General features: G+C 47.5%; 1 protein-coding gene across 4 annotated transcripts; it reads left to right on the top strand.

Annotated features, from left to right (window-relative positions):
- Window positions 1-116,980: 116,980 nt before the first annotated feature.
- PAX2 (paired box 2) lies at window positions 116,981-283,056 on the top strand. 4 transcript variants are annotated; one of them, XM_054982858.1, is made up of 10 exons: window positions 116,981-117,053; window positions 120,285-120,450; window positions 121,324-121,521; window positions 187,882-187,967; window positions 197,007-197,126; window positions 244,339-244,514; window positions 249,401-249,527; window positions 270,334-270,435; window positions 274,460-274,546; window positions 280,726-283,056. In XM_054982858.1, exons 1-10 carry the CDS (start codon window positions 117,011-117,013, stop codon window positions 280,800-280,802), a joined length of 1,182 nt encoding a protein of 393 aa, XP_054838833.1. In that variant the 5' UTR covers window positions 116,981-117,010; the 3' UTR covers window positions 280,803-283,056. The 4 variants fall into 4 exon arrangements, with proteins under 4 accessions (XP_054838833.1, XP_054838834.1, XP_054838832.1 ...); XM_054982859.1 differs by having other exon boundaries at window positions 116,996-117,053; window positions 120,282-120,450; XM_054982857.1 differs by having other exon boundaries at window positions 117,011-117,053; window positions 120,282-120,450; window positions 280,745-283,056.
- The last annotated feature ends 5,302 nt before the right edge of the window (window positions 283,057-288,358 follow it).

The following is a 288,358-nucleotide window of genomic DNA, read 5'->3' as shown; positions in this document are numbered from 1 at the left end:
GAACAAGAAAGGAGTCAGGAAGGGACAGGAGGGAGAAAGAGGGCTGACAAGAAAGCAGAGGGCAGAGAAAGAAGAACAATAAGGTCATTTATTATAGCAACTTCTCCCGAGCTGTGTGTATGGAACACAATTGAAGCTAATTGCGTGGCACCCGCTTTGGGGACTGCATTGTCTGTCTCCAAAGCTTTTTCTAATTTCTCCCCGTAATGTATGATTTTCAGAATCTTTCATTCTAATGATTTTAATGCAATCAGCAAAACTATGCATGTAATTGTCTTTGGCACAACATCCAGGCGGAGTGGCACTTGGGGAGAACTCCCTGAACCCCCGGCTCCGGCAGGAGAATGCAAAGCAGGCCTGTTTTCAATCACCACAGCAGAAGGCAGCCGGCAATGTCTGCAAAAGGCTGCCACAAAAAACATTTGTCGGAAGACAATGACAAAAAGGGGGGTCTCAGCTCGGTGCTATTCAGAGACAATTTGTAAGCGCGGCTGCTGAAGTCGATCCAAACCCTCCTGAACAGCTGGAGCTCTGCAGTGATTGATAAGTGCGCCCAGGAGAACTTCATTTCTGCTTGAATGAAGACAAAGGCCCCATGATGCTGGGCGGATGGGTAATGTCACTATCATTAAGTAGCGAGAGTAGATGTGCCAGACCTTCAGATGGGGACACATAGGTCTAGGAGGAGAGGTCAGGGCACACGCCCCTCCCTCAACCTAGCACAAAACACACCCTTTTCTAATTGCAGCCACAAGGCATGGGTGCAGGAACAGTTATGTTGGTTAAGCAAATCCCTCATTCAGCTCCTCTCCTGTTCCCACCCGGAGCAGCGTTAACATCTTTAAAGAGGAGCACGTACTCTAGCAATAACCTGAATGGCTTGCTCACTACTGTAGGAGGGTTGTTGGAGAAAAAAAACTAGGCTAAGGGAGTGAAACTGAGTTCAGAAAAGACATCAAGTGGTAACCGGAAGATAGGAAGTTTCCTGCCACTGACGAGGTCTTTCTTCTCCTGATTAATCACATACGCGGCTTGGGTTTTCTTCTGGACTCAGTATTGTCACAACTATCCCAGTTGGTTGCCGTATCTCAAAGTGTAGTCTACTTAACCTCAGTTCATTAAAGATAATCCCTTTTGGAAACCAGGGACCTAGTATACAGTGGTGGCTGGTAACCACTGGGTAAAGTCGGTGCTTTTTATGTTTACCAGTATTCATATATAAGATTGCTCTGGTTTCCCCTTCAGGACTTGGACAGCCCCCTTCCCAAAGGTGTCAGTACTCGATGGAGGGCAGGGCAGGCAACTGTAGACAAAGTCAGAGCCAATGGTAGGTGGAGCCAACTAATTTTGGTTTTGTCTCCATCCTCCTCCCTAGAAAGAAAGAAAGAAAGAAAGAAAGAAAGAAAGAAAGAAAGAAAGAAAGAAAGAAAGAAAGAAAGAAAGAAAGAAAGAAAGAACGAACGAACGAACGAACGAACGAACGAACGAACGAACGAACTGCAGTATAATTCCATAACATTTAACTGATCCCTAAGTAGGTGCTAGCCTAATACAGCTCCCCTCCCCCACTCATGCATTTGCAACAACAATAGGGATATTCAATGCAGGGGGGAAATCCTGCCACATGCCCCCATTTCAACATGCTGTTCAGAAGGGTTTGTTTATGAGTTAAAGCCATGAACACTGCAGGGTCTCAGTTTGAAACGGAATCTGATTCCAGAGCTCAAGAATTCATGTTCTGTGAGGTAAAGTTCACAGAAAGCAAAGAGGCCTTTTGCCCACATCAAAGTCAAAGTCGTTTCTCCTGCCTCCAAGTGGGCCATTAACTACATATAACCATCCCAAACCAGACTCTGGGCTGCTGGTTTCCCCAAAAGATTCTTTCAGGTGCCCCAGAACCTTTTCTTCAGGAAGTTATATTTTCCAGAAGTTCTGTAAGATGAGAGCACGTGCAGAGAAGTAAGTCCTTCTGTATGAAATTGGATTCACTTTCAAGCTAGGATGGTAGCCTGAAATACAGAGGGTGGGTTTCCTTGCTGTTTCATTTGAGCGGGAGAGCTCTCTCTAGCCTCCTTCCTCAAGTACATACTAAGGTCAACCTAAAGGAGCTACTTTTCATAACCAGTGCTGGCGCCTCCACTGAGACAACCCCGGCGATCGCCTCCAGCTCTGAGGCGCCAGAGGGGGCACCAGGGCCAGGGGCGGGGGCGCATGCCACGGAGCTGGCAGCAATAGCTTGCAGGCGGCTGACCGGGAGGGATGGGAAGCTGCCCACGTGCCACCCTGGCCACCTGCCATGCCTGGCCCAAAGCTACTGCAGCCTCTCAGCTCTTCCGCGCTGCTGCTGCCACCAACACTCGCCCCCGGCCAGGAGCAGCAGCTGCGGGCCAGGTGTCCAGGGCAGCGTGCAGAGCAACAGAGCAGGAGGGCTGGGAGGATGCACATGCGCCCCCCCCCAGCCACCCGCCATGCCTTGCTGGGCCGGCAGCCTCTCAGCCTCTCAGCCTACAGTCCAGGTGTGTGCCCGAGGGGGCAGGAGCAGTCCTGAAGCTGCCCCCCCCCAACCTCAGGTGCCAGAAACTCTGGCACCGGCCCTGTTCATAACTTTCCCTCTTGAAGTCAGACCAGGGGAAGGACTAAAGAACAAGACATTTCTCTTCACACTGAGAGAGAAACTTTTCTCTTCATTCTCCAGCAGGAAGATTTCATGGGGAGACACACACGGGTGTATCCTCCCCTTCAGTCTTTCCCCTCCTACTAATAGAAAATGATTGCCTTCTTCTAGGTTTGGAAAGGCAGTGCTAAATGTCCTGAGTGAAAAGACCGTGGTTTTTTGTTTTTGTTTTTTTTAAAAAAAACTTTACATGATTCATTCTAATCTATACTCTGGATAGAATAGTTTGTCTATCCAGAGAGCCAGTTTGGTGTAGTGGTTAAGATTGTGGGACTCTAATCTGGAGAGCCAGGTTTGATTCCTCACTCCTCCACTTGAATCTAGCTGGGTGACCTTGGGTCAGTCGTGGCTTCTAGGAGCTCTTTCAGCCCCACCCACCTCACAAAGTGATTGTTGTGATAATAATAACACACTTTGTAAACTGCTCTGAGTGGGCATTAAGTTGTCCTGAAGGGCAGTATATAAATTGAATGTTGTTGTTGTTGTTGTTGTTAGACAGGGAAATGGAGGCTTGATAGAGACAGTATGATAGTCCATTGGTGGCCCTAGAAGACTCCATCTGAAAAAGCCCTAGGTCTCTCTTCGCCTCCCTTCTCCCTGAGAAAAAAGGAAGACAACAGGGTGGCTCAAGGTTGCCAGGTCCCTCTGCCTTCAAACGGGGGGGGGGGGCGGAGGCACTAGGCTGGTGTCATGTACCAGTTCTTTTCTCGCATACATGCATGAAGTATTCACTTGCTCCAAGGGGCTTCTGCTGACATCACTTCTGGTTCAGTTCCTCAAGAAGTAGCCCCAATGAGACCTCATTACTTCCATTCTGAAGGGACATATTCAGAAGCCTCATGGAGCGTGGTGGGAGGGCAGGGAACCATTACTCACCAGCATGATAATCTTCACATGTGTCACTCCCAGCACTAACGTGATGACATCACTTTGCCCAGGAATGCTCTTGTGTTTCATGTGTGGACAGTTCTCTTAGAATTGGCCCATTTGGGGACAAAATCAGCCCCCGTGAAGCGTGGGCGCACTCCTGAGCAAAGAGCGATTATGTCACACCCCACCGGGAGCACACCCACCACTGATGGGCACCTGGGAACCCTATGTGCACATCATTTCATCATGTGCTCCACCCAGCCTCCCTACTCATGTGAGCAGTGCAGCAGCTGGTGTGGGTGATTCCACACCCCCAGCAGGGGGCTGACAACCCTAGGCTGGCTCCATGATTTCTTATGGATCCATTGACCAATCAGGGACTCAGGAGGAGCCATAAAGACAGCTTCCTGCCCAATGAAGTGATGCCACTGATGTGGATGGGCCTGGTTCAAAGGAGGGAGGCATGTAGGGCTGAGTTAAACACAAGCCCAACTTAGCAGGTAGCCCAACATCTAGGGTTACCAACCTCAAAGTGGAGCCTGGAGTTCTCCTGGAATTACAACTGATCTCCAGAGTACAGTGATCCATTCCGCTGTAGAAAATGGCAGCTTACTCTGTAGAAAATGGTATTGCATAGATTCTAGGTGAAATCCCTCCCCATATTCCCCACACACACAGGAAATGCCCCCCTCCTCAGAGGGTTTGTTAATAATTGACAGAGCGTTCGGGAGGCAAAGAGGATATTAACAACCCTCTGAAGAGTGATGTTTGCCAGCTCTGTAGAGGGAGGTAAAATTCAAACTACGCATCCTGGCTAACATTGCATCTCCCTTCACTTGAGCATCCACGTGTAATTCGTCTCGTGTAGTTTATCTCCCACAAAACCAGGTGAGCTTTGTTTACAGTGCAGTCAAAACTTCTTCCAGAGCAGATAGACAAGAAATTCTCAAGTGGTTTTTACCTCTCCTCTGTTATCTGGAGAGGATTGTGTCTGATCCTTGTTTAGAAAAGGCCCCAAAGGATCTATCTGTTTCATCCCCTCTTCCCCTTCCCTTTTGCAGGTTGATATCACCTTCTTCGCCTCCAACCCTGTGCGGCTCCTGGAGTTAAAACCCAGTGAACCTAACTACATCAGTGATAATGTCAGAGCACCATTGAATTGGTCATTCCCGCAGCCCCTCCTCTCTCTGCCTGACCCCTCTCTTCCATGGTTCAAGGAATCAGCAAAACTCTCTGACACAGAAACAGGAAGACACTTGATCTGCCTGTTACAATTTCTAGTGGCTTTGATGGAAAAAATCACATGTGCACACACTTGTCTTTTGCAAGGTTTTTCTTGGCCTCCCTGAATAGTTCTAACTTGGCATTTTCTTTTGCATTATAGGGAATTTGTCTCTCTTAAAACACACACACACACACACACACACACACACACACCCTGAGCAATTGAAGATGTCACCAGGCAGTGGTATCTGGTCTGGAAGTTACCTTGTTAGCTTTGCACCCGTGGCCAGCACTAACAGGATAATGGTTTGAACAAACTCAATACCCCTGTGTTAATCTCTGCTTAATATGCTTCTCTCCATGGATGTGGATGCATGATTTCTAAAGTGATAGGTGCTCAAGCTTGAGTCTATCTGGAAGTTATATCATTTGCCATGGAAGCTGATGTAGGAAAAAAATACAGAGGGGAACACTGTGTGGTAACAGAGATAACGAATCAAAAGACCCACAACAGTAAGGACTAGCAACTTAACATGAAGTCTACAAAGTACAACACACAATTATGGTGTAAGTTACTGACCACTTTTATGAACAATATTAATCACAAAGGCCACTAGCCTGTTTCTTTTCAATACAAAATGAACACAAGGACTGCACAACAAAAAGTCCACACTCCCCTCTGGGGAAGACGTCCCAAAATTGTCTCTTAATGAAGCAAGGAGGACACCAACCGTGCAGGGAGGATGGAAAGCCACCATGCGCTCAACAGGGCACAAGCTGAACTCCTGTTTCGTATCTTCTTTGTTGAGAGCGCTATATACTGGTGGTTGTGCGGTTCCACAAAGCTGCACTCTCTCCTCTAGCTCCGAAATGGATATCAATTGTCAGGTCAGCTTGCGCCCTGTTGAGTGCACGGTGGCTTTCCGTCCTCCCTGCAGGGTTGGTGTCCTCCTTGCGGAATCTCCCGACTGGGGGCTGGTCACTGGAATGTGTTCATCATTTGACCACCGTGATTAAGAAGAAAGGAGTGACTCACTCCATTAAGAGACAATTTTGGGACGTCTTCCCTAGAGGGGAGTGTGGACTTTTTGTTGTGCAGTCCTTGTGTTCATTTTGTATTGAAAAGAAACAGGCTAGTGGCCTTTGTGATTAATATTGTTCATAAAAGTGGTCAGTAACTTACACCATAATTGTGTGTTGTACTTTGTAGACTTCATGTTAAGTTGCTAGTCCTTACTGTTGTGGGTCTTTTGATTCGTTACGGAAGCTGATGTAGCAGTTAGAGTGCCAGACTCAGATCTGAGAGGAACAAATTGGAATCTCCCCACCCTGCCAAGGAAGCTTGCTGAATGGCCTTGGGCCAGTCACACACTCTTGATGTGCCCTACCTCATAGGGTTGATGTGAGAATAAAATGGAGGAGAGGAGAATGTTGTAGGCATAGTTTAAAGGGGGTAGGAAAGCCCTCTGCTTCTGTAGGGAGGGGATTGCCTGTTGTGGCAATCGTCCCCAAAGTCCTGCCTATCCTCTGAACCAATCCTTGCGATATAAGCCTTATACAAATCCAAGGGATAGCCAGCCAATCAGAGCTCCTGGAACGCCACTCATTGGGAGGGGGTGAGCCAATCACAGCTTACGAAGGGGAAATAGATTTTTTTTCCCCTTCATACAGGGATTTGGGTGGCTGTGCATAACAGTGTAAGATTAGACAGGCTTTACATAAGACATCTGACACACGAGGAACACGTGTCAGGACTCGATGCAATGTTAGCCAGGAAGGGTAGTTTAAAAAGACAAAGCCAGCAGCAGGGCAAAGGCTTTGCTATACCCTGGAGCTGTGTGAAGGGGCTGTGAAAGGCCAGAAGGGAAACTCCAGCCCATTATAACTTCTCCAGGTCCGATCCTGGCTCTGGAAGGCCGCTCCAGCCCATTTCCATTCCTCGCTGCCCTCCGGTTGCCATCCCACACAGTTTTAGACTGGAGATTTGAAATTGACAGAGCCTTCAGGGAGGTGAAAGTGACAGGGAGACGAAGATGAAATTAACAAACCCTCTGAGGACCAATTTCCGCTGGCTCTCTCTCTTTGCTCTTTCTTAAGAAGAGAGGCTGTATTGCGAGATAGGAAGAAATCCATGTCATCACTCCAACTGAAGGTTTCCAACTTCCAGGTGGGGGCTGCAGTTCTACTGGAATTACAACTGATCCCCAGACTACAAAAATGTGTTTCTGGGCTTGCCAGGTCATGCCCTATGCTGGCAACCCCTCCTCTCGCCACTGCTTCGTTGGCCAGCATGGGAAAATCAAATAAAAAATAAATTCTGGGAGAACCCTGAAGTGACATCATAGCACTCTAGGAATTGCTGGAAAATTTATGGCTTTTCCCTGGAAGTGACAAAATGAGACCAGCCCTATGTCCCCACCCCCATGCTCCTGCCAGTAGCCAGCTGCTGGCTGGCAATCCTATCATTTCCCCTGGAAGAAACAGCCACTTTAGAGGGTGGATTCTATGGCATTACATCCCTGCTGAGCTACACTCACCAGACTCCACCCTCCTCAGGCCCCGCCCCCCAAATTCCCAGGAATTTTCCAACACAGAGTTGAAAAACCTACTCCTTGTATTAGTTAAGGAGGTCCATGTGCACTGGAGGACAAGTGAGGAAAGAACAGAAGATCTCAAATGCTTAGAGGGATCCACACAACCCTCAACTCCCTAGCAACCCACACAGCCTGCCCAGATAGGAATGCCAACCTCCAGGTCACCAACCTTGACTTGCACGCTCTGTTATGTGAGGTGTGAATGTCTCACAGATGTTCTGTCCTGCTTAACAGAGCCCTCCACCTTACTAAGGTTGGTGGCAACTCAAGGTTGGGAAATTCCTAGAGTGTTGATAGCCAGCCAATCAGAGCTGAGGGTGGAGCCTGGAGAGGGTGGGGTTTGGGGAGGGGAGGGACTTCAGCAGGGTACCATTCCATTAAGTCCACCCTCCAAAGCAGCCATTTTCTCCAGAGAAACTGATTGCTGTCATCTGGATAATCCCAGGAGATCTCCAGGCCTTTCCTGGAGGCTGGAAGCTCTACACACTGTATTATGTTACAGGACAAAGGAAGAAAACTCTCTCAGCCTTGGCAGACATCTTGTCCACTTGAAGATCCAGCATTAGGTATGGGCAAGGATAAAGAAATGTGAAGCTAGCCTAGTCAGCTGACTCATGTGTGTGCGAATGTGTGTTTTTAAACTATTTACTTGGCTGCCTTTCTCCCGAGCATCACAAGAATCAAACTGGGTAACGGCACCATAAAAACAATTTGATACAACAAACATTAAAACAACAGGTATGCAAACATTAAAAACCAACGTAAAACCCCCATTGGCTGGGTATTCCCGTTTTTTCCACACTCAGGCTGCTCCAGAAGGCTGAAAATCATCTCCCTCATTGCGGTCACGTCCGCCAGAAGAATCTCAGAACTAAGCACAATGTCAGTCTAACCTGAACTCTGTATCTTTCCCAAGGATAAGGTGGTACTTTGTACTGACCTCACCTCTCTTCTGAAAGTCTACTCCAGATTCCATAGGCTGCAAGAGATAAGTCTATTATCCTTCTGTACGGACCCTAAACATCCTAGGGAGAGGCTGTGGCACCACCTAGACGTCAGAAGGACACTCAAGGCTTACTTGCTCTGAACAGGGCAAATCAGAAAGCCGGGCTTCCCGTTCATCAATATCTCTCCCCCTGGTTGGGGAAAGAAAATGTCTTCAGCAGCCATAAGTGCCAATATCAAAACATGCATTATCAAAGCCCACAAAGCTCTCAACGCAAGGTAAAAGAGGCAATTGGACCGCTGTTGGGAGTAGATGGAGAAACTCTAATGCAGGACAGAGAAAAAGCAGTCAGGCTTAATAACTTTTTTGCCTGTTTTCTCCCTGAAGAACTCGGGCACATCTACAGATAGTAGAAAATGTGGCAGGACATCTGAGTAGCTAATTTACATTGACAGAGAGGTTGTGGAGAGGCATCTGGCTGCACTGGATGAATACAAATCCCCTGGCCCGGATGGGGTGCACCCAAGAGTGCTGAAAGAACTTTCTAGAGAACTTGCAGAACCCCTGTCCATCATCTTCAAGGCCTCCTGGAGGACTGGGGATGTGCCACAAGATTGGAGAAGAGCTAATGTTATCCCGATCTTTAAGAAAGGGAAGAAGGATGACCCGGGAAACTACAGGCCGGTCAGTCTGACTTTTGTTGCTGGGAAGATATTAGAACAGATTTTAAAGGGATCAGTCTGTAAGCATCTGAAGGACCGCTCAGTGATCCAGGGAAGTCAGCATGGTTTTGTCCCTAACAGATCTTGCCAGACCAACCTGATTTCTTTCTTTCATCAAGTGACCAACTTCCTGGATTGGGGAAACTCTGTTGATGCGATTTATCTAGATTTCAGTAAAGCTTTTGATAAGGTTCCCCATGACATTCTGATGGTCAAACTGGAAGACTGTGGACTGGACCATAGGACAGTTCGGTGGATAGGGAACTGGTTAGAGGACCGCACTCAAAGAGTGGTGGTCAATGGCATTTCATCAGATTGGAGGGAGGTGTCCAGTGGGGTGCCGCAGGGCTTGGTTTTGGGCCCAGTACTTTTCAATATTTTTATCAATGATCTGGATGAAGGAGTGGAAGGGCTGCTCATTAAATTTGCTGATGATACCAAATTGGGAGGAGTAGCAAACACCCAAGAAGATAGAATAAAAATTCAACAAGACCTGAATACTCTGGAGAAGTGGGCAGCTGTGAATAGGATGCAATTCAACAAAGACAAGTGCACAGTATTACATCTGGGCCAAAAAAATGGGAAGCACAAATACTGGATGGGGGATACACTACTGTATATGTGAAAGGGATCAGAATAGTTCAAAAAGTGGAATCAGCTGCCTAAGGAGGTGGTGAGCTCCCCTTCACTGACAGTCTTCAAGAAGAGGCTGGATGAATATTTGTCAGGGATGCTTTAGGCTGATCCTGCACTGGGGAAGGGGTTGGACTAGATGGTCTGTATGGCCCCTTCCAACTCTATGATTCTATAATGGTTCTTACTGGAAGAACGGCTCACTCAGTGAGGAGCACGGCTACCAATGTAGCATTCCATAGGAACATCTCTGTAGGAGAAGTCTGCAAGAAGTCTCGACCTCTGTGAGCCACTACAAACGAAATCGATACGATTCAACAGAGCACCCAATGAAAAGGTTCAAGCCTGGACTGTAGCCAAACTTACCTTAGCAAACGGAGTCCCGACAGCAGATCCTGCAGGAGACAACAAAGCTACTGCGCAGGAACACGCCGGGAGAGGCAGTCCTTCAAGTATGTGGGCCCCAGTTATGAGATGCTTTAATGGCTGAGTTCCAACAACTTGAATTGGATCCAGAAACTAATCTGCAGCCAGCGAAGGAACCACAGAAAACATGTGGCATGAGAAGAACTCGCTTGGGTCTACTGTAGGACACAGCATTGCACAATTTCATGTGCCAGGGCATTTCTCAGTTAAACTTCAGCCTTTTTAAGTCCTACTGATTTAAAGGGAGAGAGTTAAGCAGGTACCATATTTACTTCAAAGGAGGACAACCCTGAATGTAAGACAAAACCCTTTGAGATCTTATGGGTGTGTTAAGTGCCTTCAAGTCACTTCCAATTTATGGTGACCCTATGAAATAATGGCCTCCAAAATGTCCTGTCACTGACAGGCTTGCTCAGGTCTTTCAGACAAAGGTCGTGGGTGTGGCTTCCTTTCTTGAGTCAATCCATCTCATGCAGGGGCTTCCTCTTTTCCTACTGCCTCCTACTTTTCCTCACATCATTATCTTTTCCAGTCAGTATTCTCATTAAGTGACCAAAATACAACAGCCTCAGTTAAATCATTCTCACTTCAAGGGAAAAATTCAAGCCTGCTTTGATCTAGAACAACAACAACAACAACAACATTCAATTTATATACCACCCATCAGGATGACTTAACACCCACTTAGAGCAGTTTACAAAGTATGTCATGATTATCCCCACAACAACCACCCTGTGAGGTGGGTGGGACTGAGAGAGCTCTGAGGGAGCTGTGACTGCTCCAAGGTCACCCAGCTGGCTTCAAGTGGAGGAGCGGGGAATCAAACCCGGCTCTCCAGAGTAGAGTCCTATACATAGTAACGGGGAATACTAGAGTGTCAGACTTTTCCTCAGCAAGGGCAGAGGTTGGGGCTGCAGCACCCTTCAGCGTCCCCTTTTCCAAGTCCCAGCACCAGATGAGCCACAGGATACAGAGAGGAGGGGAGTTCTGTCACACCCACCTGGTCCCTGCCCCTGAGAGCAATCTAGGCCTCCCTGGACCGGCTTAATAAAGGATTGTTTAGGGACGGGTTGGCCCCCAGGTTTCCTCCAATGCCCTCTCCTCAGGAGTGGGCCAAAAGCGAGTGAAGGGAATCCTGCCCCACTCTGGTCAGAGGTTTTAAGAGGCTGCTGTGCCTGCCTGCTCAGGTCCCAAGAATGCCAGGTGCTGCTGGCCTACTCTTCTGGCCTGTTGCCAGCTGCAGCCTACTGCCTGAGCCCTGCCTCTCACCTCATGGGCAGTCTCTAAGACTGCTCCAGGAGCCCCTCTGGGCATTGCCCTGCCTGAGCTCCTTTTCCACCTCCCCTGGTTGAACTGCCTGCCTTTGTGGCACCTGGGTGAGGCCGCCCCCACTAGAGGTTCCTCCGGATCACAGAGTGAGGCTACCACCTCCAGATGCAGAATTGTCTTACTCTTAGTCACTAGTCCTTGCACTTAAGGGTTTTTTGTAGTTCCTTCATGACTGTCTCAATCTTTCCTGGTTTTGTGGTTGCAGTCTCCCTTTTGGTTGATGATTGAGCCGAGGAAAGAAAATCTTTTCCAACCACAATTTCTTCCTTGACAGCCTTAAAAGTTGTGCAGTTTTTCAGTAGTCATTACTTTTGTCTTCAGCTGTAATCCTGCTTTGGCACTTTCCCCTTTAACCTTCGACAATAGTCTTTGCTATTTTTTGCAGTAACATGGTTTCATCTGTATAGCTCAAGTTCCTTTAATTTTTACTCCATCTTCTAAATGGCATCCAGCTGTGAACTGAAAGGGAGATAAAATACATTCTAGTCTGACACCTTCACCAAGTGGAAACCATTCTGTTTCCCTATATGCCGTTCTAACAGTAGCCTCTTGTCCAGAGTACGGGATGAGCCTCAAAACCATCAGATGTTGTGGCACTCCCATTACTTTTAAAATCTCATAGTTTTTCATGCTCCAGATTGTCAAAAGTTCTGCTATAATCTACAAAACAGAAACTGATCTCATTCTGAAATTCTCTAGCACACTCCAATAACCGATGTACATTTACAATACGATCTCTAGTGCCTCTTCCTTTTCTGAACCTAGCTTGAACCACAGTCATTTCTCATTTAATATATGGTAAGAATATTTGTTGTAAAATTTTGAGCACCCCTTTGCGGGCATGGGAAATTAATAAGATGGTAGAATAGATGCTGCAATCTTTGATGTCTCTTTTTTTCAGAATTGGGATGTAGATTGAATGTTTCCAGTCTATGGGCCATTGTTTTGTTTCCATATTTGTTGACATATTCTTGATAAGAGTTTGATGGATTCAGTTTCTGTAGCTTGAAGTAGCTCTTTTGGTATACTCCTGGTGTTTTGTTTCTCCCAAGCGCTTTGAGCCCAGTTTTCATTTCAGTTTCTAAATTGCAGGTACTTCCGCAAAAATATCTTCTTTGAAGGAACCTATCATCCTTTCATTTCTTCTGAATAGTTCTTCAGTGTACTGTTTCCATCTTTTCTTTATTTGTCCCGATTAGACAATACATTTTCATGCTGATCTTCCAGCATTCCTAGCCATTTGAATTTCGATTTGATTTCTTGGATCTTGTAGAACAGATTTCTTGTTCTTCCTTTTTTGTTGTTTTATTTATTTGCACTGGTGATTATAATAGTTATATTTCTCTACATGCAAGTCGCCGAAAAGCAGCATTTAGAATTCTGATTGCATTTCTGTCACCTTCAGCAATGTTAAAGAGTTTCTGTCATTCATTTAGGCTTCTCCTTTCTTTTGGCTACAGGAACATTCTTTGCGCATTCTTCCTTAATAATATGTCTGGTTTCAACCCATGATTTAAATTATATTTTGGCACTGTGATTGTTTTAGTATTTCTCTTCAGCATTATTCTAATTTTTGATATTAACAATTTGCGATCTGTACCACCATCAGCTCCTGGTCTTGTTTTAACAGAAAGAATAGAGCTTGTCAACTTTCTGATTATGTACTCAATTTGATTTCTGTCTTGGCCATCCAGTGACTTCCATGTATACAATTGTCTGTTCAGTTGCCTGAGGCATGTTTTTGCAATGAACAAATTCACAATATTCAGAGTTGCTCTCCTGCTTCATTTCATAACCCTAGTCCCAATTTTCTAACAATATTTGATTCCACTTTGTTTCCTACTTTTATGTTCTAGTCACCTATGATTTACCAGTACATCTTGTGTGGGTGAATGATCAATTTCATCCTGGACACTTGCACAAAAACTTTCAATTTCTTCCTCTTCAGCCTGTGTAGTTTGAGCATAAACTTGAGTGACAGTTACGTTGATAGGCTTTCCATGAAGTCCAATTGTCCTTATTCAGTCAAACTTTGCACTATAGCCCCTGATTACTTTGGCATGTCTCACCTCACTATTAGAACAACACCATTTCTTCTGAGTTTGTCATTTCTGTAGTAAAATACTTTGTAATTCTCTGACTGAAAATGTCCTAATCCAATCCACTTTAGTTCACTCACACCCAGGAATACAGTGTTTAAATATTCAATTTCTCATTTTATGATTTCAAGCTGGCCTTAGTTTATACTTCTCATATTCCATGCTCCTATTATATGTGTTGTACAGCACTGGACTTTCCTTTTGCATCTGTTCACATCAGCAACTGCAATGTCCTTTAATCTGGTTGCTTCTTTAAAAACAGTGCTATTCGTGCTTGTTCTTTGCTCTTCCCCAGTAGCTGAGTGTTTCCAAGCTGGGGGGTCCTGTCTTCCACCACTATATCTTCTTTTGTTTTGGGTTGTCTTATCATATGGTTTTCAAGGTATGAGATGATCAGAAGTGGTTTACTATTGCTGCCGTCTGTGCAGTTCTAATCTAGGTTATCTGAAGTGTCTCTGACATTGTCTATGAAGGATCTTCCATCAGTGTCACCCTCCACTACTGCTGCTGCCCAGTAGCTAGCCTTCAAGGATTCCTCCATCCCCATCCCCATTGGAACTGTCAGTTCTTTTCTGCTGATGGGACTGTTGATCCCTGAAAGGGAATGGGTGCATCTTAGTCTGGTGTCTCAGCTTTGAACATTCTGCTCTGAGTGACCCTGCTGGGACTTTAGACTAGAGATGGGCACGAACCAAAATACGAACCGAAATTCATCACAAACCAGGCCGGTTTGTGTTTCACGAACCAGGGGTTTGTCAGAGCCCATTTCTGATGAACCGCCATGAACTTTAGGCTGGTTCATTTGGTTCGTTTTTTCAGTTCATCACTGCAGACAGCCTGGCGCCAATCAATCAGTTTCCTAGGCAACAGGGGATGGACTTCCTGCAGACCTTCTGCTGATCCAGGAGTGGCCTTCTGCTGGCCCGAAAGTGACCTTCTGCTGACCCAAAAGTGACATTTTGCTGACCTGGATGTGACGTTTTCATGAACCAAACGAACCAGTTTGTGAACCGGGGCAGGTTCATGAAAGTTCGTGGTTCATGGTTCATGAAATGCGATGAACCACAAAATGCATGGTTCTTTTTTTTCCAGTTCATGCCTATCTCTACTTTAGACTCTTCAGAGTCTAAAATGTATTTATTTATTTATTCATGTATGTCATTTATAGTCCACCTTTCTCACTGACACTCAAGGCGGATTACCAGTGCTATTGTTCACAATGCCATTGTTCACAGCTTCACTGACATACTCAAACCTCCTTACCTCTTTAAGGTGTGCATCCAAGAGACAGCAAAAATGTTAAATATACACACAAAAAATAGTATGGAGAGAACTGTAACTTATAGGTGCATGTAAGGCAACACCTCCTTTTTGGGATGGCACATCTAAAAATCCAAAATCCTGGACTTCCGGTTTGGGATTCATGGAGGTCTAACGCAGCTCCATTTGCGGAGCTGACCGGACTGCCGTTTTAAACCGGCCGGAGGGGTGAAAATAACCCGCGGCCGACTGCTCTCAGGCGGGGAGCAGGCAAAGAACGCTCAAGACCCTAGGGTGAGCTAGATCTCGGATGAGGGGGGGCTCTACTCAAGGAGTCTCCCCCCCAATCCTTGAGGTCCCACCTTGCGACGGGTCGGCTATAATCTCTGCGGCAGTTCTGGGGCCAATTCGGCTGGCATAAGACCTACATACCCAAGCTTCGATCGGGGAGGGAAGTCGAGAGGAGAATTTAAGATCGAAACAGCGATTACAACCCGAGAAAGTTGAAGAGAAGGTAAAGATCGCTATCTCTTGAAACGGGACAGATTGATAAAAACAGAGAGGAAAGAAAGTAGATTTTTAAACTGCAACAGACTAGTGAAAAGGAGGTGAAGACTCGGCAGGAGTTGTATTTTAAAAGAGACTAAATTTAAAGAAGTTATTGCAAAAATCGGACTATTGTTTTGAATACCTGTGGTTTTGGAGCTGTGGGAAAAAGACACCATCGCGAGACCTGCTGTGGGAAGACGGGAGACAGGAAGTGCGTAATAACAATAGAGTGGCTGGAGGGAAGCGGCCCTTGCCGACGGACAGGAAGTAGGGAATCGCCATTTTTGAAAAGGGAAGGGTCGCGGCTTCAGCGGAAGAGGAAGTAGGCCATCTTGGATTACAATAACATAGAGAAACCATAGAGAAAAGACGCCCGACATTTTGGATACAAAAAATTAATTTTGGCAAAGATTGGGACATTTGAAAAAAAGGAAAACGTTTAAACATACGCCACGGAGCTAAGGAAGAGAGCAGATTCGTGGGAGCGAGCTAAAGCAAGCCCCACGATGTCGAAAAAAGAGTGGCAATCGGCAATAGAAAATTTGGACAAAAAGCTTATAGACATGATGAAAGAACTTAAGGACACGAAATTGGAGCTTATTAAAGAGGTCAAAGAAGTTACACAGACAGTAAAGTCGGAGCTGTCAGAAGTGAAAAAAGGCGTGGAAACGATTAGTAGTGAATTACAAGGAACGCAGCAGAGAGTTAAAACAGTAGAAGACGCGATGGAGAATTTAATAGAAACGCAACAAACAGAGATGAGACTGGTGAAGGGGAGGATGTCAGTTGCAGAAACTAAACACATGGAGAAGCAGCTTCGTTTTCGTGGTCTGCCAGAAGTGGAAGGGAAGTCAGCGCAAGAACAGATGACTGAGGTGTTGGCTGATTACCTGGGGAAGGAGGAGGAGGAAATTGTGGCTATCCTAGATGTGGCGTACCGTGTGAACTCGAAAATTGCAACCCAGAGGAAACTACCAAGGGATGTGATTGTGCAGTTTACAACTAGAAACATGAAAGAGAGGATTGTGACAAAACAATTTCAAGATCCATTGGAGATTGATGGTAAGACGATTATCATAATGAAGGAACTGCCCAGATCAGTGTTACTGGACAGGAAAAAATATAGAGTGCTAATTCAAACTTTGAAGGACATGAATATCAGATACAGATGGGAGTTACCGGAAGGAGTGTCCTTTGAGTTTGGAGGGGCAAAAAAACGCATCAGATCTGAGCGGGAGATGGAGAGATTTATCAAGGACAATGAAAAAGACTTACCAACAAAACCATGAATATGGAGTGTAATGTATTATCCTGGAATGTAAATGGACTAAACTCACCGAATAAGAGGAAAAATATTTTTCATTGGCTACTAAAACAAAAATGTGATATTGTTTGTTTGCAGGAGACCCATATTAGAAAACAGGATGTAAAATATTTAAAATCTGGAAAATTGGGCAAAGAATTTGTAGCGGCCTCTAACAAGAAAAAAAGAGGAGTGGTGTTGTACATAAAAGAGGAGCTGCAGCCAAAATTTGTTATGAGAGATGTGGAAGCTAGATTTGTAGCGGTGGAATGTAATTGGAATTTAAAGAGAGTGTTGGTAGTCGGACTTTATGCACCTAACGGTGCAAAGGAAAGCTTCTTTGAGGATTTAAGGAAGCATTTAGACGATCTTGTATATGACCAGATAATTCTTGCTGGAGATTTTAATGGAGTGACAGATTTGGAACTAGATAAAAAGACTACAACAGCACAAAAGAAAAGAGGACTATTGCCAAAGCTTTTTTTTGAGTTGATTCAACAAGAGACTCTCGAAGATGTATGGAGGAGAGAATATCCTAAAACCAAACAGTTTACTTTTTATTCTGCAAGGCATCTTACATTATCAAGAATTGATATGATCTGGGCCTCAAAGGACTTAGCGTTATGGACTAAGGAGGTAGAAATAATGCCGATGGTAGGCTCAGATCACAATCCAATTATGTGGAAATTTGGAAAAAGGAGAAAAAGGAAAGCCTGGAGAATAAATGAGGACTTGCTACAGGAAAGTGAAAATATGGAAATATTGAGAAGAGAGACAAAGTTTTTTATACAATATAACGTGAATAAAGAAGTACCAACCAGTAAAGTTTGGGACGCGTACAAGGCGGTTGTAAGGGGCATACTAATGGACTTAAATGGCAGAGCAAGGAAAAAGAAAGAGGAGAAAAGACAAGAGATTGAGGAGAAAATAAAGGCCAAAGAAATACAGTTAAAAAAGAGACCAGGGAAAAAGAAAATACATCAGGAAATTAAAATTCTTCAAGAACAGTTAACAGCAATGAGTAATAAAGAATTGGAGTGGAACCTTAAAAGACTGAATCAAAAAGCTTTTGAGGGTGCTAATAAACCTGGGAAATATTTGGCATGGCAATTGAAGAAGAAAAGGGAAAAGAAAATAATAAATAAAATCTGTGAAGAAAATAAAACGTACCTGGAGCAGACTACCATTAGTAGAGCCTTTTATAAATTTTATGCTAAGCTGTATAATAAAAAAGAAGTAACCAAAGAATCAATAGCATCATATTTGGAGAAAACCAAACTTCCAGAGATCTCGGAAGCTTGGAGAAATAAGTTGAATAGTGAAGTAACTGATGAGGAAATAAGTAAGGCAATACAATCTGCAAATCTAGGAAAGGCGCCAGGGCCAGATGGACTTACGGCTAAATTTTATAAGACAATGGCCAACGAACTGGCACCATTCCTAAAAGAGGTGATGAACGGAGTTTTTAGGGATCAAAGAATTCCAGACACTTGGAGCGAAGCGAATATATCATTGATCCCAAAAGAGGGCCAAGATTTGACTAACGTGAAAAATTACAGACCTATATCACTACTTAACAATGATTATAAAATTTTTACGAAGATATTGGCGGAGAGACTGAAGGGGTGGCTCTCGGAAGTCATAGAGGAGGAACAAGCAGGCTTTTTGCCAGACAGACAAATAAGAGACAATTTAAGGACAGTGATCAATGCTATTGAATATTATGATAAGCGTTGTGACAAAGAGGTTGGTTTCTTCTTTGTAGACGCTGAAAAAGCGTTTGACAATTTAAACTGGGATTTTTTGTTTGCCACTATGGAAAAGCTACAATTGGGAGAAAGATTCATCAGAGCAATTAAAGAAATTTATAGAGACCAGACTGCAGCAATTGTAGTGAATGATGAACTGACCAAGAAATTGACGATTAGTAAAGGAACAAGACAAGGTTGCCCGTTATCTCCATTGTTGTTCATTTTAGTATTGGAGATTCTGATGATACAAATACGACAAGATGAGGAAATACGAGGAATAAAAATAAAGGACTATTCATACAAGGTTAGAGCATTTGCAGATGACATAATGTTAATTGTAGAAGATCCATTGGAGAACATGCCAAAAGTGATAGACAAGATCAAGGAGTTTGGTGACTTGGCAGGTTTCTTCATTAACAAAAAGAAGTCAAAGATATTATGTAAAAAACATGACTAAGCAGAAACAACAATTGTTAATGGAAACAACGGACTGTGAAGTAACTAGTAAGGTGAAATATTTGGGAGTTGAGCTGACTGCAAAAAATATAGATTTGTTCAAGAATAATTATGAAAAATTATGGACTCAGATAGAGAGAGACTTGATCAAATGGAATAGACTGAATTTGTCATGGTTGGGCAGGATTGCAGCAGTTAAGATGAATGTGTTACCAAGAGTAATGTTTTTGCTACAGACAATACCAATCATCAGAGACTCTAAACAATTTGAAAAATGGCAGAGGAAAATATCAGATTTTGTTTGGGCAGGCAAGAAGCCTCGAGTGAAAGTAAAAGTTCTACAAGATGCAAAGGAAAGAGGCGGAATGCAACTGCCCAACCTGAGACTTTACCATGATGCAATCTGCCTAGTTTGGTTAAAAGAGTGGATGACATTAAAGAATAAGAAACTATTAGCCCTAGAGGGATATAAAAAAATTTTTGGATGGCACGCATACCTATGGCATGACAAAGTAAAGGTCAACTCGATGTTCCTGCATCATTTTGTAAGGAGAAGTTTATATACAATCTGGAAGAAGTACAGAATTTACCTACAAGAAGGAACCCCTTTGTGGGTGGTTCCATACGAGGTGATAGATCCGAGAGCTGTTGATAATGAACAACAATGTTTAACGTACAAAGAAATAACTAAAACTGAAGTGTCTAAACTTAGAATAAAGACGCAAGAGGAACTATCACCGAACTACGATTGGTTCCAGTATAGACAGATCAGAGATTTGTATAACTCGGACTCTGTAAAGGGAGGTATACGAACAGAGAATTCGGAACTAGAGCAGACCCTTTTTAAAGAGGACAAGAAAAGAATATCCAAGGTATACCAAGTACTGTTGAAATGGTATACCGATGAGACAGTTAAAATACAAATGGTGAAATGGGCTATAAATTTTAATAAAGAAATAACAATGGAGGCATGGGAATACTTGTGGAAAACTACAATGAAGACAACGACATGTATTAATATTAAAGAGAACATTTTCAAAATGATCTATCGTTGGTACATGACACCAAAGAAGATTGCGCTAGGAAACTTGAACACTTCTAATAAATGCTGGAAATGTAGAAAGCATGAGGGCTCCCTCTATCATATGTGGTGGTCGTGTGAGGTAGCTAGGCAGTTCTGGGGGGAAATAATAAGAGAAATGAGTGAAATTTTACAGTTTCAAATAAATAAGAACCCAGAACTCCTGCTGCTAAACTTGGGAATGGAGGGAATCCCAGCCCACCATAGGACGTTGATATTTTATATGACTGCAGCAGCTAGACTTTTGTATGCGCAGAAATGGAAAGTACAAGAAGTGCCAACTATTGAAGATTGGATCTACAAATTGCTGTATATGGCTGAAATGGACAAGATGACAAGAAAACTGAGAGATCTGGACTCAGGGCAGTTTAACACAGACTGGGAGAAGCTGAAACAATATCTGGAGAAGAAGTGGGAGGTGGGAGGAAAACTGTGGCAGTTTGAGAACTACTGAAGTACAATAAAAGTATAAAAGAGAGGGGTGACTTTACCGGGGGAGGAAGAGAAATGTGAATTTATAAGCAGTTAGATTAATTAATTGATTGAGATATATATAGATATGTAAAGGTTAATTGATAGAATATTGATAGAGAATAATTAACGGTTTAAACATGAGGATTGAGTAATTAACAATATTTTTTTTTTACTTGATAAGACTTATATGCACCAAACTGAATGTATAGAAGAGTTAAAATGACTGACTATGTGATGAGTTATATAGAAATACTATAAAAAGAAGAAATGATTAATATAGAGAGAACAAATCAAATTGTTTGATTTAAATGTGGGAAATTTTTATGGTTTATGACATACAGAAATATTCAAAACTGGAAAATGGGATAAATTGTTTATCTAAAGAAGTATAGTTTGGATGTTTAGTAAGTAAAAGAGTTAAAGATGTACTGCTTAATATAATGGAGAATATATATTTGTTTTAGATAGAGGAAATTAATAGAAGTAAGGGAAAAGGGACAGAGGGTGGGAAAGCTGTTGGAAGTCAACAAAAGGGGGGGAAAGGGAGGGGGTTAGAAACGAAAAATTAGGGGATAATTGAATGCAATGTAATGTAAAAATATTAATGTTCTAACCCAATAAAAATTTTACAAAAAAAAAAAAAATAAAAATCCAAAATCCTTTGAGTAAATGCTGTAGTTAAATCTCCCATTAAAATGAAAGGTGTACTAAAAATCCTGGAGTGGACTGTGCTTGGGGTGTCCAATTTGTGTTTGAGACCTTCTACCATTCAACGCAGAGGCTGTTTCATGAATGGTGGCATGAGAAGCTTTGGACGTGTTTATATTATTATTAAGTTTTTTTTAATTATGGTATGGATTCAGGAATGGCTCTGTTTTCCTAACAGTATAGTTGAAAATGGGCTTGAATAAAATGGAGGGTGGGGCGCTTGGTGATGTGTGCAAAAGGCATTTCCATGAGGGAGGGGTGATTTAAAAATTTGCATGTATAGTACCAAACAGACTAGCCAGATTACCATGAAGCATTTCCACTGGTGAATCTATGCAGGTCTTCTATTGTTCCTGTAACTCTCAAGACATTGGAAGAAGGGTCTGAATAAATGCAGACAGGGCTTTTTTTCTGGGAAAAGAGGTGGTGGAACTCAGTGGTGGAACTCAGGACTGCACAATGACATCACTTTGGGTCAGCTGGAACAAGGGGGGAGTTTTTTAAAGTTTAAATGACCCTCGATGAAAATGGTCACATGGCTGGTGCCCCCGCCCCCTGATCTCCAGACAGAAGGGAGTTTAGATTGCCCTCCGTGCCACTCCAGTGGCGCGGAGGACAATCCCAACTCCCCTCTGTCTGGAGATCAGGGGGCGGGGCCACCAGCCATGTGACCATTTTCAAGAGGTGCCGGAACTCCGTTCCACTGCGTTCCTACTGAAAAAAAGCCCTGAATACAGACAACACCAGAACAAATCCAATGCCACAGCTGGGTGGATGGGGTCTTCTCCAAAGCACAATATAAAAAGTAAAAGGAAGCCAGTGCAGTGTAGTGGTAAAGTGTAGTGGCTAAAGTAACAGTGGTAAAGTGCAGTGGCTAAAGTGACAGGCTAGGTTCATTTCCCCACCCTGCTACAGAAGCTTGCTGTGTGGCCCAGGGCCAGTCACAACCTAGCTCACAGGGTTTGTTGTGAGGGGAAAAATGGAGGAGAAGAGAATGACGTAAGCCACTTTGGATCCTCATTGGACAGAAAGCCAAGGTACAAATGAAATAAAATAAAATAAATTTTTAAATTACTAAACTTGAAACTCCTGATAACTGCAAAAAAGAAAGCGTGTCACACATTGGCGTTTGTGAGATCTTAATGGTGTTGCCCCAACAGTTTTAGGTAGGTTCTCAGTCTAAAAATAAAAGAGAGGAGGGGGAAGTGTCGCAGTGAAAAGGGAAAAGTCATCATACTGCCTGTATGTTTCCTGTTAAGGGCGCCCCCTTGTGGACTCTTGAGCTTCTGGTAGGTTGACCCCCTGCAAGTGGCAGATAGAAGAAAGAGAACGGGCAAGCAATGAGAATGCAGAAAGCTCGCTTAGAATTTCAGTGTATGGATGATCCTTTGGTTGCTGCTTCTGAAAGCCGTTATTGTTCTTGCAGGCCCATCCCCACTTGAGGCGCTCTGTGATCACTCAGAGCTACACAATACAGGACCCACTGAAGATGCATCAAGAGTTCTTATTGGGCCGTTGGTTTTTCCTCCACTTGTGCTCTCAGGTGTGCAGGTCTCTGCACATTTGGCAGTTTTGAGGACCCTCCAGTGCAGGGAGGGCACGTCCTTTGATGAAACTGCATGTTTTCCTGGGCTACCCGGAAGAAAATGATTGTGCTTGGAAAGAAGGCCTTTTGGCAATGTCTGAGCCGCTGTGGAGAGCAGCAGAAGCAACTGGCAGTCTTGACCCTTTGCTGGCAGAGGGCTCTGGTGGTGCTACAGAGATGCAGGCAGCATTCCTCATGTCTTTGCTTAAGGTCCTTCATGGCAAGGTTCTAGCACAGTATGAGGCGGCTTGACTGAAGCTTTCTGCCTTTGCTTCTCCTTCAGTGGCCAGGGTGATAGCTGTAATGTGCCGACGCAGTCCTGTCTGCTTCCTTCCTGCTTCTTAGGGCCCCTCCCCAAAACATAACCACCACAAAGAGGACATTGTCCATTGATTCCTCATTGCTGCAGCTGCTTGCGTGGGGGTGGCTCACCGCACGGATTGGCTCTCAGCCCATTGTTTGCCTCCCGATGGCCACAAATCAGCTGGATACACAGAACCGTTGATGGTGCGACACAACCGGTCATGGAAAGAATCTCCTCCTCTCTCCAGGATCATGGCACACAGTCCCAGGTGCGTATTACGAGACTTCATGGAATGCAAACTTGCAAAAGAGGCACAAAACTCAGGCAGCCTTAAAAGTTGTGCATTGGAAGTCTTGCAAAAGTAGGGGGGAAGCAGGTATGACAGTAATTTGCATTTCATTCTGGTATCAGCCGTCTCAGGGAGCTCAAATAGAAGATGGGAGATACCACCTCGCAACTTTCTTACTGGCCCAAAGGCTCCGCTTACGTTGCTCCAGGCACCTGCAGGAAATGCAACTTTACCACCACCTTTGGACCAACCCCAACCTCTCATATAAATGTCTGCTGCTCTCTTCCTAGCAAAGTATTCCTCGTTCAGCCGCTAATCCTCACAGCCCAGGGGTTAGGAGGAAAGAAGAAGCATAACACCGAGGCAAATGGGCCCTTCCTCTCATCCCTTAAGCAGACCCCAGTTCCTCGCAAGCCAGACAGCTCTTCCGACCAAATTGAAAAAAATCAGCTTTGGGATTTTTGTTTATTTCTGAGAGGGGTTTTTTCTTCTTCTTCTTTCCTCTGCAAAATTCTTAAGTAAAATATATCACAGGTTCCAGTGTCCATAAAAACGGGACCGTTTTTATTTTAATTTTGAAAACAATTTCAGTGCCTCTGATGGGGAGCCAAGGAGGAGGTAAGGCTGGGTCATCCATCCTGGCTGGCAGACAGAATTCCATCTGCCAAGATCTGAAATGAGAGACTAAATGTTGATGAAGTCAGAAGAGGAAGAGTTCTCCACTGAGCCTCCCCTGCCAGGCCTTCAGGGGCTCTCTAGAGACACGCGGCAAAGAAGCAAGGTTGGCATCCCTGGGGAACACGCCCTCCCCACCTCCCTTCATATTCAGAATCCTGCATATGAAATGCCTGAGGAGCCATCAATCTTACTTTGTAGGCACCAGGCGCTTCATTTGTTAGTGCGGGATGGGAAAGATGCAATCGCTGATTCTTCAAAACACATTTCAACGCAGCAGCTTTGCCACTGCTCATTTCACCGCAATCTCGTTGCGGTGCAGAGGGAGAGAGAGCGAGAGGGGCACAGGTCCATTGGGGTGGGGGTAAGGTGGGAGAGAGAAAATGCCACGCACACTTCCACAGCGGTCTGTGTACTTGCACATACGGGTGCAAAATACACGGCTGTATTAATACAGAACGCAGATCTGTATTAATATTTTGGAGCCTCTTTGATGGCTGGGAAATGGCAACAGGGATCTGTTGCAGGGTTTTCTGCTCATCAGACTCAGAAGACGGTGACTCCGCAGTTGTCCCAGCACCTGGAAGAGATCCTCTCCCATCCTCCTGCTGCAATCGACTGGTCTTGCTTTCAGGTCCAAAAAGAAATTCTTGCCTTCGCACAGGGCTTTTTTTCAGCTGGAACGCGAGGGAACGGAGTTCCGGCACCTCTTGAAAATGCTCACATGGGTGGTGGCCCCGCCCCCTGATCTTCAGACAGAGGGGAGTTGAGATTGCCTGGTGTGGAGGGCAATCTCAACTCCCCTCTGTCTGGAGATCAGGGGGGCGGGGCCACCACCCATGTGACCATTTTCTCCGAGGGCAAACCACTGAGTTCCACCACCTCTTTTCCCAGAAAGAAAGCCCTGCCTTCGCATAACTTCTTGCTCGTGCCTGAGGCCATTACCTGCCCAAATGGTGGCCTTGGTTCATTCCTCAATTGGTAGCTCAGTGAGAACTGGTTCCTCTCTCAATTAAGGAAAGAGTCCAGTAGCACCTTTAAGACTAACCAACTTTACTGTAGCATAAGCTTTCGAGAATCACAGTTCTCTTTGTCAGATGCAATTAATTCTCAATTAATTCTTCTGTGGGAAACAAGGAAGTGAACATAGAAATAGACCGTGGGTGACGTTTTTCATCCCTTTCAGCCAGAAATTTTAATTTCAATGGCAAGCCGCAGAAAGCCATGTGACCAAGCCAGGTATCTGCCATGCTACACTCACAGAGTTCAGCCTTACAGACACAAGTTAGGCCCCAATATGATGGTGCCCTGCCAAAACCAATGAAGTCGTAAACGAACGCTATTGTTGAATAGCAACTGAGCTCGGCTTTGTCTATGATTTATGTCATCTGATGAATTCTGGACAGAGGAAAGAGGGCATGATGAGTGCAAAGGGAGAAATGAAAAGGAAAGCAGGCGTAACTAGAAATCGGAACGCAAGGCCACATTTGAGTGTTAACATTCAGCTGTATACATTTTTGATACCCAAGTATAACTAACTTGTTGTACACAAACATCCCTCTGCCTCCCCCAAAAGAGAATCATGCAAAGAACTAGATAAAATGAGAAAGTCAAAATTCAAATTCCATTGATTGCATTCACTTAAAAATAATCTGGAAAATGGACATAGTTCTTGAGAGAGCTATAATTTTGAGGCACCCCAGGTATGCACCTTTCTGTACCTAGTTTAATTTAGTTTATTCAAAGTTTAACCCGCCCTCCCCACAAGTGGGCTCAGGAAGGGGTACAACAGTCATAAAATACAATTGCATAGCAAATTGTACAATAAAATTCAGCAATTAAAATTATATATATACAAAAACCTGATATAGTTGGCTACCTACAACCACTTCTAGGCCACCACTCCAGAGGAAGATGTAATGGAAATGTTAGATTATCTGGACTTCCATTCCTTTATAATTAGAATAGAATAGAATAGAATAGAATAGAATAGAATAGAATAGAATAGAATAGAATAGAATAGAATAGAATAGAATAGAATAGAATTCCACATTTTCTTTCATGCAGTCATAGAAGATAGTAAGTGATTCTGCACACGTTGGATAATGCACTTTCAATGCACTTTATCAATCATTTGTGGTGGATTTTTTGTTCTGCATAGGAAAAAATCCATTCCAAATATAAAGAGGATTGGAAGTGCATTATCCAACGTGTGCGGAATCACTCATAGTCTGGAGCAAATGAAAAGTTATGAGGCTTCTGTCTCTGTGCTGAATCCATTTTCCACTAGTAAAGAACAAAAGGGCCATTGCTGCTTACCCCACCACTTTAGATGTCCATATGAGCACCCATGAACAGCATTTTGGGACCAGTAAACCACAAGAGGAGGGTATTCCATTCTGTGAGTGGGGCATTGGGTCCGAGCTATGTTCTCCTAAGTTGGCACAGCCAACCCCTGACGTCCAATCATTTTTATTGCAATGGCACAAAATGTCAGCCCTCTGACTGCTCTACAACACCCACAGACATGAGAGCATGCTATTTAGGGATGCTGTAAACTTTGCGAACATGTTTGACTGTCAAATTCACCATGTTCATTTGGTTCACGCCAAAACAGCCGCGAATGTGTGACAAAAAGATTTATGTCCATCTTTGCAAAACTGTATATGCTCAAAAATGCTGCTAAATTCAAACTCACTAGGTACCGCTTAGATGAACTTTGGTTGGATTTTATTTCAACACAGCAGTCGTTTGACTGATTTATATGATTTGTGCCTGATTTAATTGTCCATTTAAACAGCGGCCTGCTGAGTGGAGCAGTTGCAAGCCCAAATCAAGGTATGAGCTATCACATACAAAGACCTTCATGGCCTTGGACCCTCATATCTGCAAGACTGCCTCACCACCACCTCTGTCCCGCTGTAACAACTTCATTCTTCTGAGCAGGGCCTTCTTCAGGTGCTACCTTATAGATGGGCAAGATCAACAACTGCCTATATAGGTGCCTTCTTTGTAGTGGCCCCTGCCCTGTGGAAAAGCCTGCCTGAGGAAGTCAGGGAACCCCCCATGCTCCTGGCCTTTTGCAAACTATGTAAAATAGAAATGTTCAGGAGGGCATTTTGATAATAGAAACAGAGCTATATCATAACAGATTGGGCCAAGGAAATGCACGTGTAATACCATGTTTCTGCAGTGTTTGTTTGTTTGTTTGTTTGTTTGTTTGTTTGTTATATTTTTAACCCGCCCTCCCCGCAAGCGGGCTCAGGGCGAGGTACAACATTGATTAAAATACAACATAAAAACAATAAACAGCATAAAAACAGCAATCAATAAAACCATTCCAAGATGGGCAGTCCTGCCCTCCTGCCCGTCAGCATACAAAAAGGGGAGGTAGTAGCAGACAGATAGAATACTGAACGCCTTTTCGGGGCAGCCAGCAGTGGACTCTCCATACTTTAACACTTCATGTTTCAAATATTTTAAATTTTCTGCAACTCCTTGCTTATTAGGTATATCATCCTTTTGATTGCATTGAGTCTCAGTGTCTAATCCACCTTGAGTCTCAATGAGAAAGGAGGACTATAAACAAACAAGTTTTTTTCAATGCAGCAAGTCCTGGGATAGTGGAACTCAGTTGGGCTATATGATGTGCATGCATGAAATGCCAGTTGCACTGTACCACGTACCTAGGAAGGAATCCAGTAAAGCGACCTACCAAAGAGCCACAAACTGGTTTACAGTCAAAACTGATCATCAAAAAACCAGCTTCCCTGTTTATTCTGATGAATAAAAGAATTCTAATTCCGTTGAATAAAAGAAGCCACGCCCTCCAGTTTGCAGGATCTGAACAAGTCTGTTAATGATAGGACGTTTTGGAGGTCTTTCATTCGTAGGGTCGCCATAGGTCAGAGGCGACCTGATGGCATATAACACACACACAGTTCTGTTGAACTCAATGAGACATAATATTTATCTCCTGTGCACTTCAGAATTACTACTGAGGTGGCTGACAATAACCACAAGAAAAATCAACAATCAGAAATGGCACGAGAACTGCCAGTTGCAGTGTACCGCATGGTTAGGAAAGAACATAGTGGAACCATCGATAATCAAGTGTGCATAAATCAGGAACACGTCTAAAAGAGTGTAAGATTTTGAAATTAAGGGAACTTATCAAAATAATTTTAAAATCTGCAGCATGTCCTAAAAATAAATTGATGGGGCGGGCAATCTGTGAAGAGCCTGAACTGTCTTTGCCTGGTACTTAAAGCTCCAAAAGGCACGCACCTGCTGAGGGATTTCTATTGCCTGGTGCCACCGCAAAGGAGACCCACACCTCTGGTGCTCAGCAACTGGCCAGAAGGGCCTCCTTGCCAAACCTAAGTGGACCAATAACCTCACAAGGGGATCCAGCAATACAAGTGGCAAATGGACTTGCACAAGCTCTGCGGCAGCGCTGAAAGGGAAAGCCGTCTGCTGCTGTGTGGACTTCTCTAGATGTTTCTAGGAATCAATTTACCTGTGTGGAGGTAGAGGGAGAATGTACCTTGTATTGCTTTGAGTGTGCTTTGAGTGTTCTTTTCACCACAAGTACACTGATCTGGCAGCCGATACAAGCAGAGGGTGCTCATGTTCGAGTGATAAGAAGAACACTCGCCCGCCACTTCAAAAGCCACACATGGTACAGGTTTCCCCCCCCCCCCTACGAAGATTGATCTCTGTGTAGGAAATGGTAATATTTGGAGTGGCCTGGCAAAGAAGGATGCCCCACATAAAAGTCTCATGGCCAGAGATGCAGGATTTACATGACAGAGGACAAATGAAGCTGCCTCACACTGAATCACCATTGGTCCATCCATGTCAGTATTATCTCCTCTGACCTGCAGCAGCTCTCCAAGCTCTCAGGTGAAGTCTTTCATATCCTGGTCCTTCTAACTGGAGATGCTGAGGGTTGAACCCAGGACTTTCTGCAGACTATGCCACAGCCCTGTCCCAGGGAAGCATGTTATTAATCCAAAAAACAATTCTGCAACTGATCTTTATTGACAAAAGGCTAGCATGCAAGGACTGGTTCTTTCTGCTGAAACCTATGGGGAAGTTGTCCCAAGCAGAGTTGCTTTGTAAATGCATGAGAGCTCCTCCTGAGCAAATAATTGATTTGGATCTTTCTTAGGCAAATAGCTTACAGTAAAATTCTCTACTGTCGCTATTGAATTGTATTGATTTAAAACATTTTTATGCTGCTTTTCTACCCAGTGTAGAGCCCCCAAGGCTCTAAAAACAACAGTTCAACAAAATATGTACACAGTTAAAAGGCATACTCAGGAAGGAGGGTCATTGAAGGAATGCCTGTCTTCACTTGCTGGCAGAAGACAATAAGGGGAGGGGGACAAATAGATTTCCCTAGGGAGGGAATTAGACATGGGCATGAACAGGAAAAATAACCCAAAAAGGCTGTTCGTCGTTCGTTCCCGACGACAAACACGAACAGACGAACGGAACCAAACATGTCCCGTTAACGAACATGTTTGGTGTTCGGAGTTTGTCAGCACCAGAGTGGCCCCCTTAGCACACAGAGAGTGCATATTCACGGGGAATGTGCAGCAGGCTCTTCTCCAGCAATCACCCAAGTTTGATCACGATTGCAATATGGATCGTGGAGTTATACATTCCCAAATTTGACGCCCCCAGGAAACTCCTATTAAACACAAATGGAGCCGTCCTCCCCAGTTCACTTTGGCCCCATGCAGTGGTCCTGAAGGTGGGCTGCCTCCCCTCTCATGGGTGGGGGGTCTGGCCACTCACCAGCGGCACCCCCCATGTGCCTGCCCACCAGGCCTCCTGGTCAGAGGCGGACACTTATCCACTTACACAGTAAGGTGGGTGAGGACGGTGGCTGCAGGACCTGGCAGGCTCAGGGAGGCGGTGGCAGGCTGCCTCCCCTCTCGGGGGCAGGGGGTCTGGCCACTCACTGGCAGCAACCCCCATGTGCCCACCCACCAGGCCTCTGGGTTGGAGGCAGACAGATTATCGGCTTATGCAGCAAGGTGGTTCATGACTGCAGCTGCCGGGCCTGGTGGGCTCGGGGAGATGGTGGTGGGCCACCTCCCCTCTCGGGGGTGAGGAGGTCTGGCCACTTGCTGATGGCACCCCCATGTGCCTGCCCGCCAGGCCTCCGGTTTGGAAGTGGACAGATTATCTGCTTACGTAGCAAGGTGGTTGATGACTGTGGCTGCCGGGTGGTTAGGTAGAGGGAGACCAAGGGGTTCTGGCCGTGGTGATGAGCCGTACCTGGAAGATCCTGCGAGGGGGCCTGGAAGACCCATCCCAGCATTGAACCCTCCCCCCCACGTGCAGTAGTCTTCTGTCTGGCTTATCAGACACGAGAAGTGCTATCAGAGAATGGAAGTCCTCCATGGCACCCCTCAACACACACAGGCAAAACTCCCCACTGCTTGCAGTGAATTCGAGGGGGTGATGTGGGGGAGAGAAGCTGGGCAGGGGTGGAGCCTCCAAGGTGCCACTGGACACCTGGTCCTTTTAATGGCAGAACCACACAAAGGCATGGAGGCACCTAGAGCCTCCTTGGGGCCACGCCATCCCTGCTGGCCCAGATCCAGAGACCCTTGCTGGGATGTGTGAAAGGGCAGCCCAACAGGGAAATGGAGGGGGGGCTGTTGTGCTGCGCATACAAGAAAACAGATGGGGAGGGAGTTGTTGTTCAGCACAGACTTCATTGAACTGCCATAACTGAAAAGGATGTCTGGATGTGTGTTGCCAATGTCCTTCATCTGATGTCCTCAGCATAGAAACTGTGTCTTGAACAGTATACTCTAGTAGCTAACCTTTTTGAATTTCTTTTTATACATACAGTCGAAAGGTGTAAGGCTGTGAAATGAACTCCTGTAAATGTACATGCCCCTCTTCAGAGATCTGCTTGAGGCAGCTCACATGACAATGAAAATATAGTTTTTGTTACAGGTGAGTTTGACCCCAAATTTTTGGGCTAGCTGTTAGATCAGAAGAAACGTCATCAAGGCCTGTTTTAGAACACTTCCCACAATTCCTGTGCGAGAGCAATATGAAGAACAGGGAGCTGGGGCCCTCTAGCACAGTGGCCAGGGCCGGGAAATCCGCTTCTCGTGCCGCTTTCTCAGGAGCAGAGTCAACTTGCAGGCTGTTGCAGGAACTGTTGCTGGGGTTGGCTCAACAGACAATCAAGAAGGATTACTGGGGCTGGAACAGCCATGCTCCTCCGTCTTTTCCTCTCCACTGTCTGCAAAATCAGAGCTGGAATCCCCTCTTCCCCCTGGTCTTTGCTCCCTTGTTGTATCAAATTTGGAGCTCTACACTTGAAACGAAGACCTGCCTATCAAGCTAAATTGGGCTTAGATTGGGGTTTCCAGGGCAACAGCAGGAGTTCAGACAGAGTTCAGACAATCCCTGCCTAAGTTGCCAAGGGAATTGATTGCACGTGCCAGACTGTCTGCCTTGACGAACAGCAAGACGAATGAGGCTTGCAATGACCACCTGTTCATTTAGAATGGGGCCTCACGAAAGGCTTGTTCACGAACAGCTGATTGGGCTGTTCGTGGCTTTTTTTGGTTTGTATTGCTGTTTGTTCTCATTTCTAGTTATACCTTCTTTTTCGCATTATAACTTTCTGCCACTGCTTGTGTGTTCCTGGGCCTAAAATGGCTTAGAGAACCGACTAACTTGTGCCCCACCCCCTGGCCCACCACCCCCAGTCATCGGTGTAGGGACATACGCCCTGGTTACGCAAGAGGCCACAGCAAGAGGCCACAGCAGAGCAGCATCAAGCCGCTACAGTGGTGTAAGAGGGATCATGCTGGTGTAAATCTGGGCTATATCAGCATAACTCCTAGTCAGCTCCCTGTGCGCTTTCACCCCGCGCCCCCAGATCGCACTGCCCATGTCTTTAAATAAATAATAAATGCATCTATTTGCTTTTGTTTCCTGCTTTACTGTGAGATGAACTGAGCTTCATGATGATGAACAGAGAAATGAACTTGGATCTGCAATGCAAGTCTGACCATTCACTGAGGTCTCCCAAGGTCGGCTGTGATTCTATCTCATATTAACTACCCAATGTGTACGAAAAGAACCAATATATCTAAAACATAAGGATTTCCTTATACGCACAAGTCATACTTGAGACCTCCAGCCAAGTGAAAGAAAGGTCGTTAAAGGTTATAACTGCATTTATCAGATCTTGCTCAAGAACATTTTCATAAATATGTTTATTGAGTGGCAGTTACAGAGATTACTGTAACTTTCTGTTACATACAGCCATTTTAAGGGTGGGGGGAGAAGGGATCCAGATTCCTCAGAGATACAAATCCTGGTGGGCTCCACAGGGACAATCTCTTTGAGCCGAGGCAATGGGCAAGGTTTTGCCATCTACCCATCATGTGTTGGTTTCCCCCACACCACTCTATTTCACTGACCCCTCCCACTTTTTTCTTGGAAGTCATGCCCATAGAAATCCAGAAATGCCCATAGAAAGGATAATAACATAACGTTTGATTTATATACTGCCCTACAGGATAACTTAACGCCCACTCAGAGCAATTTATAAAATGTATTATAATTATCCTCACAACAATCGCCCTGTGAGGTGGGTGGGGCTGAGAGAACACTGAGAGAGCTGTGACTGACCCAAGGTCACCCAGCTGGCTTCAAGCGGAGGAGTGGGGGATCAAACCTGGCTCTCCAGATTAGAGTCCTGCTGCTCTTAACCATTACACCAAACTGGCTCAAGATCTTGGTTTGGATCTGGCCACTGAAAGCGTCAGTCCAAAAGGAGATGCTGGTCACCTCCTGAGCTAGGGTTGCCAACATCCAGGCGAGATGTGGAGATCTTCGGGAATACAGCTGTTCTCCAGTCTCCAGAAATCGGTTCCCCTGGAGAAGATAGCAGCTTCAGAGGGTGGAATCTATGCTATTATATCCCAGTGAGTTTCTCCCTTCCCCAAACCCTGCCATCATCATGCTCTACCCCCAAATCTCCAGGAATTTCCCAACCCAGAGTTGGCAACCCTATATTAAGCTGCTGTTTTCTAGGTCTGAAGTAGACCCTTGCATTACCCCCGTGGTGGCAAAAGAGAGCAAGGAAAAAGGGACTGGGTGGGATAGGCTGGAGAGAGGGCATTTCCTCATGGGAGATCTAGCAGCTTCAGTCCAGTATGTAAACCCCTCATTCTCTGTATTTAAAAAAACCCAAGGGGCCATTTTACCACACACCCTTGACTGTGCTGCCCCAAGGCAATACCTTGGATAGGCTGGCCAGGGATCTGACCCTGCCTTTGACTAGAAGCAACCTCCTTACTGACCGCCCCCTTCCATTCCTTCATCTAGAAGTTGCCAGAGCAGTCTGACGAACACTAGTTTAGTAAAACAAACAAGGCAGGAGCTTCGGTGCTTCAGCTGAGGTTAGTACGAGCATTACCTCTCCTGCTGGTGTGAAGATGATTGAGAAGCTTACGCTTCATTTTATGTGGCAGAGACTCTGCACTGTAGTTCACGGGTTCGGACTGTCAAAAAAAAATTTGAAATCTGAAAGTCAAGTCTTATTACAGAAATGTGGGTAACACTGGAGAATCTTATTGAGAATTCCATCACTGCCCTATCCAAATTAATTTCCTCATTATGGGAAGAGATTGTCTGTTGGTAGGGTGAAATCTCTTTGAGGCGAAGTTTTACCAGATTGATTTGCATTACCACGGGGCTCGGAATCGACTTGGCCAAAATAATCCATGCTAGACTTACTGGAAAAGACAACAATGCTAGGAAAAGTTGAAGGCAGTAGGAAAAGAGGAAGACTCAAGAGAGGATGGATTGACTCAATATAGGAAGCCGTGGACTTCAGTTTACAAGATCTGAATGAGGATGTTAACTAGGGATGTGTACCAAGAAAATTTCTCTTTCAGTTTCGCTCTGGAATAATTCTGTTCCATTACTAGTTTGTTCCAGATTGGCCAGTGCCGGCTCAGAACTGATCTGCTTGGGGTTTTTTGTTTTGGTCAATTGCATGCATGTTGGCTGCCCATGTGCAAACACATTCTGTTCTTTTCAGGGGGAGGTGGAGAAACGAGGCTCTGGGGCAGCTGTTTTCAAGCTTAACCAAAACAGCACCAACCATTAGTCCTCCTACTAGTCTTAACCATTGATCCATTAAGTTTTTCCTCAAGCACAATAACACACACAACAATGGACCTGTAGAAGGCAAGTGTTGCAGGTGGAGCAGCGGGGCATTCCCAAGGAGAGCGCTCCAACAAGTGCTGTCCAACCAACATTAACAACAAGCCTACTTCATGTTCACCTTTTTCTTTTTCTATAGTGCCAATAACTTATTACCTTTGCATTCTGCCATTCCCTGTTGGTGTCATGTATGTTTCCTTATGCTTTGCTCCCACAATGAGGGACGAATCCAAATCCTTCCTTTTGATGCTCAGCATTCTACAGCAAAACGGGGCATTCTCACTGCCAATCTCCTCTATGCCCAAGAGCAGGTAGCTGGACAGAATGATTGACTGAATCCCCACCCACCCAAAAAGACCTATGCTTTCCCCGTAAGTTTTCCTTTTACTGTGGGGGCAGACAGGGTTGTTTGTGAAAGGGAGGAGTAGGTACATGTCTGACATTTGACTCAGAAAAAGAGAGAGCCCTAAAACACTATGGAAGCAATCCTAAACAGGTCTACTCAGATGTAAGTCCCATATTATTCAATTGTGCTTACTCACAGGGAAGTGTCTTTCAAATTACCGTCATGATTGAATGCTTCCTTCCAAATGTTTCCAAAGTTGATAGGAAGGGAGGGAAGAGGTCTCCCCTTGCGAGTATGCAATTGGCAGGGAGGCATAGAATACCATTTCCTGGGTAGATGCATTCAAGCACATTGGTCTCATTCCCCTTCCTGCCATCAGAGTGAATTAATAATGTACAGTCTCTCTCCCCTTAGGATTTGATTGGTGCTATTCAGGAAAATAAGCTGTTGCCCTGCCAGGCAAGCCCAGTGCCTCCCTGTTGCTGAAAGGTACGAACCAAAAGGAAACACACAAACTTTTTGGCAGGAGGGATTTGTTACAATTTAGTTTTCCAGATTTGGTTCAGCATTCTGGAAGCAGCTTTAAAGAGCCAAACCAATGAGTTCTGTGTGTATTTTCGGCTCATTTTTTCCATTATGCATACCTCTAATGTCAACTATAGGACATTTGGAGGTCATTAATGTATAGGGTTGCCAGAAGTCGGAAGCAGCTTGATGATATATATCACACAGTCTGGGATTCACTCGTCACATATAGAAGCGGCCATTTTGATTCCTGCCACAACTCTTCCACAGGGACATCTGGCAACGTAGAATTTTCCAGAGGATCCACTAGGTGGCACTGTGCTCAGGCCAACATCTGCAGCATAGAGAAGAGGGACAGGTCTCCGTCTAGCATCCAACGGCAGACGATGGAACTGCAGAGGAGATAAATGAATCATGGTTTCTCCTCCATACCACCCTTGCCCTGAGTAAAGTTTAGTTTGTACTGAAGCCAAGATGAGGCTGTGCATGTAGAGAAGAGAGAGGGACTTTGTGCCCAGTGGCTGCTGAATGATCTGTGACTGTTGTTCTCCCTGTTTCATCAAATGGCTTAAAATAAACATTACAAAGGTATAGTCCTATAATATTATAACAAATATGTTATTCCATAATATTAATGAGTGTGGGTTCCCCCCCCCCCCAGTAATTCAGTTGAGAGCTCTTTTTAATGCATGGATCCATTTAATTTACAGCCCATCTTAACCCTTGGGAGAAATCTAACTGCTCAGTTATATGCTCAGCTCCTGTATAATTTGGCAACATTTTCAAAATTTTGCAGAGCCGTTGGGATTGTTTCCAACCTGAGGACAGTGCAATTTTTTGAATGAATTCTCTCTAAATTACATTTGGATCAATCATGCCATAGTTAGCTTCATTGCTGAAGCACAAGGACATTCACAAAATAGATGAGAAAAGCAACAAAGTAAAGTGACGGAGTTGAGAAGGAACAGGAGCCACTGGCCGGGAAGAAGCCAACAGTGCAAGAAGCTGGGCCACAAAGCAAAAACCACTTCCCCACCAGACAGGGAAACAAATATTACACCATGACAAGCAGGGGTCATTTCGTAGAAAAAGAGCTGGAGGAACTCATTAGCATAACTCATTAACATATGCCACGCCTCTTGCCATCACCGGAAGTGTGTCATTAGCATAACTGATTTGCATATGCCACACCCCCTGACATCACCTATTCTGGCTGTTTTGGACCCAATCCTGACCATTCAGGGCCAAAATTGGGCCCAAAATAACAAAAAGGGGCTGAAAATGGCTGAAAAGGGGCCCAGGATTGGGCCCAGGATTGGGCCTCTGCTGAGCGGGAGAGTGATCCACCACCCGTCAGAGGCCCGATCCAGGCCATTTTGGTCCCAATCCAGGCTGAAACGGGCCCCAAATGGCAGAGAGCCAGGTGGGCGGGGCTACCTGTCATGTGACCTCTTTGGGGAACTGCTGGAACTGCATTCCTGCGCGTTCCCCCTTGAAATGAGCCCTGGTGACAAGAATTCATGTTAAAATAGACACCGAGAGCTCACTGGTTTGGCCGATAACTCAAAACCAGGTAGTAATGAATCAAAAAGCCAGTCAATGGCAGCCCTGAATGATTTGCTTTAAACCAAATCATCCACAGCTCAGTGGCAGAGCATGAGTCTTGTATGAAGAAGTTCCCTGGTTCACTTCCTGCTGTCGCCAAACAAAGGGATTGGATAGCAGGAAATGTGAAAAGCTACCTGACATGTTGGACAGCTGCTGCCAATCATCTCTGACTTTGACAGGTCACGGGTCTGACCCACTATAAGGCGGCTTATATTCAAGGCGACACTTATATATGTATATTCAAGGCAACACTTAACAATAATAACCACAACATTCGATTTATATACCACCCTTCAGGACAACTTAATGCCCACTTAGAGCAGTTTATGAAGTGTGTTATTATTATACTCGCAACAATCACCCTGTGAGGTGGGTGGGACTGAGAGAGCTCTGAGAGAGCTGTGACTGACCCAAGGTCACCCAGCTGGCTTCAAGCAGAAGAGTGGAGAATCAGACCTGGCTCTCCAGATTACAGTCCTGCCGCTCTTAACCACAACACCAAACTGTAACATAACTTGGATCCCAATGCCTTACAAAGGACCCCCCCATCCCACTTTTTGGTTCATACCAGCCAGAATATGCACTCAATGTACCATATTCTGAGGAAGTGAGCTGTGACTCACAAAACCTCCTACCCTACCACAAATTTTGTTAGTCTTATAGGTGCTACTGGACTCTTGCTCTTTTCTACTGCTACAGACACACTTACATGGCTACCCATCTTGATCAATATGCCATATTGCTCATGTAAAGATATATAGAAAATATATTCAAAAAGGCAAAGTGAAAAGATTTTAGCAATAATATATTTGACAGCACCAAGGTCACCAACACCAGCTTAGGAAATCCCTAGAGATTCAGAGGTAGAACCTGGGGACGGTGGGGTTTGGTTAGGGAAGGGATCTCAGTGGGGTAAAATGTCATAGAGCACAAAGCTGCCATTTTCTCCAGGGAAACTGATCTTTATGGTCTGGAGAGCCATTGTAATTCCAAGAGATCTTGAGGACCTAACTGGATGTTGGCAACCCTAGACAGTAGGCTGCCCTGTTCTGCTTGACGTATACCTTGGGCCAGAACTTCTGTGCTATCCATCTAAAGTAAGTTGTCTGTGTTGGCAACATGTCTTGGTAGCAGTTTGGACACCAAACTGATGATAAGATTAACAAAAGCTTTATTATTAAAACAGACAAAACTGGATGGGAAATTCGAGAGATAAGGTGATTAAGAAAGAAAAAAACTTCCCCTGCAGTCCTGCCTACCCTGACCTGGATAGCCCAGGTGAGCCTGATCTTGTCAGATCTCAGAAGCTAAGCAGGGTCAGCCTTGGTTAGTAATTGGATGGGAGGCCTCGAACAAAGACCAGGGTTGTGGAAACAGGCAATGGCAAACCACCTCTGTTAGTCTCTTGCCATGAAAACCCCGCCAGGGGTTGCCGTAAGTCAGCTATGACTTGAGGGCACTCCACACAGTCCTGCCTACCTAGCCTGCCTTTCCCTGCAGGTGCTTCTTTTCTTCTTCTCTTCATACTAGGCATCGCTATATTCCAACAGCACGTCCAAGCAGGAGAGGCCAGTTTATGAGTGCCTTCCTTGTGTACGCATCGGTATGGGTATCCATGCGGCCATGCCTTACCTTTTGTTTACACGTTTTACAGTTTGACTTCTCCAAGGATTGGCTCACTTCACTTTCTTCCAAGTTGGTCCCCAGCCAAATTCCAAAAACATAAGCTGTGTAAAAAAAAACCCTTCTGCACGTGCTTCCCCGCTCCAGCCCCAGATATGGTATTCAGATATCAGAGAATGATAGGAGCCATTCCAACTCTGAAAACTGAAACCAGAAAAGGACCACTGAGAACTGGTGGAATGAACCTTCGCCAGAAAATAGTGCTTTCATTGCAAAGCTAGACGCTGACCAAATTACCTGTGTATAGCAACACATACAAGCAGGAAATAATATATTGTTTTTCTGCTGCAGGACGAGGTCCACTTTCATTCTTAAATTTGAACTCGTTGCTGATTTCCCCTTCCTTTTCACATATACAGAAGCTGTCTGACTTACACCTATCATAGGATCCTCCCTCTTCCCTTCCCGCTTTCCCTTTTTAATGTAATGTTTATTAGAATTGTTTTTGTCTCTTTATAACCACAAATACACTTTCAATGTAAAAAAAAAAGTCCTTGAAAAGTGTTCCAGGGAGTTGGTTTTGAGATGTCACAATGGTCAGCCAATCAGCGCTATGAACATTCGCTTCAGCTTAGAAATGTGTAGAATCCGTTTCTCCTGGGCTCAGTTCATCCGTCCAGAATGGGATAGGGGCAGCTCCTCGGCGATTCAATTGCCCTTATTAGGTGTGTTTTTGCACATACCCAACAGATACCTGCTGAGCAACTCCTCTGCAGGCACCTGTTCATGGCTTCTCTCGTTAAAATCCAGATAATGAAGAGATGGTCATGTGTAAAGGAGCACATTTTAAAACCAGAGAGCCAGTTTGGTGTAGTGGTTAAGAGCACGGGACTCTAATCTGGAGAACTGGGCTTGATTCCCCACTCCTCCGCTTGAAGCCAGCTGGGTGACCTTGGGTCAGTCACAGCTTCTCAGAGCTCTCTCAGTCCCACCCACCTCACAGGGTGATTATTGTCGTGGGGATAATAATGACATACTTTGTAAACCTCTGTGAGTGGGCATTAAGTTGTCCTGAAGGGTGGTATATCAATTGAATGTTGTTGTTGTTGTTGTTGTTGTTGTTGTTGTTGTTGTTGTTGTTGTTGTTGTTGTTAAATCACATGACAATCTGAGCTGTGGTTCTATGAGAGCAAGCACCAATACTTGTCATTCTTACCTGCAATACAAAAACATGGGAAACTTAAAATGGAGTTCAAGATAACTTGTACATAGGCACTTTTATTTCATTTATTCAAAGCTGATATGGCAAGGAGTATTTCCCGGTATGTTTGGTGGCATCCTGTAGAGGTTCTATTCTTTATTTTGTTCTCAGTCAGTTTATTTCTTTTCTTTTTTTACTTGAAGCAGGATAGATCGAGTCATTCTGAACAACAACAACAACAACAACGACAACAACAACAACAAATAAATCTCACTGCACTGTTTGGAGTTCTTTGGAGCAAATGTATATTTTATTTATTTATTATTTATATCCCATTTTTCTCCCTAATTGGAACCCAAAGCAGCTTATCACATCATTTTTCCTGCTTCCACCGTATCCTTACAACAACCTTGTGAGGTCGCTTAGGCTGAGCAATTGTGCTAGGCCCAAGGTCACTCGGAGAGCTTTCATGGCAAAGCGGGAATTCAAACCCTTTTGTCCCAGGCCTTAGTCGAATACTTTAACCTCTACGCTGCACTGCCTCTCCTGTCTTCACATAAGACATGCCCAGTACATACCTTGCGATCTTTATAAATAAGGACTTCCATGTGTTATTCTTCAAGCTCCCATTGATAAACTGCCAAGCAAGGGTTAATCAGCATTTTAGTAAAGTGTATTTGTATGGATTTCGTTACATCAAAATTAACCACCTAAGCATCTAATTCTCCTAAGGAGTCATAGTTCATAGAATCCATACCCAGAATAATTTCCTTTATACCCTATACAATTCCCAGTTTTATTATTTCATCTAAATTGTAGATAGAATCTATTCTCAAGAGCGTCTGCTCACTCTTGAGAGCATGTCGTTCAGGGCAGCTTTCCCTGGGTCACACAACCTTAAGAATTTGCAGATTCAGACAACACCAAGTAGGCAATGAATGCAGCATTCAAAACAGCCCAAGGATTTGGATGCCCTGGGCAAATGACTTCCCGCCACTGCTACACCACATCCCAGGGACGTGCCCCCCATTCATGCCACCTTCACTGGAGCCAGGGCTGTGGCTGGTCATGGTGCCATATGTCCCAACAGGGGTGGAGGCAAAAATGGCCCTGTAAATGGGCCCCATCCATTGTCCTGCCCCTTCAGTGGGGTGGGGCAGGAGGGAAAGAAGAAGGGGCCCACCTCCCAACAGAAAAAGGAAAGGAGCAGACTGGAGCCAGGAGCAATACCCACAGCTGATGCATGACACAGGAGACCACGGCGCTGCAGGAGGGCAGGGTGGCAATGGTTTGGGTACTCCTCCCCCTCTGGTACCCTAGGCAGTTGTCTAGGCCCTGACAGCCTGTGTGCTAGTGCTGTTAGGGTTACCAATATCCAGGTGAATCCTGGAGATCTCCTGAAATCACAACTGATCTCACGACTACTGAGATCAGATCCTCTAGAGAAAACAGCTGCTTTGGAGAGTAGACCCTATGGCATTATACCCCACTGAGGTCCCTCCCCAAACTCTGTCCTTCCCACCTGCCAGCCTCAAATCTCCAGGAATTTCCTGACCTGGAGTTGGCAACCTTAGCATGCACTCCAGAGTCCAAGAAGGCAGCACCCTGGACTGCACCTCCTTGTATTCTCTCTCCACCTTCCAGAACCACCAGATCACAAGTAATCGAGCTGCTGTGTTTACTTTCCAGGACCCCACAAACCCTGGGGTACAGCCAGCAAAGCTGTTTTGACGGGAACTTCTCTTTACTGAACTGTCCACTTATTCACATTATTCATTTGTCCACTGATTTGAATAATCAGTGAACTCCTTCTGTGAACATTCCACTGCTCCAAAAAAAGGGAAGGCAACATTTCCACAGAATTCTTGGCACAAGTATGCAGGCCTTAGCAGCACTATCCCAGGCTCGGGTTCAGCTACATAAATGGTTTACTCGGGTGGTGTTTTCTAACCCACGGGGTGGGACCCAAAAGTGGGTTGTGAAGCCTCCGAAAGGAAGTCTCAAAGCTCCCTTTATCTTGTACCTGTCAAGGGAATCTTGGACTCTTGGAAGCTTATTGGTCATCAAGGTGCTACTGAACTCTAAACTTGCTTTCTACTGCAATTAAAATAATAATGATAATAATAACATTCAATTTATATACCGCCCTTCAGGACAACTTAATGCCCGCGCAGAGCAGTTTACAAAGTATGTTATTATTATCCCCACAACAAAACACCCTGTGAGGTGGGTGGGGCTGAGAGAGCTCTGGAGAGCCGTGACTAGCCCAAGGTCACCCAGCTGGCTTCAAATGGAGGAGTGAGGAATCAAACCCTGCTCTCCAGATTAGAGTCCTGCTGCTCTTAACCACTACACCAAACTGGCTCTCAACATGGCTATCTGCCTGAAGCAATCTTTTAGAACCATAAAACACAAAAATAGGGGGGAAAGGAAAATAAACCCCACAACCAAAACCTAGAACATCAACAAATAGAACTAATGTCAGTCTTAATAACAACAACATTCAATTTATATACTGCCCTAACACAAAGCAGTTTACAAAGTGTGTTATTATTATCCCTACAACAATCACTCTGTGAGGTGGGTGGGGCTGAGAGAGCCCTGAGAGAGCTGTGACTGACCCAAGGTCACCTAGCTGGCTTCAAGCAGAGGAGTGGGGAATCAAACCTGTCTCTCCCGATTAGAGTCCCGCCGCTCTTAACCACTACACCAAACTGGCTCACTCTTTATATTCATAAGCGAACTCAGTCTTTAATAGTCCCCCCCACAAAAAATTGGTATGTCTGACTCCCATCTGTAAAGGAAGAGCTGTACAGTGCTTACTAAACCCAGCTGCACCGGAACAACCCACACATGACAATACCAGAACCAGAAGGAATATCTTTCTTGAACCAACTACTAGTGATCCAAATCAGCATTCCTAGTGGTTGCACCTGCCTCCCACGGAGGTCACTCCATTGTTAATCAGACACAAAGTGAAATATCTTTTGTTTCCCTCAAATACTACCAGTTGGGGGGAGAAGTAACTGCTTCAACTTAGCTAGTTGAGTTCTTAAAAATTGTATATTGCCTTCAGCACCTCATGGTGGAAAGACAACTAACAATTGTTATAAATACATAATAAATCAATCCAGTAGAACCCAGTGAGTTTGAGGAGCTGACTTGTAACCCCCACCTTCTGACTTTGGCTCAAGAAGTCAATCATCCAACAAGCTGCCTAGACTATTCAAGGAAAAGAATCGATGTATTAATGCAAATAATGCAAATACACACAGATGTGTATGGTATGTATAGGTATAGGTATGTGGTAGTGGAGAGCACCGTCAAATCATAGTTGACTTACGGCGACCCCTCTCAGGGTTATCATGGCATTTGCAGGGCTTTTTTTCAGCCAGAATGTGGTGGAACAGCATTCCAGCACCTCTTGAAATTAATCACGTGTCCGGTCATCCTGCCAACCAATCTCCAGACAAAGATCAGTTCCCCTGGAGGATTAATTGCTTATTAACCCCCTTCAGTGTGCTCTATAAAGATTCGGAAATGTAAATTTGACTCAGTCAGGCTTGGATTGAATAGAGACTATGAATGGTTATCTCATTATCAGAAGTAACTAATTTCATTATCAGAAGCAAACTGATCCCATTATCAGCTACTGATTACATCTACTCCCCCCTCCCCTCTCCACCTATATATATCTGTCCAGTTTCTTCATACCCTCCACGCATCTGATGAAGAGAACTGTGGTTCTCGAAAGCTTATGCTACAGTAAAGTTGGTTAGTCTTAAAGGTGCTACTGGACTCTTTTCTATAAAGATTCAGAGCACACTGACAAACTTCCTGCCCAGCTGATAGTCCCCACCTGGCAGCTGGTTTAAAGCATTTCCCCACTCTTCAGTTGAAAGGGGGGAAACTGGGAGGGTCCATGCCCTGTGCAATGACATCACTTCCTGGAAGTGGCATCATTGCACAGCCCTGGGAGCATGTGGTGACAGGGTCACACCACCTCCTGCCAGGAATTGCCCCAGATGCTGGCAACTGAGTTCCACCACCTCTTTCCCCAGAAAAAAGCCCTTGTACATGTACATGTACATATGTATATGTATAGGTATAAGTATAGGTATAAGTATAGGTATAAGTATGGGTATAGGTAATTTGTTCTTTTTAGTGCATAATTTTAGTGCATTCTTCCTCCCTGTATCCATTTGCCTTCCTCTATCATTTCCTGACCTCCTTGCCTATTTGTTTTTATATTTTTCTACAGCAGTGGTTTTTAAACACATAAATTATCATCATGATGACTCCGATACAGATCTGTAAAGTTACTAGAAAAGCAGGTGTAGCTCAGCGGTAGTGTGGAAGCTTTTTGCATGCTAAAGGTCCCAAATTCAGTCCCTGCTATCTCCGCTTCAGGCAGTAAAAACTGGGAAAGGCCCTTTGCCACATGATAGCCACCTCCAACCACTGTAGACAGCATGGAAATAGATCAGGGGTCTCGGACATGGTGGCTGTGGGCGCCATGACACCTGCCAATATTTTTCCTGGGAGCCATCGAGTGTTTTTAGGACCACGTGGGGCACCTTCTCTGCAGGGCTTCTGATTGGCCATTGGAGAGCTGGCTGGCTGTGTAGATTAAAATAACATTGTTTCAGTGGCAGCTGCCACTTCAGTATCGATTTTATTCTCTCTCTCACACTCCTCTTTCCCAGAGTATTTTTAAAATTACTCCTCTTGTACCCTGCTCTTGGGCTTCCCCTCTTTCTTTGCGCGGCTCCACTTCCTGAGGCAGGCATTTTGTGGTTGCGCCCACCAACCTGTGTCAGAACTCCAAAGGTCCCCACAGGCTCAAACAGTTTGGGGACCCCTGAGCTAGATGGACCAATGGCCTGACTCGCAATAAGGTGGCCCCATATGTTTCAGGATCCTCACCTGACACATGACAATTTTCATCACAGGGACAATTTGCAAAAACATTTGCTCAGGTTCAAATCACAAGGAAATAAAAGGTCAGTGCTAGGAATTGTACGGCATATGGATGAGATGCTTTGCCAACAAGCCAAGCCGCCCCTTCCTATGGCTGCTGCAATAGGACCTAAGGACTGGGCCAAAGCAACCACCATGCAAGGCAGAACTGACTGAACAGTTCCAGCCCACTTGCCTCTGAAGCCAGGGGCAAATTGCCATCTTATTGCAGTTCCCAACCTGCCTAGATAAAAAGCCAAGCTACAAGTGAGGAATGATGCTTGAACGGCAAGTGAAGAGACTCACGTGTGTTCCTCCCTGTTCACTTGTGCTCCACTTGATCATGTAGTGAACAGGGAGGCATACATGTGAGTCTGTCCACTTGCCATTCAAGTGCCATTCGTCACTTATAGCTTGGCCCTTAGTTTCACAGATTTTCAGAGTGCTACACACACAATACCTACCCCACAGACACACAGGCAACATGACTCAAAGCAGATTCCTACGAACAACCTGATGGCGGCATTTCTGAATACAGATCTACTTTATCCTGCTGTTTCCATTTATGCGTGGAAAACTATGGTCTATTTGAAGCCCAAGAAAAATAATACTTCTCATTTCCAGGAACCACATTTGAATTCAGGTTGGTAAACTGAGCCACAAAGTACCTGTCCCAGGAAACAAACAAACAAAAAGAACCTCAGCAAATTCTCTACCTATTAAATGTCATTTCTAGATTACAGAAGGGAGGGCCCTTCTCCAAGACCTTTGCTGTCTGGTCTGCTCCATTGTGTCATAGATCTGAAAGTGTTCACTCTCTTCTCCAGATTATAATTCAATTACCGTTACGATCTGTGGTCACCAGGACTTATTAAAGAGGTCAGCATCAGTGAGAATTACAGCTGTTCTATGCCACTGACATCTACGATTATAGTTAGGAAAAGTCACATCGGGTCAAAAGGGGAAAGGGAAGATCTAGCTTAAACAGGCCATTTTTAAAACTCCGAGGTGCCGTGATTCCGTGAAGGCCGCTGGGAATCTGTTTGGCACGCAGAAAGTGCAAGATTCGATCTCTGGCCTCTCCAGTTCAAAAGAATCAAGCAGGAGGTGATGGGAAAGATCTCAGCCTGAGAGACTGGAGAACATCTGTTAATTTGGGTAAGCTACACGGACCTCGATAGAGTACTGCTCTGATTTAGGAGAAGGAAACTTCATATGTTCAATGCATTTCATCAGGAGCTAAAGAATGGGATGTCTCTATGCAATGCCATTTCTCCGTCCAAGCCACCCAGGCGACTTCTTGAGGCAGAGATGGTCAGGGGGCTTGGTTTGGATTCAGCTACTGGTTCTGCCAGCCCAGGGGAATATACCAGTATCATGGCTGGCAGTGAGCCAAGCCCCCGTGGAGAACTGAGCCGTTTCCATACTGCTTACCAGCCACTGAACATTGCGCCAAGCTCCCGGAACGACAGCATCTTCCTGGCGTGATTTCGCGCGAGAACGAGATTTCGTGCAAAATTGCACCAGGAAGATGCTGTCGTTCCGGGATTTCGGCGCAATGTTCTGTGGCCAGTAAGTAGTGTGAAAACAGCCCTGGTACCTCCCTCATTGTGCCACCTCAAGCGGTTGCTTGGCCAAAGGGCTGTCCCCAGTGGACGGCTCTGCAATGACTGCTGAATGGGATTGCTACACAGCGATCCAAAGGAGCAGGAGGAGCTATGACTCAGTGGTAGAGCATCTGCTTGGCATAGAGAAGGGCCCAGGTTCAATCCCCAGCATCTCCAATTAAAAGGACCAGGCAGCAAGTGACGTGAATCGACCATGGAGATCCACTGCCAATCTGAGTAGACAGTACAGACCTTGATGGACTGATGGTCCGATTCAGGATAAGGCAGTTTCCTGTGTTCATGTATTCATGCATACAAAGCCTGAAGATCTTTGAGCCGTGAGCACTGGATGGGCTTCCAAAAGGAGCAAGAGGCTACAGCAGCGAGAGCATGAAAGAAGGAGGCGAGCGGCAGCAATGCCTCCAACAATGGAAATCGCCTCCATCCTGACACTACGTATCCACTGACTCTTTCTTGGTCACCGGGACGTTACTCTGTGCAGACAAACAAAGTGAGCAAAGTGGCTAATGGGTGGCGGTTTCTCCCAGCGCCACTGGTTGGGGGTGATCTACCACCATGCCAATTACTGAGGCTTCAGATGGGCATCAGCGGGAGCAGTGATGGGATTTATACTTACTGGGTTTCTTTTAGCTTCTGCTCTGGTTCGAACTGTGGAATGTTGGAATTGGAAACCAGCCTACGTTTGTTGACAGACAATGTGGTGTAGTGGTTAGAGTGTTGGACTAGGATCTGAGAGACCAAGGTCACCCATTCGTCCGTGGAAGCTCGCTGGGTGATCTTGGATCCCCATTGGGGAGAAAGGTGAGGTATCAGTGAAATACATGAATAAATCAATGGTTGAACCCCATAACGAGCTGCGTCCTTTTCATGCTCACTGCCACATTTGTGAGAGACCTGGGGAAGAAAGTGTCATTGGTGTCCACCAACCCTATTCCAATAAGAGTACAATCCCTGGTCTTTCACAGTACCTCAGTAGCACTCTTCTTCACATCACCAGGTCTCCTGCTGATTACATTTAAAGGTCCCAGAACAGGGCCGGAGGGCACCTCCAACAACCTTGCTGAAGATATGCAGGGTTGGGAATGGTCAGTGTTTGAATGGCAGATCTCTTGGGGACCTGTGTCTGCCCCCTCGAGGTCCATGATGGAATAACAGTAGGATGTAAATGTAATCAATGAGGATAATGATATTTAAAGACAAAGGAGCCGTGCCAGAAAAAATTGCTGGCAATCCTAGGAACTAAAAGGAGCAGCCCCTTCTTCCCCCTCTAGGGGCTTGTTTACACTGGTGCCATGGTCCTCAGGAAAAAACAAACAAACACCCTTCCCTAGTTTCAGTCTCTGGTTTGCTTGCCCAACCGAAAACCTAAGCTGTGTTAAAAGAAGGGAAGAGATCCTATCGATTAGGGTGCTTCGTGTGCAATTGTTGTTCATCTTTGGATTGTTATCTAGGTACACACGAATTGTTAGAAGTGTTTCACAGGTTTTAGGAATCACACTAAATTACAGACTTCAGTACAAGCCGAGTGTGATTCTTGTCCCTAAAATGCTTGGTCACCAAAATGAAGGCTGTGGAACAAAAAATAACAATCCTGAATCAGTGACCTGCAAGCCAACTGGACCCTTCAAAGAACAACTCCTTTAAGAAAACTCTCCCACACCTTAAGCATGGCTCAGAGGCTCTCTACATGAGATGCCTTGGCGCATGTTCGTCAAGTGTAAGGAGACACAATGTTAGCTAGGAAGCGTAGTTTTAAAAGACAGAGGTGGCAGAGATCACTCCTCAGAGGGTTTGTCAATTTCATCTTTGCCTCCCCAAAGGCTCTGTCAATTTCACCTCTTCAGTCTAAAACTGTGGGATCGCAACCAGAGGGCAGTGAGGAATGGAAATAGGCTGGAGCTGCCTTCCAGAGCTCGGCTTGGACCTGGAGAGGTTCTAATGGGCTGAAGTTTCCCTTCTGGCCTTTCACAGCCCCTTCACACAGCTCCAATGTATAGCAACACCTTTGCCCTGTTGCTGGCTCTGTCTTTTTAAACTACCCTTCCCGGCTACCATTGCATCTCCCACACGTGTTCTTCACGTGTCAGATGTCTCGTGTAGAGAGACTCTCAGTTAATGTGATATCCAGAACTGGAGGAAATGCCACTTTCCATTTACCTGTGGGATGGACCGGCCTGCAGTGAGGACAGGAGAGAGGCAAGGCAGGCCATGTACAGATGTGATGTCCACAGCGAGCATCTATGGCATGGTGTGCTGGGGATGGACGAGGTGGGAGCAGAGCAGCTTGAGGAAAATGCCAGGGCTATCCCCATTCCATCTCTTGCACCTCATGAAGTGCAACACACAAGGCCGGCTCCAGAAAAGAGCTGCCTCCTGCCCCTTTCCCCTGCCCGTTCTACCGCGTCTGTGTGTCTTTCTTCCTCTGCGGGAAGGCAGTGAGTCGGAACTCAGCAAGCTCTCCTGCTTCCCTCAAAGAAGCGGCTGGAAATCCAAAGAGACATTCCATACCTGCCACTGCGTTACCTCTACGATTGCTGGCGCAGCACGGGGACCAGGAGAAAAATGCTGTAAATTAATTAACATCAGACCTCTTGTAGCTGTTCATTTCTGTAAACAAACATTTTAATATACAGTAATTAATTAAATCTGCCACGCCGTCCCCTTCTTCCCATTGATCTTTCTCCTGTTCTGTCTCATCCTTTTTTTGCTTGGTGAAACGTGGAGGGAGATAGACTTGTTCTCCCTGCTCTGAGGAAAATGCAGCTGACAGGGGACACCTCGCTTGTCTCAATCTGCCAATGGCGATGTCCAGCCCCTCCCCCATAGCCCTCTCTCTTTCTCTCCTCATGGTCTCCCTGCCCAAATCTCCCTCCAGTCCTGTGAAAACGCCTCAGAATTTGAATCGACAGATGAGAAATAGAATGGGATCCTGCCCTGGATGAGTAGTGTCTCAGCCCCTGGCTGTGCCTCTTCAAATCCCAGATTGCTTCCTTGACTCTTAATTAAATGTATCAACTCATCCCCCAAACGTTTGCCTCCATCTTGGGAAGTAAAGACAATCTGTCACAGAATGGTTCTACTGGTTTGCAGGGTGTCCTTCGAGAGGCTGAGACACTCAAGCAGTCATCCTGGGTCTCATCCCATTGGTGCACCTGTCCCCCTGAGCCCGCCCTCCTTTGCTTTTCTCTGGGGATCTATGCTACCACCAGCTGATCATTTAGAGTAGAGATGGGCATGAACCAGAAAAAAAACAAACCATGCGGTTCATGGTTCGTCACGTTTCAAGAACCATGAACCACGAATGTTCATGAACCTGCCCCGGTTCACGAACCGGCTCATTTGGTTCATGAAAATGTCACTTCCGGGCCAGCAAATCACCACTTCTGGGTCCGCAGAAGGTCACTTCCGTGTCAGCAGAAGGTCTGCAGAAAGCCCAACCCCCATTGCCTAGGAAACTGATTGATTGGCACCAGGCTGTCTGCAGTGACGAACCAAAACATGAACCAAACGAACCACCCTAAAGTTTGTTGCGGTTCATCAGAAATGGGCTCTGATGAACCGCTGGTTCGTGAACCACAAACCAGCCTGGCTCGTGATGAACTTTGGTTTGTATTTCGGTTCATGTCCATCTCTAATTTAGAGTATCACCCGCAAAGAGGGCCAGTGCTCCTAGCACTCCATTTGCATTGACACTTTATCTAATGTCCGTCTCTCCTGCTTGCTCCAATTATCTACCACAGAGATGGCTTATCAGACTTGCATGCTCCAGGGATCTAATGATCCATTGACCAACCACCTTCCCCTGGCACCTTTTTTAGTAATGTGTTCAAGTACAGGTCAATGTGATTATGAGAATAAACTTCTAGCATTTAAACCAATAAGAAAGGTATTAAAAAGAAAACACCCATACTCTGCACAGCTACGGATGGAGCAAGAATACAAAGTAAAGGTGCATAGACACAGCCCTTTGTCCCACCTCTAGACATACCCTGCCTGCTGTTATTGTATGGTCAGCTATTGACTTTTACACTGTTCTATCAGTCATCCATTACCTTCAGTCTTTGTTCAGGCTGCCAGTACCTTGTTATTGCATTACATATGGTAATGCACCAAGATGGAGCCCAGGTGTGAGAGTACCTTACTGCAAGTACTCCCATGGGTCAGTTCTTCTCTTTTTATTATTCCCTGGAAGAGATACTATCTAACATTTAGCATCACCACATCTCTGTCCCCTCCTAGGTGACATATTCCTGCCAGGGTATAAGGGGGCCCTTTGAATGTTCTCTGCTAGCTAGAAGTATTTGCATAACCAGACCTTAAGTACTGGTACTTGTGAGAGCCATCACCAGGATGGGTGTTCCTTGAGAGCAATTAGCCTCTCTCCTGTTTCCTGTCATTTTACTACCAGAGAAATTTCTTGGAATGAATGTGAGGGTTTTGCAGCCCCTGAATTTCTAATAGTGTGATATAGTTAGGGTTGTCAAGCATAGCTTGGCAACCACCAGGGAAATGAGGAGGGGAAACATGGGGGATAGCCATTGATGATGGCATGGCACCACTTCTGAGGAAAGCTCAGGCATGACATCATAGAGTTTTTGGTGATTCCTAGAAAAGTATGACATCACTTCTGTTTTTTTCCTGGAAGTGACATCATGCCATTAGCCCAATTACCTTTTTTTTAAAAAAAGCTCCTACTGCTGCTCCAAGCAACAGCAGGAAACAAGAGGCAGAGGACCAGCAACCCTAGGTGTAGCCCAAACTGGAGGGTATTTTTCCACATCATCAAAAATAGTGGCCATATCCAAGTTAAGAGCATCAGGCCAAGGTCCATGTGTTCAAGCTGTCATTCCTGTCTCACCGTGTGGTGTTCCTTACCACATTCCCGTTGGTGTGAATATGAGAGCTTCACTGGAAAGTAGGAGGGGGACAAGAGGAAGACCCTGGGCTGTTTATGTCTTTGGGAAGAGGGAGTGTCCCTACGTCTACATGTGCTCATGAGTAAACCCAGTGTGTCTCTGAATGGTGACCATTAAACAACCATCCTCCACTCCTCTTTGTTGTCTTCTAATCTGATTTTCCTTGTCCTCTGCTTTGAATAACATTTATTGGCCATCTTAAAGAAGGGAGAGATGGGAGTACAATGTATGGAGTACAATGTATTCATCTCCTTATCTCACCACTATCCAATGTTAACGGCATGCAGATCACTACGGTGGTAGAGTTCAGTTCTTTCTGCTTTGCAGCCACTTCTCTACCTACACAGTAAGTGAAATCCATTTTTCCCCCAAGTCATGGATGGTTGAGTCAGGTGGGGGGGGGCTATTTATGACACTCATAAAATTGTCTAAAAATACACATGTATGAAATAACATTGATAACAAATATACACGCACAAAGTAATGTTGAGAACGTGGAGTTAGATGAACACCAAACCGTGAGGCCTTCTTTATGAATGACTGGATTACTCATTCCTTGTTTAAATAATTAGCTGCTGAGCAGTGCTACTGCTCTGTGCGTGGGGGGACTGTAAGTCCCTTTGGGCTGTGTGAGAACGCACATGCTTGAAATGCCGCTAATTGCATGATACTGTGCTGTCTGAACATAAAGTTATGCATTAAACAGGTTCAAGCTGCTCATAAACAACTGACCCACCCACCCAGCAAACAACAACAACAGGCTCCTTGTTTGTGTCCAGCAAGCAGAACCTGAGCTAAACTGATGGGCTCTTGAGCGTCTCTGCCCAAGACCCTGGAGTTCTGCTGCCAGTCTGAGAGCGGGGCCACAAGTGACGCCTGACACAGGTTGGACCCTTGTCAGCTTCTCTCAAGTTTTGATGGGAAATGTAGGCAGCTTGGTGGAATGTTGGACAAGTGACAGTTGAAAAGTCCGTTGGACAGCAGTCGGAGAGCCAAGCTGCAAGACCAGGATGCCTACTGTAACCTTGATAGGCCAATGGTCTAATTCCGTAGAAGGCAGCTTTATGTGTTCATGAATGTTCATCTGTCCTTCTAGTCATCCCAAGTGGGGGGAGATGGCAAAGACGGAATGTGTAATCAAGTCAAGCCCAGGATACTGAACATGGAGCTGTTGTGTCCAACCTCATTGGCAGGGGTGAGAAGCAGATGTCAGTCAAGAGAAGCAAGATTCGTTGCAAAGATCAGATACCTGCAGCTGTGCATCTTCAAGATTAAATTGCAATATGCACAGCTCCATGTATTTTCAAAGTGTTCGTTGTGATTCTTTTCTTTTCTTTTTTTAATGTATACCTCATAATACCTATAGTGATGTTGTTAACAAGGGACAAACAGGCACTTCCCTTTCCTAAGGAAAGGTACACCAGTTGAGAAGATACGCCTGGTTTAAACATTCATAATAATAGCCTGTATGCAGAACCAGTCAATTGGACAGCCAGATGTGCTTCTGGGGCTTCGTGGCACGTGGCTTGCCTTCCCTGGTTGAATCTCTGAAGCCCCACTGGTCTGGCCCTGAACTGCTTTGGCACTCTGAATTGATCTCCCTGGATGTTCCATTACTATATCACCAGCCTTCCTCCATCCCACAACCTCAGAACTATAGGAAGCATTGTGGCTAATTAAAGTACTTCTGCCCTACCTTTCTCACCATCCATGGTTGCTCAAGGCCACCACATAGCAACTGCTTGAGGCTCAGCAAACAGCAGCACAGCCACTGAATGGCCTCCTCTTCTCCTGGACCCTTTTTGCCATACCTGGCCAGGTGCAAGTCAATCCCACGGGATGTTCCTGCATGGATGTGGAATGATCCCCTCCCCAGTGATGGGGCAGTCCTAGGAGAAGATGGATGTCCCTTGCTTGGAACAACGAAATACCTTCAACAGGCTCTGCTCTAGCTGGTTTACAAAACCAGTTACCAACCTCAAAACCAGTTACCAATTTAAAACCAAACCTTAAAACGAATCAACTAGAGGCTGAACAGTTCCCACTCTGCAGTGCTGTAGAGGTTGATTCACCCATTATCAAATGCCTTTTGACTAACCTGATATGCAGAGTCCTTGGAACCGGGCTAGTGTGAGAACCCTTTTGATCTCCACAGAGGAGCCATTCCAGAGGTGTCACAGCCAAAAAAAAAAAAGACTGACTTGAAGTTCTGACGTGACACTGATAAAGGCAGGGCTTCTTTTCTGGGAAAAAAGTTGTGGAACTCACTGAGTACTAGGGGTGTGCAAGCCAAAAATTTTCGGCTATAGCCGAAAGTAGAAAGCCGAAAGAAGATTCTCTATCGTTAAAGCCGAAAGCCGAAACAAGAATCTCTTTCGGCTTTCAGCTTTCGGGATTCTTTCGGCATTATTTCGGCATTCTTTCGGCTTTTTTCTATGGGAAAATGCCTCCGTCTTCCAGGACGCCTGGAGGAGGCATTTTCCCACCGAATAAGCCCAAAATTGGTGGGGACCTTCCTCTAACCCTTCTCTAACAACCACCCAAGTTTCAGACAGATTGAACTTTGGGGGGCCATGTTATGGCCCCCCAAAGCAGGTCCCCCCATCCTCCCATAAGAAAGCGAAGGAGCAGCATATTGTTAGCATGCTGCTGCTCATCTTTCTTCATTATTTCCTAAGGGGAAAAAATGAAGAGGCAGGCTTCCTTTGCCAGGGGTGGCATTTTGCATGCAAAATGCCCCCTTACCCTCAGGGGCCCTTCTCCCACCCCTCCTCCCACCCCCCACCAAGGCTCAGCCTGCTCCCACTTGGGGGGGCCATTTCATGGCCTCCCCAAGTAGGTGCTCTAATCTCTACCACTGACAGCTGGGGGAGGCTTGTGTTGCCAGGGGTGGCATTTTGCATGCAAAATGCCCCCCAGCCCTCTGGGGCCCTTCTCCCACCCTTCCTCCCACCCCCCACCAAGGCTCAGACTGCTCCCACTTGGGGGGGGGCATTTCATGGCCTCCCCAAGTAGGTCCTCTCAGCCCCTAAAGTCCACCCCTTACAGCCCCACACAAACCCAATTCCCCCCCAGCTGCCACACACAGACCCAAATCCCCACATTAGCCCCTCACAGACCCAAATCCACCCCCACCTGCCCCACACCCATAACCCCAGGAACAGGCTGGCAAAGGCCAGCCCTCTCCCTTTGTTCCCTATGCTGGGAACTTCTAAACTCTCTTTCCCTGGGCAATTCTGCACAGCCCAGGGGTGCCACAATGGTGGGCACACTTCTGAGTGCCATCTGGTCCCTGTGAAAGAGCACCTGAACCACAGACACCCTCCCTCAAATTCCCCCACCACCTACAGAGATGGCTGGCCAGCCAGCCCCATTGTTCCCTATGATGGGAACCAACTGCACAACAAAGAATAAAACAAGAACAACACAAAATAAAGTTTTTAAAAAAATATTTTCTCCCTTCCAAAGTACAAGTAGGCAAAGCATTATGACACATTACACCAGCAGTCCCCCACACAGAAAAATTAAAACAAAACTCACTTAACATCAGAGAATCACAAAACACGATTCCTGTCAAAAACACTTTATTTCTTGAACAGCTTTAGGTTACACAGCAGGGGGGAACACCAAAGGGCATGGCAGCACTATCTTACACAAAAATAACACAACTCACTTAACATCAGAGAATCACAAAAGCACAATTCCTGTCAAAAACACTTTATTTCTTGAACAGCTTTAGGCTACACAGCAGGGGGGGAACACCAAAGGGCATGGAAGCAGTATCTTACACAAAAATAACACAACTCACTTCACATTAAAGAATCACCCCAAAAAATTGCTGTCAAAAGCACTTTATTTCTGTAACTGCTTTAGGTTACACAGTAGGAAGGCACCACAGAGCAGGAAAGCAGTGTACTACACAAAAATAACACAACTCCACATCAGAGAATCACACAAACACAATTGCTGTCAAAAACGGTGAAGTGGGTTGTATTATTTTTTGTAGTACATTGCTATCATGCCCTGGGAGGCATTTTCCCATTGAAAAGCCGAAAGAAAGCCGAAAGAATCCCGAAACGTTTCGGCTTTTTTCTTTCGGCTACCCGAAACGTTTCGGCATTCCCCGAAACGTTTCGGCATTCCCCGAAAGAAGCCGAAACACTTTTGTTTCGGCATTCTTTCGGCATTCTGAATGCCGAAACGCACATCCCTACTGAGTACCATATGCACGTGTGCTCCCAGGACCGTGTGATGACATCACTTCTAGGAAGTGACATCATCACACAGGCCATGGCCATCACAGGATCGCTTTTGCACTCCACAGGGAGCTCAATTCGGGCCCAAATCAGTCTGGAGCGTGCTGCTGCCTCGGGAGAGCACTCCCCTGCCCGGCAGCAGCCCAATCCTTCCCGTTTTGGTCCCAAATTGGGCCAAATCAGGCCTGAAATGGCCAGGATTGGACCCAAATTGGCCTGGAAGGGACTGCTGCCATGAAGGGGAACCATCCCCTGCCCAGCAGTGGCCTGATCCTAGCCGTTTCAGGCCCAAATTGGACCAAAATGGGCCACAAATGGCCAAAACATCCCTGATCAAGCCTGATTTGGCCTGGAATGGGCCGCTGCCATGCGGGGGAACCCTCCACCTCCTGGCAGCAGCCCGATGCTGGCCATTTCAGGCCCATTTCAGCCATTTTGGGCCAAAAACGGGGAAAAATGGCTGAAATGGCTGAATACCCACCAGTCACGTGGGTATTTTTAAGAGGTGCTGGAATGCAGTTCCACTGCATTCTGGCTGGAAAAAAGCCCTGGATGGAGGGAAGAGACATGAGAGAGTTCTGAGAAGGTTTCAGTAGTGCCTGGATTCATACCAAGAGGCACAGTTGCTAAATGACTTGTATTACAGTACTGGAAAGACAAAAACCTGCTTCCCATAATTCATTAGATTGAGGACCTTTTAAACTTACCAACATTTGGACGTATCCATATAAACAGCAATTGTGTATGGACTTATTTTTAGATATTTGGAAACCTTTTATAGACGCCCATGTATAGATTTGCTAATAGTGCAACCAGCATTTTTGTCTGTTTTTATTTTTTGTTTGTTTGGTTTTGCACTAATAAATACAAAAAAATAAAACAAATTTTTAAAATACCCAGAGATGTCGCCTTTCAAATATGTGGGTCCTCTTTGAAGAGCGAGACTTCTGTCGCCATCACCACCGCCACACTAAGGCCCCGGCTGATTGGGAGAAAAATGCCTGGCAGACAAGCCACCAACCTGGGCTGCGTCCTCACATTTTGCCAAGTCGTGCTATCCCAGTTGTTCACATCTGGATTCCCCCATGGGAACAAAACTATCCTATTGCAAATAGTTGCTGTAGCATCATGAGAGTGCAATATCCGACAATATCTCCCCATATGTACCTTGGAGAGCTCTTAGATCTGCAAGTAAACACCTACTGGTGGTCCCTGGCCCCAGAGAGGCTCGGCTGGCCTTGACCAGGGCCAGGGCATTTTCTGTCCTGGCCCCAACCTGGTGGAACTCTCTGTTGGAAGACACTCGGGCCCGCCAAGATCTTGTATCATTTTGGCAGGCCTGAAAGACGACGATGTTCCACCAGGCTTACGGTTGAGGCCAGCACTGGCTCCATCTAATTATCCTCCCTGCCGGTCTCCTGTCAGTGTGGGGGGAGCATATGGTCCATCTGCCTCCCCATGCTTGAAGAGTTAGAGGTTCACCAACCCACACCTCCACCCTTTTCTTCCCTTGTGTATGGTGGGCAGGGAAAGGGGGAAGGGTGTCCCATCTGGAATGTGGATATCCATGAGATGTTATTTTACTGGTTTTACTTATTGTATCTTATTTGTGATTGTGACCCTCCCTGAGCCTGCTTGTGGGGAGGGCGGGCTAAAAATCCAATAAATAAATAAATAAATGTACGGATGTGGGTAAGCTCTCCAAACCAGAAAGAGGAAGTACACCTGTGGCTGATGCGACAACCCAAGTGCTTCCTCTTTGTTTGGGGAAACAAATGGTAGATTAACTATAGGCAGAAGTGATCTGGTTTGTGGGGACAACTGGTTGCTGAGCCAAGTAGCAGCTGCTCATATGACCCTTTGCATTCCCCACCCCAGCACAACTCAGTACTTTGGCTAATGGCGCAGTCTGTCCCACAACATGTCCAGGTCTATGGCCAGGAGACTTCTGCGCTGGCCATGATTTCTCTTACCATTTCAACAGTGCTCGATTGTGAAGACACCAGACACAGAAGAGAGAAAGACACAGTCAGCAGGAACAGCGGTAGCTCAGCCCCGCTCTGGATTAGGCTGTCCATCTGCAGTTTTATTATCCATTTTTCTTTTAATGTTTTACACACTTGAGAAACTCTCATTGAGAGCAACAGAACGAGAGAGGAGAGAGAGAGAGGAAGAGAGAGCTCATTGCCGGCATTAAAGGGATGGAGTCTGATTAGCTGAAGTTATAAAAATGATTGATGCCTGCAAACATTATTTCTACTTGTATTGTTTGCCTGTGAGGCTTACGTCACTGCATGGGCGCTGCTGGGTATGTTTAGCTAAGATGAAAGATTGGGGGGGGGGATCTAGAGAGACTTCAAACATCCAAAAGGCCCTCGAGAAAGGAGGACAACAATGGGAACTATACCTATCAAGGTTAGGACAAAATGCAGTGGTTTTAAATTACAAGGTAGGTTTAGGATTAACATAAGCGGGATCACAGTAAACGAGAAAGAACAATGGACCTTTCTGCCTAGGATGGTTGCAGCCCTTTTCTCTCTGGAACTTGTTCATTCAAAGGCAAAGCCTGATCAGAGCCCCCGTTGGTACAAAGAGGCCATTTTCACACTGCTTACCGGCCATGGAACATCGTGCCAAGCTCCCGGAACGGCAGCATCTTCCTGGCCCAAATTCGCATGCGAACATTTGCATGCGAAATCGCACCAGGAAGATGCTGTCATTCCGGGAGCTCAGCGCGATGTTCCGTGGCCGGTAAGCAGTGTGAAAATGGCCTGAGTAGCACCACGTAGCCCTGAGAATATGGTACAGCCCCTGAGCTCCTATCAGACTTCTAATGAACTCAACCGTGGTTTTTATAAGAGTCTGGAAAGTACCCGCAATCACTGAGAGACGGCAGAATCTGTGACGGCCAAGGGGCTGGAAATTAGAAGGCAATTAACAACGTGCTCAAATGATTAATGCTTCTTAACTCCCAGGATTTCTCCCATTTTCCAAGTACGCTTTCTGCGCTCTCTTGTAATTCTGCCAAGTTTGTTTTTGCCATAACATTCCCCCAATATGAACATGGTAAGCACAGTCACTTCTCACCATGATAAAGAGGTGTGGGTTTCACAGGAGGCGGGTTGCCAGATGTGCGAGTTGTCTGGCTTCCTGCTTCTGGCAGCCACTCTCCTGGTGGGACGCTGAGAGCCAAGCTACAAGTGATGCCTTACACAGGTTGGACACTTGTCAGCTTTCCTCAAGTTTTGATGGGAAATGTAGGCATCCTGGTCTTGCAGCCGTAATGGAGAGCAAAGCTGTAAAACCAGGACGCCTACATTTCCCATCAAAACTTGAGGGAAGCTGACAAGTGTCCAACCTGTGTAAGGCATCACTTGTAGTTTGGCTCTGAGATGCCTCCAGTGTTTTCTTGTTGGTGCAAGGCAGGGAGAGATCTTCCGCCACAGGCTGAAGGCCTCTTTGGTCTAAGTTAGACATTCTCAGATCAGAAAAGAACTGCTTTAAGTGTTCTAGATAGGGCTGTCAATTCTTGGTTGGGGAATTCCTGGAGATTTGAGGAGCGGAGCTTGGGGTGGAACCTGGGAAGGGCAGAGTTTGGTGAGGGCAGGGGAGGGACCTCAATGGATTATAATGGCATAAAGTCCACCAGCCGAAGCAGCCATTTCCTCCAGGGGAACAGATCTCTGTAGTTTGGTGATCAGGTGTGATTCTAGAAAATTGCCATGCCCTACCTGGAGGTTGGCAACCTTAACTTCTTGCTGGATGTTGTGCTGCTCAAGAGCTAGAGGAAGGGGGGCACCAGAATGGAGGCAAGGGAGGAAGAGAAGGCCTAGCCGGGAGGCTTTGGCAATAGACGGCAGGCCAAGGGTCAGCCATCAGCAGAAACAGAAAATGTTTTATGGGAGGAAAGGGGACCTCTGTAGGAGGGGGGTGGCTAGCATAGCTGTGGGAACAGAGGTGGTGTTGAAGGTCCCTCCCTTGGCAAGAAATCAGGCCAAATTGGAAGGGTGGGGGCCAGCTGTTGGGTCAGGAGGTCCAGCATCCAGGTTCAGGTGGCTACATTCGCGTTTTACCTCAAGGAAGGCCTCATGGAACAAGGGGATATTCATAGGGAACCAATCCCCACTGCTCAAATCAACCTATATCAATCTCCTGCCAAGCCTACTCACTCACACACTCCTCTGCTTTCTGGAACAGCTCAGCAGGAGGGGTGGAAGCCTCCAAGTGCAAGGCTGAGTGTTTGGAGAGACAGCTCAAGGAATCCTGCCCCCCCCTCCATCACTACCAGTGGCTCCTTCCAAGACAGAAACAGCCTGACTTGGTCCCACTCTGTGGTGCACCAGCCATTTCGGGGGGGGGGTGGAATTATGTAAGGAAGCCATTTTTGTCTCTCAAGTCTGTGGCTCTTAAGCTGGGGGCATTTTACCCTTGAGCCCCGTGGCGCAAAGTGGTAAGCTGCAGTACTGTAGTCCAAGCTCCACTCATGACCAGATTTCGATCCTGGAGGAAGCCGGGTTCAGATGGCTCAAGGTTGACTTAGGGCCAAGCTACAAGTGACGAATGACACTTGAACAGCAAGTGTATTTCTCCCTGTTCACTTGCCCTCCACTCAATCCACTTGCTGTTCAAGTGTCATTCGTCATGTGTAGCTTGGCCCTTAGAGCCAAGCTGCAAGTGATGAATGATACTTGCCTGGCAAGTGAACAGACTCAGGGCCAAGCTACAAGTGACGAATGACACTTGAACGGCAAGTGGATTGAGTGGAGGGCAAGTGAACAGGGAGAAATACACTTGCTGTTCAAGAGTTATTCGTCACTTGTAGCTTGGCCCTCATTTGATCAAGTGGAGAGCAAGTGAATGGCAAGTGAACAGGGAGGAATACACGGGAGTCTGTTCACTTGCCAGGCAAGTGTCATTCGTCATTTGTAGCTTGGCTCTTAGCCTTCCATCCTTCTGAGGTCCGTAAAATGAGTACCCAGTTTCCTGGGGATAAAGTGTAGATGACTGGGGAATGTAATGGCAAACCACCCCGTAACAAAAGTCTGCCAAGAAAACGTCCCCCCCCCCCCGCCCCATAGGTCAGGGACGACTTGGTGCTTGCACAGGGGACTACTTTTACCTTTTACCGGTTGACAGGTTCTCCCAAGCCTCCCAGGCTGGCATCAGCAGCATACCTCATGCCTGATCCGCAGTGCTGTCTTACGTGCTGGGCATTCCCTCTGCTGATCCCACCCTAGCCAACCGGGCCTTCCCACGCCTGCACCCTGCCAGCCCTCCCTACTCTGCCTTTATTTCCTCATCCTCCCCGATTCTTGCAAAGAGAGCAGAATGAAATACAGATGCAAAATGTGCTCATAAGAATCTCCTCTCTCGCACCCATCTGCCAGAGAATAGATTTTAATCTTTAATCCATGAGCAATCAGTGAACACCAGTGAATTGCAAATTACAGATGTTTTACTGTCTTTGGCATTTTAAGCTTCCCCACCGCCACTCGCAGCCTCCCCTCTTCTGCATGCAGCGGATGCCACGCACCATCACCAAAACCATATGACACTGTCATCATTTAGTAATTAAACCTTTATTCACTTTAAATACACAAAGCTGGCTAGGGAGGCAGCTATGTAGAAGCACTTAACCCTTTCCTGATGCACCATTTGTGCCTGTGTGAAATCGGGGTGTGGGCAAGCGGGGGGAGCGCAAAATGAGCAGATGCCACATTTGGCAGATTTTGTTTTCTTGTGGTCCTGTTTCTTCTGGGAAAATGCAACTCTCGTGCAAGGTTTCAGGCATAACTCCACTGGAAGCCTGTCCAAAGACAGATGCAACATCTATGCCTAAGGTGGCTCACGTTCACTTCAATGGAGCCACAGTGGAAGAACTCCATGAATGAGCCAGAACATCATCTTGAGTGAGCCAGTGTCATTTCCAAGCCCCAGAGTGGACTACGGGCGGAGTGAACCAGGGAACTTATTTATTTTATGTATTTATGTCATTTATAGTCCACTTTTCTCATTGAGACTCAAGGCAGATTACCCAGTTTGAGATTAGTGCAGTCAATAAATATCAAGGGCATTTCCATAAACAATGCCATAGGGTAAATAAATGCAGAGGAGTTAGCCGTGTTAGTCTGTGGTAGCAAAATCAAGAAGAGTCCAGTAGCACCTTTAAGACTAACCAATTTTATTGTAGCATAAGCTTTCGAGAATCAAGTTCTCTTCGTCAGATGCCTGACACAGAGACTGGTCAAATAGAGTAAATAAACACAAGTTTACAAAGGCATAGCATTAGTAAGAATTCAATATAGAGATGAAGAAACGCTGAAACGGAACATAAGCAATTCTAGGGCTGACATTAGACCACATGAAGCACAAGTAGCACATATTTAAAACAACAGATAGAACATAAGGCAATATAACAATGAAGTCTATGGTCCCTAACTCATAAGTGAAGCGCCCCCCCTCCCCAATATAAAAGCCTTTTTGAATAATTTGGTTTTGCATCGTTTGCAGAAAGCCAGGAGAGTGGGGGGTCTCCTCACCTCCTCAGGCAGGCCATTCCACAGGGTAGGGGCCACCACAGAGAATCCCGTGTATGGGCTGCTGTTGATTTTGCCCATGTGCAGGCTGGCAACTGCAGGAGACTTAACCCCATAGGAGACCCTGCTTAAGTTCTGCTTGTTCATGTTTCTGAAGGAAGTGGCCGTCTTCTCCCAACTGGGAATTATATTTCGATGTGTTGCCTTAATTTGTTGTTGTTTTCAACATTCCAAATTTTGGACTTCAGGGCCGTTTCCACACGGCTTACCTGCTTGCGTTATGTCCCGGCAGATCACGCAAAAAACGCGGAAGATCGCGTTTTTTCGTGCGAGATTTGTGCGACGTCACGTGATGTTGCGCAAATCTCACGTGAAAAAACTTGATCTTCCACTTTTTTGGCGCGATCTGCCGGGACATAACGCAAGCAGGTAAGCCGTGTGGAAACGGCTCAGGTTTTTGAAATTTTAAATTCAGCATTTCGCTGGGAAGTGTAGGTCAAGTTGCTTATTCTGAGCTATTTTTGACTACAGGCTCAAGTAAGTCGCGCTGAATAGCATTGTTCAGTTCAAATAACCTATGATGAACAGAGATGGCAGGAGAAGAGCGTCTCTCTCTCTCTCTCTCTCTCTCTCTCTCTCTCTCTCACACACACACACACACACACACACACACACACACACACACACACACACACAGCCTGAATCCTTTCCTAAACCACGTGATGGGTGATGCATTATTTCTCTTGCTTCTAAGAAGCATTTTATACGCATTGCATACCTGCTGCTAGGCGTACTGCTACAGCCAAACCACATACAGACATTATTTCACAGATGTTCATCTGCCCAAAGTTGCTGGCATGTCTGCCAATAAATGGTGGCGGTGATTCCCACCCACTCCACCCACACCATGCTAGCATAAACAGAGTGCCCAGGATTAGAGAGTCCTGTGCCCCATCACCATGACACATTTCGTAGTCTTAACAGGACATGGAAATTAGTTAGTAAACAGATGATATTCCACAGATAGGTTATTACAACTACGATTCCAGTCTTCTAGAAAGGGCACCCACCCATCCCACTATAAACTAATCAATCCCCCTTAAGCTTTCTCTAGTCTTAATTAAATCTACACAGTATTCCATGGAAGTTGATTCCTTCATCCTTTTCTGACGTTCACAGCGAGAGAGGTTTCCAGAGCTTTGCAGAAACAATTTTAGAAGCAGGCAAGGTGGCTTATCACAAAATGTTTGACCTGAGATTGAAATTTCAAGGAGCCTTACAAAATTATAAGATTCAATATTAGGTTACATGCAGCCATACTGAGAACATTATTCTTCTCATTTATTTATTTATTTATTTATTTATTTATTTATTTATTTATTTATTTATTTATTTATTTATTTATTATTTCGATTTATAAACCGCCCATCCTCAGGGGCTCTGGGCAGTGAACAACAGTTAAAATCAATAGTAACAAGAAAACAATAATTCTAAAATCAACATACAATAAGCAATAATAAAATAAATTAACCAAGTACATTAAAGTGCAATGGTGGGGGGAACCCCCGCCCCTAAAGGTGGGAGGCCGACATGGCACAGCCCCCTTCAACCACCGAACGCCTGGCGAAACAGCTCTGTCTTACAGGCACAGCAGAACGATAATATGTCCCGTTGGGCTTGAGTCTCCATTGACAGAGTGTTCCTCCAGGCTGGGGCCAGGACTGAAAAGGCCCTGGCCTGGTTGAAGTGAGGCGTGCTTCCTTAGGGCTGGGGACCACCAGTAAACATTTATCTGCTGATCGAAGTGGTCTCCAGGGAACATACAGGGAGAGGCAGTCCCAAAGATATGCCGGTCCCAACCCGCTTAGGGCTTTAAAGGTAAGAACCCACACCTTGAACCTGATTCAGAGTTCAACCGGAAGCCAGTGCAGCTGGTGCAGGACAAGTAAGTTATTTCTGTTATCAAAATAAACATTGTAGAGTATCTTCTCTACGAGACAGTGATAATTAACAATAGTAATCCAGAATGTTGTGTGTGTGTGCACACGCACGCGCGTGCACATGCAAATGCACACATGTCTGTGTATACAGCACTGTAAGGAAATAGTTCAGAATGATGCTGTGGTAAAGACTGTAGGCTATGCTGCTGTGTACTGTTGCTGTAAGTATGTCCCTACTGGAGAGTTTATGCATAGTTTAGTATGTCATGTTTATTTATTCATGCTTTGCTTCAGTTCTTTGTTAGATTTCTGCTTGTTTTCAGATTTCAGCATTTTGTATTTGTGTACCCTGTTGCATTGTCTATGGAAAGTCCCAGATGTTGATCATATTGACTGACCCTGTTTAATCTGCCTTGAGTCTCAATGAGAATGGCACACTATAAGGTTTCTTTACTCAGATAGGAGGGCTGTATTGTACGGAGGGGGTCTCAGATGCTTTGCTAATGGTTTAGGGACCATAGACTTCACCACTATGTTGTCTTATGTACTATCTGCTGCTTTAAGTATGTGCTCCTACGTGCTACCTGTGCTTCAAGTATAATACTACTGGGCAGTTCTATGCAGGGCTCTTTTCTGGGAAAAGAGGTAGTGGAACTCCGTGGGTTGCCAGCACAGGGTTCAACTCTTGGCGGGAGGTGGTGCCTCTGGCACTACATGTGCATGCTCAAAGTGCGTGCACACTCCCAGGACCACACAATGATGTCACTTTGGGTCGGCTGGAACAAGGGGGGGAGTTTTTTAAAGTTTAAATTGCCCTCGGAGAAAATGGTTACATGGCCGGTGGCCCCACCCCCTGATCTCCAGACAGAGGCGAGTTTAGATTGCCCTCCACGCCACTGGTGGGGCCAGCGGCCATGTGACCATTTTCAAGAGGTGCCGGAACTCCGTTCCACAGCGTTCCACCTGAAAAAAAGCCCTGGTTCTATGTTGTCTAATGTCAGTCCTAGAATTGCATATGCTGAGTTTCAGCATTTCTCCAACTCTGTATTGGATTCCTGCTAATGCTATCTCTTTGTAAAATTGCATTTATTTACCCTATGGCACTGTTTATGGAAAGGTCCTTGACTGACTGTACTAATCTCACACTGTGTAATCCGCCAGTGTGAAAGGCAGACTATAATGACATAGATAGATAGATAGATAGATAGATAGATAGATAGATAGATAGATAGATAGATAGATAGATAGATAGATAGATAGATAGATAGATAGATAGATAGATAGATAGATAGATAGATAGATAGATAGATAGATAGATAGATAGATAGATAGATAGATAGATAGATAGATAGATAGATAGAAGAGTAGAAAAGGAAACAAAGAAATTACACAAATTTTCTTTAGGCTTGCTTATATTGACATGCTAGTTCTCCAAATCTTATACTTTATCCTAACACAACTTTGTGAATTCTAATATTTCATACAGTATTGCCTTATTATTACATTTTAGTCTCTATATTTATTCTTTATCCACTTGTAAAAGGGATTCCAAGGAACAGAAAAGTCTTCTTCCATTTGTCCTTTCATTAACGAAGTTAATTTGTCCATTTCTGCAGTTTCCATTATCTTCACGATTAATTCCTCTTGCTGAGGTATTATTTGACGTTTCCAGTATGATGCTAGTAAGATTCTGACTGCAGTTACCACATGAATTATGAGGTATTTCAGTTCTTTGCTCATATCTGGCATACAGTTTAGCAGAAATGTCTCTAGTTTGAATGGAATTGAGGTCTGTAAGATAGTTTATAATAAAGTATGTACCATTATCCAAAATCTATCCACCTCCTTACAGGACCACCACATATGAAAAAATGTCCCGGTATGTTTCTCACATTTCCAACACCTATTAGATGTATTTTTATACATTTTAGCCAATCTATGCGATTGCCCTCCATGCCACTGGTGGGGCCAGCGGCCATGTGACCATTTTCAAGAGGTGAATTTTTATACATTTTAACCAATCTATGCGATGTTAAATACCATCTGTAAAACATCTTATGTATGTTCTCTTTAAATGTGACAGATTTAGTTATTTTAACATTCACTTTCCATATCTTATTCCATTGTACTGAGTCAATATTACCTCCTAAATTCTGTGCCTATAAAGTTTTACACTTTTCCACCCCCTCACTCACTTTCATTTGCATTAAAAATAAATACATTTTCTTAATCAATTTTTCATCTGAATCACATAACAATTTTTCTAAGTCTTTTTGTTCTATATAAAAGCCTCCCCCTTTTTTTCGTCTTTCTTATATCTAAATTCAGTCTGTGCTCTTGACCACCAGTCTAAATTAATACCTTGGTTCTGTAATTTCTCTTTCGTTTTTAATACTTCTTTATCATCTAAGAGTTCTTTGTATCTGATAACCATGGCCGTTTCCACACGACTTACCTTATTCTGCAAAATAGCGAAATCTCATGTGAAATCTCACGAGAAGACGCTGTTATCGAGCGAGAAGACGCAATAACAGCGTCTTCTCATGAGATATCGCGCGAGATTTCGCTGTTTTGCAGAATAAGGTAAGCCGTGTGGAAACGGCCCTTATCTGTGGAGAATACATTTGGCTGTGTAAATGCTTCTAATGGGGAGACTCTGTGGAATTTTTGAATATATTTTCGGTGCAATTCTTTCCCATGTTGTTATAAGAGATTTTCTTATCAGATGGTTTTTAAAATATTTGTGTCCAGTCGCTTTTCCATACCACATAAACGCATGCCATCCTAACTGTAGGTCATGGCCTTCAAGAGGGTATTGACTTACAAAACGACGTGTTTGTTAGCTTTTCATGTGCCCCAGGACTCTTAGCGGTTTTGACCGTGGCATACTTCCACAGTTAACCCTCTGGAATTATTCTAGCAGTGACACAATAAGTTTCTGTTATTAATATCTCTGATACTGTTCATAAAAAGTTTGAGTTTGGTGGCACCTTGATTTCCAGGGTATGAGCTTCCAAGAGTCAACATTGCCGTATGTGATAAAGGGAGCTTTGACTTTCCAGAGCTCATGCCCTGGAAATCTAGTTGGTCTCTAAGGTGCTACTGGATTCAAATCTTGCTCTTCTGATGGAGACCAACAAGGCTACCCACTTGAAACTACGTCTATACACATGTACACATGGAGCTGCCTTCTGCTGAAAAACTCTTTGTCCATCGTCATAGATCCGGAGGAGTTAGCCGTGTTCGTCTGTAGTTGCAAAATAGTAAAGACTCCAGTAGCACCTTTAAGACTAACCAACTTATTTGTAGCATAAGCTTTCGAGAACCACAGCTCTCTTCGGCAGATCTGCATCTGACGAAGAGAGCTGTGGTTATCGAAAGCTCATGCTACAAATAAGTTGGTTAATCTTAAAGGTGCTACTGGACTCTTTACTTTCTTTATCCATCAAGGATATTGTCTGTTCAGGCTGGCAGCATGTTCTGGATGACTCTGGTCCGGCCTGATTCAGATATAGGCGTGCACTTAAGAAGCCCTAAGTGTCTAGTTTGCTTTCCTGCATCAAATCATTTAACTCCAGGCAAGAGGTACACCTCAATAGCATTTTTGGTTTGTAATTGGGGTATTGCACATAAGTCAATGCAATAATAGAATATCTGCTTACATTCTGCTGAAACATGATTATTCGGCATTCTCAATCTTAGCTCAATCAACAGAAAATCATTCCATCCATTATAACTACATAGACCATTAAAAGAGAGCAATTACATGGGTCCAAGAGAGTATCTTACCCAAAGATAAGCAGGTCACACATAGGCAAGGGCCCCCTTCTGAGAAGAAAGTCTTGATCAATTCAACTTTTCGTATTTATAGTGTTCCAGAACCATATCCTAATATTAACTGACTGTCCCTCTTGGTAAGGGCTCACATTTTGGCTAACTAATTATGTTATAACTTCAAACACCAGACAAGGCTATCTGTATTTGAAACATCTTCTTAAAGTATATAAAAATTGTTAGTTTGTGGTTGCCAACTCCCTACCTGGGGTTCGCAACCATGGTGTCCATGCAAGCCAGGCGAGGCGGGATAGGCAGCTCAGCGGGCAAGCCGAGAGGCCATGCAGGCACTCGCAGGCAAAGGCCATTAGCCCCACGCCGCTGCCACTGCTGGCTCTCGGTGCTGCGGGCGCGCAGCGCAGAGGCCCCAAGGCATCCCATCCACTGCTGCTGTCTCCTGTAGCTCCCCATGAGGGGAAGGAGAGGCAGCTTGGCAGGCAAGCCAAGAGGCTGTGTGGGCGCTTGCATGCTGAGGCCACCAGCCCCAAGCCGCCGCCAGCTACCGGAGCTGCGGGTGCGCAGCAGGGAAGCCCCGAGGCTGCCTGTCCCATGCCACTGCCTCCAGCTCCCCCTTCCTCCATGCCATGGCTGGGGCCAGACCATGCCTTTCCGGCAGGTAGAAGGGAAGCCAGGGTGGGGCTGGGGCCTGGGCTGCCCCAGGCACAACAGGCTGGGATCTCACCAAGGCGAGGCCTGGGCCGAGGTGTCACCAGGCAGGCCGCTGGGGCAGGAAACAAAGAAAGCGAAGCCCAGGGTACCCCTCTGTGCACTGGGCTTCTCAGCTGTGCACTGGGGGGTTAAAATTCATGCGCAGTTGCGCACGAGCGCACGTTAGTGGGAACCCTGCGCAGGAGCATGTACATGCTTTTCAGTGGGCCAATTTAGCCCTGAAGGTCATCGTGCCACTCTGGGAAGTGACATCATGCCACCCTGGAAGCATACCTGGGAGGCCTGTTCTCACACCTTTCCCCCCTGCTGGCCAGGTGAGGGGTGGTGGGAAGTGGAGAGTGCAAGCGAGGGATCCCCCACTCCCACTGGGGGACTGGTAACCCTACCTCTCACGTGGCTCACATGAGTGGATTTTGCAGACATGACCAGAGCAAAAAACTACGAATGCTTCTGGCCAATCACTGCCATTGAGTGGGCTCCACCGTGAGCTCTAACTCTTGTTTGGTTGGGGCGTATTGTGCATTTTCCTTTAGCCACCTTCCAACCTGTTCCACTGCCTACAGCTCCTTAGTAAACCAGGGGGCCAAAAGAGCTTGATAGGACCAGAGAGGCAGCTTAGGAGCAGTTTATCAACTGTCCAAAGATACCCTCCCAGCGATCCATCAGATTGTCAACAGCATAGTCTCTAAATAGCTAAATATTAAAGAAGGGTGCAAATACGGCTGCTGTTTTTGTTTTTGAGCCACTACTTTTTCTGGTTTAAATGTTAGGTGTTGCAGACGCGGCTTAGGAAACGCCCAAATGGATTGTGCCATTCCCAATCCTTTTTAGAAAGGATTTTACCAACTTTCCCTCAAATACGCACAGATATGTCCAGTTTTCTCAAAGCATGATCAATCTTTTTGAGAAGAAGAGCGCCTCCTGCTGGTGACTTGCTTCCTGCCCTACCCTACTCTTCCCTCCACTCATCCAGCCTCCACCCTCTATCAACACTGGAAGCATCTTCTCCCTCCATCCTCTGCAGCTAAACTAATCCTTCTGCCTCTACATGTACTATTCAGTATAGTACGCATTCTACAAGTGACCCCAGAACTGTACAAGATGGAGTATTGTTTTCACTGATTTTCACTGATTGTTTCCACTGATTTTCACTAATTTAGTGGTCATGATATTTATTTGAAAATTATTCATTCCCTTCTTTCTTTCCCAAGACCAAAAAAAAAAAAGATAACGGAAGATGTCCTTCGGCAGGTCAGCAAAATTCATATGGCTACTTCTTACATTTGCCAACTTCCAGTTGGGAAACTCCTGGAGATTTGGGGGGGCAATGCCACCTGGGGTGTGCAGGGTTTGGGGAGGGGAGGGATCTTAACAGGGTACAGTGCCACAGAGTCTACCCTTCAAAGCAGCCATTTTCTCCAGGGAAACTGATCTCTGGTCTGAGGATGTTGTAATTCTGGGGGATCTCCAGGCCCCACTTGGAGGCTGGCATCCTTTCTACCCCTGCCGAATTGCTATCAATCGTGTACTGAGTGTATTTTTGTTCTGTTGCAGTCCTTGTGGCTTTTAACAGCATCATTAAAATATGTGAGTAAGTGGAATTATTATGGCACGGGACAGCAGTGTAGTGTACCCCCCCCCAAGGGGCAAAGCGCAAAGGAAGCTTTGGAGAAAAGAACTCCCCTGCCACCACCAAATCCCAATCCCTCTCTCTTTTTGTAAAATACACTCAATGCTTTCTTTGCCGCTCCAATTCCACCACAATTCCCTTACAACTTTCAGCACATTTTGTTGACCGTTGATTGATGGTGGGGGAGAGTACTGCCAAGTCATAACTGACTTATGGCAACCTTGGTCTTTGCTGGAGGTCTCCCATCCAATTACTGTCCAAGGCTGACCCTGCTTAGCTTCCGAGATCTGATGAGATCTGGCTTAAAAAACCACCAACAAAAAAAAGACACTTAAAAAAACATTCGGTTGTTGCTGTTCTGGTACCACCGCTTCCTGCAATGTGCTCAAAGAATCCACTCCTCTTTCTCTTCCATGCTCCGTCTTACACAATATGCCCAACACATGTCCAGTCACAAGTGGGCAGCTGGACACACAGTCAGACGTACATCAGGAGGGGAGGGGCCTCAGCGGGGTATAATGCCAAGGAGTCCACCCAGGAAAGCGGCCCTTCCCTCCAGGGGAACTATTATCAGTTGCTTAGAAATTAGATAGAATTCAGGGAAGTCTCCAGGCCCTACCTGGAGGTTGGCAACCTTACCCCAGACTTGCACTTTCCCTTTTTTTTTGGTGGGGGAGGCATGAGACCCTTACGTTCAGCTTTACTGCCATCCCATCCAACTAGCACATCTGGAGCAGATACAAAAGGTCCATGAAAGCTTTGTGCGTATTTATCACCAGGGCTTTTTTTCAGGGGGAACGGAGTTCCGGAACCTCTTGAAAATGGTCACATGGCTGGTGGCCCCGCCCCCTGATCTCCAGACAGAGGGGAGTTGAGATTGCCCTCCGCGCTGCCAAGCGGCGCAGAGGGCAATCTCAACTTCCCTCTGTCTGGAGATCAGGGGGCGGGGCCACCAGCCATGTAACCATTTTCTCCGAGGGCAACCCACTGAGTTCCACCACCTCTTTTCCCAGAAAAAAGCCCTGTTTATCACTGTTGGTAATCTTGCAGGGGAGCAAGAGTGGGCAATTTTGCTGCCTTGGGCATCTCCTGATGTCAAAGTCAAGGAAACGGGGAAAGTCCACTTGCCTGCTAGAACTCAGGCTCTTAGAGCTGCCTCAGTGCACTTAGGACAGCAGAAGGTAGGGACTGCCAGCATATTTATGCTCCAACATAGAGAAGGGCAGAGCCAGAAGAAATCTTCAGCCTCATCCGAAGGTGCTCTCCGAGTTTTACGTGAATGAAAAGAGGAGCCGGCAGAGTGATGGCTTCGGCCTTTCTCCTGAAAAGTGAACAGGACAGAAGAACCACCAGAAGGGCTTGGGGCACAGAGGACAGAAGCAGATGGACAAATGTGTCTGCCGCTGTGTCTGACCTTCTTTCCTTCTAGCTCACTGACCCTTAAGCAGGGCCAGGCCTGACACAGGCAATTCAAGGCCAGTTTTCAACAACAACTCCTTCCCCTTTCTACCTCTCCCATGTCCAGCTCAGCACAGATTTTCTCCAAGGTCTTACGTACTCTGTAAAGTTCAAACACATTGGCCAAGAGAAATAACTAGCACATGCCAACTTCTATAATGTACATCCCTTGATGACCGGAGATGCACTTGAACTTCTGCTCCCTCTGTTACTGAAGGCACCGCCACCACCTGCTCTATGCTCTGCTACTTTCTTCTGGAAATGGTTTGTCTGAAGAGGGTGACAGAGAAATCGGAAAAACAGAAGTCTTCTACAGTCTGTTGAGAGTGGTTCTGGCTGTGGTTTTGGTTGGCCTGGATTCCTCCTCTTCCTGGCGTTGGGACAGGTCAAGCATGTCAGAAACGCATGACTCTTCCGGAATCTGCCCTGCCCCTTCCAATATTATTGTCCCCCCCTTTTTTTCCTGTTAAGGATGGCTGCTCTCCTGGAGCAGGTGCAAAGCGGCCATAGCTGTGGCTCCAGCCTTGGCTGAGAAATCACTTGCCAAAGACTGTCTCCTCCCACAACAGCTGCCAAGAATGCCTAGCAGAGACTGGCTTAGCATCTCTGGCACTGGGACTGCCAGGAAGGGCATAACAAGGGACCAGAAGTTCTGGAGAACACATCCCATGGACTTCCTTTCTGCCCTGTTTTCTTACTCTCTTCTTCATTGTTTTTTTACAGAAGCAACTCCTTACCTTACTTGCGGAAAAGAGCAAGAGTCCAGTAGCACCTGTAACAAAATTAGTGTAGGGTATGAGCTTTCATGAGCCACAGCTCACTTCTTCAAACACCTGGTAAGTGAGCTGTGGCTTATGAAAGCTCATACCCTACCACCAGGGCTTTTTTTCAGTGGGAACATGGGAGAGCGGAGTTCCGACACCTCTTGAAAATGGTCACATGGCTGGTGGCCCTGCCTCCTGATCTCCAGACAGAGGGGAGTTTAGATTGCCCTCTGCGCCGCTTGGCAGCGCGGAGGGCAATCTCAACTCCCCTCTGTCTGGAGATCAGGGGGCGGGGCCACCGGCCATGTGACCATTTTCACCGAGGGCAATTTAAACTTTAAAAAACTCCCCCCCTTGTTCCAGCTGACATCATTGTGCGGTCCTGAGTTCCACCACTGAGTTCCACCACCTCTTTTCCCAGAAAAAAAGCCCTGCCTACCACTAATTTTATTAGTTTTCTAGGTGCTCCTGGACTCTTGCTCTTTTCCTCTGCTACAGACAGACTAACACGGCTACCCACCTTGATTTACCCTAATTGTGTTATTCATAATGAAGGACTTGGGGCCAGGGCTATAGGAATCAAGGCAATGCAAAAAAATAACCTGTTTAAAGATAACCAGTTCATTGCCTTTCTTCGGGCCTTGGTCAGCAATGCCATTCAGAGGGAGACATTCCCATATACCACTGAGTTTCAGACCACATATCAGGGCTGGCATCAGCATACGGTGAGGTGGGGCAGCGACCAAAACCCAAGGGCACTACTCTTGACTCCCTGCTCACACATCTCCTCTAATGCCTGCGCTCACAGCCTTCCACTGCTTGGTTACAAGTGCTTTGTCTCCTCTGCTTCCAATTGTATTTGCTGTCTAGCATTGCTGGGGAGCGGCATGTGGGTGGTACACAATGCATCAACATTCCTGGTGGACATGGCAGTGGCATTCCTAGCCACACCACCACCCTGCGCCATCAGGGAAATGGTGTGCAGGTAGTGTGGGCAGCTCTGTTTGCAGGTGGTGGTAACGCTTGCAATTGGGCAAAGGAGGGACACATAGGCAAGTGGAGACACATGGGTGGGAGGGCAAGAAGAAGAGCCTAGTAGGGGGCATAATGGGGGGCTGAGCTTGCTGTGCCCAGGGCCCCCTAAAACCTGGAACCAGCCCTACTGCATTTGATTATACCTTAGGAGCCCCAATATAAATTTGTTCATTATGGGATATATAATGTAAGCAATGTGAATGCAGTTATGCACAAATTTTGATGGAAGGTTTTTCAATGTAATTGAATGTATTCAATACCAGGCTTTATCTTGCTGATCGTTTGCTCTCTCCCTCTAAAAATGCACAAACATTGTACCTTGAAATGGTGACCTAGGCTCAACATATGCTGGAAATGCGGTTGGTACTACTCGCCTGTTTTAAACCAACTGCAGGTTTTGCATATCAGGACTTTCCCAGGGATTGAAAATGAAATCCCGATCTCAAGTTATAGCTGACTTATGGTGACCCCTGGTGAGGTTTTCATGGCAAGAAACTAACAAAAGTGCTTTGCTATTGCCTGCCTCTGCAACTCTGGTCTTTGTTGGAGGTCTCCCATCCAATTACTAATCAAGGCTGACCCTGCTTAGCTTCTGACAAGATCAGGTTCTCCTGGGCTATCCCAGGTATTACATTCCTTCTTACTGCATTTACTTGTGTTACTGTTGAGAGCCATCAGAAATGACAAGAGTCTTGGGGAAGCCAGCATAAAAGGGCCCTGCAGCCACCTCTGGGATTCAGAAGAAAAAGAAGAACAACAACAACATTCGATTTATAAACTTCCCTTCAGGACAACTTAATACCACACTCAGAGCACTTTACAAAGTGTGTTATTATTATCCCCATGACAATAATCACCCTGTGAGGTGTGTGGGGCTGAGAGAGCTCTGAGAGAGCTGGGGCTGACCCAAGGGCACCCAGCTGGCTTCAAGCGGAGGAGCGGGGAATCAAACCTGGCTCTCCGGATTAGAGTCCTGCCATTCTTAACCACTACACCAAACTGGCTCCAAACAATTCTTGCCTTCCTGGAGAAGAAGGGATGACTACATTGTCTTTCAAAAATACTATCCTCCAGGCTCCTAAGAGCTCCATGTTCCACCATATGTGGGGAAAAGTGTAGAGAATAATTATATGCAAGCAAAACAGGTACCAGGAGGTAGACTGAGATTGGTCCAAGGGAGTGGCTTTGCTGTAACTTCATTATCTGTTCATCCAATCCATTCATCTTCTTGCCTGATCAGTGAAGAAGGGGCCTGGGCCAAGCTGCTAGTGATGCCTGACACTAGTTGGACACTTGTCAGCTTCCCTCAAGTTTTGATGGGAAATGTAGGCATCCTGGTCTTGCAGCTTGGCTCTCCGACTGCTGTCCAACGGACTTTTCAACTGTCGCTTGTCCAACATTCCGCCAAGCTGCCTACATTTCCCGCCAAAACTTGAGGGAAGCTGACAAGTGTCCAACCTGTGTCAGGCATCACTTGTAGTTTGGCCCTTAGTACTCTTTTTGGATAGCCCCTCTGTGAAGTCTGTGTTCCTGAAGGCTTGAAAAAAGGTGTGTGTTGCCAGGACAGGAGCCAAGTAATAACATACTCAGATTATATGTATGTACTGACCAAGTAGCTCTCGTCAATATTTACCCAGGTACGTCTTTCCTTATTTAGCAAAAGAACAGAAGATTGTGGTTAAATTAGCTGGTTATGAGGTGAATAATTTTAAAAACAAAAACTTGGTTTTTTTCACCCAGGAAGAAACAGAGGAAAGAGTTTACTTACTTATTTGTTTATTAAAATATTTTATCCCATGTGCCCATTTCACCACAGAATTGCAACTCACAAATATTGTGTCTTTACTACATGTTCCTCCATCACTTTTGTAACTTTGGGCCCAAAATTCAATAAGAATATTGAATTGATTAAATTGCAAGAATCGCGGAGGATTAGGAAATATTTTAAAAGGATTATAAATGGGGATATACAACCTTACAACCAAAACTGAGAAATTAGGGAGGTCGGGAAAACAACCACTATTCTCTGAACATTTTTAATTAGACGCTTTTTTAAAAAGAGAGAGAGATTTTCAGAGTTAGTTAGGAGGTAGTTTTTCTAAATTTTTTCAGAACATCTAAGAGTATACATACTTGAAAATATAATAAATTAACCAACAAATAATAATCCATCTTAAAACAATAAATCAAAGCTATTCAATCTTTACATGAAGCCCTTGGGAGAAATCATTCATCGTTTTGGAATAGAGTACTATTAAGAGCCCCGTGGCGCAGAGTGGTAAGCTGCAGTACTGCAGTCCAAGCTCTGCTCATGACCTGAGTTCGATCCTGGCGGAAGCTGGGCTCAGGTATCTGGCTCAAGGTTGACTCAGCCTTCCATCCTTCTGAGGTCTCATTTCCTGGGGGTAAAGTATAGATGACTGGGGAAGGCAACGGCAAACCACCCTGTAAAAAGTTATGAGGTGATGTCCCCTCATGGGTCAGTAAGGCTTGTTGGTGCTTGCACTACTTTTACCTTTTGTACTATTAAGATGCTGATGGCACCCAGCTCTACATTTCTTTATCCCAATTGCCTGGTGATGCTCTGAACCAATGCCTGACTGCTGTAGTTAAACAGCTAAGAGTAAACAAGCTGAAACTGAATACTGATAAGATGAAGGCAATGTTGATCGGGAAGGCCAAGGCCCTGAAGTACATTGTAGGGTTGCTAGGCCTCTCATTATAGTGGGAGACCTCCCTGCAATTGATTACTTTGCTTGCCAGAACCTGAAGCACCAGTGGGCGGAAATGGAGGGTGGGTTGGGGCATACACTAGCATCACACCAGAGCACTGACGTTACTTCAAGTTTTGCCACAAGTGACATCGCAGATGCTCTAGGATTTACAAAACCTCAATGGTTTTACCATCATTTTTTTTTGCAAATGCTAGAGCGTCCCATGATGTCACTTCCATTTTTTACCACAAGATATATCAGCATGCCAATCCCCACCCTCTGCTTGCCTGGCAACTCTAACTACATGAGACTTTTGATGGGATCCAGTTGTGTCTTGCCAATTCAGTTAAGAGCCATGGGGCAATTCTAGATCCAGATTTATTGCTGGAGAAGCAAATTGATGCAGCTACAAAAAGGGCACTCTACCAACTACATTTAACTTGAAAGATGGTCCCATATCTTCACTCGACTGACCTGGCCACATGGATCCATATTTTGGTTACCTTGAGGCTAGACTATTGTAATGAACTCTACATGGGTCTGATTTTTTTCGTTATTCAAAATGTTGTGCGAGATAACAGTTTCTGTGTGGAATGTAGAACGCACACAACCTTGGAAGAAAATCCTCCCATATACCAGTGCATAAGTAGATTCTAGTACCGGCAGAGGAAATGTTTTCACTTATCTGCCCTTCAATATGCCAGCATATCGGGACAGAGCTGGAAAGCTTAGAGAGAAAGTAATAAAGAACACCTTGAGCTTTAGAACCCAGAGAATGACACACACACATACCCATTATACAGTTCCAGGTTCGGAATGTAAGCAGGCCTTGCTGGAGGGCCAAAGAAAACGGAACAGAACCAGGGCTTTTTTTCTGGGAAAAGAGGTGGTGGAACTCAGTGGGTTGCCCTCGGAGAAAATGGTCACATGGCTGGTGGCCCCGCCCCCTGATCTCCAGGCAGAGGGGAGTTTAGATTGCCCTCTGCACCGCCACGGCGTGGACTGCAATCTAAACTCCCCTCTGTCTGGAGATCAGGGGGCGGGGCCACCGGCCATGTGACCCTTCAAGAGGTTCCAGAACTCCGTTCCACCGCGTTCCAGCTGAAAAAAAGCCCAGCTGAAAAAAATTAAAACAGAACTGTTATGTATCAGAGTTCACTACTGAATATGGGACATTCAAAGGGATACAACTGGAGGCATCATTAATTCCCAACTTGGATGGAAATGGTAGACAAGCGCAGATTGCAAAGAACAGAATCCCAGTACAGAAGAACAAGATGATCTGGTGAGCCCTTTATTTGTCGGAAACGAGCCCCAGTTAAGATCCTGAGATAATATGGCATCACTCCATAGGCGTAATTCAGCCCCACTGAAACGGATGGCAGTGCACGAATTACTTGATCGTGCCCAGTGCCTACGGGGGTAGAGCAGGTCATGCGTACAGCTTCATCCACTGAATGTCTGTCTGTCTGTTTGTTTATCACTCTTTGATCCATCACAGAACTCCGGGTAGTGTATATAGGGTACCAAGGTAGTTTTCCATCCAGAGACAGACCAGATCAGGACGTTCAGTGAGAAAGGTGAGCTATAAAAGAAATAAATAGATATATCATGTGCCCCCCCGATCATTCCCTGGGCTCCCAACGCCCTTAACACTTGATCTCAGATGACTGTGTGAACTGTCTCCCATGAAATATATTCGGGTGGATCCTACCCCTATCCTACCACTTCACTGAGCAAAGTTTTAAAATGTATCCATTCATTTATTAGCATATTATTATTAGCATATTATTAGCATATTTTCACCCCACCTTTCCTTCAAGTTTGAATACTTCCTCTAGTCTAAGGAGCTTTCAACTTCAGTGGATCTTCCGTTTATTTTATTCCACCCCATTGTATTTGAACAAATAATGGAAGTCTCCGTGAAGGTTCAGCTATGACAGTTAATTCGCATAATCAAATCATCGCTGGACTCTAGAGTTAATAAGTAATGAACATGTATACATGAAGCATTTCATATAGTCTTCTTCATCTAGAGATCCCTATCTTAGACCTAGCAGCTTCTGGTCTCTCGCCATACTTGATTCTTCAAATTCAATTCATACTCCTTGATACAGGGAATGCATTATAAAGATAAGCTAAATTGCTTTATTTTTAATTCATTCCGATCCAAATTCCAAATCAAAACCTGCTTCTTTTAATAGCTGCTCACACTACTTAAAAAATCTCACCAAAGCAATAAATGTTTGGGTAGCCCTTAAAATGAAATTCCATATAAAGGAGGCAAAGGCTACCAGAACAAGATAATCTCGGAACAAATGCATCGCTTTTTCTTCTCTGCTCCTTCCAGTTTCTTTGTGTATTCTCCAGATTTGTCATATAAAGAAGATCCCATTTAATGAGGACAATGTTCAGTGAAACCAAATCTGAGCGCTCTGTCTTTGAAGGAGAAAGTGTGATGGACGGAAGTAATTGATGAAGGGCGACGAGAACGTCATGATGGTGCATGTTCTAAGAGTATCGCTTGGAGGGAAGCAAGGATGGAGAGCAGGCCTTAGGAGTAAAATAGACAGTGGTTTCCCAAAGCTTCATTAGAAATCCCACCTAACCATCCCTCCAGGGCTCATTTCGAGGGGGAACGCGCAGGAACGCAGTTCCAGCAGTTCCCCAAAGAGGTTACATGCCAGGTGACCCCCGCCCACCTGACTCTTGGCCATTTTGGGCCCGTTTCATCCTGGATTAGGGCTGAAACAGCCTGGATTGGGCCTCTGACGGGTGGTGGATCGCGCTCCTGTTCAGCAGCAGCCCGATCCTGACCATTTGGGGCCCCTTTTCAGCCATTTTCAGCCCCTTTTTGCCATTTTGGGCCCAATTTCAGCCCTGAATGGCCGGGATTGGGTCCAAAGCAGCCAAGATAGGTGAGGTCAGGGGGTGTGGCATATACAAATCAGTCATGCCAATGACACATTTCCGGTGATGGCAAGGGGTGTGGCATATGCTAATGAGTTGTGCTAATGTGTTATGCTAATGAGTTCCTCCCACTCTTTTTCTACGAAATGACCCCTGCATCCTTCTGTGTTAGTTTTATCCTTTTCCCCAAGTAGAAATTAAACTGATATCTCTATCAAAAAGAGTCCAGTAGCACCTTTAAGACTAACCAATTTTATTGTAGCATAAGCTTTCGAGAATCAAGTTCTCTTCGTCAGATGCATGATACCTCTGATATCTCTGTTGCTTCATCCAATAAACAAAATTAAATTTTCCATCCCCTCTTTTGTTTCTTCCTGGAGACTTTTCCCAGTCTGCCAGGGGGTCAGAAGGAACCAGTCTGTCTGTGATTGGGGCTGGCTGTAGCAAGGAGAGAGAAAGAATTCACTTCTGTTTTTTTCTTAAACCTATCAACAAGAATCTGTGCTCCCACAGGCTCCATCTGTAAAGGATATGCCACATTGGCGCAGGACACAAGATGGCGCTGAATTGGTGCTATTCCTAAGATTAGGAACGTCTCAAAATGTCACTTTAAAAGCGTGTCCTTTTTTTAGCCTTTTTATTACCAGTGTTGTAAATGCATTTCAAATAAGAATAAAAAAAAATGGAGTTGAGTGCAGAAAAGGGTGACTGCTCTTTTTTAAAAAAAATTATTTTACAAATGTATGAAAGATGCACAAGAGCACATAAAAGGATGAACTATACAAGAAAGATAAACCACACCATCACCATATTCCATTAAATAATAGAGACAAAAATCACAATTAGTTACTAAAGGATTATTGTTCCGATAAGCTGTTATGAATTGCAGATATATAGATTTTAACAAGATTTAAATCAGAACTCGCCCTGGGAAAGGTGTTTGGCAGTGACAATGTTACAAGCAATCCATGTGCAATTTCTAGATTTCCAGCAGTAGTAATAAACAAACAAGCAAGCAAACAAAATGTGTTTAGGAGTTTATTTTAATTAAACCGCTTCCTATTATCCTGTCTGTTTATCTAGTAAAGAAATAAACTACAAGCAAAACTGCGAACCTCCTTGGTTGATGAGTTTAAGATCAATGGATCTATCTATTTATCTATCTCTACTCAAGAGTGTGAGCTGATCCTTTTATTAAATTAACCTTTGAGCTCTGAGACCCCAACAAATTATTCACGACCGTCAGCTAACAGGGTCCTCAGCCAGGATCAGATCTTTATCAGCTCAGCTGCGGAAATGGTCTGTTTGTGTTTGCAAAGGAGGAACAGCCTCTTTAAACTTTGCAAACCATTCTCTGGGATTGGAGGGACCATAGCTATGAGTCTGACCAAAGGCATTTCCCCCTATCTCATGGCTTTAATGAAAAGAGCCACAGCATTACCCCAGAGCTAACATCTTTAAGTAGCATAAGAGAGACAAAGCTTGAAAAGCGTCTGATGAATCCAAAAGAAATGTCTGCTTTGTAAGAGCTGGATGTGCCACTTGTTGGCCTCCAGTCACTAGAGGCAGAGACATTCCTCTCCTTTATTAGGCATCGTTTTCTTTCCTGGTAGATAGCAATGATTTGTGATTACAAAATACAGTCCCTCCTGTAAAAGGAAGACTTCCTGTGTTGGAGGTGAGGATATTCCTTAGTTGTTATCGACGCCTCATTTGGGAAACAAGATTTTGCTTAGATCTAAACAGCTCATTATAGAATGACGCCAAGCACTTTCCCAACCTTTATTCAATGCACGTTCGCAATTGGCCTTCACAGACTCAAAAGAATACAAGTCACAGATATGCAGGATAATTAGATTTACAAGCTACAGTTGGCTTCGTTGGTGGGTGAGTCAACTAAATCTTTAGGGAGCAGTTGTAAAGAGTGGAGAGGTTTTCAACTGGTGGAGCAGAAAGGCACGCTAGTTGTTGTTTTTTTCTTCATTTGGGAAGTTTCCTTTCACGTATTTTATTGCAATAGGGAACGAAAAGCAAAATATTAACCTAGCCTCCTCCTCACAGCCAGAAGCATTTTATTATTAGGAAAATGATATTATTTCAAGGATAGGGTAGATATAGAAGGACCATTGTATATTGCAAGAATGTGGAGGGTGATGCAGACACAGGGCCCCGGTCAGTGATGGCTGGACTGCCCAGTGTCATGGCGGAGGGCAGGTTCCGTACTTCTCTTTTCCGTCCAAGATCATTTGCTGGTGCCAAATGTGTCCCCGGAAGAGGGGCTGTGGCTCACTGATAAAGCATCTGCTTGGCTCAGTTCCCGGCATCTCCAGTTGAAAAGACAGGTGATGTGAAATACCTCTGCCATGAGACTCTGGAGAGCTGCTACCAGTCTGAGTCGACAATACGGACCTCCATGGACCAAGGGTCTGACTCCATATAAAGCAGTTTCATGAGTTCCCTAGCAAGCCAAAGCACTGAGAATCAGATCTCCTTCTACCGGCGTCCTGGGCTACATTTCTTGGCCACAGACTTGAGTGTTGTCATCTGACATTGTTATTGCTGTTGTTGCTGCTGCTGTTGTTATCCTTATCACAGCCCTGTCCATTTTTTAAATTTATTTTTTATTTTTATTGTAGGATTTTATTATTTATTGTAGGATTGAACAAGAGAAAGAAAGTGGAACAAAACAAGAAGACAACTACAAAGGGCCAAGAACGGCCTACAAATCCATCTACAAAGTAAAAAGAGTAAGAAATGTAATAGGCATATTATTAATCCATTGGCATGACCCTCTAGAAGGCAAAAAAAAAATAGTTTAGGAGCTTTTGATCTTAGTAAAGAGTCCAGTAGCACCTTTAAAACTAACCAATTTTATTGTTAGCATAAGCTTTCGAGAACCACAGCTCTCTTTGTCAGACACATCTGACGAAGAGAGCTGTGGTTCTCAAAAGCTTATGCTAACAATAAAGTTGGTTAGTCTTAAAGATGCTACTGGACTCTTAACTATTTTGCGACTACAGACTAACACAGCTAATCTTTGATCTTAGTGTTGACAGTGGGAGATAAACCATTAAGAGGGAAGGAAGGGGAAAAAAGGAGAGCCCAGGATACCAAGGGGTTTCGTGTGAACAAGTGTCGCTGCAGAGGTAAAGATGAAGGCTGAATGGTTGTGTTTCATCATAGACTGAGGGAACGAGAAAATATTTGAAACAGGAGAGATGACAAGCATGGGTGGGGGGGGCTGCAAAGGAAATTGGATTCAGTCACTTGAAGTTTGGAAAAGTGAGAGGAGCATAAAATGAGAAATAAGGGGAGAACTTTAGGCTGGGTCAAGGCTGTGGAGAGTTTTAACGGTAAGCGTGCTGCTGGCGTTAAGGAACCTGCATTGAGATTTGGGGGGCAGGGGGAACAGAGGTGAGGAACAGGAGGTGTGAGTTATTGTGTCAGTGGAAAGTTAAGCTGAGGTGAGGGGTCTGAGGTATAATGAAGAAAGACCAGAGAGAAGAATGCTGAGGTAGTCAAAGCCCGTGGGAACCAGGGTTTGAGACGAGAAGGACAAGAGAAGAGCCAGGAATTTGGAGCATTGTAGCACCCTGAACCTGGCAGACGAGGGAATCATAGTTACCTAGTGCTAAGGGGAGGGAGGATTCGTGTGTGCAAGTGTGTGTGTTATGCCCAGTGTTCCCGTTAACATGAGCAACTGAGCAATTGCTCACTGATCCTGACTCCTCCACACACAGCTTCTCAGCTGTCGCTCACAGGTACTAACTTTACCTGCAGAGTAATTTAGTTTGATATTTGGAAACCATTTATGAATGACTGCTTGCATTATTTTTTCTAAGCAAGGAACAATACAAATTAGTTTAGAGTTTGTACATTTTATATGTTTGTAGACTGAATTAAAAAAAAAAAGAGGTGTGCTCAAAACTTTAATGCATGCTGTCGTTTGGGCTCACGAAGTAGATTTTTGGCTCACAACACTGCACAGCTTAGAGGGAACATTGTCCCTTGCCTGGTGAAAAGGGTGGTGTGGTTATAGTGATGTATCTCAGTTCTAGCAGGTTGGAGCCGGCAGGAACTAAGGAAGCTGTGAACTTCACAGCAACCAGGTTCAGCAGATGAACATACCTGGTTTGACAGCCCTGGTTTCTTGTGATCGGCGCCTCAGATTTCCTCCTCTTGCCAAGGTTAGCCTCAGCAGCTTCCGGAAAGCTTCCCAGCTACAAGGTTGTGTTTCAGTTTCATTTCCTACTGCAGGGAAAGCCTCTTTTGCATTGCAGTAGTAAGTGAAATTGATTCTCCCTCAGGATAATGGATGGCCTGGTCTGGTAGTTAAATTACATGGGAGGGGGACTACTACTCCCATAATTCCAAGGGCAAAATGTGCCTGACCAAAATAACTGCGATGATAGCGTGGATGTAAATACCAAATGGTAACACTTTTTGTTTTTTTAAAAAATCCAGAGTTTATGTATAATTCCTGGGCGATCAATTAATTTGCTCTCTATTTATTTATACGATTGGCTGCAAGTGGCGAACCGTAATTAAAGGCTTATGGGGGGAAGGGGGAACTCCCGTTGAACTGTGTGGCCATACGCATGAATGGCACACTGTTGATCAAACTGGTCTACATGGTTTTAATATGCAGAAAATAGACAGCGAACAAGGTCCATCCGCTTATGAACCTCTGGACTGCTCCATGAACAATCAGCTTTCCGCTCATGCCCTGTTGGCCAAAAGGCCCCAGGGAGGCCCCCCACCCTTAGAATCTTCCACAGCTGATGTGTTAGAGCAGAACCACAAGTGACAAAAGGCACAGATTGGACACTTGTCTGCTTCCCTCAAGTTTTGATGGGAAATGTAGGCACCTTGGCGGAATGTTGGACAAGTGACAGTTGAAAAGTCCATTGGACAGCAGTCAGAGAGCGAAGCTGCGAGACCAGGATGCCTACATTTCCCATCAAAACTTGGGGGAAGCAGACAAGTGTCCAATCTGTGCCTTTTGTCACTTGTGGTTCTGCTCTTAGACAACAGGAAACAGCCACTAGCGACCGTCCTCCATTATTCAAAAAGGCTTTTTACTCAGATAGGAGGGCTGTATTATACGGAGGGGGTCTCAGATGCTTCGCTAATGAGTTAGGGATCATAGACTTCACCACGATGTTGCCTTACATACTGTCTGTTGCTTTAAATATATGCTCCTATGCAGGGCTTTTTTCTGGGAAAAGAGGTGGTGGAGCTCAGTGGGTTGCCCTTGGAGAAAATGGTCACATGGCTGGTGGCCCCGACCCCTGATCTCCAGACAGAGGGGAGTTTAGATTGCCCTCTGTGCTGCTCGGCGGCACAGAGGGCAATCTAAACTCCCCTCTGTCTGGAGATCAGGGGGCGGGGCCACCAGCCATGTGACCATTTTCAAGAGGTTCCAGAACTCTGTTCCACTGCATTCCAGCTGAAAAAAAGCCCTGCTCCTATGTACTACCTGTGCTTCATGTTGTCTAATGTCAATCCTACAACTGAGTATGTTCTGTCCAGCTCTGTATCGGATCCTTGCTAATGCTACGCCTTTGTAAACTTGTGTGTATTTACCCTACGGCATTGTTTATGGAAATGTCCTTGATACTGTATGGCAATGTCCTTGCTCCTGATGGTACTAATCACACACTATGTAATCCGCCTTGAGTCTCAGTAAAAAAGGCGGACTATAAATAATTAAATGAATAAATAAAATTTTGGAAAGCATATTCTCTGCCATTAAAGAGAATGTTAAAACGAGCCATACGTACAGGGGGAATGCAATGCCAACTAAGCCCCAGAGAGCCCCAAGGCCCCTCTTGTCAAGGGCCTGTCTCGGATACCTGTGAATGCTGCATTTCTCCCTCCTAGACTAATAAACTAATCAATTGCTCCCAGGAGGAAAGCAGGTATCCTGCCTTGCCCTGAGAAGCAGGACATTAACTAGGCCAGTTTCTATCACTATCATTTTATTTCTATCGAGTTCCCCACACACCCTGCCTGTCTCTCAGCAGCCCCTCACAGCTGGACCAAAAACTGCTTTCCCCCCTTACTAATTCAGACCACAACAGCCAACGTACAAAAAATATGAACAGGGCTTTTTTGCCTAGCAGTTTTGGATCCAGCTGCCCTTGAGACTCAGTAAACAAACAGGGCAAATCCCAGAGCAACAGCTCAAAAAGCAGAGTGGAAAAGAACAGCACCCGGGATTAAAGAAACAGTAATATAATCTCTTTAAAGTGCTAGTGCTCCCAAATTCATATACATTTACAACGTGCAATTCATACAACAAGATCATATATTAAATACAAAATACAAAGTTCTAAGAACAAGGATCACATGTCCCCCTCCCATACATTCCAAGGAAGCAGGATGCCAACTCCAGGTCCAATAACAGGTCAGTACTGTGCTTTTTAGATAGTACAAGTCTCATTTAGTCCTTCTTTCTTGCTTATAGGTTTTCTTCTGAGGAAGTCGGAAGACGAAATCTGGCATTGCAGCCGGCCCCCAGTTTGGGCTGCTACCCTTCAGGATCTCTCAGGTGGATTATTGAAGAAAACCTATAAGCTAGAACTTTGTATTTTGTTTTTAATATATGATCTTGTTGTATGAATCGCATGTTGTAAATGTATGTGAATTTGGGAGCACTAGCACTTTAAAGAGATTATATTACTGTTTCTTATTCCCGGGTGGTGTTCTTTTCCACTCTGCTTTTGCGCCCTTGGGACTCAGGCAGCAACTTGGAGCTAGGCAAGGACTCTGCCTTGCTGAAGGACATGCCTCGCCCCTCCATGGCCTTCAAGGAATCTTAGACCGGAGACTCACCTCTTTCTATCATACAGGCAAGTATATTTTACATTCTTCCTTTTGTTCCCTATTCAGGAACTCATCCACCCCCCTCACCCTCCCTATCTTTATATAGATCTAGACAGTGTACAATCTTCTTCTGGGTATATACTGCTTTTTGGCTCTCTCTCTCTCTGCTTTTCTTTATGCTGTCCCTAAATAAAAGTATATTATTCAAGAGTTCCTTGCCTCCTTCCATTTCTAGAAATACCAAGTTTGACCCATGTATACACAGGCAAAAAGGTCCCAAAAGAAACACAAGACTGCATTAGGTGCACTTAAGAAAGGTTGTACCTGCGTACAGGGAGCAGTTTGTGTAACAGACCAGTAAGCAGAACATGTGCCAAACCAGTGGGTGTTAGAGCAGCCTACTAAGGACAGCTCCCAGGTTGCAGATCACTTGCTCTAATCAGTTCCCTTGTATCTCCATCCCAGCTCGCTTGTCTCCCCGAGGCTCTTTGCATCCTCTCTGAAAATAGAGCCAGAGGAGTCAGCCGTGTTGGTCTGTCGTCGTAAAATAGTAAAGAGTCCAGTAGCACCTTTAAGACTAACCAACTTTTTTGTAGCATAAGCTTTCGAGAGCCACAGCTCTCTTGCATCTGGTCTGAATGCATCTGACGAAGAGAGCTGTGGTCCTCGAAAGCTTATGCTACAAAAAAGTTGGTTAGTCTTAAAGGTGCTATTGGACTCTACTATCTCTGAAAACGGAAGGTGTAAATGGGGAAAGGGCTGAGTTGTTGCCCTTCTTCATAAGTCCGTAGTTTCCTGGTGGGTCGTCTGGTATTTTTAGTGAGATTATGTGGTTGTTCTTCTGGAGGAGTCCGTGTGCTTGGGGTATAACCTCACGGTCTGCACAGCATTTATCTATATATTTTACCCTGTGGGCAATTTGGGGAGGGGGCACACTGTAAATCAGGGAAATGGTACAAAGAGGAGAGGATGGGGAAAGCCCTCCCTAGCACCACAGCCTTGATCTAGCCCCTCGCCCGCACAGGTGCAATCAGCATTTTTTTAAAGAGAGAGGCCCAGGCACGGAGCTCCATTCCAAAACCAGCCCAGCTGCAACACTGCCCCGTTTCAAACGCACATGATGCACCGTTGCAACGTTAAAAGGTGTGAAACTAATGCACATTCTCATCAGGCTGAGGGGTGAAGAAAGCCAAGTGGCTGAAGAAAAGTCTAGATCGTAACAAGGAAGGAGTTCAGAGACCCTAGCATGGATTTGTGCTAACAGAGTCTTAATCTGGAGAGCCAGGTTTGACTCCCCACTCCTCCGCTTGAAGCCAGCTGGGTGACCTTGGGTCAGTCTGAGCTTCTCAGAGCTCTCTCAGCCCCACCCACCTCGCAGAGCGATTGTCATGAGGATAATAATAATACACTTTGTAAAGTGCTCTGAGTGGGTGTTAAGTTGTCATGAAGGGCAGTATATAAATCAAATGTTATTATTGTTGTTAAATGGCAAAGAACAGAAGTGTATTTTGGAAGGGGTGTGGAAAGGTATTGGCTATAATTGGCATTACGCTAAAAAGCCACTGGCCACCAGATCAGGACAAGCAAAGAATGAACTACAGAGGCACCGTCCAGGTCTCAAGCATGAGATGTGAGCACCACATGATTGGGACGGTGACTCTCGTTCCATCTATAAGCATGCCTTGAAGATACAGGAAATTCCTTCCACTGTTATCCACCACCAAACTGGAATAGGTATCAAGGTGTTTCGATCCCCAGATGACACAGCTGGGGGCTCAGCCCTTTATGTTTATTGCATGCCACATTCCCGATCCAGCGGCAAGCATGTACCTAATGAAGCAGTGCATTCTGTCCTCTCTCCCTCGTCAATGATCAGGCAGTTTCTCCACCTCCCTTTTTAATAAGAGGCAACACACCGTTTTCACACTGTTTACCGGCCACGGAACTACCGTTCTCGTGCAAAATCACGCCAGGAAGACTCTGGCATTCCCAGAGCTCGGCGCGATGTTCCATGGCCGGTAAGCAATGTGAAAACGGCCACAGTCTCAGACCACTTTAAAAACTGCCTATCCTTGATTTTCTAGTGGGAAAAAATAGTTCAGGGTGTAAGTTCACAGATTAATGATCTCCTAACAGCGTTCTGAAGTCAAAGTCAGAGGTAAGAACAGTGGAGAATTTGTGGGGATTTCTTTTTATGGGCAACGTGGAGAGTAGGAACTGTTATAAGCGACATTCTGGAAGGCCGACAGCCACATTTTAGGCGCTTCTCAATAATCCCAGCAAGCCCATCCCAGCAAGCCCATCCCAGATATACACATATCTCAAATGTGTGCAGAAGCAGCGGAGCCGGGGGCTGTTTAACCCCTCCCTCCCTTTTTCAAATCTGGCTCAATGAATGCCTCCAGCATAGCAGACAGGAGTTTGCAGCCTACAAAAAACATTAAAAATAAATAGCATTGAATATAATGCAATCATAAACATTAAATTAAAAATAATAATATAAAATTTGTGTGGAGAATGCCCTCAAGTCATATGTGACTCATGGCGACCCCCGGTGGGGTTTTCACGGCAAGAGACTAACAGAGGTGGTTTGCCATTGTCTGCCTCTGCAACCCTGGTCTTCGTTGGAAGTCTCCCATCCAATTACTAACCAAGGCCCACCCTGCTTAGCTTCTGAGATCTGACGAGATCAGGCTCACCTGGGCTATCCAGGTCAGGGAAAATGAAATTAAGCACGCGCTAAAGAAAAGTAGTTCTCTCAATAGGCTTGGTTTAGTGTCGCTTAAACATCCGCAACCACCACAGATGGCTGTTTAAACTAAACATCAGCTCCTCAAGTGTGTGGAATGCTGCCCTACACTCTTGTCCAAGACTAATATTCTGCCTGGACATGCTTGTGCCAATGAAGGAGGGGGCAGAGGCTATTTTCAGTCTGAGCAGAAAAAGAAACTGTTTGAATGTTTGGTTCTTGCAGCCAGGAAGCTGCCTCGGGGCTGGTGGGATATCTTTTTGCTTTGGGGGCTGACGGGGTTATGAGGAGTGCTACCTATTTATGTGACCACTTCTGTGTTCTCTTGAGAGAGAGAGAGAATGTTTTATGCTGCTGCCCTCAAAGGAGCTATGTCGTTTTAGTCTCTTCCGCTTTCTCCTCTCAACAACAGTGTGAAGTCAGAAAATTACTCAAGGGACCAGTAGCACCTTAAACACTTAACATTTATTTCTGCGTGTGCTTTTGTGAGTCAGAGCTCAGCCCCTCACGTGCAGAGAAACATCCATCCATCAGAAGAAGGTGTGGGAAGATGTTATAAAGTAAGGCCTAAAGGAAGCTCCGTAGGGACTGAAGTCAGTTCCCCTAGCATAGAGGTGGGACTTTTTCAAGCCGCAACAGCTGAAAGGAACAAGCATCAGATCTACTGGAGAAAGAAATGAGACAAGCTCCAGAACAGATGCTGTGAAAGTAGGTTAAGCAGAGAGCAAGTGACTGGTCCAAAGTTACCCAGTGATTTAGCAAACGAAGATATGACCCTATATTTATCCTTGCCTAGCACTTTAACCAGCTCCACACAGAGACTCTCATACAGACATGCTTTTTATTCACGTCTTTACCTTTCTCCTACAAAGGATCCGATGATAGAATAAATTTAAACCACCTAAAACTTATAAGCACTACCCATTTTAAAAATACATTTTAAAAACAGCTACCCTAATTCTCCAAAAAGCTATGGTCAGAAAGAAGCGAATCACATAAGGCAGCCCTAGCAATGCCTACCGGTTAGGAAATAGGGGGTGTCAAAGAAAACAACGGTGGGACCAATATGGTCAGTGGGGTTGCCAACCTCCAGGTGGGCCTGGAGATCTCCCAGAATGATCTCCAGACCACAGAGATCAGCCCCCTGGAGAAAATGGCAGTTTTGGAGGGTGGAGTCTACGGCTTCACATCCCTGCTAATCTCCCACCCCTCCCCAAATTCCACCCTCAAATCTCCAGGAATTTCCCAGTCTGGAGTTGGCAACACTATGCATGTGCCTCTTGTGCAAACACCTCTGAGCTGCAATGGCAGGCGCAGGTTTGTTGAATTGGCAACATCCCCGGGAGAGAAGCACAGCCTGGAGGGAAGATGCTGGGCCAGAAGACCAGAGGTCAGCCAAAGTTTCCTGTACAAACCAGACCTGCAGGGAGACCCAGAAAAGTGAACACAAGAGGGGGTGGCAAGTCCAAATGGAAATTAGGGGTGCGAAGGAGGGTGGGAGAGCCTGGGTGTCTGCCGCAGTGCCGAGGAAGGCGCAGCGCCGTGTCCGGTGAAACACCAAAGCGCCTGCCTGAGAACTGAATTTTAAAGTTGGCTGGATGGGTAAGGTTGCCAACTCTAGACTGGGAAATCCCTGCTGGTTTGGAGGCAGAGCCAGGAGGTGGTTTTGGTGATGGAGGGAGTGGCCTGGCAGGGTGCAACGCCGTTGAGCTCACCCTCCAAAGCGGCCGTTTTCTTCAGGAGAACTGATCTCGATCATTCCGGGAGATTTCCAGGCTCCACCTGGAGGTTGGCAACCCTATGGATGGGCCCGGGTTGTGCTGGGAAAGAAGACAGATTGTGCCCACTGAGTTCAGGGGAAGATTCCATCTTAGGTAGGAAATTGCAAGCGACCCCTTGGAGTTCCGGAACAAGCCCTTCCAGAATGGGCACAATTTGGAGGGGAGGCTTGGTTTGCTTTTCGGCTGCACCCTGATGGGGTGCCAGAACTGGCAAGAAGGGGGGGCTCCCTTTGGCATCCCAAAGGGGCGCCATTCAACGGGCCAAGTGTCCTGTGAATGTTCCCAGCGAGCAGGGAAAGGTCTTGGGGTCACCCTCCCCCCCTGTGCCGCAGTTGGGCGATTCTCTGGCCCATCGCCCCAGTCCGGAAGAAGTCTGCAGCCGGACTAGGAGCGCCCTCGGAGGCCAGCCAGGCAAGAGGTTGCCTGAGAAAGATGGCACGGTTGCCGCCTCCTCCCCAAGCCCCCAGCCCCGGCCAGGGAAATTGGGTGGGGGGCTTTGAGAGAGGGACTCTCCGCAGCCCCTCCCTCGAGGGAAAGGAAAACGGAACTGAAGAGGCAGCGGGAGCCGCGCGTGTGTTTTTATTATTATTATTATTTCTGATTAAAGAGGAATCCATTCCCCCTCTCGCTGCCTCCTGCCAGGGGCTGAGGTGCCGCCATTGAGGTTAACGGTGCGGAAGAATACAAAAAAATTTCATTGAGGAGGATTATAAAAGTTACTAGCTGGAACATTAACAGAAGAGTAACTTGTAAAAAATGCAATATTACAATATTCACAAGGACGGTAGAGCGTGGTAAAGCTATAAAATTCAACATTAAAACCTTCTACAGCCTAGATAACCTAGTTAACAAACATCGTATTGGAACTACTTTTTTTGCAGGGCTGAGGGATATGCTGTGCCCGCCTGGAGGGGGGGGGCATCGGTCGGGGTGGGGCAAGCGCCGGGATTTGGGTGGTCCCCTCTGCGGCCTGCAGTACAGCTCCCGGCCTCGCGAGGGCGCCTGAGGAGCGAATGCGCGTCTCTTGCCAGGCAGCGGCCAGATTCTCACGTGCAAAGGTTCCTCGGGTGGAAAGCTGGCGTGGAATGGGGGCCACTTTAAAGCGGCGTGTTCAGCGCCAAGAGGCAGCGGCCCTGCGATCCCACCCGTACATCCGCACGCCCTGGAGACGCGCTTTTGCTGCGCAGGATGGGAGCGAGGCGTGCGTCTGGAAGCGAAGAGCCGCCTCTTTGCCAAAGGGTGGGGGGGGGCGAGGTTGAAAGCCTGGCCCCGAGCTCTGCTGCTTGTGTCGCCGAGGAGCGCAAAAACGAGAAAAATTGGGGAGGGGGCACCCAAGAGACAGGCGCCTTAAGGCCGGAACAGCCTGGCGAGCCCGGCAGATCGTTTTCTTTAAAAACAACTTTTCAAACAACAATAATTATAATCCAGGGAAGACTCCACAGTGGGAGAGGCAGGAGCGCCCCGTTCACACGACCCGCAGGCACTCTCGGGGGAGGGCGAGCCGGGGCGTTTCCCCGAGTCCTCAGAGCGTGTTTGACTTCGGGAGAATGGAAGCGATGGCAAGAGAGAGGCGATAATCGAGGTGGCCCCGGCGTGGGGCTGTGCCTTTAGCACTCTGAAGCCGGCTAGCAGTGATGGTCTGTAGTAGAAGAACAAGATTCGGGTCCAGGAGCCCCTTAAAGGCCAACTAGATTCCCAGGGGATGAATCGGATACCTTTCACTCCTGTAAAATAGTAGAGTCCAGTAGCACCTTTAAGACTAACCAACTTTATTGTAGCATAAGCTTTCGAGAACCACAGCTCTCTTCATCAAATGCAACTTTATTGTAGCATAAGCTTTCGAGAACCACAGCTCTCTTCATCAGATGCAACTTTATTGTAGCATAAGCTTTTGAGAACCACAGCTGTCTTCATCAAATGCAACTTTATTGTAGCATAAGCTTTCGAGAACCACAGCGCTCTTCATCAGATGCATCTGACGATGCATCTGACGAAGAGAGCTGTGGTTCTCGAAAGCTTATGCTACAATAAAGTTGGTTTGTCTTAAAGGTGCTGCTGGACTCTTTACTATTTTGCAACTACAGACTAACACGGCTGACTCCCCTCGATCTACTTCCACTCCTGGAAGCTGACCAAGGGAGCTCTGGCTCTGGGAGGTGGGTACCCTGGAAATCTGGTTGGTCTTTAAGGTGCTACTGGACCCCAATCTGGTTCTTCAGCACCGGAGCAGCCGCCCAGCCCGGTAGAATAAGGTCCAAAGGCAGGAGAGGAGAGCCAGACACCCCCTCACCTGCGCTGTCCAGGCGCTGCCTGGGCGGGGTCTCTCCTATTTGCCCATCTGAAAAAAAAGGGGGAAGGGGTGAGAATAGCAGCGGATACACCGGCCGGCTTCCCCTTCCTTTTCCACTTTGGCCAGACAGCCACACGCCTGCCTCTTCCGATTATTTTGCTTATTATTATCGAGGCCGATGCGACATGGGCATAGCCAGGATAACGACTGGCCAGTTGCAAAGGGCAGCGCTGGCTGGCACATGCCACATCCTACCGCGGGAGCTCGCTAGCTCCTGGATTCTTGGACAAAATCCGAGTGGCGAGGGACAAAAAAAAATCCCAGCCCCAAATCCCAGCCCGCTCTGTCTCTCTTCCGCTGGCTCGGCTGTGCTTGCTTGAACCGTAGGCGCAAGCTTCTGAGCCGCGCAGAACGCTTCGCGGGCGATTGAGCCGGCTGCGTTGAGCCCTGGCTCAGGAGAGAGAGAAAAACTCCGGCAAACCGAAACTCTTCGGCCTCTCCGAAGTGCGATTCTGGAGGGCGGGTGAAGACGGTCTGCGGCCTTCCGCTGTGCCCTACCGGCTGGAGAAAACCCAAAACCAGAGTCAAAAGAAAAAGAGGGGACCTCTCTTGTTTGCACCATTCGCGCCTCTTTCGTCCGTCCTTTGTCCGTATGGAACTGGGGAGTTTCCTTCGTAGTATCATATATGGCTTGTTCGCATGGGAATTCATATCCCATGCATGCTCGGCAAAGCGGGGCGTGCGAGAGAAAGAGTGAGACTGAGATAAAGCAATATATGGACTCAACCTTTCTATATTAAGTCTCTGTGATATTCATGCTTTGTTTCCTGTGGATTGATCTCCGGCAATCCAGACGTGCGGTGGGAGACCCGTGTCTGGGCTTTCCAGAATCCCCCCTTAAATTCCAAGGGCACCTACCAATTGAGTTTTAAAATCCCCTGGGAGGAGCAAGAATTCCCAGAGCTTCTTGGTTTCTTCTAGCCCTGCCTTCACCGCTGAAGGAAAAAAAAAACAGCACCGCTCACACCCACCTTTCCTCTCCCGAGCTCTAGAAGAGCTGCACCTGGAAGGAGAGGCATTCACACGTGTTCAGTCTTGCTGTCTCCCGTCTCACCTTTGCCAGCAAGCAAAAGGCTCCCTTCCTCCCCAGAAGTGTGATATGGGGTGGTGTTTAAAACGGGTCACAGGGACCCCCGCCCAGGCTTTACCATCGAGCCTATCCGAAGTGCAGGGGGCTCCCCGGGCAGACGGGCCTCTTGGCTGCGGTCCCGCTCTTTGTTACAGTTCGGTAACGTCTGTCCATTTTCCATTTTCAAAGTGAGTCGGGGAAGAGGCCCAAAGTGGGTTTGAACCCGCAGAATTGGGCGTGGGGGTCGAGTCTAACTTGGAGTCCTCCGCAGAAGGTTTGGGTGCCCCAACTGGGGAGGGGGGGGCGCTCGGTTCCCATTGTCTTCCTCGCCTTTGAAATCGCTGGCACACACAAAAAAATTAATCGGAGGAGGGAGAGGCAAGCAGAGTTTGCTTTTAAATCCCGGCGTTTTTATCTTGGTTCTCAAATTAGTAATAAGAATTTGATTAATTAACCGATCGATTTAAAGTGAGAGCCTACTTGAAGCCTTCCCTGGACCCCTCTGGTGGCTTGTTCTGTTTTCAGCCCTGACCTGGTAGACTTTTCCGTAAAGCTCGCCAGAGGAGGCCCCACCCAGCCCCCAACTGGTATACTGCCTTTGTGCATGGAGGTTCCATTTAGTTGTCCTTGCTGATATCCGTGGATTGATCATGAATCCTTTAATAAAAAACTTACCTGAATGGTTGCCACCCTATTTTGTCCAGCAGCACCTTTAAGGCTAACCGATTTTATTGTAGTGTAAGCTTTCGAGAACCACAGATCTCTTCGTCAGATGCAGACAGCATAAGCGTTCAAGAACCATTCCTCTCTTCCTCTGATGCATCTGACAAAGAGAGCTGTGGCTCCCGAAAGCTCACGCTACGATAAAGTCGGTTAGTCTTGAAGGTGCTACTGGACTCTACTCTTTTGCAACTACAGACTAACACGGCTAACTCCTCTGGATCTGTGACCCGTATTTTGTAGCGGTGAATTTCCATCAGTTCATTTCGGAGTATATGAAGAACCTTAAAGAGGGGAGGGGGGTGAGGGAGGGGGTTATTAGAATGAGTCGGTGGGTTTAAACTCGCATGGACTTGAATGGGGGAGGGTCAGCAGTGCAGCCCCGAATGCAGAAATTGGGAAAGACCCTTCCCAAGGGTGGTTTTTTACCGAGGGGCTTGGACGTTTAAGAACCTGACACCTCGCTGCGCCTGCAACCTTTGCCTGTGTCGATGGAGGGGAGAGAGGAAAGGAGAGGAGAAATTCTGCCTTCTGAAGTATGATTTTAATCTCTCTCCTCCCCCTTCCCCGTTTTCTGTATCAGAGAGAGCGAGAGAGAATCGCTTTTAGCTGCTCCGAAGTGTGATTCAGTTCCCTGGGGAGTTGGCAGACAGTTTGTGGAGACGTTCCTCCAGATTTTCAGACTATGATAAATATGATAATTTGTATAAAATTTGAATGGGTTCTTGTTTTCAGGGAGAACGCCTCCGATGATGAATGTCCCTGATTTTCAGATAGATGGCTGATAAAAAGTGTATTGAATTGTTGAAAGCGATTTTAATTTTAATTCTCAACCTGCAGATGTCTAATAATAATAATGTCTCCTAATAAAATAGGAAGGTGTCAGTTTAAGCAGGCGGCATCGCGCTTGACTTCTCCTTCCTGTCCCCACACTGCGACAACATTAACCTCTTCGTATAAAAAAGCACATAAAATTATTATAATTACAGAGTTATTAATTTTAAAAAGAGGGTTAGCAGGATTTTTATGATTATTAATAGAGCTCACACATCCTACCCCTGGAAGTAAATCCCGGTGTGAAACGACGGCGCTGGCCGCTGGTTCTAGTGCTGGAGGGCTCGCCCGCGCCTTTCGGGCTGGAGCAACCCAAACCCAAAGGCGCGCTCTTTAGTCGAGCTGCTCTTCTCCCCAATGCGCACTCGCGCCGGTTACGGATTCCAAGAGTTGGCGGGACCGGGGACCAGAAGCTTTGAGTCCTTCGAGGGCAGGGGGTCCAAATGGACCTCAAGTGAACTGACTGGGGCGGGCTCACACACACACACACACACACACACAAACACACGGCGCTCGGGTTCCCCATTACCGCGCCAGGCACTGTGCAGGTGGCTGAGCCGGTTCGCTTGGCTCGGAACTGCCCGGGCCAGCCTTGCTCCCCTTATATATCTAAGAATGCGACGGCCTAACCAGTCGCCATTCGCGTGCACAAGCAAAAGCCCGAGTTGGCGGCGATGGTGGTTTGGGGGCGAGTTCGCCCCCTCCCCAAAGGAGGCTCTCAATCCAAGCCGAGAAAGAAGCCAGCGGGGTCGCCCCTTCTGGGCTCAAGCCCAGCCAGCGAGTCCTTTTTAAATTGCAGGCACCGCCGCCCCCCAAATACATCTCTTTATTTGGGTCTGGCTGAATTCAGCGGGGCTTCCTTCGTTGCAGGCCTCCACCGAACTGGAGGAAAGGTTTGGATCCGGGAAAGGTTTGGATCCGCTTCTGTTTGGCCCCTTAGTACATTCACAACTCCAGCCAAGCGCAGTTCAGTTCGGGGGGGGTGCGGAAATGCCGACTTCCGCAGTCCATTTTCTGCACTACTTATGATACTTACCTTAGACTGGTGGGCTCTGGGTATTTTGTTTGCTTGGCTGGCATCGGTTTCTAATTTTGTGATCCCAGTCCTATGATATCGTTTATTGGCTCTGGTGTGCTGTCTGAGCGTCTTGTTTTGTTTTGTAATCCGCCTGGAGTCTCCGCGAGAATGTATGTGCGAACTCTCCAGAGTTCTGTTGGGTGCGGCTCATTTAAGGGAGGCGTGCTCTGTGAATATATTCCAGGGAGGGATCTACCGATTGTGTAGGTGCGTGCCACAGTTGTTGACTGGACCACACGGATTCCACAACTGCAATTCGGAAGTATAAACATCTGAGCCAAGCCACCGCCTTATTGACTGCAATATGGGAGTCGACCCCATTGAACTCAAAGGGGACCTCTTCCGAGTAAAAGAGCAAGCAGGATCAGGGATTCGCTGAGCTGTATATCCTGAATATTCTCTAAGGTCCACTGTTGTTCTGTTCAGAAATCGGAAGCGCTTGGGAACAAGCGAGATAGAAGTTTGGATTTTGTGGACCTCCAAAGCTTATGCTACAATAAAGTTGGTTAGTCTAAATGGTGCTACTGGACAACGGAATTTTAGTCTCCGCTGCTGCCTGAGGCAGCTTCCCCAGAAAATCCCAGACAGTTCCTCCACGATTAGTCAAGAGTCCAGTAGCACCTTTATTGTAGCATAAGTTTTCGAGAACCATAGCTCTCTTCGTCAGATGCATCTGAGGAAGAGAGCTGTGGTTCTCGAAAGCTTATGCCACAATAAAGTCGGTTAGTCTTAAAGGTGCTACTGGACTCTTGACTGTTTTGCAATACGGCTAATTCCTCCGGATCTACCTCCAGGACTGGTTCAGTGGGTTGTGGGGGCGGGGGTTAGCCCGTGATCTGCCGCTAGTACGGCTGCTATGGGGGGCGCGGTTGGGCGGGCCAAGACGCCCGCTTGCCCGGCCTTCCTGCTCTATGGGTCAGAGGGTTGCCAGGGCCTGGAGTTTCCTTGGAATGTCAACTGATCTCCTGCCTACAGGGATCGGTTCCCCTGGAGAACATGGCAGGCTCAGAGGGTAGGTGCTATGAAGCTGAGCTTCCTCCCCTCCCGAACTTCACCCTCCTCAGGCTCCACCCCCAAATCTCCAGGAATTCCCCGGGCCAATGTTGGCAACGGAGACTCTGGGGCTGCCTGCCTGGTTTGCCCTCCACCCCTCAGTCTGGCTCCCTCGCCTTCCTCGCAGCCCCCTGGGGAAAGCCATAACCTCAGCCGGACTTCGGCAGCTTCCTTGCCTCCAGCCCAGCGCATCGGTTCTGCCTGGGTTTGGACTTCGGGCCTTTTTGGACTCAGTTTCCCCGCTGCAGAACCGCAAAACGTAGGGGGCTTGCCTGTCTTGCGCGGAAGGCTGCAACGCTGACTCGGGAGCGAGCCCTACTGAGTCCAGCCGCGATTCTTTCTAAATAGGCATGCACAGGGCTAGGCGTTCAGAAATTATTGGAAGGGATGGTGGCGCGATTTAGTGCAAACTCCTAAATTTAGATGGGTGATGGGGAATGTCTTTGTCTGCTTAAATTGAAGTGTGTGTGTTTTTAATGAAAGATATTTCCCTTTTCTGGAAAAAAAGTTTCTCCCCCCTCCCAAAGTTATCTCTTGGGGGAGGCCTATCTGCGACCTGCTCAAAGGTTCATCTTTTGAGAATTTCAACCCGCCTCCCCTCCCCTTGGCGCTGGAAGAAGGGCCCTCCGGAGAATCCAGGGTGCAGCGGGACCCCCTCGCCCTGGCCGACAGAGACGCCTCCGGGGCCAACACTGTCAGTCCCTGCAGGCCAAGCTAGGCTCGGCATCGCCTGCTCAAGCCCCGCCATCATCGGGCTCAGCCTTGGAAAGAACCTCTTTCCGACTCGGCACTTTTGCAGACCCTGCCTCTGAGCATGTGCAGAGGGCTCCCCAGCGGAAGGACCTGATAGCAACGCCCCGCGACCTGCCGCCTCGGGAAGAGAAGAAAGGAACCGAAAAGAGCATCGGCTGGTGATTTGGGTTCCTTTCAGGAAGGTTAAACACATGCCCGGGGGGCTACTTTGGAAAACTGGAGACCGGTGGGATTTGGGGGCAGATTTTCAAGAGCCTACCAAGCCTTAGAGCTGGCTTATCTGTCTGTTTGTCTGTCTTCCTCTCTCGCTCTGTAGTCTCAACTCCCGGGAGAAAGCCAAACCGCCTGCGGGGCTCATTCGACGGCAACCAGCGGCGATCGGCATTTCGTCTGAAGCCCCCCCCCCCCCAGCCTCTTTGTCTCCCGAAACGATGCGGAGCCGACTGGGGTGCGAAGAGAAAGGCCCTGCAGTAGGACACTCTGGAGTGGGGGGAGCGATTGGGGAAGCCGGGGGAGGGGAGAGACCGGCTCGGCGCCGGCTCCCTTTCTCCGCAGCCCCCAGACCAGAACCGCCTGCCCCTCGCCGGGCTTGCGCGGAAAAGGGCAGAGGGTAGGAAGGGCAGCCGCCGCCTAGGCTCTGCCGGGCATGGCAAAGCAGCCCAGCGGTGCAAGCCCTGGAGAAGCCAGACGGGGAGGGAAATGGGCTAAACCTTCCGAAGGAGAGAAGAGGAAAGCCCCCGGGAACTCTTCGGCGTCACTACATCTCCGTTCCCTACCGCCCGCCTCCCCGCGCAAAGGAACGCAAAGGCTGGCGCGTGTTTAATTTGGTCCTAGTTAAAAACGAGTAAGAAGCTTTCCACACGAGGACTGTTCCGAATGCGAGAGAGCAGCATGTGGCCGGGAAGAGGCACCGGCTTCCCGGGCAAGAGCCACGCTGCATTGAAGGGAGGGGCCTCCGGACCCCCCCCCCCCGCCCTGCAGTTCATGGGATACCCGGAGACCCGGTTATGGAAAGCCCTTCCGCCTCTTCCTTGCTCTGCGCCGGGAGAGCCACCTCCGGGGAAGGGTTTCCGCACAGCTTGTCCGAAAGTCCACCCGGCTGAGGACAAGGCAGAACCGCGGGCGGCGATTCGACTCGCCAACGATTAACCGCCGCGGGCCCCGGGAGGCCTGGAGGGCAGCCTTCAAAGCGCCTTCCCGAAGCCTTTTCGGGCGGATTTATTCCCTTTGAACCTAACCCCGGGCCCTTTTTGCGGGCACGGTTGTTCCTGACCCCCGTTAGACTCGTGCTCGTAGGCAGGAAAAGGACTCGCCTAATCCGAATTACAGGTTGGGAGTATGAACTGGGAGGCTGCGGTTATCCAAAATTAATCCACCTGGACGTGGCAGTTCTGTGTTTTAAGAAGGTCCCATTTAGATTTGATTCACGATTTAGATTTGATTGAATTCCATTGAATCCAGCGGAGTTTATTCTGGGGCTACCGGGTGTGGCATTAACCGATTCGCTTCCAATACACAGCCCGGGTCTCCTTCACCTTTACACCATTTTTACACGGTAAAATATTAACAGCTGGAGACCGCCACGCCTTCCTTAGCTCCTAAAGAATATGATTCGGTTTAAATAAAAAGGATGGAAGAGGAAATGCGCTGCTTAAGATTTGTGAATTGATAGGCTTCGAAGGAAAGGAAAGATTTCCTCAGCGATCCTACGCAAGTTTATCTGCGGAAACTCAAGATAGTGCCTGTTGAAATAAATGTTGTTCGTCTTTAAGGTGCCTCTGGACTTTTGCTTTATTCTACTTTAAATCCTGTAGCCTCTCGAATCTGGTTGTAGTTGTAGTTAGTTAGCCTTTCCTGAATTCGAAGTCTATCTATCTATCTATCTATCTATCTATCTATCTATCTATCTATCTATCTATCTATCTATCTATCTATCTATCTATCGCCTGCCTTTCACCGCAGCCCCTTGTCTGTCTCCGGAGACCCGCACAGATTGGGAGGGCGGGTGCCACTCTGACCCACAACGCACCTCCTACGTTCCCCAGTTACTGCGGAAGAACCCTCTCCTTCCAAGCCCAAGGGGTCTGCTATTGTCAGTCAATGGTAACAGGAGCTTTTCCCTAAGGACTTTAAATTCTGTAGAAGAGCAAGAGCAATTTGGATTTTCATTTCCTGGCTCTGAACCTAAGAAAAGGAGAGAGGGAGGGAAGAGGGAATCCACCCATCTCCCAAATCCCGTTTCTTGGTTGACTTCCCCTTGCTAACTCCCCCCCCCCTTCATTTGCCATTGCTGGATTTTTCTAATGCATGGCCGATGTTTTAAGATGCTCCCCTCGTTGCTTGCAACCCGCCAAATGCCATTTCTCGTTCCCACCCCCATCAACTGGACTCCCTGCCGAAGTCCGGACCTTGCCCGGGACTTGCCGCCCGGAGCCCCAGCCCCCTGGCGTCTGGGTGGGCACCCAGAAGAAATGCGGGCCGGGCTTTCAAGCTGATCCGAATGCTGCTCTCTCCCTCTCCCGCGCAATTTAAGAAAATACCTGGTTACCAGGAAACAAAAGTCGAGGTTCGCTTTTGCTTGAGCTCCAATGATTGGGGGGGGGGGAGAAACCCTTTAGGCTGCAGGACTGCAAACCTGTGCACACCTTAGCTGGAAGTAAGCCTCGCTGGGGCTTGCTTCCAAATAAACGTGCATAGGATCGGGCCGCGCATGCCTTGGTCACCCCCGAAGGAGAGATTCGCGTCTGCAGTGTCTGTGGCGGCCAAGCACCCCTGCTGGCCACACCTGGACCCGGAGACGATGCCCAGAGGCTTACAAAGCCAAAGCATCTGGGGCGGGGGGCTCTCCTGTCCCTGCAGAAGCAGGCGAAGAAAGGCCTCCAGGTCCCTTTCTCCAGCCAGGGCCTCTCCCAGCCCGGCAGGCTGCAGCGCCTGGTGGCCGTGGAAAGGGGAGGGCTCGGCCGGGAGAAGAAAATGCAGCCGACGCTGAGCCAAGGGGGTGGGGGGGGGGGGCGAGGCATTTCCACGCGTGGAGTCTCCCTTGAGTAGCCTGGGCAGGCTTTTAAAAGACGCTGGCCTGAGCTTTCCAGACGCCTGGACCACGTTCACGCGGGCACACAGGTAAGATGTGTGACGTGTGAAAAAGCCCGATAAGATTTTAATCTGTCCGGTCTTTGAAAAGGAAAGGGCGGTGACGTAGCTGGCCTGCAGCTGAGCAGGTTAGTGGGAAAGGAAAGGCCTGTTACAGGCCCTAGCGTCGGTTCTGAAAGTGTAGGCGGCAGTTCTGACCCAAAAGATCCTGGGAGGAGCCCCGTTTTCCCCTTCCGTGTGACTTTGCTTGCTCTTTGCCCCCTTTTATTCTGATGTCGTGTATTGTGAATATATTTAAGGGTGTGAGGTAGGTTAGCTGGATTTTCCAGTTTGGCCAGACCCTACTGAGCAGGAAGCGCTTAGGAGGGAGCAATCCTAAGCAAGTCTACTCAGAAGTAAGTCCCATTTTACTCGCTGGGAGCTTACTCCCAGGAAAGCGTTCTTAGGATTGCAGCCTCCTTCACTTTGTATCTGTAACGCAGCGAGGCTGCACGAACCGTGGCCTGCGGGGGTCTTCCTCTTCCTCCTTCCCACCGCCCCTATGTATCCTTTCCTCTTAACACCGCCGCCCCGATCTACAAATGTGAAATGCAAGCCGGTCGAACCAGTTTGCAACTTGTCAGCCTTCGATTGTTCCGCCTTCGGGGAAAATGAATCGTGCCCCCCCCCCACATCCTCTCTTCCCAGCAGTAAACAGATGCAGTCCAGAACCGATTGGTGGCTCTGCCTGTCCTTATTCCAATACAACCATTTCCCCTTCGCCTAAGCGGCTTACGGATCCTACCACCTGAGGTGGGTTCCAGTTTGGACTCCAGTCTTTCTCCTTCCCTTCTCCCCCCCGCCCCAGCCTGTTGCTGTTTCCTCTTTTAGCAGTTGCACGATCTAACCCCCGCCCCCAATACAACGTAACGGTTCATGCGTTACGGTGAACGCAGGTACATCCTTGCGGGCAGGTGTCTACACTTGATTGTAAGAAAGAGCCAACCTTCTTAACTTTGCAATGGAAACCAAGGAGCAGTTTCTGAATAAATGAATAAATCAGACCTCCAGCTACACCTGCGTTGAATACAACAGAAGAATTACCCAAGACAGGTAATTCTTTCAAGCAAGCCCACACTGATTCTTTGTAACTTGTGAACGGGGCTGCGACGCAACGCCCAGCCGCATTGCTGACCCTTTCTCTCCTGGCCAAAGTCTGCGCTCGACCCGACCCCAGCGAAGGAGGGCGGGCCATGCCTCTTGGAAAGAATCGGCACCGCCGGCTCACCTTTTCGGCCCTCTTTCCCTGGGAACTTTCCCCGGCTCGAGTTAACTATTAACCGATGCAGAACGGGCAATTTTCTTGGGAATGCGAAGCATTTCCTTTATACTGCAGATAGATGGGGCGAGTGATTAATATGTAGATATATATTTCAAAGAGATCGCCTATGTGGAGCTGTGGGGGGGGGGATCCCCAGAGATCACTCTGAAGACGAACCTGCGCGAGGATCCCTGGAAAACCAGCCCAAAGGGGACTCGCAAACCACAATGTGTACTTAAAAAAAACCATGCCATTGATGTTCCTACTTGGCTTTTGCCGCCTACAAATAAGTGGGACGAGGAGGGAAGGACCCCGCCTTCGTGTCACCAAACGATTCCCGGGTAGGGGCGCGCCCAGCACTGCGCGGTTTTTGGCGCTTGGGGGTTTGCGCGTTCCAGCCTTGAGCTCTCGATCCCAGGGAAGTGAGGGGCCCGGCCTTTGGCCCGCTGGTCTGCCAGCAAGAGGGAGCAGCTGCCCCGGGCTGGCTCCGGATCAAGGCGGGGAGGGAGGGTCACAAAGCCTGGCCTGGCGGCGGCTGCGCTCTCGGCGCTGGTTCAAAGAGGGCGCACCGGCCGGCCTGGCCAAGGAGCCGAGGGCTTCTCCTCGGAGGGGAGGTTCTCAGCCCGTCGGCCAAGGAGACTGAGCCACACCGGAGGAAGCCCGGGCTGTCGAAATCTCCACCCCCACCCCCCAACCACGAGCAGTTCGAAGGATGGTGCCTGTAGGTGCCTTCCCGGCGCGCAGCTTCAGCCGACGCGTGTTTACTCGGGAGTAAGGCCCTGGGAGGCTTCTGAACGAACTTTACTTCGGCGTAAAGGGGTGCCTGTTCAGCTCGGCGAGCGGAGCGGAGGACTGAGGGGAGGGCAGGAGGGGGAGAGGCCGGCCCCCTTGCCGAGACTCCGGCTGGCCTTGCCCGGCGCTCCTTCCCCTGTGCTGTTGTCCTTTCCAGCCCTCCGGAGGCTCAGGCTCAACGGCTTCCCCGCCGCCTCTTGCAGTTGCCCGCCTGGATGGTGGCGGAGGAAGTTCTAACTGGCTGGAGTCGGGCTGCTTCTCTCTCTCTCTCTCTCTCTCTCTCTCTCTCTCTCTCCCGGGCAGCCTGGCGTGACGGATTAAACATCAACTAGTTAAATAAAAATTAATATCAACTGCCTCCTAACTTCTAATGTCATGTTGTTTATAACTAATGAACTGATTAGGGGATAAACACATCGGGAAGACGTTTGCGGCGCCTCGCTCGCCGCCGAGCCCGCCCAGGCGGAGGCGACCCCCTTCCCGGGCTGTCCCGGCCACGGTCTCCCCCCGCCCGCCCGCCCGCCCGCCAGCGGGGACGGGGCAGGCAGCCCGGGGGCTCCGTCGGGTTGCCCAGGGCCGCTCCTCTTTGGGGCCAAGAAGGCTCTGCTCTTCCCGGAGAGCTTCGTTTCAGCCTCGCTTCCCTCCTTGCCCGCTCTCTTTCGGAAGGTGCTTTGGCGATGACCGCCGAAACGAAAGTTCATTCGGATAATGTTCACTTTGCCCCCCACTCGCTTTCTTCCCTTCCAGCGGGATCCACAGGAGAATCCAGATCCCGTCGGGTCTGTTTCAACGGGCCTAAATCGATTCCGATCCCTTTTCTCTGTCCTGCTTCGATCCCGACGACCCCCCCCCCCGCCCCGGCCCCAAATTGGCAGCCCCAGGAGGGGTTCCTCGCCCCCGTACCACTCCCAGCCAAGCCTAATGGGGCAGGGAAGAGCCCTCGGGCTTGGGAAGGGCTGTTTGTCCAACACGGCCGACGGTTTTGACAAGACAATAATAACAGGGGAAGCATTTTAAAACCAATTTAGCAAATGCAGAAATGTAATTTTAATGAAGAATCGATGGGCGAATGGTTCATTTTTCCTAGGGTACCTTGTTGGAGCTGAAAGACTTTCAATCAATGGGGAGATGGAGGGAGAGCCGGAGAAAAGATCCGCTGGAGGCGTCTGCCTTCCCATTCCTCGCTCAGCTGAAGAAGGCCGGCTGGGGGGAGCGAAGTCTCCGGGCCTCCCTGAAGCTGGCTTTCCGGGAGATGGCAGGGAGCGGAGGGGGGCCCGCATCTTCCCGCGCCAACCCGCTTGCCGTCCGGCAAATAGCCCCGAGGCGTTCGGGGTGCTGACCCAGAACAACTTCCTGGGAGAGATTTTCGGGTACCGAGTTTGAGGTTTGGCAGGGAGGGAAGGGGGCGGGGGAGCTGCTGGGCCCCCCAGACCATGCTGGGGCCCGGGGCCGGCACAGCTAGCCCCATCTGGCTGCCTGCCCCTCAAGCGCCCCTGCCCCCAGGGCCTGGCAGAGGGGCTCAAATCCGGCGAGGCTCGCTTTGTTTCTGGACTCCTGAGAACTGGAACTGGGTCTCGTCTCTCTGGGGCTGGGCCTAGGCAGCTCTTTGGTTCCCCCCCCCCCGCCAAGTTGGGAGGGTAACTCTTTGCACCAACCCCCCCCCCCGACTTTGAAAGAAGTTTGTGCGTCGCCCTCTGCCCCATCCCCACCTGCGGAAACTTGGGAGGCGACCCGAAGGCTGGCAAGGGGGCATTAAGTAAGTGCAGCGATGCGCATCAAGCTTCAAGGGATGCCCCCGCAGTGGTTGGTTGCAGCAGTCCATCTCTACCCACCTGCTTTCTGAGCACTGCAGCGCCCACCCATCCACACACACAAAATCGTTGGCCTGTCTACTTTTGGGAAAGGTTCGAGGAAGCGTCGGCTGGGCCTGGGGTCCCCCCCTTCCCCTCTTTGGCTAGCCCCGGCTCAGCGGAGCAGCATCTGGGCCTCCTCTCCGGCCGGCTCCTTTTTTCCTGGCCAGGAGGGAGAGAAGAGCCCCCCCACACACACACACACGCACACACCCTCGTTATCTAAACCGTTTAGTTTTGGGTGGTTGCGCGAAGATCTCCAAAGTCAGCGGGGAGAAGCCGGCAAGATCGCCAAGCGAGGCGGGCGGCGGCGGAGAGGCGAGCGAAAGGCCGCCGCGGATGTGCCGGGTGGAGCGAGGCTGCGCGGGCGGGGAGACGCACCATTAGGCAAAGCGGGCATGGCTCACAGCTCCGGCGGGAGCGCAGGTAAGGGCGGGGGGAGGTGGAGGCGGCTTGCTGGGGCGCCCAGGGCCCGCTGAATATTCACGAGGAGGGGCGAGGGAGGGGTGCAGCCCAGCTCCGCAGGCCCTCCCCAGAGCCAGGGGGCTTGCTCTGCCGGTAGCCTGCAGTTGGACGGCAGGAAGAGACAGGGCCTTCCCTTCGCTGGCCCCTGGGCAAAAATCCCAGCGCGCCGGCCCCTTCCCGCTTCCCCCTCCCCGCGCCCTTTTCTTCTCCGATCAAAGGTCTTTTCTCCTGGGATTCCTTTGCTTCCCTTTGCCCGCTTGGCCTCAGCTCCTAGAACTCCATTCTCAACGCCTTAAAACCCAAGCCGGCAGGCGGGAAACCCGGCTGCGCCGCGATCCTGAATACGCTTGCGCAGAGAGGACTCTCCCGGCAGAGGAAGTGTCTGTCCCCCACGCGCGTCTGGGTTTCACGTGTGAAGCGGCGCGGGGGTGGGGGCAGCTGAGATCTTTTCTTGGGGGTGGGGAGAAGGACTTTTAGTCTGTGCTTTGGAAGAGGTGTGGGCGAGACCCCCGACAGCCCCAGCCGGACACAAGCCCAAGCGCTTGGATTGATGGCGCTGGAAGCGTCACTTTCCCAGCACGTGCCTGGATCCGGCTGCCAGGAGGAAATGGGGTGTCCTGGGGGGGGGGGCGCTCTTAGGACGGCCTGAGGTTGGAAGGGGGGGGCAGAATTGCCATGTAGGTGGCAACTGAGCGCCTGGGAGACTGCGGGTTAAGAGCTGGCCAGACAGTTCGAAGCGCTGCTTCTCTGGAAGCCCCTCCAGGGTCCACAGCTTTGTGCTTTTGATGGCTGGTTGTGCATTGAGGACTCGGGGCTTCGGGGGTCCAGGTGGGGAGGAGGGGTCAGGGGTCAGAGCTGCCAGGCAGTTGGGCTGCCAGGTCTGGAAGCTGGGCTGGGCTCGTCCGAACCAGAGTGGCTTGCCCTGAACGCCATTGGTGCTACCAGCCTCTTTACCGCTGCTAAGAGACCGGCCACTTTGGGCTAGGTTGTGTTTAAAAATTAGCGGACGTCTCTGGATGTTCGTTTTCACCGAGCCTTAGCAGGCCGGCCCGCCTCACATATATACCTTCAGTCCTATATCCAATTCGTACAACAGAAAAGGTTTTCTGTAACACCCAGCGTGTGACTCGAAAACCTACACAAAACCGAATGCGTTTGATGGCAAAGCAAGCATTTCCTGGGCGAACCCTAGATCTCGGGATACACGGCCATTAATAAAATGTAAAGACGCATAAACCACAATAAACAGTGTATTATTCAGCATGATGCGCGCATTATACACCTGCGACATCCAAGACATGGCCCAGCCAATTTGCCTCTCTCCCCCACAACGGTTCGAACTAGGAAATGGAAACACCGCCCGCCCCTCCCCCGTCCCCAGTCCCCTCTGTTCCATTTCCCTTCTGTGTCTCTAAAAGATCTGCCGAAGTCCCTTTGCATCTGAGGTTTAAATAGGGAGATCAATAGAAAACAGTTGTAATGATCTAATTAATTATAGCAAAATTAAAAGCGAGTAGAAAATCAATCTCTGATGGTGTTGAAGATGGAATTAAATTGATAGTCCATCTGTTCACCTCCTAGACCGTATAAATATGCAGCCCAAGGACGGAGGTAATGGGATCAGGCGGTCGGGACTCTCCTCCAGTTTTCTTCCCACTTCACCCACTCCTTCCGGAGGCTCAAACTTGCAAAAACCGATTCCCAAAACGCTTCCTTTCCTCCCGTTCTCCCTTTTACTAAATACTTGGAAAAAGCAAATACGTGTTAGGTGATTCTGCAGCCATTCAGACGGCGAAGAGGAAACCACGTGCAGTCCCCGCGTTTGCTACTTTCCCCTCCTTAGTCAGACGGGTCATTTCATACCGCACTGTCGCCTGTAACCCACCGCTCGGGTTGGTTTGCATAAACCTACTTCGGGATTAACCGTTTACTACTTCAAGATTAGCCGTTTATTTATTTGGCGTTGCCCTCAAGGAGTTGTGATTTTTGTTCCACCCAATCGTAGCCTCCCCTTTTTGGATTTAAGCAACGAATGGAGATTAAATATATGGTGGTTGGAGCGGGGGGATATGGCCCCTTAACAAAGCAGTCGAGCTGTCCTTTTTGAAAGGGGGGGGCAAATTAAACATTAGCGAGTCTACACCCCAGTCCTAAACTCGTGAGTAGACCCCAGCGAAATGGATGGGGGCTTTCTTTGGGGATTCACAAACAAGAATCGTTTTCTCCTGGATTGGACAGGACACCAACGCCGTTTCCAACCCAATAGATTGATTTAATGTGGTCGGTGCTCGGGGGGGGGGGGACCCGAAGTCCACACTTCTGAAATATCGGTGTGTGCGCGCGTGCAGACACGTGTGTCCCCCTTTCATACGCGCCTTGCATCTTGCAGCGGAATGCCCCGCTCCCTGCCACCGATTCTGTCTGGGCCTTCTGGGCCAGGCCCGCAGCTTTGGTGGGCCACCCCCATCCTCCACCGCCCGTTCCCTGCTAGGCCACCCTCGGCTCCCTTTCGGGCTGCGCCAGCAGCTGCCCGGCTCGGCTTTGTCTGGTTAGGCGGCTCCAGCAGCCCAAGGGCCTTTGCTCTGGCTGCCCGGAGCCCGGCTCGGCCCCTGCCGAGAAGAAAGAGCCCAGAGCCGCCGCCGTCGCCGCCGCCTTCCCCCAGCCCTCGGTGCGCCTTTCGGGCCAGACGCCTGCCCTCCCCGTAGGGACCCAAGCAAAGGAGGTGCAGCGCGCCCGGAAAGGCACCCAGCAGCCGGCAAGGGGTTATTCCTTGGGAGGAGCTGGGCAGGGCGAGCCCGGGCGGCTGGCAGGCCCGGATCCGTCCGTGGTGCCGACGGAGGAGCCGGTTGGGTGGCAGGGGAGCCGGCCGCGGCCCTGAAAAGGAACCGCCCGGGTCCAGCCAGGCCGGGCCCTGCGCTGCCTCCCGGGGCGCTCTGGCTTCCTCCACCTCCCGCACCAGCGGCGCTTGTTCCCATCGCCTTCGGTTCTGCAGGCGGGGGAAAGACATTCCCACCTCCGCAGCTGACACCGGGACGCTTATTATGATGTGAGCGCAGCCCACCAAATATTGGGGCTGGAATTTATCCAGGAGCCAGTGAGGAAGAGTTGTTATTATTATTATTATTATTATTATTATTATTATTATTATTATTATTATTCCTCACATACACCCCTTAATCTAGGAGCCAAGAGAACAATCGATCCATTTTCTCCTGAACTGATGGACTAGAGGCGGGCTGGTAGGAGACTGGGCCGTTCTGGTCCTCCTCTGGGTTCTGAGCTCCCTCCAGAAAGTCCGGGGGCCAGAGATGCGCTGCCACCCGGCACCCTTTCGGCTGGCACAAGGACATTCCTCGCCCTCTCGGAGGTTGCAACTAATGGCAGGGAAACTTGGAGCTTCGGACCGGCGGGGCTGCCCCCCTCGCCCCCGCCCCCTCTCCTTACCTGAAATCCTGTCGAAGGAACACCGCAGGCGGCCCCGGCTGCCTTTCTAAAAAGTTACGGACCTGGGAGGAAGATTGGCGTGATTTTCCTGGGGAGGGGAGGGGGTGTCCGACATTGAACTAATCCCACAAACGACTCTCGGCTCGGCTTTCTCCCTACAAATAGACGAAGCGTTCTTGAGCAAAGTTTGCAAGGATGAGAGCCCGAACTTACCGGCGTCGAGGGGCTGCCATCGGGCTGCTTGCAGAAAAGTCCCCTAAGGTCAGGATGCGGGGGGGGGGGGCGCCAAAGCCGAGGCGAGAAAGCGGGCAAAGACGTCTCCGGAGCGTGGGAAGGCGGCGGTGCAACGGCAGAGCGGAGAAGGAACAGAAGGCAGCCGGGTGGCAAAGGGGGAGAAGGGAGACTGCAGAGGCCCGGCCCGGCCGGCCCGCAGCTCAGTGCCTCCCCCGCCCAGTGTCTCCCTCGCCCATATATTTCCACTCCGTCCCCTCCGCAGAGGGTGAGGTGCCGGCTGGGAGGCAGGCGCTGGCAGGGGGATTGGGATCGCTTTTATTCGCTCAGCATTTGATCGGATCTCTGTGGAAGGGGGGGGGTGCAAGAAGGGAGCTTGGAAAAGCACATTCTGCTGGGGGGGGAGGACGTTTTGATGTCATTTACTTTCTCTTTGCAAATCCTTTTTTAAAAAAAATACCACTTATTCAGCCTTAAATAAATAGGCCTCTCTCCCTGCACCTTTCTTTTCTCTGTCTACCGTATTGTTCCTTTCTGGAGTGCATTTCCTGCTTCTGCGACCGAGACCTTTGGAAGGGGCTGGACAAATACCCCTTTGATTCGGAGACGGTCTCCAAGAACTTTCGCGTTGGACTTAACGCGCGTTCGTTACGTGCGTTTAATTGAATCCCGGGTTTTGCCTGCTTCTCGCCTTCTCCTCCCACTCTGCCAATTTGTCCGTTTCATGGTGAATAATTCAATAATTCGCCTCTTTCTTCCGCCTCCCTCTGATTCCCGCGTTCACACACTCTCTGTCTCGCACACACCATTAGCAAATCCTGCTAAAGACGAGTGACTTGAGCTGACACCCTTTTTAATTAGACTTCAGAGTCGAGGTTTACCTGTTTTCAGAATTTAAAAGGAATGAATAAATGCTGCGGAGTGGGGGAAGAGAAGCAAACTCTTATTTATCTATTAATGGGAACAGGCCTCTAATTTGGGGGGGGGGGATTTCCAGGACTGTTTTCTCACCTGCACCATTTTTCTGCTTTGTTTGGAGTCCGAAATAAAACTTTCTTCCTGTCACAAACAAACTGAGCATTAAACTGGTTTCCTCCAGGTTATAAAACCCATGGAATGGAGCAGCAGAGACAATTGTGTGCGTGGTGGTGGGGGGGCAGCGTGACATCAAGGCAACTTTGTGTGAGAGTCTGTACAATTTTGTTTGGTTTTCCGGGAAGGAAAAAGAACAGTTAATGTAAAATAATTCACTCATTTAAAATAACGCTGCATTACTGATACGTTATTCGGCTTACAGAAAATAACAATAAATTCTTGAATCAAAATAACATCACAGCCGTTGAAGAAAACAGAGATGTAAACGAATCCATTTGATATCAGTGATTTCCTTTGGAAGCTGCTCAGAAAAAACAAACGATTTTGGAAGGAAGGAAGGAAGAAAGAAACTGCAAAGAAACTTCGGGACCTCTTGGGTTTCTGCAAGCTGCTTTGGTGGGGGGGGGCGCTCCCCCCTTCCTCCAAGCTTTCTCTTTGGGGCTGTGTAAACCCCCCTCTCTCATCATTCTCTCTGGCCCTCTCACCCTTTGGAGGGGCTTTAATAGGGAAGCGGCGGGGTTTTCGCTGATCCGCAGCACTTTCGCCTTCTTTCCCCATTTTTATGGGTATATTATAGTTAGGGGGTTATATAAATGTTTTTATCTGTGATAACTGTAAATCCTAACATTTGCAAAAGGCCCCAAGGCAAACCAACCTTGGACGGACAAAGGGGGGAGGAGAGAAAGAGAGGGGGGAGGGGAGGATCTCCCATTACGGCTGATTAAAAGGAGACTTTAATAAGCGTCTAATTCACTCATCGGGAGTTTTATGGAGAAATTAGAGAGGACCAAAAAAAAATCCTGCAAAAAGGGGGGGGTCCTCTAGAAGGCCCGTTTCTCCGAGAGGAAGCCAGGGGGGAGCAGCCAACGACCTTCCTTCAAAGACCACCAAAGCCACCTAATATTTGGAGAAAGGGACGGGGGACAGCTGGCGTGCCCCCCCCCCGGCGATCTCGCAGCCTGCGTCCCGAAGAACTTCCCAAGGGAAGGAAGGAGCCGATTTGCTCAGAGCGTGGGGCCGGGCGGATGCCAGCTTGGGCGAGGGAAGAACCAGGCACGTCCCCTCGGTGAAAAACGAGGGTCCAGCTTTCCAAAAGGCAGTTTCTCTCTCCCCGCGCTTCTTTCCTCCACCATAGTTCGCAGGCGGCCCTTTGCATTGGCGGCCCCCCGCGGACTCTGGACGCAGACAAACTGCAGTCGGGCCGGGAGGCTCTCAGTTTAGCCCCAAACAGCCCCCCCCCCCGCCAATGGCTGGCTTTCCGCGGCAAGGCTGGGAAAAGGCCTCCTCGGGCTGGTCTGGGCTGGGCTTCGGGGCCGAGAGGAAGAAAGAGGCGCGCACGTGGGCTTCTCCCCTTTCAGGGCCAGCAAATGTCGGGAAGAGGGAAGCCGGGGGGGGGGGCACGCCAGCCCCTCCGCCCCCCTCCAGTGCCCGGTGCCAAGGGGCCTGCCCGGCCTCCCTGCGCCGCCCGTCAAGTCCCCCAGACATGGAACCCACCCAGGAGTCACAAAAGGGAGCGGGAGGGGGCCTTGGCGAGGAAAGAAGAAAGTAGCCGGAGGGGGAATGCGCTCTGGAGTGTGAAATTGCAGCCCGTGGTGTTCCATATTGTACCAGAAGCTCTCCAAAAGCCCTCATCCTCCGACGTGACCGCGGGGGCAGAGCAGGAAGACGAGGATCCGGAGCCCGGCGAAGGGGGAAGGGGGGCATTTTTTTTTAAAAAAAAAAGCCTCTTGCTGCCCTGACGTACCCTGGAGAGGGGAGCGGGGCACGGGCCAGGAGGGGGGCTGGACGGGAGGCTTCAGTCTGGCCGGGCTGCAGCTTGAGGCCGGCAGTCTCACCTGCCGGTCGGGCTGGCCAAGGGGCACTGCCGGCTCAGTTGGCTCTTCCACAGGAGGGGGCTGCTACGGATCCCCCCCACACCCCTTTTAGGGCTTCCTCTGCACTTGCTACCCATGCTTTCCCGCGAGAGCTAGCGTCGCTAGGTCTACTCAGAACCCTGCTCAGTTTTATTCAGAGGAGCTTACTCCCAAGAAAATGTTCTAAAAAGTGCTCGGTGGGAAGAACCCCAAGCCCCTTTCAGTCCGGCCCGTAATAACCTTTCTTTCTTTCTTTCTTTCTTTCTTTCTTTCTTTCTTTCTTTCTTTCTTTCTTTCTTTCTTTCTTTCTTTCTTTCTTTCTTTCTTTCTTTCTTTCTTTCTTTCTTTCTTTCTTTCTTTCTTTCTTTCTTTCTTTCTTCCTTCCTTCCTTCCTTCCTTCCTTCCTTCCTTCCTTCCTTCCCTCCCTCCCTCCCTCCCTCCCTCCCTCCCTCCCTCCCTCCCTCCCCAGCTTTCTCCACCTGGAGCGGCACACGTGTCTTTCAGGGCCTTCAGACTGGCTTTCTAGTAATCTGGGGAGTTGTTTTTAACAGGATAAAGCCTACCGCCCGGTCCAGAGTTTCTCAAGCACAGGAAAACGTGTTCCGCGGGGGACTGGGGCTCGAGCCTGGCCCGGCCTGCCTCCTCTTGGCTGTCACTCAGGGTCGGCCGAGTCCCCCCCCCCCTCCCAAGATAAACATCACCGAGCAAATGAATCGGTGACAAGCGAGGCCCGGCTAGATCACCAGGTGAAGCTCCCGTCTGAAGGAATCAACAAGACCCAGGCAGGCTTCGAGGCGGCAGGCAGCCCAAATCCCCACCCCCACCCCCAAACCAGAGGAGGCCGAGTGGGTTCGCCGGGCTTGCTGCTCTCCCCGAGCCCAAATCGAGCGTGGATCGGTGCCCTGCTTCCCAGCGGGCCCAGCTTCTCCGGCCACTCTCAAGAGCAATCGGAGTGTCACCAAATGGAAGCGAGATGGGAGCGAGCTGTGCGCACACTGAGGGGGTGGGGAGGGGTCAATGCGAAGCGCCTGGTCAATGGGGGCAAGGGGGAGTGTAATGGGGCGGACGCGCAGGTCGCGATCTCCGAAGTTGCTTCCTCACCCCCCGAAATTTCTGCAGGGAAGCGGGTGCCTCTTTTGAAGTGTAAATCTTCCGGGCTGGAGGGGGGTGGGTGGGTGGATGAATGGCGCGGACAGGAGAGCCGCTTTGGGAAAGGAGAAAGAAGATTCATTGGAAGGGGGAGAAGAAGTGGGCGAAGCAGCCAAGCCTGACAGGCCGCCGAGGGGGCTCGGGGAGTTTGCCCAAAGACAACACTGGGGGGGCAGGGAAGCCCCCCAAATTCTCTCTGGTGGTGGAAACCGGGTCCTGCCCTGCGTGTGTGTGGGTTCCTGCTGGAGGAGCCCCACCCCACCCCAATCCGGCTTGTTCTGCGCATTTGGCTCTTTGTTGACAAAGCAGTCCCTCCGGGAAGTCTTGGCTCAAGCAGGGCTGCGAGAAATGCCTCTGCGCGGAGGACCTGGGGTGCAACTCCGGCGACCGCAGGAAGGAGTCTTAGGTGGGGGGGGGGGGGCTGGAGCCTAGGCCTCCATTTTTAGACCCGGTTGGGAGATCGGCTGCAAAGCTGCTCGCCTCAGGTAGCTGCCTCCCTCTCTGATTCCCGGACGTCAGTCTTGGGCGTTTTGTCTCTGGCTGGGAACCTGGAGAAAACACGCGGTGGCAATCGGATATTGATGCAGAGATCTTGCTGCAGGCCGGACTGCGGTCCTTTCCGTCAAAGGAAGGGGCGACTGGTGCGCCCCTTCCACCCCACCCCCACCCCCCCACACACAATTAAACCGATTTCCTTCTAGCAGAAGACGGGTCGAGCAGATCAAAGACCGACTGAGGTCTCTCCTCTGTGCTGCTGCCGGCGTTGGGGGTGGGGGAGGAGAGCGCTCCGAGGGAGGGCCTGGCTGGGAGATGCTTGAACCGGGTGCTTGAACGGATTTGAGAAACGCTGTTGGCAGGAAAATGACAGCCCGCTGGTCAGTCCAGGGCGGGCCGCGATTTGATTCCACAGCCCGAGGTTTGGAGGAGGTGGAGAAGGAGAGAAAGTGTAGATGCCACGTTTGGTGAGATCTCTGCGCCTGGCCCTTTCGAATACGGGGCCTGAGTCGAGAGGCTTGTCCGGGTATTGCTAGAGGAGCAGCAGCAGCGACTGGTCGGCAGGTTAAGTTAAAATCCGGGGAGTGCGAAACTTTTCCTTCCTGCTCCGGCTGCGCAAAAAGCAAACCACACAGCGCCATCTACAGGCGCAGCGTGGGAAAGGCCCGCGTCCGCTCGCCGCCTCTGCTCGGGGGATCGGGATCCGAGCGACTCAGGTCTTCCACCTGCCCCGAAGCCCAGTCCCCAACTCGGCCCGCCCCAGCTCCGCCCTGGCCAGGAGCGGAGAGAAGAATTCCCTCTTTGATCTCCCAGCTCCAGGAGCGGCCTGCCTGGAGGAGCCGCCGTCCCCAAGGAAGGGGGCTGGGGTGGGGTGGAGGGTTCGGCCTGGGAACCAGGAGAAGCGGAGCGACAGCAAAGGGCAGGTGAGGGGCAGCCAAAGGCCTGGGCGCTCGCAAGGGCGGGGCGGGAGTCGCAAAACGTAGGCAAAAAATGTTCACCACGGAAAGACAAGAAGTGTGGCCAAACCCCCGGGCCAGCGGCTGAGTTACTTGGCCCAACGTTCGAACATTCGGGGCAATTCCGTCTCCAATAATCTTTCTGTCTCTCTCTATATACAATCTCTCTCACACGCACACTCACACACACACATAGAAAAGAGTAAGCGTCCAGTAGCACCTATAAGACTAAAAAAAATTGTGGTAGGGTAGGAGCTTTCGCGAGTCACACAACTCACTTCTTCAGATATCTGAAGAAGTGAGTTGTGACTCAGGAAAGCTCCTATCCTACCACAGATTTTGATAGTTTTATAAGTGCTACTGGACTCTAGTTCTTTTCTGCTGCTACAGACAGACAAACACTTTATATATATTTAAAGATGGGTAGCCGTGTTATTTATATATATATATAAATATATATAAATTTATATATATATACACACACACACTCACTCACTCACTCACACACACTATATATAGTGTGTGTGAGTGTGTGTGTGTGTGTGAGAGAGAGAGGTCTGTTCCTCTGTTACCAAACCTGCGGCAGGATTAAGTGTGTGTGTGGGCGAGCGTGTCTTTAAACATACATACATATTTCATTGTGAACAATTTTGTGGCATGTAGAATAGGCCCACATCGGCCCCGTCTCTCGTCCAGCTGCATCGAAATACTACGCTTTTCACCCGGGTGTTTTCTCTGCTGTGGATTAGTCGGCGACCTTGGCACCGGCGGGTTGCTTTGACCCCCGGAAATTCGTCCCCCGGTGTTACAATTAGCTGACCCACAGAACATTTTGGGCCCAAACGTTGTCTCGTTAGAAACACCGGGAGGACGCGGGAGGGGGGGGGAGATCCTCCGCCGAAGCGCCCACTTGGTTTAGGAGAGAGAGGCCAATCTGGTCTCGGAGAGTCTGGCCTTCTCTGGCTGTTCCACAAAGAGGTTAGTTCGTGGCAGATCCGCGGAGAGGGGCCCCTTAGCGCAGCCGGCACCGGAGCGCAGCCACGGGTGCCGGCCGGGGGAAGCTGAGGCCCAGGGCCGGCTCCTGCTCCCGGGGCGCGCTGCGGCTGCCGAAGGCGCCTCGGTTGCTTGGGTGCCCGCGGCGGAAGGGCAGCTCCGCGCCTTTCCTGCACAGAATAAAACAAAAGGCAAAAGTTGCGCAGGCCAAACCGAGAGGCAAGGGAGGCCGCCAAGCGCCCCCCGCCGCCCGGCACCTGCCCAGTCGGGGCCTCCGGAACCTGCCGCGGCTCCCAGCGCGCCTCCGGGCCTGCGAAGCCAGCGGGCGCCCCTCCGAACCGGGCCGGCGGGGACTGGGCCCTGGCTGCCGGGAGGGCACCGCTGGCGAGCCGCGCGTCCTCGGCTCCGCGCGCCCGGTTTGGGCCGGGGAGCAGCCGGTGGCGCCCGGGCCACGGCGGCAACTCTCGAGCCCGGCGAGCCGCGGCGACTCGGGCAGGGAGGCGCCGGCTCCGGGCGCTCCGCCGAGGCCTCCCCGGGCAGCCAGTCCCTCCGGCGGGCAGCGCTTGCCCCTACCGGCTCCAGCCCGGCCGGCGCTCCGCGGCCCAGCTCGGCCCCGCCGCCGCAGCGTCTCCAGGCCCCGGGGCGAGTGGCAGGGCCTGGCCGGGCCGCGTCCCCTGCCCGCCGGCGGCACTTGGGGGGGGGGGGCGAGGTGCCGGCCGGGTCGGGCCGGGCCGGGCCGGGCCGGGCCGGGCGCGGCGCCTGGGCGAATCAGAGAGTGGAGGAATCTATTGCCTTTGTCTGACAAGCCATCCATCTCGCCGCCCGCCCGAGAGGAGGAGGAGGAGGAGGAGGAAGAGGAGGGCGGCCGCGCGGCGGAGGGCGGGCGGGCGGGAGGGAGGAGGGAGGAGGGCGGGGGCGCGCCGGCGGGGGCTTTGCCGCTTTTAGAGCCAGAGACACTGGCGGCGGGCGCGCCATTCTCCCGGCACCGCTCGTGGCAAGCACATCCCCGCCTGGTGCCGAGAGAGACGCGAGGGGGCGGGCGGGGGGCGCCCAGGCGGAGGAGGAGGAGGAGGAGGAAGAGGAGGAAGAGCAAGAGCAAGACGCGCCCCGGCCGGCCCGGCCCGGATTTGCCCGCCTCGGCCATGCCCGCCGCCTGCCCGGGCCCCTGAGCCGCCCGAAAGTTCCTGCGCCGGACAGCAGGCAGGCAGGGCACGGGCCCCCATCTCGCCCGCCCGCCCGGCTGCGTCGCGGCGCTTTCTGCGGCGGCCGCCACCTGATTCTCCCCCAAGTGCTGAAGTTGAACCGGAGCGGCGACACGGCGGCGTCGGCCGACTTCTTCCCCTTCCTCTGCCTCCCCATGGATATGCACTGCAAAGCAGACCCCTTCTCCGCGATGCACCGTGAGTACCGGCCGCAGCCTCGTCCGGGAGCCCCTCAACTCGCCCCCCCCCCCAACAAACCCCCCAACCGGCCCGGGATGGAGCCAGGCCCGCAGCGCCCCAACTCCCTCGCCCGCCTCTGCTCTGCGCTGCCTGCTTCCTCCGGGGAGCCCGCCTGGAGAGGGGAGCCCCCCGCCCCAAACTCCGGGCTGCACCGGAGCGACCCGGGACCGCACGGCTCTGCGCCCACCGGCGGGCGAAACTCGACCCGCCAGGAAAACGCAGCTTTTAATTAGGTCTGCTCCGACCTCTGCTTTTCAAAATTCAACCTACGGCTTAAATGCGCAGGAGAAAAACCTCCGTTGCAGAATATAAAATGTAGAGAAATCCGTCTCTCGCAAAGAATTTTTAATTTTGCCCATTGCTCGATTTGTCTGGGAAAGAACTAAAATGTCATCTTGACAGGAGCGGCGATTTGTTTTTGCGGAAAGGTTTGGGGTTTTTAAAGACCTGCTCATTCTATTGAATACCTTTGCCGAGGTTTGTTTGGGGTTTTTTGGGGTGTGGGGGGGGGGTACTTACCGTTCAAGTTAGATTCTCTCCCCTTGCCCTGTATTTTAAATGCATTCTGGCACATTATTAAACCCTTTCAGTCTAAATCCGATCTCTTTTAGAAAGGACAGGGAAAACAAGAGGAATTCGCCTCCCTCTTTATTAATTGGATCAACTTTTCCTCTTTGGCAGTAAAAAAAAAGAAATGCAAACAGAGAATCCGTTTGTGGGTTTTTGAACATGAAATGAAACTAAAAACGGGAGATGCGGATAGTATCGAGCCAGTCAATTAATAATTAAGATCAATTTGTAACTTTTGACACCCGTAACTTTTAAGCGTAAAAATAATCTTTAAAAAGAAAAAGGGGGGGAAACAAAAGAAAAAACAAGGTGTTAGGATTTACACGTATTTTGAAAGAGGAAAATGTTGGTAATAGGCCAGCAATAACTTAAATACCTTTTACGCTGATAAAATGGTTATTTCGAAGCAATATTTTCCGAGGATTTTTTTTTAAAAAATTAATATTTCGGAATACATTTATATATAACTGCGTATAGATCTGTCTTTGTGCCTGATCAAAGCGACGTTTTGCAAAACGGAGCTCCAATCTGTAATTGAATTTGAAAATATATTTAGTGGGCCTGATTAGTGACTTTAGATCCAGAACCCGCACACGGTTTGAAAGGATGTCAGGGAGTCTTCGGAGTGCTTAATTTCCTTTTACCAAACGTGTTTTGGAAAAGGAGGAATTTCGCCTCCTAGAACAGCCCGTGAGCGAGACCGAGTACAAAGGAGCAAGAAGTCCCCCGGTCCAAACCTGGCCGACGTGAATTCAAACCACCGGTAGCGTGGCTTGGAAGACGCAGGTGCAATAATCTGAATTATTAATTCCTTAATCTTTTTTTGCATCTGTTGCCTTTTAATACTCTGTAATGCGAGTTATCAAAGGTGCTTTGAATTATTCAGGAATGAGGTGCTGGAGAAATTGCCTGCTTGTAACTTTAGAGGCAACATCTGCAAACGGTGACCCAGGCAAATGAAGGAAACAAACAGATCTGCCGGGAGGAAGGCAGGCCGTTTCTGTTCCCCCCACAAGTGCGTGGAGCAAGGTGGGGTGACCCCTGTGTCCCCCCCATGTGAATTTTTTCCCCCGACTCTATCAATGCCTGGACGCTGAATACAAAGGGTAGGGGGAGAAGAAGAGACAAAGTGAATTTATGTTTGACATGCACGCCAGTCTCTGGGCACGTGTAATGTAACTGGCCGGCTCGAGAGCAGTTCCCGGCGTTGCACCTTGGAAGGTGCTGGGGGTGGGAGAGGTGAAAAAACTCTATTTGCGCAGGAGGGGCTGGAATCGATTGCAAGGCCGTGCGAGTTTCTAGCAAGTTCAGCACCAATAAGTCAGTGTCACCGGCACCGGGGGGGAAGGGGGGGGCGGCAGCGACTCCGCAAAAATACAAACAGGTCATTTTTCAACGAGCCGCAAAAGGCAAAGATCTCTTGTTTTTCCCCGCGTCTGGAAGCCGCAAAGGTTAGGTCTCCGCGGGAGCTCTTTGGCTGCGCGTCGCAAGGCGCTGTCTCTATCCACCTGGTGGGGAGAATCGCTCCGGGGACCCCCTTGGCGCTTCTTGCGTTCCTAGTCCCCGATCCAGTGAAGGGGAGGCAGGCTTGAGTCCCGCGCAGATTTCACCTGCACAGGCTTGCTTGAAATGCAGAAATTTCGCCTTCCCTGGGCCGAGGGTCGAGGCGTAAGAGAGGGACTGGTGCGAATCCGATAGAGCTAAACACAGGAGGAAATTGCCCGGGTTCTTCTCGCAGCGCAGGGCGGCAAAGCCAGGAGGGCCTTCCGCCCAAACTGGTTCCGGAATCTCCTCTGCGAAATTCACGCCCGTCCTTTGCAGGTGGCCCCTGTCGCGTCCCAAGGGACGCAGCGAAATCCGAATTGCTCTAAGATTTTTAAAGTAACCCGCATCTAGAAGCAGAGATGAGGAAGAGTTTTTTAAAAAATAAAATAGGAAAAGAGACTCTTTCAAAATTAAAACTGACCAGAGATTGATTTAGATTATTCTCCTCTTCTCGGGAAATTATTCTATGTATACGTAAAGGAAAGGAAGGAAAGAGAACAGGTCGAAAACAGATTTGAGCCTTTCTCTCGCGCGCTGTCTTTCGCGCGTCACCTGTTTTTACATCTCCATCGACTGATCTACAATTATGCAAGGCAGGAAAATAAGAAACTCGAGGGGGGGGGAACCCAGTCGAACCGAGCGGTCCCCCCGAAATAAAGAGGGCCCGGCCCTGTGCTGGTCACCGAATCAGACCCCGAGCGTCGGTGAACTCCGAAATATCCGAGGGCGTCAAGGGCAGACCCGTGTCCTGAGCAGCCGGGCTGGGTTGGGGACAAGACTGGTCTTGGGGACTTTAGGCTGAAACCTCCCGCCGCGAATAAGTGTCCCGGCGGTAGAAAACCCCGTGGGCGCCAATCTTTTCTTTCTTTCTTTCTTTCTTTCTTTCTTTCTTTCTTTCTTTCTTCTCTATCCCTCTCCCCATGCCCCTCCTGTCCCCCCCCCCCAGAAGCCTGCCCGGCGAACCGCCCCGACTAATGGCGCTTCTTGTGTGTGTGCGTGTCGGTGTGCATGCGCGTGTGAATGCGTGTCTGGCGTGCCTGGCCTTTTGTGCGTTCTGTTCTCTCTCCCCAGCAGGGCACGGGGGCGTCAACCAGCTCGGGGGGGTGTTTGTGAACGGCAGGCCCCTGCCGGACGTGGTGAGGCAGAGGATCGTGGAGCTGGCCCACCAGGGCGTGCGGCCCTGCGACATCTCCCGGCAGCTGCGGGTCAGCCACGGCTGCGTCAGCAAGATCCTGGGCAGGTAAGGGCCGGCGGCGGCGGCGGGCGGGCGAGCGGGCGGGCGGGGGCCCCTTCGCGCGTCCGCGCCGTCGCGACTCAGGCCCGGCCCGGGGAGGGGGCGCCGCGCGGCTGGCCCGCCCCGGCGCTGCGTTAATTGTCTGGCACTATCTTGCAACAGGAACCTGCTGTGGGTTCGCAAAGAGGGCGGAAAGCCAGCCCAGCCCAGCGCCGAGCCGCACTCCGCCCCATTGGCTGTGAGACCAACCGGCAAGTCTCCCTTCCCCGGGCCCTACTCTCTCGCCACCCCCAGGTCAGCAGGGACCGGGCGGCCGCAGGCTGTCCTTGCCCACCCCGGGTCGCCGCCGGCCTTTTGCCGCGCGGGGCTCCGAGGAGGGGGGCGGGGGGAGAAGTAGCGCCGTCGCCCCCCAGAGCGGCCGGGGGGCGCGGGGGCGCCGGCCCCCACCCCAGGAAGGCCCCGGGGGCGGCCCCGAGGAAGAGATGCGCTTGTCTGGGGACCGGGAGAGGCCGGGGCGCCCCGGGGTGGAGGAGGCTGGAAGGGAAGGGAAGAGCCCCTTAAAGGCTGGGGGTGCCTGCTCCCCCCATCCCACACTGCAGAGGGTCTGCCTAACTGATGCCCCTTGTGAGATGCTGGGGGGGGGCGAGGGATGGGGCAGGTGAGCGCCTGCCGTTGGGGGGGCGAAGCCGGCAGGGCAGGCCTGCGGAGATGTCGAGCACCTTCACAGTGCCGGGGGGGGGGTAGGTGGAGGGCTTTCTCTTGCAGATCCCCGGCGGCTCTTCGTGCCTGCCGGGTGGGCGACAGGGGCGGCCGTCAGGGCGCGGGGGTCGGGAGCATCCATCCAGGGCTCCGCAGCTGACCCCGACTTTGCCCCGGCAGGTACTACGAGACCGGGAGCATCAAGCCCGGGGTGATCGGCGGCTCCAAGCCCAAAGTGGCCACCCCTAAAGTCGTGGATAAAATTGCAGAATACAAGAGGCAAAACCCCACCATGTTTGCCTGGGAGATCCGCGACCGGCTGCTGGCCGAGGGCATCTGCGACAACGACACGGTCCCCAGCGTCTCCTCCATCAACCGGTGAGTCTCAGTCACGCACCACTTTGCCCCTGCCCCAGCCCACCCCTTGGCACCGCTGCCTGGCTTCCCGGCAGTGCCCTCAGCCAGCCCGTGGTGCCAAGGGAAGGGGAGGCGGGGGCCTTACTGTATCTATTTATTAGACACATTTCCGTGCCGTCTCCCCCCACCCCAGTTCAGGGTCCCCCAGGCAGCAATGCAGGACCACTCCCAGCTCTGCCTCCCCAACAGTTCCTTTGCCTTCCCCTTTTCTTTCCAAGCTACCCGACTGTCTCCCACCTCCTTGGGCTGTCATTGCCGGAGATGTTTTTCCCAGGAGGGCTTCTGTAGTTTGGCTGTGCTGGACTTTGAGAAGTATTTGGTTCTGGGCTTGTCTGACTTTTGGAAGAAAATCTTAAGGAAGATTGATGGTGGTAAAACCCCAGAGAGAGCCCCCCCCCTCACCGGTTCAGCTTGCTGGGGGAAGCGACAGAGAGGCTGGGGCGGCTTGGCTTGGTAATTAAACCTGGAAAGATGAAACGCGGCTATATGACAAGGCGCTGCCCTCCCTTAAAGTTGGAACTATTTCAATAGCAAATGGCTGTCAGCTAAAGCAGACAGACGTAGCCCACCCCCCTCCAAAGAAGGAGCCTCTTCTCTCCCCCCACCTCTGGGCATGGAAAATTTCCTCCCGGAGAAAGTGGGAGTCTTTCTGTGAAGCTTTGGAAGTGTTGTTTTCTGAGCTCAAGAAATAGGGGAGAGGGTAAATGCCTGGTGTGATTTTCCAGTGTTTCACTGCCTAACTTGTGGCAAGATAACAGCTTTGTGACTTCCTCCCTATCCCTTGCTTCTCTGCCTCGGCTTCCTGCCCCCTTCCCCAGTTTGATGTTCTCTCGAGTTTCTAGATGGGTTGGGTCAAAGGGTCTCTGTGCTGCCAGGTTAATAGTGTTCTAGGCCCGCGTCTTCCAGTGTGCTTTGGTCTAGCTAGCTAGCCAGCCACGTTTTCTGAGTGATTTTAAAAAATGTGATACATGCCCAGACACAAGAACAGAATCAGATTGACCGTTTCAGATGGGGCGGGGGGGGCACCATCGGCACACCTGCAATGCCCTGAACACAAAGTAAGCAGGGGGGGGGACCACGAGTGATTCCGCACACGTTGGATAACGCACTTCCAATCCTCTTTATAGATAATTTGGAATGGATTTTTTTGTGTGTGCGGAACAAATAATCCACCTCAAATGATTGATAAAGTGCATTGAAAGTGCATTATCCAACGTGTGAGGAATCAGCCCACATTTCAACCCTACATGGGGTTTGCTGGTACGGAAGATCCTTGGGGCATTGCAGAGGTTGTCCTTTGGGCAGACAGGCATACAATTGGTGGCACTTGTTCTTCACAGGCGCACAAATGTTCAGTTGCTGCTCAGGTATTACCACTCAACTAATGCAAGGCGGTCTTCTATGTACACCACTGTTTTGGGAGTCTGAACAAACTATACTATTTGAACCTTAACGCGGCACATACATCTCAGATGGTCAGCAATGCTTTCTCTATCTCTCTCTTTGTGTGGATCTTATATAAAGAGTAGTCTGTTTCCTGCTTTTACACATAGGAAAAGAGCAGCTGCTGCAAGTACTTATGTATCTCCACGTAGAAAAATGTAAAGCAGAAAGCCGCCCTTAGAGATGTTTGTATCCAGATGGACATAACCATCTCTACAATCCATCTTTACCGCTGCTTGGCCAGATACTTAATCATGCAACTCATGGAAAATTCAGCCAATATTTTTTAAAAATCATTTTACACCAATATGCACGGAAACACTTTTTGTTAATTCCCGGGGTCTCGGTAGAAGATTTATCAAAAGGATTCTAATTGCTGGTAGGCATTTTCCGAGCTGACATCGTCTAGCAGTAGGTTTTAATATTTTTGAAAATTATTTGGAATTATCCCAAATCATCTCAAAAACAGCAGGTAACATTAACTGGGAGAATGTACCTTGGCTTTAAAAATATCCCCCCGACACACAGTCTCTCTGTAATATACTGCTCGGCTATCCCAGGAAATTATCCCTGAGTGTGCCATCTGTATTAAAATGGTTATTAAGTTATGAACAGAGTAACATAATACTGATTGGCTAATTATACGCCCTCCTAAAAAAAAAAAACCCAGATCTTTGTTCCTGTCTCAGTCAAGTACTAAAATAATAGCAGATTGACATTTGGGTACCTTTGGAGACAGTTGTGGAAGGGCAGCCAGGAGAAGGAATAGGTCAGTAGCCCAAAATGCAAGCAGAGGGATTTATTGAGAGTTTGCAAAGGAACAGCACGTTCCTCTTGCCTGAAGCGTAGTTCCTTGGCCAATGCAGAAAAACTGCTGTGACCAGCAAGGTGTGTGTATGGGGGGGGGGAATCTTTGGGGAAGCTCAGTGGACGAGTGCGCATAGGACTTATGCACACATTTCCGTCTGCACAGAGACACGCTGTACCCAGTGCACAAAATCCTTTGCGGGGTGAAGCGGTGTGGAGGTCTGATGCAATACAACATACCATCCCGTTGCCATAATGAGCTCCATACATTTTTGCACGCTTTATCTTTGGGTCCTGCAGCTTTCTGCGGTGATCACAGGGTTTGGGGAGGGAGAACGAATAAGCCCAATATATTGTTTACCTCTAATCATGGACTAGATGGTAATTCACTAGAGCAGCTAGAATCTCCCAGAATCTTCAACTTGAAAACTGGTCATTTCTTGGATCTAGCTTGTTCTGTCTGTGTAACAGGAACACTTTGACAGTGCTCTCCGTTATTTGTTTAACCTTCCTGAAATGAAGTTGATGCTGGGTAACATTTGATCGTTACATCTAGTCAAGTCCTGGATAAGAAAGGCTATCAATATTATTGGGCTACATGGGCCCTGAATATCTCTGACCCCCACCCCTGGAACTTCACTTTCAGAAAGGTGGCTTTTCCACTCTCCTAACAGTGAAAACAATGGATGCAGATTTTTAGAACAGCAGGCTCCCTTGTTGTTGGGTTTTCCCCCCTCCTTCCTTTCACTCATCAGTCTGGGAGTTAGTTCTCAGAATTTAAGGCATGCGAGAAATGACTAAGGCCATGAGCAATCACAGAGGAGAGGGGAATACCGTATCTTCTGAGAAATACAGGAGCAACTAATTAGACAGTTCGGGCAAGGTCTGGTATGTCTTCCTTTGAAGACAGTTCCCCCCCACCCATCATCTTCTAGGAGGACCTCAAAAGAGCAGAGAAAGACATAAAGGTTAAGTTTAAAAATCTGCTCTTCCCGTACTGGGAGGCTGGAGAGGAAAGCAAGGTATTGTGAGCAAGGAGCAGCTGAAAATGTATACCTTGCATACAAATTAAAAACAATCTTGTATTATTATTGTTGCCATTTTCTCCACCTTGCCTTGAAATGCATATTTTCACCATTGTTAAAAACCAGTTTGCCATGGAACTACCTCCACTGCCTCCTTGTGAAGGGACAAGGTCTATGTCACATTAGAAGTTTGTAAACCCCCGACGGGGCGTGCCAGTGACTGGTTTAAGATGGGATGGCTCGAAACCATAAAGAGCATGTTGTTTTGTAAGGGATATTTGTGGAAAGCAGAGCATTTATGTTTCTCTAAGGTATTGAAGAGCTGGCTTTTGAAAATCAAGGACAACGAGAGGCAGATTAATTGTTTCCATCAATGACTATAAGAGATTCTAAGAATAGACGCAGTTGGGATGTTTTCTCATCTCTTTTTCACAATCTGCGCAGTCCCACTTGATACATAGAAATCTTTGCCTCTCGAAGTGTAGAATTGTTGTAAATAATCACAACATAATTTTAGTATTCCTTCCGCTATATGATTATCTAGGAGAAGCAAGTGGGATATACTTGGCGTAATGCACAATGGCAGCCGGTGAACCAGACAATTAAAATGGCCAGCTATAGAAACCTTCCTGCCGCTCACTGTATCCCTACGCTGCCTCTTCTTCTCTTCTCTCCTACCCACTCAAATGCAATAGTAGTTACCGCTGGGTTCTACATGACGTTTTTAAGCACCTGTCTAGGTTAGAAACTCACTGTAAATCAGGACGGTGCAGAAATTCTGGCATTGGAAACAGCTGGAAATTGCTCGAATTATAATTGGATGAAATGTTATTCGATTTTGTGGCTTGCTTGTCCTCTGCTTGCCCCTTCCCGCCCGGTCTTTTGGTTGTTGTCACTTGAGTTACTTTTGAGATGAGATGCATTAGACAGACAGATAGAAAGCACACCAACTGGGAGGGTCCTGGTACAATTGAACCCACTGTAAGAATGTTACAACACAAAATGTTTGTGTGTTTTTAAATGGACCTCTAAATTGTGAAAGGTGTCACGGGCATTAAAGCGTTGCCATACCATGCTGCTAGGCACAAGAGGGATTTGTGGGAACACATTCTGTTTCGCAAATGAGGGGGACACGGCTTTGAGAGATCTTTCAGGATCTTGGACGGGAGAAGGAAATCGATGTCCTAAAACCGGCAATTGTCTATGAATGACTGCAGACATATGTCTGTGATATAGCAATCGATTAATAAATCTGATTAGGGTTGGTAAATTCAGAGGGCAAGTTGTAATGGAGGTTTATCATGCCCACACGACACGGAAATGTTATTAAATGGATGTTAGTCCTGGAAACAACCAAATGTGTGAAATATCGAGACTAGTACAAATGTCGGTGCCTCTCTCACTAGTGCAAGCTGGCTATTTTTCCGTTGCTTTGGTACCTTTCTTTCAGCCAGCCTCCATTCATTTCGCGCTGCTGACTTTTTATATGATTCGCTGGCTATTGATTTGCTCATTTCCCGTTGTGTCCCCCACCCCATCTTTGGTTTGAAATTTTAGGATAGTTTGCAAACGTGGGCACAAACATTGCCGGCTTTTGAACCCAACCCCATAGCTGGGCCTTTAACAGCAGGGGATAGCATTTAGCACTGTGCCATGAAAACCCCTCCTGTGCTGTTTCAATGCACTCTGGAAGGCCCAGAGGAAGGGCCGGGCAATTGTCTTCTGGTCCGTTGGCAATGGTGCATATAATAATTTCTAAGTTTGCTTTCGTTCCATGAGAAATGAGGATCGCTTGTGCCAGAACCGATCGGTCCCATTTGAGCTGTGGACCCATTCGCCATGAGCATGGGTCTTTAAGGCATGGCTGCTGTCCCTCACTTCTTTCCCTGTTGGATTCCATAGAACATGCTAGAGGTGGAACACAACACTTGTGTGGTGCCACAGCTGTATGTTGCCCCACACCAAGTCTGGACTTGGAGCAAGGTGACCTGCAGACAGGAGCAACTTCCCTTACCTTTGCAGCACCGCTAGAGAACTCCAGGGCTGGTTGATCACTCTTTGGACGGTGGCTTAGCTAGAAGAGTCTAAGCACACAGAAAGCCGTGCTGTTTACTGGGTGTGATAGATTGCAGATGTGCTGTTTTCTAATCTCATATAAGCACACTACTGGAAATTATGTTATTGGTTTTAGAGAACGCTTTTCATTACGCCATCTCAAAATTGGCTAAAGATCCTTAGTTACAATGTTTGCGGAGCTGCCTTGACAACGCAGGGATTTTTTATTAAAGAAATTCTAACACAGCTCTAGCACAACGCTTTTATTAGGGCCCACTGAAAGGCAGTACCGCTAGCTTTTGCGCCTTGCAAAACTCTTCCTCGAGCTGAAAGTAGAGCACAAAGAAGGTGGAGGGAGAGAGGTGGCGACTTTGCTGTGCTTTTTACCAGCCACTTCTTTATGATGTCTAGGTTGAGGTATAGTTCTATGAAACCCAAAAGTTTGCTCTTTACAGTGTGACTTCTGATTGGTCCAAAAATACACTGCTGCTGATACTTGAGTATTTTTCTAATACACCACCATGATCTTGCAGTCTGGTTTTACAGAGCATATTAGCCAAACACCTATCATTGTGGTAGAAAAGCATCTTTGGGAAGGGAAGGCAACCTAGTCTCCGTCTCCCCCCGAGCATGTTTTCCATAGAAAAGTACACTTGAGGACATCTTTTGGGTGGGGTAAAGCTGATCTTTGTTCCTGGTGATCTCTTCAGTGTCTCCTGCTAGCCAAATAGAGTTCAGTAGCACCTTTAAGACTAACCAACTTTATTGTAGCATAAGCTTTCGAGAACCTCTGACGAAGAGAACTTGATTCTCGAAAGCTTATGCTACAATAAAATTGGTTAGTCTTAAAGATGCTACTGGACTCTTTTTGATTTTGCTACCACAGACTAACACGGCTAACTCCTCTGCATCTTTCGAGAACCGCAGCTCTCTTCATCAGATGCAACTTTATTGTAGCATAAGCTTTCGAGAACCACAGCTCTCTTTGTCAGATGCTCAATGCATCTGACGAAAAGAGCTGTGGTTCTTGAAAGCTTATGCTACAATTAAGTTGGTTTGTCTTAAAGATGCTATTGGACTCTTTACTATTTTGCAACTACAGACTAACACGGCTAACTCCTCTGGATCTGCTAGCCAAGCAGGTCTAGCTTCTGGCAGGAGGGTGTCCCACATATACATCAAGTAGATAAAGGAGGCATATCCATTTTCTAAACAGATAGGAATTGCAGAGGCACGGGAGACAGCAGTCACGCAGGTGTCTATGGGTGCAGGTGGACTGCTTTCGTTAGTGGTGCACCAGAAAATGTTCTATTGTCTTGTGGTTCAAAAACAGTCAGACATGGGCTGTATAAGGAGGTGCTGGCATCCGTGACTACTAGGTTGGCTTCCATGGGCAAGAGGCAGCTTTGAGGCTTGGAGCAGAGTGTGGGAATGGGCATAGAGAGAGAAACAGTGCAGGAACAAATCCCACCCTGATTTCCAGTTAAATCTGATAAATCCATCCATCTCTGCCTGATTTGTGTGATGGGTAGGACTGGCCCTGGGAGGGGAGGCAGCATGGTAGAGCCCAAGCTTGTCAGATCTCAGAAGCTAAGCAGGGGACCACCAAGGAAGACGCTGCAGATCACTTTGAAAGCCCCTTGCTGGGATCTCTATAAATCATACATGCATACATATATGTAGGTACTTCAGACTGGTCCTGACCCCAAAGAAAAAAAGGGTTGTATGACATAAGGCAGTGTTGTGTAGTGGTTAGAGTGTCAGACTAGGATCTTGGAGATTTTAGTTTGAATCCCCTCTCTACACGAGACACCTCAGTGTGTGTTCGTCAAGTGTAGGGAGTCATAATGTTAGCCGGGAAGCATAGTTTAAAAAGACTGAGCCAGAAGAGATCACTCCTCAGAGGGTTTGTTAATTTCATCTTTGCCTCCCTGAAGGCTCTGTCAATTTCACCTCTCCAGTCTAAATCTGTGTGGTATTGCAACCAGAGGGCAGCGAGGAATGGAAACTGGCTGAAGCTGCCGTGCAGAGCTGAGCTTGGACCTGGAGAGGTTATAAAGGGCTGAAGTTTCTCTCCTGGCATTTCTCTGCCCCTTCACACAGCTCCAGTGTATAGCTTTTGCCCTGCTGCCGGCTCTATCTTTTTAAACTACCCTTCCCAGCTAACCTTGTGTCTCCCAATACCTGTTCTTCATGTGTCAAAGGTCTTGTGTAGAGAGATTCTCAGCCATGGAAGCTTTCCAGGTGACCATGGACCTGTCACGCGCTCTCAGCCTCACCTTTCTCACGGGGTTTTGGTGAGGACAAAATGAAAGAGAGGAGAATGATGTAAGCCATTTTGGGTTCCCTTTGGGGAGAAAGGCAGGGTGAAAATGAAGTAAATAAATATATTCATAAATAAATGGTTGGTCCTGGATAGCCCAGAGGAGCCTGATTTTGTCAGATGTCAGAAGCTAAGCAGGATCGGCCTTGGTTAGTTATTTGGATGAGAGACGTCCAACAAAGGCCAGGGTTGCATAGGCAGGCATTGACAAACCACCTCTCTTAGTCTCTTGCCCTGAAAACCCCACCAGGGGTCGCCATAAGTCAGCTATGACATGAGGGCAGGATTTCCTTCATTCAAGACTGGCGCAAACTGGTGGCGCATGCTGTAAACTTAGTCGGTCAGGGGCATTGCCATACGCTAGTGGTGTTGTGCCACTGGTACTACTGACGCAGAGTGCTCCGTGGCCGAGGAGCTGGGACTGGGTTCCTGGCTCTGCCGGGTTCCCCTGACAGTCAGCTACCTGGGATCTCCATGCTGCTGCAGAACGTTGGCATGGTAGAGATGGTACAGCTGGTGGAGCGGAGGGGGGGGAGCGCATGGCGGCGTACATCAGAGCAGAAATAGCGAAGAGGTGCCCTTTCTTTGTCAGCTCCTGAGGACAGCACAGGACACCAGATGGGAGGCTGCAGGAAGGAGGGTTCTGGTGCCAGCCTTTGAAAATTCAGATGAAGCAGACGTAGGTCCACCCCCTCCCCCCCCCCCCAATTTACATGAGAATGTTTTCTGTTCCAGGCCATAGCTGGCCTTTCCCTTTATATCAAGCGCAAGCAGGCTGCAGTTTGATACACAGGCTGGTTTGTTTGAGTTTCTGTTGGTTGCCGTATCCGGTTAGCACAGGGTGTGATGGCTGGTAAATGGAGATCCTAGTCCATGAGCCATTTCCCACACACCCTCTTTTCTTGCAGGGTGTATGTTGATGGTGCAACAACATCTGCTCCTCCTTGAGTCGGTGTTGCAGCAAAGACGAGCCTTCCCTTGAAACCGCAGGAGCCCCTTGCACGTTACGCTTTTGCCGTTTGCAGTCAGAAGTTTGCCCTTTTGTGGTGGTGGGGTCTCCCCCTCCCCACAAAAAGGTGGCATTCAAGCTGGTGGGGAAAATATACGTGGAATAGGGAGAGAAAATAGGCAGGGATATGTAGATTCAGCCATATCATAAGGGGCAGCAGCCCTACACACACTTTACTTGAAGGAAGTGCCATTTATACACTTTGAATCACTTCTGAGAAAGTACACATCAGACTGGGCTGCCGTAAGATTAGGCCACTTCCAGTTTTTAAACGATACGGGTGGTGGTTTACTATATTAATTTGTGACAGCAAAAAATGCCCAGTCATGCAACAGAGAGGCCAGAAAATGCCCCCCACAGCAGTGCAGAATTCCCATCGCTTCATCCCCCCTGCACTGATTCAGAGTCTCTGCACTCGTGTAGAGCTGTGAGCCTCGCTATATTTTGATGGAGTTGCACGTAGCATTGTCTTAAGCGGAAGCTGAATTAACATTGTAGAAACGTACTGGATATAATGCAGAGGGGGGGGGCGGTCAACTGCTTTACTGAGCTTTTCCCAGCAGAGGGCTTGTCCTCCATGCTCTGCGGCGGCAGCCGTGCTGCTGCCTTTCCTGGGTTTAAGAGTTCAAAGCCAGGAGCAGGCAGAGGAGGTGATCAAAAAGGATCAAGGAGTGCCGCTTTACTCACAGATTGGACAAAAGGGTGTTGGAGCCACCGAAGAACTATATCCTAAGGAAATGTCACTTGGGCTCTTCTTATGCTCTGTGACAAAGAGATCCTTTAACAAGCACATGCAGGGCTTTTTTTCAGCTGGAACGCGGGGGAATGGAGTTCCGGCACCTCTTGAAAATGGTCACATGGCTGGTGGCCCCGCCCCCTGATCTCCAGCCAGAGGGGAGTTTAGATTGCCCTCGAAGGGCAATCTAAACTCCCCTCTGTCTGGAGATCAGGGGGCGGGGCCACCAGCCATGTGACCATTTTCACCGAGGGCAATTAAACTTTAAAAAACTCCCCCCTTGTTCCAGCTGACCCAAAGTGACATCATTGTGCGGTCCTGGGAGTGTGCACGCATTTTGCGCGTGCACATGTGGTACCAGGGGCACTACCTCCCGCCAAGAGTTGCCCCCTGTGCGGGCAACCCACTGAGTTCCACCCCCTCTTTTCCCAGAAGAAAAAGCCGACCGTCAGATTCCCAAATGCTGTACTGGATTAAAAACCTGCTTTTCGCCCCTTATCTTGTTCCCTTGCAGAGTCCAAAAGGGAACGCAATTGCTGGAATATTTCCTCACCTTCTCACTAAATTGGAAAAAGGAAAAATATTCTGTTGTCGTGTATATTATGTATTGATTTACAATATTTATACCTCGCCTTTTGGTCCAATCAGGCCCATCATGGCAATTACAAGGAGTGCGTGTTTTAGAGTCGACCTGGAGTTTGAAAGGGAAGAAGACCTTCCATGTTCCATCTACTCCCCTCCGCCAAGTCTGCTCACATCTTCATCGTGTCCTTGGTGTTAGCAGGGTCTGTTCTGTGCCCAAGACATTCAAGGGCTGCTTGAGGGTGGCCCAATAAAAAAGGCCCCAATACCCCCTCAAGTCTCAGCCATCAGCGGCATCCTCTCCTACGCCCACCCCAACTACAAGGGTCTGAGTCCAAGCCAAACACTTGCAGCAACCATGCAGGGGCTCGGCTTAGTATTCCTGATACTAGGACAAAATACCCTAACAAAATACCCCGAACCTGATCCTGGCTGTTAGGAGGGGATCTGGACATGCAGGATCAAAACCAGAAAGCATACAAGAAACAAGATCCAGGGCAAACTCTAAGGCACAGTTCTGAGCATAGTCGTCTTGCACATTTGCCAGCAAGGGTCTAAAGGTGGGGCAAGGTCAAATCTGTGAGTTCAGTCTGGCGAGGATGAAGGCAGGAGGAAACACGGAAGTCGGAGAGAAAAGCAGGAACCAAGTAGGAGAAGAGTGGGAGAAGGTCAGTGCTAGGAGGCAAGAAAGTAGAGAAGAAGGCCAGTTGCTGAACAGGCCGCCTATACAATTCACACTGACAGCATTGAATTCCTATCAAAGACAGTGGGAACTAACTCAGATGAGTGACGATAGTCAAGAATACTTAAAAACTCTTCAAAATCACAGTCTCGGCCAAAGGCACCTGAGGAGATGCATAAACAAAAATAATATAAAGACAGACTAGACTGTCTCAGCTCTTATACAGCAAACGCCGTAAGCTAGCAATCTGATACTGCTCATAAGCGATTGCATCTGAAGACCTTATTCTAACACCTGCTCATACTAAGGTAGGCTGTGCAAAAGCACCACTTAGAAAAAGGTTTGTGTTCCCCTTTAGCAGACAAAAGCTCAGGTGAGGAGTGCAGAAATGGCCCTCTCGATGACTCACGACTTCAGTTATAAAACATATGCAGCTGGATTGGACTGGTGCATTTTTGGGGTACACTTTGAATATGTGGTTTGAGTCATTATCGCATTCAACCCGTGTTAACATTCCCAGGGATGTATCTTTGTACAAACCAACTTCTGTTCATTAAAAGGAACACTTCCATGCTACGTAATCTGAACAGTCCTGTAGTTAGAGATTCCATTCCTCCGGTGCGGGTAAAGCATCCCCTCTCCCAGCCCCCCTACTGCTCACCTGGCCAGCAGGTGGAAAGGCGCGGGAACGGGGTAAACCAGCCCCCCCCCCCCAAGAACGCTCCTGTGCACTCCGGATTGTTTCCGCATTGCGCTGGGAATGAAGTTGGGGGCCAATTTTTACCCAATTGGCATTCCCAGAGCAAAGTGGAAGCGCAGGGTAGCACGAGGAGCCAAGTGAATAAAAATTGGCCCCCAACATTAGAGGGGGGGCTGATTTTTACCAAATCAGCCCCTGGCACAACTCATTGCTTCCGTATCACGCTGGGAATGATGTCATTTCCAGCGCAATGCAGAAGTGATCCGAACAGCGTGCATGCTGTCTGCATGCTTGCGGTAAGTTCTCCTGGCACGCACCCCCAGCACCCCCCTCATCCTCCAGTCTGAGCCCCAGGGGATCTTGCAACCCTATTGGGCTAGCTTGGGCTATGCAGGTCAGGGCATACACATCTGTATGTAATTTTTCTATTCACATATTAAGATGTACAAATACATAGGTATATGTATACACACACGTACACGCACGCATATATGTGTATATACATTTGTGTGTGTATGTACATGTATATATAACTATATAGGTGTGTGTATACACACATCCCTATATACATATCTATTTTAAAAGTACATGCCCGATTTTCTCCAACTGAGGATTCAAGGCTGTTCACAAGGTAAAAATACAAATTAAAATATTTGGAGCGGCCACAGTTTGAACACTGTACTGGTTTGGATGCCTGATCTCATAAAGGATGTCAAAGAGCCGAAGAAATCCTCAGCCAAAGCAATGAAGTAGTTGGAACAGCCTCTGTACAATGAAAGGATAAACTTTGGGGGGCTTTTTAGTTTAGTAAACACAACTGAGGTGTGTGTGTATGTGTAATGAGACATGATGGAGGATTGAAACTGTGAATGATGTGGAAAGAGTGAATAGGAAGAAATTATTTACTCTTTCCAATAATGTTAGAACTTGGCTTCTCTTAGTTATATTAATTGTAAAAAGGCTAAAGGTAGTCCCCTGTGCAAGCACCGAGTCATTATTGACCCATGGGAGGACGTCGCATCCCGACGTTTTCTTGGCAGACTTTTTATTACAGGGTGGTTTGCCATTGCCTTCCCCAGTCATCTACACTTTACCCCCAGGAAACTGACTCTTCACCAACCTCGGAAGGATGGAAGGCTGAGTCAACCTTGAGCTCGCTATCTGAACCCAGCTTCCGCCAGGATCGAACTCAGGTCGTGAGCAGAGCTTGGGCTGCAGTACTGCAGCTTACCACTCTGCACCACGGAGCTTCTATTATTCTAATATTAATTGACAGTTCAGGAATTATCTGGACCAACTTAAAGAAGTACTTCTTTAAGCAATATGCAATTAAGCTATGCAGTTCCTTGCCACAAGATGTGGGTGGTGGTGATCTTTAATTTAGATGACGTTTGCATTAGATAATTTTGTGGAGAATAGGTCTCTCAACAAAGCCAAATGTTATCTCCGCACACACAGGCAGTATATCTCTGCCTGCCAGAAGATGGCCAACAACAGTGGATGACAGTCAACTTTATAGTAAAGAGTCCAGTAGCACTTTTAAGACTAACCAACTTTACTGCATAAGCTTTCGAGAATCACAGTTCTCTCTGTCAGATGCAATATAGTAAAGAGTCCAGTAGCACCTTTAAGACTAACCAACTTTACTGTAGCATAAGCTTTCGAGAACCATACCTCTCTTTGTCAGATGCATAAAGGTGATACTGGACTCTTTACTATTTTGCAACTAACTCCTCTGAATCTATGTTAACTTTATGGCATATATCTGAGCGTTCTGAAGCATTGTGCTGGATGCTCTTAGAATGCTAACCAGATAGATCCTGGTCTGATCTGGCCAGGAAATTTGGACTAGATTACCATAATATCCTTTACAGGAAGAGTGTTTGGAAACTGGTTCTCTAAAGGACTGTCTCCTACCATATATTGACATTTGATAACCCTCGCTCGTGAGGCATGGCAAGTTGAGAAGGGTGAAGGGTCTACTTTGTGGTGATGCCACATTTAGGAATACGGTTCCTGGGGAAAGCTGCTTGTTTTTTTCACAGGTGGCTTTCAATAATGGTTTTGGAGTGTTGATTGGGATGAGCTGGCATTTGCGTCTCCTATGAGTTAAAATAGAGCTGTCTACGGCTATGGTTAAGTCTCTTGTTGTTTGTTAAGCGTGAACCGTCAGTTGACTTTTCTGCTGCTGTTAAACCTGATGTTAGACACTTGGAAAAATTCTAATTGAAAAGTGGGATACCAATATTTTAAGTAAACAGAGGCAATGCACGCCGTTTTGTACATTCTTATCGACTGGGCAGTTTGCGACGATGTCATTGACGAGCCATCATTCCTTGCTCCCTTTTTGCCTTTGTAGGGTCGTTTTAGCCTTTAAAGCGATAGTTTTGTCTATATTTGGGTAGGGCGGGGTGGGGGACAGAGAGAGGAAGTTATTTTGCATGTTGTTAAATGTTTTGGCTTCTGCTTTCATCAATAACAAAGCTGTTAAACAAACAGGACGAGTCAAGTAAATCTAGAGTCTGACAAATAGAAAGAATTGCCTGATGCAATGAATACCATGTGCACAAGAAAGGCGTGAAATAATATTAGAAGTGAATGCAATAATCAGTATTAGCCTCCAACCTGAGATATGGGGATGTGAGAATTAACTTTCTCTGTGTGCTTCCACTCCGAAGTTTTGTGTCCAAATGTGAAGCCGTTTTGGTGTAGTGGTTAAGAGCGGCAGGACTCTAATCTGGAGAACCAGGTTTGATTCCCCGCTCCTCCACTTGAAGCCAGCTGGGTGATGTTGGATCAGCCACAGCTCTCTCAGAGCTCTCTCACAAGGTGATTGTTGTGGGGATAATAACATATTTTGTAAACCGCTCTGAGTGGGTGTTAAGTTGTCCTGAAGGGCAGTATATAAATTAAATGTTGTTGATGATGTTGTTATCATGCATTCATGCACCTTTTGGCTTTACCTGGGTTTTGCATGATCGTTCCAAAGCCCACTTTATGAGGATTTTTTTTTTTAAAGATTGCAGCAAAGCTGGGAGGGGGGTTGCCATAAGGACAGGAATGTTTGGATGTTTCCCTGGTCCCACCCACATCAAGATCGTTGCCCCCACCCCAGTCTCCTGGGGCAACCACACCCACAGCTTGCTATGACCCCAGAGGCTTTTTAAAAAAACGCTAAACAATATATCCATGAACCTACAAAGCTGCCATGCTGAATCAAACCCTCGGTCCATCAAGGTCCGTACAACTGGCAGCAGCTCTCCCGGGTCTCAAGCAGAAGATTTGCACATCATCTCCCCCCTGTTCCTTTTACGTGGAGATATCGGTGTTAAACCTGGGACCTTCTGCATGTTCTACTGCTGAATCACGGCTTCATGTCAGTTACCAATTTTAAAAAACAAAAAAGCCCCCTTGAGGCATGGGGTTGGATGGGAAGGCAGCTCCGAGGGGCTGGAGCAGAGAAATTGCCCTGCAGAAGTCCTGTTGCTATTCTGCTTAATCCACAGCCCTGGCGAAAACATAGGGGTAAATTGACCCTTTGTGGAAGACCCCTTTGTGTCCACCTGTTGGCTCTTGCAGTCAGCGGGTTGCATTTTGTTTTCTGAAGTTGGCAGTTGGCATTACTAGCAACATCTCGGTTCCCGAAGTGGATATGAAGGCCAAGAGTTGGTTTCTCCACGTATGGTTTGTGGCCTCCCAAGATCTTTTTCATTTGGGTTTGTAATGGAAGGATTTTCTCTGAACGTTAGGAGAAGCTTCCAAACAGGGAATGGGGAGAGGGCTTCAGTCAGAGGGTGGGCATTTCTCCGTTTCTGACTCTAGGACTTTGCACCCGTTTTTAAAAAGGGTAAGCACATCTCTGCTTCACCACTACGGAGCTCACGTAGTCCTTCAAAAAGAAAAGAGAAAGAGAGAAATTGCTATCTCACTCTGTAGCATCATCTGGTTATGTCAGTGTTTTTCGATTCCCCACCCCCCCCGTCTCAAAAATGCTGTCTTCACTCTCTAGTAGTAGTAGAGGCTAGAGATCCAGAGCATGTATCAGGTGCCACAGCCTCAGGAGTAATTGTGCCCCCCCCCCAGGGCTTTTTTTCTGGGAAAAGAGGTGGTGGAACTCAGTGGGTTGCCCTCGGAGAAAATGGTCACATGGCTGGTGGCCCCGCCCCCTGATCTCCAGACAGAGGGGAGTTGAGATTGCCCTCCGTGCCGCCGAAGGGCGCGGAGGGCAATCTAAGCTCCCCTCTGTCTGGAGATCAGGGGGCGGGGCCACCAGCCATGTGACCATTTTCAAGAGGTTCCGGAACTCCGTTCCCCCACATTCCCCCTGAAAAAAAGCCCTGGTCCCTCCCCTCCACCACTTGTGCCTTTTCAGGTGCCAAAACAGTCCCCCGTTGCTCTTTTGGCCCTTGAAAAGGTGCAAGGGAGAGAAACAAGAGCTCCTGGGGCCACTGTTCTGTGCACATGCTCCAAAGACGGGCCAGGCAGCAATTTTAAAAAGTAAAATGCACCTAAAAGCGAGCATGGCTGCGAGCTAGACCCGTGGCTGCTGTCATTTGTAGTTTGGCTCTTAGGAAAGGGAGATGGGTTGTGTTAGGAACCACCCTTGTTCAGATGCTTGTTCCCGAAGGAAGGCCTTCCTTTCCCAGCCTTTCCTTACCTGTGTCCCCATGTCCCAGCCTGTCCCTGCATCTCACCTATGAGAAAAAAAATTGAAAGGAACTGCTAGTAGGGTTGCCACTCTCCAGGCGAGGCATGGAGATTTTCTGGAATTCCTACTACCCTCTAGACACCAGTTCCACTGGAGGAAATGGCTGTTTTGGAGGGTGGCCTCTATGGCAGGGGTGGCCAAACTGCAGCTCGGGAGCCGCATGTGGCTCTTCTAGACATATTGTGTGGCTCCCTGAGGTCTCTGAGTATCACTGTGGCCATACACTTTATTTTATTTTAGTTTAGTTTATTTCCCTCCCTTCCCTCCCTTTTCCTTTTTTCTTCCTTCTTTCTTTCCATATCTTCCCCCCGCCTTTCCCCTTTCCCCTTCTTTCTTTCCATGTCTTTCATATTTTCAATAAAAATGTTGAGGTCGCCAGGTCTGACTCAGAAAATACCTGGGGATTTTGGGGATGAAGCCTAGCAAGGATGTGACATCACTTTTGTGATGTAATTTCAAGTCAAAGGTCAGGTGATGGCTCTTCCCAAGCCCCACCCCTTCTGATGATGTCTCTTCCAGCATATTGCACCCAAAGCCCAACCCTTCCTGTGACGTCACTTTTAGGACACTCCCCCAAATTTGCCCCTTCATCTGAAGTCACTTCAATCCATCATGTCTTTCGGCTTTCAAACATCTGGCGTTTATTCTATGTGGCTCTTACATTAAGCAAGTTTGGCCACCCCTGCTCTATGGGATTATACCCTGCTGAATTCCCTCCCCTCCCCAAACCCTCCCCTGCCCACACACATCCCAAATATCCAGGGATTTCCCAGCTCAGAGCTGGTGTCCCTATGCTAGGCCAGGCCCCAGTAAATAAAGAAATAAACAAATAGCATCCCAGCCGTGCAGGGAACTCCATAAAACAATCACTTCAAATATGAGGCCGTATAAATCTTATGCCAGCCGAAGGTAACCTACTCAATTGCTTTTATTGTCTCTCAGCTGGGCTCTATTTATTACAGTCTGGGGACTGGGCGAAGGATGCCACGCAGAGGGTGGTCCCCCGTGCAATCCTATCCCCCCCCCCCCAAGCAGCAACAATCCGACCATACAAAGGTGGATTCTATGGACAAGGGGGAGGTGGGGAGGCCTCCAAGAGCCCATCTGTCTGCAGGAAAACCAATCAATAACTTTGTAACAAGAGCTCTTGTCGCTGGGAAATGGACAACACAATAGTTGGATGCCGGCAGACCGCGGAGGGGATTCGCTGCTGGGAGGCACAGCAGGGAGATGGATGGAACAGTCCCTGCGTTTGTGCTTCTTTGGGTGGGGTAGAAGGACTGGGGAGCAGTGCGAAGTGGGGGGGGCACTGACATTCTAAATGGAGGCATTTTTAAAATGGCATATTTGAAGCAATTCCCCCTGCAAGTGTGTATGTGTGTGCATGTGTGTTTTGGCAGGCAGGCTGGAAAAATATTTGGAAATATTCCATTAAAAAACCCCCCAAAACCGGATCTTTTAGTTGATTAACACTATGTTGGCAATACATTGAATCAGGGCTTTTTTTCAGCTGGAACTCAGTGGAACAGAGTTCCGGCACCTCTTGAAAATGGTCACATGGTCGGTGGCCCCGCCCCCTGATCTCCAGACAGAGGGGAGTTTAGATTGCCCTCCACACTGGAGTGGAGATCAGGGGGCAGGGCCACCGGCCATGTGACCATTTTCGCCGAGAGTGATTTAAACTTTAAAAAATTCCCCCCTTGTTCCAGCTGACCCAAAGTGACGTCATTGTGCGGTCCTGAGTTCCACCACTGAGTTCCACCACCTCTTTTCCCAGAAAAAAAGCCCTGCATTGAACAGATTCTCTCTACCTTTTAAAAACACCCGTATCACTGCTTGCGGAAATGGAGAGCAAAACGAATGTTTTGAACAACCAGGTATTGTCTCTCGGTGGCCCCCTGCCTTTTTGATATGGTGACCCACAAGTTCAAATTGACTTGATATGGGACCCAGTTGACAAACAGAGCATGCACAAATCACTGAACCTGCAAAAGCTTGGGACCACCTTTCACGTTGCAACCTTCTTGGGGGACCCACAGATTGGGAAATGCTGCTCTCTGTGACCATTGCATCTTTCCTTCCCAGAGATCATCACATCTTGTTCAAATAATAGTTGTTACATAAGAGTCTTACGGCTCTCTTTCCAGAAAGAACTGTACCATTGTTGCTCAACTGTTGAACAACATCTAGACACCTTTCTTGAAAGCTGTGTAGCTTTTGGGAACAAACACATTTCCCCAGAACTCAGAAGTCAGGATTTCCCACCTACCAGCCACCAGGATCTGCAGCTTTCTCTCCATTTAGACCATCGACTGTGATAATGAGTGGAAGGTGTCTGGTTGCATGCATCACAGGAACCCAATGACTAGAGCCTCCAACATTGTTGGTGCGACCTCTCAGGCCTGCATCATTTGTTATGCCTCTTTAAAAGTTAGCGAGAAAGAACAGTGTACCGTCTTGCGTCCCTTAGATGATGGGGGGGGGGGATAAAATGTAGCAGGCAGAGAGATACCAATCTTCTAGACATGATGGATTCCAGTGACTACCGTCATATTTATCAGGTTGCCTACTAGTTTCTGACTTCTGTATCCTGCCCTTCAGTTACAGGCATTTCCAAGTTGGAAATCAACAATAGATTTTCCAGAAAAATTAATCATATAGCTATTTTAAAAAACAAACAGCAGGAATGTAAAACTCATCAGTTTTTAAAAACTTGGGCAAATAAGATAATCTTGACTCTTGAGTGACCAAATGCTTGTGAAAATAAGTAAGGTCAGTGCTAGGTGGGTGTTTCTGGCAAGGGCATTCCACTATTCGCGTGCGTCCACAGAGAAGGCAGCAATTCCTACTGAACCCTTCTCTGAAGGTGAGGGCACCTGAAGACGCCCCCCCCCCCCAATGAAGATCTTAGTTGGGCAGAAAGGAGTCCTTCAGCTCTTCTCAACCTAAGCTGTGCAGAGCGTTAAAAGTCAAAACCAGTATAGGTACTGCCTGGTTTAATACCAACAAGGTACATCCCAGTTAGGAAATACTGATTGCTGGTTGCTCGAACTTGTTGGTGCTTTTCACATAGTCTTCAAGGGCAGGCCCGTGTACACATAGCAGTAATCTAGAGTCTAGACATTGCCAGTCATGGATAGCTGGGAATGCTTTGTTTTCGCTACAAATTTGGCTCCCCTCTCCTTTCCCCCAGTTGATTGCAAACCTCTGTCTTTAAGCTGTTAAAGTGCATACAAATGAAAGAGCTGTCTTGCCTGGTCGAGAACTCCAGCGCCTAATTCCTGTATCTGACCATGACCAACTACCAAATACATCACAGAAAGCGTGCAAGAGCTCAAGGGACTGACACACTGCATTCATTTTTTCCACTTATACTTTTCAGCAACCCAAAGTTGATGGACACCCTCTACTTGTTTGTCTCTCTCTTTTAAGTCAAGCGGAGGTTATACACGCAATTGCCCTGGGTTCAAAGAAAGGCCCCCCAAGATTACGGAGGAATGGGTTGCTGAAGATGATGTTCCCCAAAGAGAATCCTGGAAAAGATCTCCCCCAAACTGGTTGTTGTCAGCATACATGCTGCTTTCATGCTAACCTGGAGCCTTAGCAGTAAGCCCTGCCCAGGCAAAATCTCTTAGTGGTTGGGGGGAGGGGGGGAAGGTAGGTTGTTGAAAGGAAGCAGTCGGCTTTCAGCCAGGGGCCTAAACGGTGGAGTAGTTGGGCTTGTAGAAGCATGGCCTGGGGCACACATATTCCCAGCCCAAACTCCCTAGGATGTTTTGCATTGCAAGGAGGAAAAGGAATTTAGCAGCTTAAAGTGTTAAAGAGTTTAGAGAACGCTTACCCTCAGGCCCCTTTGTGATTTTAATGACAGCAGGGTAAATGGGATGGGATACAACTTAAATGTGCACCACAGCCCATCCACAGTACATTGTTTTCTATGAACTGCATGCTCCAGATATGAATGGTTATTATTATTATTATTATTATTATTATTATTATTATTATTTGAATTTCACACAACACAATCAATAATAAATAAAGATCACACATTATCATTGAAATTATTATTATTATTATTATTATTATTATTATTATTATTATTATTATTATTATTATTTCTAATCCACTCTCCCCGTGAATGGGAATCAAGTGCAGATCCCGACAGAAGCAGTGCGGCAAGGATAGGCAGCACCTGCCCTTAGATGCGTCTTGCGAGTCATATTTGATTTATCTTCCATATGCACAACACCTCCCAAGAGGGCCGGTCCTTGCCTCCAGCACCTGCCCTCTAAAGGTGTCACTATCAGGAAGGTAAGGTGACGACCAAACTAAACTGGTGAAGCCAATGCAGCCTGTCCAGCTGAGCAGTCGTAGGGCCACACCAGAAGTTCCGTTTTTGGAGCTCCCGGTGACTAGTGGAGCTTAATTTTCAGGTGTGCTGGAGTCTCCATGTGCCTGAAAACTGAGCTGAAAGCTCACTGGCAATAAAGCTGGTGCCAAAGGCATTGCGGCTGCAGTTGAAGGAACAGAGAGAGGTGGCATTGAGCAGTTGCTTTGGGAGGGAGCTTGAGGCAGAGTCATTTCAGACGGCAGGAGGGAGGATGAAGCTGGTAGACTTGGTAGACCTGGAGGATCAGCAGGGCTGTATCAGGACCAGAGGGGGAGAAATTAGGGAGGCTGAGGACGTGCAAAAGTGACGGAAGTGTGCCTGCCCCCCCCCCCAATTCTTGATCATAGGAGGCTGCTGAAGACGGTTTTATTCAGGATGGCATTCGATTAGCGAGTGAGTTCTATTGACATTCTTAATTTTAAAGTGTAGCCTTTTATGTCTTTTTATGTATGTTGTGCTGTTTACATTGTAGGCTGCCTTGAGTGCCGTAAAGGAGAAAGGCAAACTAATAAACGTTTTAAATAAAAAAATAAAATAAAATGAAAGGTTTGATGAGAAGGAGGAGGGATTGAGGAAGAGCCTGGGCAATGACTGGGGATTCAGAGGCAGTCTTAGTGATTCTGGGCCCTGGGCAAAAGCCCAGGATGGACCCCAGACTCACTTCTCCCTCCAGCCCTGCCAGGGATCAGCCCTCACCCTGATATGTGGGCAGAAGCCACCATCCGTCACTGGAAGTCAGCCGTCCAAGCCCCAGATGGGGCAGGTGCAAGCAGTGGCAGAAGCCTGCTCTTCTTCCCCCCCTCCTTTGAGGGCATAGGGCTGTGGTCAGCCAGGGCACCCCCAGTGTGAAACCCAGGCTAGCTGCCCCGGTTGGCCATCTGCTAAGACTAAATGATGGAGAGGTGAATGGTGGAGAGGCAGAGTTCAGGACAGAGGAGAGAGGGTGGAGGTGTGATGACAGGAGAAAATAGACATCATGATGGATCATCATTCTCCCAGCCATCTCATTACTATCTGGAAGCATCCTCATCTTTGTATTGTATGAAAGACTTGTTAGCTGTAGTGGTTAAGAGCAGCAGGACTCTAATCTGGAGAGCCAGGTTTGACTCCCCACTCCTCCGCTGGCAGCCAGCTGGGTGAACTTGGGTCAGTCACAGCTCCCTCAGAGCTCTCTCAGCCCCACCCACCTCCAGGGTGATTGTCGTGGGGATAATAATAACACACTTTGTAAACTGCTCTGAGCAGGTGTTAAGATGTCCCGAAGGGTGGTATATAAATCGAATGTTGTTATGTTATTGTGTGTGTGTTATTTGTCAAAGATTCATCCAGTTACCTGTGAAACATCTCTATATTCTCTCTGCCATTTCTGGCTCTACTACATCAGTGATGCTCATTCAAAGGCTCAAGCACCACATGCAGCTGTTCAACATGCCACCTATGGCTCTTCTGAGTGCTGTTCCCCAATGTGGCACCTGCCATGTTTCAGGAAAGTAGGCAAGATTCTTGCCTGGTGTGGCTTGTGGTTAGTAGGAGGTTCCCACCTCGAAATAGCTGCTACTGGACGAGGCAGTCAACTGCGTACCTCCCTGAGACGCTGGTCTCATGCCAGGGGGTGGAAGTCAATGCGGCTCTTTGGGTAGATGGTTATTGTGAATGTGGCCCTCGGCAAGCTGCTGAGCGAGTATCACCCTCCTCTGTCAAAGAATTGTTTTATTTGCAATTCACCCTGTTTTACAGAAGAACATGAGTGTTCATTAATGCTGGATTCAAAAACAGGTCCGGGGGGGGGGGGGTTCCCATAGATTCCCCACCCCAAGGATCTCAAAGACAATTCTGATTTTTTTCAAATGCCCTGTTCAAGCCCCCCCTTACCTCCGTGGCTGGGCCTGCTGTGTTCTGCCTCAGAATCCGTGGCACTCTGCCGGCACCAGACAGCGGGCACTCCCATGCAGAGAACTGAAGCTTTGAGTTGTACTGAAGCTTTCGGTTATTTCCTTTTCGGAGTCATCTCTGTGTGAGTCGTCCTTTCCCCAGAAGTCTCTGATCTTTTGCTTTCCTTTTAAACAGCCTCTTTCTTCCCTGAGCTCTTCTAGACTAGATCTAAACAGTTGCGGATGGTAAGGCCGAGAGAGGACTGTTTGCCAGGCAAGGGAAGCCCTTAATGGTCCTTTTGTTTCTTCTCTTTCCGTCCACCTGTAGCTTTGCAAAGGGAGGGGGTGGGAGGAGACCTTCGGAGTGGGGAAGGAAGCAAAAAGGCTGTTGGACTTATTGTTGGTGCTACTCACAGACTCCCTTCCATGGTGCACTAAAAAATGCTTGGAGGGGGAAATTGGGGTGGAGAATATTCGTTCCTCCAGCCTTGATCTGAGTACATCTCAGAAAAAGCTCCGCTCCAGTCCAAGGTGGACTGCCCAGAGCAGGGCTGACTTTTTGCTTCAGGTGTCACCAAAATCAAAGCCCTCAACAAATTGCATATGTTCCCTGAAGCTCTAGTTGGGGGGTGGGGGGAGGTCAACTACATCAGGATATCCCTATTCCCTCCCTCTAGCGCTACATTCCTGACCCAATCCCTTCCCTCTCAGCAGCAGTTTACCGAAACATAAATGGATGCACCCCTCCCCATTCCATCCCTATGGTTGCCAACCTCCAGGTGGTGTCTGGAGATCTCCTGGAATCCCATCTGTTCTCCAGGTCACAGAGATCAGTTCCCCTGAAGGAAGTGGTTGCTTTGGAGGGTGGACTCTATGGCATTATACCCCGCTGAGGTCCTACCCTTCCCCAAACTCCACCTTCCCCAGCCCGCCCCCCCCAATCTTCAGGAATTTCGCAAACTGGAGCTGGCAGTCCTGATCCTATCCCATCTTCTTGTGGTTCCTTCAGACAGATGCTGTTGTTGTATCTTCCCCAGTCCAGATGTTGGTTGTTTCCACATGGCGATGATTCTCTGCATAGCTTTTCATTGCCACTGTGAATACGAAAACTGCCACGTGGATGTTTTGCTGCCACTGCAGAGGCCTCTACATGTTAGACGTGGCAGTTTCCCCTGTGCTCCCCTTGCCTCAGACTCCTGCAGCTGACTCTCCCCCACGTCACCAAAGGGTTGGGGGGGGGCTTTTTAAAAAATCAGCAACTGACATGTTGCTGTTCTGTTATACAATAATCTGTCTATTCGTTCCTCTGAATTCCCAGCTTTCGTTTTAAAAATTTCGTCTCAAGTTCTTTTTGTTGTGAAAGGGAAAGGCTACAAAGAAAAAAGGTAGAGGTTTATCTGTTTAGAGATGAACACTGGGAATTCAGCAGAACTAACGATCATTATAATGTTAGGATGTTATATCAACTGCTGATTTTTTTTAATAGAGCCCCTAAGCCCTCTGGTGGGGAAGGGAAATGGCAACTAAGGCCAGGAAATGGTGCCAATGTGGATGGGGCCTGCAAAATGTACACTTCTTTGTCCACATGGCAAACAAACACACCTGGGCCGATTCCAGACGGCCCTCCCCATTGCGAAACGTTGCGCGTCGTCGCGCAGAAAACACGAAATATTGCGTTTTCTCGCGCGAGTTTTGCGCAACGTTGCAAAAGGCAGGGGGCCACCGAGAGACACTACCTGGTTGTTCAAAACATTCGTTTTGCTCTCCATTTCCACAAGCAGTGATATGGGTGTTTTTAAAAGGTAGAGAGAATCTGTTCAATGCAGGGCTTTTTTTCTGGGAAAAGAGGTGGTGGAACTCAGTGGTGGAACTCAGGATCGCACAATGACGTCACTTGGGGTCAGCTGGAACAAGGGGGGGAATTTTTTAAAGTTTAAATCACCCTCGGCGAAAATGGTCACATGGCCGGTGGCCCTGCCCCCTGATCTACACTCCAGCGGTGTGGAGGGCAATCTAAACTCCCCTCTGTCTGGAGATCAGGGGGCGGGGCCACCGACCATGTGACCATTTTCAAGAGGTACCGGAACTCTGTTCCACTGAGTTCCAGCTGAAAAAAAACCCTGATTCAATGTATTGCCCCCAAAGATTGTACCAAATCCGGTTTGGGAAAGGTCACGGCAATGTGTGGGGGGGAGAGACATAGAAAGTGGACAGTTCTAGACTGATGGCTTGTGGATGCTCCCCCCAAACCTGGGCCGTTTCCAGATGGCTTACCTGCCTCCGGAACGTTGCGCCATCTTGCGGGGAAAACGCAAAATATCGTGTTTTCTCGCGCGAGTTCAGACACCAGGCCAGAGCAAAACCTCAGTGTGGAAGCAGCGTGGAAGTGTGCTTTCTGTTGCTCTCTTCATTTCTGTGCGTTTATGTCGCCCTGTGATGTGGGGGTTTCAGGAAAATTTAAATTGGAAAAAGTTCCAGAAAAATTTTCAATTCAAATTTAAATAAATAGTAGAAATACTTAAATAATGTTAGCCAAATTTAAATAATGTTAGCCAAAGAAGGCAAATACTCCGTTTGCAAACCTGGGGATTGCCTGTGCTTCATATCCCACATTTAGCCCATCTAACACAAGTTATTTGCAGCACAAATGTCTTGACAACTATAGATAAATATGTGGGGCTGAAAATCGTCCATTTTGGGGAAATTTTCTGCATAAAAATATTCCACCCCACATCACTGATGTAGCATGGGATAATTTGTTTTAAAAAGAGATTTGGCCTTAGGATTTGGTTGGCCTTCCCAGCTAGAGGTGAATACTGGAGCGCTAATTGTAGATATGATACCTGGCCATTGATGAGCAAAGCTGGCGCCTTATTAGGGCATCACCTTAAAGAGGGATTGAAATATCCCAGAAGTGTTTCTAGCACCCGGTAGAAAATACTGTTCTTTGCAGACATATTCATGCATCCTAAGGACTTTGAGCTTGTGAGGGTTGGGGTTTTTTTTCCTAATGCACATCCTTCAGCAATTTTCCTCTGGGAATTTTGCCTGCTATTTTTGTTACTTTCTTTTCTAGTGCATTTATGAGATACTCTCTTCTCCCCAAACGTCCCTCTTGAATATTTTTTCCTTTTGGGTACCAAGCAATCCTTTCTGGAAGCCAAAAGCTTTGCGTGCCTTTATCAGAAGTCACGCGACCTTGTGTGGCTGCGGAAAGGACTGTGGCCAATCCATTCGGGATCTCTCTGTACTTTTACTTCCCCGTCTTGCATGTTAGCTTCCAAATCTGCAGCTGATCTTGAATTTGGGAAAATATCTTTTCCTGTTTCTGATCAGCAAATGTCCACGTACAGTCAATGTGCTCCAAGGGATACAGGGGGACGGGAGTGACGTAGCTGAGAATTGAGGCTGGTGTAAATTCAAGCGCCTGCGTGCTCTTGCAATAAAAGTCAATTGGCCCCAAAACAGAAAACAAGTTTCCCCTATAGATTTTTCTCTAGATAGGGCCAGCACAGAAACTACTATGGGCTAATGCCTTCTGTGATGACACCCAGGGTTTTTTTTCTGGGAAAAGAGGTGGTGGAACTTTCAAGAGGAAAATGAGGAAGAAACACACAGGATTCTTTGAAATCATATTATTTTCAAGCACTACTGCCGAATATTTTCAAGAAGTGCCGGAACGCCATTCCCCCGTGTTCCCCCTGAATAAAAGCCCTGGTGACACCCAAATTAATCTGTTGCAGCCAAAACAATAGATATATTTATTGCCTTTCTCATTGAGACTTGGGCAGATTGCACAGGGGAAGTCAGTTCAAGCCAATAGAATAAGACATCTGATAAGAGAAGTAATAGGACAACGGTTACAGAAATCTGAAAAAAGTGTAAGTATCAGATTGGATATATTAACAATGCCAAAATCTAGCCATTTTCCCTAATGAGAACCCAAAGCAGTTTACATTGCTCTTCTCGCCTCCGTTTTATCTTCACAATAGCCCTGTGTCATAGATTAGGCTGAGAGTATTGACCGGTGATGGGGTTACCAACCTCCAGGTGGGACCAGGCAATTTTCTGGAATTGCAATTCATCTCCAAACCACCCAGATCAGTTCCCTTGGAGAAAATGGCCGCTTTGGAGGGTGTTTTCTATTATATAGTATTATACCCCACTGAAGTCCCTCCACTTCCAAACCCCACCATCCCCATACTCCTTCCCAAATCTCCAGGAATTTTCCCGTCTGGAGTTGGCAACTCCAACCTAGTGAGCTTCCACAACAGCAGGGATTTGAATCTGGGTCTCCCACATCCTAGTCCAACACTAACTGCTGCGCCATGCTGTAATAATCTTGTGGTACCAATCCTACCTTCTAGGACTAACACATTTATTTTTGGGCAATTGATCAGATGCATGAAGTGTCGGTAGGTGCAAGTAGAGAAAACCGGCTTTTTTCACAGAGGCAAAAATACCATAAAATGGGGAGGGGGCGCTGTTTATGTATTTTGCCTGTGCGTAATTCAGGGCTGCTTCAAGAATGAACCAAGATCTTTCCTCTTGCTTTTGGACCTTATGAGAAATTATTTGCATTTGAGCCTGCCCTCTCTGTTTACGAGCTTTTCATTGCAAATTGGCAGTTACTGTTGTCTTTCCGAATTGTGGTTTTGTTGTTTGCCTTTTCGCTTGTTCTTCATATGCTGTGGTCTTGGGTTTTGTTTGGCTTTGCTTTTCTGTTGTTGTCATGAAACTAGGATTATGTAATTGTGTGGTTTTCGGTAAGCTGAAAGCAAAAATACATGAGACCGTGATTGGTGTAACAAAGCTAGTCAGAGGTTGCAGAATAAATACAAATTGTATTGAGATAACAACTAATCGGATTTGCAATTTTTTATTAAAAGTCTGGATTATTTACAGTACTATCCTAAGCAGCGTTACTTGGGGGTTTGTGGGGTTTGGGCCATTTAAAGGGACCTGCCACTTGCAAGCAGCAGGAAAGGGCCCTTTAAACGATCAAACGCCCCTTTCCCTGCTGCTAAGCAGCTGGAAAGGGGCATTTAAACCACGAACCACGAACTGGTTCGGGAACTTGCCCCAGTTCATGGGAGTTCATGGTTCCCGGTTCGTGGAAACCCACGAACCGCATGGTTCGGGTTTTTTGTGGTTCGTGCCGGTGTCTAGTTGTGATATGAAATCTTATATGGAAACCAATGTTGTTAGCCTTTAAGGTGCTGCTGCACTTTTGTTTTCTTTTGCTACAATAGACTAACTTGGCTACCCTTAGACTAGACGAGCAGAGCAACCCTAAATAGAGTCACAGTCTTCCATACCTTTTCGGCCTTTCCCAAAATACTAGGAAGGGCATCTTATGAAGTTAATGGGCAGTAAGTTCAGGATGGACAAAAGGAAATAAGTCTTTACTCGAGGAGTAATTGAAATGTGACATTCACTGCCAGGGAATGTAATGATGGCCACCGGTATAGATGGCTTTAAAGGGAGATGAGACATATTTGCCTATCAGAGCCACAGTGATGAAAGAGAGCCTCCCCATCCAGAGGCAGTAAATCTCTGGATACCAGTGCCAGGAGGCAACAACAAAGGACAACTGGTTGACCACTGTGTGAGATAGGAGGCTGGATCAGTACGGTTGCCAACCCCCGCGTGGTGGCTGGAGATCTCCTGGAATCACAATTGATCTCCGGGCCACAGAGATCTGGCCCCCTGGAGAAAATGGTTGCTTTGCAGGGTGGCCTCGGTGGCATGATGCCCTGCTGAGGACACCCTCCTCTTCAAACCCTTCCCTCCCCTAGCTGCACCCCCACCCCAAATCTCCAGGAGTTTCCCAACAATAATAGATTAAAAACATTTACAATTAAAATCAAAATAAAATAACACACACACCCCATCCCACCCCCTATGCTGGGCAGAAGCAGAGATGCCCAAGGTACCTTTTATAAAGAGTAATGGCATCTCAGTGATGGAAACTTTTGTGTATAGATTCTATAGAAGATACCCTATTGGGTGATTGACAGGAGGACAGAGATGTACAATATAGGCAGGAAGTGGTCTGATGACAGACTGCCTCACAGGGAGCCATCTGAGGACACCAATGACGGGGAAAGCTTCTAAGGTTTCCAAAGCGCTGATTTTGCAGGGTCAGAGTTTGTGCCAATGCTACAAGCCACCTGTCCCAAATGGGAAATTGCCTGTCAAGCCCCAGAGGTCACAGGGTCTGCTGGCTAGTTGTGCAGCGAATTGATTCATTTGTGAATACATTTAAGGACTTGCGAGCCCAGCAAAATGTGTGGACAATGAACACAGAGGATAAACAACAGAGCCTTTGGGTCCTTAGCAGATGCACTTCTTTTCCCTACCTGTAAAATGGGAACAATACAGGTCGTTTCTTTTTTATTATCACCAGCATGACTAGCATTTTCCAGAATTCTAAAATATTACCAGGGCTTTTTTTCTGGGAAAAGAGGTGGTGGAACTCAGTGGTGGAACTCAAGACTGCACAATGATGTCACTTTGGGTCAGCTGGAACAAGGCAGGAGTTTTTTAAAGTTTAAATTGCCCTTGGCGAAAATGTTCACATGGCCAGTGGCCCCGCCCCCTGATCTCCAGACAAAGGGGAGTTGAGATTGCCCTCCATGCACAGAGGGCAACCTAAACTCCCCTCTGTCTGGAGATCAGGAGGTGGGGCCACTAGCCATGTGACCATTTTCAAGAGGTGCCGGAACTCCGTTCCATCGTGTTCCCGCTGAAAAAAAGCCCTGGTTATTACTAATGTTGTGAGATTCAGCTCCTTGGTGAAACACAGTCCCACTCTGCAATGCAAATTCAGGTCATTGGCAGATAAACTTGAGCACTGGGGTATTGAGCTCATACCTCAAACTTGAACACTTTAAGAAAAAAGAGGCATCACTGGAAGGTATCAGAAATTCTGGACTTTAGAGGGAGAGAGGGCTGCCTTTGAAAAGCGTTTACTCAGCCCCCGGTGAAGAATGAATTCCGAGATCAGCTGCAGATCTGGTACTTGAATGTCCGGTGTGCTAAAAACTTTTAAGTACAGGCTGAATTGGATAGTGAGATTTTGGTCCAAAATTGAGATGTGCTAAAAATTTAATCTTAAATATTCCTCCCATTCTTATCTAAGCTGGTAGGCGAATCTTCTGGCAATAGCAGTTGTGGAAACATTGGGTTTGTCGTTCTACAGCAGGTTTTTTTTACAGTTTGTAGTGAAACTCGGAGAGGCAAAGTACGTTTCCTCGGCTGTGCACAACCAAGTTGTAAGAGCCAACTTGGGGAGGGTGGGGGCAAGGATTAGCGGGAAGGAAGCATTGAACCCTACCCCTGGCTTTATCCCTGAAACTCCCCTCCCCTTCCCACACAGCTCCTTCCACCCCCAGAATCCTGGAGTTGGATACCACCTGCCCCTACGTGCCTGCAGGGGCTTTGAAAAGGAGGAGAGGGGCTGCTGAAATGTTGTTACACAAAACTGTCTTGAATTGTGTAGCTTTTCTCTGAACTATCAACATATATTGGCTCATGCTGAGAGCCAAGCTACAAGAGACGAATTACACGAGGAGGAGTACGGGAAGGGAGTGGCAATGTTAGCCGGGAAGCTGAGTTTTAAAAGAGATTGGAAGGCTTTGTTAATTTCCTTTCTACAGAGCCAGGGAGATGCTGCACAAAGGGTTTGTTAATTTCCTCTTTGCCTCCCTAAGGCTCCGTCAGTTTCCCCTCCCCTTCTAAGAGGTGGCTAACATTTCCTCTCCCAAGGTATCAGATGTCTCATGTAAAAAGACGCTGAGTGGACCTGAGTCCATGAAATTTACGCACAACAAATCTGTATAGGCTTTGTGCCACAACAGAGACACGGTTTGTGTTAAATACTAATTACTATGGCATGTCTGAGCTATCCAATGCTGTCAGATACAGCATGGAGTTTTCAGACTTTCTTTCAGGGAACCCTCAGTTCTTTGGAATCTTATCAGGGATTTGGGGCCGGTTGTCTGGTCAAGCCACACGGCTGCTTGGAGTGGCACAGTATAGAGGGTATTGATCCTCTGCAGGGGCTCAGCTCACTGCCAGACATCAAGTGGAACGAAAGGGGATGTACATAGGGTTGCCAGCTCCAGGTTGGGAGATTCCTAGAGATTTGGAGAGACAGCCTGAGGAGTTTGGGAAAAAGAAGGAGCAAAGCAGGGATGTAATGCCATAGAGTCCACTATCCAAAGCTTCTGTTCCTCTGGGGGGACTAATCTTTGGAGTCTGGAGATGAGGAGTAATTCTGGGAGTTCTCCAGGCCAGATAGGCCAATACGTCAGATAGATGGATGGTGACCAATGTGATGTTAGGAATGGATAACCAATGAAGCTATCAAATAAATATTGGCCAGGAAGAAGAGCAGGATTATAAACTGGCAGGCTCATCGCCTACGTATTGGAGCTTTTGGCTGCCGAGCTAACAAACCGAATTGAAGTCTTGTCCCACTGATGAAACACCTATCAAATCTCCACTGGTGCCCATCTCTTACTTATCTATTTAAAAGAAATCAGAAAATTGGCAAAGACTGTACAGGGACTTATCTTGGACTTACCTTGTTATATTCTTGTGGTCATTGTATATTATTATTATTATCTATAGGGTTTCACTGTTAGGTTACACCATTTAGTACTTGCACTTTAACTAATATATTGAATTATTTCTGATTAACACCTGGTAGTGTTTTTGGTCTCCTTGGGTAGTTCCCAGTCTGTTAAGAGTTTTGTTTCTCTAGGGACATTCCCCTCTTTGGTGTGTAGTATAGTTCTACAGGCCCCACCTGGATGTTGGCACCCCCTGTGACCCTGCATTGCTGGATCAATAATGGCAGAGAGACTTTCCCAGAAGACCACTTGCCCTCATTATTGATATTTCCTTGCAAGGCATGGCCATAGGAAGATGTAGGATGAGCTTTGGGGCATACTTCACAATTGGTGGTGGTGAATCCCAATGGCAAAGAGGAGCACAATTTTGTTTTGTTTTCAATTTTTTTTGGTTCATTTGAATTTTTTAAATCCAGTTTATTTTTCTTGTGACGTTCTTTGTTCGTTTCCATTGGTTCGAATCAGTGGTATATTTCTCGACCTCCCCCCGCCCCCCGCATCTAGAGGACATTTTCAGGACCAAGACCCTTTCCTTGATAAATTGCAGGCAGGCAGATGGGAGAAAGACTCCCAAATTCATAAGCAACGTTTTTATTTGCCCACCAGGCACGGGCACCCCGGGAAAGGCAAGTAATATGGCAGAGCTGGCACAGAAACCATACATTGTTCAGGCAGTTAGTGCTTAGTGGGGAAAAACACTTTCAGAATATGGTTGCGAGCTCTGGGTTTGGAAATTCCTGGAGATTTGGGGGTTAGAGCCTGGAGAAGGTGGTGTTTGGGTTGGGGAGGAACTTCAGCAAGATATAATCCCATAAAGCTCTCCCTCCAAAGCAGCTATTTTCTCTAGGGGACCTGATCTTTGCGGCCTGGAGATCAGTCGTAATTGTGGGAGATCTTCAGCCACCACCTGGAGTCCGGCAATCCTGTTCCAGAATAATGGTGGAAATCATTTTAAACTTGTGTGCATGCTCTGCAGAGTGACATAGACAAGCTATTCACATGTGCATTCCGTGACAACAATGCACAAGAACTCGCAATTTCATTTATGTACAGAGTGATTCACCCCAGCAATATGCACATGGTAATCCTAAAGGGTAACAGGAATGCTGTTACATTTTAAACACTTGCTAAATAGCAGCAACCACCATCAAATGTACTAAATCAAACTCTCTCCCAACAGTTCAGCCACACAGTGGCAATTGCTAACAGGGCAGCAAAGTTACAGAAGAACCTGCAAATGTATGAAATGACGTCACTGGCACTGGCCAGTCTCATGAAGATCTACGAAAGGGGGAAAAATCCTATTTCATTTCTGAAATGACAAAAATATTACCATAATGGGGTAATGGGGTTGTAGCCTGAGCCTGGCTGTTTGGACCTGATGAAGTAGGACTGTTCCCCTCCCATGCTTGGTCCCTGCTTTTGATGTAGAATCTAGAAAGACTTCCTCAAGCCACTGAGAGCCAAACTACAAGTGACGCCTGACACAGGTCGGACACTTGTCAGCTTCCTTCAAGTTTTGATGGGAAATGTAGGCATCCTGGTCTTGCAGCTTGGCTCTCCATTTAATTGAAGTTTACAGAGCAGCAGTCTATGGGAGGGAGAACATGTGGTCGGGAGGGGAGCGCAGGCATCGGGCTCTCGCTGGGCTGGGTGTGGGGTGGGGGTTCTGTAAACTTCAATTAAATGGAGAGCCAAGCTGTAAGACCAGAACACCTATATTTCCCATCAAAACTTAAAGTAAGCTGACCCGTGTCCAACCTGTGTCAGGCGTCACTTGTAGCTTGGCTCTGAGACAGTGTAGTGCCCGGCTGAGCTACTGTGCACAGAAACTCGTCAACATCAGGGCTTTTTTTCAGGGGGAACGCGGGGGAACAGAGTTTTGGAACCTCTTGAAAATGGTCACATGGCTGGTGGCCCCGCCCCCTGATCTCCAGACAGAGGGGAGTTTAGATTGCCCTCCGCGCTGCTCACTCTTCACTATTTACATCAAATATCACTGGACATCAAAAAGAGGCATTGAACATTTTGTTAAATATTTATTATTTACCTGTTGAAGAGACTTATACTGCACTTTCCCATATATCACAAGTGTGTCCCTCCCCCCTCAAATAAACCCAATCATTTAAAGCCACAACTAAAACACAGTAACCAATTAGAATAAAAATTAGCCCAAATGTTCCAGGTTAAAACATCAAAACAGAATAAAGCATCCCAGCCATTGAGCCAAAAGCTCTCCTAAAGAGCGGCGCTCCTTGGCAAAGACGCTGCAGCCCTCTCCGTCATCACCAGGCAGCCTATTATAGAAAACAAAAGCCCTCATTCAAGCCTCCACAGATCTAACCTCGCTAACTAAGAGAGGCTCCATAGTAAGCTCTGGTGGAAGAAGCAGAGATCCTGTAATTCTGTGTTAAGGAAAGGCACACAATTCTCATGCTTTAGTTGTTAAAACATCCAGTGCCAAGGAGATCATTGTTCATTTGCATATGCTAATTCATGTAAATGAGCACATGCTTTTAAAAGGGGAATTGCCCATTTGTAAATAAAGACTGGAAGGAAAGAGAAAGGCTCTACTAATTCAAATGGGACATCCCTCCAAAATCCTGTTACTTGCAGAGAATGCCTTGTTGAGTTGGCTTGAACTGCCAAACCGTTCTTACCCGTCTGCTCTCCATCCTGGAAGACATCAGGTGTAGGATTGCCAACTCTGGGTTGGGACATTCCTGGAAATTTGTGGGCAGCGCCTCGGGAGGGCAGAGTTTGGGGAAAGGAGGGACCTCAGCAGGTTATAATGCCACAGAGTCCACCTTCCAAAGCAGCCATAGTCTCTAGGGAAAGAGATTTCATTGCAATTCCAGGAGAAATTGGCAACCCTTAGTCCATGAGTTTTGCTTTGGTAACTCAAAGCTCTTTAGTCTCCTGCAGTTTGCCAAACTGACAAGAGCATTCTCCTGGGAACACCCCACAAGGGGAAGAAAGCCTCACTCACAAGTTCTCAAAAATCTTAAGCTCATTTCATGGCCTGTATGACTGCTTAGAAAAGGCGACTCCAGCATATGTATGTGATAAATGTTAACTGTGCATTAATCGCATTAAAGAGGACCCTATAAACTTTTCATTTCTAATTAAATTCCGGCCGCCGATTCTGCTGAAGCAGGCATGCTCTGGGCCTTTGTTTATGTGGAAAATTAAAATGCAAATACAATGGAATTTATTTCCATTACCAGAGTGATATGCTGGGCTCCTCCATTTAACAGCCTCCAATTATTTTAAAGCCAGCCTCCTTTATTTTTTTTTTCAAGTTCCCTCCTAGAAGTTGCCACCCCTAAGTGGGAAGATGAGGGGAAGCTTGGAGGAGATGACAGGTGGTGGGGGTGGGGGCGTTGGTAGCATGTGTGTGTTCAAGGTCACTGCAAAGGAGATTTAGGAGAAAAAACAGCCAGCAAGGAAAGATGAATGGGAGAGAATAGGAAGAAAGGAAAGACAGCCAAAGACAGCGTTCCTGCTAAAAGCCCATTCAGAACATATTGAGTGGAGAGGTATTCCCGGATACTTGGGGCGAGTTTTGTCCTTCTGGGAGAGCCAGTGGCTGAGGATCATGTGCAAAGGATGGTGCTCTTTATTGTTGCCCTTGGGAGTTATGCATCAGCTGATAGCCAAACCACTGTGGACAATGGGAGACTTCCTCTCCAAGCATGGTAGGCCCTTGCTAAACATGAGAGCATGGAGAGCCAGTCTGGTGTAGTGGTTAAGAGCAGCAGGACTCTAATCTGGAGAGCCAGATTTGATTCCCCACTCCTCCACTTGAAGCCAGCTGGGTGACCTTGGGTCAGTCATAGCTTCTCAGAGCTCTCCAAGCCCCACCCACCTCACAGGGTGATTGTCATGAGGATAATAATTACACACTTTGTAAACCACTCTGAGTGGAAATTAAGTTGTCCTGAATGGCAGTATATAAATTGAATGTTATTACTGAGGGCCAGTTTGGTGTAGTGGTTAAGAGCGGCAGGACTCTCATCTGGAGAGTCGGGTTTGATTCCCCACTCTTCCACTCAAGCCAGCTGGGTGACCTTGGGTCAGTTACAGCTCTCTCAGAGCTCTCTCAGCCTCACCCACCTCACAGGGTGATTGTCATCATGAGGATAATAATAACACACTTTGTAAACCGCTCTGAGTGGGAATTAAGTTGTCCTGAAGGGTGGTTTATAAATTGAATGTTGTTGTTGTTGTTACTATTAGTCATGTATCCGCTTCCTTTGAATAGATTATGGCGTGGGGGTAGGGTTGCCAGGTCTAGGTTAAGAAATTCCTAGAGATTTGGGGGGTGGAGCCTGGAAAGATTGGAGTTTGGGGAGGGGAGTGGCCTCAATGAGGTATAATGGCATAGAGTTCATCCAGTTCTCCAGGAGAACTGATCTCTGTGGCCTGGAGATCATTTGTAATTCCGGGAGATCTCCAGCCACCACCTGGAGGCTGGCAACCCTAGCCAGGGATTAACCTGTACACTGCCTGCCTGTAGTCCGTTGCTGGGCTCCATTTTTTCTCAGTCCAGTGTGGTGAGCCACACTGAGGTAATAAAGCTAAACAGAATAGAAAGGTGAGGCCGAGGGAAGGGAGATTAGGCCCCTTGGCCTAATCCCCCTTTGGCCCCTGTTGATGTGAAATTAGAACCACCCCTCCTCATTCCAAATGTTGTGGGCAAACCGTCATGGCTGCTGCCATCGCATTTAGTTTAGCCCTCATGTGAGGTCTCATTACTGAGTCTGGGCCCCTCCAGCACCCTAGAGACGCACATAGAAGCACCATTTGCTTGTTCAAAAGACACAGTTTCTTGAATGGTGCGGTAGTAGCATGTCTAAAGCCTTCCATGGCTCCTGTAGTTTCTCTGGATTTGGTTAATCAAGCAGGCCGGGATGATATTGTCTTGATAATCAGAGAACAGAGGTCACATCGCTATCTATTCTGTGACGGTCAAGGCAATATTATCCCTGCCTGCCTTATTGCCCAGAACTGCAAGGCCAGCAGCTCTGACCAGCTGCCCAGGACATGTTAGGAGGACCACAGGGTGACCTATTTTCAAATGCCCTTCCACATTTCCCAGCAAGTGATGTCATACATTCCATTTCTGCTTTGGTAAAAAATGGAAGAGTTTTGCCATTGCCTTTTTAAAGAGAGTTAATGTGAAAACAAGAACAAGCTTCTAACATTGGCTTTTACATTTCACGGTTCCCCCCCGCAAAAAACCCCTACTATTGCAAACTTTAGGAACCAGATTGAAAGAGAAGAAGAAAGCTGAAAATGTTGGTGTTCCTCTTTGATGATGATTCTGTATTGTCAAGCTCCGGGCTTTTTTTCTCTGGGAAAAGAGGTGGTGGAACTCAGTGGGTTGCCCTCGAAGAAAATGGTCACATGGCTGGTGGCCCCGCCCCCTGATCTCCAGACAGAGGGGAGTTCAGATTGCCCTCCGCGCCACATGGCGCGGAGGGCAATCTAAACTCCCCTCTGTCTGGAGATCAGGGGGCGGGGTCACCGGCCATGTGACCATTTTCAAGAGGTTCCAGAACTCCGTTCCACCGCGTTCCAGCAGAAAAAAAGCCCTGGTCAAGCTCCAGGCAATGGCTGGACATTTCCCAGAATTGCAACTGATCTCCAATCCATGGAGATCAGTTTTCCTGGAGAAAAAATCAGCACTTTCGAGAGTGGACTGCATGGCATTATATCCTGCTGAGGTCTGTCTCCTCCCTAAAGCCTATCTTCCCCAGGCTCCATCCCCAAATCTCCGGGAATTTCCCAACATGGATTAGGCAACCTAATGCTGCAACTGCTGTATTACCTGCAGGGCTGTAAATATCCTGACTCCCCTTAGTCATAGCACCTAAAATTGAGGTCTGGGTTGCTCCAGCGGGCACGAAAGCTCAACCCTCTTGGCACTGCTTAGTTGAGCACTGCCTGCAGCGGTGATGGGCAGCAGCAATGAAGTTCTGCAGCATCTACGATTACTGGCCATTTTGTATGTTGCAGTTCTTTACCCCAACCGATACTCTTTGGGTATCACCCCCTGCAAAAACTTGCCCCAGTCACTCATTTATCTGCACGAGGGTCTTCACCATCACCTGGGTGAATTCATAGCCATTCGTCAAAGTCCTCTCATTAGACTGGGCTGTTTGTGCAGGTGTATGTCAGTACTACCAAAGTAGGGTTACCATCTTCCAGGGGGCAGCTGGAGATCTCCCAGAATAACAACTGATCTCCAGGCCATAGAAATCAGTTCTCCAGGAGAAAATGGCGGCACTGGATGGTGGACTGTATGGCATTATGCCCTGCTGAGGTCCTTTCCTACCCCAAACTCCACCCCCCAAGTCTCCAAGAATTTCCCAACTTGGAGCTGGCAACCCTACCCCAAAAGGAGACACGACAAATTGGGGGCAGCAGGGAAGCTGCATGCTTTGGGGCTAGCGCTTGCCTAGTCAATAGTAGGCAATTGTCTTTGTAGGAAGCACTTGGTACAGTACATGTGAACCTGAACTGTGATCTTTGCACACTTCCATTGAACTGTACACCCAGCAGCACAACTTACGTTGAACTGTACAACACAACAGCATGCTAGTCACAGGGCATAAAGGAAAATATACACATTTTGCTGACATCATACAGGGAAACAGGAGCTGGTCAGACTATATTTTGAGGCACAGTAATTGCAGCCTTGCATGGATGGGAAGGAAAGAAGCGGTTATGTTCGAGTTCCCCCGCAACATCACAAAGTATAAACGATCTTAGGGACAGAACATCCACACGCAAATCCGACCAGCGGCTATTGCAAAATCATGACATCATTATTCAATACGACGGAGCACTGGGACTGCCCGCTAAGTCAATGCTGAAGACAGAATTACAAGATAATATTGATAGGATCAATGAAACTGGCACACAAAAGGGCCACCGTGGGTATTAATGTACAAGGATGGCTGCAAGCCTGAGACGTCCTTTGGGGCACAGAGAGGTAGTGCAGATCTGGGGGGAGGCCCCAGAACAATAATTGAAAAATGGAAAAGGGTGCCTTTATTCACAGGCTGAATGGCAAGTGACCTCAGCACACAAGCAAATCGGGGTGGGGAATCAGAAGCAGCGTCAGATGGAGCATCAGAGCAATGTTGGCGCTCATACTGAACTCCATAGCGCAGGAAGTATGCTCCCGTGCTTATTCCCATCACCTGTACAACAACCCTGAGAAGTAGGTCAAGGCACTCCCCAATTTATATGCAAATGCTAATGCTAAGCGTTCCCTTGAGAATTATTTCTCAAGGGAACTCTTAGCATTTGCATATAAATCAGTGCTTTTAAGGTAAGGTTCCGATTCTCCGTGAACATGCTAGGCACAAAATCTGTTGAAATGAAAGGGATTATTTGGGTTTACTTTGAGAGGACTCTTGCCTGGTGGTATCTCTCTGACATAGGGTCCCTTTGCATCAAAAACGTACGCCCAGCAATGCCTGTTTGATATATGGTTACCAACCTCCAGGTAGGGCCTGGAGATCGCCCAGAATTTCAGCTGACCTACAGAATACAGAGATCAGTGGCCCTGGAGAAATCGGCTGGTTTGGAGGGTAGACTCTATGTCAATATACCCCACTGTGGTCCCTCTCCTGCGCAGCTTGGAATTGGCAACCTTAGTCGAATAGCAAAAGGAACTGCTGTGTGTTAGAATTGACCACGTATCAGGAAAAAGTCTGAAGTTGTCATTGCAAAATTGCTTACAATATCTGTTTTGGGTCAGGCCTTGGAACTTTCTCATGCTTACTCACAGAGGTTCTCTGATTATTCCAGAGCCCTGCCCCCATTAGTGGAGACATTTGTGATGCTTCTACTTACTGAAGCCGTTTTATTTTCCAGGATTTATCATCCTTTTCCCTTTCACCAACCATGCTAGGGTTGTATTGGGAAATTCCAGACATTTGATGGTGGAGTCTGGGGAAGGAATTCAGCAGAGATGTGACGCCATACAGCTCACACTCCAAAGCTGCCATTTTCTCCAGGGTAACTAATATTTCTAGTCTGGAGATTGGTTATAATTCCAGGAGAACTCCGGACGTCATATGGAAGTTGGCAATAGGGTTGCTGGGCCTGGCCTAGAGACCAGCAGAGACAAGGGGGAACATGGGGAGACAGCCAGCAACTATAATTTGACATCATTTCTAGGAAACCACTTGGAAGTGACATTGTGCCTCTCTGGGAATTGCTGGGAACTCTATGGTAAAACCATAGAGTTTTCTGCAATTCCTATAGAGGCATGGTGTCCCAGAAGTGACACCAATCTGAGCTCTGCACAGTGGAGAGAAATGGGAATTGGGGTCAGGGGATTACCTGCCCCCCTCAGAAGACTGGCAACCCTAGCTGGCAACTCCATGCCATGGGGAATTCAAAAGAAAGCCGTGCCGTGGGAAACACCCCTCATCTTTGGGTAAGAATTCCCAACGTGCATAACCCACAGTTTTCACCATCGTTATTAATCACTCTTGAGCAGATAGGCTTTATTGACCCCAGGTTGGCTCATGGGGAAATGTTTGTCTGAGAGCCCAACTGCATCTGAAATAAGAGATCTGCAATCGGGATCTCCTATACTACGTGTGTGTTGTTTTCCCTGCAGAAGAAATAGCAGCTGCAGGGTGGGAGAGTTTGTATTTCTATCAAGGAACTCGCACAACTACAACGCAGGAGAACCCCAGTCCCACCCACCTGCCCCGAGGTTGGCAGTCCGAGGGGAGATTTAAACCCTGATTTAAGCCCTGATCTGAATCAAGGCCCCTTTGTGATAACTTACGCTTTTTATTTATCAAAAAGTGGGAGATCTGTAATGACAAATATCTTGCATCACATGGAGTCTTCCTCCTCCTGCCTCTGGCCCAGCCACCCCAGGGACTGCCTGGAACAGCACTCCAAGGAGGGTACGGGCGCTCCACAGGGTCAGATCCCTCCCAGACATCAGTGACAGAGGAAGAAACTGATGTCACTTCCTGGGCTTGTGCTACTCACAGTTGGGTCCAAGACAGGTCCATTTGGCAATGTCACAAAGGGTTGGACTTGGCCAGCAGGAGGAGAGGTCCAAGGAGGGAGAGATGAGTGTTCCCAGGTTCCTGATTATGGCTGGAAAAATTGGGAAGGGGAAAGGGGGCAAGGCCGGCACCATTTATGGTTTAAACCAGAAGTGATATAGGATGCTCTGGCCTTTCTCAAAAATTCTATGGTAAAACCATAGAGTTTTTGGAGAAAACCAGAGCATCCCTAGCAACACACTGGCAGTACTTCCAAGTGCATAGGCATGACCTCAGCATGTCACTGGTTACATGAGCATGTAGTCAGCGATGTCATGATTTTGATAATGAACCCTGCCCCCCAGCAATGGGTAAGTCTCCTGCTGGTTGCCAGCCTAGGAGACATGTATCTTTCTTAGGGTGACAAGATGTCTACGTCACAGTTAGATCAACGATAACCATTCCAGAAGCAGCTGCCCTCCCTCCCCTCCTAACTAGCCCAAAGTAATCCCGTTCCAAAATGAAACTTCTACTTCCTTATTTTATCTGTTTATTTATTTACTCGTTTTCTCCCCCATGGGAACAGAAAGCAGCTTACAACGTTCCCCCCCCCTCATTTTATCTTCACAGTAACCCTGTGAGGTAGGTTAAGCTGAGTGTGTGTGATGGACTCACCTAGATCACTCAACAAGCTGCCATGACAGAGCGGAGATTCAATTCTGGGTTTCCAAGATCATAGTCTGTTCCTCTAGCTACGACACCGCATGGGCTCTGTAACAGAGTATATACTCCTCTCTAAGCCCTGCAGTCCTTTGTAGCACACATGCAAACAATTTGAAGTTTAAATATCCCCAATTGTTGATGAACATGCTTAAGGTAGTGTCCTTGTTTGCCCTCAGCAAGACGCACAGTCGTGCATTGTTGACAACTGTGGGGCCCGTCCAGCCATTTTAAGAGACCGAGGCAAAATCTACCCAGTGATGCTGCTGTGCGTAGGGTTGCCAGCTCCAGGCTGGGAAATTCCTGGAGATCTGGGGGGGTGAAACCTGGAGAAACCTAGAGAAAGTGGGGTTTGGGGAGGGAAAGGACCGTGGCATGGCATAATTCCATAGAGTCCACCCCCCAAAGTAGCCATTTTCTCCAAGTGAACTGATCTCTGTGGCCTGGAGACCCGTTGTAATTCCTGGAGATCTCCAGCCACTGTGAGGTACTGTGCATGCTTGGCTGACATGAGTGACAGATTTGGTGCTGGCGGATCTCAGCCCCTTATTCTTATACCTTCCAGTTGATGCTGCCATGTCAGACGAATCCCCTTTTACGGCTGCCCACAGCCAAAGGAGAATAAGGGGCTGGCTCTTGTGATAGGTTTCGGATCCAGCCCCTTCCTCCAGCTTAGGAGTGTCAGATGAGTCGGCTGATGTCGAAAGGACAGAGGGGGGAGGTCTTGAGTGTGCGAATGTTTTGGTGCATTCAGGAATCCCCCCCCCTTTCTCCCCAACGCCTTCTGTTTTTTTGCACCATTAAAAAGCCTCTAAGTCCTCATGCTTGGTGTTCAGCGAGTATTGATTCAGTCTGCAAGCAATTTTAATATTTCTTCAGGGACTTTCCGGCAACAGCACAAGTCATTAATTCATCCTCCCAAATTGCTTATTCAATAGCATGAACATGGCTCCTGAATAAAGTCTCAGAATTTATGTGACTCGTACGAGTCAGGAGGTCAAGCAACTGTTATGGAGTGAAGTTAAAAATCCAAATAAAATATTGACACTTTTTTGGAGGAGCGAGTGGAGGCGGGAGGAAGGAAGCAAAGGTATTTAAAACAGGGGCTTGTTGCCATGCCCCCAGGATAAGGAATAGAAAGAGACAGAAGACAAGCTGGACTCTAGAAAATCAATGGGATATATAGCACATTCATACGCATTTCATAATTCTTTCTTACACTGCAGCACCTTGTAAATATACCGAAACAGGGAGGCTCAGCTCCATAAAGCTATCCTCTCCGAGCCACAAAAACAGAGGCACAAATATGACACCACTCTTATGACATACGCAAGGCAAATAAAGAGTGAAATAGGAAAAGGACCTTTTCACATGTGTCACCCTGTGTGAACAGGGAATCCAGACAGACACCAACTAGGGAATGCTAGATCTCAAAAATCAGGCTGAGGATGATGACCAGTTCTCACAAGGAGCAGATAGGGACTCTGCCCCAGAGATGCACCCCTTCAAACAGCAGTTGGTGGGGTTGCCAGCTCCAGGTAGGGAAATGCCTGGAGATTTTAGAGAGGGTTCTGAGGAGGGAGAGGTTTCAGGAGGGGAGGGGTCTCAACAGGGTATAATGCGGTACAGTCTGTCTTCCAGTGCAGCTGCTTTGTTTACTTGGGAGTAGGAAGGAATCCTTGATTCGGGAAAAGACCCACAGAGAGCTCTGCTTTGCCACTACCCACTGGAATTTCTTTCCACACATTCCATGCCTCGGACTTCCAAATCTTCTGTTTCTGACAAGAATATTCCTCTTCCTCTAATAAATGTGTCAGAGAACTTTTCTTTTGTTTCCTGTACCAAGAGTTTTCACTAGTTACAGAATTCTAGGGAAGAAAGTGTAGGATATTCCTTAGGATGATGAGATTCATATTTTGTTCAATCGCCAATAGATAATAACCTTGCAAGGCCACAGTGGCTCAAAAAAGTTTCTGACCCAGTTTGGTGTAGTGGTTAAGAGTGGTGGGACTCTTATCTGGAGACCTGGATTTGATTCCCCACTCCTCTGCTTGAAGCCAATTGGGTGACCTTGGGTCAGTCACAGCTCTCACAGAACTCTCTCAGCCCCACCCACCTCACAGGATGATTGTTGTGGGGATAATAATGACATACTTTGTAAACCACTCTGAGTGCGTGTTAAGTCATCCTGAAGAGTGGTATACAAATCGAATGTTGTTGTTGTTGTTAATTCTCTCAGGGTCTCCTTCTCGAGAACACCTGAGATAAAGACAAGATACAAACAAGGGCAGTTGTGGTATCATATTTTACATCAACAGGAAATCTTGGGGAGGATTCCTATGGAAAGAATGTGGGAAATGTTACTGTCGAATGCACCTATGTAAAATCCTCCTCTGGAGGAAGGCTATGGTGTCAGAATGAAGTGTTCCTAAAAACACCTCACTGGAGATTATTTCTGCATCGTTTCTGATTATACAGATTTGCCTGATGAAGAGTTTCAAACGGATTGAAATCCCGCCTAATTTCATAGCAAGAGAAGTTGGTTCAAGAAAAAGACACTGCCATATTAACTAGATTTTAATGTTTTGTTTGTTTGCTTCATGGTGAAAATATGCCAGTAACCATCATTAATGGAAGGTGCTCTGCAGCGGGTTATTGCAGAAGTGTTTGCTTGAATGTGTGTCAGGCAGGGCTCATTTTGAGGGGGAACGCGCCGGAACGCCGTTCCGGAAACTCTTGAATCTGCCCATGTGATTCCTTCCTCCTTCGGCCCTGCAGGCTCTGCAGAGGAGGCTTAGCTGCTTTGAGTGAGTTCATTCGGGTTTTTTCATGAGAGAGAGAGAGAGAGAGAGAGAGAGAGAGAGAGAGAGAGAGAGAGAGAGAGAGAGAGAGAGAGAGTGTAAGCAGAGCTGCTGGGGTGCATGGGGTGGGTGAGGCTGTGTGTGTGTATGTGTTGCTTTCATCCTTTTGTTGACTGAAGATGACATTGTTATGGTTCCCACAGCTTTTGAAAGGAGATTGGTTCTGTGATTGTTAAATATATCAGTTATGGTTATTTGTATTAGTTAATTGTTAATTGTAGCATTGTTGATTTTATAATACAACCATTTAACATCTCGACTATTTTCTTTGTGCTTTTGAAGCAATTTTTCTCCAGGTAGGCTTGCCAGCTGTGAGTTGGGAAATACCTGGAGATTTTTGGGGTGGCGCCTGAGGAGTAGGTGTTGCCTTCTGACACACTTCCAGTGACGGCAGGGGTGTATGGCATATGCAAATCAGTTATGCCCATGTCACACTTCTGGCGATGGCAAGGGGCATGGCATATGCTAATGAGTTATGCTAATGAGTCATGCTAATGAATTCCTGCAGCTCTTTCTATGAACTGACCCCTCAGCATATTTCCCCCCACCCCAGCTCCATCTGACCCTTGGTACAAGTTCTCTATGGTGAAACTGGAAATCCTCCAACCAGCTAGCAGAAGCTGTCTTGATTAGAGTCAGTAATGAGTAACAGCCCCTCTCCTTCCAGTGCTGCACTGTCCAATGAAACTTTTCTCAGCGCTTTATTGACTTTCAGGATTGTGTGTTCCCTGATGTACAACTTCGGCACTCAAGCCCAGATCCAGCCATATATATTTTTGTATAAAATAAAAAGGAGAGTGAAAGCAAGGAGAACTCCCAGAATAATAGTCCCACCTTCATATTAATCCCTCACTCAGGTTTATTTTACTTTTAAATGTTTCGGTGGAGGTACGTTCCACTTTTCTGGTGCTGGTGCCGGTATCATGAGAGGATATGAAAAAGGATAGCAATGTTAAGCAGAACAAGAATAGAGACCAGGGCTTTTTTTCAGCGGGGACACCGTGGAACGGCGTTCCGGCACCTCTTAAAAATGGTCACATGGCCGGTGGCCCCATCTCCTGAGCTCCAGACAGAAGGGAGTTTAGATTGCCCTCCACGGTGCTGTCTGGAGATCAGGGGGCAGGGCCACCAGCCATGAAACCATTTTCGCCGAGGGCAATTTAAACTTTAAAAAACTCCCCCCTTGTTCTAGCTGACATCATTGTGCAGTCTTGAGTTCCACCACTGAGTTCCACCACCTCTTTTCCCAGAAAAAAGCCCTGATAGAGACCCCTGCCCTCCTCCAGAAAAGCTGATTTTCACATCAAAGGAAGAAGTCTTCATCAGGCTGCTAAGCAAATCACCCCAAAGAATTAACGTTTGCCTGTTATTTATTGAGTCCCAAAATCTAGCCATGGTTCACAAAGAGCTGTGCAAAAGCCCTTGAATGGTGGCTTTCTAAACTATGCCATGGTTTCTGAGCCCTGGGAGTAGAGGCAGTACTTACCAACCAGTGTGCTAAGCCCTTCCAGCCCATGTAACTGGAGGTAGGCAGGGCCAGTTGTCTGTCCAAACCCTCCAAGTGCCTACTTGCAGGAGGGGCACAGTGAGGGGGCATCAAAGCTCTGCAGGGGTTTGGCTCACTCCCAGCTATCAGCAATGCAGAAAGACAGCAGGCTTCTTCCTGGGCCTGCACCACTGCTTGCAGGGTCCAAGTTTAACCCTTGGGGCAACCCCAGCTGGTGGGGCAGGCCCAAGAAGGGATGGATGTGTCTTGCTTCTCTTGGTAGCCATCACATCAGGTTTACATGTGGCATGCTATGCCAACTCAATATGCTGTCCATGCTCTCTTTTGCAATGTCTATGCCTATGCAGTGGTACCATTTAAATAATAATAACAACGTTTGATTTATATACTGCCCTTCAGGATGACTTAAGACCCACTCAGAGCGATTTACAAAATATGTCATTATTATCCCTACAACAACAACACCCTGTGACGTGGGTAGGGCTGACAGAGCTCCTAGAAGCTGTGACTGACCCAAGGTCACCCAGCTGGCTTCAAGTGGAGGAGTGGGGAATCAAACCCGGTTCTCCGGATTAGAGTCCCGCGCTCTTAACCACTATGCCAAACTGGCTCCATTTTGGAAAAAAAACCATCTGTATTTTCCATTAGTTTTCATAAGCTTGTGGTTTTCATTGGTTTTCATAAATTTATATAGCAGCCCTAGGTGGCCCCATTGTGTGGATTTTTTAATCTTTACAGGGGCCACTCGGAACAATCAGATATACAGAGAATAATGTGAAAACAATCATATTTGGTCAGACCAAGTCTAGCATTCATTCTCAAACGATGGCCAGCTTGAAAGTCCACCAGCAGGGCACCATGGAGCTGTCCCTCCTTGGCATTCTGCTTTTGAATGGGGAAGATTAGGAAATGGCATCTATAAGAACGATCCTAGCTGTCAGTAGTTTGAAATGGATGTTATGGTCAAGATTAGTTGGCATGTGGTGCCAGCCCAGCAGGAATGAAGTTGTGCAGTTTCACCTCCATTCAGATGGGCGTCACTGAAGTGGCCTGAGCACGAATGGAACCTGCCCATGATACAGAGGCTAGGAAATCATTTGGATTTCGAGTCACCCAAGGCTGCCAAGGCGATTTCACATCAGGTTCATTAAAGTGAACACATTACAATATAGACGGACATGATATGATGTGTAGGTTTAATTCATAACCCCTCGGGCGGATTTCGAGTGGACGGACTGATGAATAGATACATTTATACTAAGTATACATATATTATATCACTCTATTGATTTTTGAAAAGTTCCAGGTCTGCCTAGCCGTAATGAGATTTTTGAACTTTGGGCTGTGATCAATGAGAGGGATATTATTGGCCTGCAGAATTGATACGGGCCCCTCTCCATGGACGTTCTGCTCCCAGCCTACCCTTGCCTCACCTGGTATAGGATTCCATCGGGCGCTTAACCTCTCTTAGAGTGTCATCAAGCTAAAAGGAATCTAATAGTGACACAGGACTTGTGCGTAGCTCTCTGGCACTATTGCTTTCCTGTCACAAATAATTTATAGCTTTCTATTTCCATTCCTTTCCCTGCACCCCATCACTGCTTCCCGGGGCTGGTACAGGGGAGGGAGCTTGAGTGTGGAGGGGGAGGGATCAATAGAGTCACACAAGCAGAACTTCAGGGTGCTTTGAGGGATGAAGGAAGGGGGCCCTGATAATATTGGTCCCTTCCTGTTGCAATGCCGTGTAACTCTAGAACTCATCCCCGTCAGCTCAAGCTCCCTCGGACCTTGGAAGGACACCACAAGAATGCAACCTCCATGTTCAAAGGCAGTGTAGCTCTGTCATGTTGCTAGATTAAACGAAGGGTCCAGCTAGTTCAGTTCCAAAATACTATCCAGTCAAATACCTCTGGCAAGCTTGCAAGAAGGGCATGGATAAGACGTCTCCCCTGATGTCTGCAGAGCTAGTTCATGGAGAGTTGCCAACCTCTGGGCGGGGCCTGGAGATTTCCCAGAATGACAACTGATCTCCAGATGACGGAGATCAGTTGCCTTGAAGAAGATGGCTGCTTTGGAGGGTGGTCTCTATGGCATTATTCCCCACCGAGGTCCGTCCCCTTCCAAAAACCCCACCATCTATAATAGCAGCAGCAGCAACAACAACAACATTCAATTTATATACTGCCCTTCAGGACTACTTAATGCCCACTCAGAGTGGTTTACAAAGAATGTTATTATTATCCCCACAACAATAAACACCCTGTGAGATGGGTGGGGCTGAGAGAGCTCCTAGAAGCTGTGACTGTCCCAAGGTCACCCAGCTAGCTTTAAATAGAGGAGTGGGGAATAAAACCCGGTTCTCCAGATTAGAGTCCTGCCGCTCTTAATCACTACACCAAACTGGCTCTCCAGTCTCAACCCCCAAATCTCTGGGGATTTCCCAGTTCAGAGTTGGCAATCCTAGGTTCAAAGTATTTTGTCACCCCATTCATCATCTTCTGGACCTGTATCACGACCAGAGCTTAGCTTGAACCAGTTTGCAGTAGTGTAGGCAGGATTGCCACCTCCAGGTTGAGAAATTCTGGAGATTTGGGGGGTGGAGCCTGTGAAGGATGGAGTTTGGGGAAGGAGAGGGACTTCAGCTGGCTATAACGCCATAGAGTCCACCCTCCGAGACAGCTACTTTCTCCAAGGCAACTGGTCTCTGTCATCTGGAGATCAGTTGTTATTCTGGGAGATCTCCAGGCCCCACCTGGAAGTTACACAAGACCAAAGGGAGCCTCCCAGTTCGACAGGAACCAACACAAAGAACACAACTGGGAGGGGAATATATACAGATTCAATTTATATTGTTCATAAGTGCAAAGTGCTCAAGTGCAATAAATAACAATACAATAGAAAAATTCATACAACCATTATAATACAATACATACTATTTTTGTAAACTGTATCGGTGCCTTTCTAAATACAAGGACTTTTTAAAGCTCACATGAGTTAATACATTAATTTGCGGGATAGCGCAGCAAGGAAGAGGTCTAGAGTAATCACCAGTCCAATCCCATATAGGGAATAATAAAGCCAATAGGCATAATTGCCGACGGGATGCTGCGAAGCAACTTTTTCCAATACCTGTTTCGTATTTCTTCCTCCTGGGCAATCGTCTGGTGAAACTAGAAGCCACCTGCGCTTATACAGCCATGCAATCAATAAGGGTCCACCTGGAAGTTGGCAACCCACCTTGAACCATCCTCCTTTTTGTGCTGTTCCAAGTAACTGCTTAGGTGGTTCAGCTGGAGAACCAATCCCTGTTGCCTGTCCATGGCATCTGATAAAGATACACTGCCTCTGAACATGGAGGTTCTATGTAGTCTCCGTGGCTAAAAGCTGTTGATAGACCTATCCTCCATGTATTTATCTTGTATCGTAAAAAGGAATTTAAGATGGTGGCCATCCCCACATCTGTTGCTTTTGCATTCCACATGACAATTCCCACATTTGTAAGAACTCAGAATACTATTTGGTCCTGGTGACCTGCTAACTTGGGGGTGGGGTGGGGGGTGTTTACTTCCTAAACTTCATCTTTTCTTACCTCTCCAATGAAGCTTTTCAGACACCCTCCCTGAACAAAGTAGTTCGGCATGGGTCTCTCCAAGGAATTCCACAATGGAGGAGTTGTTCAGCCTCTTTAAAAAATCATGTTTTCCTTCAGTAAGAGTGTCACATTACACACCTTTGTTGTCTTAACAGTCACACCTGCCTCTGTGGTCAGTGTTAATTTATTAAAGGAAAATCTTGTTCATTTTTATTCTCTTTGCTCCTCAAATCCTTTTTTTTAAAACTTACGTCTATTTTGCCAGTTTGTGGCCTTTTCCACATTTCAGCAAGATCAACTCTCGCATTTAATCATGTAGAGTCCCTCTGGGACTATTCCGTGCCTTTTCTAATCTGGGTATACGTTTTATCTGCGTCTTTACTATTGTGGTTTTAAATGCCATCCAGTCTCCCCGAAGGGGTGTGCCCGTCTAGATTGTCCCTTCCTGTTTTTTTTTTTTTAAAGCCCGAGGGTAGAATAAGAGGTCAGGGATTTTGTGGTTCTGCTTCGGCTAGTCTGGAAGGGAAACATCCTGGTAATCTGAAATAAGCCTCTTTGAGTTCCATGAAGAATAAATAAATAAATACAATTAACTAATCCTTTCATGGGGGGGGGGGGGTGGAATTCCCTTTTTTGAATTTAAATGTATCAATTGCAAGGAGGCTTGCCAGGTCCCCCTGTCCTCCCAGCAGAAGGTGGGGGATCCGGCACCTACCTGCTCCCGGACCCACACGATGATGTCACTTCCAGGAAGTAATGTCATCGCGCAGGCCATAGCTGCCCCAGTAAGCGCTCCCGTGCTCTGCAAATCGGGCCGCTGTGGAGCATGTGAGTGCTCCCACACTGTGCAGTGGCCAAATCCGGGCCGATTCGAGCCCGAATCAGGCCCCAAATGGGCCACTGTGGAGCAAAGGAGCAGTCCAATGCTCTGCAGCAACCCGATCTGGCCTGATCCAGGCCTAAATTGACCTGGATTGGGCTGCAGCGGAGCGCAGGCCTCCCCCACCAGCCAGTTAAGCAGAGGCAAGGGGTGGAGAGTGGGAGCGAGGGATCCCCCACCCTCAGAAGAGGGTGGCAACCCTAGTTGCATTGAAGCTCAAGGCAATGCATCCACCTGGACTGAATCAAGACATAGGCTTCCTGTCTCGTTACCAATGCTGATTTCTTCACACCTGCTAACCCTCTCCAAACTCTACCCTATTCAATCACACCTGCTCTTGTCATTTACTGGTTATTATCATTTGGCTTCTGTAATGACTCCACTCTCCAAGATGTAAAGACAGATAGACTTACATTCTAGTTATGTCTGAAGAAGTGAGCTATGACTCATGAAAGCTCATACCCTGCCACAAAATTTGTTAGTGTTATAGCTGGTGCTGCTGGACTCTTGCTCTTTTCTACTGCTATAGACCGACTAACATGGCCACCCATCTTAAATTTAAATGCAATTGCAGTGGGACTTTCTCTGGGGCAATTTTCCATGTACATATATATTGAATCTGATAGTGTTGTGTTCACTGTTGCTTTGTGGAATGTGTATGCTTGGATCTCACACCAGATTCCAGGTCTGGATTAAACCAAGGCAAGTACTGAATTCTTGCTTGTCATTCCTCTACCTTAGAGCAGTTAATTTTCTTATATAGAAGTGTGATCTACTCATCCCATCAAGTGTGAGAGTAGCTGAAGTCAAGACGCTCATTGTTAGAACATTTTCTGATTTGACTGCCTCTGATTTCTTGTCTGCATTTCATAATATTACAAACACTGTTCAGGAACCCTGAACATTGTTTCAGGAACCCTGACCTGGGTAGCCCAGGCAAGCCTGATCTCATCAGATCTCAGAAGCTAAGCAGGGTCGGCCTTGATTAGTAACTGGATGGGAGACCTCCAACGATGACCAGAGTTGCAAAGACAGGCAATGGCAAACCACCTCTGATAGTCTCTTGCTGTGAAAACCTCACCAGGGGTCGCCATAAATCAGCTATGACTTGACAGCACTCTCCACCACCATTGCAGCAGAGAGAGAATAGTAGTTTATACAGTGCTTGGGAGAATGCAGACTTAGCACACACCCAGGGGGCATTTCGTAGAAAAAGAGCTGGAGGAACTCATTAGCACAACTCATTAGCATAACCTATTAGCATATGCCACGCCCTTGACATCACCAGAAATGTGTTGTTAGCATAATTGATTTGCATATGCCACACCCCTGACATCACCTATCCTGGTTGCCTTGGACCCAATCCTGGCCATTCAGGGCCGAAAGTGGGCCCAAAACAGCAAAAAGGGGCTGAAAATGGCCAAAAAGGGGCCCAAAATGGTCAGGATCGGGCCACTGCTGAACAGTAGAGTGATCCACCACCCATCAAAGGCCCAATCTGGGCCGTTTCGGCCCCAATCCAGGATGAAACGGGCCCAAAATGGCCGAGAGTCAGGTGGGCAGGGCCAGCTGACATGTGACCTCTTTGGGGAACTACCGGAACTGCGTTCCTGCGCATTCCCCCTCGAAATGAGCCCTGCACACACCAAGTTTGGTTTATAATATATGGGAGACGCAGATTCAAACTCCCAGCGCTATGTAGTTTTGGGCCAGCCACTCTCTCAGCCTAATCTACCTCGCAGGGTGGTGGTTGTGGCTAAAATGGGTCCCCACCATTGATGGGGAAAATGGGATACAAATATCTTAAATAATTAGTTGGTTTCCTAAGCTGTACCAAGGCTGTGCAGTTGTTATTACAACTTTTCCTATCAGCTTTTTAATGGTCAGCTTTTGTTTTGTGGACAGTTTTTATGCTGCTTAAGTCCAGAAGTTTGTTTTTAAGCCTTATTTTAATACTGTGTTTTTTACTTCTAAGCCGACCCTGAAGAGGCAGCATAGAAATAATCTAAATGCATAGTGGGAGACAGTGGGGGGAGACTCTTTTTTTCCACTCCCATTGAACTGGCAATGTTTACATTTACGGCATTTTTGGAATGAGGGTGTTCAGGATGTAAACTAAGCCCAGCTTTTCTACCAGCCCACACACTGCCCATCCCTGGGCCCTGCTGGTATAGCTGGGCCAGTGCCGAGTTTACAGTGGGGCAACTCTGGCAGAGTACTTTGCTGGCATTTGTCCATGTTACTCCAGCATCGGATTTAGTTGTGCTTCTAAGCGGTTTACAAATTGACTTTCGGACTTTGCTCGAACTTGTTGGGCTTCTAGGCTTCTTGCTAGAAAGTATTTTGCCTCTCTCCCAGTCTTTTTCTTGGACCCTCCAGTCTTCCTGCTTTCCTCTCATTATATTTGCGTGCTCGCTGCCAACTGCCATGCTATCTTTCTGAGGACGCGCATAGAACATTGAAATCATTGTGCTTCGAGAATGAAGCGTTCTGAACTGGATGCTCCTCAGCTCCTGTTCTCTTGTTCCCAGAACTCTGTTTAAATAGGATTGCCAACTCTAGGTTGGAGAAATCATGAAGATTTGGGGGATGGATCCTTGGGGAGAGGGAGGCTTAGGGAGGGAGGGAAGGAGGGTATAAAGTTCTCAGCGGGGTATAATATATAATGTTCAGGGGTCATTTCGTAGAAAAAGAGCTGGAGGAACTCATTAGCAGAACTCATTTGAAGAACTCATTATCATATGCCATGCCCCCTGACATCACCAGGAGTGTGTCATTAGCATAACTGATTTGCATATGCCACACCCCCTGACATCACCTATCCTGGCTGTTTTGGACCCAATCCTGGCCATTCAGGGCCGAAATTGGGTCCAAAATGGCAAAAAGGGGCTGAAAATAGCTGAAAAGGGGCCCAAAATGGTCAGGATCGGGCCACTGATGAGCGGGAGAGTGATCTACCACCCGTCAGAGGCCCGATGCGGGCTGTTTCAGCCCCAGTCCAGGCCAAAATGGGCCCCAAATGGCTGAGAGTCTGGTGGGTGGGACCACCTGTCATGTGACCTCTTTGGAGAACTGCCGTAACTGCGTTCCTGCGCGTTCCCCCTCGAAATGAGCCCTGGTAATGTTCTTTGAGAAGCACACACTACAGCTACCATGTTCTCCAGGGCAACTAGAAAACAGGAGATCCGTTGTAATTTCAGAAGATCTCCACACCCCACCTGGAAGTTGTCAACCCTACTGTTCAGAGCACCCACAGTTCCTTTCCTTTGCTCCTTCATTAATGCAAACTGAGACCCTCATAAATTGCCCAGTGGAAAAGTTGGTTGATAACTTATTTTCTGGTCTGTTTATTTATTAAAGGTATTTATACACCACCTTTCCTGTGCTGTGCAGTATGGCTTCCAAAGAAATAAAATACATCATAAAATCTCAAACAAATCTTCAGACAAACAACAGAGAGCTTAAAACCAACACAACTGAGGAAAGGCCTTCTATTTATTTGTTGGGCTCCTGTGTTTTAATAAGTGCACAACAGACAGGAATTCAGCTGCAGAACTTTTTCCGAGCAGCCTAGAAAACAAGGAGAAAAACTTGACCCATTACAATTCCACCTCTTACACAAATCTGCAGCCCAACAGTAGATAAAATCTTTTGCTGAGGTAAAGGAAAAACATCATACCACAGGTAGGTTGGCTAGTAATGTGGTGGTGCAGGGCTCATTTCGAGGGGGAACACGCCAGAACGCAGTTCCGGCAGTTCCCCAAAGAGGTCACATGTCAGGTGGCCCTGCAAACCTGACTCTCGGCCATTTTGGGCCCGTTTCAGCCTGGATTGGGGCCGAAACGGCCCGGATTGGGCCTCTGACGGGTGGTGGATCACTCTTCTGCTCAGCAGCGGCCCGATCCTGACCGTTTTGGGCTCCTTTTCAGCCATTTCCAGCCCCTTTTTACCATTTTGGGCCCAATTTCGGCCCTGAATGGCCAGGATTGGGTCCAAAACAGCCAGGATAGGTGATGATAGGGGGTGTGGCATATGCAAATCAATTATATGAATGACACACTTCCAGTGATGGCAAGAGGTGTGGCATATGCTAATGAGTTATGCTAAGGAGTTCCTCCAGCTCTTTTTCTATGAAATGACCCCTGTGGTGGTGGTCTGAAACAAAGACCAAATCTTGATAAAAAACTGAGGTGGAAAAGGAAGAATTTTGCTCTGAACATGTTAATGTCTGAAAGAAGACTGTCTATATAAGGATTTTGACAAGTGGAAGAGGAAAGGTAGATGGAGCTAAATGAAAGTGGCTGAGGTACATACTGAGATTTCCCAGGGAAAATAAATAGGAGCTTACTATGTTTCCCATAGTTGCTATGAATCAGCAACTGGCAAGAATATGCATGAGCAGAGACGGGTGGCTTTCTATTTCAGCTAGTTGGATAGTCTTTCTCAGCAGTACTCATCAGGAGTTAGAGTATGTTTTTCCTCTCTTCAGTTTTGCCTGGATCTTGGGGATAGAAATAGTCAGTCATTAACTAAGGATTACTGTCCATTTGATCATGAGTTACAGTTACGCCGAGAAGTGTCTACCATTATGTGCTATTCTCACAATATTTTGGTGACAAAAGCAGGAATGGTTTGGTGCCATGGCATTGTGATGTTCTCTTTTTCTTGCGGGTCAGGAATCGGGTACTACTCACTCAGGTTCCTGCTCTCAGGTTTACGCAGCTGATATGGGTGTGCTCAAAACAACCGCCATTTATTGGCAAGGAGGTACAGCGGTGGGAGCAACCGATTTCAGAACGAGCAAACTTGGGCGGTCTACAATTCCAACTCACAAACAGAACTAACTGAGAGTCTCCCTACACATTGCTAAGTACCAAAGGATGCTCAAGTAGAGGATTGTATGTGTTGTCCTCAGCAGTGTAGCGTGGGTTGCGAGCACCGGGGGCAACTCCCTGCAGGTGGAGGTGCCTGTGGCACCATGGTTGAATGCAAAATGCGCACATGCGCCTGGACCCCCATGCGATAACATCACTTCCGAGAAGTGCCAGCATGGTGCAGGGCACGGCTGCCCCCGTGAGCGCTCCCCTGATTTGGGACGCTCACCTTCCCACCCCTTACCCCTCTGCTGCAGTCTCTCCCCCCCACCCCGGAGTGCTCCCGCGATTCAGGGCCACTCGCCTCCCCGCCCCTTACCCCTCCACTGCAGCTGCTCACCGCAGCCACCTGCACTGCCACTGCCCGCTTGGCACACTCCTTGGCCAGCAGCCATGGAGAGCCAACTCAGTGCCCAGTGAGCCTGCCGCCCTGTAAGCGCGGCAGGTGGCCAGGGTGGCATGGGTGGCCTCCTGGCTCCTGCAGACATGGTGCAGGCTCTCCTTGGCAGCCGGCACCCCCTAATAATTTTGCACCCGGGGCAGCCACCCCTGTGCCCCCCCCATGCTACGCCACTGGTAGTCCTCAATTCACCTGCAGGCTGTTCTCCCTCAATGCACCTGAATGCTGCTTTCACTGAGTTCCCTTTATATGACTGCATCTGCAAATGATTCCGAAGGGCAAAGCACCAATTCAGCTCAACTTTTGCTGCGAGAACAAGTGCTGTAGGCTCCTTTGAATTGCCAATTTAAGTGCATGGAAAGTTGGAGGGGGGCATGTGAAATGAGGTTCCTTGAGCATCCCAAGGACTTAGTAATGTGTAGAGAGACTCTGAGCAGGGACTCCATGAAACTGAAGCGACTCCTACAAATACATGAAGGGAGAAGCAGATGTTATGATATATGATAAATACACCACAGGCACCCCTGGAATTGAGGGCAGCTGACAGAGGCCACATTCTGTACATTTAAATGAAAGGAATGGCTGCTGCTGCCGTGTTCCAAAAAGGTTTTACTGGGCCAGAGGAATTTGATGTGAGGCAGGCAGCATCTTACGCTGAAAGTCTGCTTTATTACCTGGAAGGCAATGCAACAACACGTCCAGCCAGAACAGAAGCATATGATCTTCCAGATCGAAAGGCGTTCGTTGTTCTTCACTGCTTGGCTATATCTGCTTCACCAAACTATAAAGCTGGTCGCCTGGCTAGGCTTGCCAGTCTCCAGGTGATAGCTGGAGATCTCCCAGAATTACAACTGATCTCCAGGCAATAGAGAAAACAGCTGCTTGGAAGGGTGAACTCTATGGAATTATACCTCTCTGAGGCCCCTCCCCTCACCAAACCCCACCCTCTTCAGGCTCCACCCCCCAAATCTCCAGGAATTTTTCCAACCCAGATCTGGCAACCCTATGCCTGGCGGAAGGAACATTTCTGCCCAGATTTCGTTATTGAGATCAAAATGTCAGAGAAGGCATGGCCGGCTATGTAGCTGAGCGCCATTGCTCTGCTCATTGCTGTAAGTTTTCTGGTTTCCTTGCCTTGACTTGTGGATTTCAAGATAAATCAAGCCTAGCACTGCCTCCCCTCTAGACTCAACTTAACTTTTGGTAGCATAAAAGGAAAGGAAAGGCCTTGGCAGCTGCTATTACAAGAGCAACGAATCACACACATCCTGCCAATGCCTGCTCCTTCCAAAATGATCAGAAAATAGGTCAGCGGCAAATTCAGTGATTGGCGTCCTCCTCCTCAACAGAGTCGCACCAACAGCATAGTTCATATAAAAGCTTAGTTTATGGTAGGCAGCAGAAACAAGAAAATGCAAGTTTAGGAATGCTGAACGTTCTGCTTGCTGGAAGAAGGAAGTAGAAGAGAGAGCTCTGAGATGCCGAGAAACGGTCAAAATTCTCATTCAAGGCATTCATAAAAGAGAGATTTATCCTGCATGTGAAGTACAAAGAATTTTTTGTTCCAAACATCTATGCTATTGACAGTCAAGGTTCTGAGATGGTTGCAAAATTAGTAATCGGTGATCGGGACTGTAACATGGAAGCCGACACGGATTCTGGAGTAACCGTCCCTGGAAAAAAATCCATATTTTGACAGCTGTTCCAGCACAATCTTTCCATGTTTCAAAAACCAGAGTATCACCTTGGGGACTACAATAGACAGACAGGTGAAACTCCTGAAATCTCCCATGCAGATATTCAAAATGGGATCCTTCACTGTTGCTCAAGGATGTCGACAAACACTTCTGTGAAAGAACTGGCCCACACTGTTGAAAATCAATGTGTGCCATATTGTTTGCGGGGGTAATGGAAAAGCTTACCAATTAGTTGCCATGTGTGTACTCAGAGCAATTAGGAGCATTCAAAGTTCTACGCATGAATTTACATCTGGGTTCTGCATAGGGTTGCCATCTCCAAGTTGGGAGATTCCTGGAGATTTGGGGGGTGGAACCTGGAGAAAGTGGGGTTTGGGGAGGGAAAGGACCTTGGCGTGGCATAATTCCATAGCGTCTACCCCCCAAAGTAGCCATTTTCTCCAGGTGAACTGATCTCTGTAGCCTGGAGACCGGTTGTAATTCCAGGAGATCTCCAGCCACTACCTGGAGGCGGGCAACCCTACAATAGCAGCCATTTGTAGTAACCCATGAAGCGTATCATTTTACAGAAGTTTGATGCAGAACTAGATCAGCTTACTGTTAAAAGAATCTTCAAACTGCTCCAACACACAAGCTGGGTCATGCCTATTGTTAATGCAAATTTGCATTTGCAGTAAGCAGAAATACACTGTAAATAAGGCAGGTAAGCAGGATTCACTTCCCAAGTGCCTACTACTTAGTTCCTGTCTGTTTTGAAAGAAGGAAATGCTTTTGCAAAGCTTGACCTAGCTCAAGCCCATCAGCACTTCATAATTGTTGACAATGTTGCTGATAAACTAAATGACTATCCCAGTGCTTGGAGCTTTCCATGTCAAGAGCCTCCAGTTTAGAATGTTGGTAAAATCTGGAAATTCTCAGTGGTTTACTGAAGCGCCACTAGCAGGAATCCTTGGGACCGCTGCTTGCGATGCAGTATTGGTGGTCATGAGTCTATCCAAAGGACAGGGCCGCTCAGAAAAGTTCGGCAAAGAGTTGTCCACCGAGCTAAGAAGGAAACGTCACTCCGCTTTCAGTATCACTTTCTGGGCAAATCGATTGATCTGGCAACTACCCAACTGAGGTAGCCTCTACAGCAAGATGCATACAAGATCTTCGAGCCTTTCTAGGTTGGCTGAGCTTTTTCACACCACATCGTCTTGAAAGATAAATCCACAAAGCAGAACCCTTTCGTCAAATGTAAATAAAGATAATCAGTGGAAGTGGACTCACCAGCATGATGAAGCCCAGGGCTTTTTTTCTGGGAAAAGAGGTGGTGGAACTCAGGACTGCACAATGACGTCACTTTGGGTCAGCTGGAACAAGGGGGGAGTTTTTTAAAGTTTAAATCACCCTCGGCGAAAATGGTCACATGGCCGGTGGCCCCGCCCCCTGATCTCCAGACAGAGGGGAGTTTAGATTTCCCTCCGCGCCAGTGGCGCGGAGGGCAATCTAAACTCCCCTCTGTCTGGAGATCAGGGGGCAGAGCCACCGGCCATGTGACCATTTTCAAAAAGTGCCAGAATGCCTTTCCACTGCGTTCCAGCTAAAAAAAAGCCCTGATGAAGCCTTTCCAAATGACAAGGAGAAATTCCTGAGTCTCTCAAGGACTGATGATTTGGCTAAGTGCCAAAACTGTCTGAAGTGATATGGTGACTGCTGATGTTGATACTCTTCTTGCCTTTTAACCTAAGGACATGGGCTCTACTGAGTGTGCACAGGTTGCTAAAGAAGCATTTTCAGTCATTGAAGAGATGTGAAGAAATCACTGAAGACATTATGTGTATGGCCACGCTTTTGAAACCAAAGTCAACCACAAACTGCTAGTTCACCTTTTCACTGAAGACGAGCCAACACACCTCTAATATTATCACAATGAGTGCACTGCTAGACCGTCATGTTCAATGCTTATAAGTACAACTCATCTACAAACCTTGGGAGATGATTGCTGCTCCCTATTACCTGAAAGCCTAGGGGTCCCGCCATCAGTTAATATGGCCCTGGATTTGGCCCGTTTGGGGCCCAAATCGGCCTGGTGAGACGTGCAAGAGCACTCCCATGCCCTGCGTGATGGCATCACTCCTGGGAGCGACTCCGTCACACCGCACCAGGAACACACCTGGAGGCCTGTTTTCCCACCTTTTCCCCAAGCCTGCCAGGTGAGGGGGGGAGGAAGGGGGAGAAGGGGATTCTCTGCCCCCACCATCCACGAAATGGATGTGGGAGCCGTTGAAACAATACGAATAATCATGCAGAAACTGAATGAATGACCATGATACAGTTTAAATTATTCCGTGAGCAAGTGTAAACGAAACAGGAACCAGCTAGCACCCTGTCGGAACAACCTATAGTCGAACGACGCATGGTCAGTTTCAGTGGCCCATAAATTTTGGGTCTAGTGGATATCATCTGCTGACAAAGGATTTTCTTCTTCTGATTTTTGTCTAAGGTGACGAGGAAAGGAGATTTACAATTGTATGGGAGAGTGCTAAGCACCTACCAGGACCGAAACGAGAGCTTGGACTTCTTTTTCGTTGAACAATAGAGACTTTAACAACAGCTGATAATATTAATATTTATTATGATATTTATGGAATCATGTATTGATTGTTTATTGCTATTTATGAATATTTATTCAAGGTCTATGATGTTAAGTGTATATTTATATACGTAGGAAGAGTTATTACTGGAGCTTGGAAATATATTTGGTATTATTAGGTTAGTTTTATATTGAGCACTTTTTATTATGTATATAAAAATTTAAACATTTAAAAGTTACAGGTTTCATATTTGGGGGATTTTGGGTTCCTTTTTGGTAGGTTTGGTTCCCGTGTAGCCCTCTTTTTCAGTCAGCCCACCAGGGGACCTGGCAGCCCTACACATGAATGAACTAGATCTCAAGTTCACCTCAGGATTAGATAATTTGCACAAGCAGCATTCTTAAATATCCGTTCAATTTATGTATGAAGTAAAACCAGCAAGCATTCAGAGGCTGGATGAGATCAGAGACAAACAAACAAACCCAAAAAGACCGTCCTGCCCATAAACCAAATGTCTCTTCTAACACTCCAATCAAATCCAGTAATAAAGATATCACCAGCCCGTGACGATTTATGGCTCATCACGTCCTCTTTTGTAAACACAACACTATATTGTATCTCCCGTGCTCAGTCACCTGAAGGTCTGCTGCCATTACACAAAATGTTGCCTTCTTGCTCCGAATGCTTCCGAGGCTCACAGTAGCCTTCCAAGTAACACTTGCCTCTGTGTCTAGCACATTTTTTTAATCCCGCCCTTTCTTCCTTTGAGAAGCTCAGAACACTTCCTTGAAGTTGTCCTCACACCAGTGTTGTGAAGTAGTTTAGGCCTCCCACCAGCAAGCCTCATTGTTCACAGAGAGAGATGACAACCAGCTATGGTTGCCAAGTCCCCTTACCCTCCCGGCAAGAGGGGGAGAACGTTGACACTTACTGTTCTGGTACTCCTGGGATACTCCTTGTACATGTGCTTCATCAGCACAGTGATGTCACTTCCAGGAAGTGACATCATCATGCAAGGCTGGGGTGCATGTGAATGCTTCACAGCAGGCCAATTTGGGGCCCAAACTGGCCCACTGTGAAGTGTGGGAGTGCTCTTTGGGCAGCGTGATGATGTCAATGTTGCTCCAGCCCCGGGAGTTCACCCAGGAGGCTTATTTCCCACCTTTCCCTCTGCTGGCCAGGTAAGCAGTGGTGGGGGGCAAAAGATGGGAGCGGGGGATTCCCCCACTGGGAGAATGGGATCCCTACAACCAGCCCATGGCCATCCATCAAGTTTCATGGCAAACTGGGGCTCTCTTAGAACTGAGTACAATGTGCTAATGATGAACCGTTCAGAGCAGAGATGTATAATAAATTTATTAAATTTATATCCTGCTTTTTGTCCATAGGGACCTCAAAATGGCGTACAGCTTTTTAATAAATACAGAAGAGTTAGCCATGTTAGTCTGTAGCTGCAAGATAGTAAAGAGTCCAGTAGCACCTTTAAGACTAACCAACTGTATTGTAGCATAAGCTTTCGAGAACCACAGCTGTCTTCTGACGAAGAGAGCTGTGGTTCTCGAAAGCTTATGCTACAATAAAGTTGGTTAGTCTTAAAGGTGCTACTGGACTCTTTAGAAAATACAATCTACTTTGCTCTCAAGTCTCAAGAGATTCCCTGCACTGTGCCCTCTTGGCAAGTGTAGAGTTTACAAAGCTACTGAGAACTTTTTCATACTTGTTCCCAAGCCTAACCCAGGGCAACCACAACTATGGGGCACTCATGGCAAGAGAGGAGCAGAGGTGATTTGCCATTGCCGTCTTCTATCTAGCAAACCCTTGGAGGTCTTCCTTGTTGGTCTTGTTGGTCTTCAAGGTGCTACGGGACTCAAATCTTGCTGTTCTATTGCAGACCAACACGGCTACCCACCTGAAACGATCTTCCTTGGTGGTACTGACTGTGTCCGACCCTGCGTCCAAGAAGCCCTGACAAGCACAAGCCAAGCTGGGTTACCCAGGCTCCTAGTGCTTGTCACTGTAATAAAAATGAAAGTGCAAACCTGTTTCAGTTTGCTTGTAATGCTGTATGCAGGGCCGGCGTGTCCTTGAAGGTGGGTCCAGCAGCTGCCTCGAGTGCTGAGGTTCTGAAGCGGGTGCTGGGGGCAGGGGTGTGTGCTACAGAGCTGGCGGTGGCAGCAGGACGGCTGGAAAGCCGCCCGCACCACCCCGGCCGCCTGCCACTCCTGGCCTGCAGCTGCTGCGCCCGGGTGGGAGTGCGTGCTGGTGGCGGCAGTGCGAGGCAGTCTGAGCCGGCAATCTCCCAGCCCTCCCACTCAGTTGCCCCATTCTGCCACCGCCGTCACCTGCACACAGCTGGGGTCGGCTCACAGCAGCATGTTGCGTGATGATGTCATGTGCAGTGATGTCATCATGCAGTCCTGGTGAGCACTCGCAGGGGCAGCAACAGCCCTGAAGCTGTCCCCGGTCTCAGGCGCCAGAAACTCTAGCACCGACCCTGGCTGTATGGCAAAGAAATTACAGTTTTAGAGTAAGAAGCATTCAGTATTGCCCATATAAAAGTATTTTATTCAGTCTCACTACACAAGTAATCTTACACAAGAACACTAAAGTATAGGGAGATGCAATACTAGCTGGGAAGGGTAGTTTAAAAAGATAGAGCCAAGGGCTCTGTCAATTTCACCTCTCTATAGAGCCCCCAAAGATCACTCCCCAGAGGGTTTGTTAATTTCCTCTTCACCTTTGAAAGGCTGTGTCAGGTGAAGAGGAAATTAACATACCCTCTGAGGAGCAATTTTTACCTGCTCTGTAGAGAGGTGACATTGACAGAGCCTATGCATCCCAGCTCACATTGCATCTCTCTTCACTTTTTTTTAAATTAATTTTTTTTATTATTGAAACTATATAAAATACAAACATACAATAAACACTAGAGGTAGTAAAATACTGAATACAAACAACAATGAATACGAACAGTAATGAAACAGTGTATAGCACACTGAATTACAAGAGGTTATAACTGGTGGTTATAGATTACATAGAGGATGTACTGAATGATATCTATCATAAATAACCTTAACACAGTAATACAATATTAATTTAGAGAGTGGATACAACTTATATATTTGCATACATATGAAAGAATTTCAAACCTGGTAGGGTACAATTATTTTCAAGGTTCTCAAAAAGTGGAAACCATTTCTCTATGAAGTTTGTAGATTTTGAGAAGTGCTCTACCTGAAACACTTTATCATATAATTTCTCTGAAATAAAGTGGTCCCAAATTTTTGGGTACCAGTTGTCAATTGAGGGAATGGATTTCGATTTCCAGAATGCAGCTATCGCACTCTTTGCAGCCACTAATAATGTGGCTATAAGGTCTTGTCTTTTCTTGCGTATCTCTCTACACTTGAGTGTCCTCGTGTAAAATGTCTCATGTACAGAGACTCTAAAATACATGCCGGTGTTTTGTACTCCCTGCGATTGTTTACTGTAACTTTTTGGTATTTACTGTCATTTGGGAGGAGTTACCTCATGAACAGTGCAATCCTATGCACAGTTACACCAGTCTAAGCCCATTGAAATCAATGGCCTTAAACTGGAGTAACTCTCCATAGGATTGCACTGGAATTGAAGGAGCCCCGTGGCGCAGAGTGGTAAGCTGCAGTACTGCAGCCCAAGCTCTGCTCACGACCTGAGTTCGATCCCGGCGGAAGCCAGGTTCAGGTAGTTGGCTCAAGGTTGACTCACCCTTCCATCCTTCCAAGGTCAGTAAAATGAGCACCCAGTTTCCTGGGGGGTAAAGTGTAGATGACTGGGGAAGGCACTGGCAAAACACCCCGTAACAAAAGTCTGCCAAAAAAAGTCGTGATGCGACGTCCCCCCCCCCATGGGTCAGTAATGACTTGGTGCTTGCACAGGGGACTACCTTTACCTTTTTCCTCATTAAACATTTTGCCTGGCTATTTTAAAAAATGTTTTGCAGTGAATAATATTTATATTGATGGTTGTTGTGGGTTTTCCGGGCTGTATTTCCAGTGTCACTGTTTTCCAGTGTCACAGACTGTGACACTGAGAGATCTCTGTCTTTTGGTACTACACCTCTGAAGATGCCAGCCACAGCCGCTGGCGAAACGTCAGGAACTACAATGCCAAGACCACGGCAATACAGCCCGGAAAACCCACAACAACCATCGTTCTCCGGCCGTGAAAGCCTTCAACAATACATCAATATTTATATTTTTGACAAGTCTTTTTACATGTCATATTATGATGCACATCCTTGGAGGATAGCAATGAGATAACTGGGGTTGCCAGCTCCAGGTTGGGAAATTCCTGGCAGTGTATAACTCTGTAGAATCTACCCTCCAAAGTAGCCATTTTCTCTAGGGGGTTGATCTGTATTGCCTGGAGATCTAATTCCAAGAAGAAGTTGGTCAGGTAACTTGTGTGTTAGCCACAAAGATTCTTACTATTCAAGTCCTTTGAGTTGAACTTGAAGATTTCTTCAGGGCCGCAGCTTGCTCCACAATCATGTTCCTGAGCATATTTATTCAGAAATAAATCCCTCTGAGCTTAGTTGTGCTTACTAACGAGCAGGGCTTTTTTTCAGTGGGAACGCGGGGGAACGGAGTTCTGGAACCTCTTGAAAATGGTCACATGGCTGGTGGCCCCGCCCCCTGATCTCCAGACAGAGGGAAGTTTAGATTGGGGCAGGGCCACCAGACATGTGACCATTTTCTCCGAGGGCAACCCACTGAGTTCCACCACCTCTTTTCTCATAAAAAAGCCCTGCTAACGAGTCCTGGTATGTGTGCACATAGGGTTGCAATTGTTATTCTCCCACAAATGGAAGCCAAGGCACATTTTTGTTTCTTTTAAATCTTGTACATCGTGCTTGTCATCACTGTTCATTGTTGTTGTTGGTTATTCTTTTGTGTTTTAAGCTGCCTCTGTGCCACTTAAGCATTATACATCAATTATACAAAACCGATGCAAAAATAACATGGAAGAATTTGGCACGAGCGAAGGGGAAATGGTGTGGAAATAAAAATCTGCAAGTTCATGTCTGACGTGAGAAATGGAATCAAAAGGCAGATATTCAACCTGAACCAGCTAGTTTTCAACATTCAGTCTCATCCTAAAAAATTAAAAATTTAGTCTCTTCAGTCTCAAGTACGAGTCGCTACTGCATTTCCCCTGCCCCTCCCCCTATGCTTTAATACCCTCATCTTTCTCCCTTCACTCTACTTGCTACCACTGTCAACAATAGAATTGTCAGACCCTTTCAGAAGAGATCCATCCTTTTTGGCTTACATTACAATGTGAACTACCGTTTGCACTGAAACAATTATAGAAATGTTAACCATCCCAACAGTGCCAGCCGCAATTTCAGCACATTAATGAATCTGCCACTATTGAGAGGGCCAATTTCCCCATCTGCATGTGAACTTCCCTCCCATGAGTATGTCTCTAGGCAGCTTCTGCATTAGGAGCTGGGAAGTAGACAGAAAACCCTGGGTCGGATCCTATCAGCTTTTCCACTGGTGCAAGAGGGAAGAAGGGCCCCTTTTGATCGTGGAAGGCTGTGACAGGGATTGTGGTACTTGCAAAGGCCAAAAGCCATGGGGATGAGGCTGCAGTAAGGAAGGGGGTTGGAGGAGGTTGCCCTTCCTCCCTCTTGAGCCACAACGTCCAGCTTCCTAGTCCATCCTATATCAGACCTGCAGCCAGGTACGCAGTGATGGGTTGGATTAAATGACCCTGGAGGTCCCTTCCAACTTTATGTTTGTATGATTGTATGATTCTATTATTCTTAACAATTGTGGGATATAATTGAACAAATGACACTACTAATGTATTATCTATATACAGGGCTTTTTTTCAGCTGGAACGCGGTGGAACGGAGTTCTGGAACCTCTTGAAAATGGTCACATGGCTGGTGGCCCCGCCCCCTGATCTCCAGACAGAGGGGAATTTAGATTGCCCTCTGCGCCGCTGGAGCAGTGCAGAGGGCAATCTAAACTCCCCTCTGTCTGGAGATCAGGGGGCGGGGCCACCAGCCATGTGACCATTTCACCGAGGGTGATTTAAACTTTAAAAAACTCCCCCCTTGTTCCAGCTGACCCAAAGTGATGTCATTGTGTGGTCCCGGGAGCATGCGCGCACTTTGCACACATTCATGTGGTACCAGGGGCACCACCTCCCACCAAGAGTTGCCCCCTGTGCTGGCAACCCACTGAGTTCCACCATCTCTTTTCCCAGAAAAAAATCCCTGTCTATATATATATAAAGACAAGTGTCCTGATTGACCCATCAACGCCCAGCCAAAACCCCTGGACCTAGAAACATGGAATTTGGGGAGAACATTCCTTTCATGATATAAACAACCACTAAGAAGGGATTTTAAGAAATTTGCCCTCTAAGGGAGTAAAAAGGGGTAAAATGTGTTTTCCCAAATGGATACAGCTTCCCTGTGTGGCTGGCAGGCTGCTGCCTGCTTGCGCCTCCACCCACTGCCAGCTCGGCCACTCTTCCCTGATTGGGCCAGCCTTTCAAGGTTATTTGCATATTTGGCCTGATTGGTCCTCCTCCCCACATTCTAAACAGTATGCAGTTGCTATTGGGAGTCATTGAATGTGTCCTGAGGTAAAATGCACCTCCCAGTTTTCCTCTCATAGTTCACTAGGGTTGCCAATCTCCCTGCGGGGCCTGGTTTCCCTGTGTGACTGGCAGGCTCCTGCCTGCTTGCACACCCCCCCTCTGATTGGTCAGCTGTGGAACTGTGTTCTGAGGTAAAAAATCAGGTAAAGGAAACTGCGGACAGTTGAAGAAAGGCAGTACAAGACTCCTGAATAGGGATAACATGCTTCACTTCATTCAAACACCTTTGTGAAGCTCGGGTACTATGCTATTATACTACAAAACCAACTAACACCCCCCCCCCAAAAAAAACAAAAAATGTTACATACCCATAAGTTTTATAACTGTATTTAAAGTAGATAAATACCATAGCAAAGCACAGGTATCAAACTAATAACTATATATTTCCCCCATCCCCAGTTTACATCCCAGTATTAAAGATCAGTCCAAAGCAAGGGCTGCCTTACAGTCATTCCTCTTCAAATGTCCCCGTCTGCTCGTAACTGTTGAGTTTTTCCTTGCAGCCCCCATGAGGTTGATTCAGACTAACAGCGCCTGTTTGTTTTTCTTTGGCAGGATCATCCGAACCAAAGTGCAGCAGCCCTTCCATCCAACGCCAGATGGTAGTGGGACAGGAGTGTCTGCACCTGGACATACTATAGGTAAGAGGAAACCCGAGAGGTGGAGGTGGGGGGGGCAGGATTGAAGCGATCTCATGCACACAGCGAAACAAAGCAGCAGGATGAGGTGTGAGAGAAAAGATGCTCACCTGCCTGTTTTAGGGCAACAAAAGGTCATCTAGCCGGTGCATAAAGGGTAGTGGCGCAAATTCCCCAATGCACACTCATGTTGTTGAATGTATCCGCTTGTGAGCCTCCAGCTTGGGCTTCTTTTTGCTTCTGAATAGCAAAGAAATCCTCTGTTTCAAAGCAGTTAGCTGCTGCTCTGTCCAAAAGCTCAGAAGACATGCCTTTCCAGCCTAGCCCAATTTCCACAATCTTGATATTCGCTGGAAGGAGAATCTCCCCTCCACACTGCTTGCTTAACACACACAGCATTATACCCTGCTGAGGTCCCATCCCTAAACCCCGTTCTCTCCAGTCTCTCCTTCCAAATCTCCAGGAATTTCGTAATCCAGAATAGCTCACAACTGCTCGTTAAACTTTTCTGCAAAACATGAATCAGAGTAAGCCTGTGCTTGCATCAAAAAAATTAACTAAATTGGTACGTATAGTTACATGGCCCTATCCCATAGTTTGCTATTGGGGTGCATGGAGAATAAAGGCCACGGAGCAATCTATTGTTAAACAACATGCAACAAGTTTTCATGTAGTTTAATGTTTCCAAGTATTCTGATTTGCCCTGTTTTTTCAGTATATTTTCATTTGCTATCCATCCCCAATGGTGGAATAGGATGGGTAATTTTGATGAGACCGATGAGAGAACGGCTTGGATTGCATTCACATCGAGTGCTTTCTGAACCAAAAATGCTCAGAAAATATAACAACGTAGGCAGTGTTAGGCAGTAGAGGAAAGGGGAGCAGAAGGGAATGCACTTCCCTCCCCAATATATGTCCATATTTCTTCCAGGGCCAAATTCGGGTTCAGGATGGGCCAAAGTTTTTTTTAGGCCAGCATCCTCTTTCTAGCGGTAGCCAGACAGATGTTCCCAGGAAGCCCACACGTGGATCAGGAAAGCAGTGGCCCTCCAGCTATTCCAACCTTACCCCCAGCCACCGATATTCAGAATGCGGAGTCTCTGCTTAGTAGAGTTGCCGGGTCCCCCCCGATCCCCACAGCAGGAGGCCAGAGGCCCGGCACCTATATTACTGTTGGCAACTACCTTACTGTTGGTGCTCCTGGCTTGTGCAATGACATCACTTCCAGGAAGTGACATCATCGCAGGGCACATGCCGCTCTGGGGGGCTGAATTAAGCCCAATTTGGCCCAAACCTGGGCCGATTCGACGTGAATCCAAGCCGGATTGGCTTGACTCAGGCTGCTGCAGGTGCAGGAGCACACAGCATTACCTGTGAGCACACCCCTGGGAGACACATTCCCCTCTGCCAGCCAGGCAAGTGGGGGCGGGGGGTGGAGGGTGGGAGTGGGGGAATCCCCCACCCCCAGCAGGGAACTGGCATGCCTACTGCTTAGTTATCTTTGCTTCATAACTATTGATAGGGCTACCATACATGAGGCTATCGAATCCTTTTGGGGGGTGGGGTGGAGTCTAACTAAATTACATGCAGACATATGTAAGATAATTCCAGGAGTTGCTCCCATTAAGGAAAAGCAGCTTTGGGAGTGAACAACTCAGGAGGAGAGGAAAGGGAGATGAGGTGCTTAACCCTCTTCCTACCAGTCATGGATGGCATTATACCCCACTGAGGTCTCTCCCCTCCCCAGGCTTAGAGCTGCCAGTCCCCCATTGGGGGTGGGGGATCTCCCACTCCCAGCCTCTGCCCTCGCCAACACTCCCTTGGCTGGTGATGGTGGGGGAGGCCTGGAGAATGGGCCCAGCTTGACAACATCAGTTTCAGAAGTGACATCATTGCACCCGGCAGCATGCTCCTGCGCTTCACAGGGGCCCAAATTGGCCCCTGTGAAACGTGGAAGCATGCCCATCGCTGGGTGTAATGACATCACTTCCCGAAGTGATGTCATCATGCCCACAGGGAGCACACATGTGAGCGGAGATCCCCTCCAGTAAGTGCCAGGAACCTGACAACCCTCGCCAGGCTCCATCCTCAAATCTCCAGGAATTTCCCAAAGCAGAGCGGGCAGCTCTTGGGAGCAGGGCATAAATAACATTATCATCATTGCTGAAGCAGGTACAAAGCTGCATAACAAACTAGAGGAGGGATTCATGTAATAAAGGCAAATAAGTAAAATATTATTAATAATCATCAATATATCGTTTACTGACAATAATAGATATCTTTTGCAAAACTTGTCAAGTTAGAGAGACGGTTTGATTTTGACTATAATGCTCCAGGCCTAGATTCATAGTACTATAGCAGGGTTAATCCCAATCTAAGGTCAGAAATACAATTACTACCTCCCCCCCCCACTGCCATATTTATGCATGATGTGTGTAAGGAGTAGAGATGGGCACAAACCGGAAAAAAACCAAACTATGCAGTTCATGGTTCGTCAAATTTCATGAACCACGAATTTTCACGAACCTGCCTCTGGTTTGTGAACTGGTTTGTTTGGTTCATGAAAACGTCACATCCAGGTCAGAAAATCATCACTTCCGGGTCAGCAGAAGGTCTGCAGGAAGTCCATCCCCTGTTGCCTAGGAAACTGATTGATTGGCACCAGGCTGTCTGCAGTGACGAACCAAAATATGAACCAAACGTACCAGCCTAAAAGTTCGTGGCGATTCATCAGAAATGGGATCTGACGAACCGTGGTTTGCGAACCACGAACCGGCCTGGTTCGTGCTTAATTTTGGTTCGTATTTCGGTTCATGCTCATCTCTAGTAAGGAGAGGGGGGAGTCTACCTGTTGGCTTTTTAATGTAAAGCATCCCTGCAGGGGCTGGTGGGAGAGTTGACAGCACCCAAAAAGTTAAATAAGGATGGGCAAGAAGAAGAAAACTTGACGTTGCTCTTAAAAGGGGGGCATTGGCTTTGCTGCAGTTCTGGGCAGATTTTAAAAGGGTTTCATGGGAACTCTGGGACTGGAGAAACATTTTGGGTCATCAGAGTCTGGTTGAATCAAGCTTCCTTCTCCAGAGTTGATGGCAGGGGAGATCCAGCCACCCGCTTTGTCCATGGCTGGTTAGTTGCTTCTTGTGAGCATCCTCTGGACTCAGCCAGCTGCCTCCAATGTAAGACTGCTAACTCCTCATGGGAAAATTCCAGGAGATTTGAGGGTTTATCCTGGGGAGGGGAGGGGTTGGGGAGGGACCTCAAAGGAGTATAATACCACAGATCAGTTGTAATTCTAGGGGATCCCCAAGCCCCACCTGAAAGTTGGCAATCTCACTGTAGTGCCCTCTTTCTCCTAGGGCTGCAGGTCTCGCAGCAGGGGCAGGGGATCCACTGCTCCCAGCTTCTGCCCCCTGCCCCACTCACCTGGCTGGTAGGGGGAAAGTCCCAGGAACAGTCCTGAGAGGCAAAAAAACTCCTATGCCAGTGTGCAGTGGGGGCATTCCTAACAGCTGCAATGACATAACTTCCTTAAGTGACATCATCATACCCATTGGCGGGCATGCTCCCATGCTGCACAAGGATCCCAATTACCCCCTGGGAATCGCAGGAGCATGCCTGCCGACAGTCGCAATGATGTCATTTCCAGAAGTGATGTCATCGCACCTGCTGGAAGCTCACCTGCACTTCCCGTGCTTGCAAGGAAATTGACCAGGGTAAGTGCCAGGTCCTCCCCCTCCCGCTGTGAGAGTAAGGGAACATGGAAAACCTTCTTCCTCCCCACCACCCCCTTAGCGTTGTCAAGTCCCCTTATACTCCCAGCAGAGGGGGGGATCCAGCACTTACCTCCAGTTTCTTCTGGAATCGGCCCAGCACAAAGCTTGGGAGCACTCCTGGGGCCTGCGTGATGACATCACTCTTGGGGTAGGCTTGCCAGTTGCCATTCCTCCGCCAGGAGCAGGGGATCCCCTGCTCCCACCTCCTCCCCCCACCCCCACTTACCTGGCCAACGGGAGGGCATGCCCTCCAGGCACCTCCTCAGCAGTGCAGGCACACCTCCAGGCAGCGCAGCGTGCCCTAATGTCCTGTCGAATCAGGCCCATGGGGGGGGGGATTCAGCCCTTTGGTGAGTGCAGTCATGCTTCCGGGCTTCCCTTTGACCTGCATGATGATGTCACTTCCCGGAAGTGATATCATCACGTACGCCCAGAAGCGTGCATGCACTATACGAAGCATCAGTGCAAAGCCAGCACAGGGTAAGTGTCAGCATCCCAGTCTCCCACCGGTGGACTTGAGGGACCTGACAACCCTACCTGGGAGTGATGTCATCACACTGCACTGGGAGCATTCCCAGAAAGGCTTATTCCTGCACCTTTTACCCTGAATGCTGGCGGGGGGGGGGGGGGGAGGCTGGGAGCAGGGGATCCACTGGAGTGGGGGTTACCAGTGCACCAGAGGATTGGCAACCCTACACCCCCTCCACTCCTGTCTTTTGAGGCCTTGGTGGGCAAAGAATAACCCTGATCTCCCCCCACGCCTGATACTAACATTTAAAATGAGAGGCTTGGAGAGAAGGAATGTTCTTCTTCATCTCCCATCATGACCCAGTAGACACTGAAATGTATTCGTGCAAGCCACTCCTGATCCTGACCGTTGCACCAGCTCAGGCGAGGGGGGGGGGTCAAAATAATCCCCGGCAACAAGCAATTTGAATACTAAAATAAGTACAATTTTTCCACAGTGGAAGCATAAGTTGCAGAAGATTGCTGTTCCTCTCCCCACCCCCCCACCCCAACCCAGGACAAAAAATACAGTTTAGCAGCCGCTGTGCAGTTATTGCGTAATGAAACAACAATCTAGAAAGGCCCCTGAGGTGGGAACGTCACCGTTTTGAGTCACTGGAGAACCATACTTTGGAGGTAGATGGCCGTGTTTTATCTGGCTTGGTTTCTTCCTCCTGCTATTAAATTCCCATCCAAGCTCAATGCTTCTATGACTAGCTGTGAGCACCAGGAGCTAATAGAATTCTGGCGTAGATGAAGCAAATGTTCTGGGTCAATGTTACGTGTTCTGTGGGGAAGTCGCATTCCAAACGAGCACGTACCGATCAAAGCAGAAGTGGCGATCGCTCCCGCAGCATGCATGTTACTGAAAGATGTGATAGCTGGTTGGCTATGATGAATCAACTCAGCCTTTAATCGCAGACTATAAGCTTGGCCGTCGATTAACCATTGGGTTAATCAAGGCACAATGGCTCTGGGACTGAGGCCACCAGGACATACCAGTTCCTTCCTTTGGCTTCGAATTCTGATTTTTAAAATTCCCTAGAGATGATTTTCTTCTTCTTGCTTGTACTGAAAAGATGGTTTTCTTTTTCGGGTGAAATTCTTGCTTTCCTTCTAATATTAAATAACTGCAGTTGAGCGCGCTAAGTCCAATTCAATATGCACTTTTAAAAGCAGATCTTCATAATATAGGATCTGAGGTTGTTTATACTTGTAATCAGACATGGGCACGAACCGCATTACGAACCAAAAAAACCCATGAACCGCCCACGATCCAGTAGTTTGGTAGTTCGTGAGCGTCCATGGCCAACGAACCAGCATTAGTTAGAGGTGCGGTTCAGTGCATTCTTCCGCGGTTCATGAAGCCAGACAGTCAGGCGCCATTAATCAGTTCCCTTGGAAATGGAGCCGGGGGAATGCCTGAACTGTCTGCACTCCTTCTGTTGCCCTGGAAACCCGAATGGAAGCCCAGCTTACCTTGATCGGCAGGTCTTCCTTCCAACCATGGAACTACAAAGTGGTTACAACCTGGGAGAAGACACCTAGGGGAGGGAGGGGGAGGGGGTGTTCTATAGACATGGGCACTCCAATCGCATCCCTGCAAAACCTGATAGGCAGCTCTGACGGCCAACCACAGACCTCCTGTGTTGCTCAATGGGATCTCAGCTTATAAAAAGCAGTGGGTTCCCAGGCTGGGTTTCATTTTCAGTGAGCAGTGGAGTGTGACAGAGCTGTTGCTTGCTACTTGCTAGCCTTTTGGGGAGAGAGACAGAGAGAGTTTAATTGGAGCTTGGATCCCTATTGCAATCTTGACCAAACTTGGGTAATGGCTGGTGTAGAGCTTGTTAAACACTACCCGGGAATATGGGCTCTCTAATTCCAACGGGGACCGTTCTGACGCCCACGAACCACAAACCTCGAACTGGTTTGGCAACGGGAAAAGTTCATTGAGGTTCGCTGTTTCGGGTTCGTCGTCAGCACCGAACCATGAACCACTGGTTCATTAAATATTTTCGGTTCGTGCCCATGTCTACTTGTAATCATCTTGACACTGTTATCTCGCTATAGCAGAGTGTACAGACTCTTCTGATATAGTTTAAAAGATACTTTCTCTTTCTGACAATGAGCTGTAGTTTTGTTTTTTAAATCCTTAAGTTATCTCACAAGGGAAACTTTCCCTTGTCTCAGTGGGCACCTTCATTGAAATTTTACAATACGTCACTCTGTTTACATTTTGCAATAGTCTTGCTGACAAAGCAGCTAAAAGCTAAAAAGTTAATCAATTATTTTTATGTTAGTAGTCCTAAGAGGTAATCTTTTTGATTATGTTACTATAGGTATTAGGCTACCTAAGGGGGACACAGATTTGTACAATGGGAAAGGACTGCCCAGCTGTTATTCATGTTAGGAAACAGGTTTGGGAAATCAATTGGTTAAAATAACTGTATTCGGGGCTTTTTTCTGGGAAAAGAGGTGGTGGAACTCAGGACCATACAATGACATCACTTTGGGTCAGCTGGAACAAGGGGGGAGTTTTTTAAAGTTTAAATCGCTCTCAGTGAAAATGGTCACATGGCTGGTGGCCCCGCCCCCTGATCTCCAGACAGAGGGGAGTTTAGATTGCCCTCTGCGCCGCATGGTGCAGAGGGCAATCTAAACTCCCCTCTGTCTGGAGATCAGGGGGCGGGGCCACCGGCCCTGTGACCATTTTCAAGAGGTGTCGGAACTCTGTTCCACTGTGTTCCAGCTGAAAAAAAGCCCTGGCTGTATTGACTATATCCTGCAAAGCATAGTCAGAAGCATTAGGTAGTTTTTAGCCTGTCCAGGACAGGCTAAAACTGAGAGTATTGCCCCAAAGCTGTCCTGAATATGAGGTGATTCTATAGCTGGTCCAGAGTTTGTTGGATACATGAAACAGAAACAAGGGACCTTGGATTAACAATAACTGAGGGGATCTGATCCAGTGGAGGGGCTGGGGGAAGAAGCAGTATCCCTGGTTGCCAACTGGCCAGGAAAAAAAGTGACCTGTCCTTTGAGTATAGGTTTAATGTGCAGAAATCTGCATTGAGGGATTAGAAACAAGACAACGGGCCATTTCCACACATTTTACCTGCCTGCAGAACATCACGAGAAAGACCCGGAAGACAGCATCTTCTCGCACAAAATCACGCCAGGAAGACGCTGTTATCCGGGAGTTTTGCGTGATGGCCTTGGAAATTTGTGGAGATTTGGGGGCAATGCCTGGGGAGGGCCGAGTTTAGAGAGTGGAAGGAACTCACCAGCAATGTGAAGCCCTACAGCTCACCCTCCAGAGTTGCCAGTTCCTCCAAATGAACTGATCTCTGTAGTCTAAACATCCGTTCTAATTCCCCACCTAAAGGTTGGCAACTCTAGTCAGAGGTCTGCCACAGGAAGGGGAGAATTGGCAAAAATCACACCCTTCCATCATCAGCAATAGGCCATCTACCTGCTGGTGTGGGTGATCTATAAAATTTAAATATTGCTAACAGGCACGGGCATTATATCACTTCTGGGGAAAACCTCGATGTGATGGCCTGTTGTCTAGGAATTGCCGGAAACTCTATAGTTTTACCATAGAGTGTCCAGCAATTCTTAGAGTGATGTAAAGTCACTTCTGGGTTTTACTGAAAGTGATGTAACACTGTTGTGTTACATTACTATTACTATTACTATTTCACAAAATCCTCTGTTTTGGCCCTTGGATAGCAAAGATTTGGGATCATGCATTGGCTAAAATAATGGCTCGTTCAATCCTCTGTTGGTTTGGCATTCATCTTATATTGATAATCTGAGAAAATGAACAGAACAATGATGGGTTTTAATTACTGTTTCCTATTATATGAAGTGTAGTTATCAGTTGTAGCTGTTTAAAGCGCTTCTCCCCATTCACTTTGCTGAGTTCTCTCCTTCCCTCCCTTTCTCTTCCTCCATCTCTCTCTCTCTTTCTGTCTCTCTCTTACACACACACTCACATAAACACTAAGCTTTGCAACCAAAACACAACCCAAGGCAAACTTATGCAAATCTGATTTCAGACGTGCTGCACGTGGCCTATGGGGTTATGAACTGAATGGTTTCCTCTTAACATTTTTGCCCACTGAATTGGAGGATTTGTACTGGAGGAGCCCAGGCAGTGTTGGATACCCTCCAAGAGCACGAGGCGTTGGGCTTTCCACGCGTTGTTAAAGGGACGGCCCACTCACTGAACGCTGGCAGCTTTCCCCCTTGACTCCAGATGTCTCCATTTTCAAAACAGTTGCAGGCTATTTGGCTTCTGTTTTTTTGCTGCCTTTTTGGGACCGTGGGAAAGTGCGCTCCCAGAAAAGGCACCAAAAAACCGGAAGCCAAACAGCCTGCAACCGTTTTGAAAATGGAGACATCTAGAGTCAAGGGGGAAAGCTGCCAGCATTTGGTGAGTGGGCCGTCCCTTTAATGACATGTAGAAAGGGCACTTGAGAAACTGTTTTTGTTTGGTATTGGTTTGCCTTGGGAGTCCTTTTTGTTCGGGGAAGGGCTCACCAGTTCCTTGTGGTATGCCCTGGGGTGTGTTACCAGGAGAGGGATTTTGAAAGGGATTCACCATGCCCAAGGCTTCTGGAAAGGCATCTTTGGGCTTCGTCTGTAGTCGAGACATGCCAGCCATACTATAGAGGAGCAGGGCCAGAGCTAGGGAGCATAGTGTTCAACCTGCTGGCAGCTACTCTCCTCATGGGCCTTTCTCCCTTTTCATTTTGTCCAGTTCCCAGTACAGCATCCCCTCCCGTCTCCAGTGCCTCCAATGATCCAGTGGGTTCCTACTCCATTAACGGGATTCTGGGGATTCCTCGGTCGAATGGCGAGAAGAGGAAACGTGACGAAGGTAGGGGGAGGGAGGGGCTCATCCCCCCTTTCCTTTTCTTTTTTTCCTGTTCTTTTCTCTCCCCCCACCCACCTCCATCCCTGTTGCTCTACTCCCTTCATTCCCATTCTCTCTGCCTCCTCTGCCTCAGGGAGCTCCGGTTTTGGAGCAAGACTTGCAGATGCTTTGCATATGAAATTAGCTTTAGAGCAGGCAGAAAGTCCCTGTCTAACTTTGCTGGTCTGCAATATCTTACACAACAGGCTACATTTTGCAGACAAACTAGTTGGCTGGCAAAGTGGACCAAATTCCCTCTTCTCTGTTACTAAGGAGGACAAAATTCCCTTGTTTTGCTGATTGAACTCTGAACTGGCAGAAAGGTAGCATTCCAATCAAAGCCGGCAAGAGGGTAACCCTGAAAAGATCCATCAGTCATAGATGCTTCTAGTATATTCGTTTTTCCAAAGCAGTGCCATTGTATTTAAAACACGGCAGAGTGGGTGCTCCATTTTGTTGTTGTTCCATTTTGACCACGCCAGAGAGGAGAAAGGGATTGGGAGCCTTCCTGCTCCCTTGGAAAAATTCATATACAAACTAAATAATTACGATTCTTGTAATGATTGTTATCCTCTTCCCCTCCTCAGCTATGATCTTGCATAGCAGGAAATTGAAAGAGGCCCAGCTAGTGTTCAAGTGGAGCATTAATGAGCCATAGGGAGCATGCTCATCTCTGTGCATGGAAGCAGAGCATGGATTCTGATTTATAGATGGGAGAGATCTGGGGTCCCCAAATAGGGTACTTCACAAGAGCAGCACAACCTTAATTCAGAGAAGCCCACCCAAGGCTTTGAGAGGCATGGTTTCCCAACGTCATAATCGCTGCCTCCCCGAATCAAGAAACAAGCGAATCGAGCTTTGCCATACTTCTGGCCCCCAGGCCAAATGTAATTAAGACAAAGCTCAGGAAAAAAATGTTTGCAAAGCTCGCTCTTGATTGAGTCAAGCAGCTCAGTGGGGAGAGAATTAAGTGAGACAACATCATTTCAAGCCCCCAAGGGAATCAAAACCCCCTGCTAGAAATACATAATTGCTCCGCTACCTCAGGCACTTTCGGTGAGCTCCGCTTGGAAAGTATATCGATTCAAACTTATGCAGATGGGAACACTGGGTATACTTGTCAAGCAGATAATATTTTACCGGTCCAGCCTGTACAACCATATACGGGCAAGTAATCCGGCTGTACCAGGGCCTGAAAAGCCAGGAAACTTCAGAGCCAACTAGGTCCTCTGGTGGGGGCAGGGGATCCTCCTATCCCAGGCTGCTCATCCTGCTACCACTCACCTGGCCAGCGGGGGAAGAGGCTTGGGAACGGGCCTTCAGGGGGTCCTCCTGGCGTGGCGTGACAATGTCACTCCCAGGGGCACAAAATGGTCCAGTGTGAAGCCTGGGAGCTCTCCCAGGGCCTGCGCAATGCCGTCACCCCCAGAAGTGATGTCTTCACGCCGCGCTGGGACCCATGTGCACTTTGCATGCGAAGACGTCTTAGAGGTAAGTGCCACACACACCCTCCTGCCGAGAGGGTAGGGTTGCCAGCTCCAAGTCTGGAAATTCCTGGAGATCTGGGGGGTGAAACCTGGAGAAAATGGGGTTTGGGGAGGGAAAGGACCTTGACATGGCATAATTCCATAGAGTCCACCCCGCACCCCAGAGTAGCCATTTTCTCCAGGTGAACTGATCTCTGTGGCCTAGAGACTAGTTGTAATTCTGGGAGATCTCCAGCCACTACCTGGAGACTGGCAACCCTACGGGAGGGTAAGGGGACCTGGCAATCCATCAGATACAGATTTTTCACTACAGAGACCCCTCTGTGATCAGCCATATTCCACTAGGTTATACCTAAAGTTTCCCAGATTCTACGCTTTCTTTTCCCCAGTGGGATGAATTGATTCTGTCAGGCCTTGACCATCAGGTTCTATCCTGCACAGAGATCCAGTATTTTGGAAATCAAAAAATTGCCAGCCCCGTGGGGAGTTCACATGCTCTGCTTTCCTGACCCAATCTGTTTCATACATTACCATATTTGAAAAAGGGAAGGCAAAATTTGCTAAACTAGGAACTGTAAGTCTAACATAAAAATGTTATAAACCTATAAAAATAGGGTTTAATTTATATTAGTCATTTATAGGTTGTAATGGCTCATTATTGCCCATTGTCACAGACTTCTCTTTTGGGGAGAACCTGGCAATTTAGGAGCAACGACTCTCAACAATTGATAACTGCCCAGTTTATTATAACAAATAATAGTTTTTCATCAATATCAGTAAACGGTTTACATATAAAACTTTTTTCAGAAAGCTTCATTTTATGTAGCACATTTTTATCCCACCCTTACTCCAAGTGCATCAGTCTTCCTTTCTCCACTTTGCTGTCGCAACAACCCTATAAGGTAGGCAAAGTTAAGAAAATGTGACTGGATTACAATCACTAAATTTTGTTAGTCTTATAGGTGCTACTGGTCTCTCGCTCTTTTCTCCTGGCCTACAATCGCCCAGTAAGTTTTGTGACTGGGGAGGGGGGGCTTTCATCGCTGCACATTTAAGAGGAATAAGGTCAAACTATTCTACGGATTCTACGTTCAATATATCTATCAACCATTTGATTTCTACCTTTTTTATGAACAGACTGGCTGGAAATACCTAAGTACAGTTACTTTACCGTTTCCTTCACTTTACGTTGCTTTTTTAAAATAAGGCTTTTCTGTGTCGTTCAGGTCATTCTCAGCTTAGAAAAAACTCATAAATGCGAAAAAGAATGGGGGTGAATATAAAAAATAGATTTATATGATGCTTAAGTTCAGCATGAGAATTTGGCTCACCCTCCTCCCCGAGTCTGGAGCATGGTTGCCAGGAGGGGGTCTTAGCAGAGGGGATGCCACTTCTCTCGTTTCACACATGCCTTTCATGTTCACACATGCTTTGTGGACTCCTGATGGTGTCACTTTAAACTGGAAGTGACAGTGTCTCATCTAGGTCGATTCGTTAGGAATCAGCCCAAAACATAGTGCTTTGGCTATGTTTTGGGCTAATTCCGAAACAATCAGCCCGGCTGAGAACCCGTCCCTTCAGGTTTAAAACATAAGTGATATCATCAGGAGCCTGTAGAGCATATGCGTGCTATTTTGTCATGTGGTCCAGCCAGTCTCCCAAGACCTTTCCCCTCTCTGAAGGCCAGGGGGAGCAGCTAGGTGCAGCAGAACTCACGTCTCCAGCGTGAGTGGCAGGCAATCCCCCAGGGGTTTGTCCGGTTGCCTGGCGATTGCTGGTGATTGGTGGGAGATGGCAAACCCTCTGGCGATCGCCTGCCATGAGCAGGCAACCTGGGAAAGCACAGACCATGTGAGCTCCTAGTGGGGCACAATGATGTCACTTCCTGAAGTGACATCATCTCTCTGGCCACAGGTGTGCTCATGTTGGGGTCAAGTTTGGGTCAATTTTGAGGTCAAAGGGGTCAATTTTGGGGTCAAGTTGGAGTCAAGTTTGGCCTCAAATGGGCCAGAATTAGCCCCGCACAAAGCACGGAACCACAAAGTTAATTCTGGGTCCCCCCTCCCATTAGGAGGGTATATAGAGGCCTGGGAACCCTACCTCAGCGGGGCAAGGGGGGGCTTGCAACTTAGTCTAAAGAGTTGTGGTGCTTCCTTCACAAACTTCAGATGAAAAAATTTTAAAATAATAATGATAAGTTTTAAAGTTTATTATTTTAAAGTTTTAAAATAATAATGAAATAATAATAATGAAATAATATAATAATGAAAGATTTAAAATCATAATAATGAAATCTAATTGAAATCTAATTGAAATCTAAACTTAATACAGAACAGACTCAAGAAGTTACTGTCCTTCCTCTCAAGCACTATTAATTTATGACAAGATATGCCCACACCCTTTTTACTCCAGAAAGAATGGCAATCCGAATAAGGTATCCAAATAAATCTACAGTGCACATGAAGGAAATAGATCCGGAACAAGAAGCAAAAAAAGAGTCTTTACAGTCACCACCTCCGAGGTTATATCTCATGAGAGCCAGTTTGGTGTAGTGGTTAAGAGCAGCAGGACTCTAATCTGGAGAGCCAGGTTTGATTCCCCACTCCTCTGCTTGAAGGCAGCTGGGTGACTTTGGGTCAGTCACAGCTTCTCGGAGCTCTCTCAGCCTCAGTGAGGCTCAGTGACAGTGTCATGCAGTGCTAGGAGCGCGTCCCCGGAAGCCCATTCCCCCACCTTCCCCCTCACCAGCCAGGTGAGTGGTGGCAGGAGATGGAGGCTGGGAGCGAGGGATTCCCTGCCCCCACTAGTGGACTGGCAACCCTATGTAGAAAAGGCTGCAAGATCTACAGAGGAAGTTTCCCTCTGCCCTCAGTCTCTCGCTACTCACCCCAGACTGGGGGCATCTCTGAGCTTTCAGAGAAGTACAAATTAAACCTGCAATTAATTAATTAATTAATTAATTAAATAATACCTCCATTTTCTGTTGCCTTCCTCACGATTTTACATTCTGGGGTTTTCCGCGCAGGTTCCCCCCCCCCCTCTGTTCTGGCCCCCCATACTGCTTTCATTTATCCCGATTTCTGCACTTTTTTTGTCTTTAGTTTTCACTTCCTTTTTTTCTTTTCTTTGTTTTGTTTTTTCCAGGTTTTTTAGACCACCTTCATCCTAATCTTTTTCTGGAAGCTGATTTTTGAATTGATTTCCCCCCCTCGTGTGTAATGTTCCTTTCAGTTTTGTTTGTCCTGCCCACTCCCAGCCACTTCCAATCCACTTTTCGACGACAGGCCATCATCAAACCACTCATCCCCTCATCCCCCCTCCTTCCTTCCCCCCGCTTTTGTTTTCTATCTTTTTAATTGTCATTTTCATATTAATATATCAACCTACCATTGTACTAACAGATGCAACAAAGTCTCTGAATTCTCCGCTTTTATTTTTTTTAAACAAAGTAAGTCTCTAGCTCCTTCCATTGCAGAGATATGCCTTTTCCCTTATATCTCTGCAAGGGAAGGGGCTAGAGAAAGCTGGGAATTCAGAGAACCTGCTGCACCTTTTATTACAACATTCGGTTGATATATCGGTATGAAAATGACAATTTAAAAAAATACAAACGCTCTGGCGGCCCAGGGAAGAGGGGGAGTCCACTTCTGGCACCAGAAAAATCAGCGTGTTCTGAAAAGCACTGAGGCTCTGGGCTGTATCCAAACAGAGGTTGGCTTGCCTGGGTGGTGCTGAGCTCTGCCTCCGTGCTCTCTGGTTTGAACTTCAGGGCGAGGGGCTCAGGTATTGGTAGCAGAGCTGCTTCCCTTTTAGGCTACCCCATACGAAGGCTTCCCCATGTCTTCATCTTCAGCCTTTTTCTTCAATTCAGCCGTTATATCGATATAGCGATATAAGCCTTCACAAAAAATAAAAGGGGATGTGCTGTGATGTCACCGATGATGTCATCGATGATATCACCCTTGCTTGAAAATCCTCAACGAAATAAACTGACTCCACAACTGTAAAAATGTTGAGGGAGGGCAGACGTGCAGAAGAACCAGGGCTTTTTTTCAGCTGGAACACGGTGGAACGGAGTTCCGGAACCTCTTGAAAATGGTCACATGGCTGGTGGCCCCGCCCCCTGATCTCCAGACAGAGGGGAGTTTAGATCGCCCTCCGTGGAGTTCTGGAACCTCTTGAAAATGGTCACATGGCTAGTGGCCCCGCCCCCTGATCTTCAGACAGAGGGGAGTTTAGGTTGCCCTTCGCGCCAAGCAGCGCGGAGGGCAATCTAAACTCCCCTCTGTCTGGAGATCAGGGGGCGGGGCCACTAGCCATGTGACCATTTTCTCCAAGGGCAACCCACTGAGTTCCATCACCTCTTTTCCCAGAAAAAAAGCCCCGAGGAGAACCATACCCAAACCGATTCCAATGCTTAGGGACGGACTGCTAAGAAAATCAGGAATAAGAACTGTGCAGAAGAGTTCTCTGTCTACCCCACCTAGCTAAAATCCTTTGCAACCATTCCCTCTGTCTATCTGTGCCTGAAGATCTTTTGTATGTAGCCCAGGCTAACCAGCCTTTTTACATTCTTTCTCACGTGATTTATCTAACTACTGTAAAGATCCTTTGCATCCTTGGATGGAACTATCAATATGAGACAATGAAGCACAATTTCGATTGCCTTCTTCATGTCCTCTTAGAGTCTGATGTGTCCATATCTGGACCTGTCCCCCTCAGATACAGAGAGATAGCATCATCCGCTCAGAAATGCAAGCAGTATGATGCCGAACCTCCAGCTGTTTGCATGGAAAATTTAAATAAATGCATACAGCCCACCCCATACTTTTTTATTTTCTCAGTTCCTATGATGAGTTAATCCCTCTGACTATTATACACAAACACCAAATTGGAGCACTGGTGGATCTGGGATCTTCAATGCTGCTTTGGGCCTTTTAGACAAAAATTCAGACTGTTTTTAAACAGACTGTTTTTAAACAATAAAGAAAAATCCCCGATAACCTTTTGCATTTTCCATTCTGCACAAAGGCATTGTTCGCTCCATCTGGCCAAAGAGACCTTTGCGGCCCCCAGTTCACTGTAGTAATCTGGCTAGTTCCCAGGTGTTCTCTAATGACAATCCTGGTTGGATTTTCTGCTACAGTTCCACCAATTCCTTCTCCGCAATAACGTTGCCAGTTTCTCCTGGCCTGCGATCCTTGCTAGGATCCTTCATCGCATTTGGGGAGGTACTCTCTACAGGACAGGATAGGATAATTTCCCAAGTATTGCCAGAAGGGTGATTACAGTGCCTGCGTTAGAGTGGCATTCGCAGCCGAAGCATGTCTGTTATCAGTGTCACTGGGAATAAAACCCACAGCAGTTTTGATACATCGTTAGCATAATACACAGATTGTAGCTTTCAGCGGTGGTAATGATATCCCCAGTGAGGATGTAGGAGGGAGGCCAGGTTCAAAGAAGGGGCTTTCTGTTCAGCGCTGGGCAGATTTGCTTGTGCTCGTATGTAGAAAGCAGAAATGCAGCTTTAAATGTCCCTGTAGCTGGTTGTTAAGTGGTCGTGCAGGAATGTGGCTTGAAAACAACATTTCTGCCTTCCTCTGATTTTGTGTCAGCTATCAACCTTGAAATGTTCTGTCGCTCGCCCTTCCCCCCACGATCTAGAGGAGTTAGCCATGTTAGTCTGTAGTAGCAAAATAGAAAAGAGTCCAGTAGCACCTTTAAGACCAATCAACTTTACAGTAGCATAAGCTTTCGAGAACCACAGCTCTCTTCATCAGATGCATCTGATGAAGAGATCTGTGATTCTCTAAAGCTTATGCTACAGTAAAATTGGTTCGTCTTAGAGGTGCTACTGGACTCTTTTCAATTTTGCCTTCTCCCCAAGTTGTACATTTTTAGGAATGGCCTTTTCACATTTCTGCTTCTCTTCCCTGTATAGAAGTGTCTCTTTTGCTTTCTACTAACAGGCCTCTTACTGGAAAGGTTAGGAAATTGTGTCAACGTCGTTTTTTGCTTCCTAACTGTGATTCCACTGCAATAATTCTAGGTTTTCAAAATTCTGGGTTTTGTTGCTGGAAATGACTAGCAGCTCAAGGCCTGAAAAACAAAGACGGTCAAGAGAGATGCCATGTAAGAATGCTCACCAAACTGGGAAATGCCCAACTTATGAATGACAGTAATGTGTGTTATCAGGATAAATTTCTCCTGATAACTAAAGCACTAGAGCATGAGTCTAGATTGTCTTTCGGCTGGTTGTTTCACCAAATATGATGGGACTCCAGTGAGCAACAGAAAACAGGTGCAAACAAACCCCTTTGGGTATTTAGTATACCCTGACAGTCTGTAGTCAGGCAGCCCCCTGTCGGAAAAGATTCCGTAAGTTTCACCGTTTGGCCTGTTTCTGTTCCCTGTGACTTTATAGCCTGTTACTTCTTTGCTGCCACTTGAAGGAATTGTGAACAACAAGTTTGAGATGGGTCTCTGCAGAGATGTAACAGCTTGTATTCTCCAACATGGCTTTGCAACATCTGAAACCTCCCTCCAGCCTAAGGATTTTCCCTTGTGATGTATCTATTGTTTATATTACAATGGAACAGTCTGTTTCCCTCTCTGATATTTGTGTGTGTTGATTTAGTCTTATGGGTTGGAATCCCTGCTCCTTAGTTCTGTGTTAATTAAAAATGAAGAGGGCCTGAGCTACCTTGTCCTGAGAGACCTGACACGTACCTTGTTCTTTGTGATTGTTTTCACACAAGCAAAGCACATGCACGTTCCCCACGCATGTGTGATGACATTACTTCCAGGAAGTGATGTTGTTGTGTCGGCCGCAGGCATCCTCCTGAGCTTTGCACAGGGCTAGTTCTGGCCTGGTTGGGGCCAAAATTGGCCCCAGTGAAGCGCGGGAGCACACCCATAACCCAAGCAATGACGTCACTTCAGGAAGTGACATTGCCGTGCCCCACCGGGAGTGGGCATACCACGCATATTCCCAGGATACCTGCCAGTGGCAAATGACTTCTGGGGGTTTGCCACCACCAACTGATTGCTGGCAGATTGGTGGGCAATGAGGCAAACCCCCTGGAGTTTGTCCGCCACTCACAGTTGCTCCCATCCCTGTATCTTCTTGCTAACAAATGGATACGAGGAAAGGCTGAGGGCCTTGGGAATGTTTAGTTTGGAGAAGAGGAGATTGAGGGGGGGGACATGATTGCTCTCTTTAAGTATTTGAAAGGCTGTCATTTGGAGGAGGGCAGGGAGATGTTCCAGTTGGCAGCAGAGGGTAGGACCTGAAATAATGGGCTTAAATTACATGCACAAAGGTACCGGCTGGATATTAGGAAGAACTTTTTGACGGTCAGAGTAGTTCAAAAGTGGAATCAGCTGCCTAGGGAGGTGGTGAGTAGAGATGGGCACAATCCACTTTCCGATCAAAAAACCCCCACAATAATGGCGATCGCACGATCAGGACCTGGCGGATCGTGCTCGGGCATGGCCAACGATCCAACGGTTGGGAGGGGGGCTGGATCGGGGCTTGATCGGGGCAATCGTGCTCGGATCAGGAAGCCAGACACTCAGGCGCCAGCAATCTATTCCCCTGGCAACGGAGCCAGGGGAATGCCTGAGCTGTGTTTGCCCTCCTTCTGTCGCCCTGGAAACCCAAATGGAAGCCCAGCTTGCCTTGATCAGCAGGGCTTCCTTCCAACCACGGAGCAGCAAAGCACTCACCAGTTGGGAGAAGACACCCAAGGGAGGGAGGGGAAAGGGAGTGTTCTGTAGCCATGGGCACTCCAATCCGCTTTTGCCTCCACAATCCATGATCCACGATCCATGATCCATGGATCGGAAACGGGAGATGATCGGTGTGGATCATTAATTCGGGATCGTCACCGGCGCCAATCCACGATCAGCTTGATTGGTATTTTTTTTTTGGATCGTGCCCACCTCCAGTGGTGAGCTCCCCTTCACTGGCAGTTTTCAAGAAGAGGCTGGACAAATATTTGTCAGAGATGCTTTAGGCTGATCCTGCACTGGGCAGGGAGTTTGACTAGATGGTCTGTATGGCCCCTTCCAACTCTTATGATTCTATGATTTGATTCTATGATCTATATGGTTTTGAACACACCTATCTCTGCTGTGTGAACTTAAGAGCAGGAACTTGAGTGAGTCCCCTATTCCTGATTTGCAAGCAAAAGGGAGCATCATAGGGTTGTCCAGTTACCCTACAGGATAGTTTTAGGAATTGCTGGAAACTCTACGGCTTAGAGTGTCAGCAGGTAAAGGGGAATTTGGAGCAGGGGCTCTGCCATCTCCACTGGAAGAATGAGACCCTTAGAACATTACATGGTTTCTGAAGAGCTCCCACCACTTCTTTGGGTCTCCAGCACTGTAGAAGAAGATTCCAGATTTATTCAATAATATTGCATTTTAAGCTGCTATAAGATTTACTTTTTCTGGGAAATTTGGGGGAGAACTGGGTCTTTCTCCAACAAAGGAGTCCCTTGCACTCTAGGAAGGCTTTTTAGGCTGAAGGAAGACTTGATAAGCCCTGGTAACATACCAGCTAGCATTCCCAACACATGTTGGATGTTGTGCCCTGCAACGGTGGCAGTCAATTGTCCTGAAAACAAACAAAAACGAGTGCAGTAGGATTTTGTATAGGAGATGAGTTTTTCCCCACATTGCTATGTTTTGCATCTTGCAAGCTCAGTTGTGGCCCCACAGCTACAGCTATGCTGTGTTATGCAACGTTGCAGGAAGTGTATTAGTGCAGACTATGAACATTTTTGCTAATATAATGTTGTTACTGTGGTCATGACATGTAGAGATTTTAATACAGTTTGTCTCCGTTTGATCGTTTCCTGATCTGGGCCTTCCTAGAGGAATTCCTAGAGGATTCAGTGGTGGAGCTTACAGAGGGCAGGGTTTGGGGAGGGACCTCAGTGGGGTATAGGGTTGCCAGCTCCAGGCTGGGAAATTCCTGGAGATTTTTTTGGGGGGGGAGGAACCTGGAGATTACAGGATTTGGGGAGGGGAGGGACCTCAGTGGGGTATAATGCCATAGAATCCACCCTCCACTGCATCCATTTTCTCCAGTGGAACTGATCTCTGTAGTCTGGAGCTCAGCTGTAATTCCAGAAGATCAGCCACCACCTGGAGGTTGGCAACTCTAGTGGGTTATAATGCCAGAGTCCACCTCCAAAGGATCCATTTTCTCCAGGGGGACTGATCTCTGTCATCTGGAGATCAATTATGATTCCAGGAATCTCCAGGCCCCACCTATAGGCTGTAAGAACAAACGAGGGGCACCACGGAGTATAAAACCAAGACAAAGACAAGGACCTGCCGCGGTAACAATCCACAGACCTCAAGTTCTTAAAGTGCATCGTAGAACAAAGTTATAATTTTGCAAAATTATATTTCATGCATATAAAGTGCAAGGTGCTCAAACAGTAATAAATAATAAATAGATAATAAATACAAAGTTCACATCCAATATTCATAAATATACCAATACACTTCTCAAATCCTGTCGCCAGGAAGTATACTTCTACTCCCAGGCTATAAGTACTTATTTCATCAAAATGGAGACTCCAACTCTGTTGCATGGTGCACTTTAAGAACTTAAGGTCTGTGAATTGTTAATATATTTTTAATTATTTTTCCAAATAGAAAAGAAAAGAAGAAGATAGATATAAGATAAAAAGGAGCAAAAAGGTTTTCAGTACAATTTCAGTAGGCTTGTTTATATCGACATTATAGTTCTCCAAATCTTCTAATTAATCTCAATACAATTATCTTCTCTATTAGTTCCTCCTGTTTAGGTATTGCTTGTCATTTCCAGTAGGACGCAAGTAAAATTCTAGCTGCAGTTACTACATGAATAGTGAAATGCATCTTTGTTTATGTCCAGCATACAATTTAACAAAAAACTCTCTGGTCTGAATGCAATTGAAATTTGTAACACAGTTTGTATCAAGTCATGCACCATTATCCAATACTTATGCACCTCTTTACAGGACCACCACATGTGAAAAAAAGTCCCTGTATGTTTCCCACATTGCCAACATTTATTTGACACATTTTTATACATTTTGGCCAATCTATCCGGTGTTAGCTACCACCTGTAAAACATCTTCTATAAATTATCTTTAAACGCAACAGATCTGTGGATTGTTACTGCAGCAGGTCCTTGTCTTTGCCCCACCTAGAGGCTGGCCACCTTAGGCCTGCCTTGCTGAAGGAGATGACGTGGTCTGCAGTTCTGAGAATCTATTTCTGGGGCTGGGGTGCACTTTAAGCTGAAACACAAAGCATTCACAAACAGAACAAATCAACATATTTTGATGTTGTCCCCTGTCGTTTGCTGCAGAGAACTGATTTCGTCATCTGGAGATCAGTTGTAATTCTAGGAGATCACCAGGTTCCACCTGGTGGTTGGCAGCTCTCTTCTGACCCAACTCATGTTGCGTGTCACGTATAGTTAGACCTGATGTCTACATGTTTCTGTATTAAGGAAGTACTGGGGAAAGTAAAAGAAATGTTGGTTCTAAAAGTTGCTGTAAGAGGCAGTCTCATTCACAAGAAAAAGGAAAATGGGGACTAAAAAGGAAAGGGGGGGTAATTATGTCCACTGGAAACTTTACCCAAACCTGCTGTAAGCTCAGAGACTTTAGCAGAAGCAGGTTTGATGTTTTAAAGCCTTTTCCTGCAACCATAAAGGCTACAAACTTGCTTTTTAAACCAAAGAGTGCCCTAAATTCCCAGCAGGTCTCTGTTTCCCTGGTATTGGCAGGGGATCCCCCTCTAGGGTTGCCAGGTCAAAGTTGGGAAATTCCTGCAGATTTTGGGGGTGGACCCTGGAGAGGGTGGGATTTGAGGAGGGGAGGAGCCTCAGAATGGTATAGTGCCATAGAGTCCACTCTCCAAAGCAGCCATTTTCTCCAGGGGAACTGATGTCTGTCACCTGGAGATCAGTTGTAATTCTGGGAGATCTCCAGCCACCACCTGGAGGCTGGCAACCCTATCCTTCACTGCCAGCCAGTGCTTTCCACCACCACTCAGCTGGCCAATGGAGAAAAAAATAGTGGGAAACTGAGAGGAGGATGAGTAGCATTCCAACATGCTGTGTGCCCAGAAGTGACATCACCCTCTCAGCTGGGAGTGCGTCCCCAGTGTCCCCCAGTGACACGCTGAAGTCACTTCCAGGCACATGGGGAGTGGTGTCCGTGCATTGTGGAGTTGCCAGGTCCATTTACTCTCTGGGCGGGAGACCTGGTTCTTACCTTTTGGTAGCTCCCAGGCTACACGATGATGTCAATTCCAGGAAGTGACGTCATTGTGTATGTCACATGATGCTCGGAGAGCACTCCTGTGTTCTGCAGTGGGCCGAAAGGGGCCCGATTCAGCCTGAACTGGGCCACCGCAGAGCATAGGAGCACTGCCAGGGCGGCGCAACGGGCCCTGGAGTGCTCCTGCACTCTGCAGTGACCTGATTCAGCCCGAATTGGGTTGCTGCAGAGTCCTGGAGTGCTGCTGGGGCAGCACAACGGGTCCTGGAGTGCCCCTGCACTCCACAGAGGGCCGAATCAAGCCCGTTTCAGGCTGAAATTGGGCTACTGCAACACGCACGAGTGCACCATGCCACCAGGGAGCACGCCTCAGGAGGCCAGATAAGCGGGGGCAGGGGGTGGAGGGTGGGAGCACGGGAATCCCCACCCCTAGTGGGGGAACTGGCAACCCTAGTGCATTGCCAGCAATGTAGTGACACGTTAGCAGAAACCACATTCTGACATTGGTGGAGGCCTTGCTCGAGCCTTTTCCATAGCAATAATTTCTGAGATGTGGCCGTATCACTTTGCATGATGGTCTCCCTGCCGGTAGCAGAATAGGGCCCTTGCCAGTACTACAGGCGGAACTGCTTTCCGTTGTGACGGAGTCAGGGCAGGGCAGCCAGCTAAGCAGCTGCCTGAGGCTCCAGATGATGTTGTGTTTGGAAGAGACAGTTTTTGATTCCCAGCCAGTCTCCCAAGGGTCAGCTTCTCACTCCAGCAAACAGATTAGGCTGTAGGAATGAGAGACGCCTGTCAGTTGACTCCCACAGATTGCAGGAAGGCAATGGAGTTGTGGAAGGAGAGAAAAAGGGGCAATGCCAAACTGGTGCCAGCCAGCTCAGTGGGTGCTAAACTGGCTTAGAATTCTCTGAGCTGCGCTGTGCCCATGGAAGCTGCTCTGCTTTCCTGCTCGTTGCAGTTTTCCACCCAAGATGAGGTGTGCCATGTCCAGAATGTGCTGTTTGCACCAGTTTGCCTCCACCAAACTGTAGTGCTTGTAGTGCTTTTGAGTGTCCAGTCTGCTTTGCTGACGTTATCTTCTCGTTGATCTTTACAGCAAGCTGGCAAAGTAGGGTAGGATTTTTGGTGCTTCTAGGAGACATGGGTAAGGGATAGTGAAAAGCTGACATTGGTGCAACCATTTCTTTGGTACAGAACATGCGCCAAAATCAAGTTTGCTAGGGCTTTGTGCTGCCTGAAGTCAAGCAACCATGATCTATTTGAGAGGTGTTCTTCTTTTCCTGCCAACGCATACATATCACTCTATTCTATTACCAGGGCTTTTTTTCTGGGAAAAGAGGTGGTGGAACTCAGCTCCCAGGACCACACAATGACATCACTTTGGGTCAGCTGGAACAAGGGGGGAGTTTTTTAAAGTTTAAATCGCCATCAGCGAAAAAGGTCACATGGTCGGTGGCCCTGCCCCCTGATCTCCAGACAGAGGGTAGTTTAGATTGCCCTCCGCACCACTGGCAGTGTGGAGGGCAATCTAAACTACCCTCTGTCTGGAGATCAGGGGGTGGGGCCACCGGCCATGTGACCATTTTCAAGAGGCTCCTGAACTCCGTTCCACCGCGTTCCAGTGGTGGAACTCAGTGGGTTGCCAGCACAGGGGACAACTCTTGGTGGGAGGTGGTGCCCCTGGTACCACACACGCATGCGCAAAGTGTGCGCACGCTCCCAGGACCACACAATGATGTCATTTTGGGTCAGTGGAACAAGGGGGGAGTTTTTTAAAGTTTAAATCGCCCTTGGTCAGAATGGTCACATGGCTGGTGGCCCCACCCCCTGATCTCCAGACAGAGGGGGGTTTAAATTGCCCATGGCATGTAGGGCAATCTAAACTCCCCTCTGGAGATCAGGGGGCGGGGCCACCAGACATGTGACCATTTTCAAGAGGTGCCGGAACTCCGTTCCACCGTGTTCCAGCTGAAAAAAAGCCCTGTCTATTACTATTCCTGATATCCCCATTCATTTAAACACATCACAGATAAGGTTTTTTCTGTCTGAACGAGCGCCTCTGTGTTGCCTCAAGGAGGACATGCAATCACAGGGCTAAGGCCCTCTTTTGTATATTCTGATGAATTTTTCCATTAAGCATAAGTGCATACGCTCAGATCTGCATACATGTCAGTACAATGAAATGCGCCTAATTGGACTGTAGATCAGTTTATTTATTTCTCTTTTGATGTGTCTGTGCTTTTTTGCATGTTCCTCTATAGGAACGATAATTATAGACTAGTACTTCTGTGTGGTAGATGTCGGTTGTCTGTTTGGGAGAATATTTTCTGTGCTCTAACCCAACATATAACTGGGCCAGGCTGTGCAAATCCAGCATTCTCTTTGGACCGTGAGGGTGCTGGAAAATCTTCCAATATGAGCTGAGGATATAGGGATAGTGTGTATGTGTGAGTGCGTGCGCCCGTGCACTCTTGCGCATGCACACGTATGCGTGTGTGCATGCTGAGATGCGTGGCGCATTCTGAAGAGAGTTTGAATAAAGTAAAACTATAAAGCAGTTTCTGGTGAGTGCCAGAGTGAGGATGGAGAGTTTCAAGGTGGGGAGAAGGGGTGGAGAGATTCTCAAAGTCAAACGCTGGAAAACACATAATTGATTCTGTAAGTGTCCTTTTCTGGAGGCAGCCAAGACAAAGCAAAGGCTGCCAAGAATTTTTTAGGGACAGGGTAACCTGCCTATGGACATAGGGTGGTCCGGACTATTACTGGGTCTATTTTCCTTCCAAAACTAGGATTCTTTCTTTGCAATGCTGCATGAGAATAAAGTAGTGATTGTAATAATTGATAGCAGTAGGCAGACACCAAAGACAAAAGCCACATACGACGCTTCCCTTTTCAGCTTCTTCCTCCCAGAAGGCCCAAGGGCGCATCTTGACCCTAGCACCATTTTAGGTCTGCGTACCTCCTCATGTAGGGTTGCCACCTCCAGCTTGGTAGTTTCCTGGAGATTTGAGGGTGGAGCCTGGGAAGGGTGGTGTTCGAGGAGGGGGTGGACTTCAACTGGGTGTAATGCCGTACAGTTCGCCCCAAAAGCAGCCATTTCCTCTAGAGGAACTGATTGGTGTGTAAAACAAAGCGAAGAAGACTGGAAGCGCCCCTGACAGCCCCAATTCATCATAGGGCAAGCGTCCCCCTTCCCCCCTTCATGTTCCCATTATATTTGTTTGTAAAAGTGGAAATCAATTTTGAAGGTAATTTTCTGGAAAGAATGAAAGGGAGGTGGGAGGGCTGGATAAGGCAGAGATGGGAAAACAGGGGGGGGGATTTAGGCCGGGCACAGCCCAGGGGCAGCTCTTGGCAAGGTGAAAGAAAATTGCATATTCAATCTCCATCCATGAATCTCCCTCACCACGGCCCGCCTCCTGCACAGCATCAACCGAGGCTTCCTCCCCTTTGTGAGGCGGGCGGGAAGGCCGGAGTATCGATGCTCACTTTAAATTCAGGGTCATTAATTCTCCTGATTACTGAAGGAGAAGAGAGAAGGGCTCTAGACTAATCCCTTTTGGAAAAAGACCCTCTTTTCGCTCCCCAAAGATGCTCTGCCATAGTTGGAAGGGAGCAGAGGGCAGAGAGAGCAGCAGAGGCCGTTTGTGTTCTCTGGCATGTTTGCAGTGGGCAAGCGGGGACCACTCAAGGTGTCCTCCAGGTGAGACGGAGGCGGGCTGGAAGGCAGCCATAGAGGCATCCGTCCCTGTTCCGTTCCCGCAAATTAAAAGGCGCCCGTTTCGCCCTACGTGGCTCTTTCTGGAGGAAAGCAGCCAAATGTGTGTCTGTGTGTATGCTGGGGAGGGGGAGGCCGGGTGGGGGATTTGATCATTTCTTCCTCAGCAGCCCAGGCGCAGTATCACCATGTGAGGTGACATTTGAATTTACAATTCCGCTGAGAAAAGCCATTAATTCACAAATTAACATTCCTCTCTCTCTCTCTCTCTCTCTCTCTCTCTCTCTCTCTCTCTCTCTCCTCTCTCACATGGATGTGTGAAGCAATTGAAAAGACAAAGGAAATAGCCGTAAGGAAGAGCCTTTACGGCTCGTCTGTCTGGGTGGAGATTGCTACCCCTGCTTCCAGATAGATAAACCAATTACCTGAGCACTGATCTTTGTGGCAGTTTCCTTTTGTAGGGCTGGCGAGGCCGAGGCCCTGGCTGGCTTAGCCTGCCTGGATCTCATTAATGTAAACTAGCAAAGCTCTGGGAGCAGGGCAATCTCTTCCCCCCAGCATGTTTTTACACGAAGAAAGCTAGGGCAGGGGGGTGGGGTCCCCCCCCATACCTTTGCAAATCTTTGGGAGTCCGAAGGCCTTCTCTGCACTTTTGCTTCTTCTGTCGCACAGCCTGTAGCGCTGAGCACCTCTGTCTAAAACAGCTGCAGAATTTTAAGCAGATCTCAGGAAACACCTTGTCCCTCCCCTTAAGTTCGTAATGAGGGTTTCCAACCTCCAGATCAGGCCTTGAGATCTCCCAGAATAACAGCTGATCTCCAGACTACAGAGATCAGTTCCCCTGGAGAGAAGAGAAGTTTTGGAGGGTAGATTCTATAGTGTTGCATCACACACCCCCTGAGTTCCCATCCTCCCAAATTTCCCAACTCAAAGTTGGCAGCCCTGTTTATAACATAAGTAAGCCCCGTGCCTTGGTGGCTGGCATGAAAGTACAAAGAGGGAGAGCCCCAGTTTTTGAACCTTTTCTGGGTAAGCCAACGTGGGGATATTTCTTGGTGTGGTCTTCTGTGGGCATTGCACATCTTTGGGCAGTGCAGATGAGAGATGGTTTGACGTTGGCACCCAGCCTTCACCCAGTTTCAGAAACTCAATGCCCGCCCACCCCCCATGCACCCCTAAGAGCAGCAGAACAGCTGTCATGTGTTAGGGCCAGGGGAGGGGGAATGGTGTGGCAGACACACTGATGTATTGTGGTGGTTGCGATGAGTTGGCCCCTGAATCCAACTCTAGAACTCTTGTGCTGAATTTGTAAATTAAGAGCCAAGCTACAAGTGACACCTTACACAGGTTGGAAACTTGTCAGCTTCCCTCAAGTTTTGATGGGAAATGTAGGCATCCTGGTTTTACAGCTTGGCTCTCCATTACAGCTGCAAGACCAGGATGCCTACATTTCCCATCAAAACTTGAGAGAAGCTGACTTGAGAGAAGCTGTGTCAGGCATCACTTGTAGCTTGGCTCACAGAATGTGGGATGGAAAGATATGCCTTCTGCCCAGGCAGTTCCCGCTTGAGATGGTCAGGAGCCGTTCATGGGATGGGACGCCAACTCAGTGGTCCCTGTCTTCTCATTCAAAATGAGAGGTGGATTTTGTCTCATAAATGTTGAATGAGAAGATCGTATGCGGTGTCTGGAAGTGCCAGAGACACCATTCCTGCACTTTCCTAAATCTGAGATGTCGAGGCCGGTAGTTGAGATTTTCCCTTTCAGATTTCCCTACTCCTCCAAGAGTCTACCACCCACACATATTGTACATTCTAACCCAGGTGTGTGTAGTAGAGAGCCAGTATGATGTAGAGGTTATAGTAGAAAAGAGCAAGAGCCCAATAGCACCTATCAGACTAACAACATTTGTGGTAGGGTAGGAACTTTTATGAGTCCCAGCTCACTTCTTCAGATGTAGCTAGAATGTGAGTTTCTCTGCCCTTATATCTTGAGAGGGTGGAGTGATTACTTATATCTCTGTCCTTATATCTTGGGGCATAGTGGATGACAATAGCAGGCATGATTGGATAGGGTGGGGTATGCAGAGGGATAGGGCGTGTGGAGAAATCAGCATTAGTAATGAGACAGGAAGCCTAGGTCTCGATTCAGTCCAGGTGGATGCATTGCCTTGAGCTTTGCTATCAGTTGCAATTCAGCAGTCTCTCTTTCTAATCTTCCTTTCAAATCCCTCTGCATGATAAGTGCTACTTTTAGGTCAGCAACTGAATGTCCTGGAAGATAACCTAATGCTATTAGAGCCATTTTCTCCAGGGGAACATTTTCTTCATAGTCAGGAGATCAGCTCTAATACTGGGGGATTGCCAAGCCCTACCTGGAGGTTGGCAACCCTAGCAGAAGTCTGATTTCCTCTCTTCTCCCTGCAACATACGTAAGATGCAGATCTGATCATTTCCAGAGAAGCTAGAGATTGAGGAAACTCCTCATCTTGAAAGGGGGGGCGGAGAGAGATTTGGCCATTTCTGCTCCAGAATTAGTATCCACTAGTTTGGGACTGCCTCCATAGGCCATAGTGTCTTTCTGCTTTTGCTATCATCCCTGCTTTCTCAGCACCCCACCGCAAAGACCCTCTGCCCCCCAGGGCTGTGCTGCTGTATCGGCGCATGGCCAGAACAGCGTCTTGTCACTGCTGCTGCTCCAGAGCAGAGAGCAATCAGTGAAGGAATCGGCAGACAGCACCGGTAATTCAAACCGTCCTGACCGTTCAGTGAACCCAAACCTGCTGACCTTGACAGCACTATACAACAGCAGGCTCCAAACTCCCAACCTTTACAAAGGCAGCAGAGGGTGCCTGGTGCTTTCCCCCAGCGGCAGCAGCTGTGGGGGGCCTAACAATATTCTTCCAGCGTACCCGGAGAGCCCTCTCGCTGCTCAGCTCCACTTAGTACCTGGAGGTCAAATATACCATGGGACAGGCAGGACTGCAGGCGGGCAGGCAGGCACTGGCCGGCTTTTGTAAAAGCAAACCTGCTCTCAGTGCTCTTAGTGAGCAAGCCAAAGCCTTCTACGGGCCAAAACTGTTTGTAAAGAAAAGGAGGAGCTGATTCCTTGCAAATGGCATCATATCCACTAACCATAAGAACTGACAGCTCACCTCCGCATCAAGCTAAATAAAAATGGGGGCTGTACTCTGGGGGAGGGCAGAGAGAATAATAGGATGAAAGAAATGTCCGTGGTAAATCAGGATATAGGATGTGGGAAACAGAGGTGGAAGAAGTATTCACAAAGACAGAAAAGCACCAGTTTTGCCACTCAGATTTTGAGTGCAAAATTTCCGATTCAGATTCGCACTCTGCATGTAAACATCTACAACTGCCTGCAGCCCAGTTCAAATGATGGGTGTTTCATTCTTTTGATTATGCTGGGCTTTGGCAGGCATCAGATAGAAAGCAGAAGGGTGGGTTGGAGTAGGTCTCGGATTAGGAACTGCATGCCAGCATTGAGCAATGAGAGCTGGACTCAAAATGCTTTCCTTCCAGACTGGATCAAGGGGCTGAGGAAGGGAATGGGGGACAAAAAACCCCGTGGCCATAAGGCAAAGCCTGCACTTCTGCGTTTCCCACGGGCGCATCCCTGGCCATTTAAATTGTTATGCTGGAGTTGCTTGTTCGTTGCTACATTGGGTGGGTCATCTCAATTTCTGGTCAAAAGGGATTTCTGCCTGCACAACTGGAGAACTGATAGCTTTACATATCTCTACAAGATAAGAGCCTAACGAAGTGTTTTCAGTAGGCACTTAATTCAAGCTTAATGGGACACTTAGGACACCTGAAATATACTTGTGGTTTTCAGGAAGGTTGAACAGCGGTGTCTCCATCTTGTACTTGCTCTATAGTTGTCAGCTCGAGGTTTGGAATGGGAAATTCCTGGAGATTTGGGGGCAGAGCCTGGGAAGGGCACGGTTGGGGAGCGTAGAAGAGACCCCAGGATCGTATAATGTCATGCAGTCCACTCTCCAAAGCAGCCATGTTCTCCAGGGCAACTGGATTCTGGAGATCAGTTATAATTCCGGGAGATCTCCAGTCTTGCTCACCATCCCTGTTGTGATTTGTCTAGAACAAAACATGCTCAGTTTTCCAGGGGGAATCACATCCTAATAAAAAAACGGTTGAAGCAGGCGGGGAAGGTGATGCCACTGTACATGCCTATGTTAGGTTAAGTTGCAGCCCTTCGATTTGCATAGGACAGAGGTGGCCAAGCTTGCTTAATCTAAGAGCCACATAGAATAAAAGTCAGATGTTTGAGAACTGCAAGACAGGATGCATTGAACTGACTTCAGCTGAAGAGGTGGGTTTAGGGAATGTCCTGAAAGTGATGGCACAGGAAGGGGCAGGGTTTGGTCAGTATGCTGGAAGTGACATCATTGGAAGGGGTGGAGCTTGGGAAGAGCCATCACCTGACCTTTTGACTTGGAAGTGACATCACAAAAGTGGTGTCACATCCTTGCTAGGCTTCACCCCCAAAGTCCCCAGGTATTTTCTGAGTTAGATCTGGCAACCCCAACATTTTTATTGAAAATATGAAGGACGTGGAAGGAAGGAAGGAAGGAAGGAAGGAAGGAAGGAAGGAAGGAAGGAAGGAAGGAAGGAAGGAAGGAAGGAAGGAAGGAAGGAAGGAAGGAAGGGAAAAGGAGGGAAAGACATGGAAAGAAAGAAGGGAAGAAGGGAAGGGAACTAAACAAAAATGTATCACCACAGCGATATTCAGAGACCTTGGGGAGCCACACAATATGTCTAGAAGAGCCACATGTGGCTCCCGGGCCACAGTTTGGCCACCTCTGGCATAGGACATGCATCAAGAAACATCTGAAAACTTGAGATATTTCGCCTCATCTATTGTGAGGTCAAAAATTGTAACTGATGATCTAAGATGTATCATCTCATTGGAGCTCAAGCAAAGAAACTGGGTCAGGGGGTGGGAGAGATTCTTATAAAGAACTGATCCCCTCTGAACTTTCCACCCCAAAACCTCAGGGCTAGATGCAAACTTCACGTCTTTTACTATTGGCCATTTCTCTCAGTTTCTCCACATTCACCAAGAGAAAGACACAGATCAAAACAAAGTGGAAGAAAGAAACAGCAAATTGGAGAGAGAAACCAGGTGAGACAGGAGTTTCTGTTGAAGTTTGCTAATGCTGAGAGTGACAGAGTCTTCTGGGAGGCTAAGAGGAAATTAACAAACCTCTGTCCAGTGATCTTTGCAGGCAATGTAGAGAGGGGAAATTGACAGAGCCTTCCGATCTGTCTTTTAGAACTCGGCTTCCCAGCTAACATTGCATCTCCCTTCACTTGAGTGTTCTCATGTAAGAGTCTCATGTAGAGAGACTCAAAGTCCTCATTTTCACTCCAGTTTTTCATGAGTTTGTTTCTTGCCATAAATGCGTTTGTGAAGAAGAAACAAACTGTCATATTTGACCCGACAGCTGCAAAAAATTGGAGTTTGACTCCTTCTGTCAAGAGCCACGTATGGGGAGAGCAGCAGTGGGGCAGGAAAGGAGGGAGCGGGCAAAGACGAGCATTAATCAGGTCTGTGCCATCGGGACCAAGCAGAGGTTGGGGCGGGACTGCTGAAGGGAGCTTGTCAGTTTCCATCAACCAGCCGTTACTGTGAAATCCTGCTTCTCAGCCCTTGACTCTGAGGTTCTGAGCTTGCTCCATGCACCTCTGTGAGTGGAGTGGAAAGGAAGCCGGCCAAAGGCTTAGGCACCTGCCAGAATCCAGGGAGGTTCTTGCATTTGCTTTGCAGGTCCTCAGCGCTAGCACCAAGCTTTTCACAGTATTGCATGTTCTCCAAAGCACGCTTCTGGAGTTTAGGGGTACCAACTCTGGAGATTTGGGAGCAGGGTGTAGGGAGGGGAGGGTTTGGAGAGGGAAGGAACTTCAGCACGGTATAATGTCATAGAGTCCACCATCCAAAGCAGCCATTTTCTCCAGGGGAACTCATCTCTGTTGTTTGTAGATCAGTTGTCATTCCAGGAGATCTCCAGGCCCCAAGGTTAGCAACCCTACTGGAGCTAAAGCCCAAATAGATGATACAAGGTGAAAAGATGGAGCCCTCACCAAAGAGATGAGCCTATCTGTGAATATCCAAGTTATCTAAAACTAACACACACTCCCATTTATTTGATCCTGGAATCAGGGCCATAATAGCCCATGGCTGTGCCCCTAGGCTTCCAGGTATTTTGGGCCCTCTCTGGCACTTCAATCTTTTCCCCCACTACAGCTGACAGCCTGACAGGGGCCGTTTCCACACAGCTCCCCGCAGCTCGTAACAACCCAGAATATCGCGGAAAAAATGCAGAAGATCGCATTTTCTCACTTGAGATTTGCGCAACGTCACATGACGTCACGCAAATCTCGTGTGAGAAAACGCGATCTTCCGCATTTTTTCCGCGATATTCTGGGTTGTTACGAGCAGCGGGGAGCCGTGTGGAAATGGCCCCTGATACGGAAGATACTAAACCGCAGTACATAGCCCTATATCCATTTTGGGGGTCTCCTGAAGAATTCTATTCACAATTTTTAAAATATTTTTATTGCGCGAGTGGAACTCTTCAGGAAAGCACATTTTGGAGGTATAATTGTTCAATACTGTAATATTTTGAAGTGGATAAAATGTTTATTATTTATTTAAAAAATATAATTTATGGATAATTGTTTTAATATAAGAGACAATTTGTTTCACTTCAATAAGAAAGCAGTTAATTATCCTATGAATAGTGGTTATATAAGAGAATCAATGAACTGTTATTTATGTGGGGGTGTGCCTAAGCAAAAAAAAAAATTGACAGGCCCCTAATCCCTGCGGGGCCCCTAGGCTTCGGCCTAGTCCGCCTTATGAATAATACAGCCCTGCCTGGAATCCTATTCCTGCACTGGGCAGGGGATTGGACTAGATGGTCTGTATGGCCCCTTCCAATTCTATGATTCTGTTCCTTGTAAAAGGCCCTTCTTAGTGAAATTTGACTGCTTAAATATTATATAGTTTAGGAGAGAGGGATGGAGCGTCCCACTTTGTGTACATATACGTTTGGGTGCATTGATCTTGTTTTTTTCGAAAGAGGTAGTGGCTTGACGTAAATGTTGTTAGCCCTTATTCATTCTTTAATATGGCTTACCAAAGACGAGCCTCGCTTTGTGCGTGCTAGAAAGTGACTTGGAGGGCTTCCCACGTGCAGAAGGCCCACATCCTCATTCTTGGATAATTTGGAAGGATTCACCACCAACAACCCCGCTCCCAAAAGCTCCTGACCTCTTTCCACATTCATTGGTCACCCCAGCGGCGTGGACAGTGGTCTGCTTCACCCATCCTGAGTGTGTGACATACCAAATGTGGCAAATTTGGGTGAGAGGAGTTGTGGCCTTGTGAGAGTGGTGTGATATATTGCACAACCTACAGTGTGGTGCTGAGGCATGCAACTCAAATTGCCATTAATGAATGGCTGATTACTGCTCCAAGCCGCATGCGATCCCTTCTTTGGTGCGTATCAGCAGGAGGGATAACAGTGCTCCGAAGCTGAATCTAAAGCTTGCAAAGTTTTCATTTGTTTAGATCCTCATGTGGAATATCTTTGATACCTTTCCTAGATTCTTAGACCTATCTTTCATACTTTTATCTTGCTCGTGATAGTGTATACATCTTTCTCCTCTCCATTGGATCCTCACAACAACTCTGTGAAGTAGGTTAAGTTGAGAAAGGCAAACTGGGGACAAGTTCACCTAGTGATCTTCATGGGCTGAATGGGGATTTGAACCCATATACAGGAGCGGTCTTAGAATCTCTCGACAGGAGATGCCTCTGCACGTGTTTGTCAAGTGTAGGTAGACACAATGTTAGCCAGGAAACAAAGTTTAAAAAGACAGAGCCAGCAGAGATCGCTCCTCAGAGAGTTTGTTAATTTCATTTTTGCCTCCTCAAAGAGTCAGTCAATTTCATCTCTCCATTCTAAAACTGTGTGGGATCGTGACCAGAGGGCAGCGAGGAATGGAAATGGGCTGGAGCTGCCTTCCAGAACCAGGCTTGGACCTAGAGAAGTTATAATGGGCTGAAGTTTTCCTTCTGGCCTTTTACAGGCCCTTCACACAGCTCCAGTGTATAGCAAAGCCTTTGGCGGCTCTGTCTTTTTAAACTACCCTTCCCGGCTAACATTCCATCTCCAGACATGTGTTCTTCACGTGTCACATGTCTCGTGTAGAGAGACTCTTAGGGGACAACAACAACAACAATAACAACAACAACATTCTATTTATATACCACTCTTCAGAATGACTTAACACCTACTCAGAGTGGTTTACAAAGTATGCTATTATTATCCCCACAACAAAACACCCTGTGAGGTGAGTGGGGCTGAGAGAGCTAGAAGCTGTGACTGACCCAAGGCCACCCAACTGGCTTCAAGTGGAGGAGTGGGGAATCAAACTCGGTTCTCCAGATTAGAGTCCCCCACTCTTAGCCACTATACCAAACTGGCTGCAACTGGGGCAGCTACTCCAGGTATTGCCCTAAGGGGGCCTGCCCTGGGAAGCCCCTGACTGCCAAACTGCCCTGTGGGAGCCTCCCTACCACCCATCTCGCTGCTGCCGTTGCTTGGGATATGGGTGGGGAAGGGCACTCACTGTTAGTGCCCATGCAACTGCCCTTACACCTTTTGTGGGACTTTGAGAAAGTCTGGGGAAGATGCCATGGGCCCCACCCAATTGCTTGTGACTCTCTTTAGCCAGGACATTCTACTGGGCAAAATATCTCCACTTATGTGTTGCAATTTCTGCACAGGCAATGGTTGCTCAAGGAGGGTTGGGCAGTCTTTAGCGCCATCTGCATATTTTGCCCTGCACAGAAACTGCAGCCCCCTTCCGTTTGCTGGTTGCATTACCTTTGCATGGCAGTCCATCCCCTGGTTTTTAAACAGCTGCAATGACAAAGAGGAAACAAGATCAAGCAATGTTTAATTAAAAGGCCAGTCGCAATAGGAACATGAGCTCCTAAATGTGCTGTTTCTTCCGCTTGCAAGTTTATGTGTTTTTTTTTTAAAAAAAATTCAGTTCTATTGGTGCACAACAGAAAAACAATGTCATGGTTTAAAGAAATAAAAAAGCACAAAACTGATTATTTTAAGAACTATCGTATGAGCTTTGGGGGTTGTCTTCAAAAGGCCACAACAGTGAAATAGGGTGGGGTAGCCAAATAGGGTGGGAAATTCCTGGAGATTAGGGGATGGGACCTAGGGAAGGTGGGGTTTGGGAAGAGGAGGGGCCGCAGTGTGGTGGAATGCTATAGAGCGCCCTCCCCAAAGCAGCCATTTTCTTCCAGGGAGGAACTGGGCTCAAATCGGGCTAAACTAGATGAGATGAATTTCGTGTGCCGGGCACGAGATTGCATTTACACGTGTCTCCCATTTACTCGCCTGTTCTCTCGCACACTGCAGCCACACAGCATTCGATCCCATGTAGAGTCTGGCACGGCATTCGATCCCGTGGCACGGGTCTGGCACGGGTTTCTTCCTTGTGTTCCACTGAATTATCAGTGCAATTCTAAACAGAGTTGTTCCACTCTAAGTCCATTGATTTCAATGGGCTTAGACTGGAGTAACTCTGCTTAGGATAGCACTGTGTATGTGTGAGCAGTGTGAGCAACACACTGGAAGAGGACAGGCTGTGTTTTGCTAGTCCCCTCAGCCTTTATCGGTCCCCATAACAGTGTTGATTTGCCTGTCGGGAAAGTATGGCTACAAAGGTGGGAGGGGAGCCCTGCAAGCGCCGTGGTGTCAGCGCTCGCGCCGTTGTTTGACAGTGTAAAATTAAATTAATAAAGCCCCCAACACCAGAAAACATAACAGGAAATTAATGGCTTTGACTGTCGTTCGGATGCAGTCATTTACAAGCCGGCTTTCCGCACCAAAGGCTTCATAAGTGCAAGCCGTTTCTCTAAACAAGCATAGTTAGGAGCCACACGTGAGGTGATTTTTTGTGTGTGCCTTGCTTGGGTCCTTTGAGCTAACAGAGTCCCCCCAAATGGGAGAGAGTGGGAGGGGAAGACTGCAACGCGAGGGGCCAGGCAGCCCGCCCCACCGGATCCAAATCATGCAAGAGGATTGATGCAGAAGGGGGCCTGCCTCTCCCTCTCTGCAGACTGCAGGCCAACTTGATGCTCAGCCAGTGAGTAGCTTTGTTTTCCAACAGGGAACATGGAAGTCACCCTTAGCTGCTACTGCGTAAAATAAAAACATTCTGGAAGGTGGGGGGAGGGCATGTTCCCGCTAGGGATTTTATTAGCCCGGGGGGTGAGGGGGATCTCCCACTTTCACCCTCCTCCCCCTGCCTCCACTTACCTGGCTGACGGGGGAGGAAGGCCCAGGAATGGGCTTCTCAAGTGCATTCCTGAGGCGGGGCAATGACATCACTAGGGTTGCCAGCCTCCAGGTGGGAGCTGGAGATCTCCCGGAATTACAACTGATCTCCAGGTCAAAAAGATCAGTTCCCCTGAAGAAAATGGCTGCTTTGGAGGGTGAACTCTATGGCATTATACCCCGCTGAGGCCCCTCCCCTCTCCAAACTCTGCCCTCTCCAGGCTCCACCCCCCAAATCTCCAGGAATTTCCCAACCTGGACCTGGCAACCCTAGACATCACTGGTGTCATCGCGCTGCCCTGGGAGCACTCCTGCGCTTTGACATGGGCCGATTTGGGCCCCAAACAAGCCAAATTGGGCCTGTTTGTGGCCCAAACCGGCCTGCTGTGAAGCAGGCACACACCCTTGCCTGCGCAGTGACATCACCGGAAGTGATGTCACCACACAGCTGTGGGACCACACACACGCGCGCAAGAAGGCGGTAAGAGCCAGATCTCCTCCGCTCCAGCCAGGAGGGTAAGGGCACCTGGCAACCCTAGTTCCCCTCTCATTCACAGATCACAGCTCCTCAAATCATTTCAGGGGTTTAGCGATGTTGGTCTGGAGTAGAAGAGCAAGATATGAGTCCAGTAGCTCCTTAAAGATGAACAAGATTTCCAGGGTATAGTCAAGGCGAGTCAAGGCTCTTGCATCTGATGGAGCTTTCACTCTCAAAAGCTTATATCCTGGAAATCTTGTTGATCTTCAAGGAGCTACCGGACTCATATTTTGATTCTCAAATGTTCTCCTGCACAGGTTCAATGGGAGCAGAGGTTTTTTTCCTGGGAAAAGAGGTGACGGAACTCTCAAGAGGGAAATGAGGAAGAAACACATGGGTTTCTATGGAATAATATTATTTTCAAGCAGTATTGCCGAGTGTTTTCAAGAGGAACTCCGTTCCACCACCTTCCCCCTGAAAAAAAGCCCTGATATAGGTGTTTTATTATTGTTGCCCTGTTTTTATGAACTAGTAAACCTTTTCTAGCATTGTGAAAGGTGGGTTAGAAATTAACGAAATAAAATAAGTGACTAATAAGCTCTTTTTAAGACACCGTCCCAGATATGATTAATGATTTTAAAAACCCATAGAAGTCGGGCATTATATTTGTTTAAAGCCTAATTTTAACTGTAATGAATCTGATTGACCGCCGTACTGATAGTTCTGCCCATATCGGATGACCTAGTATATTTGATGGGCAAAAATCTAAACTGACACTCTCCCCCCTGCTCCCCCAAATTAAGGTTGCCAACCTCCAGGTAGGAATTTTAACTTATCTCCAGGCAGAGGTCAGTTCTCCTGGAGAAAATGGCTCCTTTGGAGGGTGGACTTTGTGGCATTCTGCCTGCCAGCTCCACCCCACAAATCTCCAGGAATTTCCCAACCTACAGTTGACAACCCTACCCACTTGGTGCAACCAGAGGCAGTGTGATCCCAAACAGGGCCTGCTGTGTTTCCCAGTCATTTGAGAGGTTCTCCCTGGCAAGTCCCTTTGTGCCGGAGCAGAATGTGTTTTGTTTGTACTCCCATTCAGGGCTTTTTTTCCAGCTGGAACGCGGTGGAACGGAGTTCCAGCATCTCTTGAAAATGGTCACGTGGCTGGTGGCCCTGCCCCCTGATCTCCAGACAGAGGGGAGTTTAGGTTGCCCTCCATGCAGCGGTGCAGAGGGCAATCTAAACTCCCCTCTGTCTGGAGATCAGGGGCGAGGCCAACAGCCATGTGACCATTTTCACCGAAGGCAATTTAAACTTTAAAAAACTCCTTTTATTGTATATCTGTTTTCTTTTCTTTCTTATTTGGAAAAACAATTAAAAAATATAATTAAAAAAAGAAAGAAAGAAAAACTTTAAAAAACTCCCCCCTTGTTCCACGGACCCAAAGTGACATCATTGTGTGGTCCTGGGAGCGTGCGCGCACTTTGCGCATGCACATGTGGTACCAGGGCACCACCTTCCACCATGAGTTGCCCCCTGTGCTGGCAATTCACTATGTTCCACCACCTCTTTTCTCAGAAAAAAAGCCCTGCATGCATGTAAATGTAATGATAGATAGTTGTCTAGAACCACTAGGGAAAAAATCCCAAAGTGACGGTAGGTCAGTACTTTTATTAAGACCAATTAAAACATGACAAAGTAACAAGCAAACTTTACAAGTTCACTAGCAGAGCAATCCTAATAGGACTGGAGCAACTCCTTAGACTGGAGTAACTCCTTTTAGGATTGCACTGTAAGTCTCCTCTTTAAGTTGGCTTAACTCTTCAGACTTTCTGTAACACTCCTTGCATTGAATTTGCAGGTCACCTGCATATCGTTTGTATTATTTGCTAATGATCTTCACTGAGATGCTTATTTGCATAATAATGGAGAGAGTGCATGCAGGCCTTTTATTGCGCACTTGCACATACACTTCATTACGCTTTGCTCCTCTCCTGTTGTTGCATCCATATTTGCATTTGTGTATTTGCTTCATTAAGCATAGATTTGCTTACGCACACACCACGGGAAATGCTTGTCGGTTCCCTACGTGAAGGTTTCCCTTCAGAGCAAATCCTTACCGGTGGGGATGAGGGCACATGTGCCCCGTTCGTGGAACACCTGATTTGCATATCCTTAGCCACACACCAAAGCCAGGCCACGCATCTCTACCTCAGCTAGGTTGGTGGTTCCCCATGCCTGGGACAAGTTTGGAGGGTGGATTCTACAGTGTCTCCACTGAGTTCCCTCCTCTCCCTAAATTCCACCCTCTCTAGGCATCGCCCCCAAATTTGCAAGATTTTCCCAATCCAGAGCTGGCAACCCCAACTGTGGAACATCTTTTTCTCCCCATAGGCTCTGGCTGCTTCCACACATGTTGGATAATCCACTTTCAATACTCTTTAGTGAACATTTGAAACTGCTTTTCCACGTGTGGAACAAAAAATCCACTTCCAAAGGATTGCTAAAGTGCATTGAAAGTGCGTTATTCAACGTGTGTGGAAATGGCCTCTGATGAAATTAACAAATCCTCTGAGGAGCGATCTCCACCAGTTAGTGTAGAGCGGTGAAATTGACAGAGCCTTTAAACTACGCGTCCCAGCTAACATTGCATCTCCCTTCACTTGAGCGTCCTTGTGTAAGATGTCTCGTGTACACAGACTCACAGAGAGAAGGGGCTGAAGTGTTCCCCTTGGGAGGCATTTTCCCAACCTAAAACAGACTTGTGTGGCTTTATTTACCTTGTTTGAGAAACCTACATGCAGCCATCAATATATATAAGCAGGGCTCATTTCGAGGGGGAACGCACAGGAACGCAGTTCTGGCAGTTCCCCAAAGAGGTCACATGTCAGGTGGCCCCGCCCACCTGACTCTTGGCCATTCTGGGCCCGTTTCAGCATGGATCGAGCCTCTGACGGGTGGTGGATCAATCTTCCACTCAGCAGCGGCCCGATCCTGACCATTTTGGGCCCCTTTTTGGCCATTTTCAGCCCCTTTTTGCCATTTGGGCCCAATTTTGGCCCTGAATGGCCAGGATTGGGTCCAAAACAGCCAGGATAGGTGAAGTCAGGGGGTGTGGCATATGCAAATCAGTTTTGCCAATGACACACTTCCGGTGATGGCAAGGGGCGTGGCATATGCTAATGAGTTATGCTAATGAGTTCCTCCAGCTCTTTTTCTACGAAATGACCCGTCTGTAAGTTTCCTCACTAGGAAAACAGGGAGTTCCTGTGGCTGTTTCCAAGGGTAAAGTTCAAGTCTCTCACCTTGTGTGGTCCTAGTCCCTGTGCACCTGGGAATTGAGTTCTGAGCACAGACCTCACAAAGTAGGTCTGATTGAAAGTCTTTGTGGCAACATTGTTAGGCCTCCAAACATTTAGGGTGTCCAAAATCTCCTGGCTTCCATTGTTTCAAGCAAGTCTCTTTAAGATGGGCCAAGGAGTGGAGAAAGTCTCTGATCTCTCACCATGTATTAAGGCCAACAGTCAAATTGCTTTCCTCCCCCCCCCCCCCCGCTGCCACCACCCTTCAAGCTCATTATGGGCCTATGCGTTGCTGCATCATTTCTATTCCTTTGATCCATGTGCTTCTGGGAGGAGCACGAGTGAGCATTGCTAAGCAAAGCCTCTGAAGCTGGATCTACCCATGTTGCAGAAAGGGACTGTGGAATACTGAGGGGGGTGTTACGGATTGTACCACTTTAGGCTACTTCATAGGGGGTACCACTTGCAAAATTTCTCCCTGCAAACAGAAAACTAGAAAAGTCTAGCTAAATGAATTTTAAACTTTTACAAACTGGTAGACAGGACTATCTATTCTACCGACTCATTCTGCTGCACAAGGCCTGAGTTCGTTTATGTTAAAAAATATATATATCTAACCCAATCCTAGGCATGTTTACTTGGAAGTAAATCCCCCTGAGTTTAATGGAGCATATTTACTCAAAAGCAAATCTACAAAAATTGAGACAAACTTCTCAGTAAAAGAGCTTAGACTTCGGCTGTTGGACAATACCCTGTTGACTAGGAAAGGCTGGGGTTGACCTAGGCTGTTTCAACACGTCCTTAAAGGGACAGTCCAGTCACTGAATGCTGCTGTCTTTTCCCCTTCGTTCCACACATCTCCAATTTCAAAATGGTAGCAGGCTGCTTAGCTTCCATTTTGTTGGGGCCTTTTCTGAAAACACACTTTTCCACAGTCCCTGAAAAGGCGCTGACAAAACAGAAGCCAAACAGCCTGCTACCGTTTTGAAATTGGAGACATCTGGAATGAAGGAGAAAAGCTGGAAGTATTCGGTGAGTGGGCTGTCCCTTTAAGGACGTGTGGAAACAGCACTAGACCGAAGTCCTATGATTTCAGAACATAAACACTTCTAAACTAGGTTGTGTATACTTTCCAAAGTCATCATTAAGAGGATGAAGCCCACGTAAAATAACCTGCCGTTCTCCTGGTGGTATAAGCAACAAATCTGCTGTCTTCTCTTTGCTGTGGCCAATGGCCTCGTTTCTATGTGTTTGGTTCTCCTCTTGCTATACTTCCAGTCCAAAACAGGACACATCTTTCTCCCTTGTGCTGAGATGTATCAGATGTGTGCAGAACTCATGCCTCTCTTTACAGGGGAGGGGCATGACTTTTACAATGTTGATTATCCAAGATGCACCAGTCTTTTGCACTTTCTGTCTCCTTCCTTCTGCATTGCATCTAAAGCTGCCTTCAGGCAGCAGTCATTGGCTGTTGCCACACTGTTTACCTTGTTCCAGAAAACAGCGAAATCTCATGCGAAATCATGCGAAATGTCGTGCGATTTCACACGATAACAGCGTCTTCTTGCGAGATTTCGCGTGAGATTTCTCTGTTTTCCGGAACTAGGTAAGCAGTGTGGAAACGGCCTCTCTCTCCTACTTCTCCTCTGCCCTTACTGTGATTTTCCAGGCTTCCACTTACTCTCCCTCCAGGCTGAGGATGAAGCATAGTATCTTGAAAAAAACTGCACTAACTTACATATTCTTCCACCCTGCCTACCCTCTTCGCCAGTATGTCCATATATTGTCCTTCCTGGCATTCTTTCCCAATGCTTCTAGTTCCTTGACTGTCAGAGGACAGTGGGAGAGGCAGGAATTCTGTTGGTGTCTGGACCAGGGACAAAAGACATGGTTCCCTGGCCACAAGACGCTCTTATCTGCCACATATTGTGGCCTGCCTGGTGTTCAATGAAACGTGTGGCTGCAGGCAGGTTGCAAGACCAAGGGTTTTCGGTACGTATGTGCCATTGTCATAACTGATTTATGGTGACCCCCAGCTAGGGGCTTTCAAGGCAAGGGAGGAGCAGAAGCTATTTGCAATCCTCTGTAAAGTCTTTCATGTACTGACCCTGCTTATCTTCTGAGATTGGTGCATACCGTGTGGCCTTCCCTCCCCACTGGGTTACCAACTTCTAAGTGGGGCTGGGAGATCTATCAGAATGACAACTGATCTCCAAATGACAAAGACCAGTTCCCCTGGAGACTTTATGACACTATACCCTGCTGAGGTCACTCCCCTCACCAAATCTCGGTCTTCCCAGGCTCCTACCCCAGATCTCCAGGAATTTCCCAACCCAGGGCTGGCAACCCTATTCCCCATAACAAGGGTTTTAGTGAGCATCTAACAAGACACAATGCACGCCACATATAATCCAAGAGTTTGAGAAGCCTGCCCTCTGGGTAGGGATCCCAGACCTCCCGCCCCCGCTCCCCACACCCCGCCCCCACTTACCTGAGCAGCGGGGGGCACGCACCTTCCTTGCACGCTCCCCCGCAGCGCGGCACACTCCCAAGCGCTGTAGCTGCTGGGATCAGGCCAGTTTTGGCCCGGATCGGGGCCGCTGCAGAGCACAGGAGCACTCCTGCGCTCCACAGTGCTCAAAATGGGCCCAATCCATGGCAAACTGGGCCTGTTTTCAGCAGCTGCGGAGTGCAGGAGCACTCCTGCGCTCCTCAGCGCCCTAAAACGGGCCCGATCTGCGGCAGAACGGCCCATTTTGGGGGCATTCTGCAGTGCCTGGCCGCGTGATAATGTCACCCTCAAAGTGACGTCATTGTGCCTGTGGGGCATGCACACGCTTCACATGCACGCACACATACACCCCTCCCCAAAGGTAAGTGCCAGGCCCCTGTCCCCCACTGGGAGATTGAGGGGGTCTGGCAACCCTACCTCTGGGGCTGCCTGCATATGCTTCCTCAGCATTCTCTCAGAGACTGAGGGCCTTCTGGACAGGCTGTGCTTGAAAATGTTTATTGAACCAGAAGGCCTGTCTGGTGGGAACCCCACCCCGAGGTTTCCAGAGGGGGGTTGCTGTCTCCTGGAACCTGGGAGCCCGTGCCTTCCGTCTCTTTGGCCGTGGTGCTTTACTTCCGGATGGTTTCCTGGGATTTGGACGGCTCGCCAGCACTGCTTCACCTCTCCTCAGGCCCAAGGTCTGCCAGGAGTGCAGTGGGAGGCAAGGCCTGTCTGTGCAGGCTGGGGCCGGCTGCCGTGAATGACAAGCGCCGGGTATTGATCGTTTTCTGAACTCGTCCCAGCCGATAGAAGGTAATTAATGACTCCATTTGCCTCAGTACCAAGGAGAACAATTGAGTTTGAAACGGCAACAACTGGCAGTGATGTGAAAGCCCCCCACAGGGGATATCTGGGAAAGAAGCTGACAGGCCCTGGTTGCCTGGGGACTCACGTGTGGGAGGAGGGAAGAGAAGGCGACTGAGAGGGAGTGAAAGTTTGGGTTGAAGGGTGCTGACGTTAGTCTGATAGTCTCAGCAAGAACAGACACTTTGGAGCTGTGTGGTCTGAAATAAATGGCTTGTGCTTTGTGAATAGAGTGGGTCCTTGCTTCAGGGGCTCCATGATGCATTTTGTGTTGATGCTCTGACGTGGCTCCCACTCAGAAATCTCCCCTCTGAAGCACAGGCTGTTAACAGCACCAGCGGTAACTGCGGACATGCAAATATAGAATCTGCCTGGTGCATTTTTATACTGCTCTTCCTCCAGTGAACTTGGGGGCATACATAGATTTCCCTGTCTTCATTTTATTCTTTCAAGAGACCCACACAGAAGATTAGACAGAAACCGTTTCCCCACGTCTAAAAACTGCTCATGGAACGCTGGTGGCTTTTTCGTCTTATTTCTGACGTCACCGTTTCCAAAACACAGGCAGGCAGTTATGATTCCGTTTTTGTGGCGGAATCGTAACTGCCTACCTCTGTTTTGGGAATGGCAATGTCAGAAATCACACGGAAAAGCCGCCAGCGTTCCGTGAGTGGGGCGCTATTTTTAAGACGTGGGGAAATGGCCAGGGACAGTCTGACCGGCCCATGGTAGAAAGAGGGATTTGAACCTGGCTCCCCCAACACTAACCACAGCACCATGTTACTTTTCAGTCTGTGCCAGGGCTTTTTTTCTGGGGAAAGATGTGGTGGAACTCAGTGGGTTGCCCTCAGAGAAAATGGTCACGTGGCTGGTGGCCCCGTCCCCTGATCTCCAGACAGAGGGGAGTTGAGATTGCCCTCCGGGGGCAATCTCAACTCCCCTCTGTCTGGAGATCAGGGGGCGGGGCCACCAGCCATGTGACCGTTTTCAAGAGGTTCCAGAACTCCGTTCCACCGCTTTCCAGCTGAAAAAAAAGCCCTGGTCTGTGCATAGAACTGGGATTGCTGCATCCTGTCCTCTTCCAAAAGACTTTTCCACATCCTTCCCAAACAGTTTGGCCTCTAGTCACGGATTCCCACTGTGGTGACAATTCTAGGGGATCTTTTGTTCTTTGTTTCAGGCCTCAGTCTAGTTCTGCTCTACACGTTTCTCCTCCTCTGGTACTACCCCACCAGCCTCCTTTCAGATCCAGTAGATCTTATAGCACAACAGTTAAATAGTTCGGCTGCGAATCAGTACTCTACTAGTTCGAATCCCACTACTGCCATGAACCCAGAGGTGGCCTTGGGTAATCCACTCCTCTCAGCCTCAGCTATATTGTGGGGATAATAATAACACTAATTTGTTCACCGCTCTGGGTGAGGCACTAATCTGTCTAGAAGAGCGGTATATAAGTGCTGCTGCTGCTGTTTTTGTTGTTTTTGTTGTTGTTGTTGTTGTTGTTGTTGTTGTTGTTGTTGTTGTTGTTGTTGTTAAACAGAGAAGAACTGACTAGTAAGGTCTGAAAGATGCCACTTTTAAAACACTGTGGCCTTTAAAGCACTGTGGCCCAGTGGCAGAACCTCTGCTTTGCATGTGGAAGGCCCCGGGTTCAAGCTCAGGCCTCTCCAATTAAAAAGGACCAGGCAGGCAATGCCCCTGCCTCCGCCCCCAGAGAGCTGCTGCCAGTCTAAGTAGACAATCTTGACTTAGATGGACCGATGATCTGATTCAATGTAGGGCAGCTTCATGTGTTCAGGTTATCGAGGGATCGTTTTTTGCCGGTCCCCTGATTCTGTGGGATCAGCCGTGCAAAAAGGCTCCAGCCCACAGATCACAGAAGGGGAAGAAACCCAGCTGCTTTCTTTTCGGATCCTCGCTTAAGCCTTATATTTCCAGTAGCCCAGAAACGTACCCCACCCCATGATCCCACTAATGGATCCTGGTTAACTACTTGGAAGCACCTGGGAGAGCCCTTGTAAGCTGATCTACTCAGGTCTTTTCAATGAGGCTTCCTCCCAGGAAAGTGTGAACCCAACGCCCCGAAGTCACAGTGCAATGAAATGCAATCCGTTCTTGGCTTTCTGAGACCGGGAAAGAAGTTTGCCCTTTTCTCAGAACTTGGAAAATAGCAAAGCATCCAGTAGCACCTTTAAGACTAACCAAGTTTTTTGTAGCGTAAGCTTTCAAGAGCCACAGCTCTCTTCATCATGCATGCATCCGATGAAGAGAGCTGTGGCTCTCGAAAGCTTATGCTACAATAAAGTTGGTTGGTCTTAAAGGGGCTACTGGGCTCTTTGCTGTTTTGCTACAGCAGACTAACACGGCGAACTCCTCTGGATCTCCGAACCTGGAGAAGTCTCTATTTCTGCTTTGGGGGTGTTCCAGAGTCCCCCAAGGGGAGATGGGATCTAAGTGGCATGGAGAAGTATATCGGCTTTCAGAATCGAACTGTCCCTTATCCTTGCGGTCCCTTAGCTGCAACCCTGACGCACAGAGATTGACTTAAAGCCAGGGCTGACCAGCCGCTTGAACCTGTGCCTGATAGATCTGCTCCTAGCATTTTATCCATTGGCTTTTCTTGGTTAGTTCTATTTCATTTCTGAGCAGAACGTGAATGCTGCGATCCCCAAATAGAAATGTATTTGCCGTAGAGGCTGATTTTTCTTTTCTCGCAGAGTCTGTCTGCATCCTCCCTTTCTTCGCTGCTCCCTACCCCCCACCTCCCTCTTTCTCTGATCTTTCTCTTTCATCTCCCTTTCTCCATCTCTCTCTGCACGGGGGGCCTGTCGCATCTGAGGTCCTGAGTTTGTGTGCCAAGCAGCAATAACCCCCAGAACAGAACTATCAGTGGGACATGATTGATCAATTGAATTCCATAGCAGCTGAAAAATGTGGGATTAAGTAGTGTATTATACGCACAATGAGTTGAGGCATGATGTTCATTTCAAGTTCATTTTGCCGGCCCTCTGCCACCAGATCAGGCAATCAATAGCGGCAGCAGATATCATATATCACCTCTCTCCGTACCAGGGAGAGCACCATAATCTCTCGCAAATTTAGAGTGACAGATTTGTCAAGATTTGAAGGGCCCCTGGATAAATGAAGGAAAAGAGAAGCTTACAGTGGCTTGAGAAAGCTCAGGTTTCAGCTCCCACAGACAAAGTCGCAGTGCAAACATGCACATTTCTATACAGCAAGAATCTATGGCGAGGCATTGTAGATACCGGGCAGATTGCATTAATTGGATTACGGTTCAGTTTGCACTGCTCAGAAGAGAGATGATTTAGGACTCCAGTTTCAAGGCTTTTTAGGGACGATATTACAAAGAGAAGGTGATCACTTATGACTTAGCTGTTTCTCTATCTTTGGTGTCATTTGACTTGCCCAGATGCCACAGTAGGTGAGGAGGAAAAGCAAGAGCAGTGACTTCAGAAAGGGAAAGCAAGACTCTGAACCAGCTGCTCATGGGGTTGCCAATCTCTAGGTTGGGTCTGGCGTTCTCCCAGGATTACAGTTGTTCTCCAGACTGTAGATACCAGGACTCCTGGAAAAAATGGCAGCTTTGGAGGGCAGACTCTATAGCATACCATAGATCCTAGATGAAATCCCTCCCCAAATTCTACCTTCCACGGGCACTTCTCCCAAATCGCTGGGAATTTCTCAGACAAAGGAATAACAATAACTGTGCTTTTATACCACTCTTCTAGACAGATGGGTGCTCCACTCAGAGCAGTGAACAAAACCATTATTATTATTATTATTATTATTATTATTATTATTATTATTATTATTATCCCCGCAATACAGCTGGGGAGCAAGGGCTGAGAGGAGTGGGTTCTCCAAGGCCACCTGCTGAACTCAAGGCAGTAGTGGAATTCGAACCAGCAGAGTGCTGATTTGCAGCCCAACCACTTAACTACTACGCTGAAGTTACTTACTGTCACTCACTTTGAACATAACAGATTTTGTATATGCGTAGCTCTTCCATGTAGGGGAAAGCAAGCTGATTGTGTGTGTAGATTGTTACAAGTGGTAATTACACATTGATGTACTTTGCAATGATTATACCATGTGAATGGACTTGAGTAGATTATCTTCGGACAGCTAAACTGGAGAACTCCACAGTCAAAGTGGGTGTCAGGCTCCTCCTCATTTCTGACATTGAGAAGAAAAGAGATCTTGGGGTTGTAGTGGATAGATCAATGAAAATAGTGAAGGAGGAAAACTCCATGCTGGTAGTTACTAGGAAAGGGATCAAAAATTAAAAATGGCCGATATTATAGCCCCTGTATAGAGCTATGGTGCGGCCTCATCTGGAATACAGTGTGCAGTTCTGGTCACTATATCTCAAAAAGGATATTACAGAGATGGAAAAGGTACAAAGGAGGGTAACCAAAATGATTAAGGGGTTGGAGCGCCTTTCCTATGAGGAAGGGCTAAAAAGTTTGGGACTTTTCAGTTTAGAAAAGAGAAGACTTAAAGAGGGACATGCTAAAGGTTTATAAATTTATGCATGGGGTGGAAAAAATGGACAGAGAGAACTTTTTCTCCTGCTCGCATAATACTAGAACTCAGGGATACCCGATAAAGTTGATCGGAAATAGATGCAGGACAGACAAAAGGAAATACTTCTCTACTCAACAAGCCAGTGAGCAGAATTCCCTGCCAGAAGATGCAGTGATGTTCATGAGCACAGAGGGGTTTAAAAGGGGGTTAGGCGGGTCCATGGAGGGGAGGCCTATCAGGGGCTGAAGAGAACTCCACAATCAGAGGCAGTAAGCCTCCAAATGCCAGTGTAAAGAGGCAGCATCAGGGAAGGGCGTTGGCCTCCATGCCGTTCTTGGCCCTCCAGAGTAACTGGTTGGCTGCTGAGTAAAACAGATTGCTAGGCTAGATGGACTACTGGGCTCATCTAGCAGAGCTTTTCTTATGTTCTCATATCCCTCTCTCCGTTTACTGGACCGCACTGACCCATGTATTTCCCACAGCATTTTTGTCATAGGCCTTTTATTTCATTTATATATTTCTTTTCGACACGTGTCCCGCTTTTCCAAAAGCTCAAGGTAGTTTCGAAAAGCTTACCACAATTCACAAAAATTAATGAAAATCAATAAAATATCAGAGATAAATCAGCGTTTAGGAATCAGGAATACCAAAGTCAACAGAACAGAATGGAGTGGCTAAGAATGAACTATCTGGAAAGAAATGCAGGCAAAATAGAGGTGATACTGGCTGGAAAAACTGAGAATCTGGAGAAAGTGGTCCGACTGACTTCAGAAAGAATCCCCCTTCATGGATTACGTGAACAGCTCGGGGGTGCTTTTCGATCCAACACTGTTGATGGACAAGCTGGTCGGTGCTGTTGTCAAAAGTGATCCTGACATCTACGTTTGGCTCGGAGATTATCTCCTCTCTTAGAAGCTGATGATCTGGCCACATTGATCCTGGCAATCTCTTTCCACCTTTAAAGGCAACCAGAAAATTCAGTTAGTTCAGAATGTAACCACTTGCCTGTTAACTAAAGCAAGCGGCTTTCAACATAATATGCTGGTTTGGGAATGACTACGTTGGCTGCCAATTCACTTCTGGGCCGTTTCCACGTGGCTTACCTTGTTCCGGAAAACAGCAAAATCTCGCGTGAAATCTCGCGAGAAGATGCTATCGCGGAAGATAGTTTCTTCTTGCACAATAACATCGTCTTCTTGTGCGATTTCGTGTTATAACAGCGTCTTACGAGATTTCGTGTGAGATTTCGCTCTTTTCTGGAACAAGGTAAGCTGTGTGGAAACGGCCCTGGTTTCAAGTTAAAATGCTGGTTTTGCCCTTTAAACCCCTTTATGGCCAGGACCCCGCATCCTAGAAGGGCAAACTCTTCCTGTATGAGTCATTTCTCTGGTCAGAACCTTCTATCTGTGCCTTTCCACAAAGAAGTTCGTTCTGCAGCAACCCATTCCAAAACAGGCTGCCGGATGAGGCGGAGGACTGTGAGAGAATCCATCCCCTCCAGAGCGATCTCTGCCGGCTCTGTCTTTTAAAACTACACTTTCTGGCTAACGTTGCATCTCCTGGCACACGACAAACAAGCACCCAGGCATCTCGTGTAGAGAGAGACTTACACAGCAACGCTCAAGTTCCTTACTTTCTGTGTGTTCTTATATTCAAGTGTACTCTGTCTCCCTAGCAGTGCATGTGTATCCACAATGAGCGAACAAGCGTAGGATCTTTCACTTGATGCTACTCGTGTAAGATGTCTTGTGTAGCAAGACTCTTGGCTATCGCTCTTTCCCCTGTCCCCATCATTTCTGAGGTCTCTCAGCCGCTCTTCGCTACCTGGATCTTGCCTGAGCTCTTGCTTGCAACTGCTGTTCACTCAGCTGCTTGAGCCACAAGAAGCCCCATCCTGCACCTTCTTGCTCCCCCCCTTCTCACCCACAATCCTAGGTCCGAGGGTATGCATTTTAATGCATTAGTTTATTTCAACCTGCCTTGTCCATGTATAGGAGTTCTCTGGGGAGAGAGGGAGAGGGCCTGCTGATTTGCGCAGAAGCCAGGCCAAGGATGATTTTTCTGGATGACTTTCTAGTTCTGCTACACATGACAATCATTGGTTCTTTAGGGAGGGTTGCCAGTCTCCAGGTGGTGCATAGAGATTTCCAGGAATTACAGCTGGAATTACAGAGATCAGTAACCCTGCAGAAAATGGCTGCTTTGGAAGGTGGACTCGATGGTCCTTCCCTTTCCTAAACCCTTTTCTCTCCAAACCTCCACACAGACACACACACACCCAAGTCTCCAGGAATTTCACAACCCAGAGCTGACGACCCTAATTTAGGCCTGGCAGTTTTTACCTCAGGAAAAGGCTGCAGAGTCCCCCAGTAAATCAATCGATCGATCCAGCTGACGACACCATTTTCCCTCAGCTTTGGGACTGTATCACTGGTACCTATGACAGTGAAGCAGTAGGGATAGAGAAGGCAGAAGCACAGAAAGTCAGGAGGACTTTTGAAATGGGGTGAAATAATCTGAAATGTTATACAGATTATTTCCTCCTCCAGTCCTGCCGCTCTTAACCACTACACCAAACTGGCTCTGATGTCTGGCTTTCCTTCAGTTAGGATCAGGGCTTTTTTCCAGCTGGAATGCAGTGGAAAGGAGTTCCAGCACTGCTTGAAAATGGTCACATGGCTGGTGGTCCCGCCCCCTGATCTCAGTGACCCTTCTGTCATCAGATTTGGGCACTAACCCGAGATTAGCCATTTTGCTGAGTACAGGAGTATTGTTATGTGCTTCTTCTCCAAGAAGTGACCATTTGTATACAGGTAGAGCACAAGTGGAGACAAAGAGAAAGTCCTACAGGGCAGCCAACTCACATCAGATTCGAGGAGCGGGTGGGGAGAGATCCTGCAAGCACGCCCTCTAGAGCAGGGGTGGCCAAACTGCGGCTCGGGAGCCACATGTGGCTCTTCTAGACATATTGTGTGGCTCCTGGTGGTCTCTGAGTAGTGCCATGGCCATACATTTTATTTTAATTTCATTTATTTCCCTCCCTCCCTTTCCTCCTTTCCTTTCATGTCTTTCCCTTCCTCCCTTTCCTTCTTTCTTTCCATGTCTTTCCCTCCCTTTTCCTTTTTTCTTTCCTTCTTTCTATGTTGTTCATATTTTTAATAAAAATGTTGGGGTTGCCAGGTCTGACTCGGAAAATACCTGAGGATTTTGGGGGTGAAGCCTAGCAAGGATGTGACATCACTTCCAAGTCGAAGGTCGAGTGATGGCTCTTCCCAAGCTCCACCCCTTCTGATGATGTCACTTTCAGCATACTGCACCAAACCCCACTCTTTCTTGTGATGTCACTTTCAGGACATTCCCCCAAACCCACCTCTTCATCTGAAGTCACTTCAGTGCATCATGTCTTGTGGCTCTCAAACATCTGACGTTTATTCTATGTGGCTCTTACATTAAGCAAGTTTGGCCACCCCTGCTCTAGAGGCTTCAGTCAACTCTCGACAGTGGTTCTCTGCCTCCCTGTGTGTCTGCTCCAGAATGGAAACTGCACTTTCTTTCAGACAGGCACACACCCGCTCCTTCCCTTTAGCCAGAGGGGGCCATCTCCTGCAAGCTTGATGGGTACTTGGACACAGGCACTTACGGTCCATTGAGGGGATATCTGCACTCATTGAGACACATTGCCAGGGCTTTTTTTCAGCGGGAACATGGTGGAACGGCATTCTGACACCTCTTGAAAATGCTTGGCAATAGCACGCGAAAATAATATTATTTCAAAGAATTCCATGTGTTTCTCCTTCATTTCCCTCTTAAGTTTCGCCACCTCTTTTCCCCGAAAAAAAGCCCTGCACGTTACTATTCCTTTTGTCATGTTGAGTAGACTGATTCTCAGAGACCAGAGGCCAAGCTGGCTGTGCAATGCTATGTTGTTGTTAACCCAGAGGCAGGCTATGGATTTATATCCCCAGTAGCCAACTAGCCATTGTGTGCCTCTACAGCAAGAAGATAGTGTGTGTCAGGACAAGTCCCTAGGATGAATGTGCAATTTATTTTGTCAGCTGTCTTCTTGGGTAGATCTCCTGTCATTTTCAATAGGGATAGATCCAGGAAAAGACGACTAAGCGATTTATAAAACACGTAAACCCAGGGCTTTTTTTCAGCAGGAACACGGGGGAATGGAGTTCGGGAACCTCTTGTAAGTGATCACATGGCTGGTGGCCCCACCCCCTGATCTCCAGACAGAGGGGAGTTGAGATTGCCCTCCGCGCCACCGAGCGGCGCAGAGGGCAATCAAAACTCCCCCCTGTCTGGAGATCAGGAGGCGGGGCCACCAGCCTTGTGACCATTTTCTCTGAGGGCAACCCACTGAGTTCCACCACCTCTTTTCCCAGAAAAAAAGCCCTGCATAAACCTAAATAGGTGTCTGTCAGAGATTAAAAATGGACCTTCCCCACTTTTCAGATCCGTTTCAGATTCTTCAGCCGTGGTGATGTTTTTGCTTTTTATGACCCGCTTGGCTGCCGAAATGGCAAAAAGAAAAAAAAATGTTTTTGTAGCCCTTTCTGTGATTAATAAAAGCCTGGGTACGAGGTTGCAGTGTCTTATGAAGTTGCAAAGGACGGTCCTGATTTTCGGTGCTGTTGCACAAAACCAATTCTCGGTTTCACTGATTTGAACGAGAGCAGCAGTTCATGTACTTGCATTTCTCAAGGGCTTAACTTTGGCTGGATCTGGCCTGTTATTCTTTCTATGCGTCATATAGCTGTAAAGAGTTTCTTTTGACTTAGGGCTGATCAGAACTGATTTTGGGGGGGATCACTTTGTCTCTATGAAAATGAGATGGGGAAGGGATCTACAGCAAACCTTCTCGCCTCCTCCCCCACATAAGGATGTCAGAGAGGGAAAGAAAGGGGAGGCCGTGGGCTTGGATTAATCAATATGTAATATTGTGGATGGTCTTACAAGTGATATTGTATTAGGTTACTGTATATAATGCAATATTGATTATATCATATTGTATAATCACATATAAACTGACATATAGAACAGTCAGGAGCGAGGGAACACAGTCGAGAAGTATCATTTGTACTGCTGCATATTCACCAAGCCAGGGACTGTGTTTTGGCTTCTAGGAGATGCCAATGAAGGACCCAACTAGTCACAGAAGGAAGGAGAGGAAAAATAGGCAAAAGCGATGTGTGGTATTTGCATACACCAGCACCAAAAAGGGCCACAGGTTTTGAAATCTGATTTTTAAAAAAAAATTTACAATATTCGTTTTTGAAATAGTTTCTCTGTAAACACACAACAGTTTGAGCTTAAGGTTCCAAAGTTCTGCTTTTTGGAAGACGTACTTTCTGAATCTGGACCAACACTGTTCTATTCAGTTCTGCTCCCATCATTGTTAACCTGGATGAAAGAATTTTTTAAAAACTTTTTATTTATTTCATTTTTAACATATAACATTGAATATATAAAAACGTAATAAATATTCAACAGTTCGACTAGAGCGCTGTTTACAAAAAACCCTATAGTAATCCCATATCAAGAAGCAAATGCTTTACAGAGTTTAATAAAATACATAGTTCGTGTATTTTTTTCTGTGGAGCGGTCTTTGATGATGCATAATTTGAGATGTGGTCAAAATAGGGAAACCATTTTTCTTGCAAGGATGAAAGGGTTTTTGCATCTTTATTATTATTTGTTTTTCTGAGGGGAGGGGCAGCATTAGTCTATAGACTTATGTTGGTAAATGTGACATGGTACAAGTTTGCTTTGTGATTTCCAGCGTGATGAAGAGTTTTGTGCTACTTTGGTGGGCCTTAATAAAAAAGCAGGGCTTTTGGGGGGGGGGGAAGAGGTGGTGGAACTCAGTGGGTTGCTAGCATAGGGGGTAACTCCCAGTGGGAGGTGGCGCCCCGGTACCATATGTGCACGCGCAAAGTGCACGCACGCTTCCGGGACCGCACAATGACATCACTTTGGGTCAGCTGGAACAAGGGGGGAGTTTTTTAAAGTTTAAATTGCCCTCAGCGAAAATGGTCACATGGCTGGTGGCCCCGCTCCCTGATCTCCAGACAGAGGGGAGTTTAGCTCGCCCTCCGCACTGTGTGCGGAGGCCGATCTAAACTCCCCTCTGTCTGGAGATCAGGGTGTGTGGCCACCAGCCATGTGACTATTTTCAAGAGGTGCCAGAACTCTGTTCCACTGCGTCCCTGCTGAAAAAAGCCCTGTAAAAAAGTATTTCATGGTTTGCGGTTTGGGGGGAGCGGGATATAAAAGAGACGTCCTTTGAAAGGCTGTGGAAAAGTCATCTCCTTACCAGTCTTTATTGTGATTTTTGAGGATGAAAAGATGACCAGTTCCTATTACCCGATTGCTGAGTAGGTGTGGCCTTGTTAGTGGCAATGTGTTTTTTTTAAAAGCAAGAAGCATCCATAATAAGCATGTGGCTTTGATGGAATTACAGATCTAGAGATGATTCTTATCTATTTGTCTGAATATTACTATACTTCTAGAATAGATCCTGAAAAGCTTTCAGGGTAGCTAACAATGGCCGTTTCCACACTACTTACCTTCATCTGGAACACCACGGAATGTTGCGAAAAAAACGCGGAAGATAGCGTCTTCTCGAGCGAGTTGTGCGCGATGTCGCGCAAAACTCGTGCGAGAAGATGCTATCTTCCACGGGTTTTTTTTTTTTTGCAACGTTCCGTGGCGTTCCGGATGAAGGTAAGTAGTGTGGAAACGGCCAATGTATTTTCTTTTTTCTGCTCAAATGTACATTCCCTTGTACAAAATATATGTCCAGAGCAATGAGGGACTTCAGTGCACAGGAACAGATGTTTACTGAAAAACTTCCAAAGCAGCCCCTGATTCTTTCATGACTTTTTGAAAAGACGTGCAAGTGATAGGCGCATGTACAGATGTGGACCTCTCGTGATCTATGGGGCATGTTTGTTTTGTAGAGCTCTCAGCTCACAGCTTGATGTTACCTGGACGTGGAGGTTTAAATCAGATAATAAGGTTTAGAAGGGAAAGTTCAGTTTGAAGGAGGAAAGGCTTGCAACAGAGAGTTGTGACAGCTGGCAAAAAGAATTTGGGTTCCTCTGGGGGTGCTGTTTTTGAACCAAATGAATCATTTGGCAGATTATGTACATTCTAGCGGTGATACAGGAGCTTTTCTTTATGTAAGGAGTGTTATAAACGTCAACCTTCTATCTAGGCTTGCCAACTCCAGGTTGGGAAATTCCTGGAGTTTTGGGGGCGGAGCCTGGGGAGCACATGGTTGGGAAAGAGAAGGACCTCACTGCAGTATAGAGTCCACCTTCTAAAGCAGCCATTTTCTCCAGGGACAGTTAAGAGTCGGGAGATCAATTGTAATTTCAGGAGATCTCCAGGTCCCACCTAGAGGTTGGCAAATCTATTCTGTGGCAGGCAGTGAAAATCTACTTATATATGTCTATTTCCATCTAACACAAAACTGAGTTGTTTCATCCCCCCAATACATCTATCAGATCTCTCTGGTATATAGAATGAAGGTGGCATGGCATAAGACCATGAGACTCTAGGCTGGTATGATCCAATTAAGGTGGTACTTACTGCAACAGAGCATTTCTGTCTCATAGCAAAGTAGAAGCTTCTCTGATTTCTGCGCTCAGGTTGGGATGTGTTACCCTCAAAGTTAGGTGTGACACAAAATTGTATGTGTGTGCTTGTGTGGATGTGTGTTTTTACAGGGTCACACACAGAGCGGAAGCTGCCCTCTGAGCTGGTAGCCCTGTTAGGAACTCATGAAAGTGCAGTTGCCAATCTCCAGGTGTGGCCAAGAGATCTCCCAGAGTTATAACTGATCTCCAGACTATAGAGACAATATCTCCTTTGTAGTGTGGACTGCATGGCTTGATGCCCCACTGAGGTCCCTCCCCTTCACAAACCCCGCCTTTCACCCTCCCTGCAAATCTCCAGGAATCTACCAACCTGGATCTGGCAACCCTCCAAATGAGTGTGAAGAGATGTCCCACCTAGAACTTGACCTGTGTGGCTCTTTGGTTGGTATTTGTTGGGAAGAATAGACAAGTATGATGAAGGCCAGACCAGGCAGAGGCGGCTATGTTAATTGCTTGGTTTTCCTCCCTTTTGGTGACTTTTAACAGGGGAACCAAAACTCAACTCCAGGCTGAAGGGTGCAGGCCCCCAAATCCGAGTGAACTTGCTACCTCCCGCACAGAGAATCGGCTGACTCCGCACACGTTGGATAATGCACTTCCAAGCCTCTTTAGAGATCATTTCGAACTGAATTTTTCGAGTGTGAAACAAAAAATCCACTTCCAAACGATAGCTGAAGTGCATTGAAAGAGCATTATCCAACGTGTGCGGAATCTCTCAATGAGTCGTTGAGATAGGGCAGGGTTGTGAAGCCCCCAGTTCTTCTCTCTGAAAGGGGAAGAAAGCACAACACACACACACACACACCGGAAGTGGATGGTGAGGAAGTGTCCTCTAATTCCTGGAGTCCCTTGGCAGGAGAACTGAGCAGCAGCATTGGGTCCGTGGCTTCACTAATGCCCCGTTCTCTCTTCCTGTGTCTTACAGAAGTATCTGAGGGCTCAGTCCCCAATGGCGATTCCCAGAGCAGTGTGGATAGTTTGCGGAAGCACCTTCGTGCTGACACCTTCACGCAACAGCAGCTGGAAGCTTTAGATCGAGTCTTCGAGCGTCCTTCTTACCCTGATGTCTTCCAGGCATCAGAACACATCAAATCTGAGCAGGTGTGAGCCCTGGGAAAGAGTAGCAGGTGGGATGCAAGCAGTGACTGATGGGAACCGCGACTGCATACTGGTCTTCTCATCTGGGAATAGAGGCACGACAGATTTACAATTGGTTGAACAGCCATACCTTCTCTCCAGAGAACTGTCATTGCATGAGGGGAGCTAGGGGGTGTCTTGATAATATTCTGAGCAATCTCGCCAAGCTCTAATCCCCAAGATTCCTTAGAAGCAGCCATGGCAATTAAGGAGGCATAAAACCAATTTACGTTTGTAGTGTCTATTTACCCTCTCTTTGAACAAGGCACGTGCAAAAAACATTCCCGCTTCTCTGGGTGTTTTTACATGTTTATCCAAACCAAATCCCTTTCACTCTTCTTTGACAGTTTTCACACGCACGTGCATATCTGCACCCACCTCCTGCATAGACAAATAGACAAGTGATCTTGCAAATCCATGGGACGCAAACACATAGAGCCGAGCTACAAGTGATGAATTACACTTGCCTGGCAAGTGAACAGACTCACGTGTGTTCCTCTCTGTTCACTTGCCATTCACGTGCACTCCACTTGATCAGGCAAGTGAACAGGGAGGAATACACGTGAGTCTGTTCACTTGCCAGGCAAGTGTAATTCATCACTTGTAGCTTGGCTCACAGATACGCACTTTTGGTCTGCACAGTCCTCCAGTTAAATGCACATAACCTCCTACTCAACATGGCTTCCCACTCACATATACATTCTCCTTATATCCATCAATCTTTCCTTCCTTGTCTATCTTGCACAAGTGTGCAAAATCTCCTTCCTCCATGCACCCATGCACACACGCATTAAGGCCCCCAAAGATATGCAAACGTGTTTTAAGAAGCAAGGCAATGCACTGCCTTGTGTCCTGCTTAGCCTTTCCCAATTATTAGTTCTATCTGAGGGCCAAGCTACAAGTGAGGAATGACATTTGAACGGCAAGCGAACAGACTCACGTGTATTCCTCCCTGTTCACTTACGCTCCACTGGCACTCCACTTGCGCCCATGTGATCAAGTGGAGCGCAAGTGGAGCACAAGTGAACAGGGAGGAATACATGCGAGTCTGTGACACTGTGACACTGAGAGATCTCTGTCTTTTGGTGCTACACCTCTGAAGATGCCAGCCACAGCTGCTGGCGAAACGTCAGGAACTACAATGCCGAGACCACAGCTATACAGCCCGGAAAATCCACAACAACCAACCACATGTGAGTCTGTTCACTTGCCGTTCAAAGGTCATTCCTCACTTGTAGCTTGGCCCTGCGTTTTCTCTTGGAAACAGTCACAGCCGATCCTTTTCAGACATTTCTGTTTACACATCTGTAGGCTGTTTTGCAGATCTTTGAAAGCAGCCCACAGTTTGTGCTTACACACACACCACTTTAGGTTCACACAGATTTAATACAACCCTCTTCAGACAAATATGTATGGATGTATGTGCTGCCAAGCTGCAGCCAATTCATGGCGACCTCAGCAAGAGGCTCTCAAGGCAAGTCAGGAGCAGAGGTGGTTTGCCATTGCTGTTCTCTGCAGAGTCTTTCTTGCTGGTATCCCGTCGAAGGAGCAATCCTACTTCGCTTCCATGATCTGATGAGATCAAACTATACCATACCATGCCGCCCTCTTCAGATAAATAAGCACATTTTTATACAGGCACAAACCACTATCTTGCATTTTTTATACATACTCGATGGCCCTTTTCACACTTCTTACTTGCTTCCGAAACATCGCAAAATGTAGCGCAAAAACCACGGAAGATAGCGTCTTCTTGCGAGAGTGTTGCGCGATGTCGCGCAAAACTCTCGCGAGAAGACGCTATCTTCCACGTTTTTTGCGCTACATTTCGTGATGTTTCGGAAGCAAGTAAGAAGTGTGAAAAGGGCTGATTGTTTTATTGCTTGTAAAAATACCTAATTTTTTCCCACCTTGAACCTAACAAAACCAATGGTTGTTATAAAGAAAGCAGCAGTTTCTTAAAGGACACTATCGATGCTTCAACTGCCCTGTAAAGTTTGCGATAAAGCCCCTGTTCACTCCCTTCCTCCCTAGGCTGATAGCCAGATTGCTCTCACTGTTCCCCACTCACACAATACTTTTTTCAGAGAGCTTTTTGGAGATACAGAGCAATCCCTTCAGTGAGGGAAAGGTTGACCATAAATCTGTGAGAGAAGTACTTCTGTCCGTCCTCTTGTATTTTGTGAAGCCAGTTTGGTATAGTGGTTAAGAGCTCTAACATGAAGAATGGTTTGATTTCCTACTCTTCCACTTGAAGCCAACTAGGTGACCCTTGGCTTTCTCAGAGCTCTCTCAGCCCCACCCACCTCACAGGGCGATGGTTGTGGAGATAATAATAACATAGGTTGTTGGGGGTTTTCCGGGCTGTATTGCCGTGGTCTTGGCATTGTAGTTCCTGACGTTTCGCCAGCAGCTGTGGCTGGCATCTTCAGAGGTGTAGCACCAAAAGTCTTTTGGTGCTACACCTCTGAAGATGCCAGCCACAGCTGCTGGCGAAACGTCAGGAACTACAATGCCAAGACCACGGCAATACAGCCCGGAAAACCCCCAACAACCATCGTTCTCCGGCCGTGAAAGCCTTCGACAATACAATAATAACATACTTTGTAAACCGCTCTGAGTGGGTGTTAAGTTGTCCTGAAGGGTGGTGTATAAATCGAATGTTGTTGTTAGAATTAGAATTATTTATATAATTTTTTTTTTAGATTTTTGACTGGCTTTTCGGGAAAGAAAGTGGTGTTCTAAAATGGCTATTTTGTATCAAAGTTCTGTGGCAATTATATCCTTGTTAACAGTTGGTGGGTCCTTCCATTCGTATACTGCCCCACAGGGCTATTTTTCCTGAGAAAAAAGGTGGTGGAACTCAGTGGGTTGCCCTAAGAGAAAATGGTCACATGGCTGGTGGCCCCACCCCCTGATCTCCAGACAGAGGAGAGTTTAGATTGCCCTCCGTGCTGCCGAGCAGCACGGAGGGCAATCAAAACTCCCCTCTGTCTGGAGATCAGGGGGCGGGGCCACCAGCCATGTGACCATTTTCAAGAGGTGCCGGAACTCCGTTCCACCGCGTTCCAGCTGAAAAAAAGCCCTGTTGGCCTATGCTTAGCAATCAAGGGATATAACTGTCTTACTTGCAGTCAAATTGCAAGAGGGAATTTTGTTTTGGGGGGCTTCCTAACAACAAACTCTGCTGAACTGGGTATCTTCAACTGGATTTCTTGAGCTGTCCCCTTGTCAGAAGCAGGATGTAGGTCAATGACGATGCATCCTTCATAAGCACCTTTCCCTGAACTTCCTCTCCCTCAACTTAGGAAGTTGTAACTGAGGGCCAGATCCAAACAGAATGTGCACCGTCCCATTGGTTAATATGCTTTGGAAAGTCAGGCTGTTTTCTGTTGTATTACCTGCCTTACACACACACACACATATACACACACCTGGGCCGATTCCGCACGGCTTACCTGAAGCCGGGATGTTGCGAAACGTGCTGGAAAAAACCGCGGAAGATTATGTTTTCTTGTGCAAGTTTTGCACAATATCGCGCAAAATTCGGACGAGAAAACGTGATCTTCCGTGTTTTTTCCGGCATGTTTTGCAACGTCCCGGCTTCAGGTAAGCCGTGCGGAATCGGCCCTGCTCTTTTATCCCCCAAACAGTTTGTCTTAATACAAAGATCAAAAGCTTTTTACAACTGCCCCAAGTGGGAAACTAACCATAGAAGTGAAGACTGGGTTGGCGTTGGGCTCCTGCTATCCCCGAGTCCCTGAGTTTATTACAATGAATAACCTTTATTTACTTTCATTAGACTATTAAACACCAGCACAGTCATCCTTCCCCCAGAAACCTGAATGGGGCCCATAAAGCAAATCCAGAGCCTAATTGAGTTCATTTTAATTTCTCTCCGATCACAGAGAATTACTCTGGTGATAAATCAGGGGGCAGCCTCACCCCCAACAGAAAGCCTAATTTGCAGCTAATTACAAAACTGATTTCTACAGCAAGATCAATACAAGAAGGAATTGGAAATGACTAGGCAATCGTGGCCGGCCAGGGAGGGCGGCCAAAGGCGGGCGGCCAGTGGGGAGCTGGCATGGCAAGCAGGGACAAGTGTGTATGTGTGTGCGTGGAAAAACACAAAGCAGAAAGAGCAGAAAATCAGTTTTAATTTAACGTAATATTAATCAGAACAACTTTTTCTGCTTTTTTTTGTAGTCGCTCCCAGTTCTTGTGTCTGGTTTGGGGGGCCGACACAATGAAAAGGCAATTACCGCTGCCTCTTGGACAGGACACCCTTTCAAATGCAATGAGCTTTCCCCCTCCCACCCTTCTGTTAGCCATGTGGCCGGTTCCTACCCCAATTTCATACCCCAATGCACAGGGGCTGGGGGAAGCAAGAAGAGCCGCTTTTTTATGGAGAGAGAACCCAAGAATGGCTGTTGGGGAGCAACATCTCCTCTCCGGCACTCTCCTTCTGGCAACACAAATACCCTGGGGAATCTTTCCTGTCTGTAGCCCAACCTTCAGCCACAGGCTGTAGCCACCCTTCCCTCTGCCCAGAAAATGATCCAGCAGGGAGAATGTCTTGAAAAGACACACACAGCTTCCTGCCCCCTTGAGACGTCCACTCCGCAGCAGCATCCGTTGGGAAACCCCCCCAAAATATGGCCAATGATGGAAGGCAATTGTATGCCTAGGGAGGACACAGAAAGCGTGGCCTGCCCCCCTTCATCTGCTTCCTGCCCCTCATCTTTGCCTGCCTCCATCTGTGAAGTCACTCCCCCCCACACACATCTGCCCACCATTCCCTTCCTTCCAGCCCATCAATAGAGAGCTGTCTTTTCTCTCTTCCCTAGGGTAATGAGTACTCCCTCCCAGCTCTGACCCCTGGTCTTGATGAAGTCAAGTCGAGTTTATCCACCTCTGCTAATCCAGACCTGGGGAACAACGTGTCAGGACCCCAGACCTACCCCGTAGTGACTGGTAAGTGGTGTGCCCCAAGGCCAGGAGCTCAGCCTGGTTTTGCCTTGGGCCATTTGTTCACCTCAACTTTATTCCCAAACCGCAGATCAAAAGAAAGAGCCCTTGTGAAGATACATAGGAAGAGGCAGCATTCGGGTGGAGTGAGGACAGACTGGTTTCTTTGATTCAGCCTGTGTGGTGTAGTGGTTAGACCAGGAGCCCCCAACCTGCTTTCCTGGTGCCCGGCAAGTGTTTTTAGAAAGTGGGTGGGGCCTGGTGATTAGCCACTGGAGATCTGATTGGTTGTGCAAATTAAAATTGTTTCAGTAGCTGTTTCAGTTGTTTTAGTAGCAGTTACCACTACAGTGCTGTTTTATTCTCTCTCTCGCTACTCTTTCCCAGTGCATTTTTAAAAAATAACTCCTCTTGTCCACTGAGGTTTGCTTTGTGTGGGGCTCCACCTCCCATGGTGGCCATTTTGTGGTTGGCTCCACCTCCCATGGTGGCCATTTTGTGGTTGGCTCCACCTCCCATGGTGGCCATTTTGTGCTTGGCTCCACCTCCCATGGTGGCCATTTTGTGGTTGTGCCCATCACCTTGTGTCAGAATTCCAAAGGTGTCTTCAAGTTCAAAGTGGGTGGGGACTCCAGCATTAGACTGTCGTACTAGGAACTTGGAGACGCAGGTTCAAATTCCTGCTCTGCCATATGAGCTTGTTCGGTGACCTTGGTCCAGTTATATGCTCTCAGCCTAATCTTCCTTCCCGGGTTGTTGTGAGGATAAAATGGAAGCTAGGAGAATGATGTAAGCGGCTTGGGGTTCTCATTGGGGTTTAAATAAATCAATCACTGAAATAGCCTAAAACAATGTTAAAACAAGAGCAGTGAAATCGGCAATAAAATCAGACCTCGAGCTCAGAACTGTAGCCTCAAATTAAAAGATCTTTCAATTTTTAAAAAACTAAGTCCCCACCCAACATCAGCAGGCCAGAATCGAGAAGTAGGCTTGACAAGTTTGCCTTGGGAGAGCTTTCAGAAGAACAATATTTGAGGCCAGTAGCACCTGAAAGGCCATCAAGATTTTCCAGGGTATAACAGAAAAGAGTCCAGTAGCACCTTTAAGACTAACCAACTGTACTGTAGCATAAGCTGTCGAGAATCACAGTTCTCTTCGTCAGATGCATGGAGGGTAAGAAGAAACTGGTCAGATATATAGGTGGAGAGGGGAGGGAGGAGTAGATGCAATCAGTAGCTTCTGATAATGGGATCAGTTTGCTTCTGATAATGAAATCAGTTACTTCTGATAATGAGATAACCATTCATAGTCCCTATTCAATCCAAGCCTGACTGAGCCAAATTTACATATGAATTCCAATTCAGCAGCTTCCCCTTGGATTCTGTTTTTGAAAGGTTTCTGTTGAACTACAGTGACCTTTAAGTCCTTGATATCCTGGGTATAAGCATGCCTGAATCAAAACAAAGTGAGCTTTGACTCAGGCAAGTTTATACCCTGGAAAATTTTGTCAGTCTTTCAGGTGCCACTGGCCTCAAATGTTGTTCTACTACTACACACTAACACAGCTACCCACCTGGCACTATCTTCAAGAGGTGAGGGGCTGCCGCTAGGAAAGCTCTTGGCTGGCCTCACTGAGCAGACTCTCTTCAAGATCAGGCCAAGGCCTCAGGTGAGGTGACCTTTTTCTTCACCAGCAGTGTTTCCAGCATGTTAGACTGCGGAAATGGGCCGACACCTCCCTTCTCTTTCAGACCCAAGAAAGAGAGGTGTGAGGTGATTTACAAGGGCCATTGCCCACATTACAATGTAAAGTCACTGGGAACGCTACCATGAATCAATCCCTTCTTTGACAGTGTCATGAAGAGGACGGAGACCTGTGCCGCTCGCCATTCTCCTTGCCTTCTTTTCCCTCTCTTCCTTGAGTTTTGTGTTACTCTTGCCATTGCGAGTCTATTCATTCTGAGCATTTCTAATTAAAGCCAATTGCCAAACGTTCGAATGACCACCATCAGTGTTTTGCAGATGATTATGGGACAACATTGTGCGGATTATCTAAAAACACCCACTGTACATCAAACTGGCACAAAACCAGTCTTATAAAAGACTGAGGCAGCAGCTTCAGTCTTTTATAAGAAAAAATATTTTTTGCACCCACTAATACAGTATCTTCCTAAACTCTGCCAGTCTTCATCTTTGAGGGGAAAGAATGGATTAGTGTTACCAAAATCCTTTTTTTTTAATTTATTGGAAGTAGTAGTAAATGTAATTTCAGCTCATTTACGTAGTTGATTTTTTAAAATCTCACCTTTTAGTGAAGAACAACCAGTTCTGTTATATACATCTAGGGTATCGCCACTCTTAGAATAGTGTGTGCAGTTCTGGTTGTCTCAATATCGAAGGACATAAAGATGGACAAGGTGACAGTAAGGACATTTAAAAGACTCAAGGGGTCAAAGCCCCTTCCAGACAAGACAAGAAAACATTTGGGGAGTTTTGGTTGGAAGAAATGGGGCTGTTTAGGACTCTGGCAGAAGTTGTATATGAGTAAGTCAGCTACGATAGATTTGGTATAGAAGCAGTCTTCCGCATAAAATGAAATTAATTGTCGATAATCACTGACACAAAACATGGTGAAGCCCACGGCCCTTAATTTGGGTCCTAGCTTGGCTTGTGGGGTAAGCTCCCTTTAGTCGATATTGCATGAGCGAGCAGACAGACAGACAGACAGACAGACAGACAGACAGACAGACAGACAGACAGACAGAATCCACACTTACCGGCACAGCGCTAAGCAGGCGGAGTGAGAGCGTCTTTCTGGTGCGTTTTATGACATCATCACGCCACGAGAGCGGCATCATGGCGCGATGACATCATAAAACGCACCAGAAAGACACTCTCACTCCACCTGCTTAGCGCTGTGCCGGTAAGTGTGTATTCAGCCACAGATCAGACAAACTCATGGAGTGAAGGTCTATGGATGGCTATTAACCATGCTAGCTAAATGGAACTTCCATGTTCAGAGACAGTATACCTCAGAGCCCCAGAAGTGTGAACAAATAAAAGGGAGATGGACTTCATGTTCTCCTTGTGAGGTGGGAACAAAATACTGGACTAGAGAGCCCCCAGACCTGAACTGGCGAGGCAAGTTCTTATGCCCGTATCTTTATTTCTACCCAAATGAATCACCTGCATAAATGAATACAGGTTGGGGCCTGTCTTAAGGTCAAACTGGATGTGCAGGTCTTTAAAGAGTGGTTTCAGATTCCCCAGACCTAGCTTAGATTCCCCACAACAGCTGTGAGGAATGGCTGTTAAAAAAATAAAGGAGAGCCCAAAGTACCTCAGAACGCCACCAGCCACTGGAGGAGGAGGAGGGGCTCCTGCCTTCCCTCACCCCAAGCCATTTCCCATGTCAAAATAGCATGGGGGGGGGTATCTCCCTGTTTTTCTACTCCGTGTTCACAGAATACTCCACGTGGAACAGCAAAACAGAGACATCCCCCTTCAATATTTCGGAAAACGACTTGAGAGCGCGGGGAGTTTCAGGAGCTACTTTGGAAAGGGATGGAGGGGGAATTGGCCAGAGAAGACAGAACTGGCAGTGTAAAGGTATAGCTTTCATTTCTGGATGGCACACCTTGGCAATTCTAGATAAGGCCCTGGGAACCAAACCGTCTCTGCCCTCATTACAAACAGCAATGCCGATAAAGTTCTTCTGACGTTTGTTGCTCTTACACATCATGAACCCTTGCCCTGGAGCTCTTACTCGTTTCCCATTTGGTGCCGATGTCCTGTTTTTCTGCCTGGGCCATCTGCATTCATCATCACAGGCCACCAAAGCTTTAGCAGCAGCTGGTGGCGGTGCTCAGGACGTGGTGACCTTAACCCTGTAGTCACTCTTTACGAGAATCTATCTTTCCTTCCTGGTAGGTGGAATTGCTTTGGCCTTAAGTATCCCTGTAACGTGCAGAATAATAGCCCAGTTCCATCTGCAGCCCGGCAAGCATTGTGGAAGCATCACACAACTGGTTAGGCCCCTTCTCACACTAGTCTACACCGTTCCTCAGCAGCACCGACAGAAATACTTTGAGCTAATTGAAAACTGTTGAAAAAAGTAATATTTTTAATTGGAGGAAGGTTACAATTGAGGCCCAGAGTATCCTTGCAGTGGAAGAGGGTTTGCCTTCCATGAATAAGGAAACCTGGGAACCTGGGCAGTTGTTAGCGTGTTGGACTAGAATCTGTGAGACTGACTTTGAATGCCCACTCTGCCACAGAAGCTTACTGGGTGACCTTGGGCCGGTAACACCCTCTCAACTGGATCTACCTCCCAGCGTTGTTATGAGAATAAAATGAAGGACAGCGGAACAATGTGAGCTGCTTAGGTCCTACTGGGGAGAAAAGTGGAGTATAAATAGGGTTGCCAGTCTCCAGGTGGTGGCTGGAGATCTCGCAGAATTATAACTGATCTCCAGGCCATAGAGGTCAGTTCCCCTGGAGAAAATGGATGCTCTGGAAAGTGGACTCTATGGCGTTATACCCCACTAAGGTCCCTCTCCATCAGGCCCGGCGCACCCATTGAGGCCAGGTAGGCAGTGGCCTCAGGGTGCAAGGGCACCGGAGGGGGTGGAGGAGCGTGCAGCGGAGCTGGCGGAGCTGGCTGCAGCAGCAGCTGGTGGCTTCTGCACCCAGCTGGGTTGTGTGGCAGCAGCAGCAACACTGCAGCCAGCCACGCCAGCTCCACTGTGCGCTCCTCTGCCACCACACGCCCCAGCCGGGCGCAGAAGCCTCAAGCTGCTGCTGAGGTGGCGTGCAGAGCACAGAGCAGCCTCCACGCGCCGCCCCAGCCATCCTGCGCTGCATGATGATGTCATCGCAGGATGACGTCATCACACAGTCAGTGGCGCGCGCGCTCTCTGTGCGCGCCTGTATAAGTGGCCACAGGCGCCAGAAACTCTGGTGCCAGCAGTGCTCCCCATCCCAAACCACACACCCCCCAGGCTCCACCCCCATAAAATCTCCAGGAATTTCCCATCCTGGAGCTGGCAACCCCTGGTTTAAATTAAGTAAATAAATAAAAATGTTTCAGGGAAACAAGAAGGGTCCTTGATTTAGAGAAAATGCCCCACAGAGTTTGCTTTCATTTTCTTTTGCTAGAGTTGGCGTAGTGTAGGGGAAGGAGTGATGAATCAGAACCTGAGAGAACCAGGTCCAAATCTTCACTCTGCCCTGGAAGCTCTCTGGGTGACCTCGGCCCAGTCGCACTCACTCTTAGCCTAACCTACCTCACAGGGCTGTTGTTGTGAAGATAAAATGGAGATGGATATTTTAAGCCACTTTGGTCCCCATTGGAATGTGGAATTATTATCTAAAGAAATAAGAGCCAGTTTGTTGTAGTGGTTAAGAGCACGGGACTCTAATCTGGAGAACCGGGTTTGATTCCCCACTTCTCCACTTGAAGCCAGCTGGGTGACCTTGAGTCAGTCACAGCTTCTGTGCATGCATCTGACGAAGAGAGCTGTGGTTCTCGAAAGCTTATGCTACAATAGAGTTGGTTTTCTCAAAGGTGCTACTGGACTCTTTAGCATTGGTTGTCCTCTGAGATCCAAAGCAGGCACAAAGCAGATTTTGCATGTTAAACAACAAATGTTCTCAACATAGGTAACGATTTCTGTGGTTCCAATGGGTATTTATCAACAGAAGTATTAAAAGCATGAAAGAAATATGACTTCATTGTTATAAATACATGAATAACTCTGAACAGTCAGTCAACAGTGGCACTCAATGGCCAACATCTGCTACCCCAGTGGTCTTTCACCTCTGGTTCTGAACCTTCAGCTAGTCTTCAAGTCCCCCCTGCTGGGTCGTGAGCCTTTGGAGAGCAACCAGATTATTTTGGCTGCTTTATGGAGAGACATGCTGCAGGTGTGTACGTGGAAAGTAAGAGGACCATCCTTCACACCACGCTGCGCATGGATACTGAGAGGACAAGGAGCAAACCAATGCAGTGGAGAGGATTCTGCACTAGCTGTGGCCACCATGTTCTTCTCTATGGTAGACCTCCGGGTGCTTGGCTTGTGTTTCTTGTCCCCGGCTCTTGTGAGTGGCTGACCATGGCCCTGGCGCAATGAGGTCATCTTTGGCGCTCCCTCTTCCAGCCATATGTGATGTCATGCACCTTCCAGCTCAGCAGATCCCATGCGAAGAGGCTGTCCTCTAAAGACTGGGTCTGGGCATGGACTTGGCCACTGCTCTACGCTGCATCACTAGAATGACACATAATTTGTACATAATTTGAGTCGTGGGGCTGCTGTGGCAGCACACATCCAATTCCCTTTGTAGGAGGAATGTTTCTGTCTCTCTCGCTGCATTAGAAAAGAGCAAGAACTCAGTAGCACGTATAAGACTAACAAAATTTGTGGTAGGGTAGGAGGGTTTGTGAGTCACAGGCTCACAGCTCACTTCTTCAGATACCCAGGGCTTTTTTTCAGCGGGAACGGGGTGGAACGGAGTTTCCGGCACCTCTTGAAAATGGTCACATGGCTGGTGGCCCCGCCCCTGATCGCCAGACAGAGGGGAGGTTAGACAATCTAAACTCCCCTCTGGCTGGAGATCAGGGGGTGGGGCCACCAGCCATGTGACCATTTTCGCCGAGGGTGATTTAAACTTAAAAAAACTCCCCCCTTGTTCCAGCTGACCCCAAGTGACGTCATTGTGCGGTCCTGAGTTCCACCACTGAGTTCCACCACCTCTTTTCCCAGAAAAAAAGCCTTGCAGATACCTGAAAAGACTCTGGCCATCTTCACATGCCTGCAAACCCTCCAGAGAATCATGCAACACTCACGGCACAATGGCGTCTTTATAGCACGATTTCCTATTTAATGGCGCGATGACATCAGAAATCACGCCATTAAATGGGAAATCACGTTATGAAGACGCCGTCGTGCCATGAGTTTTGCAGGATTTTCCGGAGGTTACAGGCATGTGAAAAACGGCCTCTTGCTCTTTTCTGCTGCTACAAACACACAGCTACCCATCTTGATCTGTTTCTCTCTCTGTGTATGTGTCTCGAGAGGTCTCACAATAACCCAGATAGGATGGAGAGGAAATTCCTGTTTATCCAGACGAGATCTCTATTTCTCACTGGGAGGCTCTTGGCATGCTATGAAGGATCAACATGGGAGACTTTTCTCCACCTGAGCCATTGGAAGAAATGTTTGTTCCTGAGATGGGACGAGAGCCATGCCACTGGTATGGATCATGACGAGCAGCAACAGTTTGGGATGCGGATGCCAGAAGAGACAAAGGAAAGGCGAGGATGTACTTTCTCGCCGAAGAATCCCGAATCCGAAGCACTTCTCTTTGTCCCCCACCCTCCTGCCCTGGAACAGTCCCGGCTCCACTTGGGATCACTCCTGGTTGATCCATCTGGTTCCAAGAGTGAGAAAAGTTCATTTCAGACCCAGCTTGATGTTCCCAGGTGGCCGCTTAGCACTAACATCGCAATCTGTATGCGACTTTTCAATCAGGCGCAGAGTAACAAAAAAGCAGGAGCCATTAACATTCGGAGTTGTGTGCCAGCAGTAATGAGGGAGAAATGCAGAGAGTGGAAATTAAGAACACACATTCCGAGAGGTGTGGGGAGTGAGGGGGAAGGAGAAGGGCAGGGGAGGGTTTGTGCTGTGCTTAGGCCAGGATCCAACTCTTGAATTAATGGTGCCATTACCCCAGAAAGGGCTGCAGATAATGCTCATTCTTAAAAATGTCTTTTCTGGCAATTAAAGAGCTGCAGTTATTGATTGTTATTGATTTTATGTCCCCCAATTTGCATAATCTGTTAAAGATGAATGATTCATGATGTATTTATTATAGGAAAGGATAGAGGGGGTTTTGGGTGGGGGGAGTCGCTGGAAAGAGACTGAGTGTGTGATCCAACTCTACCTTAGTCAAAGCTAGGAAGAGCAGCGTGACTTCTTAGGAAGGACTTTAAGAAAAGAGGCAGCTGAGGAGGGCCTGTGGACCTCTGAAGATGGCAGTTTTGGTGGCTCAGTAAATGAGCAGGTGGCTTTCTTTGAGTTGCCAGGTCCCTATACCTTCCCATGGGAGTGGGGGGGGAAGCTGGGACTTACTTCGTGCCTTCTGTGTGTCTTTTTTCCTGGCACTCACGGGGCTTGCTTGATGATGTTACTTCTGGAAGTGACATTGTCACGCCAGCCGCAGGAGCACTCCCACGCACTGCATGGGGCCAATTCTTTGAGAATCGGCCCCTTTGGAGCTGATTTGAGCCCCAAATGAAGCACGGGTGCACTCCCGCAGCCGGCACACTGACGTCACTTCTGGAAGTGATGTTTTTGGTCCACTGGGAGTGCGCGCACTGTGTGTGTTCCCAAGTGGCGGGCAATCTCTGGACAGCCAAAAACCTCCCACTGGTCACCAGCAGCCAGCAGGCAAGCAGGTAAACTGGCAGGCACCTGGGATCTCTAGGCTCTCTCTGCCACTTCCGTTTTCCTGCCCTATGGTGCTCTGAACAGCATTTTTCCTGTAGGAAACTGGGAAATTTTGTAAGATCTTTGTTGTTCTGCCAGCTGTAAAGGAAGCAGGGGCTTGAATACAGACACCTAAGCACAGAATGGACATGGACAGTAACAGTCAAGAAGGGCTTGGGATACGGCCACTTTTCTCTTTAATACATGCTGAAACGAGGTCTTCATCCCTTCCTGGTGGCAGCTTCCATGTGTTTTAAACAGGGGAAGAGCTGATGAGCCCCTGCAAGCTCCCTTCACAAAGGGATATTGTAAGTGTGCATTTTGTGTGTGAGCAGATAATGTAGGTTGAGAATTCCCCCAACAAAAGTAGAGGTCTCTAGGCTGGAGCTGAACTGAGTGCCAACGACTACAAACTCCCTGTAGAAAAATAATGAAGATGTAATAGAGAAAGGTAAAAAAAGGGGGGGGGTGCCAAAGTACAGGCAAAAGGCAGGAGGGATGGAGAAAGAACTCAAGGCATCTGAAATGAACAATGGTGGAGGTAAACATTAAGCTAGGTGGGGACTGAACCATAAACACACAAATCAGAAAGCAGGGAGAATTCTTAACAGGAAAGGCAGATCAATAGCAAAGGCAGAAGAAAGATCAAGGAGGAAGATAAAGGAAGGGACCATTTTCTGCTTCTCAACTCTATTGTTCTCCTCCCAGCCATGCTTTCTGTAAGTTGCTTAAGCTTCGTTTTGATCAAGGATGAGGACTAAAAATTTAAGCCTAAGTTTCATGAAGGCATCTGGAGTGTGGGGAGAGAGCAGGGCTTTTTTTCAGCTGGAACGTGGTGGAATGGAGTTCCAGCACCCCTTGAAAATGGTCACATGGCCAGTGGCCCCGCCCCCTGATCTCCAGACAGAGGGGAGTTTAGAGTGCTCTCAGAGGGCAATCTAAACTCCCCTCTGTCTGGAGATCGGGGTGGGGCCACCAGCCATGTGACCATTTTCTCCAAGGGCAACCCACTGAGTTCCGGCACCTCTTGAAAATGGTCACATGGCCGGTGGCCCCACCCCCTGATCTCCAGACAGAGGGGAGTTTAGATTGCCCTCTGTGCAGTGGCGTGGAGGACAATCTAAACTCCTCCCTGTCTGGAGATTAGGGGGCGGGGCCGCCAGCCATGTGACCTCCCCCTTGTTCTAGCTCACCCAAAGTGATGTCATTGTGCGGTCCTGAGTTCCACCACTGAGTTCCACCACCTCATTTCCCAGAGAAAAAGCCCTGGGAGAGAGAGAGAAGTCTTTGGGTAGGAGTTCTGGGCAGGAGTTACGGGGCTGCAGAGGGGGAGCTGTGCCAGCTGTTGTAGCCAAACAAAAGTCCAGGGGTGCCTTAAATACTGGCAACATTTATTTCAGCATGAGCTTTTGTGAGTCGCTTCTTCATGCAGTTATGCAGAAGTAGCAGAACAATATTAAGCAGAGTGACGCCCTTCCAGGTCCCTTAAGATTGCTGTTAGGGTTGCTAGGACGCCTCACCCTCCTGGAAGGAGGAAGACCTGGCTCTTGCCGCCTCCTTTTCCTCTTGCATGATCACGTCATTTCCAGTGACAGCACTTCCAATGATGTCACCACACGTGTGCAGGAGAGCACGCACACTTCACAGCAGGCAAACTTGGGCCTCAAACAGGCCCAATTTGGCAATTAAGGAGCATGGGCAGAGTTCTTTAAGAGTGCATAGGGTTTCAGGGGGATCATTGGGGGCATTGGAGTGGCTTATTATTTAATTCCTTTTTATACGTTGCCTACTTTTCTCCCACAAAGGGACCCAAAGCAGATTATCACATCTTTCTCCCCTCTCTGCTTTATCTTCATAGCAACAGTCCTGTGGGGTAGGCTAGGCTGAGAGATTGCAATAGGCCTGAAACAGGGTTGCCAGCTCCAAGTTGGGAAATTCCTGGAGATCTGGGGGGTGAAACCTGGAGAAACCTGGAGAAAGTGGCGTTTGGGGAGGGAAAGGACCTTGGCATGGCAGAATTCCATCGAGTTTACCCCGCAAAGTAGCCATTTTCTCCAGGTGAACTGATCTCTGTGGCCTGGAGACCAGTTGGAATTCCAGGAAATCTCCAGCCACTACCTGGAGGCTGGCAACCCTAGCCGAAATCACCCAGCAAGCTGCCATGGCAAAATGAGGCTTCCACACCCGGTAGTCCGAGGTCCTGATCTGACACTCTAACTGCTACGCCGCACTGGTCCTGTAGGAGCAAAAGGAAGAGATCTGTCCAGAAATAAGGTCGAGGAGAATGACAGTGCGATCCTTCGAAGAGCAGGGCTGCCAACGTCAGGTTGTGAAATTCTAGCAATTGGGAGGTAGATCCTGGGAAGGGAAAGGACCTTCACTGGGTATAATGCTCTCCAAAGAACATTTTCTCCAAAGGAACTGATCTCTATAATCTGGAGACCAGTTGTAATTCTAGGCTACTTTCAGACCTCACCTGGAGGTTGGCAAGCAAAATGCAGAGTCACTCCAGTCCCAATGAAATCCCTGGGACGTCGCTGGGTGTGGTGTATAACCCTAGAGAACACTAAAGGATAATGCCGGGTGATAGAACTTACGGGAATCCCGGGTGCAGGCAGATCATATGTGGAGGCACATATTTTGGGCATCAGAGTTCTAGACTGAGATGCCTGGATTGGGCTGTGACAATGGAAGCCCCCCCCCCCCCCCGGTCCCAAGCAGCTTGCAATAGTCAAAGCACAAACTGGAGATACAGCTAAGAGGGTGGGGAAAGAAGGGGTGGGTCAATGCAACGCTGGTCAAAGAAATGTGGCACAAAACAGTAAAGAGTCCAGTAGCACCTTTAAGACTAACCAACTTTATTGTGGCATAAGCTTTCCAGAGCCACAACTCTCTTCGTCAGATGCATCTGACGAAGAGAGTTGTGGCTCTGGAAAGCTTATGCTACAATAAAGTCGGTTAGTCTTAAAGGTGCTACTGGACTCTTTACTGTTTTGCTACTACAGACTAACACGGCTAACTCCTCTGGATCTTGGACTGAATATAGGAAGCAAAAGAGAATTGTTGTGCCTTGTCAACAGAGTGGACTTGATGTTAATGTTATAATTTTATCCTTTTTAGGGTGCAAAAGATTCACAGGAAAAGGGTGCCGGACTTGGAGCTTTTGTCAGACTTGCCCTATGCTACAGAGCTGCAGTAGCATAGTGGTTAACTGGTTGGGCTGCAAATCAGCACTCTGCTGGTTCAAACCCTACAGCTGAGCTCAGCAGGTGGCCTTGGGGAAGCCTCAGTTCTCAACCCCAGCTGTATTGTGGGAATAATAACAACACTGACTTTGTTCACCGCTCTGGGTGTGGCACTAATCTGCCTAGAAGAGCAGTATATAAGCACAGTTATTATCCTCAGCTGTAACGGGGATCCCCCATTCCCAGCTTCCATGAGCCTCTGCCCCCTCTCCCCCACTGCCACTCTCCTGGCCAGAAGGGGGAAAAGGCAGAGGCACATGTGTGCCCACCCATCATGCCAGAAAATGGCATAATTTCTGGCGCAACTAGGGTTGCCAGTTCCAGGTTGGGAAATTCCTGGAAATTTGGGGGGTGGAGCCTGAAGAGGGTGGGGTTTGTGGAGGGGAGCGGCCTCAGAATGGTATAATGCCATAGGATCTACCTTCCAAAGCAGCCATTTTCTCCAGGGGAACTGATCTCTGTCACCTAGAGATCAGCTGTAATTCCGGGAGATCTCCAGCCACCACCTGGAGGCTGGCCGCCCTAGACATGACTCAGAAGCAACGGGTTGCACGAGGGGCCAATTCTGTAAAAATCAGCACCAAACACTAAGTTTGGGAATGATTTTTAGAGAATTGGCCCCTGGCGCTACCTGCACTACTACATCATGCTGGAAATGACATCATTTCCCCACATGACAGGTGGGCCTGGGAGCATGGTGTGCTTGAGGTAATTAATTACCCAGTGGCCCCTGCTCCCCACTTTGGCCTACATTGGATCTGGCTACCCCGTCTTGTCCTCTTTGACACCTTGTGCTGGCAATACATTTTGTGAGGAAAATCTTCTAACCTAGATGGCCGATTTGTGCAAGTAGTTTAACTTTGGAATGACTAACTTGCCACAAATGGGCCCTTCTCTGAACTGGAAAATAGCAGCTGGTGAATGTTTAGTTTGTGGAAGGGAACCTGTAACATTGCCGCTCCAACCATAGTGGCTGATGGCACGACTTTACATCATTCAGTCAATCCAGTCTCTATCCCCCCCCAAAGCTCCCACAGATTGCCAGCTGTAGCCTGGCAACCCCAAATGCTAAAAGTATTTTGCTAAATGTGGCAAATTCCATAAATTGCTATGAAATACCACCAGTTGAAGTGAAAATTGAGGCCAATTTGCAGGTTTCTCCTTGGGCGAATCTGAATTCAGCTCTGCTGATATCTGAGGTGAGCAGGGAGCTGGTTTTCTCCTTTTAAGTTGTCATGTTTGAAATTCTCTGAAATTAAAAAGAGAGGATTAAAAATTATGTGTTTGCAGAAGAACGGTTTATCAAAATTGTTTATGGAGTTAATACAGGTAATGAAAATTTGTGCCAGGAATTCATATAATGCTGGCAGACAAAATGACAAACATAGGCAGGTGAAACCATGCTTAAGGTAGTTAAATATATCCTGAAGGGGAGGAGAAATTATAAGGCTGCCATCCGTTTTTTCCGAAATGGCATCAGCACTATAAACCTTACTGGAATTCAGTGTCCGATCAGAATTTTTGTGGCTGTATCATATAGGTGGGAAGCATCATAAACCATCATAAAACAGCAAAAATATCACACTTAATGATATTCATTGTAATTAAATCTAATTTTTAGTATGTGCCAACTGGTTCTCAAGCCAGACGATTTGTGCCAACAGCCCATCAAACAGATCTCAGGCCTGAAAAATACATGCCTAGTACTGACCAATTTTGTCCCTAGGAAAAGAACATGCGGGCAACGCTGTCTGTCTACACTACAGATGGGCACAAACCGAAATATGAACCAAAATTAAGCACGAACCAGGCCGGTTCGTGGTTCGTGAACCACGGTTTGTCAGATCCCATTTCTGACGAACCAACATGAACTTTTAGGCTGGTTCCTTTGGTTCATTTTTTGGTTCATCACTGCAGACAGCCTGGTGCCAATCAATCAGTTTCCTAGGCAACGGGATGAACTTCCTGCAGACCTTCTGCTGACCCGGAAGTGAACTTCTGCTGGCCCAGAAGTGACAATTTTCTGACCAACGTTCAGTGTTTGAGCCAATGACTGTAGAGGTGTGATTATGAACGTTTTCATGAACCAAATGAACCAAATGAACCGGTTCACGAACCAGGGTCAGGTTTGTGAAAGTTCATGGTTCATGAAATTTGACGAACCACGAACCACATGGTTCGGGTTTTTTTTTCTGGTTCATGCCCATCTCTAGTCTACACAGCCCATCTAACCAGAGGAAAGTTCAAAAACGTAGCCCTTTCTAACTGTAAAGAGTCCAGTAGCACTTTTAAGTCTAGCCAACTTTATTGCAGCATAATCTTTCGAGAACCACAGCTCTCTTTGTCAGATGCATCTGATGAAGAGAGCTGTGATTCTCAAAAGCTGAGGCTACAATAAAGTTGGTTATTCTTAAAAGTGCTACTGGACTCTCTCTTTCTAACTGTGTTGCTCAGATCACGCAAGGGTGGGAAATAAAGCAGAATAGCTCGACTTCCCTCACTTCTCAACCATAATCACACCTCTACAGTCATTGGCTCAAACACTGGACGTTGGGGCCAAGGATTCTTCTGACTTGAGCAGTTGCTTGACTTTACTTATATCTCTGTCCATTAAAAAGCTAGGAACTGGTCTTCTTTCAAAACAGCTAATATTGAACATTTTGGGAAAGGGCCTAGAATGTCCCGGCGGAGGAAGAAAGGAATGGTGCAGATCTCCGAAGTACATTCTCTGGGTCTGTGATCGAAATGAATGGACAAGCTTTCAAAATAAAAATATAAATCTGATACCAGTAGCCTTTAAGGCAAACGGGATTCTGGACAAATAGAGAGTTCAAGTGCATTTTTCTCCGACTGCTTTTCCTGGAGCAATTCCGTCCAAGGGCTCTTCCTCTCGTGATCTCTTGAGCCCATAATGGACATGCTCTGGAGGAGCGAACTGGCCTGTGGGAAAACGCTCTGTCCTTTTAATGGCTTGTTGTGTACCAGGCAATGTTATTTACCTCTATGTCGCGTGAGGCTTCAACTGCCCATTTCAACACACTAAGCCTCTCTTATTTCTTCAGGCCAGCTGGCAACCCTAGAACACTTGTGTGACACACTCAGCCTAAATAATACTCAGAAGCTCCAATTGTGCTGGGCAACGTAGGCCGGCTTCAGCATGAACCGTTTGGCAGTAGCCACGGAGTTCTCCGTCTCGTTCGAAACTTGCTGGCGCCCAGGGCATAAACTATAGCTACTCAAGGCCCAAAGTATTGCAACGTGGTTTTAATCGAAAGCCACCTTGAGCAGAGGATTGTCAACTGCTGGACGGGGCCTGGAGTTCTCCTGGAATTACAGCTGATCTCTAAACGACAGAGATCACTGCCCTGGAAAAATGGAGGCAAACTCTTATGGCATTATAGTAAAGAGTTCAGTAGCACCTTAAAGACTAGCTAACTTCATTGCAGCATAAGCTTTTGAGAAACACAGCTCTCTTCGTCAGACGCATCTGACAAAGAGAACTGTGGTTCTCAAAAGCTTATGCTACAATAAAGTTGGTTAGTCTTAAAGGTGCTACTGGACTTTTTACTGTTTGCAACTACAGACTAACACGGCTAACTCCTCTGGATCTATGGCATTAGACTCCTCTATGGAAGGCAGGCGCTATGGCATTAGTCTCCACTTAGGTCCCTCCCCTCTCCAAACCATGCCCTCTCCAGGCTTTGCCCCCAAACCTCCAGAAATTTGCCAACCCAGAGTTGGCAGCCCTACTCAAGCAGGACTCTGAGGAGGAGGCATAGAAATATCCTAAATAAATAAATACAATAAAATAAATAGCATTGTGCAAAAGAGTCCTGAATCTGCTTCCGTGAAAAAGACATTGCTTTTGTTCCATCTGCTTGCTATAATTTCCACTCCCCATCTGCCTGGACGTCTGCTGTCTTGTGCTGGAAATAGGCAATCCTTGCCGTGAAGGAGAGAGTGTGGGGGATGCATTTATGGGCCAGGATTCCTAAAGACACTTCCTTGTTCAGCGCATGAGAATGAACCTGCTTGAGTTTCCTTTTAATGGCCGATTCCGCACACGTTGGATAACGCACTTTCAGTGCTCTTTATCAATAGCTTGAGGTGAATTTTTTGTTCCGCACATGAAAAGATCCGTTCCAAATCATCTATAAAGAGGACTGGAAGTGCATTATCCAACATGTGCAGAATCACTCAATGTTAGTTCCAGCAACGCTAAGAATTAGATGGAAAATAAAGGTCCTACCCATACTGGTACTTCCAGCAGTGGAATGGACAGACAGACAGATAACTCAGTGCTTAGATCTCATGGCCCCTGCTTATATGCCCAGGGTAATGCTGATCTCCACCTTGGGGTCAGGTAGCAATTTTCCCCAGGCCAGTTTAGTTAGGGATCCTGATGGTGTTTTGCCATCTTCTGGGCCTGGAGCAGGGGTCACTGGGTGGGGAGAGGGTAATTGTGAATTTCCTGCATTGTGCACGGGGTTGGACTAGATGATCCTAGAGGTCCCTTCCAACCCTGTGATTCCATGAGACTTGCTTAATGTAAAACTGCTTCTTCTTTGTCCTACCGAGAACTGTTCCGGACAGCTTGCAATACTTGCTGCTCCCCCCCCCCCATTTATTACTCTTTCCTCTTTCCTTCTCCACATAAGCCTCTGAGGAGGATCAAATAGCTTTCCTTGCAAGTCCTGAAAAATACCAGCGGAGAACAATGCTGAGGTGGGCTGATCTTCCCAGAGACCCTGACAAGGAAGATGAGCGTGCAGAAGGCTCCAAACGCTGAGGACAAATCACTCGTTGGTCTCTTAACCCTCCCGAGCTTTGCTTGCTCCTGCCGTTCCCGTCGCGAGGGCTTTTGCAGCCTTTTAGAAGGAAATCCTCTCGCTGGTGGCGGGGCAGGGAGGAAATCCAGGCCCTGGATTGAATTGGCCTAATGCTCCAACAGCTTAAGCAGCCTGTTTTACCAGAGATTATAGCTTCACTTACACAGAGCACCTGAAAAATGCTGCAGGATAGAAGGGATTAGGGAGCGGGTGGGAGAAGAATGCAGCGCTTTAAAAGAGAAGAAAAGCAGGGCAGGAACTGGGGACGCCGGTGTGCCCGTGCCTTGAGGCTGTGGTAGCCTCTGCGCATAGGGCAAGCCCTTCCTGCAGCCCGCCCAGATGGCTGGCATCTCCTGGCCCTCCAGCTGGTTCTGGCCTCCCTGTGGGGCCTGGAGATCTCCCAAAATTGCAACTGATCTCCAGGTTGTGGAGATCAGTTCCCTCGGAGGAAGCCATAGATCCAGAGGATTTAGCCGTGTTAGTCTGTAGTTGCAAAATAGTAAAGAGTCCAGTAGCACCTTTAAGACTAACCAACTTTATTGTAGCATAAGCTTTCGAGAACCACCGCTTGAAATGCATCTGATGAAGAGAGCTGTGGTTCTCGAAAGCTTATGCTACAATAAAGTTGGTTAGTCTTAAAGGTGCTACTGGACTCTTTACTATCTTGGAGGAAGCAGCAGCCTTGGAGAGTGGACTCCGAGGCATCGCATCTCTCCCCAAACTCTGCCCTTCCTAGGGTCTGTCCCTCCCAAACCAAAGTTGGCACACCTACTTCCCATCCGGCCTAGTCTGGGTAGCTGACTCCTCTGTGCATGGTCTTTGGGGTGTGGGGTGTTCCCTGCTGGTGCACTTTTACCTGGGACAACTTTGTGGTTTCCCATCTTGACCCACCAGTGAAAAAGGCAGAATTCTACGGAGGCTGTGTGATGTTGATGGAGAGCACATTTTGGGGTGGCACGGGGTTAATGAAAGAGAAGACTAGAATGCATAAGAGAATAGTACCATAAAGAATTTTGGGAAACACACAGTATGCAAAGAAACAACGCTTCAAAAGTGAGGCTGAAGAACTGTGTGTGTTAACAGAGAAAGCTGAGATGGAAATAACATGTTGGAAAAACTTTGCTAAGGTTGTTTTTTTGCTATGCGCAGGAGAGAGCGCAGCTGTTTCTCAGAGCCCTTTTAAGCATCTCTTAACACTAGGTTGAATTTTGCACGTGTCCCTCCTCAGCTTCCTGCTTGGGTCTTTTTGCATCTTTGAGATCACCTTCTAAGCTGAAAGTTTATTGGTGAGGTTTCTAATAGGGAACGCTGGTCCTCATGAAAAAGCCTCAGGCACTAAATCATGCTAGAACTTTGGCCGGATGAAGAAGGAGCAGAACCACAAGTGACAAAAGGCACAGATTGGACACTTGTCAGCTTCCCTCAAAGTTTTGATGGGAAATGTGGGCATCCTGGTCTCGCAGCTTGGCTCTCCGACTGCTGTCCAATGGACTTTTCAACTGTCACTTGTCCAACATTCCGCCAAGCGGCCTACATTTCCCGCCAAAACTAGAGGGAAGCTGACAAGTGTCCAATCTGTGCCTTTTGTCACTTGTGGTTCTGCTCAAGAAGGTGACCCCCCTCCACCACCACCAACCCACACAGACCGGATGGCTCACATGCAAGTTCCCTCCCAGTATTCTTTCTGCTTCCTGCACAAACACAACCTGAGTCTACCAGCAGGATGATATGCCAGCGTAACTGGCCTTCATCCTGCTCAGGGAAGGAGAATGGTGCTTGGTGTTGGGCCGATATCCAGTGCCCAATGGAAAGCAATGAGAATTTGCCAACAGCAGTTTCTGAAGAGGGTGTCTTATGGATCTGTAAAAAAGAAGGAGGCCAAATGAATGTTTCATTATCTGAAGAAGTGAGCTGTGACTCACAAAAGCTCCTACCCTACCACAAATTTGCTTAGTCTTACAGTTGCTACTTTTCTACTGCTCTTTTCTACGGCTACAGACAAACTAACACGGGTACCCATCTTGATCTCACTGCAGAGGAGTATCACCCATCATATTTTAAATGTATCTCTTATGGGTCTTAGCACCTCAGCAATTACTTAGATTTGGTTCTCCTCTAGAAAGTCCCCATAATCTCTTAAATAATTGGTTCTTTCTTCTCTTGGTTTACCTCCAAGTGCAGGAGGTCTGGTTCTGCCAGAGTGGAAGGCCCCTGGCTAGGTTTCCCATTTGTTGCTGATGACAACTTAAGAACAAAAATATAAGAGAGTCCTGTGGTAGTTTGAATGTGATCGGCCCCACTCTTTAACCACCTCATCATATAATCAGGGTGGTTAAAGGGTGGATGAAGAGGTTGTTCTACACTAAAGCATGAATTATTCCAGTCTATATGTAGGGCTGGTGTGTTCTGGGGGCAAGAATTCTGTGATCTGAAAGTCCAAATTTTATATTAATGGTAATTATGCGAGGAAGTCACATTATGTAACTTTTTGCCATTTTTCCTGTGACTGTTTTAGACATAGCAGGATTCAAGTCTAGTACTAGACTTGCCAGTTCCAGGTTGGAAAATTCCTGGATATTTTGGGGGTGGAGCCTGGAGAGGGTGGGGTTTGTGGAGGGGAGGGACCTCAGTAGGGTATAATGCCAGAGATTCCACCCTCCTAAGCAACAGTTTTCTCCAGCAACAGTGTTCTCTATGGCCTGGAGATCAGTTGTAATTCCGGAAGATCTCCAGCTACCACCTGGAGATTGACAACCCTATCTAATACCACCTCGAAGATCAACAAGATTTCTAGGATATGAGTTTTCAAGAGTCAAAGCTCCCCTTGTCAGATACCTGGTCTTTAAGATGCTTGTCAGAGATGCTTTAGGCTGATCCTGCACTGGCCAGGGGGTTGGACTAGATGGTCTGTATGGCCCCTTCCAACTCTATGATTCTATGATTCTATGCTACTAGACTTGAACCTGTGTCTTCTACTGCTGACGAAGATGATTGCCTACCTGGGACTATTTTTAACATACCGTAAATCTTTAAAACATTTAAAAATGTATAGCAATGAAATATTTCACGTGCAATCAATTTTAGTGATATGTATATACTGCAAAGGTTTATTCTGACAACAGCAGATGTAGCTCAGATACACGACTAATTTTTCCTCCAACCGATAACAGAAAATCCCGTGCTGAAAACCTGAGACTCTATGCTCAGAGTGAATTGTAAAAGTCAGACCTGCATGTTTATTTAGAAAATATATATGCCACCTCTTCGAAGAGCTGCTTGAAACAGCTCAGAGTAAAAACAAATGCAATAAAATCATAAAAACCAAATCATCAATATTAAGCCATCAAAACATCACAGAGCAGCTTACCGTAAAACAGGCATCAGGGTAGAAGGGAACCATAAGAATAGCTTTTTAAAAAGATTGAATGCTTCAATTAAAAGTCTTGGTAAAGAGAAACATTTTGACCTGCAAACTCTGTTAAAGACTATTTCACTATACGTTAATCCTATCCTATAGATCGGGCATTGAAATGAAAGCTCCAGTCCTAGGCCAGCTTGCATTGAACTAAGTTAAGACTTATTTCTGAGCAAGCATACACGCAATCCGGCTTTTTCATTTGTATGTTTGTGAAGTAAAGTTGTGCATGGGTAACTCTTCCTTGGAAGGAGGTACAGGTGTTCATCCAGATGTGTTTAGCAAATGGGCAACCTGCTGCCTCTAAATGTGTTTTGAGAGCCAGTGAGATTCAGGCCAGTTGCTCTCTCTCCGTCTATCTTACCATACAGGGTTGTTGTGTGGATAAGCCAGAAGAGGGGGAGTTCCTTGGGGAAATGGCAGGCTACAAATAGGATTGCTCAGTCTTGCTATTATTAACTTGATCGAAATACCTTTATATGCACAAGTTTCAAGCCAAGTAGCATCCTAAAGGCCAACAAGATTTCTAGGCTATAAGCTTTTGAAAGTCAAACTTCCTTCATCTGACATCACAGGGAGATACTGGTCTCAAACCTTGCTCTTCTACTGCAGACCAACAGGGCTACCCACCTGAAACTAACATTTATTGAGGTCGCTGAGATCGTTACCTGTATTGTTTTAGTAATCTTACCACTATGCTGTAAGGTAGGTTAATAGCATCATCCTTCTAGTGAATTCATGACAGAAGCTCAGTTTGGACTGAAAGTTTCCCAGCTGGCCACTCACCTCCTCAGCACCCACCCCACAATCAGCTCTCCCTCCTTTTCTCCTTGCTAGGTCGTGACATGGCCAGCACAACTTTGCCTGGCTACCCACCCCACGTCCCACCAACTGGACAGGGCAGCTACCCAACCTCAACTCTGGCTGGAATGGTGCCTGGTAAGTCCCTCCTTGCTTGACTCACTCACAAGGGCTTCTGTTGGGATCAGGCGAGACGCGGGCCGTGCCGACAGGCACTTCTGACTAGAGGTGGGCAGGAACCAAAATATGAACCAAAATTAAGCACGAACCAGGCCAGTTTGTGGTTCGCAAACCACAGTTGGTCAGATCCCATTTCTGACGAACCACCATGAACTTTTAGGCTGTTTCGTTTGGTTCGTTTTTTGGTTCATCACTGCAGACAGCCTGGTGCCAATCAGTTTCCTAGGTAACAGGGGATGAACTTCCTGCCGACCTTCTGCTGACCCGGAAGTGAACTTCTGCTGGCCCGGAAGTGACGATTTTCTGACCCGGGCGTGGCATTTTCACGAACCAAACGAACTGGTTTGCAAACCAGGGGAAGGTTCGTGAAAGTTCGTGCTTCATGAAATTTGATGAACCACGAACCACATGGTTCGGTTTTTTTTCAGTTCATGGCCATCTCTACTCCTGACACGGTAAAGGCCCTTCAGCATCTATGCTTGCCTCCCCTAGTGGTGCATTGAGTGCGACCTAACACAACTCCCCACTCTCACCTCTGACACGCCATAGCATAGAATGTGCCCTTCTCTTGTGTACAGTCAGTATTGCCTTTGGATAATTCACATTCCTTTCAGACCTCAGCCAGTAGACCTGCTTCCACTTGCTCTGCAAGGGCCACTTCTGATATGACATTTCTCCTTCATAGAAGTCATATCTATAAGCAAAACTGACACATGGGAATTTTTAATGTATTTCAAACTGGGCACAGCTATGCAAAGACTCCTTATCGCGGATGAGAAAGCATCTTGCAAGAACGGCTATGCAACTCGCATGCTGAAATGTGGGAAACAGCTTGGAAATACATGCTAAAGAACTGTCATCTTTGAATCCATTTTGCTTCAAGTTATGCAAATTAAATCACCTGGGTTGGCTACAGCTAACTAGGATTTAAATCACGGGAAAGCAGGAAACAAAGACAGATCCAATGGCTGTTCTTTCAGAAACTGGGTTGTCTTTAATGAAGAGGTTCTTACAATGCATGAGAAGTTGTGGGTTTTTTACCCTCTCAGCCGGGATGTAAAAATTGCAGAGGCACTTGGAAAAAACCCCTTCTGGAAAATTAGTGTGATTGTGCTAGTATTGTCCACACCTCAGTCCATCAGTTCCCATCCCTGACTTTTATACCTGTGAATCATCCGGACTCCTATTGCCCATCCTAGAAACACTTAAGTCCCTGGTCCTGGAGACAGCCCAGCCATCAGATCAATCCTGAGGTACAGGGTCATCACTGCTGAACTGAATTGCCCAATCCTCTGGGGACAGGGGAGTGGGGGCTGTAGATTATCTAGAGAGCGAGTTCGGTGTAGTGGTTAAGAGTGGCAGGGCTAATCTGGAGAACCGGGTTTGATTCCCCACTCCTCTGCTTGAAGCCAGCTGGGTGACCTTGGGTCAGTCACAGCTTCTCGGAGCTCTCTCAGCCCCACCCACCTCACAGGGTGATTGTCATGAGAACAATAATAGCACACTTTTTAAACCGCTCTGAGTGGGCATTAAGTTGTCCTGAAGGGCAGAATATAAATCGAATGTTGTTGTTTGTTGTTAGTAAGTGCAGCCGGATTCTAAATCTGAAGAACCAGGTTTGATTCCCCACTCCTCCGCTTGAAGCCAGCTAGGTGACCTTGAGTCAGTCACAACTCTCTCAGAGCTCTCTCAGCCCCACCCACCTTACAGGGTGATTGACATGAGGATAATAATAACGCACTTTGTAAACTGCTCTGAGCGGGTGTTAAGTTGTCCTGAAGGGCAGTGTATAACTCAAACGTTGTTGTTGTTTATCTGTTTTAAAACTGGATTGAATGAGTGGGTTAGGGATTTCTTCATTAAAAAACACACCCATAATATTCTAGGCTCTGGCTGGGCCTGCAATCACCAGAGCTCTTCTTATGCCTCCCCTGGCTGGCCCTTCTTGTCACCCGGCTTCTCTCTCCTCCTTGGTAATTTCTGTGGCGCATCCTGGACTTCGACAGAAAAACTCTAAGGCCAGACAAGAACAGGTCACAAAAAAAGAGCTTGCTGCAAGGGGAGCAGTTAAAGAGAATCCAGTACTGATGAGGAAATTACATGTGTTTCATTAGCGATCAGGGAAGGAGATAGCTCAGTTCCTCTTGGTCACAGTTGAGCTCAAAAGCTCATTATCCTGCGGCACGCTTCCTTTCACTCCTCGTCAATAAACACCGTCTCACGCCCACTGCTTCTCCCTCTCCGGCTCCCCTTGGCTGCTCAGGAGAGAGAAAGAGAGAGAGGATCTTTCTCCTCTACTTAACCTGCGGTTCAGGATCACTGTAAACAGTTTAGGGTGACAATACATAGGGGAGAGAGGGTGGCTCAGAGCAGACAGCCCCAGATAGGCAGTGTGAGGAAGTGCCTGTCCGACCTCTGGCGGGGAAGGGCCAAACGCATCCCTTGTTTGGCTGTGATGGAGTCAGCTGAGGCTCCTCTGTCTGGGAGCAACCTGGATGCAAGTTTTGGTCCACCGTCCCTCCCAATGTCCATTAGTAGCCATCCTCCCACATACCTTGACTCTGAGAGGGCCATCTGGAAGCTACTGGGCCACACCAACACGAGAAGAGAGCAGGGAAGCCAGGGCTAGCGTAAAGCAGCAACATATGCAAGGGCTGGAGTCAGGGGTGGACTGGGAAGCCGAAACAGCCTCAGCCCCTCCTTCACAGAAGAGAGAGGGAAGGAAGAAGAGCAGAGGTGAGGGCGACCAGCTCCTACCACTGCTTCTGGCAGTGTGGGTGTGGCCAGGTTGCAGTGGTGGCGGATCCCACCCTCCTCGTGGCGATGGTGGCTCTTGTCCACCCAGCTCATGTCGCCGGCTCCTGCTTGCTTTGCCATTGGCCCAACGGGGGCTTTCTCCTGGTGGCCAACCTGCCCTTCGCTGAAGTGGTACCATTTCGGATAGGCAGGCCACTGGAAAGCAATACCAATCTGCACCCAGTGCTCGTGTCAGCTTTTTAAAATGGAAGCTTCTAGCCCTCATGAATATATGCAACCAGTCTCTGACAGTAATAAAATTCAGAGCACAGGGAGTGGAGACCCTCTGGTCACCTGTCCCACCCTCAAAAGCATTTTCCTCTGCCATGCATGAAGCTCTGTTACCTTTAATTTACTCTCAACCAGGGCTTTTTTTCAGCTGGAACGCGGGGGAACGGAGTTCCGGAACCTCTTGAAACTGGTCACATGACTGGTGGCCCCGCCCCCTAATCTCCAGACAGAGGGGAGTTTAGATTGCCCTCCGCGCATGCACGGAGGGCAATCTAAACTCCCCTCTGTCTGGAGATCAGGGGGCAGGCCCCCCAGCCATTTAACCAATTTCTCCGAGGGCAACCCACTGAGTTCCACCACCTCTTTTCCCAGAAAAAAAGCCCTGCTCTCAACTCTTCTCTTGCTCCTCCACCCAGATCTGTTCAAAGAGTCTTGTTGCATCTGAAGACCAACCAATTTATTGTTGAATAAGCTTTAGAACCATTGCCCTTTTTCAGAACAGATGCCCATCTGTATATACTCACTTTCCTGTCTGGCTCTTCCCCTAAAGTAGGCCATACTTTTAAAACCCTCTGCAGCCCCTTTCCTTTCTTGCCGCAGTTGATCGCCACAAGTGGACGCGCGCTCCCTCCCAAAGGATGTCACAAGTATCATGATGCTACCCCTATGACAGTTGAAAGGCCCAGATTGCATTACACCGGAGAGGTGAAGATTAAGTCAAATTTTAATTCCAGTAGGAACAGGAGTGTCCAGAGAGCACAAAGGAAAATGCCTGTTGGCCTCCGGCAGCCATGGCATTCATGAATGTGCCAGAGAAATAAAGGTTCAATGGAGATGTCGTATTTCAGTGAATGCGCTCTTCCACCTTCATCATCGCCTGCGGAACTTTGCTTCCCTTCCATCCGTCAGTCCATGATGTATTTTATGAATGACACCCACCTCTTGCTTTTTACAGGGAGTGAATTCTCAGGAAATCCTTACAGCCACCCTCAGTACACAACCTACAACGAGGCCTGGAGGTTCAGCAATCCTGCGTTACTAAGTGAGTATTCGCTATAACCTGCTTTAACCCCACTTCCATCTCTCTTCCTCTCTCCCTGCTGTTTGTCCCTTTTCCTTATGTCTTTCAAGCTTTCTAGAGAGTGGAGAGAAGGTGCTTTTCCCTACACAGATCCATACTGGCCCCATGACCCCTTTTCCCTTGGCTATTGAAGGAGGATATTTTGGTCTACCCTTCTCAGGAGTCATTCAGATAGCTAGTCCAAAGTTATCCTCTCTGGGTCCACAGAAATCATCCCAGTGGCTCATTTCTTCTGGAAGTGAATAATTTGAGTATGACCTGAGCCTTTGTGTGTATGATAGATGTGCTGCTGCCTTCTCAGACCCAGCTACTTAAATGTCTTTTCCCTGGAAGCTCCTACTAGCGTCCGCTTCTAGAGTGACCTCATGGGAATTCGTGCTGCTTCCAGATCAATCCCTGCAGCACCATAAATATGTGCAGTCCGGAGAAGACGTACAACATGTACACACACCGACATACACACACACGTGCACACAACGAGCAAGCTCAATATTTAGCTGCTGCACAGGTCAACCTGCCCAGATTCCTGAGTTGCCGTAGTTTTGGGAGAACATCTCAGGCACCAATGAATAGAGCCTTTGACAACCTGTGCTCTCAACAAAGAAGCTGTCTGTCAGGAGGATGTGGGCGGGGGGGGGGGGCGGGGGGAGCCACTCCCTGGGCATTCATCTCTGAAGAGGATGGGCCGAAATTGATTATATGGAAAATTAAATAAGCCCATCACTGCTAGCTACATATTTGCAGCGCCTTAGTAATTTAGCGGTGCTTTACTCCAGCGTTGTTACTGTCTTAGCACTGATGCCAAACAGTGCCGTTTAAAACTTCTCCACCCCCGCTCCCAGTTTGCATAAGGCCAAACTTTAACTGTGGCTAGAAACAGAACAATATAATTTCAGCAAGTTCAAGTTAGTATGAGCAGGCACCCGCCTGCAGTTGTCTTGGGGTAAACAAACTTTGCAAGTTTTTTCAGGACTTCAAAACTGATTGGACTGGGAGAGACAATGAAGCAGGAGAAATATGGGTGTGTGCTTGTGGGGAAATGATTCCTCTGTCATATAATCTTCAGTTCTCTAACAGCCAAGTTACAAGTGACGAATGACACTTGCCTGGCAAGTGAACAGACTCACGTGTATTCAGGGCTTTTTTACTGGGAAAAGAGGTGGTGGAACTCAGTGGGTGGCCCTCGGAGAAAATGGTCACATGGCTGGTGGCCCCGCCCCCTGATCTCCAGACACAGGGGAGTTGAGATTGCCCTCCGCGCCATGGCACAGAGGGCAATCTACACTCCCCTCTGTCTGGAGATCAGGGGGCGGGGCCACCAGCCATGTGACCCTTTTCAAGAGGTTCCGGAACTCCGTTCCCCCGCGTTCCAGCTGAAAAAAAGCCCTGTGTGTATTCCTCCCTGTTCACTTGCCATTCACTTGCGCTCCACTTGGTCAAGTGGAGCACAAGTGAATGGCAAGTGAACAGGGAGGAATACACGTGAGTCTGTTCACTTGCCAGGCAAGTGTCATTCATCACTTGTAGCTTGGATCTTAAACAGCTAGAGTCTATTCCTAGCTGGGGTTCTTCTTGTTTTATAAAAAGCACCACTCACAAACACACAAACGAGACCACGCCTGTGATAGAAAATCACTGGCCAGTCAGTGGCTTTTCTAAGAAGCATTTTAGTGCCTGGCATTTGAATTTGAATCAGAAAGATGTTGCACTAAAGCAAGAACAATTTTAGGAAGTTTCTGTTGATGGAAACTTGACATTCCAGATTTAGGAATAGTCCAGATATGACTGTAAGACCTCATTAGAAGAATAGTTGTTTAGGGAGTTTTGGGTGGTGCCACGCTGGAGAGAATTCAGTCTAGGGCTGTGGCAGGTGGAAATGAAAAGGTAAAACTTAGTTCCAAACACAAGTTTGGTTTGCATTTAGGTAAGATTGAGTTCCTGCAAAAGAGATAATAGATGAAGAAATGCTTTCAGTGCAAACCTAAGTACGTTAAGCAGAGTTTCTAAGTCAAGGAGCTTAGAAGGGTGAAACTTTGTTTAGGATTACCCTGTCAGGCTGGTAAAAGGAAGGTGATTTCTGTCCAAAGCTTTTAATTAATTAATTAGATTTATATCCTACCCTTCCCACAAATGGGCTCAGGGTGGCTAACAAAGTCCCAATATATTAGATTAGTGAAGTCAGGAAAAAGAAAGGAAAAAGAGGAAAAAGAGAGGTCATGGAAACTCCTGGGTGTTTCCAAAGATCGATCTTTTTGGCTGCTGCGAGCCGGATGATTCTCCAGGCTGAAAAAGTTGCCCATCTTTGGGGACAGGATACGGTTGGAAGACAGAAGTCAGATTAGATAATCCATGACACCCTTCCAAGTCTGTGAGCCTGAGGGCCAAGCTAGAAGTGCCGAATGACACTTGAATGGCAAGTGAACAGACTCACGTGTATTCCTCCCTGTTCACTTGTGCTCCACTTCCTCTCCACTTGATCACTACGTGTGGAGCACAAGTGGAGCATAAGTGAACAGGGAGGAATACACGTGAGTCTGTTCACTTGCCATTCAAGTGTCATTCATCACTTCTAGCTTGGCTCTGTGACAAGCCTCTAAACAAGACGAAGTGCACATGGAGGCTCAAGTGAAGAGAGGCACGATGCTAGTCGGAAAGACGAGTTCAATTTCCCTCTCTGCAGAGCTGGCAAAGAAGATCGTTGCTGGGGGGGGGTTCATTTCCTCTCCGCATCCCCCTTGGCTCTGTCAGTTTTACCTCCCCTTCTGGGAGCCAGGGAAGAAATAAACAAACCCCCCAGCAGCGATCTTCTTTGCCAGCTCTGTAGAGAGGGAAATTGAACTCGTCTTCCCGGCTATCATTGTGCCTCTCTTCACTTGAGCCTCTACCTGTACTTCCTCTCTTAGAGAGATGCTCGTGTAAAAGGTCACAGATACTGGAGTCACCTTTATGCAGGGCTTTTTTTCTGGGAAAAGAGGTGGTGGAACTCAGTGGGTTGCCCTCGGAGAAAATGGTCACATGGCTGGTGGCCCCGCCCCCTGATCTCCAGACAGAGGGGAGTTGAGATTGCCCTCCACGCAATTGAAACTCCCCTCTGTCTGAAGATCAGGTGGCGGGACCACCAGCCATGTGACCATTTTCAAGAGGTTCCAGAACTCCATTCCACCGCGTTCCTGCTGAAAAAAAGCCCTTCATAAAGGAGAGGATTGCAAACCCCTCCCAGATCTGCATGCCTGAGACGAAGGCCTCAGAGTGATTTATGCTGCTGCTTATCCAGAGATGAGACAGATTGGAGACGAGAGGCCTTCCATCCTCCAGGGGTCTTTTTCCTCTGTTTCATCTCTTTTCTGCGTATGATTAGTCCCTTGGTCATGTAAACACATCAGAAACTGAAAGGCATTAAGCAGTTGTTTTCCCATGAAAACTGATTGTGTAAACAAGCCGGAAAGGAAGGGTATTTTTTTTCCTGCCTCCCACAGGGATATTTCTCCAGCAAGCTGTATTCTTTCTTCTTTTACTGGTCTTCTTGGATGCCCGTTCTCTCCCTGGTCCCATGATCACAAGCCTGAGCATACAGACAGTTCCTTTCCACACATCCACCAGAGCAGTCCCTTTCACTCCATACGTTTGCAGTCCAAACTTAGCATGTGGGATATTGACTTTGGTGCTAGACCCTGTTCAGCCACAGACACCATGGTTTATTTGTTTGCTTGTTTACTTTATTTATATGGTACTTCCCCCCCCCATGGGACCCAAAGCAGCTTTCATTATTTTCCTGTCCTCACTACAACCCTGTAAGGTAGGCTAGGCCAAGAGTGTTTGACTGGCCCAAGATCATTGAGCAAGCTTCCATGAGAAAGTGGGGATTCAAACCAGGGTGTCCCAGATCTTAGTCCAGCACTCTTATCACTACACTATGCTGGCTCTGTAAGGGACTGCCGCTTACCTCAGTTTCCCCATCTTTCAAATGGAAATGTTGATTTGGATGCCAAGTAAATTAAGGCATATCAAATGCAGGGTTTTTTTTCAGCAGGAATGCGGTGGAACGGAGTTCCAGAACCTCTTGAAAATGGTCACATGGCCGGTGGCCCCGCCCCCTGATCTCCAGACAGAGGGGAGTTTAGATTGCCCTTCGCGCCACTCAGCAGCGCGGAGGGCAATCTCAACTCCCCTCTGTCTGGAGATCAGGGAGAGGGGCCACTGGCCATGTGACCATTTTCTCCGAGGGCAGCCCACTGAGTTCCGCCACCTCTTTTCCCAGAAAAAAAGCCCTGATCAAATGTGTTCAGCACTGAAAGTGCAATAGAAATTATTGTGCCCTATTTTGTGAGAACTGCTGATACAAGTGCATTCTGAGGCAGAACTGTGTTTCTTTCCAAGGCTTTGTCTAACCAACCCCCCCCCCCAAAGGCCACTCACACAGGTTGGCTGAGCAAGGAGATCGGTAACGTTCAGCATTATATTTTTTGCCCTATATATGTTGGTATTACTTTGTACAGGATGAACCCAGTACTTACAAGTTATTTCAGAGTACTGGCTCTTCTGCTTTTTAAAAACTGGTATCCCACAAAATAAATGTCTAGCTCCTTAAGGCCAGAAGCAGTTGCGCAGTCCAACCAGGGCCGATTCCACACGGCTTACCTGAAGCCGGGATGTTGCACAAGGTTGCGGATCATGGTGGAAAAAAATGCGGAAGATCGCGTTTTCTCGCGTGAGTTTTGCGCGACGTCACGCAAAACTTGTGCAAGAAAACGCGATCTTCCGCGTTTTTTCTGGCATGATCCGCAACCTTGCGCAATGTCCCGGCTTCAGGTAAGCCGTGTGAAATTGGCCCAGTTCTGTTACGATGACCTCGGTCTGCCTGATCAGCAGTTTTCACTGTCTGTTTTCCAGCTTTGTTTTTAACTCTTGGCTTGACCCTCTTGTGTTTAGTATTCCCTCCCGAGATCTCTTTTCAAGTCCGAAATGTTAAACAGCATATAAAAGCAAAGCACAAGAATTATAAAAATGAAAAAATAAATCCTTCCCCCACTCCTGCCCAAACTGAGAGTGACAATTTAAATGTTTTCGAACTGTGAGGCCTTTAAATGCCATAAACAGGCAATAAGGAACAGTGTGTTTAGCCCCAAATGTTGCAGTTTTTAACTGAGATGTGCCAACATGGAGGCAAGCCAAGTCCAGTTCCAGTGTGACATTTTGCATCTGCGATATGTCTTTTGGAATAATTCCAGTGATAAATGTCACCTAAGTTAATCCATTGATCTACCTGAGCAGGTTCAGACTCGAATCCAGCTGTGAATAATTATACCTGAACTTTCATTATGGAGCTAGCGCCAACTAATTCAGTTTGGTTAATTTACCATATAGATATAGGCTGTTTCCGCATGTCTTACGGGCCACGCAGAATCACACAAAACTCCCAGAACGACAGCGCCTTCGTGGCGCGATTTCCTGTCATGACTCCGATTTGTGGCACAGTTCACGCCACAAACTGGAGTCATGATGGGAAATCGTGCCAAGAAGACACCATCTTTCCAGGAGTTTTATGCGATTTTGCGCAGCCGGTAAGATGCGTGAAAACGGCCATTGACTATGTTGTCATCTCTGCTCTATATATTAGCCATTAATGCAGTGATCTTCAACATGGTACCCATGGGCTCCATAGTGCCTTCCCATATTTTCTAATGCCCAGTTCCTTCTTTTCCCCAAGCATATTTTCCACAAAGCAAAGAGCTTTACACCGTCTCTTTAGATGTGCTCTAGAAGAGCCCAGAGGGCATCATCTTTCTGTCTGCAGAGAGCATCCATACAGAAGCAGCTATTTTCATCACAGCTTGGCTTGGCTCCTGTCAGTCTTTGGTGACTGGACCCCACAGCCCATACCCGCTGTTTGGTAGTGGCACCCACTCAATATTCTCAAAATTCTCAAAGTGCCCACAGGCGCATCAAGCTTGAGGGCCCCTGCATAAATGAATTCCCATCCCAAGATGTCTACCTTTAGTACTTTTAATATACCTTTAATTTTCTTTTAATTTCTCTCTCTCTCTTTCTCTCTTTCTTTCTCTCTCTCTCACTTTCTTTCTTATTTTATTTTACTGTATGTCCTTTCAATCAGTCCATTCTTCTCCTGTGTTAACTTTCAGGTTCCCCTTATTATTATAGTGCCACATCCCGGGGCTCCGCACCTCCCGCTGCTGCCGCTGCCTATGACCGCCACTAGTTACCACGGAAACCACATGAAACTGCAGGGTGACAGCCTAGGCCTCCATATTGTACCTGTCTGATGAACATTCTCCACCACTGGGAAGGAAGAAGAAAAACTCTCCATTCCCCTCACCTGCCCCTTTCACCCTACCCTCCTCTTTAAGACTACAGAAAAAAACTGGAATGTTGTACATTTGCTACCACCAGATTGAGAAATTCATGTCCTTGGCTATCCAAGCAAGCTACTTCACTGGATGATGGCAAAAGCAGGCCCTGGGGCCGCCAGTGCTCCTGCTTCTCCCGCTGACCCACATGAATTGTCCCTGGGTTCTTTAGCCTCCAGTTTCTTCCACAAGAGGCTCCCCCATCTTCTCTAACTGTGAGAGAAATTTGAGCAATATAACCTGCACTGTCTTGTTTTGGGAGCAGTACAGAAAGGGGGTGGCAAAGGAGAATGCTACTCACAATTCATAGTTCCCTCAAAAGATGATCTTCTGTGGAAAAACACCTCAAAACGATGACGAACTGTTTCCAGAAATCAGAGAGGGAACCATTTGGTTCAGTCTAACAAAGGGGGAAAGAACTCTGCCGTGTTATGTGTGTTCCACAATGGTTTCTTTGTGTGGCCTGTTCCCTCCCATTTCTCCTTAGGATGGTTGAATTAGTTTCATCTGAAGACTGACTGCGCCCACTATGATATAATCTTGAGGACTGGAGACTGGCAGCAGGTCACCAACACTTTTAGACACACAGACATACGGTCAAGTCAGACAACCGGATGGAGTGACATCAACCGACCAAACCACAGTCAAAATGAAGAACTATATAAATAGATATATAAATATAACTGTTTTTAATGATTTGTCCTGAAGGTCTGTAAAAAGGAAAAGAAAAAAAAAAAGAACGAATCCCCCGTTTTCTAAAAGGCAAAAAGACCCAGCAAAGATAAGCTGGCCTGAATGGCAGACATGTTCTTCTGAAGAAAAACGTTCCCCTTTCACTCCCGGATTTCATTCCTTTTTTATTATGCACTAGAATGTTCGTATGGGGTGAGACGGAGCGCAAGTGCCATTCTATGGGGAGCTGTCCACACAAGACACAATTAAAGAGCAAAAGAAAGCTTATAATAGCCCTGTCCCACCCCTACATCTCCCACACGCTGGATTTCTGTGACCAGTCATCAACTGTTGAAGGGTAATGGCAACCGATACTGAGCCAAAAACAAACAACAACCCCACTCCCACCCCCATTATTCCTTGGCTCTCTAGCCTTCAATTCCTGCTACACACATTATCAAGGTGGGCCTGGATAGGGGTATGGGTGTGCTCTTCTCTCTGTGGTATTCTGAAGGAAGTGGCACACACCTTAAAAGTTGCACTTTCTTTTGTGTTTATCCCGCGCTATGTTTTGGACCGAGTCTTATGGCAATCAGCTCAATGGTCTCCGAGTTCTAGGGGCTGTTCATGTCGTAGATTTCTGTAAAAGTTGAACAGCCCTTGGATTACTTAAGAATTTCACTTAGTTGGGTTTTTTAAAAAAGCAAATTTCTCGGGAGATGGAACTCCCTGCATTGCTCTGTCCCTCCTTCACGGCATCTACGAGTCCTGTGACCCCTTGATTTCCTGTTGCCACCTCACTATGAAAAACTATCACATTGTGAAAACCGCCTCCATTCTGCAAACTGTCAAATACCTGGGTCAAAAATAAACAGGCAGATGGGGCGATTTGATGCCAAATAGGCACATCTGCATTAACCGTGTTGCTTTACTTACATACATTGTTGTGCATGCTGAATTTGCAGGGGGGGGTGCGCACGTGCGCACGCAGAATTGAGTGATTCTAATTGTGGGGAAGTATGCAGAAGTTGGCAGGTCTGCTTATATTCATCTAGCATAAATCTGAAATGAAAAAAAAAACTGAAGGGAATGGAGTTTTGCTAGGTCAGCAGTTCTCCAAATATGGCGGTGGGGGGAACATTCCTGGAGAGACACAATATCCTTGTGGCCTCTTCCCAGGGCATGCATTGACTCAGCCAGGAGGCAGTATGAACCCACTTCCAAAGGAAAGGCATGGGGTGTACCCTGTTCCTTCTACACATTGTTAATACCATGTTGCAATAAGAGAACACTGTACGGTGGGCTTGCTTTGGTTCAAGAGACCCCTTCTATAGGGCTTTCAAAGCATGTCAATAGTCAGGAGCCCCAGAACTCTTTGCCTCTGTTCTCTGTAACCTGCTTGTTCCAGGTGAATAAACCAGCTGTTAAAAATCACTCCATTGTTCTTGGAGGGAAGACTTGAACAATCATTTGCTTGGGTCATGGAGGCTCCCTTATATGTTCTAGGCCCCCAAAAGTCACACTTGGGCTATATATGCCACAGTTAACCCCAAGTAATAAAAAGGCAAGAAGAAAACCATTGTCTAAATCAGCCAGCTCTTTCATCTCTTTTCAGGCACACGAAGAAATAGTGGACCACCTAAAATGGTTTCAGTGCCACCTCTACCCTCCTTATCTGAAATTCAGCTTTATCTGGCTAGGACTGCTGCATTTCCCTGATAATTATTTTTTAAAACCGAGCTACAGCTGTTACTCGCTGGCATATAGGACTCTATTTAAAGAGAGGATTGTTTCAAGTCGCCCGCCGACTTTCCTTTAATGCAAGCCTCCAGTTGACTGGAAAGCAAACACACTGGTTGGGCCAGTGTAGCATCTCTCAGGTGGCAGCCAATCGGTGATGGCCAGATCTCTCCTGGCCCTAACCCTATCCCAGACTGGAGGGAGTACAAGAAGACTGTCGTGTCTAAATTTGAAATCCTCCCGTCCAGGAAAAAGGAAAGGAATAATCCAGCCTTCCTTTCATGCTTATGCTGACTTTACTTCCCAGTTTGATTTGGCCTGGCAGGGTTATAAAGAAAACATGCAGTTCTGTCTGGAACATCCTACACAGTGATGGACCAACTGTGCCACGGCCAATCCCACCACCTCTTCTCAAGAGCCACCTGCAAATGTTTGCATTGCATTTGCCAAAGATTTTCTTGCGTTGGCTGCTTTGAGTCGCAGTTGGTGGGTTGTGTTGTAAAGCAGTATTAGAGTGAAGCTGAGAAATTGACTTGGGGGGAATTCATGTGATGATCTGTGACAACCATCAGTGTTCATATAGATTCCATTGGACCGGACTATGCAGGAAACGCAGAACTTCTATCAATTATTTAATATTTTGTTATTTGCGGGGGGGGGAAACAGCGGCTTTTGTAGGAAGATACTGTGTGTACTGTGAAGGCAATTCCTCTTTGTATATAAGCCCATTCTCCATCATCAGTGATTAAAAAACAGGCTCACTTCGTCATGTAGATAAGGAACATGCTGTCTGTACTCTTCAAATCTCATTGTGCTCAGTGGAAACAAAGCTCTGTGTTCAATAAAGCACAGCACAAACTCAGAACCCGTGGGAACAGCCAAACCTGGCAAGGCCTTTTCCCTGGCAACCTCCAGAAGCCCCAGAAGCGGTTTGCCGTTTTCTTTTTACTTCTATTTTTTTATTATTATTTTTAAACAACAAAAGGGTTAAAATACAGGGAAAGAAAAATGCAAAAAAAAAGTGGAAGGAAAACTCTCTATGCAAAATGAAAAACAACAAAAAAAGGTGTCTTTTGCATCTCTGCCCATGTGTCTTGCTCCCTCCCCTTTGGCTGCCAGGATCTCTTTCTCCGTTGTTCCTTTGCCTTTTCTCCCCTTCCATGCTGGGTTGTCCAACGGCCGTCAGAAATCGGTGGATTCGAGGCTCCGAGGCTCTTTCCTTGGCTTTCTTTGGGCATGCCTTTCCAATTTGTGCTTTCTGTTTTCCCCCAGCTGTACAATGGGAATAAAAAGACACCCTTACCTGGTGGGGGTGGCGTGATTCTTCACTTGCTAGAATTGACTGAGTATTTGGAGGTCTTTTGGGAGGAACCTTGGGGGAAGAGATATGAAGATGACAGCTGTCTTGGCCTCTCTGTTTTCATCTTCTCCTCTTTTTCTTCCCTTCTTTGCGTTGCCCCCCTCTCCTTCACTTCCCCCACAGTCCAATTTTCAGTTTCAAACAAGTAGAAAGTCTATTTGACTACACTTTCATGTTGGGGAAAGGACATCACCAGCTCTTGGAATTCACAAGGAACAGTAATGGCGCTTGGTACAACTGCTGTCTGTCAGATGGCAGCTAAGTCACCGAAAGGATGTGGAATGACGGGATAAGGGGAGAAATAAGATTTCTATTACAACAGGTGCCTTCGGTGAGCTGTAAATGTCCTTTCAACGAATCTTGTTTTTTAGTGGCGATCAACCCGTGTGTGTGGTGCCAGGCCTATTGCATGCTTTCTCAACCCTTCGGTAGTGACAGTGAACATACAGAGGTAATCGCAAACTGATGTGAAGATATTAAACAGACAAAAGAAAACCCAAAATGGCATGCTATCTCCTCTTGAGTCCTCCTTTTTAAAACATTTAAATTGTTTTCTGTTTATGGAGCTGCCTGAAACTCGTCATAGCCACTCTCCTATGGTGACTAGAAAGGGGAAAAAAATAAAAAGTGATTCTGTGAGAACTTGGGACTGGTTTGGCTTGGGCTTCTCCAGATGTCAGCATGTGTTTTCACCCACTTTGTGCCTGCAATTTTGAAGATGGCCAACTCTGACAGGAAGGGACATCTCAATAGCTAGAGGTAGTCTGGGGATGAAGGGAAAGATGAAACCAAGGAAAAAAACTCACTCCTGCAGGGACTTTCCCTTTTTGGGCCCTCTAAGCTGTTGCCGTCTCTTTGAGTTTCTTTTTCAGATAAGAAATTAAAAAATAATTTCTCTTTTATTATGAGAGCTTGGGATTTCCAAAGGCTTGGTCCTTTGGTGGTTATTTTGCTTGCTGCTGGGTTTTTACCAGGGGATTTGGTTCTGAAATATTCAGGATTAAAGAACGGCTGGGTGATGCAGAGAATTATGGTCCACCAGATCATGCCCGTGCCGATAATATGGCAACAGAGACTTAAAGTTAATCATCTGTTTTCCTTAAAAGCTGAGCCATGGGGAAAGCTGACCATTCAGCAATAGAAATGGAAAATCAAAAACCCACCAGGCCAAAGTGGCGACAGCTTTTTTAATGAAGTCCTATCTATGCATCCAAGTTGCAAAATGAGATAAGAAGGACAGGGCATTTACGGTGGGGGTGGTGGGGGTGGTAAAAGGGAGAATAGCAAAATTGGGAGGGGGATTATGCCAACCAGGATTTTCTCTAAGGTCTTCTCAAGTGCTTTAAAAATACTTTTTAAAAATTCATCATTTCAAAGAGGCTTCTAAATCCCTAGGCAGACAAGGGAGGGGTTCATATACACATCTCTACAACAAGATAAAAAACTAAAGCCAGAACAGTCACCAATATGACCAGTCCCCAAAATTATACCAGATCCATTCTTTTCATTAAATTATAACATCTGCAATGGCAACCTCTGGAATAGATGGACCTTGCTGTGTATAGTATCCCAAGTTTTGGAATCACTATATAAAAGGTCCAACCCGCCCCCCGCCCCCCCACACACACAATATCCCTCCACCCCTCCTAAATGCACTTTTATAATGGTGGGCTCCTCGGTTGAGTCTAATGAATGGTGTACATAGAAATGGAGGAATTCCTTAAAGCCCTTCACAGCTTAGACAGAAGAACATTCGTTTTGACCAGAAATTTGTGCAATTATGGTGGGGCAGTGGGAGAACCCTTGGGAAACGTGCTTTTGAAAAACTCCAGACACATGGTTTTAAGACTCAGTGTTCCTGAATTAGTGGAAGAAGAGAAACTTCTTTCCATCACCAGTATCCACTTGAATCTCATTCAAACTGCCCCTCTTTTTCAGCTCTTACAAGTATTAAAACTAGAGATAAACCCGATCTGTGTGGGACCCCAAATGGTAACTTCTAGGAGGTCTAGTCTGTTGCCACCTCTGTGGATGAATAATAAAGGAAACGGAATATTTTTTATAAAGTCCTACTAGTTTCCTCAGTCGGTTTAACAGGAGCTGGTTGTGTACCATATAAAATGTTGCCACAACGTCTAGTTAGATCAACAAGTATTGCCTCAGCCATTCTTCAGATAAAAGCAGTTCAGAAGGGCAGGGGTCTTTTCGTAGAAAAAGAGCTGGAGGAACTCATTAGCATAACTCATTAGCATAACTCATTAGCATATGCCACACCTCTTGACATCACCAGAAGTGTGTCGTTAGCATAACTTAGCTGCATATGCCACACCCCCTGACATCAACTATCCTGGCTGTTTTGGACCCAATCTTGGCCATTCAGGGCCAAAATTAGGCCCAAAATGGCAAAAAGGGGCTGAAAATGGCTGAAAAGGGGCCCAAAATGGTCAGGATTGGGCTGCTGCTGAGTGGGAGAGTAATCTCCACCCATCAGAGGCCTGATCCGGGCCATTTTGGCCCCAATCCAGGCTGAAACAGGCCCAAAATGGCCGAGTCAGGTGGGTGGGGCCACTTGACATGTGACCTCTTTGGGGAACTTCCGGAACTGCGTTCCTGTGCATTCCCCCTTGAAATGAGCCCTGAAGAAGGGCAATCTATGTAGTATTGAATCCAAGCGAAACCACAGGTCAAAGCTTTGGGTATCATTCAGACTTGCCAGGATGTGAGCTCTCTCTCTCTGTATTGTCGAAGGCTTTCACGGCCGGAGAACGATGGTTGTTGTGGGTTTTCCGGGCTGTATTGCCGTGGTCTTGGCATTGTAGTTCCTGACGTTTCGCCAGCAGCTGTGGCTGGCATCTTCAGAGGTGTAGCACCAAAAGCTACACCTTTTGGTGCTACACCTCTGAAGATGCCAGCCACAGCTGCTGGCGAAACGTCAGGAACTACAATGCCAAGACCACGGCAATACAGCCCGGAAAACCCACAACAACCATCTCTCTCTCTCTCTCTCTCTCACTCACACACACACACACACACACACACACACACACACACACACACACACACACACAATCCTGACCATTCTCTTCATAAAAGTCCATTTGACACCGGCCCAACAGACAAATTTGCAGATAGCAAAGCCGTCTTCTTGAAAAATTCTCCCCCTCAAGTGACAGAGGTGTCACCCCTGCTGCAGACAGTCTTTGCTGTCCCTTGCAGGCCACTTCATGTCAGGAGCTTTGGCTGAGAAGCAGGATACAAATCAAGTCAAATAAATCAATAAGCCAAGATGAACAAGGGTCCGGGGCGCTTGTGGCTGTATATGCTGATCCTGGCATTCTGTTATCATCAGAAATGTAACCAGGTGAAACTGATCCGAGCAAGCAGCTCTGATGATTCCGGTGACTCCTCGGGCCTGGGCTCTGTTCAACAGTGCCATCTAACGCAAGCTATTGGATCAGAAAGCAGGTTGCAAATATATTACCAACCAATCACTGTCAATCAAGGCTTTTTTTCTGGGAAAAGAGGCGGTGGAACTCAGTGGGTTGCCCTCAGAGAAAATGGTCACATGGCTGGTGGCCCCGCCCCCTGATCTCCAGACAGAGGGGAGTTGAGATTGCCCTCCGCACCACTAGCATG

The sequence above is a fragment of the Eublepharis macularius genome, chromosome 6 (genome assembly GCF_028583425.1).
Source record: "Eublepharis macularius isolate TG4126 chromosome 6, MPM_Emac_v1.0, whole genome shotgun sequence".
Classification (NCBI taxonomy): domain Eukaryota; kingdom Metazoa; phylum Chordata; class Lepidosauria; order Squamata; family Eublepharidae; genus Eublepharis; species Eublepharis macularius.
Note: the sequence above shows the minus strand (reverse complement) of the source record. Positions and strands in the feature narration are given on the sequence as shown.

Coding starts and splice junctions, on each gene's coding strand:
- PAX2 (XM_054982856.1), top strand. CDS start 117,011: ATGGATATGCACTGCAAAGCAGACCCCTTCTCCGCGATGCACC. Junction 244,515..249,400: donor AACACATCAAATCTGAGCAG/GTGTGAGCCCTG, acceptor TCTCTTCCCTAG/GGTAATGAGTACTCCCTCCC. Junction 249,528..270,333: donor GACCTACCCCGTAGTGACTG/GTAAGTGGTGTG, acceptor TCTCCTTGCTAG/GTCGTGACATGGCCAGCACA.